Source organism: Chrysemys picta, chromosome 16 (genome assembly GCF_011386835.1).
Source record: "Chrysemys picta bellii isolate R12L10 chromosome 16, ASM1138683v2, whole genome shotgun sequence".
NCBI lineage: Eukaryota > Metazoa > Chordata > Testudines > Emydidae > Chrysemys > Chrysemys picta.
The window spans coordinates 9,426,166-9,668,184 of NC_088806.1; the positions used below are offsets into that span (position 1 = coordinate 9,426,166).

At 49.4% G+C, this 242,019-nt stretch overlaps 2 protein-coding genes, 2 long non-coding RNA genes, 17 other non-coding genes and 2 pseudogenes across 25 annotated transcripts; 9 read left to right on the top strand and 14 right to left on the bottom strand.

Moving 5' to 3' along the window:
• Positions 1 to 8,928: 8,928 nt before the first annotated feature.
• On the bottom strand, positions 8,929 to 9,093 carry LOC112060752 (U2 spliceosomal RNA; annotated as a pseudogene).
• Positions 9,094 to 17,476: 8,383 nt separating this feature from the next.
• Positions 17,477 to 17,548, bottom strand: TRNAQ-UUG (transfer RNA glutamine (anticodon UUG)). Its single transcript has one exon. It is a non-coding gene; the product is annotated as a tRNA-Gln (tRNA).
• A 1,631-nt stretch (positions 17,549 to 19,179) lies between these two features.
• On the bottom strand, positions 19,180 to 19,252 carry TRNAF-GAA (transfer RNA phenylalanine (anticodon GAA)). Its single transcript has one exon. It is a non-coding gene; the product is annotated as a tRNA-Phe (tRNA).
• A 680-nt stretch (positions 19,253 to 19,932) lies between these two features.
• TRNAR-UCU (transfer RNA arginine (anticodon UCU)) lies at positions 19,933 to 20,005 on the bottom strand. Its single transcript has one exon. It is a non-coding gene; the product is annotated as a tRNA-Arg (tRNA).
• A 2,449-nt stretch (positions 20,006 to 22,454) lies between these two features.
• On the bottom strand, positions 22,455 to 22,526 carry TRNAQ-CUG (transfer RNA glutamine (anticodon CUG)). Its single transcript has one exon. It is a non-coding gene; the product is annotated as a tRNA-Gln (tRNA).
• Positions 22,527 to 26,103: 3,577 nt separating this feature from the next.
• TRNAR-CCU (transfer RNA arginine (anticodon CCU)) lies at positions 26,104 to 26,176 on the bottom strand. Its single transcript has one exon. It is a non-coding gene; the product is annotated as a tRNA-Arg (tRNA).
• A 1,437-nt stretch (positions 26,177 to 27,613) lies between these two features.
• On the bottom strand, positions 27,614 to 27,695 carry TRNAS-UGA (transfer RNA serine (anticodon UGA)). Its single transcript has one exon. It is a non-coding gene; the product is annotated as a tRNA-Ser (tRNA).
• Positions 27,696 to 29,630: 1,935 nt separating this feature from the next.
• TRNAS-UGA (transfer RNA serine (anticodon UGA)) lies at positions 29,631 to 29,712 on the bottom strand. The gene has a single exon. It is a non-coding gene; the product is annotated as a tRNA-Ser (tRNA).
• An 8,135-nt stretch (positions 29,713 to 37,847) lies between these two features.
• TRNAF-GAA (transfer RNA phenylalanine (anticodon GAA)) lies at positions 37,848 to 37,920 on the top strand. The gene has a single exon. It is a non-coding gene; the product is annotated as a tRNA-Phe (tRNA).
• Positions 37,921 to 46,653: 8,733 nt separating this feature from the next.
• On the bottom strand, positions 46,654 to 46,726 carry TRNAR-UCG (transfer RNA arginine (anticodon UCG)). Its single transcript has one exon. It is a non-coding gene; the product is annotated as a tRNA-Arg (tRNA).
• A 16,746-nt stretch (positions 46,727 to 63,472) lies between these two features.
• On the bottom strand, positions 63,473 to 123,127 carry LOC101951403 (zinc finger protein 250-like; annotated as a pseudogene).
• Positions 123,128 to 123,416: 289 nt separating this feature from the next.
• On the top strand, positions 123,417 to 140,742 carry LOC101950087 (zinc finger protein 560-like). 5 transcript variants are annotated; one of them, XM_065570120.1, is made up of 8 exons: positions 123,531 to 123,769; positions 125,197 to 125,274; positions 125,571 to 125,651; positions 126,212 to 126,338; positions 131,294 to 131,382; positions 131,942 to 132,068; positions 137,962 to 138,075; positions 138,438 to 140,742. In XM_065570120.1, the coding sequence occupies exons 3-8, from the start codon at positions 125,610 to 125,612 to the stop codon at positions 138,938 to 138,940; spliced, it is 1,002 nt and encodes a 333-aa protein (XP_065426192.1). In that variant the 5' UTR covers positions 123,531 to 123,769; positions 125,197 to 125,274; positions 125,571 to 125,609; the 3' UTR covers positions 138,941 to 140,742. The 5 variants fall into 5 exon arrangements, with proteins under 5 accessions (XP_065426194.1, XP_065426193.1, XP_065426192.1 ...); XM_065570118.1 differs by having other exon boundaries at positions 123,535 to 123,769; positions 138,435 to 140,742; XM_065570121.1 differs by lacking the exon at positions 125,197 to 125,274 and having other exon boundaries at positions 123,447 to 123,769; positions 138,416 to 140,742.
• A 252-nt stretch (positions 140,743 to 140,994) lies between these two features.
• Positions 140,995 to 145,223, top strand: LOC135975990 (uncharacterized). The gene is made up of 2 exons (XR_010593222.1): positions 140,995 to 143,686; positions 144,578 to 145,223. It is a non-coding gene; the product is annotated as an uncharacterized LOC135975990 (long non-coding RNA).
• A 927-nt stretch (positions 145,224 to 146,150) lies between these two features.
• LOC135975980 (uncharacterized) lies at positions 146,151 to 150,537 on the bottom strand. Its single transcript, XR_010593209.1, has 2 exons — positions 150,103 to 150,537; positions 146,151 to 148,108 (listed from the first exon to the last, which is right to left on the bottom strand). It is a non-coding gene; the product is annotated as an uncharacterized LOC135975980 (long non-coding RNA).
• Positions 150,538 to 152,826: 2,289 nt separating this feature from the next.
• TRNAK-UUU (transfer RNA lysine (anticodon UUU)) lies at positions 152,827 to 152,899 on the bottom strand. Its single transcript has one exon. It is a non-coding gene; the product is annotated as a tRNA-Lys (tRNA).
• A 6,310-nt stretch (positions 152,900 to 159,209) lies between these two features.
• LOC122172755 (zinc finger protein 3-like) lies at positions 159,210 to 174,120 on the top strand. Its single transcript, XM_065570123.1, has 4 exons — positions 159,210 to 159,418; positions 160,881 to 160,969; positions 165,299 to 165,425; positions 171,083 to 174,120. Exons 2-4 carry the CDS (start codon positions 160,889 to 160,891, stop codon positions 171,829 to 171,831), a joined length of 957 nt encoding a protein of 318 aa, XP_065426195.1. The 5' UTR covers positions 159,210 to 159,418; positions 160,881 to 160,888; the 3' UTR covers positions 171,832 to 174,120.
• A 9,653-nt stretch (positions 174,121 to 183,773) lies between these two features.
• TRNAT-AGU (transfer RNA threonine (anticodon AGU)) lies at positions 183,774 to 183,847 on the top strand. Its single transcript has one exon. It is a non-coding gene; the product is annotated as a tRNA-Thr (tRNA).
• A 7,066-nt stretch (positions 183,848 to 190,913) lies between these two features.
• Positions 190,914 to 190,995, bottom strand: TRNAS-AGA (transfer RNA serine (anticodon AGA)). The gene has a single exon. It is a non-coding gene; the product is annotated as a tRNA-Ser (tRNA).
• Positions 190,996 to 204,349: 13,354 nt separating this feature from the next.
• TRNAT-UGU (transfer RNA threonine (anticodon UGU)) lies at positions 204,350 to 204,423 on the top strand. Its single transcript has one exon. It is a non-coding gene; the product is annotated as a tRNA-Thr (tRNA).
• A 15,733-nt stretch (positions 204,424 to 220,156) lies between these two features.
• On the top strand, positions 220,157 to 220,228 carry TRNAE-UUC (transfer RNA glutamic acid (anticodon UUC)). The gene has a single exon. It is a non-coding gene; the product is annotated as a tRNA-Glu (tRNA).
• Positions 220,229 to 222,620: 2,392 nt separating this feature from the next.
• Positions 222,621 to 222,702, top strand: TRNAA-AGC (transfer RNA alanine (anticodon AGC)). The gene has a single exon. It is a non-coding gene; the product is annotated as a tRNA-Ala (tRNA).
• Positions 222,703 to 226,894: 4,192 nt separating this feature from the next.
• On the top strand, positions 226,895 to 226,967 carry TRNAV-AAC (transfer RNA valine (anticodon AAC)). The gene has a single exon. It is a non-coding gene; the product is annotated as a tRNA-Val (tRNA).
• Positions 226,968 to 238,398: 11,431 nt separating this feature from the next.
• Positions 238,399 to 238,472, bottom strand: TRNAT-CGU (transfer RNA threonine (anticodon CGU)). Its single transcript has one exon. It is a non-coding gene; the product is annotated as a tRNA-Thr (tRNA).
• Positions 238,473 to 242,019: the final 3,547 nt, after the last annotated feature.

Below are 242,019 nucleotides of genomic sequence, written 5' to 3' on the forward strand. Positions count from 1 at the left end.
TGGCCTGCATCATGCGGGAGGTCAGACTAGATGATCATAATGGTTCCTTCTGACCTTAAAGTCTATGAGTCTATGAGGAGGGGCAACTATATTAACTCTGAACGCTGGGCCACACAGCTGTGTGGTGTCTGGAATGGGGTGTGTGTGTTCCCACGATGTCCCTTCCCCTCTGCCTGCAGAACTGAGGAAAGGCAGGTCTGAGGAGCAGAGCAGGAGCTCTGGGAAGGAGAAGAGCAATATGAAGATGGAGTCTAAGATGAGGCCAGGTGACTACTGTGGAGGGAGACATGCTGGACAACGCCAAGGATTGGGGAGACAACCAGGTGTGAGCCCAGGGTGCAGATTTCTAATTGTAGCTGTGATGGCAGAACGGAAGGAGGGTTGAAGCCAGGGCCCTGGGGTGCGGGAGTAGTGAGAAGAGGAGCCTCGCCACCATTGCTTTTTCTTTTCCTCTTGTCTTGTGTTTCATACCAAGGGGAAAGAAGTCGCGGGGACGGAGTCCAGCCCTGAGGTGAGATGGAAAGTGAGCGAGAGCAGTGACAGCGTGAATCCTGTTGATGCCAGGCAAGACCTGCCCAGCTGGGACAAGAGTAGCTGTCTCTGTCGGTGAGATCAGTGTCTGGTTTGAGGAGGGCTCTGGTCACAGTCCCCCTGGCTCCAGGCAGGGACGTCCCATTACCTGGGTGTGGGTTTCCTGACTAGCCGTGGCTTCAAGGGAGATGATGTTGCCGTTTGCGGAGGTTGATCATCTCTCTGGCCAAGAGTGGTGTGTGCTCCCTCGCAGAAGGTTGGATCCATGAGGGTGACTCCCTGTTCCGAGTTTCTTTCCTTCCTCCTAGGTTTCTTTAAGGCCCGGCTTGACAAAGCCCTGGCTGGGATGATTTAGCTGGGAATTGGTCCTGCTTTGAGCAGGGGGTTGGACTAGATGACCTCTTGAGGTCCCTTCCAACTCTGATATTCTATGATTCTATGATTCTCTCTCTGTTCTTCTCTACTGCGTTGGCCAACTCACACTCAAACTCTGTCTCTCCTTCCATAAACACCTGTCATGTTCAGTTGCCTGCATCTTCTTCCTCTGCTATGGGCTAGGCTGGGTCTATCTGCCTATGGGCATGGTCTCTGCCCTACTGGGAAGGATGCGTACTGCCTGCCAGGCCAAAGGGGTTGCTCCTCCCACCCCCTATCTTCCTAGAGAGTTTGGGGAGACTTTATTGCTGTAACATGCTCCAAAGGGGTCCCAGCCCAACCCCCTCTACTTGTGATGCGCCCCAAGGCCCCCCTGCCCACTGGCTCCTCTCCCTTCTACCCCCTCCCTCTCGCCCACTGCTTGCTGCCAGGCACGGGGCTCCTCTCCGCCCCCCGGTCCCTCCCACTGCCACTGCTGGCTGCTCTGCACCGCAAAGGCTCTTTATCAGGCACTAGCTCTCTTAGCTCAGGACATGGGGCTCCCACTGGTCTCTCTAGACTTCTTCCTCTGCCCCATCGCTCTGAACTCCCTGTGTCTTGTGGAAACAGCCTGCTCCTGTCGCAGGGTGGCTGGCAAAGGAGGCTCCCGCCTCGTGAGGCTCTGGCGCTGTGCAGAGCAGGGTGCAGCAGGGAGTTAACACTAGGGCCATAGTTCTTCCTTCCCAGAAACAGGAAGTACGTGCTTGCAAAATGGGACAGCCCCACCCAGTGCAGCTCAAGGTCAGTGTTTGTCAGCAGGGAGCAGCAGGAAGTCCTAACCTGTCAAGGCTGCTTCCCCACTCTGAACTTTAGGGTACAAATGTGGGGTCCTGCATGAAACTTCTAAGCTTAACTACCAGCTTAGATCTGGTCTGCTGCCACCACTCCCAAAACTAATTCCCTTCCCTGGATAGCCTTGGGAGACTCTTCACCAATTCCCTGGTGAATACAGATCCAAACCCTTTGGATCTTAGAACAAGGAGAAATTAACCATCCCCCCTCCTTCCTCCCACCAACTCCTGGTGGATCCAGATCCAACCCCCTTGGATCTAAAAACAAGGAAAAATCAATCAGGTATTAAGAAAAAGGCTTTTAATTAAAGAAAAGAAAGGTAAAAGAAAACCCTCTGGGAGAGATTAGCATACCAGCTACTCTCACAGACAACAGATTCCAAACACAGAGGATGTTCCCCTGGGCAAACCCTTAGTTACACAAAAAAATACCCAAAATACCCAATTTGACTATTCCTCTAATTGCACAAGACAGGTTACAAAGAAATAAACATAAACCTATTTATTTCCTTCACTAATACTCACTACTTGATAAGAGGCTGAATTCTGGAGCTTTCCCACTCTGGTCCAAAGTGAAAACTCAACAGACAAATTTCAGCCTTTGCACGTTCTTTCAACAGACAAAGGGAATTTCCCTCCTTCCCTTTGAACCATCTTGTCCTCCCATTGGTTCCTCTGGTCAGGTGTCAGCTAGGCTAGGTGAACTTCTTAACCCTTTACAGGTAAAAGAGGCATTAACCCTTAACTATCTGTTTATGACATAACCCGACATGGGCTGGGATCGATACGGGGCTGGCCTGGGCCCCTAGAGGTGTGAGAGCAAAATGAAGATTTGTTTGTGGATTTTCCCCTTCAGGGTGCCTAGGGAGCTCTTTCTCCGAGAGCTGCATGGGAGGAAGTGAAGGATCAGCCCTGGACTGGAGACTGGCAGCGATATTCTGTTCAGGGCTGGTGGGGGGAAGCTCCCCGCAGTGAACAGAATAGTGCACAGAATTGTTAATATTTTGGTGCTGAATTCCCTCAGGAAAAAGGGGTGCTGGGCAGTTGTGTGTGGGGGCTGTGAAAGGAGCGCTAGTGGGGGGTGCTGGGCATAGGGATCTGAGGGCCAGATCTCTGGCTGAGGGGGCACTGGGCATGGGATTTGCTGGGTATAACGGGGTGGTATGGCAGAGCACGCTGGCAGTGAAGGGCTGGGTGGCCCAGTATGGGTCTGGCGGCTGCGGGTTTGTTAACAGTGCCCTCGTGCTGGGCTGCGTGGACCAGAACTGTGACCCCCCCCTTTCCCTGCACCTTGCTGGCCCCTCGCTCTGGGGATCAACCCCCCTCGTGCAATGCCCCATTCCCATGGGAGCCCACAAATACGTTTGGCTCTGGGCCCACAAAAGGTTAATCCAGCCCTGTCCACGCCGCCTTGTGCTGGGCTCTGCACGGCCAATCAGAGGGCCAGTGGGATGCATGAGGAGCTAGGTGAGTGTGTGAGGCAGATGGATGAAGAGGTGTGTGGCATACAGTGGGGGCGGATGGGGGTTGAGGGTTGGACGGACAGCGGGACAGATGGAGAGCTGCAGGGACGGACGGTAACGTCCCAGGCCGGAAGTGTGATGGGTTCAGCTCATGGCCGCTGGCCCTGTCATCTCCTGCCCCCATCTGCCCGTCTGACTCTGCCCCGTCTCTCGCAGGCAGCACTCAGCAAAGTCTGGCCCCGTCGTTACACTGGTGCCTACATCCAGTGCGGACACCTGTGCGTAATGTGCTCCTGGAGAGCTCAGGCAGGGACAAGCATGCGGGCTCACGGCTGCTGAACCAGCTACTCCAAAGACTGCCATAGATCTCCCCCTCCTTGGGCAGCAAGACCCTGGCCAGGGGGTTCCTTGTCCCTCCTCGCAGCCAAATCAGCCTGCTCAGCACAGAGACCGAGGTCACCTGCCTCCACCCAGCCTCTAGCTGGAGCTGCTCCAGCCCCAAATTGCTGGTATCCAGCCTGGCTGGAGTTGGTGCCATGTCCTAGCAGAGTCCAGGTGCCCTGCACGTATCCCTCCAGCCATTGCTGCAGTGACCCTGGTACCCAGTTTGAGTCGTAGCCTGTGTGTACCTCACCTCGTGTGGCAGTAACCTGTGGTGGCAGCTAAGACAGTGCACAGTCTGTGACGTCTGGTGGCCACGTAGGGCAGTGGCCTGTGTGTACCATCTCCACTGGAGCAGTGACCACTGGTGTCTTGGTGCTAAGATGCAGCTACCTCTGGGTGACACAGTGGGGCCGGAGGAGCGAAGGGGGATGCAGCATGGCGGCTGGCAGCCGCGGCCGGAGGAGCGAGGCGGGGGGCCACGGGGGTGGCACGGCAGGGCCAGAGGAGCCATGGGGGGGAGGTGTGGTGCAGCCAGAGGAGGAGCCAAGGGGGGGCATGGAGCGGCCGGAGGAGGAGCCAAGGGGGGCGCGGAGCGGCTGGAGGAGGAGCCATGGGGGCCACCTTTTTTATGTTTGCTCCCCCTCCTCTTAGAAGCTGGCTACGCCACTGGTGGGGCTGGCTGGAGGCAGGGCAGGGGGTGCAGGGCTGGCTGGAGGCAGGGCAGGGGGGGTGTGGGGCTGGCTGGCTGCGGGCAGGGGGTGCGGGGCTGGCTGGAGGCAGGGCAGGGGGTGTGGGGCTGGCTGGAGGCAGGGCAGGGGGTGTGTGGGGTTGGCTGCAGGCAGGGTGGCGGGTACTCACGGGGAGAGCGGCTCGGGGCAACAGTGCACGGAGCAGCAGAGCAGCTCGGGAGCCCCAGGGCCAGGGGAGCAGCACAGCAACAGGGCCCGCTTGGCTCCTGCTCCCACAGCGCAGCGCCCCCAGCCGGAAGAGGAATGACATCACTTCCTGGCAGGCCAGAGCCCATCAAAGCCACAGCGCCCCACACACAGCGGGGGGAAGCGGGTTCCACGTTTAGCCGGGCGAGCATCCCAGACAGGCAGCTCCTGCAGGTAACTCTAGGCTTACCAGGCCTCCCTATTTTCCTGGACATGTTCGGCTTTTTGGAAATTCCTCCTGGAAGGTGATTTAAGAACCAAGAAGCCGGATGTGTACGGGAAATACGGACGTATGGTAACCCTAGGAGTGGTAGTGTCTGCTGCCCCCATCTCCTACCAGCCAGGGCGGGCCCCGTGGCAACAATGGAGTGGTAGTGTCTGCTGCCTCCACCTCCCACCAGCCAGGGTGGGCCCCACGGCACCATGGGAGGTCGTGTCTCCTGCCTCCATTTCCTGACAGCCCCTGCCAGGCCCGGCCCGGACTTTCCATTTCTGGTGCGAGTCGGGAAGCAGAAGTTGCCATGAGGCATGTTGGGAAGGGTGGTGCTGTTGTCAGGAGAAAGCAGGAGGAGCAGGTGGGGTCTGTGGTACCAGGGGGAGGTGTTGCCCTTGCTGTGAAAGGGCCCCGCCATTAGAGGAAATGTCGTCTCCCTGCCCTGCCACGTTCTGCACCAGCCCTTGCGTGTCACAGGAGGTGCAGGCTCCAGCCTGCAGAGCTGCAGCAGGGAACCCCACAGGCCAACTCCTGTCAGGCACCCCCATTCTCAGTGCCCCCAGTCCCTGTTGCCCCCCATCCCTTCAGTTATAGAACAGCAGGGAACTTAACTTCTGCTCGCTGTTCCCAGTGGGACTCAAGTTCTCCCGGTAAGCGCTCTATTAGAGTTCCACCGGGAATAGTGAGCGGAAGTTAAGTTGCTCCGGTAAACGCTCTATTAAACTTCCGATCAATGTTCCCTTTATAGAAGCACAGTCTAAACTCTCAGCAGTATCAGGCTGGGCAGCAAGGAGATGACGGAGTTTTTTCTCACCCCAGTGGATATTGCAGCCCTTAGTATAGAGGTTTGTTCCTTAAAGGTGGGTCAATCTCCTGTGGGGTTGGGGCACAGGAGAGCCCCTGCACCCCCTCCTGTGCTTCTAACCCTGCGCCCTTCCCCACACCCCTAACCCTGCGCCCCCCTCTTGCACCCCCAACCCTGTGCCCCCTCCTGCACCCCTTACCCCTGCACCCCCTCCTGTGCTTCTGACCCCTACACTGTTCACCCTGCGCCCTCCCCCATGCCCCCAACCCCTGCACCACAACCCAGGTCCCCTCTCCTGCACCCCTAACCCCTACATCTTCAACCTCTGCACCCCAACTCTGTGCCCCCCTCTGGTGCCCCTCACCCCTAATCCTGCACCCCTTCCAGCACCCCTAATCCCTACACCCCCCTCCTACACCCCTAACCCTGCATCCCTGTCCTGCACCCCTTCCGGCACCCCGACCCCTGTGCCCCCTGCTGTGCCCCTAACTCCTGTACCCCTAACCTCTGCACCCCTACCCCCTGCCTCCTCCCACACCCCAACCCTGTACTATGCCCCCTTTGCCCCTAACCCCTGCACCCCTCCTGCGCCCACGTGGGGAAACTGGCCTGGATGCATGGAGCAGCTGACATTGCTGGTCGCTCCCCCCGCCGCCCCCGAACACTGCTCCTCCGCACACCACTAGGGGGCTGTGAGGGAGGAGCAAGGAGCAACATAAGGGCTTCCTGCATCCAAGTCACCTTCCCCACCTGGGCTGCTGCTCTCTGCCCTCCCCTTACCCAGCCCAGGTGGGGAAGGTGACCGGGATGCAGGAAGCCCTTATGTCGCTCCTTGCTCCCTCCTCACAACCCCCTAGGGGGGCATGGAGGAACATTGGGGGGGAGCAGTATCTGCTCATCACCGCTCTCTCCCCCTTCTCTTCCCCTCCCTCCCCCGTGTTCCTATGCCGGGAGGGAGCAGGGAGAAATGTGGGCACCACCCCAAGTAGCACTCCCCTGCCAGCCAGGAGCAGTTTCTGACTTTACACCGTCAGCACACACCTCTCTGCTACCATAGAGCACCGCCATTGACCATGGTACCCCTGGGCGATTGCCTGGTGGTGCCCACCCCTAAGGCTGGCCCTGGCTATGGGCTTCAGAGGGAATGACCAGGCCAGGCGGCCACGGAGAGATCCAGCCCCTATTCTCCCATCCCGGCTTCTGGCAATCAAAGGCCAGGGGCATGCTTCCATGCTAGTGATGGGTACTGCTCGATAACGATCCAAACCACATTCATTTTCATCATCTGAGTCAGATGCCACCAAGAGAAGATGGATTTTCCTGTCTAGTGGTTCGGGGTCTGTAGTGTCTGCATCGGAGTGCTGCTCACCTTGTGCCTTCTTTGCGTTTTGTCAAATTTGGAGTAAAAGTGTTCTTAAATTGAACAACATGTGCTGGGTTATCACCCAAGACTGCCATAAAATGAAATATATGGCAGAATGCGGATAAAACCATGGAGCAGGAGACATACAGTTCTTCATCAAGGTCTTCAGTCACAAATTAAATTAACGCATTATTTTTTTCACGAGCGTCATCAGCATGGAAGCATGTCCTCTGGAATGGTGGTTGAAGTATGAAGACATTTGGATGTTAGCATATCCGGCACGTTAATACCTTGCAACGCTGGCTACAAAAGTGCCATGAGAAAGCCTGTTCTCACTTTCAGGTGACATATATAAGACGCGGGCAGCATTATCTCCAGTAAACAAACTTGTTTGTCTTAGCGACTGGCTGAACAAGAAGTAGGACTGACTGGACTTGTAGGCTCTAACGTTTTACATTGTTTTCTTTTTGAGTGCAGTTATGCAACAAAAAAAATCTACATATGTAAGTTGCACTTTAATTATAAAGAGATCGCACTACAGTACTTCTCCCCACCCAGCCTACATTCCATGTATCTTGACTGAGCCGCCGCAATAGAATTGGCTTCTATTGTTTAACAGTGCGATTAAAACTGAGATTAATCATGATTTTTTTAAGTTAATTGCATAAGTTAACTGCGATTAATTGACAGCCCTAGTTGTGAATTTTTCTGTCACATGCAGGACAGCCTAGAACATCCGTGTGCAGGGAAAGAGCCTGGGGGGAGTTGTGCTGTGAAATTATTTCCTGTTCTGACATGTCCCCAATTGCCCTTTTTGCCCTAACAGGCTGCAGTATAACATCCATGTTTTGTTCCAGCTCAGTCCATCCTTCCAGGGGCCAGGGAAGGGAAATGGCTGCAGTGGAGCCGGTTGAGGAGGGATTATCAGGGAGTTGCTGGCAGGTTCCCTTTGCGGGGAGAAAGGGCAGTAAATACAGAGGAGGTGGGCACTGCCGGGAAGGTTGGTCTGGATGTGGGAGGGGGCAGGAAATCCACAGGGTGGGGAAGGGTGTCTATACTAGGGGTGGGATCGATCCAAGATGCGCAACTTCAGCTACGCGAAAAGTATCTTGGATCGAATTACCTGGGGCTCACACGGTGCGGGATTGACGGCCGTGGCTCCCCCGTCGACAGCGCTACCGCCGCTCGCTCTGGTGGAGTTCCGGAGTCGACGGTGAGCACGTTCGGGGATCGATATATCACGTCTTAACGAGACGCGATATATCGATCCCGGATAAATCAATTGCTACCCGCCGATACGGCGGGTAGTGAAGCCGTACCCGGTGTAACAAATCTGGGATTTGTTTACTGTGAGGCCCCAGCATTTCTCAAATGCAGTCACCAGGGGCTTTTCGTGTGGCCACAGCCTCCTGGGGTGTGATTGAGGGGGAGTCAGGGGCAGCAAAGCAGTGGCTCTTCCCCCGGGGCTGTCTGCAGGGGTTGGTCCCTACCCCTTTCCGGAGTCATAAACGCTGTAGGAGAAGGCAACCAGTGGGAGTTCCCCACCTTCCCACCTGCGGTGGGGCTCGGGATTCAGGCTTCTGCCCTGGGGTGGTGGGCGGCGGCTCAGTCAAGATACATGGAATGTAGGCTGGGTGGGGAGAAGTCTATGTAACTCATGCAGTTATTAATAGAGGTGTGACCTCAAATATTACCAATCTCCCACACACACACACACACAAAAAAACCCCGAAACCCAACCAACCATCTCCCCAACATAGCCTCAGTCTGGAAAACATTCGTCCCTCATACTGTTGAAAAGACTCACAACAGAAAGATTAGCTTTTAAAACAATCCTGTACCAAGACAAAGAAACTCACATCTATAGACTCAGAAAACACTCCCAAGGAATTTTAACAATACGTTGTCATGAAGAAATCAAAACACTAAAGAGTCTAGATTTTCCAACTACTTTAAGAAAACCTTCCCAAATCAGCATCTTCAGAGTGAAACTCTTTCTGCTTTTGTAATCAGAAGATTCTCCCCAAAAGGAGATGCACGGTTCCTGGAGATATTGCAATACCAGGTCAATGCATGGGGTGGACAAAGCAAGTTCCAATTCCATTCCCCTGTTTTAAAAATCAATTTAAAGTCCTTAAATAAAGGGCATATCAGATTTAAATTTTATTAGAGAATATTTAAAAAATAAACGATACAGAAAATTTGAAGCGTCAGTTATTGGTCATTGGGGGTAACATACAGAGTATAGGGGTATGTTGGTGTTTTGGGGTTGGGCAGCATACATAGTATATACAGACTGTAATGTCCCCAATGAGGGGTGGGTAACCGGTGGGCGGGATCAGGAAACAGTCGATAAGCGGTGAGGGTCTATCACCCATACAGGAAGTAGAGACAGTCATGGGTATAAGTAAGTGGGCTGGGTAATGGGGATGGGGTGACCCTCACGTGGTGGGATTCAGTTAGGTTTGGTGGGTTTAGGGCTCAGGGGATAAAGTCCAGCAGGGGTGTGTGTGGGTGCACGAGGTCTCCCCGGCTCACTCTCGGTATTGGCGGTGGCCGGTGATGTGCTCGATGTAGATGTCCCGGGACCAACGGATAGTGTCCGAGACCATTAGGTGTCTCATGAGCCGTGCATAATGACGGCCCACCCCACAGGTCCTCAGCACGCGTTCGTTACACGGGTCCCAGGCACCCAGGGCCCCAACGAGCAGAGTGTCGACGTGCACCTCGTAGCCCTTAGTCCGCAGGGTGACAGCCAGGGAGAGACACAGATTTAAATTTTATTAGAGAATATTTAAAAAAAATAAACAATACAGAAAGTTTGAAGCATCAGGTATTGGTCATTGGGGGTAACATACTGAGTATAGGGGTATGTTGGTGTTTTGGGGTTGGGCAGAAAGTTTGAAGCAGTTTGATCTTAGCTCTAAGGAGTGGAGAAACAATGCTGAGAGTCACGGATGCAATGCACCCCCTCTGCCCCCACTGCTTTCTACCTTGGCACGACGAGCTCCCAGACATGCACCAAACACCATTCACGAGACTTTGATAACTAGGTAACTCTAAGTGAGGATCACTTCCCCGAAATTACTCCAATGGAAGAATTTAAAGCAAGAACCATTAACACACCATTCTGTTCAAAGACAGAGAAGAAGTCTTTCAGCCTCCTTCCTCTCGCTGGTTTCCCTGTACACTTCTAATTTGCATAAACCCACCCACTGAGCTGTGACTAGCAATCTCTCACTGTTAACTCTTACAGCAAAACAGGTCAAAGAAAGCGTATGCAAGCGCTATGCCACAGCCCCAATGCTCTTTTCTGCTCCCTCCCACGCGCACAGTCATCAGGCACACATAAGATACAGTTTCACTCCATACCAGTCCAGTTCCTTGCTGTTTCTTGTCTAACCACTGCACACCTATGGTATACCCTACCCTGAGCTGATTCCCGACTTCTGCGCTCAATACAGGAAAGCGAGAATTGAGAGAGAAGCTGTGCAGGGAAGTCTTCCTCAACTTGCACTCCACTCCCCAAGGGCAATTCAGGGTTTTCTATGGACTTCAGGTTCCATTTGATTTCCAAGGTTTATGGTCTTATTAATTAGCCATCTCCTAATGCAGGGATCCTACATGTCAGACCAAAGATCGATTTCCCAAAAGAGGTAAGAAACAGAACTAAAGCTGAGCACGAGGCGTTACATTTACATGAGCATCCAGCATCTGACTGTGCCCTGGTAAGTTCAATGCTTCTGAAAGAAATCAGAAAATCAGGAGCCCGTCAGGTCCCCCTGCTAGCACCCAAATCTGGTGTCTAGTCAATCTACTGGGAAATAAGGAAAAGGCGATGAATAAAGAAGTCAGGAAATAACAAGGAAACGAACAGGTTTGTTGAAAAGGTTTCTGTCCAATTTACCATCTTCTCAGCTACCGATCAAATTAAAGATCTAAAGCCAACCTATCGGCATAAGTACAGATGGTTAGATGGAAATTAAAAGGAGCTGCTGTCACAAGTATTAAGTGCCTGCAAGCAGCATGCAGACCATTTAAAAATGCCGCAATTAGAGGCTCAGATGAAACGTATCTCCTAAATCAGAAACGAGAAGAGGAGGACCAGCAGAACGCCACTCTCGGTAAACGGCAGAGTAATGGAGGCCGTTAGAGGCAAAAAGTCATTCTTCAAAATTTGGAAATCAAATCCTAGTGAGGATAATAGGAAAGTGCACAACTCTGGCCTGTTAAGTGTCCAAGTCTAACAAGTCAGGCCAAGAAAGAATCTGAGAAGCAATATGCGAAACACACAAAAGCGAACCATAAGAATGGTTTTAAGTACATCGGAAGCAGGCAGCCTGCCAAAGAGACGGTGGGGCCACTGGCTGACAAAGGAGCACTCTAGGAAGACAAGGCCATTGCAGAGAAACTCCATGAATTCGAGGACAGGAGAGAGTCCCACCTCAGAGCGGTCCTTATTGGGTGACAAATCTGAAGTACCATCCCAGCATAAGAGGTTTTAGAACAAATTGTTCAATTAAACAGGAAGAAGTCAGCAGGAACAGATGGCATTTCAACCACGAGTTCTGAGGGTACTCAAATTTGAAATTGCAGAACAACTAGCCGTAGTATGCAAGCTACCACTGAAGCAAGCCTCTGTTGCAGACAACTGGCAGGTAGCTAATGTAACGCCAATTTTTTAAATAGGCTCCAGGGGCGACCCTGGCAATTGCGGGCCACTGAGCCTAACTTCAGTAATGGGAAAATTGGTAGAAACTAGAGTAAAGAATGATCAGACACCCAGATAAACAGGCTATATTGGGAAAGGGTGAACACAGCTTTTGTAAAGGGAACTCGTACCTCACCAGTCTTCTAGAAGTCTTTGAGCATCTCAACAAGCATGTGGATAAGAATGATTCAGTCGATATAGCGAACTGGGATTTTCAGAAAGCCTTTGACAGGGTCTCTCACCAAAGGCTCTAAAGAAAACTAAGTGGTTATGGGATAAGAACATAAAAACGGCCATACTGAGTCAGACGAAAAGTCCATTTAGCCCAGTATCCTGTCTTCTGACAGCGGCCAATGCCAGGTGCCCCAGAGGGACTGAACAGAACAGGTGAACATCAAGTAATCGATCCCCTGTCTCCCATTCCCAGCTTCTGGCAAACAGAGGTTAGCTAGGGCTACCACTGGCTAAGCACCATTGATGGACGTATCCTCCATGAATTTCTCTAGTTCTTTTCTGAACCCTGTTATAGTCTTGGCCTTCACAACATCCTTTGGCGAAGAGTTCCACAGGTTCACTGTGCGTTGTGTGAAGAAATACTTCCTTTCGTTTGTTTTAAACCTGCTGCCTAGTAATTTCATTTGGTGACCGCTAGATCTTGTGTTATGAGAAGGAGTAAATAACACTTCCTTATTGACTTTCTCCACACCAGTCATGATTGTATAGACCTCCATTGTATCCGCCTTTGGTCGTCTCTTTTCCAAGCTGAAAAGTCCCAATCTTATTAATCTCTTCTTATACAGAAGCTGTTCCATATCCCCTCATCATTTCTGTTGCCCTTTTTTCTGAATCTTTCCAATTCCAATCTATCTTTTTTGAGATGGGGCAACCACATCAGCACGCGGTATTCATGGTGTGGAAGTACCATGGATTTCTATAGAGGCGATATGATATTTTCTGTCTTATTCTCTATCCCTTTCTTAATGATTCCCAACACTCCGCTGCACATTGAGTGGATGTTTTCAGAGAACTGTCTTCTCTAAAGATGGCTGGCGGAAAGGTGGTGCTCAGCTCTGTCAGCGACCTGCCCAGTTGCCTCGCTGCCAGGGGATGCAGACATTGCTGTAAGGCGCATAAAGGGGCTATTTGGCTTCCAAGTTAATGTGAGGAATTTTCACTTATGAGAGGGAATTTCCATCCCTCTGGCAGATGCATTACAGAGCCCTAGTGGCCTAATGGATAAGACAGTGGCTGTCTAAGTCAGAGATTGTGGGTTCAAGTTTCATCTGGGGTGAAAAACTATTTTCTTCCTGTATATTGCAAGGACACCTTGGTCTTACTTTCACCAAGGAAACTAGGAGATGTTTGAACACAAAGTATTGGATCTTGGGAACAATCCCCCAGAAATGGCATCTTCCGCTTGACAAATAGTTTCTAAACCCATCAGTAGCAAACAGTTAATACTAGTATTTGTCTGAGAATAGTGTGAAGGGGAGTGTTTACTCCAACACATCAATGAACAAAACAGACAGAAAGAGCAAGAAGAACAGGAGTACTTGTGGCACCTTAGAGACTTAGAGAGTTTTCTTTAACCATCTTTATCTGGCGGTGATGGGCATTATCAGGACAGGATTGTATTCCAAATAGCGCAATAGCACCTTATTTCAATGTGACTGGTGAGGACGTGACTGTGAGGGGCTAGTGCGCTAACAGCAGCGGCATGGCCATGGGGCTCGGCCGATGGCCTGCGCTAGTCACCTGAGCATGAACCCAGCTGACTCCATGAGATGGACCCGGGTCACTAGCCCTACCCACCACGTGGCTGCTTCTGCTGCCGCTGCCCCGTTAGTGCGCGAGCTCCAACAGACCACGCTGGGGAGCAGCCCCCAGCTGCAGTGTAGACACCCCTGAGTCCCTGGCAGGGCACAGCTCCTGGCTGACCCGTGCTGCTGAGCGCTCTGACCAGGCTGGGTGGATCCGGGGCCAAAGGTGCTGGGTGACAGGTGGGCGTTGGCTCTGGGTGGGACTGTCACTTCCCCCCCTGCCCATCCAACAGGATCACAGCAAACAAACACAGCTCAGCCGCAGGGGAAGAGTTCAGTCCAGGCCTGGTGCATTCTGGGAGCAGAGATGGTGCAGAGAAAGGGCAGATACAGGGCAGCTCTGAACACACTGCGCAAAACTGCCGGTCCTGACCCGCAGCCCCTGTTCTCCCAGCCCTGAGCTCCCCACTCACCGCTCTGCTGGTGCGTCTCACTCCCGACCCGCAGCCCCTGCTCTCCCAGCCCTGAGCTCCCCAGTCACTGCTCTACTGGTGCTCCACACTGCTGACCCGCAGCCCCCAGTATCTGAACCAAAGGAGCCGGATGGAGAGAATTCTCTGTGTTGGCAGAATCCGGTGTGGGGAGTCCGTGCTGCGAGTGCCGGCACCAGAGTCACTTCGGGGCAGTGATTGACACTGAGCTATGCAGTTTCAAAAGGCGTGTGACTGGGGTGTGGTGCCTGGGGGGGAGCAGTTCGTGGGGATGTGAAAAGCAGTGGGAGTGAGCGGGGAACATGGTGTTTGGTGTGAAAGTGTCACATTTTGGTTTCATGGCTGAGATTGGGTGCAAAGTTTGGTCTCATGAGTTCGGTATCAGGAATGTCTCTGTGTGAGAACTTAGTATTAAATGGGTATTGGGAACAGGATTCCCTTCCCCCCAACCACAGTATTCACAATCATGCTCAGAGACACAACTGCACAGAGTTCCCTCCCACTGCATTCAACAGAAGGACCTCCTGTCCCACACAGCATGTGCCGAGGCCTGTGGAATTCACTGCCACTGGACAGCTACCAATGAGAATGGACCATTCCAAGAGATCAATAGACATAGCCGTGGCGACAGAGGGGCGTGGGCTCCCAGGGTCTAACCAGGGCTGAGACTGGGCTAAAGGGGCCCATGGCTCTCACCTAGAGGGGTGTATCCAACAGGGGGCAGCGTGACCCACACACAAACCCTCCGGAAGTGCCTTTCTTAGTGGGTCTCCCAGGCCATCCCTCACCCTGCCCCAGGTTGAGTAACAAAGGGGCAGCACGGGACTCTGGGCCGTGTCGCCCCAGCCCCTCACTCACACATGCTGGCGAGTTGGGTAACTGCCAAGGGATTGCACAAGAGAGAGTCAGAGCCAGGGAGAGAATCCAGGAGTCCTGGCTCTCCCCCCGACACACACTCTAACCACTGGACCCCACTCCCCTCCCAGGGCTGGGGATAGAACCCAGGAATTCTGACCACCAGCTCCCCAACTCTGACCACTAGACCCCACTCCCCTTTTAGATTTTAGGCTCGCTGCCTCTTCTATCCACCCACCCCACCTGCCCATCCCTTTGCTGCAGGTTTTTGGGGTGTCACCCCTGCTCTCCACTCCCCCAGTGCAGCCCAAGGCCTTCCCTCCCCACAACCACATATCCTCCCCCCTCGTGCTGGATCATCTGCTTGGCCCCCTGCCCCCTCTCAGGGCGCTCTGTGCGGTGTGCCTGGGGATTGTGCAACGTCCCAGCACCAGGCAATGCAGAATGGGAACCACAGGCCCTGCCCTGCCTCACCTGAGCTGCCCTCCAGGTGCATCGGAGCCCAGCGCCCTGCACCTGTGCCCTGCTGCCCCACTTTGGGTCACTGTGACACTTAACAATTGGATGGGGTGCCCAGCACTGTTGCTATTTCCTGCCCCCCGTAGGGCTCATAGGGGGTGGATTCAGGGTAGAGGGGGCACGATCCAGTGCCAGCCAAGGGGGGGTTAGAGGTGGGGAGGGGGCCGTGGTTTCTGCACCACCCGGTTCCTGGCACAGGCTCCTTTGCGGATTTACATTTCTTGGTAGTTTTCACCCCATCACCACTTCCTGCTCAGCACCCTCCTGCTGTGCGAGATGGTTAAGGGGGGGATGGGAAGAACCCAGGAGTCCTGGCTCCCATCCTCCCCTGTGCTAATGTACCAGACCCGCCTCTAACCCCAGTGCTGGGAATGGACCCCAGGAGTCCTGGCTCCCAGCCTTCCTTCCTCTAACCACTAGACCCCACTCCCCCCCTTTTGGGGAGCCAGGACTCCTGGGTTCTATCCCCAACTCTGGGAGCAAAGCGGGGTCTAGTGGTTAGAGCAGGAGGCGCCAGGACTCCTGGGTTCTATTCTCAGTGCAGCTGTGTAACACTGGGCCTCAGTTTCTCCACCCACTTTTTGGGTATGGAGTCTGTAAACTCTTTGGGGCATGGCCTGTCTCTCGCTGTGTCTGGGCAGAGCCTGACCCAATGGGGTCCTGATCTCAGCTGGGGCAGGACCCGTCTCTGTGTCTGGGCAGCCCCCACACAATGGGGGACCTTGATTCTGCCCCGGTCTTGTTAGGTGCTGCTCTCATACAGATTAATAGTCGTGATACTAGAAGGCGTGGCAGTGAGTGCACCACCATTGCCGTGCAAGGGCTAAATGTGATTCTTATCCCTGTGACCCCCCGTGCACCCTTCCCGCCTGGCTCCCTGATTCTCCTCCCTGAGCCCCTTGTGCCACTGACCTCGGCAACAGCAGCACAGAAAGCCACCCAGCCCTAGTGCCAAAACAAGATGACAAAAGAAAAAAAGCTTTGCAAAAATCCATCACACCAATAGGAAACCAGCCCCAGCAGTTTGTGATGTCACTTCCCAAAATTGGACACACACACACACACACATACACACACACACAGAGCCCCACTCAAACAGCCCCCTTTGCCAGTGCACCACCTCGCCTCATACACAGAGGTCTAGGCGGGGAGCTCCGTGTGGGAGCGGCGATGGAGGGCAACATCAAGGTAGGTTCTGGAGATGGTCCTCCAGGTGCGGGCATGCCTGCTCCAACTGGCACTGGGATCACGCTGGGCTGCGTTCAGTTCCTCTCTCTCCCCAAGCTTGGCAGAAAGGATCTCAGGCCAGTATGGAAATGGGGAGTGGGCCTGTGCCCCCAACATGGAGAATCTGGGCTGCAACCTTGCTTAACAGCTCAGTCTGTCCTTCTTTCTCTGATTGTCCCATTCCAGCTTTCTCTAGCACTCGTGTTGGTTCATTCACTGTTTTTGGTTCCTTTCCTTCTCTAGCTTGCATGTTCTTGCTTTCTTTTGCTTACATTTTTTCTTTCCCTTTATTTCTTTCTCTGCCTTTCACATTCTTTTCGCTCTCTCTCTCGCTAGTTATTTTTTTCACTGCCTCTTTTTCCTCGCTCCCTTCTGAGCCAAGCGGGTTCTCCTTGCACACAGATTCCCTCCCGCTCATCAAGTGGATTAAGCACGCCTTCAGTGGGGGTTTGCCATGCCAGGGACAGGGAGCAGGCTGGCCGGTGTCTTTGTGGCTGTCTGCTGGCCATGCATAGGCATGGTCCTCCCCTCCTCTTGCCCTGTGCTCAGTGCTCTGTGGCCTTTAAGCCTTTCCTTGGAGCTATCAGCACCAGCCGCCTCTGCTCTAGGTGACCAAAGGAGGAAAGGTGTGCTGGGCTCTAGCCTGGGACTCCTCCTCCCTCCTGCCTATCCCTGACTATGAATCCTGGCCCTGGCACTCCTTCCTTTAAATGCCACGTGGGCAAGAGGAAAAGTGTGGCGGGTGCAGGTACAGGGACCAAAGTTGTGAACGTCAGGTGAAGCAGTGAGAAACACAATCATCAGATCAACCCGCAGGAATCTCTAGCCAGACTGTTAAGTTCTAGGACCCCAACCTATAGTGGCCATCCCGTTGAACCAGCTGCACCAAAGACCTATCTCCAGTGAGCATCAGTCACCCAGCAGGAGGGAAAAAAACACACTCTACTTTACCCAGAGACAGAGTAGCCAAGCACATTTAGCTCCAAGGCTTTGTAGCAAACCAACATATTTCCAGGTCCCACTGAGATTTGAACTCAGATTCCAGGATTCAAAGTCCTGAGTGCTGCCCATTACACCATGGGACCTGCTACTATTTCACTTTCTAGACCCCTGTGACTCTCGGCTGGCTGGCTTGCACTCTGCACTTATTGCTTCCCACTAGCAGCTTCCTCTCGCAGGACTCTCTCTCCTGCTCCATCGACTGTGGTCCTGCACTACCAGGTCCGCGGGTCCTGCCCTGAGTCCCAGCATCCCCCTGCTTTGTCTCTGTTCTCTGCAGGCCGCAAAAATGTCAGGGGAGGCCGCCCCTCCATTCACTCAGTGGTCCCGCTCAAATTGGCCAGCTGCAGCCTCATCTCCTGGAACTCGGCCAGCTGTCACCTGATCCAGTTGTACAGTCACACACTGACTGGCTCCCCTGCCTGGATGCTCTTGTGGAAATCCCACAGGCGACGCTGCAGGACTTGGCACTGTTGGTTTCTTTAATGTTGTGGTGTTTGCCCGACCGCCGGGCGACAAAGCCGCCAACTCCTCCCTCCCGACTCCCACCAACCCCCCAGGTTGCCATAGAACCCTCTGATACTTTCCCGTTCTGCCAACACCACCAGCCTCATCGCCCTGCCCCTTTAACTTGCAAGCTCTGGATATTCAGCTTCCAATATCCTCTGCCGTGGGTCAGGGAATTGCCCACATTGAGCACACGGTGAGAGCTGCATGATCTGAAGAGTCCATTGGCGCCACCCTGCACTGGGCTGTTGACGTGCTCTCCTTCACGTAAATCTGGTCAATGTGATTCCTGGCCTGTCCCCGCAGAAAGGTGTACCCCATCTGCAGCTGGTGTGAGCTTGGGTCAGAGGAATAGGAGGCTAGCGCCATCCCTCCAATGGTTCCACTAGGGAGAAACACATCCTCTAAGCCGATCTCGCTACAGACCTGCGCCAGGTAGTGCTCATTGTAAAAACATTTCCTCTGATGGTTGGGAAAACGGGACCAGTGGTCCTCAGACCGGCTGACACAATTAAAATCCCCCCCAATACCAAACACCGTGCGGTCCAGAGGAAGGGAGGCAGTTCCTTCCATTGATCTTTCCTTTCACGTCTTAACTGGGGACCATAAACACTAATATAGTGGTAACCAGTGCCACGGAGCACAAAGTCCACCAGTAATTAGGTCCCTAGTCAGAGCTCCACCACCTCTGTACTCGCACCACGAATGTGAAGAACAAGAGTCCAACCCCATCGTTCTTCCCTGGCCTGGAGGACCAGAAAGACGGATCCTTCCTCCAATCACCCTCTGCCCATCGAGCTACTCTAAAGTAATTAATGAGCATTTCCTGAACACTCACCATGTCCAAGTCCAGCTGCTCCAAGGCATTGAACATCAAGCGCCTCCTCCTGGGCCCCCAAATCCCTGCCACGTTCCATGTGGCCACTTTTACAGATGCCCCTTCCCCAGTACTGCCCTCACTCAGCTGTGCAGAGGAGCTTTCGTCTCCAGGCCCTGCCCCCTCTGGCACCATCTCTTCCCACCAGATTGGGTTGACCAATAAGTCATGTTGGAAAGACAGCTCCTGTCTCTCATTGTTAAAGATCAGGTGGGCTAACTAGGGGCAGAAGCCCACGTTCTGTTATCTGGTTTGGGAGCATAGACTCATGTCAGCTAAAGGCGCTGCTCCCAGAAAACAAGCCACACCTGCACAGAGAGGGAGAAAAGGGCCTGCCAAAGCCCGGGATTGAACCAGGGACCTTCAGATCTTCAGTCTAATGCTCTCCCAACTGAGCTACTTCGGCAGATGCATGGCAGTCTTTTGGCCTGCTGCTTCTCCATCTGGGATGTTTTGGCAGCCGTGGCACACAAAAAGGACATCATTGTGAGCAGCCCATGAAGACAAGACTCGCTTTTCCCTGCCTTGCTCAGCTTCACTTGATTCCTGGGGAGAGGTGGCCTCTCGCAGACCTCTCACGCTCCTCCAGGTCCCGGCCAGCAGCCCCGACACCTGCACCCTTCTCCATCTGGGGGGCCTGAGCCCCGTCCTCCTCACCGCTCCCTCAAAGGAAAGCCAAGAGCTGGGTGAGCACCTAACGCTGATGGGGCAATTCTTTCCAGCTCTCCGCAGAGTCCACACCGCTCTGCTGGAGGAGGGAGCCCTCAATACGAAGCAAAAGCTCCAAACATTCCTCACACCCTGTCTCAGACAGGCCAGCCAGATCAGCACAGCCACGGGAAGGCAGAAACAGAGGCAAGGAGACAGAGCTTCCATCTCCACCACGGGAGAATTCAGCCATCTGGGAGGAACCTGCTATGTGCCCAGAGGCCTTTATTCCTCCCACCTGCGAGGACAGAGGGGGTGTCAGGAAGTTGCCCCTTCAATCCCAAACACAAAAGGCCCGTTTTAGGAAAGGCAGAATCCTGAAGAGAAAAGTAACATCCAGGAGGACTCCAAAGAAAGAGATTTTTATGATTAGTTTATCACCTGACCAGGGACTTGAACCCTGGACCCTCAGATTAGAAGTCTGATGCTCTGCCAACTGACCTAGCCAGGCTCACAACAAAAAAAGAGCAAGTTTGTGCAGAGGAGAAACTAGTGAAGAAAAAGAGCATAGGAAACAAAAGAGGAAACCTGCTAATCTCTCTCTCTCGCTCTTCCCAGCCCCAGCCCTGGCCTGCGCCTCCCTCTAACACCCTGTGGCATTTTGCCAGCACCCTGCCCCAGTCAACTCCACTCTCCCCAAACTCTAGCGGGCCCAGCTCCGCAACCTGGCTGCTCTTACAGCCTTCTCTCCAGCCCTGACTAATATAGGGGAGGATTGAGTCTCCCTCCCTCAGGCCCACCCTTCAGCATTCCTGGGTAAAGACCAACATGGCCAACATGACTTTGGGCCAGTAGGTCAACCAAGTGGGCTGCCTCCTAGGCCAGGCTGCAGCCCAGCTGCAGGACACAGAGTAAACCCAGCTCCCATCCCTCCCTATAGGGCTCCAGGCAAGGCCAGCCTACTGGATCCGACATCCCTCTGGCACGCAAGTCACAACAGCTAGCAGGCAAAATACCGGCTCCCACATCATTTGAAAGAGCAAGACAAAGCCTTGAAACTCCACCTGTGCTTAGGTATGAAGCAACGGGTCCCATTGAGATCTGAGCTCAGCTTGCAGTATTCAGCGATCTGACAGCTGACCTTTATGCCACGGGACCCGATGGTGTCACATTCTCTAAACACCTGTGACCCTCAGCTGGCAGGTTTGTACTCTGCACTCACAGCTTCTCTCTCTCTCTGCTCCCCTCTCTATGCTGCTTTCTCACTCCCAGTGCCTGCCCCCACAGCCCTTCCCGCCAACCAGGGACTGCGCTTTCTGGGCCTGCTGCTACAGATGTGGGCTTCTATCCTGCTTTCTAAGGACTCAGCAACAGAAAGGAACCTTTCCCGGAAATGGCCACGGCTTCTGGGAATCCGTGTGTGGCTCTGGACACCACCAGAAAATGTGTGTCTCCAGGCACACAAGGCCACTTAAAAGCTGAGCATCTGGAGAGGGGCTTGAACCCTGAACCCTCAAATTAAGAGCGTGATGTTGTACCAACTGAACTAGCTAGGCTTGCTGAGGCCATCTTCCCCCTTCACCCCAAGAGAGAACAAGCAGGTAGGCAAAAGAGAGGCAAAAAAAGTCCCTGGAACCCCTCCTCTTTTTCTGCAAGGCCACTGCCTATCAGCAGGATTCCTCCTCCTCAAAACCACTAAATCTCCACACCTAGACAGCCGGCCCGTCCGCTGCACCCCAATCCCCCACGCCTGAGCCTCCCTGCCAAAGCCCTGCACCTGGCTCTATAGAATTAAGTCTCACATCTCGCTGGGAACTCGACTTCCTGTGCCCAGAGAGTCTCATTGCCCCTCAGTAGATGACCCAAGAAACACAGTGTCCGTCTTTTCCAAAGAAGGGCTTAGACCCACTCATCATGTGGCCTAAAGGATAAAGCATCTCCCTGTGGATCAGATGATTCAGGATTTGAGTCCCCTCGTGGTTGTGCTTACTTTGGTTGAAAGTCCTGCTTTATTTAGGGCTGGAACCTCTTCTTGGCCACTCAGGCCAATCCTCTGGCTTCAGCTAGAGCCCCGGGAAGGAGTTGGGGGTTGGGCGTCACAAAGGCTGGGGTGTGAGCCCCAGGTGCTTCCAGTCTAGCCTTTGCCATTCCTGACTTGCCAAAGAAAATGGGCGGCTGCCTGGGCTAGTGTGTGGAGCAGTTTCCCTCTTCCAAATATGCGCCTGTCCCTGTGCTTGAGGGGACTTGCTAAATAGCGCCTTGGGAGCCTGCGTGTTTCTCCACTTCTCGCCAGCTGGGGAAAAGCCTCTTGGAGTAAAATCTCCTGCCCCACTGCCAAACTGAACACTTTGAGTGGGAATGGACATTGGCCCCATTGGGGGGGGGGGGGGGGCTGGCCCTGCTTTCCTACCGTCTTCTGATGCTGGCCACAGAGCAACAGCAGCTGCCCCACATGCTGGGTGGCTGGTGGCCTTCAGTGGGGGTTCGGCATGCCAGGGAGCAGCCTGGCTGGGTGTTTTTGTGGCTGTCTCCTGGCCACGCATAAGCATGGTCCTCCCCTCCTCTTCCTCCACTGCTCTGTGGCCTTTAAGCCTTCCCTTGGAGCTGTCAGCACCAGCTGCCTCTGCTCTAGGTGCCCAGAGGCGGAAAGGTGTGCTGGGCTCCAGCCTGGGACTCTTCCCCCTCCTGACTATGAAGCCCAGCCCTGGCACTGCTTCCTTCAAGAGCCAGAGGAAAAGCACAGCAGCAAGTGCCAGGGCCAAACTTGTGGGCCTCAGCTGAAGCAGTGAGAATCCCAACCAGCCAGTCAAGCATCAGTAGCCACTTCTAGAGCCCAAACCCATTGCAGCCATTAGCCTGGCCCCAGTGGGTGTGAGTCGCCAGACACGATGGGAAAGACTCATTCTTGTACAACTAGAGACAGGGAAGATGAGCACTGTGAGCTCCCAGGCTTTACCACAAGGTCCCACTGAGATTTGAACTCAGATTGCAGGAGTCAGAGTCCTGAGTGCTGACCATCACACCATGGGACCAGCTTGTGCTGCCTTTTCTGGAGATTGATGATCCTCACAGGGCTGGCTTGTGTAATGGACAGTTGATCCCTTACTTAAACTTAGTGGGGCTTTTTGGTTGGTTAGTTCCCAGTTCCAATAGAAGGGGGAAGGGCCAATGGGAAATCAGGACCCTGAGACTGACAGTCCCCTGGGGCAATGGGGAACGGCCAAAGCTCCAGGTCAGCCTGATTGACAGGCCAGGCAGTCTGATGAGGCCAGGCCAGGGGGTCCCATCCTCCATGTGAGCTGGAACTGCCTGGGCCAGAGGGGGCCGAGCTAAGCAGAGAGCAGGAGCTCAAGAAGAGCCGGGGAGCAGAGCTGCACAGGTGTATTGCCAGAACTGCTACCTGTAGGACTTCGCTACCTGTAGCAGTTACTGATACCGGAGGTTGTTCTTATTTGCTGACTTGTCCTAATTTGCTAAAACTTGACAGTGGTGGGGAATGGAAGCATAAAGTCTTTGGCCTCCAAACGACCCTGCCTGGTGCACATCTGTATCTATTACCTCTTAATACAGGATTGTAAAAAATAGAGTGAGGTCATTTAAACATCATTTATTTTGCCACTTCATTTACTGTGCTAACAATGGAGCATCCTGACACCGATACTTCTGCCCATGTGACCTGTGGGTTGGATTCATTTTAGTGGGACGCAGGACATGTGGCGGATCATTTAAACGCTTAATTTCCTTAGAGTAGGGTTACCATATTTCGAGCCTCCAAAAGGAGGACACTCCACCGGACCCCGGACCCACCCCCACCCCCGCCCACGCCCACGCCCCAACTCCGCCCCTTCCTCAAAGTCCCCGCCCCAACTCCGCCCCCTCCCCTGCTTCCCGCGAACATTTGATTCGCGGGAAGCCTGAAGCAGGTAAGGGGGTGTGTGGGGGGAGGAGGAGCGGCCCAGGCTGCCCCCCCCGCGTTTCCAGCCTGGGCCGGCCCCGGCCGAGCACCCCCTGGCCCCGCCGGCCCCCGGACCTCCGGCCAAGCATCCCCCGGCCCACTCAGCACCCCCCAGCCCCGCCGCCCCCCGGCCCGCTCAGCACCCCCCGGCCCGGCCCCCGATCCCCGGCCGAGCACCCCCTGGCCCCGCCAGCCCCCGGACCCCCGGCCAAGCATCCCCCGGCCCGCTCAGCACCCCCCAGCCCTGCCGGCCCCCCGGCCCGCTCAGCACCCCCCGGCCCGGCCCCCGATCCCCGGCCGAGCACCCCCTGGCCCCGCCAGCCCCCGGACCCCCGGCCAAGCATCCCCCGGCCTGCTCAGCACCCCCCAGCCCCGCCGCCCCCCCGGCCCGCTCAGCACCCCCCGGCCCGGACCCCAGCTGAGCATCCCCTGGCCCCCCCGGCCCGCTCAGCACCCCCCAGCCCTGCCTCCGGACCCCACTTCTCCTACCTGGGCTCCAGCTGAGCTGCTCCTCCCCTCTCAGAATGTAAGAGCCGAGCTGCTGGCTTCGGGCAGCCCTCCCCTGCCTCAGGATCCAGAGCTGGCTGGGCACGTCCCTTCCCCGGCTCCAGCTGAGCTGCTCAGCTCCTCCCCCTCAGACTTACAGAGCCGAGCTGCCCGAGCCAGCGTTACCAGCTTCAGGCAGCCCCCCCCTGCCTCCGGACCTTGCACCGCGGGAGCAGCTCAGCTGGAGCCGGGTAGGAGAAGTGCCTGGCTGGGGGCTCGGGGTCCGGAGGCAGGGGGGGGCTGCTCGAAGCCAATAGCGCTGGCTCGGGCAGCTTGGCTCTGTAAATCTGAGAGAGGAGGAGTGGAGCAGAGCCACAGCGGGAGAGGAAGTGCCGGCCATTTTCCCGGACATGTGTGGCTTTTCGGCAATTCCCCCCAGACGGGGGTTTGATTGCTGAAAAGCCGGACATGTCCGGGAAAAACCGGACGTATGGTAACCCTACCTTAGAGTTTCCCGTCAATATACTTCTATGCTGGTGCGATCTCTGACCATTGCACATCTACTGTATTTATTACAATAGCACAAGGAAGTAAGTCACAAAGTGACACAGTCTAGGGGCTTGGCTACACTTGCAAGTTAAAGCACATTAAAGCAGCCCCGGGCGCCCGAACTCCTGAGGTGTCCACACTACAAAGGCACATGGAGCGCCTGGACTCTGCAGCTGGAGCGCTCCGGGTAATCCACCTCCACGAGAAGCATAAAGACTGCTGCGCCCCACTGAAACGCCCGGGCGTCAGTGTGGACAACGTGTTGCATTACTGCGCTGTGACTGGCCTCCAGAGACGTCCCATAATCCCCTGAAGTCAAGTGCCCATTCTGGTCATTGTTTTGAACTCGGCTGCAGGCATGCGGATATCCCCTTTCAAAGCTCAGTTTCTGACAGCCGGCTGCTTATCTGCTCCAGGACAAAGCAACCATCAATGTGGAATGCTGCTGTTGTGAGTGTGTGTGAGACAGGGGGGTCTGCTGCTGTCTGAACACACAAGACAGCGTGCTGACACACTCTCAGTCCCCCAAACACACTGTCTCTCCCCCCACGTACACACAGCACACTCCCTGTCACACTCCACCCCCGCCCCCATTTGAAAAGCACGTTGCAGCCACTTGCACACTGGGATAGCTACCACAATGCACTGATCTCTGTGGCGTTGCAAGAGCTGCTAACGTGGCCACTCCAGTGCGCTTGCAGCTGACAGTGTGAACACACGGCAGCATTTTCTGTGCTGCACTCGCCGAAGGCTGGTTTAACTCCCAGCGCTCTACATCTGCAAGTGTTGCTAAGCTCTAAATTTGCCAGACCAACCTAACTAAGTAACTGCCCTCCACCATCATTTGCAGTGAGTAGGGGCACATTGAAGTACACACCACACTTGCTGGCTCAGCCTTGTGCATGCTGGGGTGGCCACCTCCCCGTTGATGAGACCTGGTCCCACCATCTTCGTGGAGCTCCAGTCTGCCCTGCTGCCATCCCTGTCTGTGTTGTCTTCTCTAGCAGTTGACTGGAAGGTGCGCATTGGCCCCATGCCATGGAGCTGTGTTCTCTCGAAGGGTGAAAGCAGGAAGAATGGTGCCTTCATAGCCCACCCAATGTTCCATAACATCATTAAGGAAAGTATCAGAGGGGTAGCCGTGTTAGTCTTGTGAGGTTCTTACCCACGAAAGCTTATGCTCCCAATACTTCTGTTAGTCTCAAAGGTGCCACAGGACCCTCTGTTGATCATTAAGGAAAATATTTCTCAATGAACTCTCAGTAAAAGATCAGAAACATCCAGTGCCTGCATCAGTCTACGAGCATTGGCATTTTCTTTAAATTTGCCAGATTAACAGTGCGAAAAGAAGAGGTTCAAATGTGTTAGTTGTTAGGTTGCTCATTCCCAAGGTCTGCTTTGTCTCCAGACAGATCCATTCTCTTTCAGAACAGCCTTGCTCTTTCTGTCTGTTTCACTCATTGACATGTTGGAAAAAACACTCCCCTTCACTCTATTCACAGACAAACACTAGTATGAACGGTTTGCTACTGATGGGTTTAGAAAACATTTGTCAAGTGCTGTTCCTGGGGGATTGTTTCCAAGATCCAGTACTTTATACAAGAAAAGAGGAGGTTTTTTACCCCAGATGGGACTTGAACCCACCATCTCTGGCTTAGGAAGCCAATGCCTTATCCATTAGGCCACTGGGGCCCTGACATTTAACTGACAGAGGGATGCAAATTCTCTCTCATAATTGCACATTCCTCACATTTGCTTGGAAGCCAAATACCCCCCTTTAATCGCCTTACAGCAATGTCTGCATCCCCTGGCAGTGAGGCAACTGGGCAGGTCGCTGACAGAGCTGAGCACCACCTTTCTACCAGCCATCTTTAGAGAAGAACCCCACCCTAGAGTCACCCCCCACCCCCTCTGTCAGCACCTCCATGTCTGTGGCTCTGAGTGGCAGTAGGACGATTAGGGGGTAAATCCGGGGCTGGAAAGGGAGTAAGGTCAGCCTGTAAGGAGTAACCAGGTGGGGCAGACCCAGGGGGAGGCTGTGGGCTGCTGGTCGGTTGTTGGGATCAGAGCTCTAGATCAAAGCTGCACAGCGACCTGACACCCAGGGTTATACCTCGTCAGGAAAGCGTGGCCATGCTGCCCAAGTCTGAGTCACATCTGCAGCCTGGCCCGCCCCGGCTGATGGAGCCCAGAGCCACGCGAGTCAATGGCAGGTCGAGTCGGGAGCCTCGGCTTTTTCCCCTGACAGCCACACAGAGCTGCCTGGCATCCTTAGAGCCTTCCTGGTGTTCTCCCGCAGCAGCCGCCTGCCGGTGTGGGTGTGAAAAGGGGACGAGGAAGCACTGCTGCCTCAGGCCGGGACAGGAGGCCCTCACCATGCCCAGGCCTGCCTCTTGCCTTCAGCCCAGGCAGCCAGAGGTGCCGGGGAGCTCCCTGGCCGTTCGACACCTCAGCCACCTCTTGCCTCATGGCCTAGGCTCTTGGTGCTCTGCTGGTCGTCTCCTCGCTTGGAGGCCCAGAGCAAAAAGAAATAAGGAAATCCTGGAAGAGGATTGCTTTAATCCATTGATTTCTGGGTTATGGGCCCAGCACACTGCTGCTGCACCACTCTGCCGGTTCTTCATGCCCTGCACCCAGCACCCAGTCTCCAGCATCCGGACTAGCGCCTTGTGAGCGCTCGCGCTGGCAGGCAGATGTGCAGGCTGCTAGGCAGCAGCCTTGGTAACAGCAGACTTGTATCTGTGTGTCTCTGTGGCGCAAAGGGGCAGCGCGTTCGGCTGTTAACCGAAAGGATGGTGATTGGAGCCCACCCAGGGATGGTGGTAAGCTTGTGCTATTGCCTTTTAGGGGTGGCAGGTTTGTAGAAATTTTGGTGAGGCCCAGAGCCCACCCTCAACTCTGCCCCCACCTGACTAAACTCCGCCTTCACCTGCTTAAGTCTCTGGGAGGGAGTTTGGGTAGGGGGGGAGTAGGTGAATCTGGGTTGCTGGGGCAGGGGATTGGGTGTCCCAGGCATCTCTATGAAAGGAACAGAACAGGATTTACTGGAGATGGGGAGAGAATTGAGAGTGTCTCAGGGTTTTGTACAGAGGTATTGCCCGGGTTAGAGACTGGCTAAAACACAGGCCTTGCTGTGAGCAGGATTCGAACCTGCGCAGGGGAACCCTATTGCATTTCAAGTCCAACTCCTTAAGCGCTTGGCCATCACAGCCATGAAATTAGTACCCCCCCCATAGTAGAGAAACTGGTAAATAATCACAATGCCCAGGTGTGAAGTGATCTGAAATCCAGAATTCACACAGCAAACCTGGCTCCCAAAGCACAGTGGGGATTTGGGGTTTGTTCTCTTTGCTTAGCCATGTGTAGTCGCACAGAGAGCGTTTTGAAAAGTCTCCCCTCCAACAGAGCGGGAATGGGAAAGAACGCTTAAGTTGAAGCTTGATTTGAATGGGGGGTGTCTGGACTACAGGGCCAGGGACTGACCTTTGCTGGAGAAACCAGTGACACACAGAACCAGGCAAAGAAAAATGTTTCCTCAACTCAATAATTGCTCCCCTGGAATAGCAGCAGCATCAAGGAGTTGGAAAAGTCTCACAACAGGGGCTAGCACATTGGTGGTTCACTAGCAGACATCTTAGGTACCACATGGGAGGTCTAGGTTTGTTTTCGGCACAATGGAGGGCTGAGTTTTATTGCCTCCAAATTTCAGTAGAAAAATTCAGAACCAAACTGTGTGTGGTGGGGAGATTGGTGGGGGTTTCTTTGGTTTTGATTTGCTTTGGGGTTTTTTTTTTTTCATTTTAAATGTCCTTGATCATTTTTCTGGGAAAAATGTGTGTAGGAAAAGTTAAACATCTCCATGGGAGAGAGGGGATCTCTGAGTGCGGTGGAGGGGGGTTTCCACAGAGAGGAGTTTAGGAGATAAATGAGACTGTCACTTACTCCTTTTGCTGCAACACAGGGAGAGGTTTTGCAGTTTCATTTTTATCACGTGACACCCCCCCCCCACACACACACACGTTGCTTCTTTGCTGCTGTTGCCCCAGCTCAGAGCCCACTGTCACCTCCTGTATGTGACCTACAGCCTTCCACTGACCAAGCCCCTGTAAACCAGACTGAACCTACCTAGTCTGCCCCTTCTCCCAGCTCACCCCTTCCCCCGCAGAGCCCAGGACAACCCCTGACTCCCTGGATCTCCCGGCAGCACAGCTGGTTGAGGACGCACACTGCTGACACAAGGAGCTAAGTCTGCACACACACAAGTGATGTAATAATTGTGTGAGTTCGGGTGACATAATCCTGTAGTGTAGACATTGCCTGAGTATTTCACTCTGTGCCCGGAGATGTGAGTGTAAAACAGCCACCTGCCAATACAGGGATTGAATTCCCCAAATTTAACCTCTTTGCTTTCCAGAAACAGGCAAAATTCAGTTCATTCTGGCTAGCTGAGGGAAAATTCAGGTGACACTAAGGTTTATGAATGATTAAATATTGTTTAGAGTTTAGTTAATGTAATAGAAAAACAAATACCGATTCCAACATAACAGCACAAGGTGAAATAGGAACAGAGACAAACCTTATCACTAAAGTCTCTTTTCCCAAAAGTTCCCCAAAATACTGTTAATTCCCTCCCCACCTCCATAGGACGTCTGTGAAGGTTAAGTGCCCTGCGTCCATCTTCCCATTAGAATTGCCCTGGTTTGACATTCCCAGACCTGGACATTGGTGAAATACAGAATCTGAACAGCAAACCCGGCTCCCTGGACCAGGAATGATGTGGGGGTTTCTACCTGTCACTTACTCCTTTGTCATACCACAGAGAAAGGTTTTTTCAAATCCAAACCATCCCCCCCCCCATCCACAGTCAGCCAATGAACTAGGGAGAAGGTTACAAACAGAAGAGACCTTAGAAACAGTTAAATAACAACAAGCCCACCACACAAAAAAGTGGCCGAGTAGTTAAAACAATAACCTGCTAATCTTTCTCATCCTTGTGGGCAGGAGCTACGGATCCCCCCTAAAACTGTGGGGGCCACAGGCACCCAAACTATGGCCTCAGCCTAAGAGCGAAACTAGATCTGGCTCTAGTTCACACTGTGGATGCTCAGGCACTAAAGCTACAGTAATAATAACAGTCAAGTGCCTATGTAGTTGACAGGATTTGAACCTGCGCAGGACAACCCCACTTGATTTCAAGTCCACTGCCTTAACCACTCAGCCACAACTACTTAATGTAGGTTGGGCCCTTTTCTACACTATGATTCAGTTCTCACAGATGTGTCACTTCAAATTCTTTGCTCAGACCAGCTTCCCCAGCACACTCACGGTTGCACATCAGTGTAAGTGTGTCCTTGGCTGAACAGCGAGAATTCCTGCCCATTTCCCTTCCGGCTGGAGCAGGATGAGAGTGTGTTTGTGTTAACGACATTGCTGTAGATTGTTCTTTATTCCCCACTCTGACAATTCAGACAGTCCCTTTCCCAGTCAACTCTCCAGCACATCATCCCAATAGCAGGGGGCAGGATTTCTCTGGGGCATGGACATTTTTCAGGGGGTTGGTGCGTGAACTCAGCCTTGCATTCCACCCTTGATGTTTCATGGACTAACAACAGCAGCAGAAAAGAGCTGAGCCAATATCTCCCTGTCAGGGATGCAGGTGCCACGTCCCCTCTGTCTGACCATCGCCATTGCAGGAGAGAAGGTTCACTGGAATCGAACACCCTGGCTCAGACCAGAGACACAGGGAGGTTTTGCTGTTCATGGATCTGTGCAAAGAAAATTGTGTCTCTGTGTGAAATTGAGGAGGGAAATGAAACGTCCACATGGTGGCTCAATGCCCTAAGGAATGTGGGTGAAGGACTCGGGCTGAGAAATGATTTAACAGGGGTGTGTATCAATTTACTGCCCTGATTAAAAACTATGGCTAAAAGGCAGCCATGTTGTTAGTACTTGTACCTGTGTAGGGACACCCCAGTGGGTGTCAAGTCCATTGCCTTCACCAGGGGTAGTCGATAATTTTCTCAAGATCAAAATTTCTTGGCCAAGGTCTAGTCAAGGTCTAGACCCCAGAGAAAATAATACACTGATGATAAGAAGAAGTATATAAAAAGATGTTGCAATCACTATGGGCATAACTATGATGTGTTGTGTTTCACTCTTTATATCTGGTGCCACCACCTTTCCCTTTGGCCTTGTAGCTGACCAAGGGTAAAACTAAACATCTCCTCAGATACCAGGGAGTGTTTGTGTTCATTCCTGTGAGCTACACAAGGGTTTGATGTTGCTGTTTTCAATCCTCTGGCTCTGCCAGGGTAAGGAACAATTTAGGCTGTCACTGAACTGAAGGAGGGAGATCATTTTTTGACAGAGAGAGGGACACCTCCTCTTAAAGGTGTTTGTCTGGCTGGCAGCTCTGGTTCCCAGGTCTCTCCTGAGGAAAGAAAGTTTCTATGCAAAATACCAAAACTTTTAAAGGAGAGGAGGGAAAGGCAATGGGCACAGGATGGGGCCAGCATGAACCACAACATGGTTCTTTTATGTGGGATGACTCTGAACATTGACTGATCTCCACTCCCTTGTATTTCAAGAGATGTTTAGTTTTCCACTTGGGAAACTACAAGGCTGAAGCAATTATATCAGGGGTCTCAAACTCCCAGCCCACGGGACATCTGTGGCCCGCGAGCCTCCCCAATGTGGCCCGTGGGGCTCCATTAGTTTTGGGGTCGGGTCTCTCTCTTGGCCCCACCTGCCTCCTCCCAGGGGCCCCAGCAGCGCAGCGGAGCTGAGCAGTGTCTGCCTGTTCACTCCAGTGACTGCCGGCCCCTTTCTGCAGCCCCGGGGCAGGGCAGGGTGGGGCGGGGCTGTGCCTCTGCGCGCTGCCCCTGCCCCGAGTGCCCCTGTGGCCAGTGAGATGCTACGGGGGTGGCGCCTGGGGGCAGCAGCGTGCAGAGGCCCCCTGGCTCACCCCGCCTTGGAGCCCCAGGTAAGCGCCACACCCCCAATCTCCTCCCAGAGCCTGCACCCCCACCCCCTCTGCACATACCCCCTCCTGCCCCTAAACTCCCTCCAGAGCCCGCTCCCCCTCCCCACATACCCCCTCCTGCCCCCAAACTCCCTCCCAGACCCTGCACCCTCCCTCCACATCCCCCAGCCCCCAAACTCCCTCCCAGACCCTGCACCCCCTCCCCATATACCCCCTCCCACCACCAAACTCCCTCCCAGAGCCTTAGGCAGGTGGGGGCGGAGTTTTGGGAGCGGAGTTTTGGGCGGTATTTCCTATGCAAATGTATAAAAACCGAGCAGAGCTGTCCAGCAGCTGAAATCAGTTCCAGTCCTCGGCGTCTCTAAGAGGGACACTCTGTATTTGAGGCATGTGGGACACCTCTGGGATGATGACAGGTGAAAAAATGTTGGATTTAATGAAAGATGAGACCATAGGAGGGGAAGGTGACTGGCAGCACCACACAAGGTCATAACACTCAAACACGGGGCTTCACTGTCACTACCCCTGTGTTTTCCATCATTTCTATCCTAAGAAACACACCCTCCCCCTCCCCCACACACTATCACACAGAACCTTTTCCCCTGAGCCCAGTACAACCCTACCCCTACCCCTACCCCTCACCCACACATACTGCACTGGATACAGCCTCTCGGTGACTCACCCAGATGGGGGCTTGTTTCTGCATCTCCCCAGCAGGGGTGCAGAGAGCCAAAAGGGCCACAGGAGACCAATGGAGCTCAGCAAGAATAGAAAAGACTTCCCTTCCCTTCCTTTCTCAAGAGTCTCATTAATCTCATCCATGAGACGTTCCAGCACCAAGTGGGCTCAAAGCACCAACCTTCCCCTTAGCAGTGGAAGAGGGGAACCAGCTCTATCACACAGAGGGAGGCTCCCCACCTCTGTTGCTGCCATCCTGCAGCCTTTAATATGGATTTGTTTTAACTAATGCAACCTCCCACCTCCCTAATCCATCCATGAAACAAGGAGACAAGTCTCTAAGTGTGGACTCCGGTGGTGCAATGGGTTAGCGCCCAGTACTTATAGATCAGTACTGTGTAGAGTGGGCACCTAGAGCAGAGGCAGCTGGTGCTGACAGCTCCAAGGGAAGGTTTATAAGCCACAGAGCAACTGAGAGTGAGGCAAGAGGAGGGGAGGACCATGCCTATGTGTGGCCAGCAGACAGGCAACAAGACACCCGGTCAGCCTGCTCCCTGCCATGCCAAACACCCACTGAAGGCCACCTGCAGGCCAGCATGCTGGGCGGCTGCTAATGCTCTGTGGCCAACATCAGAAGACAGTAGGAAAGCAGGGCCAACCCCACTGGTGGGGCCTCTTACTGTTCCCACTCAAGGTGCTCACTTTGGCAGTGGGGCAGGAGATTTTACTCCAGGAGGCTTTTCCCCAGCTGGCGAGAAGCAGAGAAACACCCAGGTTCCCAAGGCGCTATTTAGCAAGTCCCCTCAAGCACAGGGACAGACGCACATTTGGAAGAGGGAAACTGCTCCACATGCTAGCCCGGGCAGCCACCCATTTTCTTTGGCAAATCAGGAATGGCAAAGGCCAGACTGAAAGCACGTGGGGCTCATGCCCCAGCCTTTGTGACGCCCAACCCCCAACTCCATCCCGGGACTGTAGCTGAAGCCAGAGCATTGCCTCAGCAGCCAAAAAGTGTTGCCAGCCCTGAAGGGAGCAGGACTTTCAGCACAAAAGGAAAAACTGCACAAGTACAACCACGAAGGGACTTGAACCCTCAATGGCCTGAGGAATTTGGACACTTTATCCATTGGGCCACATGAGAAAAGCCTCTCCAAGGACTTCTTCAGAAAAGGGGGACACTGTGTTCCTTGGGTCATCAACTGAGGGGGCCGAGACTCTCTGGGCACAAGAAGTCGAGTTCCCAGTGAGATGTGAGACTTAATTCTCTGGATCCAGGAGCAGGACTTTGGCAGGGAGGCTCAGGCATGAGGGTTGGGGTGCAGCGGACGGGCCGGCTGTCTAGGTGTGGAGATTTAGTGACCCTGAGGCGCAGGAGGGAGGAAGAGGAGGAGGAATAGGCAGTGGCCGTGGAGAAGAAGAGAAGGGGTGGAGGCTCTTAGCAAGCCGGGCTAGCTCAGTCCGTAGAGCATCAGGATCTTAATGGGCGGGGCCAGGGTTTGAGCTGCTGTCCAGGGACTCAGCTTTTAAGTTGCCTTGTGTGGCAGGAGCCAAACGATTCCTGGTGGTGCCCAGAGCCATGTGTGGGACAGGGAGGCTGAGACTTGTGGCGCCTGCTCTGCGGCAGGGATCCTGGTAGCTCAGACTCAGGGAAGGCGTCTACACTCAGAGGCGCCAACTTTAAGAGTTCCCGGGCGGTCTCAATGCCTGCTCCACCTCAGGCCCTGCCCCCAAACCATCCAATCTTTTCCCACCCCGCCCTGCCCCATTTCTTTCTCTCCCCACTCCTCCAGCACACCGCATCACTGGCAGGCAGGAGGCGGTGAAGGAGAAGAGGAGGAGCTTGTCGGCCAGGCCTGCTAGCAGGTGGGGCCCTGAGCTGGCTGCCAGTGGGTGCTGAGCACCGATTTTTTTTTCTGTTGATGCTGCAGCCCCATAACACCCATGGAGTCACTAACTCGGCTCCTTTCACACTCTAGAGAGAGGAGCAGCAGCCAGGGCTATGGCTGATCCATGGGGCGCTAGGTGAGTGGCAGTGGCTTCAGGTGGTGAGAGTTTGGCTGACACCTCAGGGACACAGTGTGAGGTGGTGTCCCAGGGATCTCTATGAAAGGAGCAGAAGAGGATTTACTTGGGGTGGGGAGAGAATTGAGAGTTTCTGAGGGGGTTGTAGAGAGGTCTTGCCCTGGTTAGAGACTGGCTAAAACACAGGTCATGCTGTGAGCAGGATTGGAACCTCTGCAGGGGAATGCTATTGGATTTCAAGTCCAACACCTTAACCACTTGGCCACCACAGCTGTCAGAACAAGAGTGGCCCAATGCTAGAGAAACTAGTAAATAATCACAAAGCCCAGGCTTGAAGTCATCTGAAATCCAGAATTCACACAGGAAACCTGGCTCCCAAAGCACAGGGGGGATTTGGGGTTTGTACTCTTTGCTTAGCCATGTGCAGTCGCACAGAGAGCACTTTGAAAAGTCTCCCCTCCCACAGAGCGGAAATGGGAAATCTGAACTTGAAGCTTGATGTGAATGAGGACATCTGGACCACAGGGCCAGGGACTGACCTTTGCTAGAGAAGCCAGTGACACGGAACCAGGCTAAGGAAAATGTTTCCTGGAGGCAATAACTGGAATAGCAGCAGTGTTGTGCAGCAAAATGTCTCCCAAGAGAAGTTAACGTGTTGGTGGTTCGGTAGCAGAAGTCACAGATACAGCCGGGGAGGTCTAGCTTTGGTTTCTGGCCAGCAGACGGATGAGTTTTATTGTCTCCAAATATCAGTAGAAAAATTCAGACCCAAACTGTGTGGGGTGGGGGTTTCTCTGGTTTTCATTTGGTTTGGTTTGTTTTTCTCATTTGAAATGTCCCTGATAATTTGTCTGGGAAAACTGGACAAGGCCAAGGAAGAGTTAGAAAAATTACAAATCTCCATGGGAGTGAGGGGGTCTCTCAGTGCCGGGGGAGAGGTGGAGATTTTCATGGCGGGGAGTTGAGATAAATGAGGCTTTTGCTCCAGCAGAGGGAGAGGCTTGGCAGTTTCATTTTTACCAAGTGTCCCCCCCCACACACACACACAAACACATATGTTGCTCCCCTGCTGCTGCTGCCCCAGCTCAAACCCCACTGCAACCCCCAGCATGTGACCTACAGCTTCCCGCTGACAAAGCCCTTATATATCAGAGACAAATTCCCCTAGTCTGCCCCTTGTCCCAGCTGAGCTCTCCCCGCACAGAGCCCGGGACAACCCTGACCTAGCCATGCCGGGGGTTCAGGCTTAATCCTCAAGGCTGAGAAAAAACCCTTCAGACGGACACGTTTCACTCCCTTCCCGCCTCTGCCCAAGCTCCTGCTCTTCCCCTTCAGCGCCTCCCGCCTGCCAGTGACCAGCTGTTCAGTGCTGTGCAGGAGGTGCTGGGGGAGAGGAGCGGGGACAGGAAGAGGTGGGGGAGGGAGAGGAATGGTTCAGGACGGGAAGAGACGGGACAGGGGTGGGGGTTTGAGGGAAGGGGTGGAATGGGGGCAGGGCCTAGGTCGGGAAGGGGGGATCTGTCCTGGGCCCTGCACCCCTCTAGGGATGGCCCTGAAGGGAAGCACTGACTATTACAGTGACAATAAAACTGACCAGCATTGCGGGGGAGACTGCAGGAGATCAGCACTCACCAGGTCTCTTCTCTCCAAGGTGAGCCAGACACTGCTCTCTCCTCGCTCTCATTCTAGCAGCTGGATGACAAGGAGCGATTTCCCCACAGGAAGTGCATTGAGTGCCCCTGTGGTGCTGGGGGGGCTAGTGCTGCTACTGGCTGTGGGGGCTGGCAGGGGAGTTGATGTCTGCACAGACTCTCAGCTGCCAAGTCGGAGGGGGCACTTGGGACCTTACCAGACTGGCTCAGTGAAGGCGGAGGGTGGACAGACCAATACAGACGCTCTCCAGAGCACGGAGCAGCAGCCGCCCATGCAGCCAGGCAATGAGCATTTCCCACAGCCTGGAGCCGAGGGGGAGGTGGCAGCCAGGGCTGGCTTTAAGCTGATTCACCTGATTCCCCGGAATAGGGCCCCATGCCGAAGAGGGCTCCACACCCATGCCTAAGGGGTCCCCGCTCCGGGGGTCTTCGGTGGCATTTTGGCAGTGGGGGGTCCTTCAGTGCTGCGGAAAACCCGGAGCGGACCCCCCGCTGCCGAAGTGCTGCCGAAGCCCCAGACCACCGCCGAGTATTCCAATCAGGCCCCGTGGGTCATAAAGCTGGCCCTGGCAGCAGCTGCTGTTCCAGCTCCTCGAGGACAGGCCCTGTCAGGCAACAGACACTTCTTACTCACCACAGCTAAGGGCGTCCGGTTCCTCTGGTGGGAGTGTGGAGCAGCCATTCGTTTTCCTGTTCGCACTCCTCTGCGGTGTGAAAATCAGGGAGGGGAGGCAGAAGCCCCACTTCCCTCCCTAAATGACGTCCGGGGGGAAAGCCAGGACAACAGGGTGGGGCGGCAAGTGGTGGCCAGACTCTCACTGCCAGGGTCTAGTCTAGCTCAGGGTCCAGCTCAACTTCCTCCCTGCGCCACTGGCCCCCAGTTCCCTTCCACCACCAGGTCAACCTGGGAACTAAGGCAGGAATGGGGTGAGGAAGCAAGTCAGGCTGAGCAAGGCAGGCAAAAGTGAGTTTTGCCTTCATGGGCCACTCACGTCCTTTTTGTGTGCCACGGCTGTGTTACCCCAAGGGGAGTAAGGTAATGCTTCAGAGAGAAAATTCTAGAAAAAATGGTAGGGGGAAAGATAGAAAAGGAAAGCCCCTTTTCTCAGAAGAGCAGACTCGGCTCCCTTCCATGTCTGTCACCGGTGGATTTAGCATACCCTGTGTGATATAATAAAAATAAAAAGAGACAAGGTAATATGGTGCAAACAAGGGCAAGTATATTAAGGGCAAAGGTACAGAAAACTGGGGGAAATGGGTGGAGCGGGGGAAAGAAACACAAACTTAACCATACAGTGATTCAGTGACTGACTTTAGGAGCTTGAAGCTCAGACCCACAAAACCTCCCTTGGCATTTAGAAAATAATAAAAGAAGCCCCAGTACAGAAACCTTTCCTATGATTGAGGTGCAGTGGACACAGCATGCAGGTGCGAAGCCCGGGACCTTCTATTCTCCGGCTGATTTAGAGCCTTCGAGGAGGACCACTGGGAGTCCCGACGACTGCTGGATTTCGTCGCAGGTGGGGAGACCCTCTGGGAAGAGGGACCCTCCACAGGTAAAATGGATTCAGTTCGCTGTGATGGGGATAGTGATGACAGGCCTCTCCTTCCTCAACCTCGCTGCAGGATAGATGATGTTCTTCTCTCTAGCTCTGGAGTGTTAGAAAGACCCAACCGTGCAAGCGCTGCCGCTGGAATGGACAGCCCCATGCAGGCATTGAGCAGGCTCTTATAAGGTCTTTTTGGCAGGAAAAACTGGTTCTGTCCAGTTTGAGCCAGAGGACTCCAATGTCTAAGTTGTAAACAAGTTTGCTTACAAGGATGGAGTCCAAAGGTCACAGTTGATATACTCCATATTAAATTCTATTAAAGCTAGTGATTCACTTATCATTACTTTAGAAATACATTATTAAAACAACTAATTGAACATATTAAACAACACCAACATTTCTTACTTCTTTATACCTACCAGCTGACAAAAATCTCCCGGACAGAGAAGCAGCAGCAGGCCAAAGTGCATAATGTAGCTGCTGAAGTAGCTCAGTTGGGAGAGCGTTAGACTGAAGATCTAAAGGTCTCTGGTTCAATCCCGGACTTCAGCAGCCTTTTCATCCCTCTTTGTGCAGGGGTGGCTTGTTTTCTGGGAGCGCAGCAGCACCTTTACCTAACACAAGTCCCTGATCTTGAGCTCCCCAGTAGGACAACAGAGCGTGGGCTTCTGCCCCTAGTTGGCCCACATGACCTTTAACAATGAGGGACAGGAGCTGACTCTTCCACAGGACTTATTGGTCAAGCCAATATGGCAGGAAGAGAGTGAGGCAGGGTCTGAGGACCACTGGTCCCGTTTTCCCAACCGTCAGAGGAAATGTTTTTACAATGAGCACTCCCTGGCGCAGGTCTGTAGCGAGGTTGGCTTAGAGGATGTGTTTCTCCGTAGTGGAACCAGTGGAGGGCGGGCGGTAGCCTCCTATTCCTCTGACCCAAGCTCACACCAGCCACAGATGGGGTACACCTTTCTGTGGGGACAGGCCAGGAGTTGCATTGACCGGATTTACGTGAAGGAGAGCACGTCGACAGCCCAGTGCAGGGTGGTGCCAATGGACTGTTCAGATCACGCAGCTCTCACCGTGTGCACAATGTGGGCAATTCCCTGACCCACGGCAGAGGATATTGGAAGATGAACCTCCAGAACTTGCAAGATAACGGGGGAGGGCGGTGAGGCCTGGTGCTGTTGGCAGAACAGGAAAGCATCAGACGGTCCTATGACAACCAGGCGGATTGGTAGGAGTCGGTGAGAGAGGAGTTGGCGGATTTGTTCCAGGGGATGGCAAACACCACAACATTAAAGAAACCAACGGTGCCAAGTCCTGCAGCATCACCTGTGGGATTTCCACAAGAGCATCCAGGCAGGGGAGCCAGTCAGCATGTGACTGTATGACCGGATCAAGTGACAGCTGGCCGAGTTCTGGGAGATGAGGCTACAGCTGGCCGATATGAACAGGACCACCGAGTGAAGGGAGGGGTGGCCTCCCCTGACATTTTTGAGGCCTGCAGGCAATGTAGACAAAGCAGGGGGATGCAGGAACTCAGGGCAGGACCCACGGATCCGGTAGAGCAGGACTATAGTCGCTGAAGGAGGAGAGAGAGTCCTGCGAGAGGAAGCCACTGGTGGGAAGCAATAAGTGCAGAGTGCAAGCCAGCCAACTGAGAGTCACAGTGGTCCAGAAAAAGAAAGAGCAGCAAGTCCCATAGTACTCAAGATGCTGAATCCTACAATCTGAGTTCAAATCTTAGTGGGACCTCCTAGAAATATGTTGGTTTGCTGCAAAGCCTTGGAGCTCAATGTGCTTGGCTACCCTGTCTCTGGGTGAACCAGGATGATTTTTTCCCCTCCTGCTGGGTGACTGATGCCCACTGGAGATAGGTCTTTGGTCCAGCTGGTTCAACAGGATGGCTGCTATAGGTTGGGGTCCTAGAACTTAACAGTCGGACTAGACATTCCTGCAGGTTGACCTGATGATTGTGTTTCTCACTGCTTCATCTGATGTCCACAACTTTGGTCCCTCTACCTGCACCCGCCACGCTTTTCCTCTTGCCCACATGGCATTTAAAGGAAGGAGTGCCAGAGCCAGGCTTAATAGTCAGGGAGAGGCAGGAGGGAGGAAGAGTCCCAGGCTGGAGCCCAGCACACCTTTCCTCCTCTGGGCATCTAGAGCAGAGGCAGCTGGTGCTGACAGCTCCAAGGGAAGGCTTATAAGCCACACAGCAATTGAGCACAGGGCAAGAGGAGGAGAGGACCATGACTATGCGTGGCCAGCAGACAGCTACAAAGATACCCAGCTAGCCTGCTCCCTGCCATGCCAAACACCCACTGAAATCCACCTGCAGGCCAGCATGCGGGGCGGCTGCTGATGCTCTGTGGCCAACATCAGAAGACAGTAGGAAAGCAGGGCCAGCCCCCCTAGTGGGGCCTCTTACTGTTCCCACTCACCATTCTCACTTTTGCAGTGGGACAGGAGATTTTACCCCAAGAGGCTTTTCCCCAGCTGGCAAGAAGTGGAGAAACACGCAGGCTCCCAAGGTGCTATTTAGCAAGCCCCCTCAAGCACAGGGACAGGCGCACACTTGGAAGAGGGAAACTGCTCTACACGTTTGTGACAATGCGGTTCTGGCGGAACCCAACTGAGAGTGCCAACTCAGGACAAATTGCTTAAACAGGGCAGTTGCAGCCCAAGGCTGGGGTATTTTCCACCTCTAAGGCAAACCAAACCAGCCAGACTAAGGGAACTTCGGTCTCACCCCACTGGCTAACCGCAAGTCTCTCAAGCAATCTCCTTAGACACTCCAGTTTCCCAGTATAACCACCAGTGCCACTCATACGGGGACAAATGGTTATGAAAACCAGTACCCAAGTAAAAGAAAAAGGTTCTCCTGATCCCAAAGGACCAAGCCCCAGACCCAGGTCAATATACAAATCAGATCTTTCCCACAAATCACGCTGTTGCCAATCCTTTAGAATCTAAAATCTAAAGGTTTATTTATAAAAGGAAAAAGATAGAGATGAGAGTTAGAATTGGTTAAATGGAATCAATTACATACAGTAATGGCACAGTTCTTGGTTCAGGCTTGCAGCAGCGATGGAATAAACTGCAGGTTCAAATCAAGTCTCTGGAATACATCCCCCGCTGGGATGGGTCCTCAGTCCTTTGTTCAGAGCTTCAGTTTGTAGCAAAGTTCCTCCAGAGGTATGAAGCAGGATTGAAGACAAGATGGAGATGAGGCATCCGCCTTATATAGTCTTTTCCAGGTGTCAGAATACCTCTTTGTTCTTACCATGGAAAATTACAGCAAAATGGAGTCTGGAGTCACATGGGCCAGTCCCTGCATACTTTGCTGAGTTACAAGGCGTATCTGCCTTCTCTCAATGGGTCCATTGTATAGCTGATGGTCCTTAATGGGCCATCAAGCAGGCTAGGCAGAGCTAATCTCAGCTTGTCTGGGATGTCACCCAGAAGCATAGCATAAGTTTGCCATACAGACAGTATAGAGCCAATATTCATAACTTCGACCACAAAACTGATACACACATATAGACAGCATAATCATAACCAGCAAACCATAACCTTGTCCTAGACACCCCATTTGACCCCCTTTATACCAGATTTGGGTGCCACTACAGGACCTTGGTTGCAACAATGATCTATACGGTCCCAGTTTATGTCAATAACGTCACACCCCCAACGCAAAATTGATGCAGGAAGGGATGACACAAACATCACTGACTGCATCCCAAGAGCTCCCCATCCTGGATTCTGTCTCACTACAGCTAGTATTGGGTTAGAAGCCATACCAGTGTATAACAGAAACGGTTTATCAAAATTATGTTCAACCACATGATTGAACCTCTTTACAAACCCAAGGTAAAACTTAGTTAGAACAATAGTGGATTGGATCTGCTCTGGCAGCATCGTCCCTGTATGTCTCATGTGATCTTTCCAAGAGCTAAAGGAAACCGTCACTTTATCCACACAAGCTCGGGCAAATGTTCGGAACCCAATTAACATCAAATAAATGCAGATATTAATGTTCTTCATAGTACAGGAATCTTGGCATTTAGCCATGAAAGCAATATGGTAGTGTGCCTCAGTCTTCCTTTTCATACAGCACATTAGGTCTGGAATGTCTTTTCCCCTGTGAAAAGTTCCCATATTGTTTACAGGCATCAACTGTGAAACATCAATATAGCAAGGCCTTTTAACATAACGTGTGTTTTCATGTATTCCTTTTAACACATTCAAGGGATCCTCCAAAAGATTAGGCACATTGTACATTTTTACAGTTTGTGGCAATAGCAACACATTCATTACAAAATTTAGCAATAACAACAAGTTTATTGCAAGTGTCCATCTACAATCGTTTTTGACATGCCACACCTTTGGCTCAATACCATCGGAGTTTGGGCATTTTAGGGTTAACCTGTGGCTTCCCTTTGCAAAATTCAGTTTTCTCTTTCCTCCTTGTCCTGCAGGATCAAACCCTGATTTCTCTTGCTTAACAGAATTCACTGGCTGATGGGGTGGGCCCTCTGTGCTAACAGCTATTAGCAAGTCCTTCCCCTCCCAGCCAGACAAGTAATTTGCACTACCCCAGACCAGAGCCAGTCCACCAGTTTTCACATTTGTAACTGCTATCATTTCCAAGGCTGGACTCTGTCTTAAAGAGATACCACACAAATCCAAAGAGTCTGCAGGTGAGAGTTTGCTTGCTCTCCCCCGCATCCTCAAGCATTTAGCCATAAAACTGCTCTGCTCTGACACATCAGTAACCAAATCTGTCCTCAAACCCTGAAGCACAAACTGCTCATTTAAAGAATCAGAAAGGAGACATTCCTGTTCCAACACCATTGTCTCCCCAACAAGTTGGCCCCACACAGCCACTTGGTTATAGGGCTGCCTCAATTCCTTAACAACTTTTACTTCCTCTGAGACCTTCTCAAAGCTACCCACACTGGATCTTTTAAAAGGAAAGTCAGTGGATCCATTCACAACAGACAATTGTTTGCTGCTAGGAACTGAAACTTCCTTGATTAAATCACTCTCACACCCTTCAGTTGCAGGGAACTGCTTGCACGGAGTACCATGAGGATTCCTTTCTCCAGGAGCTTTTCTAAGCAGCAATTCACCCCTCACAGAAATTCTGCCCTTACCCTCTTCACCTAGGGCTTGCTCTAAAGGAACACTTTCCTGAGCAACAACAGACTTTATCCGGGTCTTACTTACATTCAGGATCACCTTTGGCCCATCAGGCAGATTTCTACACAATCCCCTTTCAGGCGAACCCATAGACTTCCTAGATAAAAGGTTAGAAATAGTTCCCTTCTCTTTGCCACACACAAGCTTAGGAATTTTTTCCTTTTTGCTACAAGTTGTTAAACTGTCCGTAGGTACCACAACCAAATTACCTCTCTGCTCTCCTTGTGCCCTGGCTAGGGTATCACCCTGATCAGACAGAGTTGTTACACCCTTCTCCAACCACACATGAGCAACAGGCAAAATACAAGCACCAGAATCTTCTGATCTCTGGGATTTTGCTAAGACACTAACTGGATGCAACCTAGTTACGGTGCCATTCTCCCCAGCAGATGCAAACTTAGGACCATTCCCTTCCTGGGCTTTAGTTGAATCCAGAACCAACTCTGAGACAACTAAATTACTCTCAACCATCACAGGCCGAAAGGCACCTTCTGTCTGCTCCACAGACAAAAAAGAGTTGGTGACGCATTTCCCTTTACTAGACATACAGCTTGGGATTTCATTTCCCTTGTCCCAGCACACCGGGCTGTTCACAGACAACTGCTTGGAGACTGGGGTAGCTTCCTCCATAGGCAAGTCAATACCCCTGACAGACACAGGCACATTTCCTTCACTGTCACTATTCTCCACACAGGAAACAGGTAAGGTATAGGGACACTCATCTTCCACTCTCCTTGCCTCCCCAAACTGCTGACTAGATAAAGCCATCAGCTCACAAGACTGCCTAGGCTCATCCAAAATCTCCTTGTTCTCCTCTCCCTTCGCTTGATCTAATTCCAGATTTACTTCTGAGACATTAGATAGACATTCAGAAACTTCATTCACAGCCAAACAGCTACTTTCCAAAGACAAACTTTTGGAGAAACCCTCCCTAGGCACAACCTTAGGATCAATCCTCTCTTGTGCTTGGTTTGTATTAACTTGACTGACCATAGCTTTAATATCATTTCCAATCATAATATCCTTAGGGATTATGTCTTTTACTCCCACAACCATGGTGCCCTCCAATCCCTTCCATTTCAGGTGGATTTTAGCCAAAGGCACCCTGACAAAATACTTAGATAAGGCTACAACAGTTACATCTTCACCTGGCAAATAATCTTCCTTCCTGACAAGACTTGCTTTAACCAGAGTAATATCTGCTGCGGTGTCCCTCCATGCCATACACCTCACTCCATTCACTTCTGCACTGCTAATAAACTCTGCATTATTTCCCCCATATTTAGCTTTAATGTGAGTTTTAAGGTCAAATTCTTCCGAGACCACAGAAACAGCATTTGCACACAGGGCACCAATGCTGGGCTCTGTGTGGCTTGCCTGTGAGTTTACAACAACAGGGTTAGCATTGGCCATGGCATTTGGGGTTGCTGGTTTTGGGCTGCCTTTCAGTGTCGGGCAGTCTGGTCTCATGTGGCCCAGGATACCACAGTGATAGCATGTAACCTGTTCTGTCCTGGGATGTGAGTTCCTACCCTCCGGGCCCCCTTGAACTCCTTTAGAAGAGTCAGGTTTATTTTTAAATCCTTCCCTCCTCTTGAACTGGGGAGAATGGTGATCAGTTTTCCCCGGGGTTTTACACCCTTCTCGAGCCCTGTTTTGGGTATGGGCATCCGCAATCTCTGCTGTCCGTAGGACTGACTCAGGGTCCCTGTCACACACAGCTGCTCTCACATTGTCAGGCACAATATCTAAGAACTGTTCCAAAGTTATTAAATCCAGCAGTTTTTCAAAACTCCCATGCGCCTTGGCTCCCATAACCCACTTTTTAACAAAACCCATCAGCTTATGAGCACATTCTACAAAAGTACAATCCTTAGACATTTTAAACTCTCTAAACTTAACTCTGTAAGATTCAGGAGTAACCTTGAACCGCCTTAACACAGAATCCTTAAACCGCTCATAATCTAAGGCTTCTTGTTCCCCCAAGTCATTGAATACCTCCCTGGCTTTTCCAGTCAGTCTGGTCAGCAGGACAGGCATTCGCTGACCCTCGGGGATCTGGTACAGATTGCAGAGGCGTTCAAAGGTAGACAAAAACACCTCTATATCCTCAGTATCATTGTAAATGGGACACATCCTTTCCCAGTTTTTCTCATGGCGGGGGGGAAGTGGAGTACCAGGTGGGGATGACTTTCTCCGCTCTTCCATTACTTGGAGCTGAAGTCTGGCCGTCTCCTGTTCCATCTTGTGAGTCTCCTGTTCCATCCTGTGAGTCTCCTGCTCAGCAGCGAGCAGCTCTAGACGCCCCTTACGCGCTCTCTCTTCTCTCTCATCAGCCTCCTTCTTTCTTTGATCGGCTTCTTTCTCTCTCTCAGCAGCCTCCTTCTCTAATTCTGCTATTTTTTGCTTCTCCAGCAATCGAAGATCTGCTAGCTTCTGTTCATGCTCAAATTGCAGTTTACTTGTCACCCTTTGCATCCTAATTTTTTCTGCATCTTCTGCAGCCTCAGGTAAGGGCTGTGCTCTTGCCCCCTGATCACTGGCTATTAACAGATTTCTCAGTTCTTGATTTGTAGCTTTCTTTCTAAAACTTATCCTCTTTTCTGAACACAAATTTTCCAGGGCTTTTTTGCCAAGTCCCTCATATGCTCTTTGCTCAGCCATTGCAGCAGCTCTTTAACCAACAAAACTCTCAATTCCAAAATTCAAATTTGGATAGCGTGGGGTTCTGACCCAAAGCTTAATTGACCTGGTTCTGTGGATCCAAGCACGACTACGCCACTGTGACAATGCAGTTCTGGCGGAACCCAACTGAGAGTGCCAACTCAGGACAAATTGCTTAAACAGGGCAGTTGCAGCCCAAGGCTGGGGTATTTTCCACCTCTAAGGCAAACCAAACCAGCCAGACTAAGGGAACTTCGGTCTCACCCCACTGGCTAACCGCAAGTCTCTCAAGCAATCTCCTTAGACACTCCAGTTTCCCAGTATAACCACCAGTGCCACTCGTACGGGGACAAATGGTTATGAAAACCAGTACCCAAGTAAAAGAAAAAGGTTCTCCTGATCCCAAAGGACCAAGCCCCAGACCCAGGTCAATATACAAATCAGATCTTTCCCACAAATCACGCTGTTGCCAATCCTTTAGAATCTAAAATCTAAAGGTTTATTTATAAAAGGAAAAAGATAGAGATGAGAGTTAGAATTGGTTAAATGGAATCAATTACATACAGTAATGGCACAGTTCTTGGTTCAGGCTTGCAGCAGCGATGGAATAAACTGCAGGTTCAAATCAAGTCTCTGGAATACATCCCCCGCTGGGATGGGTCCTCAGTCCTTTGTTCAGAGCTTCAGTTTGTAGCAAAGTTCCTCCAGAGGTATGAAGCAGGATTGAAGACAAGATGGAGATGAGGCATCCGCCTTATATAGTCTTTTCCAGGTGTCAGAATACCTCTTTGTTCTTACCATGGAAAATTACAGCAAAATGGAGTCTGGAGTCACATGGGCCAGTCCCTGCATACTTTGCTGAGTTACAAGGCGTATCTGCCTTCTCTCAATGGGTCCATTGTATAGCTGATGGTCCTTAATGGGCCATCAAGCAGGCTAGGCAGAGCTAATCTCAGCTTGTCTGGGATGTCACCCAGAAGCATAGCATAAGTTTGCCATACAGACAGTATAGAGCCAATATTCATAACTTCGACCACAAAACTGATACACACATATAGACAGCATAATCATAACCAGCAAACCATAACCTTGTCCTAGACACCCCATTTGACCCCCTTTATACCAGATTTGGGTGCCACTACAGGACCTTGGTTGCAACAATGATCTATACGGTCCCAGTTTATGTCAATAACGTCACAACGTTAGCCCGGGCAGCTGCCTATTTTCTTTGGGAAGTCAGGAATGGCAAAGGCTAGACTGGAAGCACCTGGAGCTCACACCCCAGCCTTTGTGATGCCCAACCCCCAACTCCTTCCTGGGGCTCTAGCTGAAGCCAGAGCATTGGCCTGAGCAGCCAAGAAGAAGTTACAGCCCTGAGGGGATCATGAGTTTCAGCACAAATGTAAAACTGCACAAGAACAACCACAAAGGGACTTGAACCCTTAATCTCCTGATCCGAAGTCAGACGCCTTATCCATTAGGCCACGTGGTCACAGAAGAAAAGCTGCTCCCAGCACTTCTTTGGAAAAGGCAGACATGGTGTTTCTCGGGTCATCTACTGAGGGGCCAAGACTCTCTGGGCACAAGAAGTAGAGTTCCCAGCGAGATGTGAGACTTAATTCTATGGAGCCCCATGCCCCAACCCCACGCCCCAACCCCACGCCCCAATCCCCTGCCCCAGCCCTGAGCCCTCCCACACCTGGAGCCCCTTCCTGCACCCCAAACCGCTCATCTCTAGCCCCAGCCCAGAGCCTGCACCCCCAGGCCAGATGCCTGACACCTTCCTGCACTCCAACCCTCTGCCCCAGCCCTGAGCCCCTCCCACACCCCGAACCCCTCATCCCCGGCTCCACTGGGTCATGGGCATCAACAATTTTCTTCAGCTGGGTCGCCAGAAAAAAAGTTTGAAAACCGCTGGCCTAAGGAACGTGGGTGAAGTCCTGAGGCTGAGACCTGAATGAGAAACAATTGGCTTTACAGTGTTAAATGTGTTTCATGTCCACCAAGTAGGAGATAATTACGTTGCTGTCAGTAACATAATTTCTGGTTCCCAACTCTAAGCTGAAACCTGTCCCATGCATCTTGGTCTTTTTTCTTCTTCAAACGCTTTGTCACCAACTGTGTGAGTTCTAAAGCCCACTCGCTGCTAACCATGCCCAAGGAGGGAGCAGCAGCATCTCTCAGTGCCACTGAATGTGTTTCCCTCTGCTCAGTGTGCAGTGTGACTATTGCCAGCCTCAGGAGAGGAGTTCTCTGAGAAGGCCAGTGCCTGTCCCTCAGCAGCAATGTGTCCACTCTGCAGCACAGTCACTGGCTAGGGAGGCACCTTCAGCCTGGTAACGCCTTACAGAGGGGTTGATGTAATTCCACTTCCCTTTCCCTACCCGGGGCAGGATTCCTCTCCACCTTCTCTAATGATCAACCATATTTCAAAGCACACCCCTCATTCCACTCAGAGCATCACATTCTCTCTGCTCCTGCCGGCCAGATGGTCCATTCCATTTGTGACATCACCAGAATCTCCATGGTGATGTCAGACTAACTTAATAAGATTCCACTCCAGGACCAAGGAGACAGAGAAGCTTCCTCCAGCCCCAAGTGTTGGTCACAAGAGCCGAAGGGAAGAGAGGACACATCAGAGATCACATCACAGCCACAGGACTTGGGGCCAGTTCCAGGTACACACTGTTACAAAGTCCCCATGTGCTTTACATCTCTAGAGCCTGACGTATTTGGGAGGTGTGTTCATGAGCCACTGTCATCGTGTGTCTAAGTCCCACTTTCGGGTGCCCTCCTCTCCTAGCACAGGGTCGCTGGGTGGCACAGAGGGCACGAATAGCACAGGCTTAACTTTAAGCAAGTTCTTAAACCCTGTTGGCTGCAAACAGGACTCAAGCACCTGTAAGTGCTTTGCTGAATGCAGGGGGATGACTCCATGCTAAACTGCCTTGCTGAACTAGGGCCTGTAGCGGGGCGGTGACCCCGCTCCGGTTAAGAAAGGGTAAAAGCAGCCCTTGGAGAGGGCTGGGGCTGAGAAAAAGGCTGGGCTGATTGGGAAGACAGCCACAGCTGGGGCCATGCCCCAATCAGGGCCCAGCTGGTCCTGATAAGAGGGCAGTGGGCCAGGAGCTATTCAGTCTCTCTCTGCATGGCTGGTTAGGAGCTCACAGGGTCCCTAGAGTGGAGCAGGGCTGGGGGAAGGCCAGAGGAGCTGGTGAGCTCCGGCCTGGAAACCCCCCACACTGCAGGCCTTGTTAAAGGCCCAGAAGGGTACTGGGGTTGCCGAGAGCAGCACAGGGGTAGGCCAAGGCAGCAGGTCCAAACCCCCCTTGCCTGTGATGAGTGGCATTTACAGACTGCAGTCTGCCACAGTGAGCGGGGGCTAGATGGTGACTGGCAGTAGTCACTGAGGCGAGGTGAGAATAGGGGTTTGGGGGTTCCCCTGAGTGGGGAAACCCAGATTTGGGGGCTGCTGCCGTGGGCAGAACCCCTGGGTAAAGGGCACCGGGGTCCGGGAGGGACACGGGGGCCAGTGGCAAGCAGGACATCGGCCTGCAGAGGGCGCTCTGGAGCTGGTGAAGAGCTAATTCCCAGGACACCAGCAGGAGGTGCTGCAGGGGTGAGTCCTGCCCCGTGACAGGGTCTTACTGAATAACTTGGAGTCAAGGCTGATTCCCCGCTCTGGCACTTCGAGTGCAGAAGTCGGGGGCCTGCAAGGATTCTAAAAATTAATACTGGCCACTCCAGGCTGGTATTAAACTCCCAAGGTTACAACTTCTCTCTGACCTTGGATGGGTTGATTCTGCCACCACCCAAGTGCAGAACCCCTTTGAGAGCCCAGGAAGGTGCACTTGGGAATTTCTTCCTGGGGGGTACCCTCAAGCCCTTTCACACACACCCCTCCGGGGAGGAGCTGACAAAAGGGAAAAAAAAAAGGGAAATTAGTTGTTGCCACCAGCTAATTAAACAACATGTGCACAAACCTCTTAGGACACAAAAATCCAATCCTGTTCTTAAAAAAGGTAAATTTTATTAAAAATAAAAAGGAAAAACTTACATCTGGAACTTAGGCTTTTGCTATATTTTAAACATGCAATTCCAAAAATCAAGCACCCAAAATAGCTTTCTTGGGGGTTCAACTTAAAGGTTAAAAGCAAACAAAAGTATCTGGGGTTAGCCCAGAGGAGATCCACAAGCCAAAATAAAAAATAAACCTGATTGTGTCGAACTAAACATTCCCTATCCAAATAATTTCTTCTATATATGGAAGATGAATTTTCATACCTGGTACAAGCCTTACACAGCATTGCTGCTCCGTCCCTGCAGCCCAGAGAACAACAGACAAAGGGAAAGTTTCTTTCCCAATTTTAAAAAGTTCTACCTTCCCATTGGCTCTTTTGGTCAGGTGCCCACTTCCCTTCCCTTTACCTGTGGGCTTGTTAACCCTTTACAGGTAAAGTAAGTAGAGAACAGACCAAGAGGGATTTTACAGCTAACTGGCTGCCTGGGTGTCCATCAAAGGGAACTAATCTCCCGCCCCCATCCTTCATGGATCACAGAGTGGAAGGTGACATTTCTGGGGGATTGTTCCCAAGATCCAGGACTTGGTGTTCAAACATCTCCCAGCTTCCTTGGTGAAAATAAGACCAAGGTTTCTTTGCAATATACGGGATGAAAGTAGTTTTTCATCCAGAGTGGGACTTGACCCCACAATTCTTGGCTTAGAAAGCCAACACCTTAGCCATTAAGCCACTGAAGTACAATTAAAATTAAAACAGAAATTCCCTCTCATAATTGCACATTCCTCACTAGCTTGGAAGCCAAATACCCTCTTTATGCACCTTACAGAAATGTCTGCATCCCCTGGCAGTGAGGCAACTGGGCAGGTCGCTGACAGAGCTGAGCATCACTTTTCTGCCAGCCGTCTTTAGAGAAGAACCCCATCCTAGAGTCCTCCCTCCCTCCATCAGCACCTCCACGTCTGTGGCTCTGAGTGGCAGTAGGATGATTGGGGGCAAATCCGGGGCTGGAAGGGGGTAAGGTCAGCTTATAAGGAGTAACCAGGTGGAGCAGACCCAAGGAGAGGCTGTGGGCTGCTGGTCGGTTATTGGGATCCGAGCTCTAAATCAAAGCTGCACAGCGACCTGACACCCAGGGTTATAAGGCCAACATAGTGACCCCCCTACTGGCCTCAGTGAACCCCAAACCCTTGTTACTAAGGGCATTGAGGAGTCTCTGTCCTTTAATAACTTCTGGGAGCTCCCCAGCAGGCTGTGGGTGTCAGCAGCCGCCCAGTGGCGTAGCCAGCTTCTAAGAGGAGGGGGAGCAAACATAAAAAAGGCGCCCCCCCTTGGCTCCTCCTCTGGCCACGCCCCCTGGGCTCCTCCTCCCACCGCTCCGCACCTCCCCCCTTGGCTCCTCCTCCGGCCGCACCGCCCCCCATGGCTCCTCCGGCCCTGCCATGCCACCCCGTGGAAAACCGCCCCTCGCTCCTCCAGCCGTGGGCCGCCATGCTGCGACCCCCGCTCCTCCGGCCACACCCGCCGCCCCCCCATGGCTGCTGGCCGCACTGCGGGCCACCAGCCTGCGCCCCCCATCACTCCTCCAGCCACTTTTGGAAAGGTGCCTCTTATGGAACATGTGCTGAGAGGAAGCGGCTGCTTCCCCTGCACTCCACTAGCTACGCTACTGTGCAGGTTAGACTCTTGGTGCTGTGCCAGCCACCCCCTTGCTTGAAGGCCCAGTGTAAGAAGAAGGAGGCCCGGTGCTAGCGGAAGAGGGTTTTGATGAATTGACCTGTGTGTTATGGGCCCAGCACGCTGCCGCTGTGTCACTCTGCTGGTTCTTCACCCACAGCATCCAGCCTCCAGCATCCACACTAGCGCCTTGTGAGCTCTAGTGCTGACAGACAGAAGCGCAGGCTGCTAGGCAGCAGCCTTGGTAACAGCAGGTTTCTCTCTATACGTGTCTCTGTGGTGCAATGGGTCAGTGTGTTTAGCTATTAACCAAAAGGACAGTGGTTCAAACCCCCCCCCCCCCCACCTGGGACGGTGATAAGCTTGTGTTGCTTTCTTGCTCTTCAAGACTTTCTGGGAGCCTCAAAACTGTCCCTCTTGGCCTCAGGAGGCACAGCTGGTAGCACAAAGCGTGTGCTGGATGCGACTCAGAAACCCATCTCCCAGCAGCGTGCTTGAGGCTCAGGCTTAATCCTCAAGGCCGAACGCAAAACCTTCAGCCAGGCACGTTTCGCTCCCTTCCTGCCTCCGCCCAAGGGAGAAACGGATGAGACACGCTGGCTGAAAGACGCTTCCCTGTAGGCTGCTATGATGTTATTAATATGAACTGGGACGGTATAGATCATTGTTGCCACCACTGTTATATAGTTGCAGCAAAGATTGTACAAAGGTTGTCATGGGAGGTGTCTATGACAAGGTTATGATTTGCTGGTTATAATTATACTAGCTGTATGTGTGTACCATTTTTGTATTTGAAGTTATGAATATGGGCTATGTACTTGTATCTCAAATGTATTTGATTCCAAGTAGCCTCAGTGATGCATTTGGTCAGCTTCTTGAGAAAGGACTATTCTCAGTAAGTGCCCAATCAAGAAACACTTAACTGACAATGGACTTTGGGAGACGCCAATCCACATCTGAACTTTCCTGGGAACGTTCAAACATACATGTAAACAATGGCGCCTGAGTCATGCATGGACATGTGACTTGCCCATGTGACTCCAGACTCCATCTTGCTGCTGTGATTTTCCTAGGTTAGTCCTAGGACCAATCCTATTCAACTTATTCATAAATGATCTGGAGAAAGGGGTAAACAGTGAGGTGGCAAAGTTCACAGACGATACTAAACTGCTCAAGATAGTTAGGACCAAAGCAGACTGTGAAGAACTTCAAAAAGATCTCACAAAACTAAGTGATTGGGCAACAAAATGGCAAATGAAATTTAATGTGGATAAATGTAAAGTAATGCATGTTGGAAAAAACATAACTCCAACTATACATACAATATGATGGGGGCTAATTTAGCTACAACTAATCAGGAAAGAGATCTTGGAGTCATCGTGGATAGTTTTCTGAAGACGTCCACAGAGTGTGCAGCGGCAGTCAAACAAGCAAACAGGATGTTAGGAATTATTAAAAAAGGGATAAAGAATAAGACAGAGAATATCTTATTGCCCTTATATAAACCCATGGGACGCCCAAATCTTGAATACTGCGTACAGATGTGGTCTTCTCATCTCAAAAAAGATATACTGGCATTAGAAAAGGTTCAGAGAAGGGCAACTGATTAGGGGTTTGGAACGGGTCCCATATGAGGAGAGATTAAAGAGGCTAGGACTTTTCAGCTTGGAAAAGAGGACACTAAGGGGGGATATAATAGAGGTATATAAAAGCATGAGTAGTGTGGATAAAGTGAATAAGGAAAAGTTATTTACTTGTTCCCATAATATAAGAACTAGGGGCCACCAAATGAAATTTATGGGCAGCAGGTTTAAAACAAATAAAAGGAAGTTCTTCTTCACACAGCGCACAGTCAACCTGTGGAACTCCTTGCCTGAGGAGGTTGTGAAGGCTAGGACTATAAAAGAGTTTAAAAGAGAACTAGATAAACTCATGGAGGTTAAGTCCATTAATGGCTATTAGCCAGGACGGGTAAGGAATGGTGTCCCTAGCCTCTGTTTGTCAGAGGGTGGAGATGGATGGCAGGAGAGAGATCACTTGATCATTACCTGTTAGGTTCACTCCCTCTGGAGCACCTGGCATTGGCCACTGTTGGAAGACAGGATACTGGGCTAGATGGACCTTTGGTCTGACCCAGTCTGGCTGTTCTTATGTTCTTACACAGTCTTATTATTAGTAAGACATGGAAAAAATCTTAGGGAATATTAAATTAGAAATAAATAACGAGAGAGAAAGGAGGGCAAATTTTTAGGATATTTTCCTGAAGAAGAGATCTGTGTGTAGCTCAGAAATGTATCTCTCTCACCAACTGAAGTGGATCCAATAAAATATATTACCTCACCCACCTTATCTTTCTAAATGCAAAGCAATGCACATTGGAGAGAAAAACTAGAGCTACTTTTAAACTTTATTGGGTGGTAAATTAACTATCAAGGGAAGAAATAGGTCTAAAAAGAAACATTTGATAATGAGAGAAAACCACCCAGATCTGAAGAGATTTTATATTAAGTGAGAGGAGTTGGACAGTTTGACAGGATTGTATATGGAAGTTCAATAAACAGACAGTAATACCCCCCCCCCCATTCACATGGCAGCAGGGAGCCCTTTGGGGAGGTGCTTTAAGAGGGTACGTGAGGGGAGTGTGGAGCAGGAAAACTCCCTGGCAGTGGGGAGGAGGCAGAAGCCGGGGCGGGCAGGTGACTGGCAGTTGGGGGTAGCAGTAGCAAGGGCTGTGTAACCTTGGGCTGGACAGTCTCCACTGGGGACCTTTTCCTCCTGTCCCCTTCCTCGCCTTGTTGCTGGCAGAGAATGGCCATCCCAGCCCACCCCAGAGGCAGCTGTGTCTCAGGGCTCTGCAAGCTGCACCCATTAAGCCCCTTCTCATTTGGGGAATGATTCAGGACAATTTCCCAAAGAAAGGAAGAAAATTTGCTGCAGGTCAAACGGGTGGGAAAATATCCCAAATCTGAGACTGTTAAATTAACATTGGAGAATTAAAGAGAAAATGGGGCAAAATCTGAAAAGGAGACTAGACAAAGTGTCGATAATCGCTCCATCAGTACCGACCCTCCATGGAGCCATTGCTGTTTTTACACCTGAGAGGAAACTTCCTGTCTCTGATTCCTGCCCACGGGGCCATCATAGGATGTGGTGACCCAGGGAAGCTGACTTGAGGCTGATGCAAGGTAAGCGAAGCCGAACCAGCCTCCCAGGGTACGGGGTTGGAAGCCGGTACGGGGGTGGGCCTCGGTTCCCCTACATCAGTGGTTCTCAACCAGGGGTACGTGTACCCCTGGGGGTGCACAGAGATCTTTCAGGGGGTCCATCAACGCATCTAGATAATTGCCCCGTTTTACCACAGGCTACAGAAAAAGCACCAGCAATGTCCGTACGAACTGACTCGTACGAACTGACACGAGAGTGACTCGTACACAGGGCTCCGTGCCCCAGGCACTGAGAGGGGAGTGTGGGGCTCACACACGAGGGTGTATTGGATAATTCTTGGGTACAAGGAAACGGTCCCCCGCCAGGCACAGTCCCAGAGCGCGGGGACACGCAGCTGTTTCCAGATCGGACACTCGGAGCCTGCAAGTGACCCGCTGCCCAGGGCCACCCAGAAGATTCAGGAGGCCTGGAGCAAAGCAATTTCGGGGGCCCCTTCCATAAAAAAAAATTGCAATACTATAGTAACATGTATTTGGAAATGTAAAAAATAACCAGTGAAATACATTCAAAAATTAATTTGTAATAATTTGAAAATACAGGAAATACATTATTTACAAACATTAAATGCTGTAATGGGATGTAGACATTTGCAATTACATAATGGGCTGTTGCTGGGTGATGGTGATGGTTGCTGCCAATGGGCTGTCGCTGCCTGGGGGTGATGCTGCTGTTGCCCAGGGCTGGTGGGGAGCTGGGCTCTGGGTTGGGGGGTGCCCAGCTCACAGGGGCTGGGCTCAGGCCTGTGGGGAGATGGGGTCAGGGGGGTGTCCAGCTCAGAGGGGCTGGGCTCAGAGCTGGGGGTCAGGGCTGTGGGGGATGGGGTCGGGGGACTGCCTGGCCCCGGTCCCTTACCATGCCGTTTACCCCCTCTCCCGGAGCCTCAGCGCACCGCGTCCAGGAGCGGCCCCGGAAAGCGCTGCAGCGGCGTGGTGTCTCCAGCTGGGCCTGAGTTCTCGCAGCTTGGCCGCAGCTCGCAGCCCCGCCTCCTTACCAGCTGAGGCGCCGGGGGAAGATGGAGGACAGGGGAGCCTCCGACATACTGGTGGGGGCCCCTGCGCGGCCCGCGGGCAAATTGCCCCCACTTGCCCCCCCGGGCGGCCCTGCCGCTGCCTGACACCAGCCCCTGGACTCTCCCCTGGGGCAGGAGACCCCCCCAACCCCTCCCCACTCTACCCCCCACTCCCCTCCCAGAGCTGTGGGGAGAACCCAGGAGTCCGGGCTCCCAGCCCTACCCCTCCCCCACTCTACCCCCTAGCCCCCCACTCCCAGAGCTGTGGGGAGAACCCAGGAGTCCAGGCTCCAAGCCCTGCCCACCCCCGTATTTCCTTATGGCTCCATCCAAGAGCCGCCCCCCCGAGTGGGGCACCGGGGCCGTCCATTGGCCCGGGGCGGGGAGAGACGAGACCGAGGGAGAAGCGAGCGGAGAAGGGGGCTCTGGGGGGCGCCGCAATGCGGGGGGGGGGCAGGGCCAGGCCGAGACCCCGGGACACGAGAGTTCGCGTCAGGAGCCGGAGCGGGGGTAGAGGAGGGGAGGGGCGAGGCGGGGGAGGTGTCAGGTTAACCCAGGGTCCCGCCCTTACCTGGGCTCGAGAGGGCGGAAGCGCCCCGGGGCAGGTTGGGAGTTGTAGTTCCCGGCTCGTCTCAGAGTGGAAGCGACGTCAAAGTTGCTCAGACAACGTGCCCCCTCCCGGTGCACACTGGGAAGCGTAGTTCTCTCTCTCACACGCGGCCTTCTCTGGGAGGAGGGGCTGTATGGTCATCACTTCACCGCGCCCCTCCCCGCTCCTTGATTGGCGGAGAGAGCGCGGGACAGAGGCTCTGCGCGTGGCCTCAGGCCCCAGTTCCCTCACTCCAGGCTTCGCTGCCCCCGCCTGTCCCGGGCGCGCGCTGCAGCCGTTGGGATTCGAATCCCGCTCGCGGCACTGCTGGGGGAGGGGGGATCCCGGGGGGGACGCGGCTCTGGGGCGTCCGGGGCGGGAGGCGGAGGCGGGACGGTGAGTGGCGGCTCCGCACGGGCCGGGGGCTCAGACACCCAGTTCTAGGCCCCGCCCCTGCCCCGGGAGCAGCCCCGGGCCCATGGAGCAGGGCGGGGGGCACAGGGCGGAGGCAGCGCGGAGTGAAAGGGCTTCACCTCCCCCCCGCCGGGCCGTGGGCCCCAGCAGCAGGGGGCCGGGGACGGAGCTGCCGGGCACCAGCCCCACACAGGGCAGCGTGGGGCCGGGGAACGTCCCGTCCCGTGGGTGTCGCTCCCATGGGGGGGAGGGATAGCTCAGTGGTTTGAGCATTGGTCTGCTAAACCCAGGGTTGTGAGTTCAATCCTTGAGGGGGCCACTTAGGGATCTGGGGCAAAATCAGTACTTGGTCCTGCTAGTGAAGGCAGGGGGCTGGACTCGATGACCTGTCAAGGTCCCTTCCAGTTCTAGGAGATGGGATATCTCCATTATAAAATGAGCCGAGGGACAAGACAGATCTGTGAGTTGTCGCTGTTCAGGGTCTGCAGCTTCTTACCCCCGAGGTCACTTTCTGACCTTCAGATCAGCCCAGGATCGGCCCCGCCCCACTCCCAACAGCCCCTTCCCACTGTTGCTCTCTCTCCCCCACTGTCACCGGGCTGGGGGAGGGGCTCTGGGCTGGAGCTGATTGATCTGTCTACAGCAACATGCAGATCCCTTTCTTGGGTTGTGTAGCCGATAATCTGTTCTGCTGATGCCACTAAGTGCAATGCATGTTCAGTCAGGGTTTCTCCCCTCTTCCCTATTTGTATTTCCTCTCCCTATTAGTGTTGGGGTCCATTGAAAAGCGATTTTGCCCGCCGTCTGCCTATTGATTACCCTGCATTGACTCTGAGAGGTGATTTATCTCCATGCTCTTGGATTTGAAGAGCTGGTTAGTTTTACCCTTGGTATCCCACCAGGCTGAACCAGCCATGTTATCGATGGTGACGCTAGGATTGAAGGATTATATCGTATTATAAAAAACTGTAAATAAAGATGTCATCTGAACTTGAGTGTTCTGTAATGAAAGGCTGGTTCAGTTCCAAATGCTCTGCTAGAAACACGCCCGGGACTCTCACATTCCCCAGCAGGAGTGAAAGGAGAAACCCCCAGCTCTGCATTTAGCTCCAGGCTGATTTACTGGGGGAATGGGGGAGAAATTATCCTTTGCTGCTGAGCAGGGAGCCAGGGCCGTTCTCTGGGAATCGAGGTGCCCAGCCTGACCCAGCTGCTTCATTGCCCCCAGGGCCCTGCAGGCTCAGACCATCCCTAACGCCAGGCAGCTGCTCGGGGAGCTCTCCTGGTGTCACTGGCAGTGCCTGGATATCCCACTCTCAGGGCCTGTGTTCAGCCATCAGGAAAGGCAGCAGCTTTGCTCCCTCCTTCTAAACAGAGTTCCCAGGCAGTGGTTCTCAACTAGGGGTCCCTGGTTGAGCAGGGCAGCGAGCAGGTCTCAGGGGGCCTCACCAAAATAAACCAGAAAGCAGGGCCAACGTTAGACTCACTCAGGGCAGAAAGCTGAAATCTGAGTCCCACCGCTCGGGGTTGAAGCCAAAGCCGGAGCAACTTAACTTCATGGAGGCCCCTGTGCTGTGGGGCCCTGCGCAATTGCTCGGCTGGCTACCCCCTAATGACAGCCCCGGCGTTTAATCGACTGGACGTGCAGAAAAACAGTTGTTGTGGCACAGGTGGGCTGTGGAGCTTTTATACCATGTTGGGCGGGAGCTACAGAAAGAAAAAGGTCGGGAACCCCAGCTCCAGGGAATCCCTGAGAATAAAGACGCAATTCGACTCACTGCTGCCAACTCCCATAATTTTGCCATGAGTCTTGTGAGAGTTATTGTTTTTCCATAAAGCCCCAGCTCCTAGAGTCAAGTGGAGATCTGATGATTGCAGCCTTCGCTCTTAAAGACACAGGATGTTTCTAGCCCTTGTGGCTGTGGAGAAAGCTTCAAAATGGGACCCCCGTGTGTCCTAAAGGCTCATCAAGCAGAAGGCAAATAAACAGATCCCCAAATCTATTATTTTTACAGAATCTCCTGGTTTCAAAGCCAATCTCATGATTTTTGGTGAGCCTGATTCAGGGTTTTTGAATGTTCGGGGTTGGCCGTTCTGCAGACTGAGAGCTGGGCACCCTCCTTCACATCCAGCGCACCCAGACTGTTCTAAAGCTTTAACTCTCTCTTCTCCTTCCTGCCGCTGTAATGCAGCTGGGAATCCCCAGTCCTATACGTGCTTCTCCACAGACCGTGAATTCCCCACAGGGCTCTTCTGGGGGCTCCAGGCCCCCACCCCAGGACAGTAACCTCACATCACCCCTTTGTGACTCCCAGGGACCCTGCAGGGACAGCAGCTCCATGCTGGGCCCTAGGGCCCCCCAAAGCACCTGGGGGGAGGAGGTAGTAAACCCCCATGTCAGGGGGCTCCTGCTGCCTGGAGGTGACCATATCTTCACAGCTGTGACAAAGCGGTTCTGGCGGAACCTAACTGAGAGTGCCAACTCAGGACAAATTGCTCAAATAGGGCAGTTACAGCCCAAGGCTGGGGTTCTTTCCACCTCTAAGGCAAACCAAACCAGCCAGACTAAGAGGACTTCGGTCTCACCCCCCGGCTAACCGCAAGTCTCACAAGCAATCTCCTTAGACACTCCAGTTTCCCAATATTACCACCAGTGCCACTCGTTATGGGGACAAATGGTTATGAAAACCAATACCCCAGTAAAAGAAAAAGGTTCTCCTGATCCCAAAGGACCAAGCCCCAGACCCAGGTCAATATACAAATCAGATCTTACCCACAAATCACGCTGTTGCCAATCCTTTAGAATCTAAAATCTAAAGGTTTATTCATAAAAGGAAAAGGATAGAGATGAGAGTTAGAATTGGTTAAATGGAATCAATTACATACAGTAATGGCAAAGTTCTTGGTTCAGGCTTGCAGCAGCGATGGAATAAACTGCAGGTTCAAATCAAGTCTCTGGGATACATCCCCCGCTGGGATGGGTCCTCAGTCCTTTGTTCAAAGCTTCAGCTTGTAGCAAAGTTCCTCCAGAGGTATGAAGCAGGATTGAAGACCAGATGGAGATGAGGCATCAGCCTTATATAGTCTTTTCCAGGTGTAAGAAAACCTCTTTGTTCTTACTGCGGAAAATTACAGCAAAATGGAGTCTGGAGTCACATGGGCCAGTCCCTGCATACTTTGCTGAGTTACAGGGCGTATCTGCCTTCTCTCGATGGGTCCATTGTATAGCTGATGGTCCTTAATGGGCCATCAAGCAGGCTAGGCAGAGCTAACACCAGTTTGTCTGGGATGTCACCCAGAAGCATAGCATAAGTTTGAAATACAGACAGTATAGAGCCAATATTCATAACTTCAACTACAAAAGTGATACACACGTATAGACAGCATAATCATAACCAGCAAACCATAACCTTGTTTTAGACACCCCATTTGACCCCCTTTATACAAGATTTGCGTGCCACTACAGGACCTTGGTTGCAACAATGATCTATATGGTCCCAGATTATATCAATAACGTCACACCCCCAACGCAAAATTGATGCAGGAAGGGATGTCACAAACGTCACTGACTGCATCCTAAGAGCTCTCCACCCTGGACAATGCATCAGCTACAATATTTTCCTTTCCCCTTATGCAAGGACTCCCCAAGTTAGTCGAGTCCATACATGGGTCATGCTTTTCATCACACCAGATGGCTCCCTTTGAGCAACTACCTTTTGAGGCTAACAAGAGACCTTCTAGTTTGGGATCATTTATGCACCACATTTACCAGTTGTCCTGGGCTCATTGTCCATGACCTGCACATCTGCTGGCTGTCAGGCGTGAGACCCTTTGATCTCTGCCTCACCGACAATCATGTTTCTCAAGATCAAACCCAACACCAGAAACTTGCTGCAGCTTATGCAGCCCTGTATATAATTCAGAGACACAAAGAGAAGATCCATAGGTGACCTTGACAAACCCCATAAGAATGGCCAGACTGGGTCAAACCAAAGGTCCATCTAGCCCAGTATCCTGTCCTCTGACAGTGGCCAATGCCAGGTGCCCCAGAGGAAACTAACAGAACAGGCTTCCTGAGAACATCTGCCCCTTCCACCACAAGAGCAAGCAGGCAGGTAAAAGAGAGGGGGTGGGAAAGTCCCAGGAACCCTTCCTCTTTTTTCCACAGCCACTGCCCATCAGCAGGATTCCTCCTCCTCCTCCTCCCTCCTGGGCCTCAGTGCGACTAAATCTCTGCACCTGGATAGCTGGCCCGTCTGCTGCACCCTGATCCCCCATGCTTAAGCCTCTCTGCCAAAGGCCTGCATGCACCTGGCTCCATAGAATTAAAATAAATAAACATCCTATCTCCTAGAACTGGAAGGAACACTGAAGGGTCATCAAGTCCACCCCCCTGCCTTCACTAGCAGGACCAAGTACTGATTTTGCCCCAGATCCCTAAGTAGCCCCTTCAAAGATTGAACTCACAGCTTGGGGTTTAGCAGGCCAATGCTCAAACCACTGAGCTATCCCTCCCCCCACAATATAAGTCTCACATCTCACTGGCAACTCGACATCTTGTGCCCAGAGTGTCTCTGCCCTCTCAGTAGATGACCAGAGAAACACAGTGTCCGCCTTTTCTGAAGAAGTGCTTGGATAAGCTTTTTTCATGTGACCATGTGATCTAATGGATAAGCCACCTGACTTTGGATCAGGCGATTGAGGGTTCGAGATCCTTCATGGTTGTGCTTGTGCACTTTTCCCTTTGTACTGAAAGTCCTGCTCTCTTCTTGGCCACTCAGGCCAATCCTCTGGCATCAGCTAGAGCTCCGGGAAGGAGTTGGGGGTAGGACATCACAAAGGCGCGAGCCCCAGGTCTTCCAGTCTAGCCTTTGCCATTCCTGACTTACCAAAGAACATGGGCGGCTGCCTGGGCTAGAGCGTAGAGCAGTTTCCCTCTTCCAAATGTGCCCCTGTCCCTGTGCTTGAGGGGGCTTGCTAAATAGCGCCTTGGGAGCCTGGGCTTTTCTCTGCTTCTCACCAGCTGGGGAAAAGCCTCTTGGGGAAAAATCTCCTGCCCCACTGCCAAACTGAGCACCTTGAGTGAGAACGGTCAGAGGCCTCATCAGGGGGGCTGGCCCTGCTTTCCTACAACATTCTGATGTTGGCCACAGAGCATCAGCAGCCGCTCTGCATGCTGGTCTGCAGGTGGCCTTCAGTGGGTGTTTGGCATGCCAGGGAGCAGGCTGACCGGGTGTCTTTGTGGCTGTCAGCTGGCCATGCATAGGCCTGGTCCTCCTCGCCCTTGGTTACTCTGTGGCTTTTAAGCCTTCCATTGGAGCTGTCAGCACCAGCTGCCTGAGCTCTAGGTGCCCAGAGGAGGAAAGGTGTCCTGAGCTCCCGCCTGGGACTCTTCGCCCTCCTGCCTATCCCAGACTATGAAGCCTGGCCCTGGCACTCCTGTCCATGTGGGCAGGAGGAAAAGTGTGGTAGAAAGCACAAGGGCCAAAAGTGTGGGCATCAGGTGAAGGAGCGAGAATCCCAACCATCCCGTCAAACTGCAGGACTGCTGGCATCAGTAGCCAGGGTGGCAAGTTCTAGAGGCCGAACCCACTGCCACCATCCTGACTGAAGACCTGGCTCCAGTGGGCGTGAGTCACCCAGCAGGAGGGAAAAGACTCGCTCTTTCACAACTGGAGCCAGGGAAGGTGAGCACTTTGAGCGCCAGGGCTTTGCCGCAAACAAAGATGAGGTCCCACTGCTATTTGAATTCTGATTGCAGGATTCAGTCCTAAGTGCTGACCGTTACACCATGGAACCAGCTTGTGCTGTTTTCTCTGGACATCTGTGACCCTCACGGGGCTGGCTTGTGTAAGGGGATTGTTAGCCCCTTACTAAAATTCAGTGGGGTTTTTTGGTTGGCTAGTTCCCTACCAAAAGAAAGAGGAAGGGTCTATGGGAAATCAGGACCCTGAGACTAACAGTCCCTAGGGGCAAGGGGGAGAGGCCAAAGCTCCAGCTCACCCTGACTGACCAGGCAGAATGTCTGATGAGGGAGTCACCAGGCCAGGGGGTCCCATCCTCCATGTGAGCTGGAACTACCTGGGCCAGAGTGAGGCTGAGCTAAGGAGAGAGGAGGAGTCGAAGAAGAGCACCTGAGGCAGTGTGAGGGCAGCGGCTCCATCACTGTCCAGGTCCTGCCCAGGTGCGTTCCCCGCCCGGGAGCAAATCCCCAGGGGCTGTGAGACCTGCTGCTCCCGGAGCCTCTGTCCTGCCCACCCAGCACTGGCCCCGGGGGCTCTCTAGCCCCTGGTGCCTGCAGCTCCAGGCCAGGGGCAGCAGAGCCTGGGACTGGGTCCAGCTAGAGAAAGTCCCCACCTTGGATGGGCACAGAAAGTGCTGCAGTGAAAGTCTGTCCCAGGCCCAGCCCCGCTGGGGCCGCAGCAGCAGCCCGGAGCTCAGCCCTGTCTCCCAGTGCACACTGGAGGCAGCAGCACCAGCAGTGTCTTGTACCTTACAGAGCCCTGTCTCTGGGATCTGACCCACGGCTCTTTTCCTGCCTTCCTTCCTACCAGCCCCCGGCTCCCCACTGCTCCAGCCCCTTCCTGGCTCCTTCAAGCCCAACCTGGGCTGCAGCTGCCGCACTCACCGGGCCAGGGACTTTCTGAGCTGGAAACTAGCCCCATCTTTGCTCCTCCTCCTGCCTCTGTGTGTCCCAGAGCCACTGCAGAGACTGACCCACACCTAGGCTCTCGCTCCTATTAGCACTTGCAGGGGCCGATCCAGCTACAGGAGAGTGAGCGCCCCTGGGAGCAGGGAAGTGACCAAGTCTCCCTGCCAGAGGGTAGGGGGAGGGGGAAGAAGGGGCAAGAGGAGAGAGAGACCGAAAGGGGATAAGGAGAAATAAGTGGGGAAAGCAGAGCCCAGCTCTTTTCTCCTGCATCATCCCTGAGTAGATTGATCCTGAGCTCTGGGTAAATATCCCCCATGTCCAGAGTCTCCCAGATCCCCCTGCCTCCCAAGGGAATGCACATAGGTGTCTCCTTCCTGCCAGGCGTGATTACAAGGAGGTGTAGGTGCCATGATTTGAGAAAGACAGCAAACCTTGGGAACATGCGTCTGTATATACAGTCCAGTGTGACAATCCCTGCTCCAGGAGGTGTTTGTTCTCTACTCCTGCTGGATGGGCACAGAATGGGGCAGCAACAGGTTTGTGTCAGTATTTGTTGCTGCACATTCCTTAACTTAGAAGAGTATGAAATGAAGAAAATGGAGATTGAATTAAAGGGAAATATACAAATAAAAGTTCCAGCCCCAGTTGCTTATTGAAAGAAATGACCCAGTTACATGTTTTATTAACACGAACAAATACATCCAAGAGCACCACATCACTAAGGCTAAATGACTATAGACACCACTCAGCTACGGGTTAAACAATACAGTGATAAAGTTCAGGTCAAATCAGTAAATCAATGATTTTACAAGGATATTGCATTGGAATCAAGTTGTCAATTTAGTCACACCATCAGATTAATACATCAGAAAATCAACCCTTACAAATCCTAAAAGAGCAACCCAAGAAGTCAGGAGCATATTTAGTGATGCCAAAACCCCAATCAGAGATTTTTACCCAGGCAGTGCAACCCAGATTTGCCAGCTGAATATTTCAATACCGAAACCAAATTATTGCTCTCATTTAGCCTACAACCTCAAAGCTAATTAGTTTTTTCCTTAGATGTCACTATTGTGTAGCTAACACTTCTCCTCGCCCTCTCGCCCCAAAGCACATACAGACCTTAGAGATAGTATCAGAGGGGTAGCCGTGTTAGTCTGAATCTGTAAAAAGCAACAAAAAAAGTTGCTTTTTACAGACCTTAGAGAGACATTAGTAAAAGAAGTTCACACAGCTCTCGCTGAACAATACATATCTGAGAGCTCAATTCCTTGCAATGTTTCCATAGGTGAGGAGCATGCATTCAGGCATTTCATAGTGCAGAGTTTTAAGGTTATTAAGATTTGGGGAACTATTCTTCCTAGTATCTTCCCCTTGTAGATTTCAGAGGTGTTCACGCACACACACCAAGCCGCACTGTTACACCCCAATCTAATAGAAAGGCTGGGAGGTCTCCAAGTTCATAAAAAGAAACAGACACAAAATAGAAAAAGGAACAAAACGTTAATAAGATTATAAGGGGTTTGTCATAACTATAAAGGGAAGGGTAATAGCTGTCCTGTGTACAGTACTATAAAATCCCTTCTGACCAGAGACTCCAAAATCCTTTTCCCTGTAAAGGGTTAAGAAGCTCAGGTAACCTGGCTGGCATCTGACCTAAAGGACCAATAAGGGGACAAGATACTTTCAAATCTTGGGGGGGGGAAGGCTTTTGTTTGTGTTCTTTGTTTGGGAGTGTGTTCGTTCTCGGGACTGAGAGGGACCAGACATCAATCCAGGTTCTCCACATCTTTCTAAACAAGTCTCTCCTATTTCAAACTTGTAAGTAAATAGCCAGGCAAGGCGTGTTAGTTTTCCTTTGTTTTTCTCAACTTGTAAATGTACCTTTTACCAGAGTGTTTATCTTTGTTTGCTGTACTTTGAACCTGAGACTAGAGGGGAGTCCTCTGAGCTCTTTAAGTTTGATTACCCTGTAAGGTTAATTTCCATACTGATTTTACAGAGATGATTTTTACCTTTTTATTTAATTAAAAGTCTTCTTTTTAAGAACCTGATTGATTTTTCCTTGTTTTAAGATCCAAGGCGTTTGGCTCTTGATTCACCAGGAGTTGGTAAAAGGAAGGAGGGGAATGGTTAATTTCTCTTTGTTTTAAGATCCAAGGGGTTTGGATCTTGATTCACCAGGAGTTGGTGGGAGGAAGGAGGGGGGATGGTTAATTTCTCCCTGTTGTAGATCCCAGGGGGGTTGGAACTGTATTCACCAGGAGTTGGTGGGAGAAAGGAGGGGAATGGTTAATTTCTCCTTGTTTTAAGATCCAAGGGGTTTGGATTTGTATTCACCAGGGATTTGGTGAAGGTTTTTCAAGGTTTCCCAGGAATGGAATCCATTGAAATGGTGGCAGCCGAACCAGAGCTAAGCTGGTAGTTAAGCTTAGAAGTTTTCATGCAGGCCCCTACATTTGTACCCTAAAGTTCAAAGTGGGGATCCAGCCTTGACAGGGTTGGATCTCTGCACCACTTGGTCTTTGGATTCACCTGGAGTAGGAACTGTAGCTGCAGTTTGGGAACCAGGTAATGGCACAGATGGTCCAGCACTATGGGCTAGCAGGCTTCGCGGGTACAGGAGACTTGTAAAGGCTGCATAGCCTGTCGCCGTTGTGCTTCATTCCCCAGAGGGGATCAGTCCTGGGATCCTGGCAGTCAGTCTCTCTGAGGCTATGTCTACACTGGCAGAGTTACAGTGCTGGGAGTTACAGTGCGGCTCAGAGAGCGCTGAAGGGAAACTGCTATTGTGTGTTCACACTGTCCGCTGCCTGCGCAATAGCATGTTCACACTTCCAGCACTTACAGCAGTACTCGGAGCGGTGCACTCTGGGCAGCTATCACACTGAGCCTCTCTTTCTCTTCTGCCACTAAGAGTTGAGGGAAGGTGGAGGGTGGTTGGAGTTGGAGTTGTGGGAAGCTGGAGGGAGGTGTTTTCTGAGCCCAAAAGCGACATTCCACTGTGGTCAGCACCTCTGTGAATGCCCGTGATGCATTGCTTTGCATCTCAGCAATCCCTGTGCTTCCATCTGCATTTGACGCCATCTTTCAATGATTTGTGTACTCCACGCTCTGCCTATTCGGTTTGTAGGAATGGATCCCGCACTTACTAACACGTCATGAGTGGCAGTGGAGTTATTCCTTAAATTACAAAGGCAAGAGGAGTTCGACATTGATTTCACCATGTGTAGTAGCTACAACACACGATTGCTTGTGGTATTCACGGAGGTGCTGACCACAGTGGAACGCCGCTTTTGGGCTCGGGAAACAAGCACAAAGTGGTGGGATCACATTGTGATGCACATCTGGGATGACGAGCAGTGGCTGCAGAGCTTTTGGATGAGGAAAGCCACATTCATGGGACTGTGTGATGAGCTCGCCCCAGCCCTGTGGTGCAAGGACACAAGAATGAGAGCTGCGTTGGAGAACCACTTGGCAATTACACTGTGGAAGCTGGCTATGCCACACTGCTACCAATCGGTCTCTAACCTGTTTGGAGTGGGAAAGTTGACCATTAGACGCGTGTTGACAAGTGTGCAGGGACATTAATTGCATCCTGCTCTGAAAGACTGAGACTCTGGGCAACATGTGTGACATTGTGCATGGCTTTGCACAAATGGGCTTCCCTAACTGCAGAGGGGGATAGATGGCATGCATATTCCAATTCTGGCACCTATCTAGCCACTGAGTACATTAATCACAAGGGGTATTTTTCTATGGTTCTCCAGGCACTTGTGGATGACCGTGGGTGTTTCATGGACATTAACGCAGACTGATCCAGTAAGGGGCATGACACACGCATCTTTCAGAACACTGGCCTATTCAGGAAGCTGAAAGCAGTGACTTTCTTCCCTGACCAGAAGATCACTGTAGGGGAAGTCGAAATGCCCATTGTGATCCTGGGAGACCCTGCTTACCCCTTAATGCCGTGGCTTATGAAGCCATACAAGGGGCATCTTGACAGCAGCAAGGAGCAGTTCAACAATAGGCTGAGCAAGTGCAGAATGACTGTTGAGTGTGCTTTGGCCATTTAAAGACCCACTGGCACTGCCTATGTGGAAGGCTGGGCCTGGCCGATGACAATATTCCTATGCTTATAGCCACATGCTGTACACCCCATATCTGTGAAGGGAAGGGTGAAAGCTTCACTCAGGGCTGGACGGCTGAGGCTCAGCACTAGGAGGCTGAATTTGAACAGCCAGAGACCAGGGCTATTAGAGGGGTGACGCGTGGGGCCATAAGGATCAGGGATGCCTCAAAGCAGCAATTTGAAGCTGAAAGCCACTAATATTTGTTGCTATGCTCGGTAGTGCAGTGCTTGTAATGCTAAGAGGTGATTGTGATTGGTGCAGACCATGCACTATAAAGGTTTAAGAGAATTGCGTGTTTCTTTGCAAAGCTGTGTTTGCTTTCCATTAATGGAATAAAGATTGCTTTCAAACCAAAACTATTCTTTTATTAAAAAGCAACCACCGGAGGAGAGAAAAACAAAAAAACACATCAGCACTGTAGGGGATGGGGGGAAGGGAGGGTCCCATGAGGAGCTGGGGTCCAGGGATGGTTAAAGATTTGTGTATGTCCAGGTATCATATGCAATCTTATCCTTTGGAGTACAGTGCAGCAGGTACTGTACTTCAGCAGGAATAAACTACAGAGGGACGGGTGTTGAGTGCACTGGGTGTCCGCAGGGCTAAACTGTGCTGGGGCAGTAATGGAATGCAGCGGGTACACACTGGAACCAGGAGGTTGCTAAGAGTGTGTTGGCACTGTCTGGGGGGTGAATGGGAAAGAGTTTTGCGACAGCAGATGCAGTGGAGGGTGGTCGCAGAGCTGCTTGGTTTGCGGTGCTAGTAGCGCCTGCAGCGTGTCTGCTTGGCACTCCATAACATTTAAGAGCCGCTCCATGGCTTCGTTCTGGCACACCGCGCTCTCCTTTCGGTCCTTCTTCTCACTGTCTGACCACTCCTTCAATTCTTGTCTTTCGTCCGTGGAGTGCATCATGATCTCATGCAGAAAGTTCTTTTTAGTTCTTCATGGCCGCTTTCTAATTCTGCACAGCCATTCAGCCGGCGATAACAAAGAGGGAGGCTGGGATTCCAAGGGCATATCTGTGAAGCCAAAATGCAACATTTTACAGAAGCAGTATTGTTTGCAAAACACAGACCACTGATGCAGTGATTTAAAACACAGCCACTATTCACATACCTATCACTAACTGGCTGACGCCAAGCAAGTACAAGACTCCCAAAATGGTAACAGCAGGGGAACGGGAAATCAGTGTTCCAGGACCGTACTGTACATTGGGCATGTGGCTCTTGGGGAGAGAGAGCACTGTGGGGAGGGGCCTTATAATCATTACTGTGCCCATATTTTCCACAAGCTGTGTTCATTATGGAAGATATCTCACTGCTGAGGGTGAGCAGGGAATCAAGGGAGGGTCTTCTCCAAGACTGTGGTGTCCGCCCTGGCCCTTATGTGGCTCGCCTGTGTGCAGCAATGCTCCCCTCCTGTGACGGCAGAGTAGTGCAGAAAAGTTACCCTTAATGGGTCAAGAAACACAGCAGCTCTGCCAAAAAATCTGCGGCATCAGATTGCTCTTTATCTCCATGAGAGTTTCATGGAGATCTCTGGCGCAGATTCCCGTGAAGTGAGGGAGTCAATCATCACCCTGTTCCGCCGCTCAGACTAGGCATGTGGTGGTACACACATCATACAGACATGAGCCTGCTTTCTTCAACCCTCCTGCCCCCAAGAACTCACTTCAGTGATTCCCAAAATCAAAGCCACTTACCAGGGGCTTCCTCTCCTGTTTGCACTTCGCCAAGCTCCGACAGCTGTGACCGGCTAGCCTCCTCCGGGGTAGAGAAGAACTCCTGGCTGCATGCATCTCTGACCTCTGACTGATTCTCTGCCTCTGGGTCTCCCTCTGCCTCCAGATCCTCATCCAAGATCTCCTCCTCCTGGCTTGGTCCACTCTCGACTGGCATGTGAGCCACCGAAGTATCCACAGTGGCCTTCGCAGTGGAGGTGGGGTCACCAGCGAGTATCGCATCCAGTGCTTTATAGAACTGGGAGCTCATGGGTGCAGCACAGTAGCAGCGGTTTGACTCCCACGCCATGGAATAGGCATTCCACAGCTCCTTCACTTTGACCCTGCATTGCAGTGTGTCCCAGTCATGGCCCCTTTCTCTCATGCATCATGAAATCTGTCCATAGGTATCATAATTCCTACAGCTGGAGCACAGCTGGGAGTAGACAGCCTTCTCTTCCCAAATGCCGATGAGATCCTCAGCTCAACATTGCTCCAAGTGGGGGATTGCCTGGTGTGTGGAGCAGGCATGGTCACCTGGAAAGATGTGCTGAGACTGCTGCACGCATCACAGAGCAAACAGGAAGGGGATTTTCAAAATTCCCAAGGAATTTAAGGTGTGGGGTTCATGGTTGGTCACCTGAGGGCAGTGCAGTAGAATTCAAACTGATGACCAGAGAGGTGAGAACAGGCATTGTGGAACACCTCATGGAGGCCAATCGCAGCGCTGTAATTGACCAGGGTGTCTAAACTGGCACCACAGTGCTGTAGCCCTGGTGCAGGAAGCTGTACACCTCTCTCCAGGGTGGGCTTTTTACAGCGCTGCAACTGCTCAGTTTCTGTGCAGTAAGTGGCTTTGCAGTGTGTACACCTCGGGAGTTACAGCGCAGAAAGCTGTTTTCCTGAGCAGAAACTTGCCAGTGTAGACAAGGCTGTAGATGGCTTACATAAGAATTCAAGACTGGTCATACTGGGTCAGACCAATGGTCCATCTAGCCCAGTGTGCTGCCTGAGAGTGACCAGTGCCAGAGGTGTCAGAGGGAATGAACAGAACAGGCTTGTTGACCTGCAAGCTGAAGGTCTGTCACCCTTACCTTTAACTTTATTTTTGTTGATTCCTACTTATCCTATCTTACCACACCTGCCCCGAGGTCTCTGGACAAATCAGGTGTGAACCACTCCTTTGATACAGACGTGTCCCAATCCAGCTGAATTGAGGCAGACTTTGGGCCAATTTCAGTTTGGAAAAGGCCCGCTTAACCCAGCAGCTTTCTCAAAGTATCTGTTGCTGTGAACTGCATGTAGTGTGGATGTGTGAACCCCAAAGATATCAAACATGAAAGAAACACAAGGCCAGTTTTGGGGAGGTTTCCAGAGCTGTGCTCAAAAGGAAAAGGGGCCTCAGCACCTATAAAAATAACTGGTTGCAAAATTTAAATTACATTAAAAAACCAAACCAAACCAAAAAAACAACCCAGAAAAACTACCATCACACATCCATCAGATTTTGACATCTCCTGCCTGATGTGACATGTTTGCTTTGCAAACAAGAGACCTGGAGAACTCTGTGGCTGTTACCCTCTAACTGGGTAAAAGTTTCCAAATCTTGTCTCAAATAATTTACCTCCTAACAGAAGATTTAAAATTTATCAAAATAAATTCCATTTTAAATAGAAATAATTAGTCTATACGGGGGGGTCTCTATTCTCATACAGGCTATTTCTCTCACATATTCCCCCACTCTAATTCTTTTGGAGTGAGGTTTTAATTTCAGGATTAGCCACTATTTCCTATGTAGTAGGAGGCGGCAGGGAAAGAACTAGAAGAAAACCGGAATTATATTGTAACACTGAAAGTTATCACATCATCAACCTCTTCCGTGACACTAATTAACTTCATGTTTAATTTCATTGTTGCTGGTAACAACTTATTCAACGATTACAAAATATAAACCTATAGGGCAGTTTTCTCTTAATTCCCATTTCCACCCAGTCAGCTTTATGAGAAGTCACATTCTACAATAACCTAGGAGCCTTCCATTTCTGTGAGTTCATTTCTCCCTGGGTCTTCTCCCAGAAGTGTGGGTGGAAGTGGTCTCACACTATGTGCTCCATCATGAGAAAAAACACCTGTGCTCTATGTTCACACTTTCTATTCCTTCGAAGTAGGAACAGGAGAAGCGATACAAATGCATTAGACTTAATAGCAAATCTAAGAGACAAAACCAGAGACTCTGGACTTAGCATTCATGTATCCTGCAGTCTGAACTTGGAATCTGATACATTCCCTCACTGGCTACTATCATTTGCACAGCATGGAAGTGCTTCTTGTCCAGCAAGGCAGCCAGATTGGGACCCATAGGCATGGAATGGCTAAGAAGGAATCAGCTGTTTCTCTCTATGCTTCATGAAACTTTGGATCCAAATGATAAAAGACAGTTGTGCCCAATTTAATCATGGCATACTTTAGGAGTGTGACGAATGCCACTTAACAAGGCAGCAGGGTTCTAAAAATAGTTTACCTGGGCCGTAGGTCACCATAGCTTCCATCTCTGGGGTGAAAATCAACCACTAGTTCCTGCAATTTCTACCTGAGTTCTTGTCAAATCTTTGACCTTACTTGGAGTAATTTTACACTTCTCTGGAGTAGAATTCTTCACCAACCACACAACATATCAGTAGCGATAGTGAGGTATAACTCCCCCAATTATGCCTTTTTATGTCTTTAATCTGGTGGCACAGATTTAAATTAGGGACTAAATTCAGGTGCTGCTTAGAATCCCTGTAAGACACCAAATGTCAGGTATCTATTAAAACAGGGTATCTTTCTGCAGCTATATCATATTCAACATGGATTTCATTTCCTACACATTTGCAGCATCTCCCAGGGGTGAGCTGAAGAGAAATGTCACTTCCATTTTTCCCATCCCTACCTATATAGGGATTACATTTCTCAAATAATAGGTAACGTGCACCTGATTAGGAAGGAGATATCTTCAGGAGCGACCTCCTGTAGGGCCTGGGCCACAACTGCTTTAGGAGCCAAATGCATGGGTATTTTGCTTAGTTACAAATCATTTACTAGGGAATACTCTTGCCAGCCCCTTAGAAAAAATATTGACCTAACCAATTGAACAACAGGGGGATTGGGATGGTGATGGGAAATAAGGGAATCCCTCTGACTTACCCTATCTTCTTCTGTTGTTACAGAGGGTGAAATGACATTTTTCCCTATCTCTGCCCTGTTCCTGCTCTTTCTTATAGTTCAATATATTTTAAGTGAGGAAAATGGTAGTAAAAATATCTGCTCTCCAGCACAGCCTGAAGCAACATCAGAGCAACTGGGAATGAAACAATTTGTTCCAAAAGGGGGAACTTGATGACTAAGAATTGCTTTGAAATGGGGAACAGTATAACTGTGATGCTCAGGGTTTGTTTAGACTAGGAAAAGTGATGGAGTTTAGGTCAGCTCAAGGGGAAAGCTAATGCAACCATTGCAGCTGGGCTGCATCTGCTCTACAACTATAATTGTCTTTTTACATCAAGATCACTAACTTGAGCAGCCAATGCCATATACAGTCCTAGTGGATGTAAGGCACAGGTAGTTTTTGCCTCAGTGTAGCTTGTTGGGATCAAACCTCTCTCTCCCTCCGGGAGCCGATGAACATTTCTGGCTGGAGGGACACATACTCCTATGACTCAAAAGGAAAGCAGTTGATAGAAAAGATCAGAGGACTGACCCCAAAGAAGGGTGAGCTGCAAAAGGCAGAAGCAAGCAACTCATCTGGTGAACCTGAGAGACCACAGTGAAGATGGTGCACAGAACACTATGTGAGAATTAGCAAATGTGATTTTTTTTTTTTAAAATCTTTGCCCAGCCCTAATCAAGGCATGTGTTACAGTTCTCTCATATGGATTTCTTGATGTCTAATAAGGTGTGAACTCTTTTTGAAGCTTTTCCCACACTCACAGCATCCATAAGGTTTCTCACCCGTGTGGATTCTCCAATGTATAATCAGGTCAGAGCTCTGATTGAAGCTTTTCCCACACTCAAAGCATGTGTAGGGCGTCTCTCCTGTGTGGATTCTCTCATTTGTGATAAGGTCTGAGCTCCGACTGAAGCTTTTCCCACACTCAGAGCATATGTAGCACGTCTCTCCTGTGTGGATTCTGCGATGTGTGATAAGGTGTGAGTGCCGATTGAAGCTTTTCCCACATTCAGAGCATGTGTAGGGCTTCTCTCCTGTGTGGATTCTCTGATGTCTGATAAGGTGTGAGCGCCGACTGAAGTTTTTTCCGCACTGAGAGCATGTGTAGGGCGTCTCACCTGTGTGGATTCTACAATGTCTGATAAGGTGTGAGCGCTCATTGAAGCTTTTCCCGCATTCAGAGCATGTGTATGGTTTCTCTCCTGTGTGTATTCTACAATGCCTGATAAGGTGTGAGCTCTGTTTGAAGCTTTTCCTGCACTCAGAGCACCTGTAGATTGTCTCACCTGTGTGGATTCGCTGATGTTTCATAAGGTTTGAGCGCTGATTGAAGCTTTTCCCGCACTCAGCACATATATAGGGTTTCTCTCCTGTGTGGATTCTCTGATGTCTGATAAGGTCTGAGCTCCCATTGAACCTTTTACCACACTCAGAGCATGTGTAGGGCGTCACCCCTGCGTGGATTGTCTGATGTGTGATAAGGGCAGAGTTCCGATTGAAGCTTTTCCTGCAATCATGGTATGTGTAGCGTGTCCCTTCCAAGTTGATTCTGTCACGTGTTACAAGGTCTAGGAGGCTACTAAAGTTTTCCTCTGGCCTCTCCTGAGTCTCACAGGCTTTTTCTTTTTCTCGAAGTGCACAACACCCGGAAACATTCCCTTTGCATCTTCCTGATAATGTTCCATATGGTTCTACTTGCTCAGCATCTTCCTGCTGGGGTTTCTCCTCCTCATTCTCACTCACCATCCCATCACCTGATGGGAGACAGAGAGAATCCAGACATAGGTCACTCCCTGCACCAGAAAGAAAGGAAATCTGAGAGAGAGGATTGGAAAAAGGGATGAACAAACCGAAATATGTGTGGGAGAGATCAAACCTATCAGGAGCTGATTTTCCCCAAGCCCTTCCACAGAGGAGAGAGGAAGGAATCAGTTTTGGTCTGCATCTCACCAGAACACTCAGGGGAAGGTGAGATCAGGGAGCGATCTGCTGCCAGTTGTCAGTCAGACTAGGAAGGAAGCCATGAGTGACATCTGCCGTGATTCCACATCTGCAGGGGAAAATCCTGAACTTGGAGAGCTCACCTGGTCTTCGTAGGGCATCCCAAATGTTTCCTGCATTCCCAAACAGTTGAGTTGGTTTAACCAATTCCTCACCTGTGCAGGCAGCTCTCAGGAGCACTTCTTTCTCAGAGCCCTGGAGGTCTGGGACCCATGGCTCTTCCTCTCGTTCCAGCTGGGAGATCACATCAGGTTTGGAAATTGGAAACCCAACTGCAGGCAAAGAAAACAAGGGAGGTCAGTGGAATTTGTGGGATACTTGGCACAAAGAATATTCCATGGTTTTAACCCAGCTCATTTTTAAACAGTAACATCCCAAAGCCATCTTCCTTGGCTCAAAGTGGCAGGAGAGTTATTATTATAATAAATCATATGCATTACCTTAGTGCCTAAGGACCAACTAACAGTGGGTCCCCATTGTGCTAGGCAAATTACAAAGAATAGTAGATGGCCCATGCCCTGAAGAATTTACAGTCTAAATGTAATTAATTAATTAATTAATTTAATGGAGATATCCCATCTCCTAGAACTGGAAGGGACCTTGAAAGGTCATTGAGTCCAGCCCCCTGCCTTCACTAGCAGGACCAAGTACTGATTTTGCCCCAGATCCCCAAGTGGCCCCCTCAAGGATTGAACTCACAACCCTGGGTTTAGCAGGCCAGACAAGACAGACACAGAATGGGGGAAGGGGTAGAACCCACTGTTAGAATAGAGATATTCAGGCCTGCCTGTAAAGCCTATACTTTAAAAACTTAGGTGTATTTTTATTACTTAGCTAGTTACAGGGGTATAAAAACAAAGAATCAAAATCACAGTCCGCCTGTGTCTGGGCCTTCTCTCACTAGGATAGTCTGAGGCCTTGTTCTTAGGCTAAGGCCTTTGGCTAAGCAGCAGGGGCAGCCGTCAGCTGGGAAGCGTAGGGTCACATCCCAAACCAGTCACACTGAAATAAGGTGGTATTGGGCTGTTAGGAAGACGATCCTGTCTGGATAGTGCCCATCACCACCAGATAAAAAAAACAGATCTTAAGATGGTTAAAGAAAACTTAGTTTGATAGCATCCTGTCTGGCAAGAAATCACTTATCAATGGTTGTGAAACCCTCATTTCTGTATTGTTTTATCTTTATGGCCCCCACTTTTACATTGTTAATCAGTCTGGTTCTTTAATTGTTTCTGTCTGCTGTATAATTAATTTTGCTGGGTGTAAGTTAATTAGGGTAGTGGGATATAATTGGTTACAAAATTATGTTACAATGTTAGAATTCATTAGTTAATTTCAGTACAATGACTGGTTAAGGTATAGCTGAGAATATTATTATATAAACAGGGTCAAACAGGAGGGGGAAGGGAAATTGGAATCATGTTTGATAAGCGGGGGCAACGGGAAGGTTCTGCAGCGTCAGAGCTGGGAAGGGAGACCTGGGGTAAATGCTCTGCGGTGTCAGAGTTGGGAACGGAACACTGGGGAACAGACTCTATCGCGTATAGAGATAAGCCCGACTGGTGTGAAGGGCTTTGGAATATGCTTGCTTGGAAACTAACCCCAATAAGCATTGCGTTATCTGCGCTTCTAACTTCTGGTCTTTTGCTGCTTCCTGTCTGCATGAAAAGAACCAGGGAAGTGGGAGGGTGAAGGGAAAGCCCTCTAACAAAACTGACATGACCTGATAACCAAGAGGTAAACCTTTAAGGAAGGTTTTAATACACTTTGGAACTGAGGAGGGATTCCCACGAGGACTGATGGGGGACGATGGTAAATACACATTTAGATCCTTTTCTTGTTTTATATCTTTTCCCCAGAAAGTGCACTGGCACACTGTCATGGATCCATAGGATCTGTGCAATGCCCTGGCTTTTAAACAGTCCTTGGGAGGTGCCCCTTGAGTGCACTAGACCCCCTTGGGGTCCCACTCTTCCACAAGGATAGGCCACGTAGCTTCAACACCTAAGACTGAGCCTCTGGCTCCAACACTCGTATTTCAACCTGTGAGCTGTGCCCAGCAGGTCCAGCTGAACGACACTCCTGTTCACAGACTGTTCCTCAGTCAATGCACAGAGCAAATGTTTGCTGTGACACTGGGCAGACTTTTAAAACATAGCAGAGCTTATTAGTCAACTGAAACACAGCATTCGAAAGTCCTTAGATTAGGACAGAGAAGCAAAGACGACAATATAGTCCATACTGGGCAATGCCCTTGAGCCATTCTGCTGTAGAAAACAGTTTGGTTTCCTTTCACTGTGCCTGTCCATTTCTCTTTGCTCCGGCAGAGCTTCCTGCATCTGCGAGCCCAGTTCTTCCTACTCCCAAAAACATAACGAGTCCATGTATGCTTCACTCAGCCAAGCGGAGATCCTCCCATGGACAGGTGACAATTATTCTCTTTTCTCTGTCGGGTATTCCACTGATGTAGGTTGGTCTTAGGCAGTCCTTAACAACCCATTCATATCACCGCATGACAGCTACATGACAAAACATCTCATGTCTCCTTCTCTTTATAATCATAGCAATACAAATCACAGAGGGAAACTGAGGTGTGTATTGGCATCATACAAGTATCACCAAAATTCCCACCTCTATCGCACACACACACTGCTCACAGCCCTTGGAGAGAAAGCAAAGCACAGGAACTGGACCTTAGTCCAGTGAACACAGTGGAGGATAAGTTGCAATCCTCACACCTTAGTCAAAAAGGAGAGGCATGTGGGTCCCTACCCATAGAGAGGGGCTGGCTAGAGGCCTGATACAGGAGAGTGCATTCCTTGAGCAGACCATGGAGGCAGGTCAAAGTCTTAGCTAACCCAGAACTGTGACATCGCAAAAGCACATTTTGGGGAATTAGGAAATCTAGTGACTCAGGTGTAATGGGAGGGAGAATTAAACTCCCCCAGTGTGTGGAGAAAGCTGGGGAATTAAACACTAAAATTCAGGAGCAACAGCCTCTAATTCTTCCACGAATGTAAGAAACAAGAACTGGACCACACAACCTCAGGAGGGAGAGGCTCAAAGATCCAAGGAGCCTGGAGGGAAGACAGCTTGTGGCTACTGGAGATGGGGAGAGGGGGGACAAGACTCTCTCCAAACTCTCACTCCTGTTGACCCCGACCTGATTTTATGGTCTTTGACCTAATCTCATGTCTTGTATTTTATACTCGCTAGAGGTAAAATGTCATTATCAGAGTATTCCTTATTAGCTTGGAACATGCGTGGAGGGGCAAGGAGGTGAACATAAATAAATGGGTTATTAAGGGCAGGGACTACACTACAGCCGGAATCAAAGCTCTGAGATCGATCCACCAGTGGTCAATGTAGCGGGTCTAGTAAAGACCCACCAAATCAACTACAGATCTCTCTGCAGTAGACTGCAGTACTCTACCCTGGTGAGAAGAGTAAGGTAAGTAGACCCTGTGGTAACTCGACCTAAGGTACATCGACTCCAGCTACGTTATTCACGTAGCTGGAATTGTGCAGCATAGGTTGACGTACCGTGGTCGTGTAGACATAGCCTAAGCTTGCTACAATAAAGGGTCTTATATTAGGTTGAGGCTTTGTGGGAGTAGTTATGTTGAAGTTTTGGATTTACCTGAATAGGCCTAAGGAGAGAATCCCAGGTCAGATATTTTGCACCCCCATTTTGAGAGATTAATGAGGAAACACAAATAGGTGCAATATGCCACAGGATTCTGAAAGAAGGAAGTTTGGGGTGAGCTTCAGCAATTAGGTTGCTATGAAGTATCTCAGCAGTTGGACACATTCATATATTGGAATTATTAATAAATAAGTGATGTAAATCATGTGTATTAATGCTTCATGCTTAATTATGAACTTACCAAAGGCCACATATGGTTTGAGGCAGCTATTGACATTATTGTAATAAGAGTAAAGGAGCAGATATGGTATATAGCCATCCTATTACCATAAGGAAGTGGAGAAAATACCTCTCCTACTTACCATTTTTTCATTTTGTCGGGTCCTCGAGACAGTGTAAACTGAAGCAGGGCCTCCTTTCTGATGGTCTCCCTTGCCCCTCCATCTTTGTTTCCAATGGTGTCCATAATTTGTAAGCATGCACAGTGCAAGACCCTCTTTACTATACTTACCTTAATCTAATCGTTGAGTGTATTGATTTTTCCCTAGGATTTCAATTATAACTGTCTGTATTAAATCAAGTTCTGTGTGTTACACCAAATGTCATCTCCTCCATTAACTTTGAGTAGCCAGGTACAAGGGCAACTTGTACCCCAATACGTAATCTTATAGGTGTAAAAATTGTACAGGCTACACTACCACCCTGTGACATCATCACAAAGTACCCATTTGTGCCTGGGTAGGGGCCCTGCTATGGGAGGGAGGAATGCAGAAAGGACTCAGGATTGGTGGCCAGGGTCGCTGTGCATAGAGATTGGGAGGGTATATGGGGAGAGGGATAATGAGTGGGAGAGGGAGGTCAAGAGTTAAAATAATAATATTGGGAGGGGGATATGTATAATGAAGTGAAACTGAACAGAAATAAATCTGGAGTGTAGCTCTAAAGCAACAAAGCTTGGATAGGGATTCGTGGTTAAAGGTCTGGGATCTCCCATAGCTCTAGATCCCCAAACCTCCTCTCCCTCCCACTGACCCACCCAGCCCACTTCCTGGGTGCCCTTCCTCCATTCTCCCCTCCCCTTTATCCCATTACTCTCAGCCAGCACCACCTCCCGGCACCTTGGGTGCTTCTTCTGTACCCTCCTCGTCTCTCACTACCTCATCCCTCCCTGCTGCTTCTTAGCTCTAATCCTGCAAACACCCTCCCCATGTTCTGGCACCCCAGAATTATCTACTCCCCCTTCTCCTCTCCTCCCAAAGCTCTGTTCTCCCTTCACCCGTGGGATCCTGAATGGCAACATTATATGCTCTCCTATCAAAAGGAGAGCTCATCTGACTGTCACACAAGCCGTGCATGAGTCATACACCTATTTACTTAATTTAGAATGCTACAGGCAGCGTATTTTCCTCTTAAAATGAGGAAAAGGCATGAAGGCTACAGTTATTAATGTAGTTATTAATGTAGCCAATAACGATACATTAAATGCAATTTTAAAATGACCGATAACACCAAAAAGGCACATGTCCAAAAATTATACTAGTGTGTGGGAGATGAAGCAAAAAAAGGGGGCGGGACAAGGAAACTTGTCAAAACTTCTATGATGAATAAAGGTATGAAGTTGTTATTACTCAGGTTCTTTAGAGCCCCACAGCTTCTAATAACCAAGGGGACAGGACTCCTTACCCAGTAAGACCACCGTCTCATAGTTCTCCTTCATAACATCCCTGTAGAGGGCTCTCTGGGTGTGGTCCAGCAGAGCCCCCTCTTCCCTGGAGAAATACACAGCCACCTCCTCAAAAGTCACCGGCACCTGAAAGAGCAAGAGTCCAATACTCAGTACCCGCTGCCCCAGTTACAACCCCACTATTCACGGAACAGCAGCACCAGGTAAATGGAAGCTCCAGGAGGCACATGTCAACAGAATCCCACCCCAGCTTGCTAGAGCAGCCAGGAGGCATCAGAGGGTAGAAAGAGAGAAACTTCGTGTCTCCCAGCTGACAGACAGAGGCAGGGTCGTCACATTTATCCCATACCTACTAGCCAGAGATTGATATAGGAGATGGGGCTGTCTCTGGACCCTGCTGGTGGCTCCCTGCTAGAAATCCCAACACTCTCCATATAAAATATATGGAAGAAAGGGGAAGTCAATAGTAAAGAATACAAGTTAGAAGGTCAGAATTGTAGAAAATTGGTAAGGGAAGTTGTCAGAAATCAATGATCAATCAATTAAAATAAGAAGGAAGTTTTTAAAAGTATATTAAGTACAACATTAATCCTAACAATGGTAGTGGTAAATTACTAGATGGAAATGGCAGAATTATCCAAAAAAAAAAAAAAATGCAGAAGAGGTAAAAGTGTTCAATAAATATTTCTCTCCTGGATTTGGAGATGAGATGTTGACACCGACAGTCTCTCCATTCCAACAGTAACGCACAAGGACGTTAAACACCATCTATTAAAGTTAGATGTGTTTAAATCAGTGGGTCCAGATAACAAGTGTTTTGAAAGACCTGGTGGAGGAGCGTGGTGCACTGTTGATTTTAATTAGGACTTGGAATACTGGGGAAATTCCTAAGACAAGAATAAAGCTAATGCTGTCCCAATATTTAAAAAGTGTAAAACAGATGACCTATCTAATTACAAGTGTGTTAGTCTGAAATCGATACTGGGCAAGATAATGGAGCAGCCGATACTGGATTTCATTAATTAAGAATTACAGAAGGGTAATATAATTTGTACCCATTAACAAAGGTTTAGACACAATAGATCCTATCAAACTAATTGGATATCCTTATTGGATGAGATCAAAGTTTGGTTGCAGTTAATAGTACTAATATAATATACCTAGACATCTGTAAGGCATATGACTTGGTTCAGCACAATATTTTGACTAGAAAACTAGAAAGATGCAAAATACACACGGCATACATTAAATAGATTAAAAACTGTGATTGTAAATGGGAAACCATGGTCGAGTGGATTTTTTTCTAGCGGGTTCCCGCAAGGATTGGTTCTTGGCCCTGTGATATTTCACATTCTTATCAATGACCTAGAAGAGAATATAAAATCATCACTGATAAAGTTTGCAGTTGCCACAAAGATTGGGGGGATGGGGGAGGTGGTAACTAACAAAGTGTCAGTAGATTCTGGCTCCAGCACTGGGAGTCTGGGAAGTTTTCCCAGCCCTGGCTGGGGGGTTATTTCCTGTTCCACAAAGAGGGGAAGTTCCATTCCCAATTCCTGTGCCTTGAAATTAGGCCCTATCTCACACTACACCCAATATTCAGCATAGTGGTAGGATTATAATATGATTAGGACATAATTATGAGGCATTTTGTGCAAGATGCATCATGTGCGGTGTCATTGGAAAAGTTATAATTTCCTGAATATGATTATCCTATTTGTGTGCATGGATCATGTTTGTATCTGAAGTTATGGATACTGACAATGTCTCTGTATTTCAAATGTCCTTACTCTGGGTAACACCCACAATTAGCCTTTCAGGTACAACAGTGAAGAAGCCAGACAGTGCTGATGGCTCATCAACAAAGACAATGGACTGTGGAAGAGCTTAGCCTTCCTGTGAATGTTCCAGCCAGCCTATGAGTCATGGCTACAGCAGGGCATGCTAGGGCATGTGACCAGACCACATGACACTGAACTCCATTTTGGTACCTGTATTTTTCCACAAACGGGACTGGGAACTGAGTTTGGAACAAAGGGTTCCCGTCATGTGGAAAAGCTACATAAGGTGGGGTGTGACATCATCGCTTGGCCTCATTCCCCACACAAGAGAACTCCTGGAAGCACCTAAGGAACAAAGACTGAACTGGGGGAAGTGTTGGTCCCAGGGTAAAGGGATTTCAAGCTTGGGTATGGAAATGGAGATATCCTATCTCCTAGAACTGGAAGGGACTTTGAAAGGTCATCGAGTCCAGCCCCCTGCCTTCACTAGCAGGACCAAGTACTGATTTTGCCCCAGATCCCCAAGTGGCCCCCTCAAGTATTGAACTCACAACCCTGGGTTTAGCAGGCCAATGCTCAAACTACTGAGCTAAAACTTGGTGGACTACTTCAATCATCAGTCAGGGTGAGAAACTGCTAATTAAAATTCTATCCATCTAGTACGGGGCAGGAAAACTTGTTGGCCTGAGGGTCGCATCGGGTTTTGGAAATTGTATGGAGGGCCGGTTAGGATTCAGGGGGCCTGGGGCAAAGCAATTTCGGGGGGCCCTTCCATAAAAATAAGTTGCAATACTATAGAATACTATATTCTTGTGGGGGCCCCTGCAGGGCCCGGGTCAAATTGCCCCATTTGCCCCGCCCTCTGGGCGGCCCTGCTGACCTCCCTGACCCCTATCCACACCCCCGCCCCCTGACCACCACCCCGAACTCCCCTGCCCTCTATCCAACCCCCCCGCTACCTGCCCCCTTACCATTCCTGGAGCACTGGTGGCTGGCAGCATTACAGCCTCATACCGCACAGCACAGAGCACCAGGTCAGGCTGGGCTCTGCAGCGGCGCTGCCCCAGGAGCTCGCAGCCCCGCCGCCCAGAGCATTGTGCCGGTGGCGGGGCAAGCTGTGGCTGCCGCGGAGGGGGAACAGGAGGAGAGGGATCAGGGGCTAGCCTCCCGGGCCAGGAGCTCAGGGGCCGGGCAGGAGGGTCCCGCAGGCCATAATTTGCCCACCTCTGATCTAGCATGCTAGGCTCAGTTTGAGTTTCTGGTTATTTGCCAAGTAATCTGCTTTGATCTATTTGCTATCACTTATCACTGGGAAATTGGTTGCTGTCTTCTATCTGTCCTTGGGTGGCTTAGGTAAAGCACTCAGGTAGCTTAACTGAGTGTATGGCGCCACCTGCTGTCATGTTGGGTGATAAAAGGGCCTGGAGAGGCTGGCTGAATCTCCAGCAAAGCAGTGTGAGAAGGGCCAGCCCAGCTTGAGGGTTAGAGGGCACAGCGGTTCCCAGAAGCCCCCACACACTGCACACTGGGGTGACAACCCATCACACCCTACATTACTCAAATCTCAGCACGTTTGTCACATCCTGTCCCCTCCCTTTCTCCACCCTAGATAGTTCCTATCTCCCACCACCTCTAGCAGCTCCCACCCTCCTATGGCTTTACTGCTCCTCTCCCTCCAAGCAGACCCCATCACCAGCTCCCTGATAATCTCTTACCTGAGCCAGCTCCATTGCAGCCATTTCCTTCCCCCTGGGAGGAGGGGATGATCTGGAGTGGAACGTGGACGTTATTCTGTAGCCTGCCAGGGCGAGAAGGGCAATGTGAGAGCATTCAGATGGGGTTTTTGTCCATTCCACAAGCTGATTCCCCCTGGATTTTTCCCTGCTAATGGACATTCTTGGTTCTGCCAAACTGCGAAGCACAGAGTGACCTTATTCCAGTACAGGCCTAGCCCCCTCCCACCAGGGTGTAACCCTCTCACACATGGTGAAACCCTCCCAGTAGCAGAGTCTCTCTGTTACACGTATCAAGTTTGCGGACGATACCAAGCTGGGAGGGGTTGCAAGTGCTTTGGAGGATAGAATTAAAATTCAAAATAATCTGGACAAACTGGAGAAATGGTCTGAAGTAAATAGGATGAAATTCAATAAGAACAAATCCAAAGTCCTTCACTTAGGAAGGAACAATCAGTTGTACACATACAAAATGGGAAATGACTGCCTAGGAAGGAGTACTGCGGAAAGGGATCTGGGGGTCATAGTGGATCATAAGTTAAATATGAGTCAACAGAGTTACACTGTTGCAAAAAAAGCAAGCATCATTTTGGGATGCATTAGCAGGAGTATTGTAAGCAAGACACAAGAAGTAATTTTTCCTCTCTACTCCACGCTGATTAGGCCTCAACTGGAGCGGTGTGTCCAGTTCTGGGTGCCACATTTCAGGAAAGATGTGGAGAAATTGGAGAAAGTCCAGAGAAGAGCAACAAAAATGATTATAGGTCTAGAAAATATGACCTATGAGGGGAAGATTGAAAAAATTGTGTTTGTTTATCTGGAGAAGAGAAGACTGAGAGGGGACATGATCACAGTTTTCAAGTACATAAAAGATTGTTAGAAGGAGGAGGGAGAAAAATTATTGTTCTTAACCTCTGAGGATAGGACAAGAAGTAATGGGCTTAAATTGCAGGAAGGGCGGTTTAGGTCGGACATTAGGAAAAACTTCCTAACCGTCAGAGTGGTGAAGCACTGGAATAAATTGCCTAGGGAGGTTGTGGAATCTCCATCATTGGGGATTTTTAAGAGCAGGCTGGACAAACACCTGTCAAGGGATGGTCTAGAGAATATTTAGTCTTGCCTTGAGTGCAGGGGACAGGACTAGATGACCTCTCAAGGTCCCTTCCAGTTCTATGATTTTATAAACCAAGGGCCAGAGAAGAGCAGAATCAAATGAGTCACTTTGGGGGATTCTCCCTGTCATTGTCCCCAAGGCAGCTGTCAGGTTTACTAAGTTGTTTGATGCTCCAGCCTTTATACAGTCTCTCCTGGGAGTGCCCCTTTCATGGGCTGGGCCTTGTTTTAACTTTTGGCAAGCGTGACCCTGAGGGTTCTGAGACTGGGCCTCCTTGCCTCAGCACACCTTGTTTCTTTCTGTGGCTCCCCAGTGAGTCCAAATGAGTAGATACTCCTGATAGAGACTGTGAACATAAGAACGGCCCACTGCATCAGACCAATGGTCCATCTAGCTCACTGGCAATTGCCCGGTGCTTCAGAGGTAATGAACAGAACAGGGAATCATCAAATGATCCATCCCCTGTCACCCATTCCCAGCTTCTGGCAAACAGAGGCTAGAGACACCATCCCTGCCCATCCTGCCTGTGACACTGGCAGATGAGGTGTTAGCTCTTGCAAAAGCCCCCATGTCTTAATTGAACATGGACAAATGCAAAGCGGGAATCAGTCTGACTCACCTGTGTTAGTATTGTTAAAACACGTATTAGAATTATAACAATGTGTTTAGACTTTATTGAGTTGCTGCCTGGGTTAATATCTGACTAGTTGCATTGTGAGCCTCTGTGACTATGTAAATCACCAGACAGGAGAGAGACTTTACCTAGGGGAAGTGCTGATTGGCAACAGAATGCATTACACCCTGCCTGGCAGGAAAGGTCCATCAACACCAGATAGACTATTATGGGATGTTAAAGAAGACAAAAGACTGTTGTTGTGCTCTTGACCTCTCATTAGCTGAGTTTGCAGCTCAGAGCACATGGCAGGAAGGGGATAAAAAAAAACCCATACAGAAGGAACTGATTATCTGTATGCTGTTTGGACTCTGAGGGGAAAAGTTTCTAGGCATAAGCAAGAGATCCCCAGCTGCTTAGCCTGGGTACAGGGCACAATGCCACCAGCAGCAATTGGCAGCAATGCAGAGCAGGCTTTACAGTGACACAGTGTGGGCCAAATGGTCCATGGACTCAGTCAAGCCCCAGTTCTCCGCCAGTGCACGTCAGCATCCTGGCAACCTTCAAGGGGAGTCAAGGCTGCCACTCCTTCAGTGATGATGGTGTGACGGGTTGGATCACAGAAACCCCCTTGGGAGCTGCCACCCAATGTGCAAAGACTACCCCTGCTCCTGTTTTCCCTGCCAGCTCAGGACTCCAGCACCCTGTCTTGCTGAGCTAGACACTCCCATCTGCTCCAACACAGACCAAGAGTCTGAATCACTTGTCCCAAAGCTGCAAGTTTACCTGAAAACAGCTCACAAAACTGTGCTTGTCTTTAGCACTCAGATGCCCAACTCCCAATGGGGTCTAAACCCAAATAAATCCGTTTTACCCTGCATAAAGCTTATGCAGGGCAAACTCATAAATTGTTCGCCCTCTATAACACTGATAGAGAGATATGCACAGTTGTTTGCTCCCCCAGAGTTATTTACATACTCTGAGTAAATTACTAAATAAAAAGTGATTTTATTAAATACAGACAGTAGGATTTAAGTGGTTCCAAGTAGTAACAGACAGAACAAGGTAAGTCACCAAGTGAAATAAAATAAAATGCGCAAATCTATGTCTAATCAAACTAAATACAGATAAGTTCCTCACCAGTTCCAGAATGCTCCCTTTTACAGGCTAATCTCCTTTTAGCCTGGGTCCAGCAATCACTCACACCCCCTGTAGTTACTGTCCTTTGTTCCAGTTCCCTTCGAATAACGTGGGGGGGTGGAGAGGCTCCTTCCTTAGCCAGCTCAAGACAAAATGGAAGGGTCTCCCATGGGTTTAAATAGACTCTCTCTTGTGGGTGGAGACCCCCCTCCTCCTTCCTTTGCAAAGTCCAGCTCCAAGATGGAGTTCTGGAGTCACCTGAGCAAGTCACATGTCCCTGCATGACTCAGTCTTTACAGGCCGAAGCCATTGTTCACATGGTATCTTGCATGTCTCCAGGAAGACTTCTTATGTGGATTGGAGCATTCCAAGATGCATTGTTCTCCAAGTGTTTCCTGATCAGGTACTTAACCTGGCAAATTCCTTCCTAAAGAAGCTGACCAAATGCCTCCCAAAGCTTACTTAGAAACCAAGCAAGCATACAGCCCATATTCTTAAGCTCAAGTAGAAAATGATATATATGTACAAATAGGATGAATAGATATAGTAGACCATAACCTTTACAGAGATATATTACATGGCACAGGCAGCACAAAACATATTCCAGTTATGTCATACATACATTTATAAGCACCCCCTCCCCATAAAGCTCTATGGGGTACACTGTCACAGATGGATCTCCAGCATAGCATCACCCGCGCCCCATGACCCGCCTTGTCTCCTGAGACAGAGGTGAGTGACAGAGGGTGTATAACCCATCCTAGGGGGTAGGGAAAGGGATAACAAAACACACCTTCTGGGGTCACCCCTCAGGAAGTGAAGGTGACAGGCATTGTGGTGGCAGTAAAGGGGGAGGGGGGGGAGCAGTACCCTCAAAGGCAATGCTGCCAGTGGGTCGCCCCACCACATCAGGCATGGGGCTGATAGGGGGCCATTCCGTGGGCCTGGATGCCTGTGAAGGGCTATATAAACCCCCCGCTGGCACAGAAGGGGTTAAACTGCTGCTTTAGTCTGGACTGGCCCAGCCCCTCTACACCTGCAAACCATGCCAGGACTGGTCTCCCTCCTGGCAGGACGCACTCCCCATCCTGTCCCGTGCACATGCGGCGCGCGTCCAGCGGCTCCTTCCCGGCGGGAGGGGGACTAGACGCAGGGGACGCGCGCCGCATGTGGCCTGGGCCGCAGGAGGCACGTCCCGCCGGGAAGGAGCCGCAGCCACGAGTGGGAGGGAGAGGCGCAGGGCTCCCTGGCAGCAGCGGGGATTCGGCCCACGCCCCCGCGCCGCCCACCGGGCCCCTGCCCGCTCCGCGCTGCCCCCGCCCAGACCCACCGCGCCTCTCGTATGCCCGTGGCGGGCCGGGGGGCGAGAGGCTCCACGGGGAGGGGAGGGCAGCGCGCGGGACCGGGGCCGGCTAATGTCCCAGGCCCCTTTAAAACTTTTTTTTTGCTCCATTCCCCCCCCTTTTGTTTGCTCTGCCTCCATCCCGATATTTTATACTGCCAATCTGGTCACCCTGCTAGGAGGGAGAATGCGGGGTGCTCAGGGGAGGTGGCGGAGACTTTGGAGAAGGGGCAGAGTTGGGGTCCTGTGGACTGTCCTCTTTTTTTAAATTTGGTAACCCTAGGATGAGATTCAAACCCACTTGTGTAGAGTACAATGGATTAACAGCTCATCACCTTAACCACTCGGCCACCTCATTTGAGCTGTTGCGGAAGGGACAGGAGGAGAAATCTAAGGCCAGCAGAGGTAGGGCCAATAAGGAGTTTTTAAATACTAAGTGTAAGCAGGGTCTGAATGAGCTCCCCCCTCACATCTAGTGATGAGCTGGGGGAAAGACTTCAGGAACAGACCGTGTTTGCACAGACCTGCCTACTCTGCCTAGCTACGCAGCATGATGGGGCGGCTTTGCCAAAAGGACCAGTTTTGGCTGATGTTGGGTTACAAAACACATGAGTGCAATGAAAGGTTATTATCTTTGTTGGATGATGCAGGGGAGGGATAGCCCAGTGTTTTGAGCATTGCCCTGCTAAACTCAGGGTTGTGAGTTCAGTCCTTGAGAGGACAATTGGGGGATTTAGTTGGGGGTTGGTCCTGCTTTGAGCAGGGGGTTGGACTAAATGACCTCCTGATGTCCCTTCCAACTCTATGAGTAAAGGACAAGAGAACACACCTAGTCCATCCTGCTTGAGGGGCAAGGAATACATTTTATTGGACTGCATAGAAGTGATTGAGGGTGTTAACCGAAACCAGTGGTCCCCAAACTTTTCATATTGTGCCCTCTTATCCATGTCTGCAGCCCCTCAGCAGCCACGGTCTAGAACTGGGGCTGGGAGTGGGGCCATGGCTTGCTGGGGAGAGGGGTGTGGATGGGGTAAGGGAGCTGAGGCCAGGCTGGGAGCCTGGGGGCAGAGTGGTACTCCCTCCCTGCTCTCCATGGTGGCTGGCTCAGGCCCTGAGGTGCCCCCATGAACATTCCTCTGTGCCCTTAGGAGGCATGCCCCACATTTTGGGGACCACTGCCCTAAAGTGACCCTACTTGCTAAGCAGGGGCTAGTGATATCAAATCCCCACCCTTTCTGCCTGCGGCCCCGCCCTCTTCCACCCCTTCCACCCACGGCCCCATCCACTATGTGATAATGTGGAAGCTCTTGTAGCCCCAATCCACTTCTGCCACCGAGATGAGGCATGGAGACCCTCTCTCTCTCCCCCCTCCCAATGCCTTATGGCATTAGCTGTATTGGTGGGGAGGGAGCTCAGTGGTAGGGCACATGCTTTCCACATATACTTTAGTGTGATAATTATGCTGATGAACTGTTCTAAGATTGTCACTGTTTTCAGGCAGGGCTCCCTGACATTTATGTAAAGATGGGATCTTATCTAGCTGGGGAAATCTAAGATGTTTATACCACAAACAGCTACATGGTCAGTGGACGTTCATTGACGATACAAAGGATTTCAAGAGCCCTGGGACTCTCTTGGAAAAGGATTTTTATGAATATTGTTAACAGGTGCCCCCCCACCCAAATATTACGATAGAATCTCCAGTAAGTTCATATTGAAAATGGTTATTAATGTGGGGCCTCTAAAGTGAGTGTCAGACTCATGCTACTGCAATATCTGAACCGTGGTAAACAGGGGAGTGGTGTGGAGGGTCTCTGGGGACACAGAGGAGCTGAAGTCCCTCAGAGGTAGGGGAACTAGGCAATGCAGGGTGACAGGTTTCAACCCCTGCACAGATGGGGCTGAGGGAATCAGCATCGACTGGCCACTGAGGGCTGGGAGGGGGCTGCATGGGCAGTAGAACGGGAGGCAGGTTGGGACCGAGGAACCGGGAACATTTCAATCCTTAACAACACAAAACAGAGAAACGCTCCCAAGTCTCTCCCAGGGAATTAACATTTCTGTGCAGAAAGCTAAAGGTTTGAACAGAAAGGAGTGAAACCAAAGAGCCACACGATGGCACCAGAAGCCTAGGAACGAAAAGCCCCAGGATTTCTGTGTGTGCCTGGGCTCTGGAAAGGGATTTGGTTCTTCTCATTGTATTGCTCTGGCCGGTGACATCCCAGGAATGAGCGATGTCGATGACCGTGACACCGGGTGTGAGGAGGCTTTAATCTGATTCCAACGGAATAATGATTTTACACCTGAGTTATTAGCGGCAGCTTCCCAAGGGCAATTCCAACTGGTTCCACCCAGAGATGGGTGATAGGGGAACAGGGAATCTCTCCGGCTCCCTCCCACTGTTAGTTCTTCTGTCTTTCTCCCTCCCCCATACTATCACATGCTCCCACTAGTAATCAACTAATGGATATAAACTGCCCATCAACAAGCTTAACCTTGAAATTAGGTGAAGGTTTCTAACCACCGGAGGAGTGAAGTTCTGGAACAGCCTCCCAAGGGGAGCAGTGGGGGCAAAAAAATGAACAGGCTTCAAGACTGAGATTGATAAGTTTATGGATGGGGTGGTGTGATGGGACTGCCTGTAACGGCATGTGGCCGATCTGTGATTGCTAGCAGCAAATATATCTCCAATGGCCGGAGATGGGACAATAGGTGGGGAGGGTTCAGAGTTACTGCAGAGAATTCTTTCCCAGGTGTCTGCCCGGTGCATCTTGTCGCATGCTCAGGGTCTAACTGATCGCCATATTTGGGGTTGGGAAGGAGTTTTCCCAAAGGGTAGATTGGCAGAGACCCTGGGGAGTTTTCGCCTTCCTCTGCAGCATGGGACATGGGTCACTTGCACGTTTAAACCAGTGTAAATGGTGGATTCTCTGTAACTTGACAGCTTTAATCCATGATTTCAGGACGTCAATAACTCAAGCAGAGGTTAGGGGCTGTTACAGGAGTGGGTGGGTGGGGTCCTTTGGCCTGCAAGGTGCAGGAGATCGAACCAGATGATCATGATGGTCCCTTCTGCCCTTAAAGGCTCTGAGTCTAAATCGGAGAGGGAAGTAAAGGAAAATTTTTAAAGAATAAACCAAACATTGTAATATCAGAATGACTCGAACAGCTCACTGTATAGTCCCACCCCTTTCTTCCTCCACTGGGTGTTGAACGACCTGCTGGGATTTGGGACATTAATTCTCTCGTTCCATTGATAAACTGCTACAATGTGACTGAAATTAAACCAATTCCCGGCCAAGAAAAGGGCACATCCCTGCATTGGCCAGGAATTGAACCCAGGTCAACTGTTTAGAAGGCAGCTATGCTCACCACTATGCCACCAATGCATCTGGCAGGAGTGTTTCTCCCAGGTGCCACTTATGCCAAATGACTCACCCCCACAGAGCTCAGGATCTGGCCGGACAGGCTGGAGGCAGCCTGTGAGCAGAGACAGGTTCCCAGAGTGACGGACAGATGGGGACATGGGCTCGACATCCCAGCCTCAGGTAGCTCCAACCCCATCTCTGCTCTCAGAGAAGGGAAATGAAAATCGATGACCATAAGGGCAAATTTCACCCCAGCAGGAAGGCGACAGCTCCTTTTACAGCACATTTTGTGTTGGTTCCTGCTACGTACAGAACGGTTTGTTGCTGCTGCTAATTCCAGTCCTTGGGCTCTGCCCGGATAAGGAACGATTCAGGCTGTCACTCAAGTGAAGAAGGGAGATGATTTTTTTGACAGTGACACTGCCTCGTCTTAAGGGTGTTTGTCTGTCACCTTCTAATCTAGTGGGTGATACATGCAGGCAGCCCCTGTTCCTGGGTCTCTCCCGAGGAAATAAAGTTTCTGCACAAAATCCCAAAGCTTTTCACCGAAAGGAGGGAAAGGAAATGGCCACAAGATGGAGCCAGGACATAAGGAAGGTAACACAACCCCATTCTTAGGGGTAAGCCATTCTTTTTTGTCAAGGTCCAAAATTGTTGGTCAAGGTCCAGTCAAAGTCCAGACTCCAGAGAAAATAATAATAATAATAAAAAAACAATAATGCTAATAATAAGTAAATAAAAAGTTGTTGGGGTCCATTGAAAAGCGATTTGGCCCGCTGTCTGCCTATTGATTACCCTGCATTGACTCTGAGAGGTGATTTATCTCCACTCTCTTGGATTTGAAGAGCGGGGGGCACACAGGACCGAGGGGAGATGGGGGAAAGCGGGGAGATGGGGGAGACAGGACTGGGAGTGGGGAAGGGGGGAGAAGGGACTGGGAAGGGGGAGATGGGGGGAGGATTCCCAGACCCGGGACCTGCCCAGACCCACTGGCTGCAGCCTCTCTGGGCAGATCGTCCCGTCCCGAGGAACAAGGAGCAGAAGGAGGCAAAGCCAGATTTGTCAGACACGGACCAGCCGCCGGGGTTCGTCGCCACGTAGACGTACCCTCACGTTATGTCTACACTGCAATTAACACCCCTGGGGCAGCTGGCTCAGGCTTGTGGGGCTGGGGCTGCAGGGCTGTACAAGGACAGTGCACACGTACGGCTTGAGCCCAGCTGCTGAGACCCACGAGGGGGCAGGGTCTCCGAACCCGGCAGGAACACACATATCTGCACCACAGTTTTGAGCCCCACAGCTTTAGCTCCAGGAGCCCAATCCCATGACCCAGGCCAGCCCTGCTGCAATCTTTATCCCGGGAGAGATGGACTCTGCGGGTACGTCTCCATTGCAATGTCAGCCCAGCTGTGCGCAAAGCAGCCCCCTACTCACCACTGTCACATAATGATGCTATGGTTTGTAGAAAGTCTGCCTGGTGAGGTATCAGTTCAAAAGCCGTGATCTGTTGAACATTAATATCTTGTTGGATGGTGTGTGCTCGCCTTGTGTGGGACGTGATGAACTTTTGCTCTGTGTGCCTTACTGAACTATGTTACGAAGTTGGGAAATGCTCACAACCACCTTTCCGGTGCCACAATGGAGGAGCCAGACTCGCTGCTGGCCCATTGAAGGTATCCACGCTCCCAAGGACTATCACAGGAGCCGTGTACAATGCAGACTTCTCCGAGATAGCCCGGAGATAACGCACACTGCTTGACTCACATTGTAGCAAAACAGCTTCCTAGCAAGTTGGAAGAAACTATGAAAGAGGGGAAGACAGCGCTGGGAGTTCAGTGCCGCTCACAGAGCGGTGAAGGGAAACCGCTATTGTGTGTTCACACTGTCAGCTGCCTGTGCAATAGTGTGTTCACACTTGCGGCACTTGCAGCGGTGTTCACCCCACCGTGCATCGCTTCCTCTTCTGCTGCTAAGAGTTGTGAGAAGGCACAGGGGGTCACGGGACATCCTGAGTTCTGTCCCAATGTCCCATGAGGCATTGCTTCACATCCCAGTAATCCCTGTGCCTCCATCCACATTTGGCGCCATCTTTCAATGGTTGGTGAACTGTGCATTCTGCCTCTTCGTACTACAGGAATGGATCCCGCACTGTTGACAAATATGCCACACGTCACGAGTGGCAGTGGAGTTATTCCTTAAACTACAAAGGCAGAGGAGTTCAACATCGATCTTGCCACACCGAGTAGCTATGACAGGAGATTGCTTGTGGCATTCACGGAGGTGCTGACCACAGTGGAACGCTGCTTTTGGTCTCGGGAAACAAGCACTGAGTGGTGGGATCACATTGTCATGCACATCTGGGATGACAAACAATGGCTGCAGAGCTTTCAGATGACGAAAGCCACAATCATCCATCTAGCCCAGTGTGCTGCCTGAGAGTGACCAGTGCCAGAGGCGTCAGAGGTAATGAACAGAACAGGCCTGATGACCTGCAAAGTGAGAGTCTTTCACCCTTACCTTTAACTTTATTGTTGTCAATTCCTCCTTATGCTATTTTACTACCCCTCCCCCGAGGTCTCAGGACAAATCAGGTGTGAACCACTCCTTTGATACAGACGTGTCCCAATCCAGCTGAATTGAGGCAGACTTTGGGCCAATGTCAGTTTGGAAAAGGCCCGCTTAACCCAGCAGCTTTCTCAAAGTAGCTGTTGCTGTGAACCGCATGTAGTGTGGATGTGCGAACCCCAAAGATATCAAACATGAAAGAAACACAAGGCCAGTTCTGAGGAGGTTTCCAGAGCCAGGCCTGTGGGTTAAACAGCTGTGCTCAAAAGGAAAAGGGGCCTCAGCACCTATAAAAATAACTGGTTGCAAAAACAAAACAAAAATTACATTAAAAAACCAACCCCCTAAAAACCAACCCAGAAAAGCTACCATCACACATCCATCACCATTTTAGATTTTGACATCTCCTGCCTGATGTGACATCTTTGCTTTGCAAACAAGAGACCTGGAGAACTCTGTGACTGTTACCCTCTAACTGGGTAAAAGGTTCCACATCTTGTTTCAAGTAATTTTCCTCTTAACAGAAGATTTAAAATTTATCAAAATAAATTCAATTTGAAATAGAAATAATTACAGTCTATACTGGGTCTCTATTCTCATACATGCTATTTCTCTCACATATTCCCCCACTCTAATTCCTTTGGAGTGAGGTTTTAATTTCAGGATTAGCCTCCATTTCCTATGTAGTAGGAGGGGGCAGGGAGAGAACTGGAAGGAAACCTGAATTATATTGTAACACTGAAAGTTATCACATGATCAGCCTCTTCCGTTACACTAAATAACTTCATGTTTAATTTCATTGTCGCTGGTACCAACTTATTTAACAATTACAAAATATAAACTGATAGGGCAGTTTTCTCTTAATTCCGATTTCCACCCAATGGGCTTTGTGTGAAGTCACATTCTACAATAACTTAGGAGCCTTCCATTTCTGTGAGTTCATTTCTCCCTTGGTCTTCTCCCAGAAGTGTGGGTGGAAGGGGTCTCACACTATGTGGGAAGGCTGCATCATGAGAAAAACCACCTGTGCTCTATTTTCACACGTTCTAATCTTTCAAAGTAGCAGCAGGAGGAGAACTGATACAAATGCATTAGACTTAATAGCAAATCTAAGAGATCAAACCACAGACTCTGAACTCAGCATTCATGTATCCTGCAGTCTGAACTTGGAATCTGATACATTCCCTCATTGGCTACCATCATTTGCCCAGAATGGAAGTGCTTCTTGTCCAACAAGGCAGCCAGATTCGGACCCAGAGGCATAGAATGGCTATGAAGGAATCAGCTGTTTCTCTCTGTGATTAATGAAACTTTGGATCCAAATGGTAAAAGACAGTTGTGCCCAATTTAATCATGGTATCCTTCAGGTGTGTGACCAATACCACTTAATTAGGAGCAGGGTTCTAAAAATAGTTTACCTGGGCCACAGGTCACCATAGCTTCCATCTCTGGGGTGAAAATCAACCACCAGTACCTGCAATTTCTACCTGAGTTCTTGTCAAATCTTTGACCTTACTTGGAGTAATTTTACACTTCTGTGGCGTAGAATTCTTCACCAACCACACAACATATCAGTAGCGATATATGTGCTATATATATATAACTCACTCAACTATGCCCTTTTATTTCTTTAATCTGGTGGCACAGATTTAAATTAGGGACTAAATTCAGGTGCTGCTTAGAATCCGTGTAAGACACCGAATGTCAGGTATCTATTAAAAATAGGTATCTTTCTGCAGCTATATCACATTCAACATGGATTTCATTTTCTACATATTTGCAGCATCTCCCAGCGGTGAGCTGAAGAGAAATGTCACTTGCATTTTCCCCATCTTTACCTAGATAGGGATTGCATTTCCCAAATAATAGGCAACATGCACCTGATTAGGAAGGAGATACCTTCAGGGGTGTCCTCCTGCAGGGCCTGGGACACAACTGCTTTAGGAGCCAAATGCATGGGTATTTTGCTTAGTTCCAAGTCATTCACTAGGGAATCCTCTTGCCAGCCCTTTAACAAAAATATTGACCTAACCAATTGAACAACAGGGGGGATTGGGATGGTGATGGGGAATAAAGGAATCCCTCTGACTTACCCTATCTTCTTCTGTTGTTACAGAGAATGAAATAACATTTTTCCCTATCCCTGCCCTGTTCCTGCTCTTTGTTATAGTTCAATGTATTTTAAGTGAGGAAAATGGTAGTAAAAATATCTGCTCTGCAGCACAACCTGAAGCAACAGCCAAGCAACTGGGAATGAAACAATTTGTTCCCGAAGGGGGAACTTGATGACTAACAATTGCTTTGAAATGGGGGAACAGTATAACCGTGATGCTCAAGGTTTGTTTAGGTCAGTTCAAGGGGGAACCTAATGTCAACCACTGCACCTGGGCTGCATCTGCTCTACAACTATAATTGTTTTTTTACACCAAGATCACTAACGTGAGCAGCCAACGCTATGTACAGTCCTAGTGGATGTCAGGCACAGGTAGTTTTTGCCTCTGTAGCTTGTTGGGATCAAACCTCTCTCCCCCATCTGGAGCTGATGAACATTCCTGGCTAGAGGGACACACACTCCTATGACTCAAAAGGAAAGGAGTGGATAGAAAAGTTTACAACCCCAACGAAGGTGAGCAGCAAAAGGCAGAAGCAGGCAACTCATCTGGTGGAGCTGAGAGACCACGGTGAATATGGTGCAAAAATCACTATGTGGGAATTAGCATATGTGATTATTTTAAAAAAAATCTTTGGCCTGGTCTACACTATGAGTTTAATTTGAATTTAGCAGCGTTAAATCGAATTAACCCTGCACCCATCCACACAACGAAGCCATTTCTTTCGAAATAAAGGGCTCTTAAAATTGATTTCTGTACTCCTCCCGATGAGTGGAGTAGTGCCAAAATCGATATTGTCATTTCGAATTAGGGTTAGTGTGGCCGCAATTGGATGGCATTGGCCTCTGGGAGCTATCCCATAGTGCACCATTGTGACCGCTCTGGACAGCAATCTGAACTCAGATGCACTGGCCAGGAAGACAGGAAAAGCCCCGCGAACGTTTGAATTTAATTTCCTGTTTGCTCAGCAAAGGAGAGCACAGGTGACCACAGAGAGCTCATCAGCACAGGTAACCATGCAGGCCGATAATCAAAAAAGAGCACCAGCATGGACCGTATAGGAGGTACTGGATCTGATCGCTATATGGGGAGAGGATTCAGTGCTAGCAGAACTTTGTCCGAGAAGACGAAATGCCAAAACTTTTGAAAAAAATCTCCAAGGGCATGATGGAGAGAGGCCACAATAGGGACTCAGAGCAGTGCCGCATGAAAGTCAAGGAGCTCAGACAAGCCTATCAGAAAACAAAGGAGGCAAACGGTTGCTCCGGGTCAGAGCCGCAGAGATGCCGCTTCTACGCTTAGCTGCATGCAATTCTAGGGGGGGCCACCACCACTACCCCACCTCTGACCGTGGATTCCGAGGTGGGGGTAATCTCATCAGCCACACCTGAGGATTCTGCAGACTGGGAAGAGGAGGAGGAGGAGGACGAGCTTGTGGAGAGCACACAGCACTCTGTTCTCCCCAACAGCCAGGATCTTTTTCTCAGCCTGACTGAAGTACCCTCCCAAGCTAGTACCCAAGACCATGACCCCATGGAAGGGACCTCAGGTGAGTTTACCTTTTAAAATATAAAACATGGTTTAAAAGTAAGCATTTTTAATGATTAATTTGCCCTGAGGACTTGGGATGCATTTGCGGCCAGTACAGCTACTGGAAAAGTCTGTTAACGTGTCTGGGGATGGAGCGGAAATCCTCCAGGGACATCTCCATGAAGCTCTCTTGGAGGTACTCCAAAAGCCTTTGCAGAAGGTTTCTGGGCAGTGCAACCTTATTCCGTCCTCCATGGTAGGACACTTGACCACGCCATGCTAGTAGCAAGTAATCTGGTATCATTGCATGACAAAGCCTGGCAGCGTATGGTCCCGGTGTTTGCTGGTATTCAAGCAACATCCGTTCTTTATCTCGCTGTGTAATCCTTAGAAGAATATCGCTCATGGTAACCTGGTTGAAATACGGGAATTTAATTAAGGGGACAGAGGTGGCCCTTCCTACTGGGCTGTTTGCCTGTGGCTGAAAAGAAATCCTTCCCTGTAGTAAGCTAGGGTTACCATATTTCTACAAGCAAAAAAGAGGACACGGGGGGGAGGAGCCCCGCTCTAGCCCCACCCCTGCCCCACCCCATCCACTCCCTCCCATTTCCCGCCCCCTGATTGCCCCCCTCAGAACTCCCAACCCCCCTGCTCCTTGTCCCCTGACTGCCCCCTCCTGGGACCCCTGCCACTAGCTGCCCCCTAGAACCCCACCGCTTATCTAAGCCCCCCTGCTTCTTGTCCCCTGACTGCCCCCTCCTGAGAATGCCCTACGACCCTACCTGTCCCCTGATTGCCCCGACCCCTATCCACACTCCCACTCCATATTCACACCCCTGCCCCCAGACAGACCCCTGGGGACTCCCATGCCCTATCCAACTGCTCCCTGCCCCCGACAGGACCCCCAGAACTCCTGACCCATCCAACCCCCTCTGCTACCTGCCTGCCTCGACCCCTCTCCACACCCCTGCCCCCTGACAGCCCCCCCAGAACCCCAGACCCATCTAACCCCCCCTGCTCCCTGTCCCTGACTGTCCCAACCCCTCTCCACACCCCTGCCCCCCTGACAGCCCCCCCAAACTCCTGACCCATCCAACCCCCCCTCCCTGTCCCCTGACCAGGGCCAGCTTTAAAAAGCCAGGAATTGGGCTGTGCTCCGGCCGGGGTTGCGGGGCTTGGGGCCGGGCCGGAGGTGCTCGGCCGGCTCTGCTGGGGCCCGAGCCAGGCCGGGGGTGCTGGGGCCCGAGCCGAGCCGGGTCCGGGCCAGCGCTGCTGGGGCCCGAGCTGGGCCGGGTCCGGACCGGGGGTGCTGGGGCCTGGGCCGGGTCCGGGCCGGGGGTGCTGGGGCCCGAGCCAGGCTGGAGCCACTGGGGCCCGAGCCGGGCCGGTGCCGCTGGGGCCCGAGCCGGGCCGGGTCTGGGCTGGGGGTGTTGGGGCCCGAGCTGGGCCAGAGCCGCTGGGGCAGCTGGGCGCCGCTTGGCCAGGGCTGCGCCTCCCCGGAGCTCTCCTCCTCGTGCCCGCCCCAGTTTACCTGCTGCTGCCTCCTGCTTGCCCCTGCTTCTTTTCACACTTCCCGGGAAGATCTGATTGGCGGGAAGCAGGGGAGGGGGAGGAGCAGGGGGCGGAGCGTTCAGGGGAGGGGAGGGGAGGAGGGGGAAGACAGCTGCGGGCTGAATGGTGTGGTAAGGCTTCAGGGGATGGGGGGAGCCGGGAAGGGGCTTTGGCTGCCCAGCAGTGCTTGGCCGCTGCTTTTCTATCTATAAATAGCCGACCGGGGGGAAATCCCGGACATTTTTAGATTTTTTAAAATCCCCCCCGGATGGCTATTTATAGACCAAAAAGCCGGACATATCCGGAGAAATCTGGACATATGGTAGCCCTAAGTAAGCCAAGCGTGGGGGGGCGGGGAATTGGCGCTGAGCTTTTCATGTGTGGCTAGCAGGGATCTTCCCTGATACCAGCCACGCGGTGGGGGGAGGGATAAAGCGATCATCCCAGAGAATTGGATGGAGGGGGGGGTTAGTTTGTTTTCTGCTGCTGAAGGTTAACAGGAAAACAAGACAATGGCTTACCATGGCCGCATGCAAGCCGAATTCTGTTGCCTGGACCTGCGTCTGTGATCTCTAGCAGCAAAGCCACAGGCACTCAATATTAAGAGGCAAAATGTGACCTTGCACAGAAATCACGTGCTATGTAATGTGAATAGTGTTGTTCACCATGAAAGAGTATAAGCATTGTTCTGTAAAATGTATCTTTTTAAAAAATTCTCTCCTTTTTTCCCTCCCTCCAGCAGCTGCAAATTTTTCAAGCCTCCCTCCTCCGTCCCGAAGGCTATCTCAGATAAGGCATTGGAAAAAGAGGACGTGAGACGAGATGTTCTCGGAAATCATGGAATCCACCCACAATGAAAGAGCTCATCTGAATGAGTGGAAAGACAGAGTTTCAAAGTATAGGAAAGATGCCAGGGAACGTGAGGACAGGAGGGACCAACGTGAGGACAGAAGGGATGCTTGAGATGAGAGGTGGCGGCAGGAAGATCAGAGGAGGCAAGATGCAATGCTGGGGCTGCTGCGTGAGCAAACAGACATGCTCCGGCGTCTGGTGGAGCTTCAGGAACAGCAGCAGGATCACAGACTGCCGCTGCAGCCCCTGTATAACCACCCTCCCCCTGTGACATTATTGACATAAACTGGGACCATCTAGATCATTGTTGCAACCAAGGTCCTGTAGTGGCACCCAAATCTTGTATAAAGGGGGTTAAATGGGGTGTCTAAGACAAGGTTATGATTTACTGGTTATGATTATGCTGTCTATATGTGTGTATCAGTTTGTAGTTGAAGTTATGAATATTGGCTCTATACTGTCTGTATGGCAAACTTATGCTATGCTTCTGGGTGACATCCCAGACAAGCTGGGATTAGCTCTGCCTAGCCTGCTTGATGGCCCATTAAGGACCATCAGCTATACAATGGACCCATTGAGAGAAGACAAATATGCCTTCAGACTCAGCAAAGTATGCAGGAACTGGCCCATGTGACTCCAGACTTCATCTTGCTGTAATTTTCCACAGTAAGAACAAAGAGGTGTTCTTACACCTGGAAAAGACTATATAAGGCTGATGCCTCTTCTCCATTTTGTCTTCAATCCTGCTTCGTACCTCTGGAGGGACCCTGCTACAAACTGAAGCTCTGAACAAAGGACTGAGGACCCATCCCAGCTGGGGATGTATTCCAGAGACTTGATTTGAACCTGCAGTTTATTTTATCGCTGCTGCAAGCCTGAACCAAGAACTTTGCCATTACTGTATGTAATTGATTCCATTTAACCAATTCCAACTCTCATCTCTATCTTTTTCCTTTTATGAATAAACCTTTAGATTTTAGATTCTAAAGGATTGGCAACAGCGTAATTTGTGGGTAAGATCTGATTCGTATATTGACCTGGGTCTGGGGCTTGGTCCTTTGGGATCAGGAGAACCTTTTTTCTTTTACTGGGGTATTGGTTTTCATAACCATTTGTCCCCATAATGAGTGGTACTGGTGGTGATACTGGGAAACTGGAGTGTCTAAGGGAATTGCTTGTGAGAATTGCGGTTAGCCAGTGGGGTGAGACCGAAGTCCTCTTAGTCTGGTTGGTTTGGTTTGCCTTAGAGGTGGAAAAACCCTAGCCTTGGGCTGTAACTGCCCTGTTTGAGCAATTTATCCTGAGTTGGCACTCTAGAACCGCATCGTCACACCCCCCTCACCATGTTCCATAGCCTCCTCACCCAGACATGTAAGAACGCGGGGGGGGGGGAGGCTCCGTGCACCCTCCCATTCCACCCCAGAGGACAGCCCAAGCAAAAGGCTGTCATTATTTTAACCTTTTTTTAGTGGCCTTTTCCTTCCCTCCGATCCCCCTCCCAAACCCCACCCGGGCTACCTTCTCAGTTCTCTCCCTCTTTTTATAATAAATTAATAAAGAATACATGATTTTTAAACGATAGTGACTTTATTTCTTTTGAAAGCAAGCTGTGATCGAAGGGGGAGGGTGGGTTCCCTACAGAGAATGAGTCAATAAAGGGGGCGGGTTTTCATCAAGGAGAAACAAACAGAACTTTCACACAGTAGGCTGGCCAGTCATGAAACTGGTTTTCAAAGCTTCTCTGATGAACCGCACTTCCTGGTGTGCTCTTCTAATCACCCTGGTGTCTGGCTGTGCGTAATCAGCAGCCAGGTGATTTGCCTCAGCCTCCCACCCCGCCATAAAGGTCTCCCCCTTACTCTCACAGAGATTGTGGAGCACACAGCAAGCAGCAATAACAATGGGGATATTGGTTTGGCTGAGGTCTGAGCGAGTCAGTCAAGTTCTCCAGCGACCTTTTAAACGGCCAAATGCACATTCCACCACCATTCTGCATTTGCTCAGCCTGTAGTTGAACAGCTCCTGACTCCTGTCCACGCTGCCTGTGTATGGCTTCATGAGCCATGGCATTAAGGGGTATGCTGGGTCCCCAAGGATAACTATTGGCATTTCAACATCCCCAACGGTTATTTTCTGGTCCGGGAAGTAAGTTCCTTGCTGCAGGCGTTTAAACAGAGTAGTGATCCTGAAGACACGAGCGTCATGAACCCTTCCTGGCCAACCCATGTTGATGTTGGTGAAACGTCCCCTGTGATCCACCAGTGCTTGCAGCACCATTGAAAAGTAACCCTTGCGGTTTATGTACTGGGTACCCTGGTGCTCCGGTGCCAAGATACATGGAACCCATATACCTGCGACTTGAAGTCTTTAAATCATGATTTGGGGACTTCAACAGCTGAGTCAAGGGAGAGAATTATTCCAGGAGTGGGTGGGTCAGCTTTTGTGGCCTGCATCATGTGGAAGGTCAGACTAGATGATCATAATGGTCCCTTCTGACCTTAAAGTCTATGAGTCTATCGCCCCACCACAGTTAGGGAATCCCATTGCAGCAAAGCCATCCACTGTAGCCTGCACATTTCCCAGAGTCACTACCTTTCATAGCAGCAGCTCAATGATTGCTTTGGCTACTTGCATGACAGCAGCCCCCACAGTAGATTTGCCCACTCCAAATTGATTCCCGACTGACCGGTAGCTGTCTGGCATTGCAAGCTTCCACAGGGCTATCGCGACTCGCTTCTCAACTGTGAGGGCTGCTCTCATCCTGGTATTCTGGTGCTTCAGGGCAGGGGAAAGCAAGTCACAAAGTTCCATGAAAGAGCCCTTACGCATGCGAAAGTTTCGCAGCCACTGGGAATCGTCCCACACCTGCAACACTACGCGGTCCCACCTGTTTCCCGGTCCCAGAATCGGCGTTCCACGGATAGAACCTGCCCCATCAACAACATGATCTCCAAAGCGCCGGGACCCGCGGTTTGAGATATGTCCAAGTCCATATCACTCCCGTCGCCGCGCTGCCGTCGCTGCCTCCTCCTTGCCTCGTTTTTCTGGTCCTGGTTCAGCATAAACTGCACGATAATGCGCGAGGTGTTTACAATATTCATGACTGCTGTCTTGAGCTGAGCGGACTCCATGCTTGCCGTGGTATGGCATCTGCTGTGTTCACCCAGGAAAAAAGGCGCAAAACGGTTGTCTGCCGTTGCTTTCATGGAGGGAGGGGTGAGGCTGTACCCAGAACAACCTGCGACAATGTTTTTTGCCCCATCAGGCACTGGGATCTCAACTCAGAATTCCAATGGGCGGGGGAGACTGCAGGAACTATGGGATAGCTATGGGATAACTACCCACAGTGCAACGCTCCGGAAATCGACGCCAGCCCCGGTACATGGACGCACACCGCCAAATTAATGTGCTTAGTGTGGCCGCATACATTCGACTTTATACAATCTGTTTCCAAAATTCAAATTCTGTAAATTTGGATTAATCCCGTAGTGTAGACATACCCTTTCGCCAGCCCTAGTCAAGGGATTTATTACAGTTCTCGCCCATGTGGATTATCTGATGTGTGATAAGGTGTGAGCTCTGACTGAAGATTTTCCCGCACTCAGAGCATGGGTGGGGCCTCTCTCCTGTGTGGATTCTCCTATGTGCGCTCAGGGCAGAGCTGTGATTGAAGCTTTTCCCGCACTCAGAGCATGTGTAGGGGTCTCTCCTGTGTGCATTCTCTGATGTGCGATAAGGTGTGAGCTCTGATTGAAGCTTTTCCCGCACTCAGAGCACGTGTAGGGCATCTCTCCTGTGTGGATTCTCTGATGTCTGATAAGGTGTGAGCTCCGACTGAAGCTTTTCCCGCACTCAGAGCATGTGTAGGGCGTGTCCCCTGTGTGGATTCTCTGATGTGCGATAAGGTGTGAGCTCTGATTGAAGCTTTTCCCGCACTCAGAGCACGTGTAGGGCATCTCTCCTGTGTGGATTCTCTGATGTCTGATAAGGTGTGAGCTCCGACTGAAGCTTTTCCCACACTCAGAGCACGTGTAGGGTGTCTCTCCTGTGTGGATTCTCTGATGTCTGATAAGGTGTGAGCTCCGACTGAAGCTTTTCCCACACTCAGAGCATGTGTAGGGCCTCTCTCCCGTGTGGATTCTATGATGTCGGATAAGGTGTGAGCTCCGACTGAAGCTTTTCCCGCACTCAGAGCATGTGTAGGGCGTGTCCCCTGTGTGGATTCTCTGATGTGTGATAAGGGCAGAGCTCTGATTGAAGCTTTTCCCGCACTCAGAGCATGTGTAGGGCATCTCTCCTGTGTGGATTCTCTGATGTCTGATAAGGTGTGAGCTCCGACTGAAGCTTTTCCCAAACTCAGAGCACGTGTAGGGTGTCTCTCCTGTGTGGATTCTCTGATGTCTGATAAGGTGTGAGCTCCGACTGAAGCTTTTCCCGCACTCAGAGCATGTGTAGGGCGTCTCTCCTGTGTGGATTCTCCTATGTGTGCTCAGAGCAGAGCTCTGATTGAAGCGTTTCCCACACTCAGAGCATATGTGGGGCGCTTCTCCTGTGTGGATTCGCCGATGTGAGATGAAGGTTGAACTATCAATGAAGCGTTTCCCACACTCAGAGTATCCATAAGGTTTCTCACCCATGTAGATTGTGTGATGTGTGATAAGGGCAGCGTTCCCATTGAAGCTTTTCCCACACTCATGGCATGCATAGTGTGTCTCTTCCAAGTTGATTCTCTCATTTCCAATAAGGTTTGAGTGGCTACTGAAGTTTCCCTCTGGCCTGTGCTGACTCTCACAGGCTTTTGCTTTTTCTGGGAGTTCACAACTCCCGGAAACATTCCCTTTGGATCTTCCTGATAATGTTCCATGTGGTTCTACTTGCTCAGCATCTTCCTGCTGAGGCTTTTCGTCCTCATTCTCACTCACTATCCCATCACCTGATAGGAGACACAGAGAATCCAGACATAGGTCATTCCCTGCACCGGAGAGAAAGGAAATCTCAGAGAGAGGAATGGAAAAGGGTATAAACAAATCAAAATATGTGTTGGAGAGATCAAACTCATCAGGAACTGATTTTCCCCAAACCCTTCCCCAGAGGAGAAAGGAAGGGATCAATTTTGGTCCACATCTCACCAGCACACTCAGGGAAAAGTGAGATCAGGGAGGGATCTGCTGCCAGTTGTCAGTCAGAATAGGAGGGAAGCCATGAGTGACATCTGCCACAATGATTCCACATCTGCAGGGAACAATCCTAAACTTGGAGAGCTCACAGGGTCTTTGTAGGGCATCCCAAATGTTTCCTGCATTCCCAAACAGTTGTTGAGTTGGTTTAACCAATTTCTCACCTCTCGGGAGCTCTTCTTTCTCAGAGTCCTGGAGGTCCAGGATCCACGGCTCTTCCCCTCGTTCCAGCTGCAAGATCACATCAGGTTTGGAAACTGGAAACCCTACTCCAGGCAAAGAAAACAAGGGAGGTCAGTGGAATTTGTGGGATACTTGGCACAAAGAATATTCCATGGTTTTAACCCAGCTCATTTTTAAGCAGTAACATCCCAAAGCCATCTTCCTTGGCTCAAAGTGGCAGGAGAGTTATTATTATAATAAATCATATGCATTACCTTAGTGCCTCAGGACCAACTAACAGTGGGTCCCCATTGTGCTAGGCAAATTACAAACCCAGAATAGTAGATGGCCCATGCCCTGAAGAATTTACAGTCTAAATAGACAAGACAGACACAGAATGGGGGAAGGGGTAGAACCCACTGTTAGAATAGAGATATTCAGGCCTGCCTGTAAAGCCTATACTTTAAGAACTTAGGTGTATTTTTATTACTTAGCTAGTTACAGGGGTATAAAAACAAAGAATCAAAATCACAGTCTGCCTGTGTCTGGGCCTTGTCTCACTAGGAGAGTCTGAGGCCTTGTTCTTAGGCTAAGGCCTTTGGCTAAGCAGCAGAGGCAGCCATAAGCTGGGAAGCGAACGGTCACGTCCTCACCACCCAAACCAGTCACACTGACATAAGGTGCTATTGGGCTGTTAAGAAGACGATCCTGTCCGGACAGCGCCCATCACCACCGGATAAAGACACAGATCTTAAGATGGTTAAAGAAAACTTAGTCTGATAGCATCCTGTCTGGCAAGAAATCACTTATCAATGGTTGTGGTTGTGAAACCCTCATTTCTGTATTGTTTTATCTTTATGGCCACCAATTTTACATTGTTAATCAGTCTGATTCTCTCATTGTTTCTGTCTGCTGTAAAATTAATGTTGCTAGGTGTAAGTAAATTACGTAGTGGGATATAATTGGTTAGAGAATTATGTTACAATATGTTAGAATTGGTTAGTTAAATTTCAGTACAATGACTGGTTAAGGTATAGCTGAAAATATTATTATATAAACAGGGTCAAACAGGAGGGGGAAGGGAAATTGGAATCATGTTTGTTAAGGGGGGGGAAGGGAACAGGGAATGGGGACACAGGCAAGGCTCTGTGGCATCAGAGCTGGGAAGGGAACACTGGGGAACAGACTCTATCGCGTATAGAGATAAGCCCGACTGGTGTGAAGGGCTTCGGAATATGCCTGCTTGGAAACTAACCCCAATAAACTTTGCATTCTCTGTGCTTCAGACTTCAGTCTTTTCCTGCTTGCTGTCTGCGTGACAAGAACCAGGCAAGTGGGAGGGTGAAGGGAAAGCCCGCTAACAAAACTGACATGACCTGATAACCAAGAGGTAAGCCTTTAAGGAAGGTTTTAATACACTTTGGAACTGAGGAGGGATTCCCATGAGGACTGATGAGGGGGCAATGGTAAATACACATTTAGATCCTTTTCTTGTTTTATATCTTTTCCACAGAAGGTGCACTGGCATACTGTCATGGATTCATAGGATCTGTGCAATGCCCTGGCTTTTAAACAGTCCTTGGGAGGTGCCCCTTGAGTGCACTACACCCCCAAGGGGTCCCACTCTTCCACAAGGATAGGCCATGTAGCTTCAACACCTGAGACTGAGCCTCTGGCTTCAACACTCCTATTTCAACCTGTGAGCTCTGCCAGCAGGTCCAGCTGAACGACACTCCTGGTCAGAAACTGTTCCTCAGTCAATGCACAGAGCAAATGTTTGCTGTGACACTGGGCAGACTTTTAAAACATAGCAGGGTTTATTAGTCAACTGAGCATTGGAAAGTCCTTAGATTAGGACAGAGAAGCAAAGAAGACAATATAGTCCATATTGGCCAATGCCCTGGAGCCATTCTGCTGTAGAAAACGCTTTGGTTTCCTTTCACTGTGACTGTTCACTGCTCACAGCCCTTGGAGAGAAAGTAAAGCACAGGAACTGGACGTTAGTCCAGTGAAGACAGTGGAAGACATGCTGCAATCCTCAAACCTGGTCAAAAAGGAGAGGCATGTGGGTCCCCACCCAGAGAGAGGGGCTGGCTAGAGGCCTGATACAGGAGAGCGCATTTCTTGAGCAAACCATGGAGGCAGGACAAAGGCTTAGCTACCCCAGAACTGTGACATCACAAAAGCACATTCTGGGGAATTAGGAAATCTAGTGACTCAGGTGTAATGGGAGGGAGAATTAAACTCCCCCAGTGTGTGGAGATGGCTGGGGAATTAAACACTGAAATTCAGGAGCAACAGCCTCTAATTCTTCCAGAAAAGGAGAATGTAAGAAACAAGAACTGGGTAACGCAACCTCAGGAAGGACAGGCTCAAAGATCCAACGAGCCTGGAGGAAAGACAGCTTGTGGCTGCTGCAGATGGAGAGACCGGGGCCAAGAGTGTCTCCAAACTCTCACTCCTGTTGACCCCGACCTGATTTTATGATCTTTGACCTAGTCTCAAGTCTTGAGGGCAATGTTATACTCGCTAGAGGTAAAATGTCATTATCAGAGTATTGCTTATTAGCTTGGAACACGCGTGGAGGGGCAAGGAGGTGATCATAAATAAATGGGTTGTTAAGGGCAGGTCTAAACTACAGCCGAGATTGATGCTCTGAGATCAATCCACCCGTGGTCAATTTAGTGGGTGTAGTAAACACCCACTAAATCGACTGCAGATCACTCTCCAGTCGACCCCTGTACTCTACCCAGATGAGAAGAGTAAAGTAAGTCGGCCCCCTGCAGCATACACCCTGTGGTAACTCGACCTAAGGTACGCTGACTCCAGCTACTTTATTCATGTAGCTGGAATTGCGCAGCGTAGGTCGACTGACTGTGGTACTATAAACATAGCCTAAGCTTGCCACAGTTAAGGTTGAGGCTTTGTGGGAGTAGTTACGCTGAAGTCTAGGATTTACCTGAATAGGCCTAAGGAGAGAGTCCCAGGTCAGATATTTTGCACCCTCATTTTGAGAGACTAACGAGTAACCACAAACAGGTGCAATACGCCACAGGATTCTGAAAGAAGGGGCGGGCTTTAGCAATTAGGTTGCTACGCAGTATCTCAGCAGTTGGACACATTCATATATTGGAATTATTAATAAATAAGTGATGTAAATCATGAGTATTAATGCTTGATGCTTAATTATGGACTTCCCAAAGGCCACATATGGGTTGGGGCATCTATTGACATTATTGTAATCAGAGTAAAGGAGCAGATATGGTATATACCCATCCTATTACCATAAGAGAGTGGATAAAATACGTCTCCTAGTGACCATTTTTTCATTTTGTTGGGTCCCTGAGGGTATGTCTACACTACGAAATTAGGTCGAATTTATAGAAGCCGGTTTTATAGAAATCGTTTTTATACAGTCAATTGTGTGTGTCCCCACATAAAATGCTCTAAGTGCATTACGTCGGCGGACCGCGTCCACAGTACCGAGGCTAGTGTCAACTTCCGGAGTGTTGCACTGTGGGTAGCTATCCCACAGTTCCTGCAATCTCTGCTGCCCATTGGAATTCTGGGTTGAGATCCCAATGCCTGATGAGGCAAAAACAGTGTCGCAGGGGATTCTGGGTACATGTCATCAGGCGCCCCCTCCCCCCCCCATGAGAGCAACGGCAGACAATCATTTCGTGCCTTTTTTCCTGGGTTACCTGTGCAGACGACATACCACGGCAAGCATGGAGCCCGCTCAGCTCAGATCACCATCACCATATGTCATCTGGGTGCCGGCAGACGTGGTACTGCATTGCTACACAGCAGCAGCTCCTTGCCTTTTGGCAGTAGATGGTGTATTACGATTGGTATCCATCATCGTCGTACTTCTCAGTGAGTTCGGTCAGAGGCGCCTGGGCAGACATGTTTTGTCTCTTGGAGACTCAGTCCTGCCATCAGTCCTATTGCACCGTCTTGACGATGATGGTGAGCAATCGTAATGCAGCATCTTCTGCCAAGCACCCAGAAGATGCCGATGGATATCAGTCATGCTGCACCGTCTGCTGCAAGACTAAGATGTAAAAGATAGATGGACCAGATTTGTTCTGTATTTATTTGCTTCCCCCTCCCTCCGTGAAATCAATGGCCTGCTAAACCCAGGGTTTTGAGTTCAATCTTTGGGGGGGGCCATTCTGTGTGACAGTTGTTTGTGTTTCTTACTGATGCACAGCCACCTTTGTTGATTTTAATTCCCTGTAAGCCATGTCATCACTCGCCCCTCCCTCTCTCCGTCAGACAATAGTTTCACGCATTTTTTCAGCCCAGACGCCATAGCACTGGGATCATGGAGGACGCTCAGATCACCACGGCAATTTTGAGCACTATGAACACCACGCGTAATGTCCTGGAGTATATACAGAGCCAGAACATGCCAAAGCAAAACCAGACAAGGAGGCGATTGCAGCACGGCGACGAGAGTGATGAAGAAATTGACATGGACATAGACCTCTCACAAAGTACGGGCCCCAGCAATGTGCAAATCATGGTGTTACTGGGGCAGGTTCATGCCGTGGAACGCCGATTCTGGGCCCGGAAAACAAGCACAGACTGGTGGGACCGCATCGTGTTGCAGGTGTGGGACGATTCCCAGTGGCTGTGAAACTTTCGCATGCGTAAGGGCACTTTCATAGAACTTTGTGACTTGCTTTCCCCTGCCTTGAAGCGCCAGAATACCAGGATGACAGCAGCCCTCACAGTTGAGAAGCTAGTGGCGATACCACTGCGGAAGCTTGCAACGCCAGACAGCTACTGGTGAGTTGGGAATCAATTTCGGGTGGGCAAATCTACTGTGGGGACTGCTGTGATCCAAGTAGCCAACGCAATCAAAGACCTGCTGATATCAAGGGTAGTGACTCCGGGAAACGTGCAGGTCATAGTGGATGGCTTTGCTGCAATGGGATTCCCTAACTGTGACAGGGCGATAGACGGAACCCATATCCCTATCTTGTCACCGGAGCACCAAGCCACCGAGTACATAAACCGAAAAGGGTACTTTTCAATGCTGCTGCAAGCACTGGTGGATCAAAAAGGACGTTTCACTAACATCAACATGGGATGGCCGGGAAAGGTACATGATGCTCGCGTCTTCAGGAACTCTCGTCTGTTTCAAAAGCTGCAGGAAGGGACTTTCTTCCCAGACCAGAAAATAACTGTTGGGGATGTTGAAATGCCTATCGTTATCCTTGGGGACCCAGCCTACCCCTTAATGCCATGGCTCATGAAGCCGTACACAGGCAGCCTGGACAGTAGTCAGGACCTGTTCAACTATAGGCTGAGCAAGTGCCGAATGGTGGTGGAATGTGCATTTGGACGTTTAAAAGCGCGCTGGCGCAGCTTACTGACTCGGATAGACCTCAGCGAAACCAATATCCCCATTGTTATTGCTGCTTCCTGTGCGCTCCACAATATCTGTGAGAGTAAGGGGGAGACATTTATGGCGGGGTGGGAGGTTGAGGCAAATCGCCTAGCCGCTGATTACGCACAGCCAGACACCAGGGCAGTTAGAAGAGTACAGCAAGGCGTGGTGCGCATCTGAGAAGCTTTGAAAACCAGTTTTGTGACTGCCAGGCTACGGTGTGAAACCTCTGTTTGTTTCACCTTGATGAACCGCCCCCCCATCCCCCGTTCACTCTACTTCCCTGTAAGCTAACTACCCTCCCCTCCCTCCTTCGATCACCGCTTGCAGAGGCAATAAAGTCATTATTACTTCACATTCATGCATTCTTTATTAATTCATCACACAACTAGGGGGATAACTGCCAAGGTAGCCTGGGAGGGGTGGGGGAGGAGTGAAGGACAAGGACACACTGCAGTTTAAAACTTTAAAACTTTAACTCTTATTGAAGGCCAGCCTTCTGATGCTTGGGCAATCATCTGGGGTGGAGTGGCTGGGTGTCCGGAGGCCTCCCCACCGTGTTCTTGGGCGTCTGGGTGAGGAAGCTATGGAACTTGGGGAAGAGGGCTGTTGGTTACACAGGGGCTGTAGCAGCGGTCTCTGCTCCTGCTGCCTTTCCTGCAGCTCAACCATACACTGGAGCATATCAGTTTGATGCCCCAGCAGCCGGAGCATCAACTCTTGCCTTCTGTCAGCAAGCTGACGCCACTTATCCTCTTCAGCCCGCCACCTCTCCTCTCATTCATATTGTGCTTTTCTGCACTCTGACATTGACTGCCTTCACGCATTCTGCTGTGCTCTGTCAGCGTGGGAGGACATCTGGAGCTCTGAGAATATATCATCCCGAGTCCACCGTTTTCTCCTTCTAATCTTCCCTAGCCTCTGCGAATGAGAAACATTTGCACCTAGTGGAGGAGAAGGGAAAGGTGTTTAAAAAAGACACATTTTAGAGAACAATGGGTACACTCTTTCACGTTAAATTTTTCTGTTCACATTACACAGCACATGTGCTTTCATTACAAGGCCGCATTTTTCCTCTTATATTGAGGGCCTGCCGGTTTGGTGTGAGAGATCACTCACGCAGTGCCAGGCAACAGAATTCGGCTTGCAGGCAGCCATGGTAAGCCACAGTCTTTTGGCTTTTTTAACCTTCATAACATGTGGGAATGGTTTCAAACAGCAGCGCCCTTATTTCCCATACCAAACACCCGTTGGGTTGTCCATTTAAAATGGGTTTGCAATGTAAAAGGAGGGGCTGCGGTTTCCGGGTTAACTTGCAGCACAAACCCAACTAACCCCCCGCCCACACACACACCCAATTCTCTGGGATGATCACTTCACCCCTCCCCCCACCGCGTGGCTAACAGCGGGGAATATTTCTGTTCAGCCGAGCAGGAACAGGCACCTCTGAATGTCCCCTTAATAAAAATCACCCCATTTCAACCAGGTGATCGTGAATGATATCACTCTCCTGAGGATAACAAAGAGAGATAAGGAATGGATGTTGTCTGCATGCCAGCAAACACCGAGAGCATACGCTGCCATGCTTTGTTATGCAATTATTCCAGACTACGTGCCACTGGCCTGGCGAAGTGTCCTACCATGGCGGACAGGATAAGGCAGCCCTCCCCAGAAACCTTTTGCAAAGGCTTTGGGAGTACATGAAGGAGAGCTTTCTGGAGATGTCCCTGGAGGATTTCCACTTCATCCCCATACACGTTAACAGACTTTTCCAGTAGCTGTACTGGCCGCGATTGCCAGGGCAAATTAAATCATTAATCATTAAACACGCTTGCTTTTAAATCATGTGTAATATTTACAAAGGAACACTCACCAGAGGTCCCTTGTGCACCCTCAGGGTCTGGGAGCATGCCTTGGGTGAGTTCGTGGGTTACTGGTTCCAGGTCCAAGGTGATAAACATATCCTGGCTGTTGGGGAAACCGGTTTCTCCACTTCCTTGCTGTGAGCTATCTTCATTGTCTTCATCATCATCTTCCTCGTACCCCGAACCCGCTTCCCTGTTGCGTGCTTCTCCATTGATGGAGTCAAAGCACACGGTTGGGGTAGTGGTGGCTGCACCCCCTAGCATGGCATGCAGCTCCGAGTAGAAGCGGCATGTCTGCGGCTCTGCCCCAGACCTTCTGTTTGCCTCTCTGGCTTTGTGGTAGGCTTGCCTTAGCTCCTTAATGTTCACGCGGCACTGCTGTGCGTCCCTGTTATGGCCTCTGTTCTTCATGGCCTTGTAGACTTTTTCTAATATTTTGCTATTTCGTTTACTGCTACGGAGTTCAGATAGCACTGATTCATCTCCCCATATGGCGAGCAGATCCCGTACCTCCCGTTCGGTCCATGCTGGAGCTCTTTTGCGATCCTGGGACTCCATGGTTACCTGTGCTGATGAACTCTGTGTGGTCACCTGTGCTCTCCACGCTGGGCAAACAGGAAATGAAATTCAAAAGTTCGTGGGGCTTTTCCTGTCTACCTGGTCAGTGCATCTGAGTTGAGAGTGCTGTCCAGAGCGGTCACAATGAAGCACTCTGGGATAGCTCCCGGAGGCCAATACCGTCAAATTCCGTCCACACTCCCCAAATCCGACCCGGAAAGTCCGATTTCAGCGCTAATCCCCTTGTCGGAGGTGGAGTAAAGAAACCGTTTTAAAGGGCCCTTTCAGTCGGAAAAAAGGGCTTCGTCGTGTGGACGTGTCCAGGCTTAATTCGATTTAATGCTGCTAAATTCAACCTAAACTCGTAGTGTAGACCAGGCCTGAGACAGTGTAATCTGAAGCAGGGCCTCCCTTCTGATGGTCTCCCTTGCCCCTCGATCTTTGTCTCCATGTAAGTATGCACAGTGCAAGACCCTCTTTACTATACTTATCTAAGTCTAATCGTTACATGTATTGATCCTTGCCTATGATTTAAATTATAACTGTCTGTATTAAATCAAATTTCTGTGTCTTTCACCAAATTTCATCTCCTCCATTAACTTTGAGTAGCCATGTACAAGGGCAAGTTGTACCCCAATACGTAATTTTATGGGTATAAAAATTGTACAGGCTACACTACCACCCTGTGACATCACCAACAAAGTGCCCATTTGTGCCTAGGTAGGGGCCCTGCTATGGGAGGGAGGAATGCAGCAAGGACTCCGGATTGGTGGCCAGGGTCGCTGTGCATAGAGATGGGGAGGTTATATGGGGCCAGGGGTAATGAGTGGGAGAGGAAGGTCAAGAATTAAAATAACAATATTTGGGAGGGAAAATGTAGAATGAAGCGAAACTGAACAGAAATAAAACTGGAGTGTAAGCTCTAAAGCTTGGGTAGGGATTCGGGGTTAAAGGTCTGGGATCCCACAGCTCTAGATCCCCAAATCTCTCCTCCTTCCCACTGACCTACCCAGCCCACTTCCTGGGTGCCCTTCCTAAACACTCCCCTCCCCTTCATCCCATTACTCTCAGCTGGGCCCACCTCCCGGCACCTTGGGAGCTTCCTATGTTCCCTCCTGGTCTCTCACTACCTCCTCCCTCCCTGCTGCTTCTTAGCTCTGACCCTGCACACACCATCCCCATGTCCTGGCACCCCAGAATTATTTACCCCCCCCTTTTCCTCCCCTCCCACGGCTCTGTTCTCCCTTCACCCATGGGGTCCTGAATGGCAACATTATACGTTCTCCTATCAAAAACAACAAGGAGTCCAATGGTGGCACCTTAAAGACTAACAGATTTATTTGGGCATCAGCTTTCATGGGTAAAAAACTTCACTTCTTCGGATGCATCTCCTATCAAAAGAGGAGCTCATTTGATGGTCACACAAGACATGCATGAATCATACACCTATTTACTGTAGAATTCTACAGTCAGCATATTTTCCTATTAAAATGAGGAAAAGGCATGAAAGCTACAGTTATTAATGTAGTTACTAATGTAGCCAATAAGGATACATTCAATACAATTTTAAAATGACTGACAGCACCAAAACGGCACATGTCCAAAAATGATACTAGGGTATGGGAGATAAAGCGAAAAAAGTGGGGGGGGCAAGGAAACTTGTCAAAACTTGTATGACAAATAAAGGTATAAAATTATTACTACTCAGGTTCTTTAGAAACCCCACAGCTTCTAATAACTGAGGGGACAGGACTCCTTACCCAGCAAGACCACCGTTTCATAGTTCTCCTGCATGACATCCCTGTAGAGGGCTCTCTGAACAGGATCTAGCAGAGCCCATTCCTCCTTGGTGAAATACACAGCCACCTCCTCGAGAGTCACTGGCCCCTGAAAAAGAAAGAGTCCAACACTCAGTACCTGCTACCCCACTCACAACCCCACTATTCACGGAACAGCAGCACCAGGTAAATGGAAGCTCCAGGAGGCACATGTTAACAGAGTCCCACCCCACCTTCCTTAGAGCAGCCAGGAGGCATCAGAGGGTAGAAAGAGAGAACCTTTGTGTCTCCCAGCTGACAGACAGCGGCTGGGTCGTCACATTTATCACATACCTACTAGCTAGAGCTTAATATAGGAGATGGGGCTGTCTCTGGACCCTGCTGGTAGCTCCCTGATAGGAATCCCAACACTTTCCAAATAAAATATATGGAAGAAAGGGGAAGTCAGTAGTAAAGAATATAAGTTAGAAGGTCAGAATTGTAGAAAGTTGGTAAGGGAAGCTATCAGAAATCAATGATCAACCAATGAAAATAAGATGGAAGTTTTAAAAAGTAGAGTAAGTACAATATTAATGCTAACAATGGTAGTGTTAAATTTCTAGATGGAAATGGCAGAATTATCAAAAATAATGCAGAAGAGGTAAAAGTGTTCAATAAATATTTCTCTCCTGGATTTGGAGAAAAACAGATGATGTAACTCATATCATAAGATGTTGACGCCGACAGTCTTTCCATTCCAACAGTAACTCACGAGGACGTTTAAAAGCAGCTATTAAAGTTAGATGTGTTAAATCAGTGGGTCCAGATAACTAGAGTTTTGAAAGACCTGGTGGAGGAGCGTGGTGGACTGTTAATGTTGATTTTAATTAGGACTTGGAACACTGGGAAATTCCATAAGACTGGAATAAAGCTAATGCTGTGCCAATATTTAAAAAGTATAAAAGAGATGACGCAGCTAATTACAAGAGTGTTAGTCTGAAATGGATTCTGGGCAAGAGAATGGAGCAGCTGATACTGGATTTCATTAATAAAGAATTAAAGGAGGGTAATATAATTAGTACCCATTAAAAAGGTTTAGACACAATAGATCCTATCAAACTAACTGGATATCCTTATTGGATGAGATCAAAAGTTTGGTTGCAGCTAATAGTACTGATGTAATATACCTAGACTTCTGTAAGGCATATGAGTTGGTTCAGCACAATATTTTGACTAGAAAGATACAAAATACACACGGCATACTTAAATAGATTAAAAACTGAGATTGTAAATAGGGAACCATGGTTGAGTGAATTTATTTCTAGGGGGTTCCCGTAAGGAATGGTTCTTGGCTCTGTGCTATTTAACATTCTTATCAATGACCTAGAAGAAAATATAAAATCATCACTGATAAAGTTTGCAGTTGCCACAAAGATTGGGGGTGGTGGTAACTAATGAAGTGTCAGTAGATTCAGGCTCCAGCACTGGGAGTCTGGGAAGTTTTCCCAGCCCTGGCTGGAGGGTTATTTCCTGTTCCACAAAGAGGGGAAGTTCCAATCCCAACTCCTGTGCCTTGAAATTAGGACCTATCAGACACTACACCCCATATTTAGCATAGTGGTAGGATTATAATATGATTAGGATATAATTATGAGGCATTTTGTACAAGATGAGTCATGTGCAGTGTCATTGGCAAAGTTATGATTTGCTGAATATGATTATCCTACCTGTGTGCATGGATCACTGAAGTTATGGATATTGACTCTGTATCTGTTTTTCAAATGTGTTTACTCTGGGTAACACCCACAACGAGCCTTTCAGGTACAACAATGAAGAAGCCAGACAGTGCTCATGGCTCATCAACAAAGACAATGGACTGTGGAAGAGCTTAGCCTTTCTGTGAATGTTTCAGCCAGCCTATGAGTCATGGCTACTATGACTCAGCAGGGCATGCCAGGACATGTGACCAGACAACATGACACTGAACTCCATTTTGGTACCTGTATTTTTCTACACACTGGACTGGGAACTTAGTTTAGAACAAAGGGTTCCTGCTATATGGAAAAGCTACATAAGGTGGGGTGTGTCATCATCTCTTGGCCTCATTCCCCAGACAAGAGACCTCCTGGAAGCACCTAAGGAACAAAGACTGAACTAGGGTAAGTGTTGGTCCCAGGGTAAAGGGATTTCTAGCTTGTGTATGGAAACTTGATGGACTGCTTCTATCATCAGTCAGGGTGAGAAACTGCTAATTCAAATTCTATCCTTCTAGTACAGGGGTAGGCAACCTTTCAGAAGTGGTGTGCTGAGTCTTCATTTATTCACTTTAATTTAAGGTTTTGCATGCCGATAATACATGTTAACGTTTTTTAGAAGGTGTCTCTCTCTAAGTCTATATTATATAACTAAACTATTGTTGTATGTAAAGTAAACAAGGTTTTCAAAATGTTTAAGAAGCTTCATTTAAAATTAAATTAAAATGCTGATCTTACGCCGCCAGCCTGCTCAGCCCGCTTCCAGCCTGGGGTTCTGTTCACCTAGGCCTGCAGCGGGCTGAGCAGGGCCTGCGGCCGGGATCCCAGACCTGGGGGTTGGGGGGGTTCAGGGGTCAGGGCAGAGGGTGCAGGGCAGAAGGCTGGGTGTGTGGGGGGTTCAGAGTCAGGGCAGAGGGCAGTGGGGATGTGGGGGGTTCAGGGCAGAAGACCGAGGGTGTGGGGGGATTCAGCTGTCAGGGCAGAAGGCTGGTGGGTGTGGGGGGATTCAGGGGTAAGGGCAGAGGGCTGGGTGTGTGTGGGGGTACAGGGTAGAAGGCTGGATGTTGGGGGCGATTCGAGGTCAGGGCAGAGGTCTGGGGTGTGTGTGGGGGGTGCAGGGCAGAAGGCTGGGTGTTGGGGGCGACTCAAGGTCAGGGCACTGGGCTGGGGGTGTGTGGAGGTGCAGGGCAGAGGGCTGGGGTGCTCAGCTCGTGGGGGTGTTCCCAGCCCCCTGCCCTGAGCGGCTCATGGCAGAGGGCTGGGAGGGATATGCCCTGTTCCACCCCCTTCCCCCAGGCTCCGTCCCTACCTCTCTCTGTGTCCCCTATGGAGCAGCGAGCATGCTGCCGCTCGGCTCTGCTCCACTCCCCCTCCCCCTCGCAAAGACCATCGCCGGCAGGGAGAGGGAGGGGGAGGAGGAGGGACTGGAATGCACCAAGCTGTGGGAAGAAGCGGGGTGGGGGGAAGCTGGCTGCCGCAGGACCAACCTTCTGCCTCCTGCCCCCGCAGGGGAGAGCGGTGGGCCGGGGGGCTGAGTGGGGCGGGGGGCTGGGACTCCCCCCACCGCTCTCCCCTGCCGGGGCAGGAGGCAAAAGCTTGGTCCTGCGGCAGCCAAGCTTCCCTCCTCCCCCGCTTCTTCCCCCAGTGTGGCGCTTTCCGGCCCCTCCTCCTCCTCTCACTGGGCAGGCAGCGTGCCACTCAAAATCGGCTCGCGTGCCGTGTTTGGCACACGTGCCGTAGGTTGCCGACCCCTGATCTAGTATGTTAGGCTTGGTTTGAGTTTTTGGTTATTTGTTAAGTAATCTTCTTTGATCTATTTGCTGCCACTTATCGCTGGGAAATTGGCTGTTGTCTTCTATCTGTCCTTGAGTGGCTTAGGTAAAGCACTCAGGTAGCTTAGTTGGATGCATGGCGCCATCTGCTGTCCTGTTGAGTGATAAGGCTAAATCTCCAGCAAAGCAGTGTGAAAAGGGCCAGCCCAGCTTGAGGGTTAGAGAGCACAGCAGTTCCCAGAAGCCCCCCAGACTGCACCCCGGGGAGACAACCCATCACACCCTATATTACACAAGCCCCAGCAGGTTTTTCACATCCTGTCCCCTCTCTTTCTCCACCCGAGATATTTGCGGCCTCCCACCACCTCTAGCAGCTCCCACCCTCCTATGCATTTACTGCTCCTCTCCCTCCAAGCAGAACCCCCCACCAGCTCACTGATAATCCCTTACCTGAGCCAGCTCCATTGAAGCCATTTCTTTCCCCCTGGGAGGATGGGATGATCTGGAGCAAAACGTGGACGTTAATCTGTAGCCTGCCAGGGCGAGAAGGGCAATGTGAGAGAATTCAGACGGGGTTTTTGTCCATTCCACATGTCGATTCCCCCCCAGGATTTTCCCCGCTAATGGAGATTCTAGGTTCTGCCACACTGTGAGGCACAGAGTGACCTTATTCCAGTACAGGCCTAGCCCCCTCCCACCAGGGTGTAACCCTATGAGATATGGTGAAACCCTCCCAGTAGCAGAGTCTCGCTATTACACTTATAAAGTCTGTGGGTGATACCAAGCTGGGAAGGGTTGCAAGTGCTTTGGAGGATAGAATTGAAATTCAAAATGATCTGGACAAACTGGAGAAATTATCTGAAGTATATAGGATGAAGTTCAATACGGACAAATCCAAAGTACTTCACTTAGGAAGGAACAATCAGTTGCACACATACAAAATGGGAAATGACTACCTAGGAAGGAGTGCTGTGGAAAGGGATCTGGGGGTCAATAGTGGAATACAAGCTAAATATGAGTCAACAGTGTTACACTCTTGCAAAAAAAGCAAGTATAATTCTGGGCTGTATTAGCAGGAGTATTGTAAGCAAGACACAAGAAGTAATTCTTCCGCTGTACTCCACGCTGATTAGGTCTCAACTGGAGCAGTGTGTCCAGTTTTGGGCGCCACATTTCAGGAAAGATGTGGACAAATTGGAGAAAGTCCAGAGAAGAGCAACAAAAATGATTAAAGGTCTAGAAAACATGACTGTGACGGGGCAGCCCCGCCCTGCACTAGCCCCTGCAGCATCAGACCAGTAGCTCTGGAGGCGGAAGTCCCTCCCCGCTCGTACTGGGCATGCTCCAAATGTTCTGGGAGTATAAAAGGAGGGAACTCAGCTCAGTCTGGGCTGGTGGCCACATGGGAAGGATCTAACTGGGAAGCTCCTGTGGAGGACTAGCCACCACCCTTGATGTTGCTGGGAACTGAAGCTTCCCCTGGCCAGCATGAAGCCCTACCGCGGGAGGAGCCCGAGGCGGCGACGGACCCGGAGACCCATGGCGAACCTGGAAATTCGTGGGCGATCCCAACTCTCAAGATGGTAGGAAGCTACCCGGGCGGGTGATGGACTGGTACCTTGCCCCTGGTAAGCCTCAGCGTGTTTCGGTAGGATCTCCCCGCTGAGCCAGTGGCAAGGCCCTATGGCGGTGTAACCAGGGGCAATTCTATGGACTCTGGCCACTAGGCCGTGCTGCCCTGTAACCAGGGGCAATTCTATGGACTTCAGCCACTAGGCCGTGTTGCCCTACAATGAGGGCGTGAACCCTCACAATGACCTATGAGGGAAGATTGAAAACATTGCGTTTGTTTAGTCTGGAGAAGAGAAGCCTGAGAGGGGACATGATCACAGTTTTCAAGTACATAAAAAGTTGTTACAAAGATGCGTGAGAAAATTTGTTCTTCTTAACCTCTGAGGATAGGACAGGAAGCAATGGGCTTAAATTGCAGCAAGGATGGTTTAGATTGGACATTAAGAAAAACTTCCTAACTGTCAGAGTGGTTAAGCACCGAAATAAATTGCCTAGGGAAGTTGTAGAATCTCCATCATTGGAGATTTTTAAGAGCAGGTTGGACAAACACCTGCAGGGATGGTCTAGATAATACATAGTCCTGCCTTGAGTGCAGGGGACTGGACTAGATGACCTTTTGAGGTCCTTCCAGTTCTATGATTCTATAAACCAAAGGCCAAAGAAGAGCAGAATCAAAGGAGTCACTTCGGGGGATTCTCACTGTCATTGTCCCCAAGGCAGCTGTCTCAGGTTTACTAAGTTGTTTTATGTTCCAGCCTTTATACAGTCTCTCCTGGGAGTGCCCCCTTTCATGGGCTGGGCCTAGTTTTAGCTTTTGGCAAGCGTGACCCTCGGGGCTCTGAGACTGGGCCTCCTTGTCTCAGCACACCTTGTTTCTTTCTGTGGCTCCCAGTGAGTCCAAATGAGTAGATACTCCTGACAGAACCTGTGAACATAAGAACGGCCCACTGCATCAGACCAATGGTCCATCTAGCTCAGTGGCCAATGCCAGGTGCTTCAGAGGGAAAGAACAGAACAGAGAATCATCAAGTGATCCATCCCCTGTCACCCATTCCCAGCTTCTGGCAAACAGAGGCTAAAGACACCATCCCTGCCCATCCTGCCTGTGACACTGGCAGATGAGGTGTTAGCTCTTGCAAAAGCCCCCATGTCTTAATTGAACATAGACAGATGCATAGCTGGAATCAGTCTGGCTCACCTGTGTTAGTATTGTTAAAACAGGTATTGGAATGATAAGAATGTGTTTAGACTTTATTGAATGCTTGTGAGTTGCTGCCTGGGTTAATATCTGATTAGTTGCATTGTGAGCCTCTGTGGCTATGTAAATCACCAGACAGGATAGAGACTTTACCTAGGTGAAGTACTGATTGGCAACAGAATGCATTACACCCTGCCTGGCAGGAAAGGTCCATCAACGCCTCCTGCCGCGAGGGCTCCATTCCGGACTGCCCTGCAGGGCGCTCTGGTTCTCTGCGCCGCCGCTCCCTACAGGGCAGCCGGAGCGGAACAAGGAAAAAAAAAGCGGCCGTGCCACCCTACGATTGGGCAGAATGCTGCCTCCAACAATCTGCTGCCCCAAGCACCAGCTTGCTCAGCTGGTGCCTGGAGCTGGCCCTGTGTAAGGCAGTGGTTCTCAACCAGGGGTCTGGGGCCCCCTGGGGGGCCACGAGTAGTTACCAGGTGGGCTGCCAAGGAAGGCCAGCATTAGATTCGCTGAGGCCAAGGGCAGAAAGCTGAAGTCCGAGCGCATGGGGCTGAAGTCCAGGGCCCTGAGCCCCACCACCCGGGCTGAAGCCAAAGCCTAAGTAATGTAGTTTTGTGGGGGCCCCTGTGGCATGGGGTCCAAGGCAGTTGCCCTGCTTGCTACCCCTTAACGCCAGCCCTGGCTTTTGTATGCAGAAAGCCAGTATTGTGGCCCACATGGGCCATGGAGTTTTTATAGTATGTTGGGGGGGTGGAGGGGCTCAGAAAGAAAAAGGTTGAGAACCCCTGGAGTAAGGGACCATCTGTCACAAAGGTGAGCTCGCCTGCGTGGTGAGATATATGGGATGACCCAAGGGGACTGTCGGTGATCCCATGTTAATGCTGTTACAGTGCCGGAAGCGTTTGCACTGGATACTTGGTGAAATCTACATATAGACCTCACAACCTATTTGGGGTTTGTTTCCCTGCTTCTTACCAGTCTGCCTGAGGCTGGTGCTCATGCCCTCGAGTCACTGAAGACAGCGTTACAGAGACTTACGGCACAACGCTGTGACGAACTGGGACTGTTCTTACTGTGATCTTTGAATGCTGACAGGGGAGTGTGGCTAGGATAGTCTGCACTGGGGGATGGGAGACTGACCGAAGGAGAATACCTGAGCATGTAACATGAGAACCCAGGAAGGGGTTGGAGGCCAGGTGACACCTTGGCTGGGGATACTGAACAAAGGCTGAGGGAGGGGTCGCTGAAGGCAGAGTTTCAGGAGCTGGCTGGTGATGTGGCTGGGAGGCAGACAGGGCTCTGACCTCCCAAAGGGGCTGGGGCATCCTGGGACCCCAAGATGGACCTAACTGAGGGGGGTCCTGTTGTCTGTGCCTGCAAGACCTGTCTTGGACTGTATTCCTGTCGTCTAAATAAACCTTCTGCTTTGCTGGCTGAGAGTCATGGTGAATCGCAGGAAGCTGGGGGTGCAGGGCCCTGAGTCCCCCAATACTCCGTGACAACAATGCCACCAGCAGCAATTGGCAGCAATGCAGAGCAGGCTTTACAGTGACACAGTGTGGGCCAAATGGTCCATAGACTCAGTGAAGCCCCAGTTCTCCTCCAGTGCACATCAGCATCCCGGCAACCTTCTAGGAGGGTCAAGGCTGCCACTCCTTGAGTGATGATGGATCTCCAGCATTGCATCACCCGCGCCCCATGACCCACCTTGTCTCCTGAGACAGAGGTGAGTGACAGAGAGTGCACAACAGATCCTGGGGGGTAGTGAAAGGAATAACAAAACACACCTTCTGAGGGTCACCGCTCAGGAAGTGAAGGTGACAGGGATTGTGGTGGCAGTAAAGGGGGGGGGAGGGAGTGGGAGCAGCACCTTCAAGGGCAATGCTGCCAGTGCGTCACCCCACCACATCAGGCATGGGGCTGATAGGGGACCATTCCCTGGGCCTGGATGCCTGTGAAGGGCTATATAAATCCCACACTGGCACAGAAGTAGTTGAACTGCTGCTTTAGTCTGGACTGGCCCAGCCCCTCCACACCTGCAAACCATGCCAGGACTGGAACAGGAGTTAACAGAAGAGACTCTGGCCTTCATTGAGGGAGGGTGGGGATAGCTGGAGCTCAAAGGGGGAGCAGGCTCAAACTTCCACTGGAGACTCAGTAAACTTTGAAGGGGACTGAGATGCTCCCAGGGCCCCCAGAGGTAAAAGGGGCCCATATCCTCATGGGATCTGTGCACAGTCCCCCCCCACACACTTCTTTTCTTTCATTACTTTATTTATCCCTGTTTGCCAACAGTCGGGTTTTTTGCTGTTTCACCTGGTACCCCGAGAGAGGAAGATGGTGCCCCGAGGCCTCAGCCAGAGCCCTGACACACGAGAACGACATGCCCCTGTAGCACTCCTGGGGCAGGGGGAAATTAGACTCTCAGAGCTGCACCCCAGAAAGCCTGAGGCCCAGCAGTCTGGCACCAGGTTGATAGGAGAGAAAATGGGGCACAGTCGGGGGAGAGGAACAGAGACCTTCTCAGGGATCTGAGGGAAAGGGGGGGGGTCACTCTGGATGTTGCTCGTTGCTCTCTAGGGAGAAAGGGGGCAGGGCTGGAGGATGGGGGGTCCCCACGGGAGGGGCCAGCGGTAAATCCGAGGGGATCTCAGCCCCCCCTTTCTCTCCCCGCTCCTCGGGGGTCACCGACTCTTCTCCTCCCCCGGCCATGTCCGGGCTGCACAGACATTTTCCATCCGCCCCTTTCCCAGGTCTCCCGCCCGGCAGCCCCCGCCCGGCCCCACGCAGGGACCCCAGTGGGGGCTGGTTCTCCCCCGTGGTGCCCCAGGGCAGAGCCTGGCCGGGCCCGGGGGCGTTGGGCTCCTGCGGGGACAGCAGCTCCGAGCCCCCCGCGGGCGCTGCCCCCAGGGAACAGATCCCGGCGCTGCGAGATGCCGGGTCCGCCCCCACGGACACTGGGGCAGAGTCACCGCCCGGCCCGGCCCCCGGGGCTCGCTCCGGTACCTGGAGGCTGCAGCGCCGCAGCGGGGCGGGCAGAGCCCGGGGCGGCCCCAGCGGGAGCAGGGCGCGGGCCGGGCACGGGGGGTTAATGGGTCTCCCCGGCACAGACCCTCCTGCTCAGCCCGGTCCCGCAGCGCCAGGGAACAGCAGCAGGTGAGCGCTGCCTCTGCGCATGCGGGACTCTCCCTCCCTCCCGATCTGCGCATGCCCAGAGCTCGGAAACACAAACCTCTTCTCCGACCCGGGAGAGGCTCTCACGGCCCCGCACTAGCCAGGCAGAGCCGGAGCGCCCCGCGCGCGTTCGGAGCCCGACTCGTTCCCCGCCCCCCCCCAAAACCAACGTCATTTCCGCTCCCTGTAGCATCAGGAACTACATCTCCCAGACTGCATGGGGGGGGGGGGGTGCTGCTGCCCTTTCCATCCAAGTAAGCTGAAATTGCGCATGCTCCGTGCGAGTCCCCGTGCAGACGGGAGAATAAAGATGCTGCCTCCGTGTAACCCGGGGCTCCGAGCTGAGCAGGTGCTGCTCCCCGGGGTCCGTGCGGGGGGAGCCCGGCATTAACTCCTCCATGCCCGGCCGGGGGGGCTTTCTCCAGCTGGGACCCGTCCCCTGGGCAGCCCCGGGCCGGAGCCCCCCGGTGAGTGAGAGACCCCGGGGGCGCTGGGGCCGGGCAGGAAAGTGACTCTCCGCCCCGGGGAACCTGGGAGAAGCCTCGGAGCTGCCTCAGCCCCAGTGGAGCTGCAGCAGGATCTGCCCCCGGCACCGCTGTGACTGGGGTGGGGGCTGGGGCCCCGGCGGGAAGGGGGGGGGGGTGTCGGGCAGGGGGGGAGAAACCGGAGTTGGGGGCGGGGAAGGTCAGTGGGACGCGGGGGGGGGGGGGGGGGGTTGAACTGTCTCTGTGCAGCCAGGAAATCCCCGGGGGAGAAATGGCGGACTGGGGAAGGGGAGTTAATTGGATCCGGTCCCTGTTTGTGCCACTTGTCTCTCACCCCAAGTACGAATTCTCTCCAGTTCTTCCCCTTTCCTCTCTCAGTATCTCACACGTGACTATAAAATCCGGGGAGATTCCCCCCTTTCCCCACAAATGATCACTTCTTGTCTCCCCCGACTTTCCCCTGCTCTCTCCATAATTCTCAAATGTCAATTTAAAATCTTCTCCAATGAGGGGGATTTTCCCACCCATTTTATCTGCAGCGATTTGTCCTTGTTTAGGTGGGAAATTGTTGCCCTGAGTCATTCCCTAAAACATGGCTGCCCCTGGGTGGGGATGGGATGAGATGCCCGTCCTCTGCCAGGGCGGGGAAGGGAGGAGCCCCTGTCCTCCATGGAGACTGCCCAGACCCCGGTTTCCTAATCCCACTTGTTGCCCCCTAATTACCAACACAGTTGCCCCCAGCAATCACCTGCCCATCCCCGACAGCTGCCCCTTCCCTCACCCAGGGATCCTTCCAGCTCCCCCTCCTTCTCCCTTACCCTCTTAAAGCAGCTCCTCAAAGGGCTCCCTGCTGCCCATGTGCATGGTGGCGGGGGGGGAGGGGACTATCACTTTCTGTTTATGTATTGGACAGTGATATAAAATCCAGTCAAACAGTCCCCCTTTTCCAACTAGCAATATAAAATTCCCTCTTATCAGGGAAAGTGCTGGGGACTGGCATGAAAGTGACTGAACAAACAGCCCCCCGTCATTTCTCCTCTCATTAGCAATTGCCAGGAGAAAATTCAGCCATGGGAGAGCAAATAACCAAGGAATGGGACTTTCGCAGCCAGAGGGGCAGGGAGAGAGGACAGGGGAAGGAGAGACTGAAAGGGGCAGTGATAGAAATCAGTGGAGGGAGAGAGATTTCCTGCTCTCTAATCCACCCAGACACATGTATTGAAGCATGCGGGGGAGGGATAGCTCAGTGGTTTGAGCGTTGGCCTCCTAAACCCAGGGTTGTGGGTTCAATCCTTCAGGGGGCCATTTGGGGCAAAAAAATTGGTGGTTGGCCCTGTTTTGAGCAGGGGGTTGGACTAGGAGAGCTCCTGAGGTCCTTCCAACCCTAATATTCTGTGATCCCTGGGCAGAATCATTTTCCAGTGAACAAAACAAGGATCAAACAGAGGACAAGCCAGTTTCTCTCTCCATATTCCTGCTGCTGTGGGGTGAGTGTCCAAGAGAATCCCCCACAGGGAGTCCTCTGGTTCTGGTCTTTTCTAGCATTGTGTTCAGAGACTTTGTTATGGGATGGGGGGAGGGAGAAGGGAGGTTAAAAATCTCTCTGTTGGCTTAGCCTGGCAGTAGGGGCCAGGTCTACACTCTAATAAAGAGATCAAGCATTTTCCCAGCATGGCAGACTCTAGGATGTCTGTCTGCAGAGAAAGGGCCTGGGAGGATCGTGATGCGAAATGAACTAAAGCCTGTTCTGAAACCCCCCCAATTACCCTTCTCACCCTCCCAGGCTGCAGAATGACATCCCTGTTTCGCTCCAGCTCATCCCATGGGACAGGGGAGGAAAATGGCTGCAGTGGAGCAAGTTCAGGTAGGGATTATTGGGGGATTGCTGGTGGGTTCTTACTGGAGGGAGAGGGACACCAAATACACCAGAGATGGGATGGTTTGCACAGTCTGGTTTGGAGGTTGGAGCGGGGCAGGAAATTCACAGGATGGGAGAAGGAGGAGGACAGGGTGTGGCAAACCTGCTGGGAGTTGTTTAATAAGTGGCCTAGATTCTAGGAACAGACCCCTGAGGTTAGGAGATGGAAATGCTCTGATTTGTTCAACAGAAAATAACCCACCTTCATGGGGCTAAAATAATGCAGCTTCTCACAATGAGGAGGGTGTTGGGCTTCCTTCCACGGAACTCTCCCTGGACCCTGCCAGGGGCTCCATCCCCTGTATCAGTCTGTGGCTAGTAGCTGTGTGATGGATCTGCTGGGAAAGACAAGGGGCTCTCTCTTTGTCCCCTCACCCTGGTGTTTCCAGGATGCTCTGAGAGGGCTGGGGGTGGGACTCTGTTGACTGCAATCTACCGGAGCTTCCATTTGATTTGGAGTGTGAGTGGGGCAGCAGGTACTGAGTGTTGAACTCTTACTCTTTCAGGGGCCGGTGACCGTTGAGGAGGTGGCTGTGTATTTCACCAGGGAAGAGTGGGCTCTGCTGGACCCCGCTCAGAGAACTCTTTATAGGGACGTCATGCAGGAGAACTATGAGAATGTGACCTCGCTGGGTAAGGGTTACTGTTCCCTCAGTTCTTGGAAGGCGAAATGAAGAGTTAAGGTTCATGCCACCTCCACAATACCACCTCTACACTGTCCTCTTTCAGCATCACCCCAATATTCCAGTGACACACACACTGCCAGAGACCCTCCCCTGCTGCAGAGCACTTTGGGAACAGAGCACAGGAGCAGTATCACACAGTGTCAAATATCTCCTGTTTGCTCAAGTAAACCGGGGGTTAGGTCCAGCCTAACGAACAGAAGCTTCCTACCCCTGACCTTCTCTCAAACCCTGAGCCTACTCCACCAGGACCAGAATGTGCTTGGGGTGTAGCAAACAAGTTGCTAGAGTCAGAGCTGCTGGTCCAGGGTTAATTATCACACAGACACTCAGTGTGTCCTTGAATGCTGGCTGGGAGTATCCAGACAAGGGAGCTCCAGCAGCGGAACATTGAATCTCACGCAGAATTACAAACAACACAAGTCCTCACTGCTCTGCATTTCACACCAGCATGTGAAAATGGTTTAGGCTAGTAATGAAACTTCTTGAGACATGGAGAGTCTTGCTCCCCCATCACCATGTGAAATAGCCACAATCTCTCTTCTCTGCAGGTGCCTTGGATTTTTGAGTCCCTGATTCCCGAAGTCACAAGACCCCGATTCTTATTTTTCACATTCTGCTTTTCCAGATTAATTAGCGTCTGTTGCCCCTGAATTAAAGCTTCTAATTTCCCAGTGTTCTGCCCAGCCAGGGGTTTTCCTACTCCCTCCCATTACACTGGACTCACTCGATTCCCTAGTACATATAAACAGGCACACTGGGTCTGTCCAAAGGTCCATCCAGCCCTGTATACGGTCTTCAGACGGTGGCCAATGCCAGGTGCTCCAGAGGGAATGAACACAACATGTAATCATCAAATGATCCATCACCTGTCATGCTTTGCCAGCTTCTAGCAAGAAGAGGCTACCGACACCTTCCCTGCCCTTCCTGGCTAATGGCCATTGATGGACCTATCCTCCATGAATTCATCATGTTCTTTTTTTGAACCCTGTTATAGTCTTAGCCTTCACAACCTCCTCTGGCAAAGAGTTCCACAAGTTGACTGTGCATTGTGTGAAGAAACACTTCCTTTTTTTTGTTTTATACATGCTGCCTATACATTTTTTGTGTGTGATTCCTAGTCCTTGTGTTATGAGAAGAAGTAAATAACTTCCTTATTTACTTTCTCCATGTCAGTCATGATTTTATAGACCTCTCTCCTCACCCCCCTTCATCTCTTTTTCAAGCTGAAAAGTCCCAGTCTTTTTAATCTTTCCTCATACAGAAGCTGTTCCATACCCCTACTCATTTTTTTGCCCTTTTCTAAACCCTTTTCAATTCCATGATATTTTCTTTGAGATGGGGCGACCACATCTGCATGCAGTATTTGAGATATGGGCATACAATGGATTCATATAGAGGCAATATGATATTTTCTGTCTTCTTATCTATCCCTTTCTTAATGATTCCCAACATTGTGTTTGCTTTTTGACTGCCGCTACACATTGAGTGGATGTTTTCTAAGAACTATCCACAGTGAGTCCAAGATCCCTCTCTTGAGTGGAACCAGCTAATTTAGACCCCATCATTTTATATGTATAGTTGGGATTATAGAGACAGGTTTCAGAGTAGCAGCCATGTTAGTCTGTATCCGTAAAAAGAACAGGAGTACTTGTGACACCTTAGAGACTAACAAATTTATTTGGGCATAAACTTTCGTGGGCTACAGCCCACTTCATTGGATGCATAGAATGGAACATGTAATAAGAGTGTGTGTGTGTGTAAAATCAATATATATATATATATACACACACATACGAAGAAGATGCCATACCAGCTCTAAGAGGCTAATTAATTAAGATGACCTATTATCAGCAGGAAAAAAAACGTTTCTAGTGATAATCAAGATGGTCAATTACAGACAGTTGACAAGAGGTTAAGGATAGTTATCATCAGGAAATAGATTCAAGTAGTGTAATGACTCAGCCATTCCCAGTCGCTATACAAGCCAGAGTTAATGGTATCTAATTTGCAAATCAATTCAAGCTCAGCAGTTTCTCGTTGGAGTCTGTTTTTGAAGTCTTTCTGTTGCAAAATTGCATCCTTCAGGTCTGTTACTGAGTGGCCAGAGAGGTTGAAGTGTTCTCCTACTGGTTTTTGAGTGTTATGATTCCTGATGTCAGATTTGTGTCTGTTTATTCTTTTGCGTAGAGACTGTCCAGTTTGGCCAATGTACATGGCAGAGGGGCATTGCTGGCACATGATGGCATATATCACATTGATAGATGTGCAGGTGAAAGAGCCCCTGATGGCGTGGCTGATGTGATTAGGTCCAGTGATGGTGTCACTTGAATAGATATGTGGACAGAGTTGGCATGGGGCTTTGTTGCAAGGATAGGTTCCTGGATTAGTGTTTTTGTTGTGTGGTGTGTGGTTGCTGGTGAGTATTTGCTTCAGGTTAGGGGGCTGTCTGTAAGCGAGGACTGGTCTGTCTCCCAAGATCTGTGAGAGTGAGGGATTGTCTTTCAGGATAGGTTGTAAATCTTTGATGATGCGCTGGAGAGGTTTTAGTTGGGGGCTGAAAGTGACGGCTAGTGGCATCCTGTTATTTTCTTGGTTGGGCCTGTCCCGTAGTAGTTGACTTCTGGGTACTCTTCTGGCTCTGTCAATCTGTTTTTTCACTTCAGCAGGTGAGTATTGTCGTTTTAAGAACGCTTGATAGAGATCTTGTAGGTGTTTGTCTCTGAGGGATTGGAGCAAATGCGGTTGTATTTTAGAGCTTGGCTGTAGACAATGGATCGAGTGGTGTGTCCTGGATGGAAGCTGGAGGCATGTCCTCACCCACAACTATTTCACATTTGGAGACAATATATACGTTCAAGTCAGCGGCACTGCTATGGGCACCCGCATGGCCCCACAGTATGCCAACTTTTCATGGCTGACTTAGAACAACGCTTCCTTAGCTCTCATCCCCTTACGCCCCTACTCTACTTATGCTACATTGATGACATCTTCATCATCTGGACCCATGGAAAAGAAGCCCTTGAGGAATTCCACCATAATTTCAACAATTTCCATCCCACCATCAACCTCAGCCTGGACCAGTCCACACAAGAGATCCACTTCCTGGACACTACTGTGCTCATAAACGATGATCACATAAACACCACCCTATACCAAAAACCTACTGACCACTATACTTACCTACATGCCTCCAGCTTCTATCCAGGACACACCATTCGATCCATTGTCTACAGCCAAGCTCTAAGATACAATGGCATTTGCTCCAACCCCTCAGACAGAGATAAACCCGCTGGTCAGTGAGAGACCCCGGAGTGGGGGGAGGAGGGAGGGTTGAATTGTCTCTGTGCAGCGAGGAAATTCCCCGGGGAGAAGTGGCGGGCAGGGGAAGGGACGGATGTGAGTTAATTGGATCCTTTCCCGGTTTGTGCCCCTTGCCTCTCATGCCTTGATACAAATTCTCTCCAGTTCTTCCCCTTTTCTCTCTCAGTATCTCACACATGACTATAAAATCTGGGGAGATTTCCCCCTTTCCCCTCAAATGATCAGCTCTCTCATGTCTCCTGTTTTCCCCCTGTTCTCGCCATGAGTCTCAAATGTCAATTTAAAATCTCTCTGATGTGGGGGGATTTTCCCACCCATTTTATCTGCAGCGATTTGTCCTTGTTTAGGTGGGAAATTGTTGCCCTGAGTCATTCCCTAAAACATGGCTGCCCCTGGGTGGGGATGGGATGAGATTCCCGTTCTCTGCCAGGGTGGGGAAGGGAGGAGCACCTGTCCCCCATGGGCACTGCCCAGACCCTGGTTTCTCAATCCCACTTGTTGCCCCCTAATTACCAACACAGTTGCCCCCAGCAATCACCTGCCCATCCCCAACAGCTGCCCCTTCCCTCACCCAGGGACCCTTCCAGCTCCCCCTCCTTCTCCCTTACTCTCTTAAAGCAGCTCCTCAAAGGGCTCCCTCCTGCCCATGTGCATGGTGGGAGGGTAACGGGGGGGGAGACTATCGCTTTCTGTTTATGTATTGGACAGTGATATAAAATCCAGTCAAACAGTCCCCCTTTTCCAACTAGCAATATAAAATTCCCTCTTATCAGGGAAAGTGCTGGGGACTGGCATGAAAGTGACTGAACAAACAGCCCCCCGTCATTTCTCCTCTCATTAGCAATTGCCAGGAGAAAATTCAGCCATGGGAGAGCAAATAACCAAGGAATGGGACTTTCGCAGCCAGAGGGGCAGGGAGAGAGGACAGGGGAAGGAGAGACTGAAAGGGGCAGTGATAGAAATCAGTGGAGGGAGAGAGATTTCCTGCTCTCTAATCCACCCAGACACATGTATTGAAGCATGCGGGGGAGGGATAGCTCAGTGGTTTGAGCATTGGCCTCCTAAACCCAGGGTTGTGGATTCAATCCTTCAGGGGGCCATTTGGGGCAAAAAAATTGGGGATTGGCCCTGTTTTGAGCAGGGGGTTGGACTAGGTGACCCTGAGGTCTCTTCCAACCCTGATATTCTATGGTTCTATGATCCCTGGGCAGAATCACTTTCCAGTGAACAAGAAAAAGATCAGACAGAGGAAAAGCCAGTTCCTCACTCCATATTCCTACTGCTGTGGGGTGAGTGTCCAAGAGAATCCCCCACAGTGAGTCCTTTGGTTCAGTTCTTTTCTAGCATTGTGTTCAGAGACTTTGTTATGGGATGGAGGGAGAAGGGAGGTTAAAAATCTCTCTGTTGGCTTAGCCTGGCAGTAGGGGCCAGGTCTACACTCTAATAAAGAGATCAAGCATTTTCCCAGCATGGCAGAATCTAGGATGTCTGTCTGCAGAGAAAGGGCCTGGGAGGATCATGATGTGAAATGAACTAAAGCCTGTTCTGAAACCTCCACAATTACCCTTCTCACCCTCCCAGGCTGCAGAATGACATCCCTGTTTCGCTCCAGCTCATCCCATCCTCCTATGGGACAGGGGAGGAAAATGGCTGCAGTGGAGCAAGTTCAGGTAGGGATTATTGGGGGGTTGCTGGTGGGTTCTTACTGGAGGGAGAGGGACACCAAATACACCAGAGATGGGAAGGTTTGCACAGTCTGGTTTGAGGTTGGAGCGGGGCAGGAAATTCACAGGATGGGAGAGGGAGGAGGACAGGGTGTGGCAAACCTGCTGGGAGTTGTTTAATAAATGGCCTAGATTCTAGGAACAGACCCCTGAGGTTAGGAGGTGGAAATGCTCTGATTTGTTCAACAGAAAATAACCCACCTTCATGGGGCTAAAATAATGCAGCTTCTCACAATGAGGAGGGTGTTGGGCTTCCTTCCACGGAATTCTCCCTGGACCCTGCCAGGGGCTCCATCCCCTGTATCAGTCTGTGGCTAGTAGCTGTGTGATGGATCTGCTGGGAGAGACAAGGGGCTCGCTCTTCATCCCCTTAACCTGGTGTTTCCAGGATGCTCTGAGCAGGCTGGGGGTTGGACTCTGTTGACTGCGATCTACCAGAGCTTCCATTTGATTTGTAGTGTGAGTGGAGCAGCAGGTACTGAGTGTTGGACTCTTGCTATTTCAGGGACTGGTGACCTTTGAGGAGGTGTCTGTGTATTTCACTGAGGAAGAGTGGGCTCTGCTGGACCCCGCTCAGAGAGCTCTCTACAGGGATGTCATGCAGGAGAACTATGAGAATGTGACCTCGCTGGGTAAGTACTCCTGTCCCCTCAGTTCTTTGAAGGGGAAATGAAGAGTTAAGGTTCATGCCACCTCCACAATACCACCTCTACTCTGTCCTCTTTCAGCATCACCCCAATATGCCAGTGACATACACACTGCCAGAGACGCTCCCCTGCTGCAGAACACTTTGGGAACAGAGCACAGGAGTAGTATCACACAGTGTCAAATATCTCTTTGCTCAAGTAAAATGGGGGGTTAGGTCCAGCATAATGAACAGAAGCTTCCTATCCCTGACCTTCTTTCAAACCCTGAGCCTACTCCACCCAAACCAGAATGTGCTTGGGGTGTAGCAAACAAGTTGCTAGAGTCAGAGCTGCTGGTCCAGGGTTAATTATCACACAGACACTCAGGCCTTGGCTACGCTTGAGAATTCACAGCGCTGCATGACTGTAGTAACGCCGCCAGCACCGCGAGAGCTGTCTCGCAGCGCTGCAAGTACTCCAGCTCTCCAAGGGGAATAGCTTGCAGCGCTGCAGGCGCTGATTACACTGGCGCTTTACAGCGCTGCGTTGGGGGGGGGGCGTTTTCACACCCCCGAGTGCAGCAAGTTTCAGTGCTGTACAGCGCCAGTGTAGCCAAGGCCTCAGTGTGTCCTTGAATGCTGTCTGGGAGTATCCAGACAAGGGAGCTCCAGCAGCGGAACATTGAATCTCATCCAGGATTACAGAGGACACAACTCCTCACTGCTCTGCATTTCACACCAGCATGTGAAAATGGTTTAGGTTGGTAATGAAACTTCTTGAGACATGGAGAGTCTTGCTCCCCCATCCCCATGTGAAATAGCCACAATCTCTCTTCTCTGCAGGCACCTTGGATTTTTGAGTCCCTGATTCCCGAAGTCACAAGACACCGATTCTTATTTTTCACATTCTGCTTTTCCAGATTAATTAGCGTCTGTTGCTCCTGAATTATAGCTTCTAATTTCCCAGTGTTCTGCACGGCCAGGGATTTTCCTACTCCCTCCCATTACACTGGACTCACTCGATTCCCTAGTACATATAAACAGGCACACTGGGTCTGTCCAAAGGTCCATCCAGCCCTGTATACAGTCTTCAGACGGTGGCCAATGCCAGGTGCTCCAGAGGGAATGAACACAACAGGTAATCATCAAATGATCCATCACCTGTCATGCTTTGCCAGCTTCTAGCAAGAAGAGGCTACCGACACCTTCCCTGCCCTTCCTGGCTAATGGCCATTGATGGACCTATCCTCCATGAATTCATCATGTTCTTTTTTTGAACCCTGTTATAGTCTTAGCCTTCACAACCTCCTCTGGCAAGAGTTCCACAAGTTGAGTGTGCATTGTGTGAAGAAACACTTCCTTTTGTTTATTTTATACCTGCTGCCTATTCATTTTGTTTTGTGTGATTCCTAGTCCTTGTGTTATGAGAAGTAAATAACTTCCTTATTTCACGTCAATCATGCTTTTATAGACCTCTCTCCTCACCCCCCTTCATCTCTTTTCCAAGCTGAAAAGTCTGAGTCTTTTTAATATCTCCTCATACAGAAGCTGTTCCATACCCCTAATCATTTTTTTTCCCTTTTCTAAACCCTTTTCAATTGCATGATATCTTCTTTGACATGGGGCGACCACATCTGCATGCAGTATTTGAGATATGGGCATACAATGGATTTATATAGAGGCAATATGGTATTTTCTGTCTTATCTATCCCTTTCTTAATGATTCCCAACATTCTGTTCGCTTTTTGACTGCCGCTACACATTGAGTGGATGTTTTCTAAGAACTATCCACAGTGAGTCCAAGATCCCTCTCTTGAGTGGAACCAGCTAATTTAGACCCCGTCATTTTATATGTATAGTTGGGATTATGTTTTCCAATGGGCTGCACTATGTATTATCCTGACATCTAGTACTGCTGAGATCCTGCATTCAGTAATATCCCTGCCCTTCCTGTTCCCTTTCTCCACTGAACCCCACCAGCCCATGCTTACTGTTCCCAGCTTCTCCAAGACTCTCTTTGTCTCTGGACCTCTGTCAGCAAGAAGCAGTGCCAGGGAGACTTGCCCTCTCTCTGGAGACTTCGATTTCTGGGACACAGTTTTAGTTTCTCGGTGTTTTAGGAAACTCTTTGAAACTGAGTGTCAGTGACATTAACCATAGTACAGTCTGGACTGTTGAACAGCTGTGTCCCCTCAGTTCCCCAGGCTGGGGTGCCTTTTCCACTGCTTTACTGTGAGAGCAGCCACTTCTGGGCAGTTAACACACAGTCTCCAGCTTGTAACTCGCTCCCAGCTACACAGTACTGTGTGCTGCTAGTCAGCCACTCACGAATTACAGTACCCCACAGGAGAACCCCAGAAAATTCTCTGGTCCCAGACTTTCCACCAGAAATGTTCATCTTGCACCATCCAGCACACTACTGAACAACGCAAGCTCATATGAAGTCTGTCATTTAATCAGTGGAAAATACCATGCACCAGCCTTATTATCCCAAATGGTGTTTCCAACACACTTTCATCCAAACACACTGGTTAGATAGAACAATAAAACAAGATTGTTAAAATCTTTTTTTTTTTTTTTTGTAGTTGACTAAGGGTAATGAGGCATTCAAGTCAGAATTGTTTACAAAAGAAATGCAAGATAAAACACAAACTAATGTTTAACTTAACAAGCTAAAACAGATTCAAAGCTAATGTTTCTCTCACCATGTGCTTAGACTGGCTGGCTTTCCTTTCAGCCAGGACTCCCCCTAACCCGCCCCTGCTACCCAAGTCCAGTTCTTCAGGAGTTGTCATGAGCAGAGGGAAAGGGGGGAGAGAGAGTCTCAAGCATTTTCCTCACCTCTTTTTATAATTCAGTCCTTTGTACAAGAAACAACTTCAGTTCTCAGCTGAGTCATGGTGACGGTCTGTCTGTTGTAGATATGAGCTTCCAGTGATCCCTATGAAGGAATGTAAAGGTCTTCTTCACACCTTCCCCCTCCAGAGAATGGCTATTTGACCAGCTGTTTGCCTTGCTGTCTCTGAGGAAGTGGTCTGTGGGTGTTCCCCAGAATTGTAACTTTTACAGTAATATCATACAGTAAAATCTCATAACTTTACATACAGTGTTGCTACACATTTTAAGAGGAGGATAATATTCAGTAGATTGTGTTTTCAAATGATACCTCACAAGCTATACTATGTACAAAATTGGTCATAATTTTCTTGAAGGGTCAACATGGAGTATAGACTGACGCACTGTGGGTGTTCCCAGCAGATATGGGGGTGTTTCAAACCCTCATAAGCAGAGTGTTTTGCATCTTCAAGGACCTGGGGAGCTGGTCCTGGGAATTCACTGGTTTACCAAGTGTGACACTGTATGGAATTGAGGCACTTTATATTATTATTATTTTATTATTAATACCAATGAGATAAAATTACAATGAATCGTGCTAGATATGCCATGTAAAATGTTATGATTTTCCAAGTATGATAATTTTGTTTCTATGTTTGTATCACCTTTCTATTGTGAGTTATAGATGTACTCTAAATATCTATATTTCTAGACTTGTGCAGTGTTTCCAGGTGACACCCCCAGACATATTGGCATCAGCACTGCCTAGGCTGTTTGATGGCCCATTCTGGGTCATCAGCTGTACAATGAGCCCATGGAAAGGATCAAGGGCAGGGGTGGGTTAACTTTTTGGCCCAAGGGCCACATTGGGGTTGCAAAACTGTATGGAGGGCCAGGTAGGGAAGGCTCCCAAAACAGCTTGGCCCTGCCCCCTCCGAATTCCCCCCCCCCTGCTCCTTGTCCCCTGACCGCCCCCTCCTGAGACCAACAACCCCAACTGCCCTCCCAGGACCCCACCCCCTTCCCAGCCCCCCCTGAATGCCCAGACCCCTATCCACCCACCCAGCCCTTGACAGACCCTCAGCACTCCCACGCCTATCCAACCCCCACGTTCCCTGTCTCCTGACACCCTGCCCGAACCTCAGCCCCATCCAACCGCCCTGTCCCCTGACTGCCCCCTGGGACTCCCTGCCCCTTATCCAACCCTCTCCCCCCCCCCCCCCGGCCTCTTACTATGCTGCTCAGAGCAGCATGTCTGGCAACCGTGTGGCCCGCGTGGAGCCAGACACGCTGCCCCACAGGAGTGCACGACGCCCCCCAGAGCACTACCTGCACAGTGGCATGGCTGCAGGGAAGGGGGAACAGCAAGAGGGGGAGCTAGCCTCCCCGGCTGGGAGCTCAGGGGCCGGTCAGGACCGTCCTGTGGGCCGGATGTGGCCTGCGGCCGTAGTTTGCTCTGCTGTGATCAAGGGGATACACCTATTGAGTCAGGAAGACATGCAGGGGTATGCCTGTGTACTGAGAACTCCAAGGCTTTTCCATGCCCTGTACTGTGAAGCTTGTGTTTGGGACACAGGAAGTACAAGCCACATGGCAAAAGGAATATACAGGGCAGCTGCATCATCTCCATTTTGTCTTCAATCCCTCTTCCTACCTCTGGAGCAACTTCTCTACAAACTGAAGCCTTGAACAAAGGACTGGATGACCCATCCAAACTGTGGATGGGTTCCAGATGGACTTTCAAGCCAGCAACTCACCAATACCACTAAGAACCCGATATATAGATTTTGGAATGTATATGACTGCTTTCCCATTTAACAACTCCCTTTTTCTTTCTAGCTTTCCTTTATAATAAACCTTTAGTTTTGATGCTAAAGGTGTAACAATGCTGATTCTGATGGGACCCAACTGAAAGTGCCAATTCAGGACAAATTGCTTCAAGCGGGGCGGTTACAGCCCAAGGCTGGGGGTTTTCCACCTCTAAGGCAAACCAAACCAGCCAAACAGAGAGGACTTTGGTTTTACCAAGCTGGCTAACCACAAGTCATGCAAGCAATTCCCTTAGACACTCCAGTTTCCCAGTATCACCACCAGTGCCACTCGCTATGGGGACAAATGGTTATGAAAACCAATACCCCAGTAAAAGAAAAAGGTTCTTCCGATCCCAAAGGACCAAGCCCCAGACAAAGGTCAATATACAAATCAGATCTTACCCACAAATCATGCTGTTGCCAATCCTTTAAAATCTGAAACTTAAAGGTTTATTCATAAAAGGAAAAAGAGCTAGAATTGTTTAAATTTAATAAATTCCATACAGTAATGGCAAAGTTCTTGGTTCATCAAGCAGGCTAGGCAAAGCTGATACCAACTTGTGTGGGATGTCACCCAGAAGCATAGCATAATTTTGCAATACAGACAGTATAGAGCCAATATTCATAACTTCAACTACAAAAACGATACACATATACAGATAGCATAATCATAACCAGCAAACCATAACCTTGTCCTACACACCTCAAATGCTAGCCTTTGTACAATTTTTGCTGCAAATCTATAACAGTGGTTGCAGCAGTGATTTACATGGTTACAGATTCTGTCAACAACGTCACAAAAGGATTAGCTGGCAGCAAGGTATTTTGGGTAAGGTCCAAACCTATAGTGACCCAGTAATGTGGCTGACCCTTTGGGGTCAGAAGAACACTTTGTGAGAAGAGTTTTTAAATAACCTCTCACTGTATTGTACCTAGGTGCCGATTGGGATTCAGAACTGGAATGCAATAAAGGGGGCTGTGTGGTTTCTTTTTTCAGCTTCTCAGTAGTAGTGTGGGGGATCAGAAGTACAGTTTGTGACTGGTAGGTGAGTTTAACTTTAGTGTTAACCACTAGCTTTTGGAGCATCTGCTCTCCCTTTTTCAGCCTGCCCTGACCTTGGCATTTTCAGTGAGGACTACTGCAGGCACACCAGGTCACACTAAGCACTGAAGATAAATTATAGAATGTTTTTTATAATGATCAAATCTTATGAAAACAACTGAACTCCTTTTTGTTTTCTTTCATCTGAGCAGGGTTTCCAGTTTCCAAACCTGATGTGAGCTCCCAGCTGGAACAAGGGAAAGAGTCATGGGTCCCAGACCTCCAGCGTTCAGAGGAAAGAGAGATCCTGAGAGCTCCCTGCACAGGTGAGGAAACATTAAACCAACTCATAATCTGAAAGTGCATGAAGGAAACAGCTGGGATGCCCTACAAAGCCCTTGGAAGCTCTCTCAGTTCATTATTGTCCCTAGCAGGGGTCGGATCCTCAGTGTAAATATAGCTTAGACTTCCTGTAGATCCTAGCAGACACCAGGCAGTAACTTCCCCTTCTCCCCCTGTGAATTTGGATGGGATGTGAAGGCCAAGTTGATCCCCTCCTCTCTCCTATTTGCTGAAGGGTTTGGGGGAATTCAGTTTCTGATCTTTATTTGACCTCTCTCCAGCACTTGTTTTATTTTGCTCTTCCCTTTTCCATCCCTGGTTGAGGTTTCTATCTCTATTACAGCAGGTGATGCAATGATATGTGAGAAAGAGGAGCAGAATTCTCAGCAGGAAAATGTTGAGCAAGTGGATAAACACAGAGAATTATCGCAAAGATCGGAAAGGAATGTGTCCAGGAGTCATGAGCTGGGAAAATCCTGTGAGATTCAGCACAGACCAGAAAGAGAACAAGGAAGCCAGCCAGAGTTGAAAGTGGGTAAATGTATTTCCTGTCCAGGAACTCAGAAGTACCTTAAGGAAACCACAACACAGCAAGAAATCCTCAGGAGAAAGAGAAAAAATACATTCACTGAGTGTGGGAAAAACTTACGTGACTATTCAGCCCTTATTAGTCATCAGAGAATCCACACAGGGAAGCGGCTCTATGAATGCAGTGAGTGTGGGAAAAACTTCAATCCCAGATCACAGCTTATTAGGCATCAGAGAATCCACACAGGGGAGAGGCCCTATGAATGCAGTGAGTGTGGAAAAAGCTTCACTCGGAGATCACACTTATTAGGCATCAGATAATCCACACAGGGGAGAGGCCCTATGAATGCAGTGAGTGTGGGAAAAGCTTCACTCAAAGATCAGACCTTTCTGAACATCAGAGAATCCACACAGGGGAGAGGCTCTATGAATGCAGTGAGTGTGGAAAACGCTTCACTCAAAGATCAGGTCTTTTTCAACATCAGAGAATCCACACAGGGGAGAAGCCTTATGAATGCAGTGAGTGTGGGAAAAGCTTCACTCACAGATCAGTGCTTTCTGAACATCAGAGAATCCACACAGGGGAGAGGCCCTATGAATGCAGTGAGTGTGGGAAAAGCTTCACTCACAGCTCACACCTTATTACGCATCAGAGAAATTCACACAGGGGAGAAGCCCTATGAATGCAGTGAGTGTGGGAAAAACTTCACTCACAAATCAGTCCTTTCTGAACATCAGAATATCCACACTGGTGTGAGACCTTATGAATGCAGTGAGTGTGGGAAAAACTTCACTCACAGATCATCCATTATTAGGCATCAGAGAATCCACAGAGGGTAGAGGCCCTATGAATACCAGTGAGTGTGGAAAAAGCTTCACTCAAAGATCAGATCTTTTTCAACATCGGAGAATGCACTGAGTGTGGGAATACCTTACCTTGGCACTCAGACCATGTTAGGCATCAGAGAATCTGCAAGGGAGATCAACACCATAAAAACCTCTAGGGTTACCATTATTTTTTTTTTTAATACTTTTCCTGATTCCCACGTAGTAACTTTTAAAGCTATTTGACTGTTTGCAGCACCGTTATCCCTCAGTTTGTCCTGTTGATTGGCCCATTTTTGCCTTTTGCAGTTCTCCCTGTTTGAGGTGGACAAATAGGTCTCTAATTCGAGTGTGCCCTTCCTGTCGGGAACCAGGGAGCATCATATTAATACCATTTCTCCTGTTTCAAAGTTATTGTTAGAATGTGACGTTATTAATATGAACTGGGACTGTATAGATCCGTAGTGTCCAATAGAAATTTGATGCTAGCCACACTGCTAGCCCCACTTGTGGTTTTGAATTTTTATTAGCCACATTATAAAAAAGCCACATGCATTAGCCACAATTCAATAGCCTATTAGCCACATATGGCTAGTGGCAAACGTATTGGACACCGCTGTATAGATCATTGTTGCAGCTATAGTGGCACCAAATCTTGTATAAAGTGAGTCAAATAAGGTGTATAAGACAAGGTTTTGATTTGCTGGTTATGGTTATGCTATCTCTATGCATGTATCATTTCTGTATTTAAAGTTATAAGTATTTGCTCTATACTGTCTGTATTTCAAGCTTGTGCTATGCTTCTGGGTGACACCCCAGACAATTTGTCATCAGCACTGCCTTGCCTCCTTGATTAAGGACCATCAGCTACAACTGACCCTTTGAGAGAAGGAATATACACCTTGTGACTCAGCAAGGCATGCAGGGACATGCCTATGGATAGAACTCTAAGGTTTTTCCATGCCATGTGCTGGATAGCTTGTTTTTGGAACAAAGAAAGCAGAGGCCACATGGCAAGAGACTATAAAAGACTGCTGCATCTCCTCCATCTTGTGTTTAATCCTGCTTCTTGCCCCTGGAGGAACTTTGCTACAAACTGAATCTCTGAACAAAGGATTGAATGACCCATCCCAGCTGTGGGTGTACTCCAGGGACTTAATTTGAACCTGCAGTTTATTCCATCACTGCTATAATCTGAACCAAGAAGTTTGCTATTACTGTATATAATTGATTCCATTTAACCAATTCTAGCTCTCATCTATATATTTTTTTTCTTATGAATAAATCTTTAGATTTTAGATTCTAAAGGACTGGCAATGAAAAGAAAGGAGAAGTTAAAATGACAAAAGGGAAGGAAAAAGGGGAGAGAGAGACTGTTTTTCCAGAACGAGGTATTTAAAAAGCACATGATTTGCAATTTCTGGCTGAAAGAAAAGTGCAATTTAATATTCTCTCTCTCTCTCTCTCTCTCTCTCTCTCTCTCTCTCTCTCTCTCTCTCTCTCCTCTCTCTCTCTCTCTCTCTCTCTCTCTCTCTCTCTCTCTCTTCTCTCTCTCTCTCTCTCTCTCCAGTTATAGGAGAGAGAGATTTGTGCATAGTATCTGATTTGTATATTGACCTGGGTTTGGGGCTTGGTCCTTTTGGATCGGGAGAACCTTTTTTCTTTTACTGGGGTATTGGTTTTCATAACCATTCATCCTCATAACAAGTGGCACTGGTGGTGATACTGGGAAACTGGAGTGTCTAAGGAAATTACTTGTATAACTTATGTTTAGCCAGTGGGTTGAGACCAAAGTCTTCTCTGTTTGGCTGGTTTGGTGTGCCTTAATAATACAGGAAACCCACCTTTGGGCTGTAACTGCCCTGCTCTAAGCAATTTGTCCTGAATTGATACTCTCAGTTGTGTCCCGCCAAAGGCAGCATCATTACAGAGAGACAATCTGTATCATTGGTGAATCATTGCCTGTTCTTATGTTGCTCTGGGTGTGCTGAAGAGCTGTTATATTGGGAACTTTTCAAATTGTATTTAAATGAAGAGGAGCAGGGGCAGGAAAAAGTGTTATTTCAGCCTCTGTGACACTGAAGGAGATGGGCTCACTCAGATTCCCTCCTTACTCATCATTGCAGAACTATTACCTTTTGTCTGAGATGTGCAGAGTTTATCTTTATCACATTCTATCCCTCCACTTCTGAAAGTGTCACGTGATAAGAGTTCTCAGCTGTCTGTGCTTGGAGTTAATGCTTTGACTTCTTTGATCCTATACCAGAGTCGCTCTGACTGGAGATGAAAGCGTCAAAGACCTGGAAGGGGAACTCAAATAGATTCCAAACTCAGTGGGATCATTTGGAGTTTAAATCCCAGGTTCCATCTATTGGTAAAGCCACTTCTGGCAAGGTGGCTGTTTTGTCCCCCATTATTTGGATGCTAGGATACTAAAAATATTGTAAATAACATAACTGACTATTGAGACAGTGCTGAGTGAAGTATGTTTGAATGGATCAGAGGAGAATGTGATGGGAGAATCTCTTGTCCTGATTCTGAATAATCTGATGTAACCTGCTCTGGAATTTCACTTGACACTTGCATTGTCATGAATTCTGTCTCTGATGTGGGTTTCTATCTTTCCTGAAGGTGGTTTCTTCACCCAATTGGATATTAGTTCACTTTGATAGAGTGTAGCTCAGATTTATTGGAGAATTTAAGACAAATGACCATTTCCTAAAGTCACCATTTCTCACTTCAGCTTTGCTTTTTTCCCCATCCTTCCATGATGATATGGAGAAAGATCAAGTGCAGTTCTGTCAATAGGAGAGAACTCTCCAATTTACTGGACATGCTAACAAACAAACAGCAGCAATTTTAAATCTCCACTCGGAAATGGTGAACAACAGCAGAACCCCAACTAACTGAAGGAAGTGTATATGATCACAGTGTAGTTCAATTGTTGAAGTGAATATTGTCTCTGATGATCTGGGGAGAGAATTCCACAGTAAGTGGTTTTGAACTAGGCAAAATGTCCATGTATTTGGTTCCCAAAGCATTTGTAACACAGGCCCTACAGAAGATCTCTCCTAGCTAATCCTGTGGTATGGGAAATACTGCCCTTTTTGACGCAGATGTTGAGGAAATAGAAGTGGGGGGTTTGAATTTATCCTTTGTAGGGGCTAAAAATATGTATAAAATTAAATCAGTGCTGGAAATCTAATAGCTGCAGAAACATAGCTATTTTTTAATAGAAACTCCAGCTCTGGTAACTAACAGAGATTCTGATCCAGGCCTGTATCCAGTCCCATGACTGGAACTGTGCCACCAAATTAAAGAAAAGCTGGGCATGTTTTGAGAAGCCATTCCCCACTAACTTTGCTGAGATTTGGAGTGGTTTGGTAAAGGATTCTACTTCATAGAATTGTAAATTTACCCTAACCAAGGCCAAAGATTTGGAAAGAACTGGTGTTTCATAGAATATCAAGGTTGGAAGGGACCTCAGGAGGTCATCTAGTCCAACCCTCTGCTTAAAGCAGGACCAATTCCCAGACAGATTTTTGCTTGAGATTCCTAAATGGCCCCTCAAGGATTGAACTGACAATCCTGGCTAATTAGCAGGCTAATGCTCAAACCACTGAGCTCTCCCTCCCCAAAAGAGTACACCTCCAATTCTTGCTTTCCACCCCAGTAAAGGAAGCTATGGTGACCAGTGACCCAAGGAAAATTGTACGTCTCCACTTCCTACTTCAGTGTGTCTGATTACAGTTCCAAAGGATGCCAGGGTTAGATTGAGAGCAATCATCTTTCACCGTTTGGATCCAAAGAGAGAGAGCTTCATAGGATATTTCTTCCCTATGGATGCCAAGCTGTTATGGCCTCTGTCCTTCATGCCCTTTGAGACTTTTTCTAGTTTTGGCGTTAAAATTAAGGAGCTAAGGCAAGCCTACCACAAAACCAGAGAGGCAAACGGAAGGTACAGGGCAGAGCCGCAGACATGCCGCTTCTATGCTGAGCTGCATGCCATGCTAGGGGGTGCAGCCACCACTACCCCAACCATGTGCTTTGACTCAGTCAATGGAGAATCACGAAACACGGAAGCGGGTTTTGGGGACAAGGAAGATAGCTAACAGCAAGGAAGCAGAGAAACCGGTTTCCCCAAAAGCCAGGATATGTTTTTCATCCTGGACCTGGAACCAGTAACCCCTGAACTCACCCAAGGCATGCTCCCAGACCTTGAGGGCACACAAGGCACCTCTGGTGAGTGTACCTTTGTAAATATTACACATGGTTTAAAAGCAAGCGTGTTTAATGATTGATTTGCCTTGGCATTCGCGGCCAGTACAGCTACTGGAAAAGTCTGTTAATGTGTATGGGGATTGAGCGGAAATCCTCTAGGGACATCTCCAGAAAGCTCTCCATGTACTCCCAAAGCCTTTGCAAAAGGTTTCTGGGGAGGGCTGCCTTATCCCGTCTGCCATGGTAGGACACTTTACCACGCCAGGCCAGTAGCACGTAGTCTGGAATCATTGCATAACAAAGCATGGCAGCGTATGCTCTCGGTGTTTGCTGGCATGCAGACAACATCCATTCCTTATCTCTCTTTGTTATCCTCAGGAGAGTGATATCATTCACTGTCACCTGGTTGAGATGGGGTGATTTTATTAAGGGGACATTCAGATGTGCCCGTTCCTGCTCGGCTGAACAGAAATATTCCCCGCTGTTTAGTGATCATCCCAGAGAATTGGGGGTGGGGGGGGTGTTAGTTGAGTTTGTGCTGCACGTTAACCTGGAAACTGCAGCCCCTCCTTTTAAATTGCAAACCCATTTTAAATGGCCAACCCAACGGCCGCTTGGTATGGGAAATGAGGACGCTGCTGTTTGAAACCATTCCCACATGTTATGACGGTTAAATAAGCCAAAAGACTGTGGCTTACCATGGCTGCCTGCAAGCCGAATTCTGTTGCCTGGCACTGTGTGAGTGATCTCTCACACCAAACTGGCAGGCCCTCAATATAAGAGGAAAAATGCGACCTTGTAACAAAAGCACATGTGCTGTGTAATGTGACCAGCAAGATTTAACGTGAAAGAGTGTACCCATTGTTCTCTAAAATGTGTCTTTTTAACTACCACCTCTCTCTTCTCCACCAGCTGCAAATGTTTCTCCTTTGCAGAGGCTAGTGAAGATTAGAAGGCAAAAAAGGCACACTCGGGCTGACATGTTCTCGGAGCTCCAGATGTCCTCCCACGCTGACAGAGCATAGCAGAATGCGTGGAGGCAGACAATGTCAGAGTGCAGGAAAGCACAATATGAATGCGAGGAGAGGTGGCGGGCTGAATCGCGGGCTGAAGAGAGCAAGTGACAGGCTGAAGAGGATAAGTGACGTCAGCTTGCTGACAGAAGGCAAGAGTCGATGCTCTGGCTGCTGGAGCATCAAACTGATATGCTCCAGCATATGGTTGAGCTGCAGGAAAGGCAGCAGGAGCACAGACCACCTCTACAGCTCCGGTGTAACCAACAGCCCTCCTCCCCAACTTCCATTGCCTCCTCACCCAGATGCCCAAGAATGTGGTGGGGGGCCTTTGGCCACCCAGCCACACCACCCCAGAGGATTGCCCAGGCAACCGAAGGCTAGCCTTCAATAAGTTTTAAAGTTTTGAAGTGCAGTGTGTCCTTGTCCTTACCTCCTCCCCCACTCCACCCTGGTGCTTCCCTCCTTCTCCACCCCTCCTGGGCTACCTTGGCAGTTATCCCCCTATTTGTGTGATGAATTAATAAAGAATGCATGAATGTGAAGTAACAATGACTTTATTGCCTCTGCAAGCGGTGATCGAAGGGGGGGGGGATGGTGGTTAGCTTACAGGGAAGTAGAGTGAACTGGGGGGGGGGGGGTTCATCAAGGAGAAACAAACAGAACTTTCACACCATAGCCTGGCCAGTCATGAAACTAGTTTTCAGAGCTCCTCTGATGTGCAGCGTGCCCTGCTGTGCTCTTCTAACTGCCCTGGTGTCTGGCTGCGTGTAATCAGCAGCCAGGCGATTTGTCTCAACCTCCGACCCCGCCATAAATATCTCCCCCTTACTCTCACAGATATTGTGGAGCGCACAGCAAGCAGTAATAACAATGGGAATATTGATTTCGCTGAGGTCTATCCGAGTCAGTAAACTGCGCCAGCGCACTTTTAAACGTCCAAATGCACATTCTACCACCATTCGGCACTTGCTTAACCTATAGTTGAACAGGTCCTGACTACTGTCCAGGCTGCTTGTGTATGGCTTCATGAGCCATGGGAGCAAGGGGTAGGCTGGGTCCCCAAAGATAATTATAGGCATTTCAACATCCCCAATGGTTATTTTCTGGTTTGGGAAGAAAGTCCCTTCCTGCAGCTTTGAAACAGACCAGAGTTCCTGAAGACGCGAGCATCATGTACCTTTCCCGGCCATCCCACGTTGATGTTAGTGAAACGTCCCTTGTGATCCACCAGTGCTTTCAGCAGCATTGAAAAGTGCCCCTTGCGGTTTATGTACTCGGTGGCTTGGTGCTCCGGTGCCAAGAATAGGGATATGGGTTCCATCTATCGCCCTACCACAGTTAGGGAATCCCATTGCAGCAAAGCCATCCACTATGACCTGCACATTTCCCAGAGTCACTACCCTTGATACCAGCAACTCTTTGATTGCATTGGCTACTGTGGGTGACAACGCAGGAAACAGAACGCCAGGTTTGTTGGTAGCCAGAGAGCTTTACAAGCCTCTTGCAAAAAGCCTCCCAGGAAAACTTTCCTGGGGTTTTTATTTCTCTCCTTACTTTGTTTACAACACTTCTTAGTGGTTACATTCTTGTGCATAGAAAAACCAGGCAGTATACATGCACATAAGATAATGAACCCATCTCTTGAGCGCGTGAACACCAGCTGCAAAGGTGATGTCAGGTTGCCAATAAGTTTTCCAAACATAGGTGCTAGAACAAGGTCACTCCTGCCTCATTGCCAAGGGAACAGTTTGCCGTTCTTCAAGGCTTGTGATTAGGGAGCAACACGTTCCTACATCCCCCCCTATTTTATTATATATGCGGTGTTTAGACAAAGCACCTTTGCAGGGTAGCATACACAATGTCACTAGATTAGGTAAACATTAAACAAAGCAGCAAAGTAAAACGCCAAAAATCAAAACTAGGACCCCATACTATAAAAGGGTCTTTATCCACTCTAAGGGTGGCTATAACTAGATATAATCCCACCAAGGAGGAAAAACGTCCTGGCGGATAACTTAAGCATAACATTTCAGCATATCAATTTGCTATTGCATGCGATTGCTATTATCAGTAAACTTAAAACAACACATTTCTTTCACTGTCTCACACCCCAGATGTTGCTGGGTGGTTTGCAGACAGGAACAAGGCAAGTACTTAACAGACCTTGCATTTTCGGGGCAACGGCCAGGCACAAATCAGATTGATTCAATACTTGTGCCAGGTGGACCCAAATGTCTTGTAATGTGGTGTCATTAACATACACACAGCTGTCATTAACTTGAAAAAGTAAGTGTCCTGTCAGGTGTAATCTCAGGAGCACTGACTAAAATTAACTGGGCATACCAGGTAGTTTAATTTCCCAGATGTTTTGGTGAATTACTCAATCCCACATGCATCCTCCCCATGGACCCGGCAGGATTTGGTATGTGGGAGGCCACACCCCCTTTACCAGTCCATATGCTTGGAAGGAGCATTGAGAACGTCTACACTTCCACCCAGAAAGTCTCCAAGTATGTCTCCATGGCCACAGATCAGATGGTACTCCTGATGTGTCTGTAAGGGCAGTGGGCCAAGCCTGAACATGCTAGATCCCACTGCAATGCCTTCCCAGCCTCAGTGATATTCAATACCATCTCTGTCAGCAACTTCTGGGTCATTGTCTGTATTTGGATGTATTACAGGGGTAATAGTGTAATAGAGGAGATGGCAGGGGCAATGGCAACAAGGTGCCTTTGGTACTTATCATTTAAAATCCAATTAGGGAAGGCAATACATACTGAAGGACTTATTCAAAACACAGGGCGCAGCCTGTAGAATAAACCCCAAAATCCAATCAATACCACGTTCCCAAGCACGGGTCCCACAAGTTTCTTTTTTTCCAGGTTATAATTCTTTGTTTCTTCACCAGGTCAGTTCTTAATGTCTCTTGTAGTCAGGAATCCCTGGACTTTGTGGTTTCAATGAAGCAAGTGTTCCTTCTTCTCTTTTCCTGAAACAGTCATGGTTCAGCATTATACAGGGGAGAGGTTACTAGCACATCACCCTGTAATGGTTTTGTGTCTTTTAGAAAAATTCAAAGCAACAGTAGGTCTGTCAGTGGACAAGGGAGAGGTTACTAGCACTTCACCTTGTCTTTTTTTCCTTTTTCCTGCTGTCCAGACGGCACAGCAGAACTAGAAGGAGAAATAGGCTTATCATTAGTCAAAAGGTCCTCCCAAGGTGGAGGGGTCTTTTTGCAGTGAAAAGCATGGGTCCAGGCAGTCAGTCCTTGGCACTTCACAACGGTGTTGGTGGTTAACAGGACTTGGAAAGGGCCTTTCCAGCATGGAGCCAAAGCAGTCTTTCGTTGATGGACTTTACATAGACTCAGTCTCCTGGTTTTAATAAATGGCAGGGGTGCTAGGATCTTTGGATAACACTTTTCTACCTGTGAGAAAAGAAACCTAACACATTTTATTAATGCCTGGCAGTGTTTTGCAAATTTCATTGTTGCTCGGGCACATTTAAGCCCCCCCCCCCCTTGTCTTGGGGGTCAGCCAAGTTTTGGCTGTGACCTTGGATGAGCCTGCAAGCTGTATTTTCCTCTCAGTTAACTCATTCTGTGCTTTTTCCTCTTCTCCCTTTCTCGGCTTCTTTTAACCTACAAAGGAAACCTTCACTCTTCCAGTAAAATAACTTTATTACAGAGCTTTGGAGCAACAAACCGGGACAAGCACACCCACTTTTGAGGAGTTCACTCGGTACAACCTCAGGTGTCTAATTGCTTTCCTCCCTCCCCAGCCCTCTGGCTAGAAATCTGAGGTAGCCAGAAGGATCCCATGGGCAATATGGGGAGTGGGTTAACCTTCCATGTCCTTGCTTCCAAAGACTGTTGGTATGCAATTCTTAACAACAATTTTTGCCATAAAACACAAAAATAATCCCTATTGTGCCAGTAAATGCATGGTACATTGAATGTTGTTCAGCTGGCATCCGTTTTCTCTGATGATCTGAAAAACAAAAGAACAGAGGTCTACCCCTTCTGGGCAGTCAGTCATTGCTTAAAATGTTTCCTTGTATTTGTTCATAGGCAGCCCAGATTTCAGTGGCTTCTACCTTATTAGTTAGAAACTTGCATTAATACAAATGCTTTCTGGCTTGCTTCCAAATCCAAAGCTATCCACAGCTTAAAGATTTTTACTTAAAAGGGACACAATTAACTTTCCCAGTCTTTTGATTGCCTTTTACTTCTAACTCCTGCTTTCAAACACACAGTGATCTGAACAAGACAACACAACCTATAATGGTAGGTTTGCATTTCCTTTACCTCTGCTACAATATACACTGCACATATTCTGGGGAAAAGCGGCCACTGCGCAACCCATACGGGCTCGTCAGTGAGCCAACGGAGGGGGAGGGCCGTACGCCTAATCATCAGTATGGATGGTGGCAGTTAAAGCAGTTCCCCTGAGGCTTCTGCCCCTTGTGCAGGGCAGCTGCCAGCAGGGCCATCTGATGGGTTTGAGTGCCTACATCAGTACACGCCTGCAGCAACTCCGCCAGGGTCGAAGGACTTAGAGGACTCGCTCGCAGCGGGGACCCTGCGAAACGCGCGACGGGCACACTGGCCAATGATGGGAAAAGCTACCTGGGGCGTGCCCACCGCCTGCTCGGGGATGCTCGAAAACTGCCCTGTGCCATATAACTGCTCAGCAAGATAAGCCCCCCCACCTTGTGCTGCTGCCGCAAGCGCCTCTCGCTGGTACTCGCTGTCCCACACAACGTATTGCGCGGGAGACAGCACCATGCGACACATGTCTTTCCAATCTTGGGGGAGCAAGTGATAACCGTTTGACACACCTTTCAAGATCCCCCGGAGCTCGTGCAGAACCGAGTAGGGGAGAGCCTCCCAGTCCACTACCCGCCCCCCGTTTCCATTATCCCGCCTAGAGACGGGGAACGCCTCGAACCCACAGCTGGATTCCTTGTCGGTCAAGAGACCGGCCTCGCACACCGGCTGCACCGCCGCGGCGACAGCGCCCCCCCGCCCGACCGGTAGGCATGGGGGCGCCGCCACGGGCGGCGGCGCAGGGGGGGTCAGCTGCGGGCAGGAGGGGGGTGGCCCATCACCTGGGGGCAAAGGGGAAACCGGCTTAAGGCCGTCGGGGCCGAACCCCTCCAGCGCCTCCTTACAACGCTGCCAGAGCAGCAGGTGCTGAACTGGGGCACGGGGTTCACTATACAAGGTGATCCCAATCCGTATCCAATCAAAAAGCTGTAAAGACCCGCAGTCAGGATACCAGGGGCACTGGCGATCTATTTCCCTTAGAAGGTCCTCAATATGAGCGACCGAGACAACGACACATGATCGCTGCCTTATAATCTTTTGTAACTCTCTTGCGTGCTCCTTCTGGGCACTGGAAAGTCCCCCCCCATACTCACGAATAAGGGGCGGCAAACGGCCGCGGGGTGCACTCGGCATATCCAGCCGGTGAGTAGAGGGGTATCACGTCGGGGTCACCAGCTGTGGGTGACGACGCAGGAAACAGAACGCCAGGTTTGTTGGTAGCCAGAGAGCTTTACAAGCCTCTTGCAAAAAGCCTCCCAGGAAAACTTTCCTGGGGTTTTTATTTCTCTCCTTACTTTGTTTACAACACTTCTTAGTGGTTACATTCTTGCGTATAGAAAAGCCAGGCAGTATACATGCACATAAGATAACAAACCCATCTCTTGAGCGCGTGAACACCAGCTGCAAAGGTGATGTCAGGTTGCCAATAAGTTTTCCAAACATAGGCGCTAGAACAAGGTCACTCCTGCCTCATTGCCAAGGGAACAGTTTGCCGTTCTTCAAGGCTTGTGATTAGGGAGCAACACATTCCTACAGGCTACTTGGATCACAGCAGTCCCCACAGTAGATTTGCCCACTTCAAATTGATTCCCGACTGACCGGTAGCTGTCTGGCATTGCAAGCTTCCACAGGGCTATCGCCACTTGCTTCTCAACTGTGAGGGCTGCTCTCATCTTGGTATTCTGGTGCTTCAGGGCAAGGGAAAGCAAGTTCCATGAAAGTGCCCTTACGCATGCGAAAGTTTCGCAGCCACTGGGAATCATCCCACACCTGCAACACTATGCAGTCCCGGCAGTCTGTGCTTATTTCCCTGGCCCAGAATCGGCGTTCCACGGCATGAACCTGCCTCATTAACACCATGATTTGCACATTGCTGGGGCCCATACTTTGTGAGAGGTCTATGTCCATGTCTATTTTCTCATCACTCTTGTCGCTGCGCTGCCATCGCCTCTTCGTCTGGTTTTGCCTTGGCAGGTTCTGGTTCTGCATATACTCCAGGATAATGCGCGTGGTATTTAAAGTGCTCATACTTGCCACGGTGGTCTGAGCGGGCTCCATGATCTCAGTGCTATGGCATCTAGGCTGCAGAAAGTCGCGAAACGATTGTCTGCCGTTGCTTTCACGGCAGGAAGGGAGGGAGGGAGGGTGGATCCTGACGACATGTACCCAGAATCACCCGCGACACTGTTTTTGCCCCATCAGGCATTGGGATCTCAACCCAGAATTCCAATGGGCGGCAGAGACTGCAGGAACTGTGGGATAGCTACCACAGTGCTACGCTCCGGAAGTCGACGCTAGCCTTGATTCTGTGGACGCAGTCCGCCGACTTAATGCACTTAGAGCGTTTTGTGTAGGGACACACGCAATCGACCTTATAAAAATGATTTCTAAACAACCAACTTCTATAAATTCAACCTAATTTCATAGTGTAGACATAGCCTTAGACAGATTGATCCCCTATGGGAATCAAGTCATGATATCAATTCCAATTTTGACCCATCTCCCTGTATGTGAGAAAGCTGCTAGTACGGATGGCCGAGCCAGCTGTCCAATCGCCTGGTTCCTCAACTGTAGCTACAGCTCTTAGTGCCCATCAATCCAAAGACAGGGAGAAATGGAGAGTTCCAACCATTGTCATTTTAGTATCTTATTGTTCCTCTCCCTCTCTTTTGTGCTGGCCTTTCTATGATCTCAGGGTGTGACTGTATAGTTCAGTGCATGTGTGACAAAAGCTCATTGGTGCCAATTCCCATTCTCTGAGGGCCAATCATGCTCTCGTGTAGCCTACTGGTTCATAGGGGTAACTTTGAAGCAGGGCCAGATTCTATGTGTAGGGCAGAGAGAGTGCATGCCTTGGACTCAGGGTGGAAAGATACAATCAGCCCTCTCCCCTGCATTGGGTGAGGGGTGCTGCAATCCCCTGCTGGAAGGTAATGGTGGTGGGGGTTGCTGTGAGTAGCTCAACACCTGACCCTGGTGGCAAAAGGGGGGTGGGAAGCTCCAGGTGTTTCTAGGATTTGCTATTTCCACCTGCCGGTAAAGTCCAGCTTTCCCCAGCATATTCATTGCGGTGCAATTGGGTCACTGTTTCCATGGCTGTACAGGAAAGAATTACTCCCAATTTCCCTTCTGTCTGCAGCATGATTAGTCTCGGTCAGTGGTTAATGAGGTGGATCTAGTTGTAGATTGTTATTCATTCCCCACCTTGACAATTTAGACAATCCCTTTCCCATGCAGATCTCCAGCACCTCAGTGTTCCTGGTAGCAGAGGTTGGGTTTTCCCTGAGGCCCTACATGCACACTCACACATGAAACCTTGCAAGAAAAGCTTCCTTAGGGGGTCTGAAGCACCTGCTGCTGGAGGGAAGGAGCAAGCCGTGGGTTGGCATTGAGGAGCAGCATAAGGAGGAGCGGGCTGTGGGTTGGGACAGAGGAGAAGGGTGAAGAGGAATAGACTTTGGTTGGGAGTGAGGAGCAGTATACCTAGGAGGGCCTGTGGATTGGGATTGAGGGGCACTGGGAATAGAGGGGACATGGGTTCAGGCTGAAGAGCATCCTCATTTGGGGATCCAGCAGGACGGGGGAAGGCAGCAGGTGATTCTAATTCCTCAGGGATATTTTGTGTGTGTGTGTGTGCGGGGGGAATGTGCTATATGCCCAGAGACCTTTATTCTTCCAGCCTGCGAGGAGAGAGAGGATGTCAGGAAGTTGCCCCTTCAATCACACTTGCAAAAGGCCCTTCTTAGGAGAGGCAAAATCCTGAAGGAAAAGAGTAACATGAAAGAGACAGATATCTAAGATCCTGGTAAATAGTTCATCACCTGACCAGGGACTTGAACCCTGGACCCTCAGATTAAAAGTCTGATGCTCTACCAACTGAGCTAGCCAGGCTCATGGGAAAAAGAAGAACAAATTGGTGCATAGGAGAAACTGGTCAGAAAAAGAGATCATGAAAAAAATAGGGGAAACCTGCTGCTCTCTTTCTCTCTCTTTCCAACCCTAGTCTGGCCTCGTATTAGTGCTGGTTAAGAAGAGGGGGAAGTATCTGCATCTACCAGCCTTTTATAGCTGTACAAGAATCAGGCACAATAGAGAGAGACCCATCTGCAAGGGCCCAAATGGTTGGATTGGCTAATGCAACCTGTAGAAATCCATGTTACACTGGGATATAAAGTCAAGTGTACATCATTTCAAAGGGATAAATATAGGAAGGTTCACAATTGACTAAGTAATTACATACAAAGATGATTGACTATCCATGTTAATTAGTGTCACTGTGGAGTGAGCTTTCTTCTTCTCTACCTCCCTTCTAGAACACCAGAAGTACCTTGATCATCTATGTGGTTCCTTCAGATACTTGCTTAAATTTCAGGATGCTGGGAAGGTGTTTGGAGACTCTGTGAAAATCAAAGCTCAGTCTAGTAACTAATAGAAAATGAGGGCATGTTCCCACTATGCACCTTAAATCCCAGACTTTATACTTTTTTATATAAATAGACCCGTGCAAATAATTTAATTTTTTGCTTGCTATCTAGCCAAACCAAAATTATAACAACATTAATATTTCAGGTTGACCCAAAACGAATTTTTTAGAGAAAGTTGACTGAAAAAGGCTAGTATGAGCACTAAACAGTCACATCCATGCTAGTCTAATGGTTAAAATTCAGTGCTTTGGCTGTTGTGCCCTGGGTTCAATTGTGGGTCAGTAAAAGACACGTTTCTTCAACACAAATCAAACATTTCTAGAGCCTTGGAGCAGATATTAGGCATGTTCCCACTGTGGACCATTTGTACAAATCATTTGTTGTTTTGCTTGCTATCTAGCCAAACCAATAAAACAATAATCATAATCATAATAATTCAGGTAGACTCCAGATTAATTTTTTTCAGTTTTCTTGTTGAAACAAAACAAAAAAAAATCATTTTTGGTCAAACCAAAATATTTCCATACATAAAATATTCATCCAGAAAACATTTCACCCAGGTTTATAGACAAGTCTTTGGAATTAACCATCTGGAGAGAAGGATGGTTAGCCTCTTAATTGTGGGTTAGTGGCACCTCTATTTCTAGCCCTCCGTCCAAATGCCCCCAGAGGGGTATTTGTTTCACATTCCATAGAAAGCAAAAATTAATTACGTTGAAACCTAAACCTGTGATTCACAATACATCATTGTAATTGTAAATAAAGGAGAAAATTGCTCCTGAGTTCAACAGAAGGAAGATTTTCTCATCAGCTTCTAGCAAATGCTCAAAGTTCTGATAGTTCTGGGAACTTCCAGGGATATCGGCCAGAATTTTCACAAGATCTGGCACTGGCACCCACCTCTAGAGCCAGATTTTCAAAAGGTCTCAACACACTGAGTGCTGAGCTACTTTGAAAAAAAAAAGCTGGCACAGATTGTGAGTTCTTGACTATATGGTTCACAGTGCAGGAGTTTGAGGTTCACCATTACTTTCTCATAAAGCTGAATGTCTGGATTCTACTTCAGTCCTGGTGTACATCTTTTCTTCACATAATAAGTCAGTGGTGAGACTACAACACCTCACTCAAGGGTCTCCAGGAAACCTGTAAATTTCACTCATGGTAATTGTGTATAAAAATGAACTATGCTGAAGAAGGGCCTTAGAATTTGAAAGAAATATGTCATGTTGGCCTCCCCCAAACAGCTCATAACACTGTAGAAAACAAGGAGTATTAAAAGCATAGTGTTGTGGTGTCTGAGTGGTCTACTGCACCACACAGAGAGCTTTATTTTCTCCTCACTTGGGTGTTCCGGTCTTTGGTAAGAGGCTTGGGTTCATATACCACATCTGAAAAGTGAAATTCTTTCAACCCCCAGCAGAGTGTGTGTAGATGTGGGATTATTTCAACTCAAGAACTAGCACTAAAAAATAATAAACTTACCACTGAAGTGAAAAATTCAATGAGGTGGTGGATTATGGGGTTTGTAGAAACAGGCTGGGAAAAATCAGCCAAATAAACATGACTGCACCAAACTTCCCATTTGAAATATTTGTTGCCGGATTTCTACTGCATTAATAGCCAGAGTCTCTTAAAAACTAACCCCAAAGTAGCCCAGTCTGTATCAATAAGAATCAATTGAAAACTTGCGTAATCAAAGCTGAGATGGAGACACAGCCTATTGTACAGCTGGTGAGGTCACAGGGACACACTCCCGCTAGTGCTGGCTCTGAAATAACAGCAGAAGCAGATCAAAGAGAATGAGCCCATGTACGCGCTATGGGCACCTGCCTTCCCAGTGCATTACTTACCTGGGAGGTGTTTCACAAAACACAGCACTTCCCCTCTGGAAGAGAAAAAATCCCCCCAGCTCACTGTACTTTCCATGGGGCTGTTTGTCCTGAGGGACCTTGATCTCTCTGGCTAGTCCACGGTGATTCCTAAAGAGCCATTTGGGGAGCAGGAGTCATCCCAATGGAAATCTCTTCAGCTCTTTCTCGGTACCATCTCCTTAGCCCTGGCTTTGGCCGCTTTGGATGCGGCTTTAGCCTTTTTCTCTCCCTTCTTGATTTTTGGTGGGATCTTGGCCATCGTCTGGGTCTTGGCAGCTTAGACCTTTTGAGGGCTTTTCCCTGCATTTTTTGGTCCTGCTGCAGACACCACCTTCTAACAACTATTCCTGAACATGGGATGGTGGCATTTCCGGGGATCCTGGCAGCTCTAGCCAGCTTCTAGGTGGCTATTTTCCTTCTCAAAGCCACTGGCTTCTTCTCATGCCTTGTTCTGGGGGCCCAGATGTTGCCTGAATGTGAAGGAGCCAAGATGCTGGTGACCTTTCCCTCACCAAGATGTCTTTGCTCATCGGAGTCCTGACCCCCAACTGGATGTGGTTCTTGTTCTTCTGCACTGCATAGCCCCTGGAGAACAGGGATCTGCAAATGTGCATTCATGGTATACCTTTGTTTAATTGATGAAAACATAAACTAGACACAGAAGACTGGAACTGATTTCAGCTGACAGACAGGTTAGCTGGGTTTTTATTCATTTGCACAGGAAAATTTTGAGTGTTTAAATTCCTTTCAAGCATCCCCATTCAGTGGAACTCCTGAACATAATGGAAATTGATATGACTATGTTTTCCTTTAAAAAAAGGCTTCTAAAGGGGTACTTGGATTTTAAAAAGGACAATTTGATCTGCATTCAAACACTCTACCACTGAGCTATACCCCCATAACAATGCTGTGCTAGAGTCTGTGATCTTAAGGACCTTGAAGGACAGAGCCTGCTTCAACAAGCTCCTTTTCCATTCCCAGACCATGGGTGGTTTTAAAAATGGAGTTTGATTAAACTTTATCTATGCAGGTAAACACCACAGCGTGCACACCCACCAACATAGCTTCTCCCATTGACATAGCTACTGCCTCTCAGGGAGGTGGATAAACTACACGGATGGGGCAGCTCTCTCCCATCAGCTTAGAGCATCTTCATTTACGTGCTACAGCAGGGCAGCAGCATCGGTGCAGCTGTGCCACTGCAGCATTTTGAATGTAGACTTGCCTAAGAGTAAGACCAGACTGGCTCCATTTGGCACCTTGGATGGTAAGACACCACACTGACTGAAGCAACAGAGGGTCCTGTGGCACCTTTGAGACTAACAGAAGTACTGGGAGCATAAGCTTTCGTGGGTAAGAACCTCACTTCTTCAGATGCAAGTAATGGAAATCTCCAGAGGCAGGTATAAATCAGTGTGGAGATAACGAGGTTAGTTCAATCAGGGAGGGTGAGGTGCTCTGCTAGCAGTTGAGGTGTGAACACCAAGGGAGGAGAAACTGCTTCTGTAGTTGGATAGCCATTCACAGTCTTTGTTTAATCCTGATCTGATGGTGTCAAATTTGCAAATGAACTGGAGCTCAGCAGTTTCTCTTTGGAGTCTGGTCCTGAAGTTTTTTTGCTGTAAGATGGCTACTTTTACATCTGCTATTGTGTGGCCAGGGAGGTTGAAGTGTTCTCCTACAGGTTTTTGTATATTGCCATTCCTGATATCTGACTTGTGTCCATTTATCCTCTTGTGTAGTGACTGTCCAGTTTGGCCAATGTACATAGCAGAGGGGCATTGCTGGCATATGATGGCATATATAACATTGGTGGACGTGCAGGTGAATGAGCCGGTGATGTTGTAGCTGATCTGGTTGTGCAGTTCTGTAAGTGTGTCCATGACTGAACAGCAAGAATTCCTGCCCATTTCCCTTCTGGCTGGAGCATGACTGGAGTGTGTTTCTGGTTGATGATGTTGCTGTAGATTGTTCATTCCCTGCCTGGACAATTCAGACAGCCAGTTTACCCATCATATCGCCAGCACATCAGTGATTCCAATAGGAGGGGCAGGTTTTCTCTGGGGCACTGAGATTTTTCAGGGAGTTGGTGGCTCCTTTCTTTCCTCACTGTGGAGTAAACTCAGCTTTTTATTCCATCCTTGATGATTCATGGAATAATAACAGCAGTATGAAGAAAGAGGAGAGTGAATATCTCACTGCCAGGGGGGAAGGTGGCCCCATCCCCTATGACTGAGCATTGCCATTGCAGGAGAGAAGGTCTCAATTGAATTGAGTGCCCTGGCTCAGACTAGAGACACAGGAAGATTTTGCTGTTCATGGATCCGTGCAAATGAAATTGTTTCTCTGTATGAAAATGAGGAGGGATATGAAATGCCCACATGGTGGCACCGAAAGTATCAGGGAACACTGTAGGATTAGAATAGGATAAGTTCTCAAGCAGCATGTTTCTTACTTTCCCCATCTGTCAATTTTGATTATTATCGATGGAAATATTTTGCCATTGGGTTGTATGTTTACATAGAAATTGACATTTACCAACAAATGCATAATTCTTCCAAGCCTGCCTAGTCTGCAGTTGATGAGTTTAGAGGGACACATTCACTCTTCCCAGTCCCATGCTCTCCATACTGCCCACTTCCCACGCTACTGGGATCCTTCCCTTATCTCCCCCCAGACCACTGCCCCCCACTCCCACTTCTGGGATCCCCTCCTAACACTGTCCAACTCCCCTGCTGGCAGGATCCCTCCCCGTTCCTTTCATTTCCTGCCTCCCTTCTAAGCAAAAGCTCTACACTATTCCCACACTGGGAATTGAACCCAGGCTACCTGGGTGAAAACCAGAAATTCTGGGCACTAGACCATATGGGACTGTTATTACTGCAGCTCTCCAAGCCAACCCCTCATGAGACCAGCAGCGCCACCCAACGGGGATTGTACACAGGGCTGCATTAACCCTTCAGGTGCTGAGGTTTTCCCTCTTTCCATTCCAGTGCCTGTGATCAGGAAACAGAGATTGGGGCTCCCAGGTTCTGCACAGACCATGACTGAGATTGGACCTCAGATTGCGCTAGGTGCTGTACAAATCCTGGCCAACACTGGGACACCCAGGGATTCCCCTGAGCCTCTGCTGCCCAACTTCTTCTGACTCCCTCTGGTAACCTCCCCCCCTCGCCCCCATCCAAGCAGTCCTTCTTTCCCTGCCCCCTAATTTTGCTTGCAAACCCTGGGCCCATCTCCTGTCCCCACCGCCCAGGTGGGCAGAGATGCAGGCAACTTCAGCCACTGGAGACAGCCCCAGCAAGCGCTGCATCCCGCCACGGGGTGGTATTTGCAAGACACAGGAAGGGAGCAGCTGGGAGTTGTGGGTGCTGGGAAGAAGGAGGCAGGAGCCGGGAGAACCAAACCCAGAGACCGGATGCGGGGCAGCTCCTGGGGGCGGGGCTCTGGCACAGACCGGGGGCGGAGCAGCTCCTGGGGGCGGGGCTCTGGCACAGACCGGGGGCGGGGTAGCTCCTGGGGGCGGGGCTCTGGCACAGACCGGGGGCGGGGTAGCTCCTGGGGGCGGGGCTCTGGCACAGACCGGGGGCGGGGTAGCTCCTGGGGGCGGGGCTCTGGCACAGACCGGGGGCGGGGCAGCTCCTGGGGGCGGGGCTCTGGCACAGACCGGGGGCGGGGCAGCTCCTGGGGGCGGGGCTCTGGCACAGACCGGGGGCGGGGCAGCTCCTGGGGGCGGGGCTCTGGCACAGACCGGGGGCGGGGTAGCTCCTGGGGGCGGGGCTCTGGCACAGACCGGGTGCGGGGCAGCTCCTGGGGGCGAGGCTCTGGCACAGACCGGGGGCGGGGTAGCTCCTGGGGGCGGGGCTCTGGCACAGACCGGGGGCGGAGTAGCTCCTGGGGGCGGGGCTCTGGCACGGACCAGACGCTGCTGCTGCCTCCGTATGATCCGGGAGCCCGGGCTGATCAGCTGCTGCTCCCCGGGGTCTGTGCGGGGGAGATCTCGTCATTAAAGCTCCTTCCCTGCCACGCCGGGCGAGCTGGGACGTTCTCCAGGGGAACCAGCCTCCTAGAGCCCCGGACTCTGTCACCATCAGCTCCGGCGCCAGAGACTCCAGGTGAGAGACCCCGGGGGAAGTGCGGGGGAGGGGCAGGAAAGTGACTCTCTGCCCAAGGGATCCGCAGCTGTTGCAGCCTCCGGGGATCTGCTCCCTGGTTGTACATGTGCTGCCAGCAGCGCTGGACCTGCCTGAGCGATAGCGGAGCTGCTGTTCTCCGCTGCAGCCAGGATCTGCCCCAGACACAGCTGAGATTCAGGTGGGGACAGAGAATGGGGCCCGGGAAGGGAAAGGAGGGGAGAAGCCGGAGTTGCAGGGAGGGGAAGGGCAGTGGGACACGTGGGGGATTGAATGTGCTCTGTGCAGCCAGGAAAGTCCAGGGGGAGAAGTGTGTGTGAGTCGGGGGGTGAGATACTTGCATCCTTTTACTGTTTGTGCCACTTCCCTCTCAAATACTGAAACAATTCTCTCTAGTTCTTTCCCTTTTCTCTCCCCTTACCCCATATGGCTATAAAATCCAAGGAGATTCCCTCGTTTTCCCTAAAATTGACTCTATTCTCTTATTTTGCCCTATTTTCTTTGTAATTCTCAAATTGCCATTTAAATTCTCCTCAGATCTGGGATGTTAACCCAACCCATTTTATCTGAAGCAATTTGTCCTTGTTTAGGTGGGAATTTGCTGTCCTGTGTCATTCCCCCAAAGTGGGTGGTAGTTAGTAGGTGCTGTTTGGGGGAGCCCACAGACATGGCTGCCTCTGGGGTGGAGATCGAGTGGCCGTTCTCTGCCAGAAACAGGGCATGGCTGAACAGAAGGGAAAGGGGGAGCCAGTGTCCCTATGGAGCCTGCCCAGCTCCTTTGGTTCTGTTCCTTTCTAGCATTTTGTTCAGAGACTTTATTACTGGGGACAGGGCCGGCTCTAGGCACCAGCAAAACAAGCTGGTGCTTGGGGCGGCACATTTTTAGGGGCGGCATGGCCGGCACCAGAATGCCGCCCCTAAAAATGTGCCCCGGCCGCCCTAGCTCACCTCCGCTGCTGCTGCCACGGCGCGTGAAACAGCTGATTCGCGTGCCGCTACTCGCCCTCCCTCCCAGGCTCTCAAACCTGGGAGGGAGGGGGAGACTCCAAGTGGCCGCGGCGCGGGCGCCGCTTCTTCCCCTCCCTCCTGGGCTTGAGAGCCTGGGGGGAGGAGGCAGGGCTGGGGATTTGGGGAAGGGGCGGAGTTGAGGCGGGGCCGGGGGTGGGGTAATTAAAGAACGGGGGGTGGGGCGGCCAAAATTGTTTTTGCTTTGGGCGGCAAAAATCCTAGAGCCGGCCCTGACTGTGGAGGCTGAAAAATCTCTCTGTGGGCTTAGCCTGGCAGGAGGGGCCAGGTCTACACTGTAATAAAGAGATCAAGCATTTTCCCAGCATGGCAGACTCTAGGATGTGTCTCTGCAGGGAAAGATCCTGAGGGAATCGTGATGTGAAATTAACTAAAGCCTGTTCTGAAACCTCCACAACTGCCCTTCTCGCCCTGCCAGGCTGCAGGATGACGTCCATGTTTTGCTCCACCTCATCCCATCCTCTCATGGGACAGGAAAGGGAAATGGCTGCAGTTGAGCCAGTTCAGGTAGGGATTATCGGGGGATTACTGGTGGGTTCCTGCTGGAGGGAGATGGACAGCAAATACAGTGGAGGTCGGAGGTTTGGGCAGTCTGGTTTGGAGGTTGGAGTATGCCAAAAAATTCACAGGGTAGAGAATGGGAGGAGGCCAGGGTGTAGCAAACATGTTGTGACTTGTTTAATATATGGGGCTTACATTCTAGGAAGAGACCCATGATGTTAGAAGGTGGAAATGCCCTAATTTGTGGAACAGGAAACAACCCACCTAGGTGGGGCTAGGAAAATGGACCAGAATCCCAGTGCTGGAGCCTGACCTGATTAACCAGCGGCTGCTATGAGATATAGAGGGGGCACCCACCAGTGAGGCTTAGGGAGGGTTCTTAACCTTTTTCTTTCTAAGGACCCTCAACGTGCTATAAAAACTCAATGGCCCTGCATATGCATGGGTTTTCTGCATATAAAAGCCAGGGTTGGTGTTAGGGGGTGGCAACCAGGACAATTGCCTGGGCCCAATGTGACAGGGCCCCTCGCAAAGCTAATGGTTCAAGCTTTGGCTTCAGCCACTGGTGGCAGGGCTCATGGCCCCAGGCTTCAGCCCCAGGCAGTGAGGTTTGAGTTTTCTGCCCTGGGCCCAAGCGAGTCTAACACTGGCCCTACTTGGAGGACCCCCTGAAACCTGCTTGCAGCCCCTCAGAGGTCCAGGGACACCTAGTTGAGAACCACTGCCTTAGGGAATATGCCCCTCTTCCATATTCAGATCCAGGGCTGGCCTTAGAGAAAATGGTGCCTTGGGTGAACTTGTATTTTGGTGTCCCCCATCACCTCTGGCCCTCACGGGCTCCCCACCATCATGTCCAGACCCCAATGCTTCCCTCTAGTGCTTAATTTGTATTGAAAGAAGTGCCGGAGCTCAGGCTTGGCACAAATTAAGCACTGGCAGGGCGGCCTCATAGGAGCGGCTGCTGGCCGAGCGCACAGCTCTGAAGGCAATGCCACTGCCAGCAGCAGCGCAGAAATAATGGTGGCATGGTATATGGTGTATTGTGTAGCCTTTTATTTTATTTAAAGTGCATTTTGTAATGTGGCATTACACCACCGTGGGTTCGGCTCTGGTGGCTACACTTTCAGGCTTGACAGAGTGAAAGTCCCCTCTGCTACTTGCTTCAAATGTATAGTCTCTAGGAACACATAACGATTAAGGGTAGTGACCACACAGACATTCACAAGTACAAGGTCTAGTCTGTTTTACAAGTTTTATTAAAGTTACAATTAAGGTTATGAATACCCAAGCATATAGAAATTCTATAAAGTCCTATGCAAAAGTTACAACTATAGTTCTACTCCCATCCTGAACAATAGTATTAGGGTCTGCTGTGTCTCTCATGGATTGATCATCAGTAGAGGGATGGTTCCTGCTGGAATTTCCCATAGGGAGCTCAATTTTCCTGCTCTGGGCACCCCCTTTTTATAATGTGATTCTGATTTTACCTCATTAGCATTGATGCACAACCTGTATCCTGTGGTTAAGGCACATTTGGAAACAGAGGCTCCTTTACAGATTTTTTTTATTTAAAATTAATCTTCCGACTAATTTTTCACCCTGTTACCACTTGGTACCTCTTTTTCCATAATCTTAGGGCATCAGGTTATTTCTCGGTCATTTACTTATGTCAGCATTTCTTAGCTCCAAGGCCTAAAATAGCTAAGCTAAAACCTTGCAGGTCTCAGCCTACAGGCCTTGTTTTCAACCCTATTTACTTAGATACCTAATACATGATTATTCTCGCTACATACCGATCAATCTATTCTTTATTTAGCATACAATGATTCTATATGACATAATGTGTCAGTTAATTATAACACCACACAATGAATGAACGAACGGTAAACTAAAATCATTGGCTGCCATTCCCACCCTTACTTCTACACTGCTGCTGTGTCTCGTGGTGCCCGGCATTCTGCCTGCAACTCAAAATGGGCTTTGCGTTCTCACACGAGGGCTGCATCTTGCTGGAGCCCCAGATATCCTGCAGCCCTGTGGCGGCTCCTGGCTCACCAGGGGCCATTTCAGATTTTGGGGAGGGGGGCAACTTTAACTGTGATTCCAGGGGCTACTGAGGCACCTGAAAACTGTAGGGTTTTTTGCAGAAAATAACTTAGAAATTTGCTGACAGGAGCACTGTATCTAATTGTTATATAAAGAAAGATAAATCTATACTGACTCCAATTACAGCCACATATTAAATTTAAAAGTAAATTTAAAACAATCAGGAGATAATACAGCAAGATATTCCCTGTCCCAAGCCTTGAGGTATCAGTTCTGGAGCTTTGATGCAGGTATCAGAAACACAAGTTTGATACTTTGCACCCTGTCTTTAGTAGAGAGAAATAAAACTAGAGAAAGTAAGCAGATTTTACTTAACAGACACACTCTGTGTTACTGCCATTATCTCCTCTATTTTAGTCAGTTGTTTTTCACTCCACTAAAAACATATTTACTTAATTTAATATACGTGATTATGTTTTTTTCTCTTTTATTAAGAACGGGAATTTATTTTTCTAGTTATTTTGGCATTTATGTTTACTGATCACAATCATGTATGTGACTCACTAACGTTTGACTCCATCATTGCTATTCGTATCGTACTTGGAACTGCCTTTATTTTCATAGAAATTGTAAGTTACTTTCCAGATATAACTGTATCATGAAGTTTGGGGGAGACAGGGCCCTACACCTCCCCCACTTCCCGCGATTCACTGTGACTCTCAGCCAGCCAGTAAAACAGAAGGTTTATTAGACGACAGGAGCACAGTCCAAAACAGAGCTTATAGGTACAGACAACAGGACCCCTTGATCAGGTCCATCTTGGGGGGATAGGGAGCCAGACCTGGTTCTGGCCTCCCTCCATTTCCCAGACAGCTCCAAACTGAAAAACCTCCTCCAGCCACACACCCCGGCTCCTTCTCCAGCCTTTGTCCCGTTTCCCGGGCAGAAGGTGTCACCTGCCCCATCCCCTCCTGGGCTCAGGTTACATGCTCAGCTATCCTCCCTCAAGTGAAGTTACACCCTGATATCCCATCACCAATGCAGACAGTACCAGTAAAACTCCCCCGCAACATCCCCAGGTCAATCCTCCCCACTCGCTACTTCCTCACAAACTAAAAATACAATTTGAAGATAAGTGATCTGCATCTGCAGAGTGTCTACAGTTTTGAGTTTAGCTAATTTTTTTTAAATGAGCCCTGTTTGCTGAGGTAAGTGCAAGCAAAATTGACATTCTATTATTTGATAGTACCATTTTAAATATTGAATGACAAAGCACAATATGGCAATGACAGTAATAATGATAATTACTCCAGCCAGGCCAGGTTAGGCATTTTAGAACTCATTACTCAAAGAATTGAATTTAAGCATAAGTCAGATATAAAATTATGAAATGAACAGACCAGTTAAAAAGCTAAAATAACAGCACTGTAATCCTTAATGAATGTGAAAGGATAAAATTACAGAGAATATATGTACTTTGCACATTTTGACAGGAAGTAAAAAGAAGTAATAACAACAGTAATTGAAGTGTCTATTGTGCGATGAGTGTGTGTGCATGTGTGTTGGGGGAGTGTGAGACACAGCACGCTGTCACTATATGCAGAGCAGCACTCACTAGTCTGAAGGCTCATTCACACACCAGCAGTGGCCAGCAGCTCCCACTCCTGACCCAGAGGCAGCAGCAGAGAATCTTGTCCCCCCACCTCAGCTCAGCAGAGACTGGGCACAGAGGGAGGAGGGTGGGGCCACCCCAACATCAGCAAACCCCCCCCCCCCCCCTGCACACACACAAGGCTCCTGAGAGCAGCTTGGCCAGAGGCAGCTCCAAGTCGGGGGAGGGGCAGGGCTGCAGGAACAGTTGCAGTGGCAGACAGCTGAAGAGAAGTGGGGAGAGGAGAGACAGGACACCCCTGCTAGAGGAACCCCCTCAGCAAGGCCCCCCTGGACAGTCATGTAGTCTGCCCACCACTAAGTCTGGCCCTGTCCAGCTCTTCACAATGAGAACAGTGTTAGGCTTTCTACCAGGGAGCTCTCCCTCCACCCTGCTAGGGGCTCCATCTCCTGTATCAGTCTGTGGCTAGTAGGGGTGTGATGGATCTGCTGGAGAGACAAGGGGCTCTCTTTTTTTCCCCTCACACTAACGTTTCCTGGATGCTCTGAGCGGGGTGGGGGTGGGACTCCTGACTGTGAGCCACCCAGAGCTTTCATTTGATTGGCTCCTTTCCCCCTTTAACGGTGGGGTTGTGACTGGGGCAGCAGGTATTGAGTGTTGGACTCTTGCTCTTTCAGGGGCCGATGATCTTTGAGGAGGTGGCTGGGTATTTCGCCAGGGAAGAGGGGGCTCTGTTGGACCCCACTCAGAGAGCCCTGTACAGAGACATCATGGAGGAGAACTATGAGACGGTGATCTTGCTGGGTAAGGAGTCCTGTCCCCTCAGTTATTAGAAGCTGTGGGATCTCTAAAGAACCTGAATAGTAATAACTTTATACTTTTATTCATCATACAAGTGTTGACAAGTTTCCTTGCACCCATTTTTTTGCCTTATCTGCCACCCACTAGAATAATTTTTGGTGCTGTCAATTTTAAAATTGCATTTAATGTATCCTTATAGGATACATTAATAACTACATTAATAATGGTAGCTTTCAAGCCTTTTCCTCATTTTGAAAGGAAAATATGCCTGTTGTGGAATTCTAAATTGAGTAAATAGGTGTATGACTCATGCATGAGTTGTGTGACAGTCAGATGAGCTCCTCTTTTAATAGGAGAGCATATAATGTTGCCATTCAGGAGCCCACGGGAGAATGGAGAACGGAGCCATGGGAAGGCAGGAGAATGGGGGAGTAGCTAATTCTGGAGTGCCAGGACATGGGAAGGGTGTGTGCAGATTTAGATCCAAGAAGCAGCAGGGAGGGAGGAGGTAGTGAGAGAGGAGGAGGGAACACAAGAAGCTACCGAGATGCTGGGAGGTGGTGATGGCTGAGAGTAATGGGAAGAAGGGGAGGGGAGTGTGGAGGAAGGGCACCCAGGAAGTGGGCTGGGTGGGTCAGTGGGAAGGAGGAGAGATTTGGGGATCTAGAGCTGTGGGGGATCCCAGACCTTTAACCCCAAATCCCTACCCAAGCCTTGTTGCTTTTGAGCTACACTCCAGGTTTATTTCTGCTCCGTTCCACTTCATTATACATTTTCCCCAAAACATTATTATTTTAACTCTTGACCTCCCTCTCCCACTCATTACCCCCCTCCCCATATAACCTCCCCATCTCTATGCACAGCATCCATGACCACCAATCCTGAGTCCTTGCTGCATTCCTCCCTCCCATAGCAGGGCCACTACCCAGGCACAAAAGGGCATTTTGTTGATGAGGTCACAGGGTGGTAGTGTAGTCTGTACTATTTTTACACCTATAAGATTACATATTGGGGTACAACCTGCCCTTGTACATGGCTACCCAAAGTTAATTGAGAAGATGAACTTTGGTGAAACACACAGAAATTTGATTTAATTTACACATAAGGATTAGACTAAGATACGTATAGTAAAGAGGATCTTCCACTGTGCATACTTGCAAGTTATGGACACCATTGGAAACAAAGATCGAAGGGCAAGGGACTCCTGCTTCACTTTACACTGTCTCGGGGACCCGACAAAATGAAAAAATGGTAACTAGGGGTAGGTCTACACTTACCTCCGGGTCCGGCGGTAAGCAATCGATCTTCTGGGATCGTTTTATCGCATCTTGTCTAGATGCGATAAATCGATCCCGGATCAATCCCGGAAGTGCTCGCCGTCGACGCGGGTACTCCAGCTCGGCGAGAGGAGTATGCGGCATCGACGGGGGAGCCTGCCTGCCATGTCTGGACCCGTGGTAAGTTCGAATTAAGGTACTTCGAATTCAGCTACATTAATAACGTAGCTGAATTTGCTTACCTTAGTTCGAAATGGGGGGTTAGTGTGGACCAGGCCTAGGAGAGGTATTTTATCCACTTCCTTATGGTAATAGGATGGCTATATACCATATCTGCTCCTTTACTCTGATTACAAGAATGTCAATAGCTACCCCAGCCCATACGTGGCCTTTGGGACATCCATAATTAAGCATGAAGCATTACTCATTTATTAATAATTCCAATCTATGAATGCGTCCAACTGCTGAGATACTGCATAGCAACCTAATTGCTAAAGACCACCCCAAACTTCCTTCTTTTCAGAAGAATTAGAGGCTGTTGCTCCTGAATTTTAGTGTTTAATCCCCCAGCCTTCTCCACACACTGGGGGAGTTTAATTCTCCCTCCCATTACACCTGAGTCACTAGATTTCCTAATTCCCCTAAATGTGCTTTTGCGATGTCACAGTTCTGGATTAGCCTTTGACCTGCCTCCATGGTCTGCTCAAGGAATTCCCTCTCCAGTATCAGGCCTCTAGCCAGCCCCTCTCTATGGGTAGGGACCCACATGCCTCTCCTTTTTTACCAGGGTTTGAGGATTGCAGCTTGTCCTCCACTGTCTTCACTGGACTAACGTCCAGTTCCTGTGCTTTGCTTTCTCTCCAAGGGCTGTGAGCAGTGTGTGTGTGTGGTAGAGCTGGGAATTTTGGTGATACTTGTATGATGCCACCTCAGTTTCCCTCTGTGATTGGTATTGCTATGATTATAAAGAGCAGGAGACATGAGGTGTTTTGTCACATAGCTGTTATGGGGTGATATGAATGTGTCATTAACGACTGGCTGGGACCAACCTACATCAATGGACTACCCGACAGAGACAAGGGAATAATTGTCACCTGTGTATCTCAGCTTGGGTGAGTGAAGCATACATGGACTCATTATGTTTTTGGGAGAGGAAGAACTGGGCTTGCAGATGCAGGGAGCTCTACCAGAGTGAAGACAAATGGCACAGTAAAAGGAAACTAACTATTTTCTACAGCATCATAGCTCAAGGCAATTGGCTAGTATGGACTATATTGTCTTTTTTGCTTCCCTGTGCTAATCTAAGGACTTTACAAGGCTGTGTTTCAGTTGACTAATAAACCCTGCTATATTTTAACAGTCTGCCCAGTGTCACAGCAAAAACTTGCTCTGTGCATTGAATGAGGAACCGTCTCTGAACAGGAGTGTTGTTCAGCTGGACCTGCTGGCAGAGCTCACAGATTGAAATAGGATTGTTGAAGCCAGAGACTTCCCAAGGACTGTTTAAAAGCCCAGGCATTGCACAGATCCTATGGATTCATGACAGTGTGCCTCAAAGAAAAGGATCTAAATACGTATTTTCCATGGCCTCCTCATCAATCCTCATGGGAATCCCTGATTAGTCCCAAAGTGTATTAAAACCTTCCTTAAAGGCTTACTTCTTAGTTATCAGGTCATGTCCATTTTGTTAGAGGGCCTCCTACTTCCCTAGTTCTTGTCACACAGACAGCAAGCAGCAAAAGACCAGAAGTCTGAAGCGCAGACAATGCAATGTTTATTGGGGTTAGTTTCCAAGCAAGCATATTCCGAAGCCTTTCACACCAGTCGGGCTTATCTCTATATGCGATAGAGTCTGTTCCCCAGTGTTTCCTTCCCAGCTCTGACACCACAAAGCATTTACCCATGTCCCTCTTCCCAGCTCTGATGCTGCAGAGCCTTGCCTGTGTCCCTGTTCCCCGTTCTCCCAATTAACAAACATGATTCCAATTTCCCTTCCCCTTCCAGTTTATATAGTAATATTCTCAGCTATACCTTAACCAATCATTGTACTGAAATTTAACTAACCAATCCTAACATATTGTAACATAATTCTCTAACCAATTATATCCCACTCCCTAATTAATTAATGTTGCTAGGTGTAAGTTATACAGCAGACAGAAACAGTTAGAGAACCAGACAGATTAGCAATAGAAAAGTGGGGGCCATGAAGTCAAAACAATACAGAAATGAGGGTTTCACAACCATTGAGAAGTGATTTCTTGCCAGACAGGATGCTATCAAACTAAGTTTTCTTTAACCATCTTAAGATCTGTTTCTTTATCTGGTGGTGATGGGCACTACCAGGACAGGATCGTCTTCCTAACAGCCCAATACCACCTTATTTCAGTGTGATTGGTTTGGGAGGTGAGGATGTGACCGTTCACTTCCCAGCTGACGGCTGCCCCTGCTGCTTAGCCAAAGGCCTTAGCCTAAGAACAAGGCCTCAGACTATCCTAGTGAGACAAGGCCCAGACACAGGCGGACTGTGATTTTGATTCTTTGTTTTTATACCCCTGTAACTAGCTAAGTGATAAAAATACACCTAAGTTCTTAAAGCATAGGCTTTACAGGCAGACCTGAATATATCTATATTCTAAGAATGGGTTCTACCCCTTCCCCCATTCTGTGTCTGTCTTGTCCATTTAGATTGTAAATTCTTCAGGGCATGGGCCATTACTATTCTGGGTTTGTAATTTGCCTAGCACAATGGGGACCCACTGTTAGTTGGTCCTTAGGCACTAAGGTAATGAATATGATTTACAATAACAACAACTCTCCTGCCACTTTGAGCCAAGGAAGCTGATCTTGGGATGTTACTGCTTAAAAATGAGCTGGGGTTAAAACCATGGAATATTCTTTGTGACAAGTATCCCACTGATTTCCCTTGTTTTCTTTGCCTGCAGTAGGGTTTCCCGTTTCCAAACCTGATGTGATCTTGCAGCTGTGTAGATAAATCTCTGCATTAAGCCTCTTTGCATAACTTTCAGATGACTTTGTATTATGACTCTTCATATAACCTTGCAGTGGGTCTATCCATGTGTGACCTCTGTTTTCATGCAACTTTATGTCAAGTACTTTGATATGGGAACTTTGTATCAAATCCTTATATAGAAACTTTGTATTAAGCCTCGGTATAATGTTATAGGCCCTAAAGATAGTTAAGGTAGAAGAAAAATGACTTTTTGCTAGGAGTAGAATAAGATCTTCCCCCACCTTTTAATCAAGTGCCCTGTTGAATGAATGAGGTGTGAATGAGCAAGACTTGGAAGGCAGGCTCCAAGTGTTGCAGCTGTCTGGAGGTGAGGGGATGGAAGCCAGACTCAAGAACAATAAAACTTGTCAAGTGGGCTCATTAAAGAAGATCAGACATATTGATGGCCTTGGGAGTTAGAAGCGAGCATCTTCTTTTGAAAATACCCTCTTTGAAAATAAATGTGGCAGCATTAAGACAACACCCAGAAGGAGGTGCCACAGACAACCAGCTGACACAGACTTTGAATCTGGTATAGATTTGCATGAGAGGGAAGCTGCTATAAATGTGAGGTGTCTTGCAGAGGATCCCGGGTCTTGTCTTGTCAGCATCAGAACATCTATCCGGATTGACAGAAGCCCGGCTCCATCCCTCCCCCATCTAACTTGCCTGGCCAGTGAAGTTAAGGGGAGCAACTATTAAGTAACAACAAGAAGATGGATTGTGTGTGTGTGTGAGAGAGAGAGAGAGCATGAGTGTAAGGGGTGAAAACATTATCTACTATCATATGCATGTGATACAATGTTGATTGATACATGTATTACCAATAAATGTGGCACTTTGCCTTAGCCCCCCTGAAAAGATCCTGTGCAGTACTTTAAGTACAACAGTTGGAATGAGGGGAAGAGCCGTGGGTCCCAGACCTCCAGGGCTCTGAGAAAGAAGTGCACCTGACAGCTGCCTGCACAGGTAGGGAATTGGTTAAAGCAACTCAAAAACTGTCTGTGAATATAGGAAACATTTGGGATGCCCTACAAAGAGCTTGTGAGCTCTCCAAGTTCAGGATTGTTCCCTGCAGATGTGGAATCATTAGGCAGATGTCACTCATGCCTTCCCACCTATCCTGACTGACAACTGGAGGCAGGTCCTTCCCCAATTTCAATTTCCCCTGAGTGTTCTGGTGAGATGTGGACAAAAACGGATCCCTTCCTCTCTCCTCTGGGGAAGGGTTTGGGAAAATCAGTTCCTCATAGGTTTGATGTCTCCCGCACATATTTTGGTTTGTTCAGCCCTTTTTCGATTCCTGTCTCTGAGATTTCCTTTCTCTCTGGCACAGAGAGTGACCTATGTCTGGATACTCTTTCTCCCATCAGGTGATGGAATGGTGAGTGAGAATGAGGAGGAGAAACTCCAGCAGGAAGATGCTGAGCAAGTAGAACCACATGGGATGTTATCAGGAAGATCCATAGGGAATGTTTCCGGGTGTTGTGCACGCCGAGAAAAAGCAAAAGCCTGTGAGACTCAGCAGATGCCAGAGGAAAACTTGAGGAGCCACTTAGACCTTATTACATGCGAGAGAATCAACTTGGAAAACAGACGCTACACATGCCATGAGTGTGGGAAAAGCTTCAGTGGGATCTCAGACCTTTTCACACATCAAAGAATCCACAGAGGAGAGACGCCCTACACATGTTCTGAGTGCGGGAAAAGCTTCAATCAGAGCTATATCCTTATCAGACATTGGAGAACTCACACTGGAGAGAAACCCTACACATGCTCTGAGTGTGGGAAAAGCTTCAATCAGAGCTCAAACCTTATCAGACATAGGAGAATCCACACAGGGGAGAAACCTTATGGATGCTCTGAGTGTGGGAAACACTTCATTCATACTTCAGCCCTCATCTCACATCAGAAAATCCACACAGGAGACACGCCCTACACATGCTCTGAATGTGAGAAAAGCTTCTATCAGAGCTCTGATCTGATCAAACATCGTAGAATCCACACAGGAGAGAAACCCTACACATGCTCTGAGTGCAGGAAAAGTTTCAATCAGAGCTCAACCCTTATCAGACATCAGAAAATCCACATGAGAGAGAACTGTAATAAATGCCTTGACTAGGGCTGGCCAAAGTTTTTTCTTTAAAAAAAATCACATTTGCTAATTCCCACAGAGTGATCTTTGCACCATCTTCAGCGTGGTCTCTCAGCTCCCCCAGATGAGCTGGATGAGTTGCCTGCTTCTGCCTTTTGCAGCTCACCCTTCTGTGATCTTCCTCTTGAGTCGAAGGAGTCTGTGTCCCTCTAGCCAGGAATGTTCATTGGCTCCAGGTGGGAGTGAGAGGTTTGATCCCAACAAGCTGCACTGAGGCAAAAACTACCTGTGCCTTACAGCCACCAGGACTGTACATGGTGTTGGCTGCTCAAGTTAGTGATCTTGGTGTAAAAAGACAATTATAGTTGTAGAGCAGGTGCAGCCCCGGTGCAGTGGTTGCATTAGCTTTCTCCTTGAGCTGACCTAAACTCCATCACTTTTCCTAGTCTAAACGAACCCTGAGCATCACAGTTATACTGTTCCCCCATTTGAAAGCAATTGTTAGTCATCAAGTTCCCCCTTCTGGGGCAAATTGTTTCATTCCCAGTTGCTCTGATGTTGCTCCAGGTTGTGCTGCAGAGCAGATGTTTTTACTACCATTTTCCTCACTTAAAATATACTGAACTATAACAAAGTGCAGGAACAGGGCACGGATAGGGAAAAATGTCATTTCACCCTCTGTAACAACAGAAGAAGATAGGGTTAAATCAAAGGGATTCCCTTATTCCTCATCACCATCCCAATCCCTCTGTTGTTCAATTAGTAAGGTCAATATTTTTTCTAAAGGGCTGAGAAGAGGATTCTCTGGTAAATGACTTGGAACTAAGCAAAAATACCCATGCATTGGGCTCCCAAAGCAGTTGTGGCCCAGGCCCTGCAGGAGGTCGCTCCTGAATATATCTCCTTCCTAATCAGGTGCATGTTGCCTATTATTTGGGAAATGCAATCCCTATCTAGGTAGGGATGGGAAAAATGGAAATGACATTTCTATTCAGATCACCCCTGGGAGATGCTGCAAATGTATAGAAAATGAAATCCATGTTGAATGTGATATAGCTGCAGAAAGATACTTATTTTTAATAGATACCTGACATTTGGTGTTTTACAGGGATTCTAAATCACTCCTGAATTTAGTCCCTAATTTAAACCTGTGCCACCAGATTAAAGAAATAAAAGGAAATTTGGGGGGAGTTATACCTCACTATCGCTACTGATATGTTGTATGGTTGGTGAATTATTTTACATCAGAGAAGTGTAAAATTACTTCAAGTAAGGTCAAAGATTTGACAAGAAGTCAGGTAGAAATTGCAGGTACAAGTGGTTGATTTTCACCCCCGAGATGGAAGCTATGGTGACTTGTGGCCCCGTAAAACTATTTTTAGAAAGCTGCTCACTAATTAAATGGCATTGGTCACACTCCTAAAGGATGCCATGATTAAATTGGGAACAACTGTCTTTTTCAGCTGATTCCTTCAGAGCCATTCCATGCCTATGGGTCCCAATTTGGCTGCCTTGTTGGACAAGAAGCACTTCCATGCTGGGCAAATGATTTGTAGCCAATAAGGGAATGTATCAGATTCCAAGTTCAGACTGCAGGATATATGAATATGGAGTCCAGCGTCTGTGGTTTGCTCTCTTAGTTTACTCTTGAATCTAATGCATTTGTATCACTTCTCTACCTCCTGCTACTTTGAAAGATTAGAAAGTGTGAAAATAGAATACAGGTGGTTTTGCTCATGATGCAGCCTTCCCACATAGTGAGAGACCCCTTCCACCCACACTTCTGGGAGAAGACGTAGAGAGAAATGAACACACAGAAATGGAAGGCTCCTAGGTTATTGTAGAATGTGACTTCACACAAAGCTAACTGGTTGGAAATGGGAATTAAGAGAAAACTGCCCTATAGGTTTATATTTTGTAATCTTTGAATAAGATGTTACCAGGGACAATGAAATTAAACATGATGTTAATTACTGTAACAGGCTGATTCTGTGATAACTTTCAGTGTTACAATATGATTCGGGTTTTCTTCTAGTTCTCTCCCTGCCCCTCCTTCTATGTCGGAAATGGTGGCTAATCCTGAAATTAAAACCTCACTCTAAAAGAATTAAAGTGGGGGAATATGTGAGAGAAATGGCATATACGAGAAGAGAGACCCAATATGTACTGTACTTATTTCTATTTAAAATGGAATTTATTTTGATAAATTTTAAAATAAATCTTCTGTTAAGAGGAAAATTACTTGAGACAAGATGTGTAACCTTTTACCCATCCCCCTCGGTGCTGATTTTTTTTGTTTGTTTGTCTCTCCTCAGGTGGTTGCTTTTTAATAAAATAATAGTTTTGGTTTGAAAGCAATCGTCATTCCATTAGTTGAAAGCAAACAGAGCCCTGCAAAGCAACAGGCAATTTTCTTAAACCTTCATAGCGCATTGTCTGCACCAAAAACAATCCCCTCCTAGCATTACAAGCACTGCACTGCTGTACATAGCAACAAATATTAGTGGCTTCCAGCTTCAAATTGCTGCCTGAAGGTATCCCTGATCCTTATGGCCCTGTGCTCCGCCCCTCTAACAGCCCTGGTCTCTGGCTGTTCAAATTCAGCCTCCAGGTGCTGAGCCTCAGTGGTCCAGCCCTGAGTGAAGCTTTCACCTTTTACCCTTCCCTTCACAAATAGACGGACAAAAGCACACTCAACAGTCATTCTGCACTTGCTCAGCCTGTTGTTGAACCGCTCCTTGCTGCTGTCAAGGTGCCCCATGTCTGGCTTCATAAGCCACGGCATTAAGCAGTAGGCAGGGTCTCTCAGGATCACAATGGGCATTTTGACTTCCCCTACACTGATCTTCTGATCCAGAAAGAAAGTCTCTGCTTCCAGCTTCTTGAACAGGCCAGTGTTCTGAAAGATGCACCTTACCGGGCCAGCCTGCATTAATGTCTGTGAAATGCCCACGGTGATCCACAAGTGCCTGGAGAACCATAGAGATGTACCTTTCTGATTAATGTACACCATGACTAGGTGGTCTGGTGCCAGAATTGGAATATACGTGCCATCTATCGCCCCTCCGCAGTTAGGGAAGCCCTTTGTGCAAAGCCATCCACAATGTCTCACACGTTGCCCAGAGCCACAGTCTTTCGGAGCAGGATGTAATTAATGGCCCTGCACACTTTTGTCAACACATGTCCAACGGTTGACTTTCCCAACTCAAACTGATTAGTGACCGATAGGTAGCAGTCTGGAGTAGCCAGCTTCCACACTGCAGTTGCCACGCACTTCTCCAATATCCGGGCAGTTTTCATTCTCGTGTCCTTGCGCTGCAGGGTTGGGACAAGCTCATCACAGAGTCCCATGAATGTGTCTTTCCTCATCCAAAAGCTCTGCAGACACTGCTCATCATCCAAGATGTGCATGACGATTGATCCCACCATTTAGTGTTTGTTTCCCAAGCTCAAAAGTGGCGTTCCATTGTGGTCAGCACCTCCATTAATGCCACAAGCAATCTCGTGTTATAGCTACTACGTGTGGTGAGATCAATGTTGAACTCTGCTTGCCTTTGTACTATAAGGAATAACTCCATTGCCACTTGTGATGTGTTAATAAGAGCGAGCAGCATATGGGTCAACAGTGTGGGATCCATTCCTGCTGCCCGAAGAGGCAGAATGCGCAGTACACAAACCATTTAAAGATGACACCAAATGTGAATGGAAGCACAGGGATTGCTGAGATACGAAGCAATGCATCACGGGGCATTGGGACACAACCCGGGATGCCCAGCGACCCCCTCCACCTTCCCACAACTCTTAGCGGCAGAAGAAGAAGAGATGCTGAGTGGATACTGAGTGCACTGCTCGGAATACAGCTGCAAGTGCCACAAGTGTGAACACGCTATTGTGCAGGCAGCTGACAATGTAAACACACAACAGTGGTTTACCTTCAGCACTCTCTGAGCAGCACTGTAACTCCCGGTGCTGTAATTCTGCCTCAGAGAGACTGATTACCAGGATCCCAGGAGTGATCCCCTCTGGGGAATGAAGCACAAGGTCGACAGGCTATGCAGCCTTCACTAGTCTCCTGTACCTGAAAAGCCTGCTAGCCCAACGTGCTGGAGCATCTATGCCAGTACCTGGTTCCTAAACTGCAGCTACAGTTCCTACTCCAGGTGAATCCAAAGACCGAGAGGTGCAGAGATCCAACCCCTTATAATCTTAGAAACGTTTTGTTCCTTTTTCTATTTTTTTGTCTGTTTCTTTTTATGAACTTGGAGACCTCCCAGCCTTTCTCTTAGATCGGGGTGTAACAGTGCGGCTCAGTGGGGGTGAGTGTGTGAACAACGCTGAAATCTACAAAGGGAAGATGCTAGGAAGAATAGTTCCCCGAATCTTAATAGCCTTAAAACTCTGCCCTATGAAATGACTGAATGCATGCTCCTCACCCCTTCTGCATCCCTAGCCCCTGTCCCAGCCCGGAGCCTGCACCCAGTACCCAAACTCCCTCCCAGAGCCTGCACCCAAACTCCCACCCAGAGCCTGCATCTCCTCCCTCCGCATCCCCTCCCATCCCCAAACTCCCTCCCAGAGCCTGCACCCCCAGCACAGAGCCTGCACCCAAACTCCATCCCAGAGCCTGAAGCCCGCACTCCCTCCTGCACTCCCACCTCCTGCCCCAGCCTGGAGCCTGCTCCCAGCACCCAAACTCTGTCCCAGAGACTGCACGCCCACCCCCTTCCAACACACCCCCTGCACCCAAACTCCCTCCTAGAATCTGCACCTATCCCCCCTCTTGCACCCCCACCCCCTGTCCCAGACCGGAACCTCCACCAAGCACCCAAACTCCATCCAAGAGCCTGCACCCCAGACCCCATCCCTCACCCAAACTCCCTCCCAGAGCCATAGGCAGGTGGGGGTGGAGTTTGGGGGGGAGGCTCTGTGCATTCTGGGCACCACCAAAATTTCTACAAATCTGCTGCCCCTGATGTCCACTGCACTCCTGGTTCTCTCCAGCTGCTTTTTTCGATCCCATCTCCTGCTCTTCTCTTCTCTCTCTTTCCCCGCTCCCCTTTGTTTTCTATGGGACCTGGCCCCATAGTTCTATGTTGTGCAATATCATGTTTATCTTTCCAAATCAGCTGGGGCCTGGAGAATATTCCCAGGTGGTTGTTCCCTATGTAGATAGCAGTGATCTCTGGTGTGTCCTCACGGGGAACCAGTTCACAAAAAACAGCCAGGAGCTGGTCCCAGTTCATCCCCCATCTGCTGTGTGGAGAGAAAATTGCCTCCAGCCCAAGGCCCAGCTGCAAACCCCTGGCTGAATTACAGGCTGTCTTGGAAGCCCACTGCACAATGCTGTGCCCACAAATCCACATCCCAGCCACAGGTGTACTTCCATATAATCTAAGTAAGAGACATGGGGAAGGAAGCAAACAGGGTTAAAACCTGTGGTGCTTATGGCCCAGCACATGCACTGGCCTCCCCTCAGGCAGGGGACTGATAGGCCCCTCTGTCAGTTGGTGTCGGCAGCAACAAGGGCTGGGTTCAATGTGTAGGGGAGGAGAGCAAGAGAGATGGAGGAGAAGAGAGAGTCCCGAGAGAGGAAGCAGCTGGAGGGAAGCAATGAATGCAGAGTGCAAACCAATCAGCTGAGGGTCTCACAGGAGTACTGAAATGACAACCACTGCAGGTCCAATGATGTAATGGTCAGCCTTCTGGACTCTGAATCCTGCCATCTGAGTTCAAATCCCAGTGGGACCTCCGGGTGCTGTGTTGGTTTGCTGTAAAACCTTGGAGCTCAATGTGCTTGATTTCCTTGTTCCTAAGTGCAGCAAAGTGAGATTTTTCCTTCCTGTTGAGTGACTGACGCCCGCTAGAGCTAGGGCTTTGGTCCGGCTGATTCAACAGGCTGGTTGCTATAGGTTGGGGCCCTAGAATTTAACAATCTGGTGAGAGATTCCTGCAGGTTGACCTGATAGTTGTGTTTCTTGCTGCTTCACCTGATGTCCACAAGTTTGGTCCTTGTATCTACAGCTGCCATGCTCTTCCTCTTGCCCACATGACACTGAAGAGAAACAGTTCCAGGGCCAGGCTTAATAGTCAGGGAAAGGCAGGAGGGAGAGAGTCCCAGGCTGGACCCCAGCACACCTTTCCTCCTCTGGGCCCTAGAGCAGAGGTAGCTGTTGCTGAGAGCTCCAGGACAGGGCAAGAGGAGGAGAAGACCATGCCCATGCGTGAATTCAGAGAGTAGTTGATTACCATTCTACATGCACATTTATAAAAATGTGCAGATACTATGTTGCTGAATATGATAAATTTGATAGACTGTTAAAGAGCACATCTTTATATAAATGATACCCAGATATTGCTGATATCAATATAAACTGTCAATTTCCCTGTATAAGCAGACATCCATAGAAATATCAATATTTGGCCTTACAGGAGCTATGAGGCTTCCCTCTACCGTAAGTAAAGGAGAAATGTCATGTTTTACATAAATTTTCACCTTACAGATAACTTACATGTTTCTCACTGTCCTGAGTTCCACGGGACGTGGGGAAGCTCTAGGAGATGGCTCCCCTTGGGATCATGTATTACATGGATCCGAAGGCTGGGGGAAGCCAGACCCAACCTGTAGCCAGGAATACCAATTCCTAGAAGCTCCCTCCTATAGAGAACTCAACTGAAGGGTCGTGAAGAAGCTGGATTTTAGGTCATTTTGGCTGAGGGCTTAATGCGATGGATCAGAAATTCATTGGGATGTCCCCACACAGGTGGAAATGCTGCTGACTATGAAACTTCCTGTCTCTTTTGTTTTTGTGCTGTAATATTAGTGGTGAAACATGCTACTCACAAGCATCCTCTCTCTCTCTCTCTCTCTCTCTCTCTCTCTCACACACACACACACACACACACACACACACACACACACACACACACACTCTTCAAGAAAACCCTTGCAAGAAGTCAAAAGTGCTTGCTGGATCTCACTGCTCTGCTTGATAGAATCCAAACACAAGCTGAACTTGTCAGGCATAGGTGGGGGCTGGCAGGGAGTCGGGTGTGGGATGGTTTCAATTACACAGACAGGCACTAGTGACAAAGTTCCAGAATGTGTGGGAGTGTAAAGCTGGTTGGTCAATGTTACACTCCCCTCCCAGTTGTCATTGTCTGTCTACAAGAGGTGCAAATCTCATCTCTAATATGGTACATTCTGCCGAATGTGAGAGGTACCTTCATTTATGCTCCATGAGGTTTGATCTCTGTTTTGTGCACTGTGTCTGTGAATGAAAATTATAGACTACCGTATTCAAGAAAAAATGCATCAGCATGTGCTTGCCCTGACCATCGACAGAGAAATGCCACTGAGTTGAAGATAATGATGTTCCTCTCTACTAGACAGGGACTGGCTACAGAGCTTGCTTACACACACACCAGATACGTTCAGCATTAGAACTTTTAATGCTCTACCAGGAGTTCATTTAAAGGAGGTATTTTACACACAGTGCCACCTTGTGGCTGATTAATGAGATGCTAAACTCTAGTGTACTAAAGGGTGCACTGCAGGGCCTCCAGGCTATTTGCCTATCATCCTTCTCTGGCTTTGTCCAAAACCCCGGCAGAGCAATGAGACATGCATTTGTAGACTCCCACTCACAGCCCAGTCAGATCGTAGATTCTATAGCCTGGAAAGTTTGTTTTCTTCATTCGGAGGTCTTCTCCTCTCCCTGCGTAACCAGCAGCAATGCTTGATGTTCCTAACACACATGTCCCCACTCTAGTCAGAAGAGACCTCTCTAGAACTGTGGAGAATAGTTGCCCAACTAGAGCAGAGGCAGTTGTAGTGATATGATCTAACTGAATGATGAAAAGGATTAGAAAACACAACTTGTAGGGACAGACTAAAGGAGCTCAATCTATCTAGTTTAAGACAGAGACGGTTAAGGGGTGACTTGATCCCAATCTATAAATACCTAAGTGGGGAACAAATATTTGATACTGGGCTACTCAGTCTAGCAGAGAAAGGTTTAACATGATCCAGTGGCTGGGAGTTGAAGCTAGACCACTTCAGACTGGAGATAAGGTGTATATTTTTAACCATGAGAGTAACTAACCATTGGAACAACATATCAAGGGTTGTGGTGGATTCTCTATCACTGACAATTCTTAAATTGCAGATTGCATGTTTTGCTAAAAGATCTGCTTGAAGAGTTATTCTGGGGCTGTTCAATGGCCAATGTTATACAGGAGATCAGACTACATGATTATAGCTGTCTCTTCTGATCTTGGAAGCCATGATGCAAACTGCTTAAGTCTCTTAGTGTCTCATGACAGAAGAATGCTCATATCAAGACTTCAGGTCAAGCTTTTGGTACCAATGTAAAGACAGAGGGACTATGAAGCAGAAATGAATAGTGAGTGCCATTAGTGCTCATGCTGATGTTCACAGACAAAGTGTGAAGGAATAGTTGCAAATGTTTTTGCTCCACGGGCATGTGATGAAGTAATTGACAACCTGACAAATGTTGAATATGAATAAACATGAGAACTTATTGCAGCTGAGATAAATGTTCTGAATGAGTATGGAATTGAAAATAAGGCTGTGACAATCTCGTCAGATAATACAAAGACAAACTTAGGTGATCGATACAGACATGCAAGAGAAGATTTGCACAGCAAAATACACATGAGCTTAAAAAGGGAAGTGATAGGCCTTGGATGTCCTGCTCACATCATGCACAAGTATACTGAATGACAGGGGATACTATCCTGGTAGACACTGAGAGCATTCGAATGAACCTTTTTGGATATTTTCATATATTCACTATTTGTGTGGAAAGACTGCAAAGTTTTTGTGAGTATGTGGGACAAGAATATTGGACTATACTGGGATGCATATCTGTTGGAAGACTATTACAACAAACTGTAATATGGCCTGAAAATTCTTAGCATGCGTAGAGGACAACTTTCTGATTGAAACAACCAGGGAGTTATCCGTTTTGGATCTGATTTTGACCAACAGGGGTAAATGAGTTGGGAATGTGAAGGTGGTTGGGAACGTGGGAGAGAAGTGATCATGATCTGATAGAATTCAAGATCCTGTGGAAAGGAGGACATGAGAACAGCAAAACAAGAGCACTGGACTTCACACAGGCGGATTTCAGCCAACTCAGAGAAATAGTAGGTAAAGTCATCTGCAGATTTGATCAGTGTGCTCTCTCTTCCTACATCCAGGTAGTTAATGAAGATGTTAAATAACATCAGGCCGAGAAGAGGAGGTTAGACTACATGACTTTTGTGGTCTCTTCTAACCTTATGATGTTATCATTCTACGACCACTTCTGCTCACATTTTCCTATATCTTTCTAGTAAATGCAAGAGACCTTCATCGGTAATCTAATTAATACATTGTTAAGGGAAAGGCTTCTTTGTAGAGGAGCACTGGGGAAAAAAAATCAAACCACGAGCCTGGAGTTGATGAAAAGGCTGCTGAGACTGGCATTGGCAAGGCAGTTGCTTGGACTGCAATTGCTGGAACACAAAAGCCTGTGCTGCACGTCCTTGTGATTCGCTGGGGATGTCTGCGCACAGAGATCCTGATAGTGCAATCTCAGTAGGTCTTGCAGGAATTGAGAGTTACTCTCCTTTCACCTTCCTTTAATTATCATAGATGAAAAATGGAGCAGTTAGAAGAAAAGCCCCAGAGAGAGGCAATGTGGCTAATCTGACCAAGGCCCTGTTAGTACATAGGCCTGTTTGTTACCCGGAGATAGAAATTTGGGTTTGATTTTTCATACTCTTATTTCCTTACTAATATGTGTGAAAAAAGAACACTGAAATTGTATGTTGCTTCTGCCCAGCCAGATGTGTTTGTCGGTATAATGGAAAAGTGAAGGGATAGAGCTAAAGTGTTACTATGGTGAGAGTGTAATATACGAGCATACACTGGAAGGCTGCCTGGCTCCTCTCTCAAGCCAAGGTCAAGCAACCAGGTAGGAGGGGCGGGGATGGGGGAGGCATAAGACATACTAAAAGCCAAAGAAAAGCCTGGCCTTAACCACTACACAACCTCACTTCTTACCCCTCCCATGGTGTACAAAATAGGTGGCACCAAGCCCCCAGACTCATGACCCTCCAAAATGGAACAACCATCAATTGTAAGGGGTGGGACCAGGGACATGCACTGCAGGTATATTTGGGCCTGCTAAGAAAGAGGAGAGGGAACGGAGACACAGGTAAAGGCTCTGTGGTGTCAGAGCTGGGAATAGAACACTGGGAAACAGACTCTGCTGGCACGTGGACTATGGATATTCTTGCTTGAAACTAACCCCAATAAACATCACGTTGCCTGCACTTCAGACTTCTGGTCTCATGATCTACCTGCATGACAAGAACCAGGGGAGGGGGTGAAAGGAAAGCTGCCTAGTAAACACCTGCTGAATAAAAAGGACATCCAGTGTTGCCTGGCTGAATGTGTCTCCTCTCCCCACAGCCTGGTTGATCTGCTGAGAAAATGGAGAAGACTGCCTTTGCCTAGCCATACATTGCTTGCAAAAGAAACAGGTCTTTTTGGTGACAAGTGTTGAAAGGAGCCACTAGACAAATGTGGAGACAAGAAAAATGTCCCCTAACTGAACTTGCATCTGTTGATGTTGAAGCCACAACACAGAGTGATAAACACTATATGACCACGGCTGGTGTCAGAAGAGTCTCCACCAAAGCCTTTTTCCACCAGCAGAGGCCTCTCTGTGCACAGAGCTCCTGGTAGGTTGATGTCTGCAGGCAGTGGAGAACACTATTTTGGCATCTCTTTGTCTCTTTTGTGGTGAACATCTGCAGTGGCTGTTAATAGGCCTCTAGATAGTGGTCTTTGGGAAGAGCTGGCTGAAGAGCCTTCCAACTAACCAGGAGAGCCTGGCTTGGCCTGCCAGTTCTTCCTTGCTGAACCTAGTGTGTCTGTTGGCTCCTTTTTTGTATCTCTTTTCATAAAAAGAAAAGATCTGTCAGCACAATCCTTCTAAGTGGTTGTTCAAGACAGAGAGAGCCTTCCTTGTGGCTAAATCTTGGTGCCATGGGGCATGCCTCACCACTGTGGCGCCTCCTGATGGCCATCCTCGGAATTAGCTCTGGTTCGCCGGTGCGCCTTCATCTAGTGGCGTCTGGCCGCCATCTGTTCTATCATTAGGACCCATGTCGTTCTCAGGACTGTGGTGTCCTCTTATGGACACAGCCCTCCAGCTTTGCTCCACTCAGCCACCCCCCCGAAAGGGGGGAGAGAACTATCCTCTTCCCAGTCACTTGCCTCAGTGGCCAGCTGCAGTTCAGTGTCTAGCCACCTGTGTCAGTAGCAACTGAGGCAAAAGGACAGTCACACAGTGCGTCGCCTCCAACTCCTGCTCTCTTTTTCCCTGGACCACTTTCCCACAGCCCTAGCACTTTTCTCTGCCTTTGTATCAGGGCCTCAGTCTGGCAGTAGTCAGCCAATAGCTCACTCATGCTCTCCTTACCCAACCAGCACTACTCTGATCGAAATGACAGACCCTTTATAGATGGGCTGCTCCAGCAAGCCTTCTCCTGATTGGCTCTCCCAATAAGCTCTTTCCTGATAGGCTGGGTTCTGTGCAGCCTCTGCAAGGCTGCCTTAACCTTTCCCTGCTTGTGTGGGACAGCCGCCTCACCACACTTTGAAAGTGGCAAATGCGAAGTCTGGAGCTGAAGGAAAGGTTACCATGACTCAGAATTGAGTCGAGGTTGCTGCGACTGAAACACAGATCACTAACCACTATATGATCATAGTGGCTGGTGGGAGAAGCACATCTTAGAAGCCCTCTGTCAACTGAGCTGTGGCTTTCTGTGCACAGAGAACCAGATGCCTCAAGGTCTGCCAGGCTTGAGAGAAATGGGGAACATCTGTACTTTGGAATTTGCAGGTGTTGTCCTGGACCATCAAATGGAACTGTGGCAAACACCTTCTTGAGGCAGGCACCATGGCTTAACTGGCTAAAGCGCTTGTCTAGTAAACAGGAGATCCTGGGTTCAACTCCCAGTGGTGCCTTGTTGTATAGCTTTTGTCTCCTCTCATCACTTTTTCTGTGTCTTTCTAGGAAACAGAAGATACCTCCCTTGGCAATCCAAGTAATTGCTTGCTAAGGAAAAGACTTCTTTGGAGAGAAGCATTGGAAAGAATCAAATCACAAGCCTGGAGTTGATGAAAAGGCTCCTGTGACTGGCATTAGCAAGGTGTCAAGTATCAGAGGGTAGCCGTGTTAGTCTGCATCTACAAAAACAACAAGGAGTCTGGTGGCACCTTAAAGACTAACAGATTTATTTGGGCATAAGCTTTCGTGAGTAAAAACCTCACTTCTTCGGATGCATAGAGTGAAAGTTACAGATGCAGGCATTATATACTGACACATGGAGTGCAGGGAGTTACTTCGCAAGTGGAGAACCAGTGTTGACAGGGCCAATTCAATCAGGGTGGATGTAGTCCACTCCCAATAATAGATGAGGAGGTGTCAATTCCAGGAGAGGAAAAGCTGCTTCTGTAATGAGCCAGCCACTCCCAGTCCCTATTCAAGCCCAGATTAATGGTGTTGAATTTGCAAATGAATTTTAGTTCTGCTGTTTCTCTTTGAAGTCTGTTTCTGAAGTTTTTTTGTTCAATGATAGTGACTTTTAAATCTGTAATAGAATGACCAGGGAGATTGAAGTGTTCACTTACTGGCTTATGTATGTTACCATTCCTGATGTCCGATTTGTGTCCATTTATTCTTTTGCGGAGGGACTGTCTGGTTTGGCCAATGTACATGGCAGAGGGGCACTGCTGGCACATGATGGCATATATCGCATTAGTGGATGTGCAGGTGAATGAGCCAAAGAGAAACAGCAGAACTAAAATTCATTTGCAAATTCAACATCATTAATCTTTTAACACAAACTTCCACGTGGCTGGACTTTACAAAAATGAGACAAGCCATTTACAATGCACACTTCACTTCTCTACAGAGGAAAAAGGACAGTATGCTATCTAAACTAATACCTGCCACTGGGGGCTATAACAATGGTACCCTCAACTCATCTAACAACATTGTCAATCTTTCCAACCACACACTTAGCCCAGCAGAAGAGTCTGTCCTATCTCGGGGACTCTCTTTCTGTCCCACCATCCCCACGAACATGATACAGTTCTGCGGTGATCTGGAAGCCTACTTTCGTCGTCTCCGACTCAAGGAATATTTTCAATGTACCACTGAACAGTGCACTGATCCACAGGAACCCTCCTACCAGCACTACAAGAAGAAGAACTCTGCGTGGACTCCTCCTGACGGTCAAAATGACAGACTGTACCTCTACATAGAGTGCTTCCGCAGACGTGCACAGGCTGAAATTGTGGACAAACAACATCACTTGTCCCATAACCTCAGCCGTACAGAATGCAATGCCATCCACAGCCTCAGAAACAACTCTGACATTATCATCAAAGGGGCTGACAAAGGAGGTGCTGTAGTCATAATGAACAGGTCGGATTATGAAGAGGAGGCTGCCAGGCAACTCTCCAAGACCACATTCTACAGGCCACTATCCTCTGATCCCACTGAGGAATACCAAAAGAAACTACACCATCTGCTCAAGAAATTCCCAGCTACAGTACGGGAACAAATCTACATGGACACACCCCCAGAACCCCGACCAGGGGTATTCTATCTGCTACCCAAGATCCATAAACCCGGAAACCCTGGACGCCCCATCATCTTTCTTTAAGGATTATAAATGGTAGGCATAAAAGATCAGAGTAAGTTACCAAAGAAAATAAAAGATAAATGCACAATGTAAACTTTACATCTTATTGCACTAGGCAGTTTTTAGGTCAAGCAATTTTCTCACCCCACTGGATGTTACCCTCCTTAATACATAGAATTCCCCCTGAAACCTGGACCACTGTCCTCAGATGACCTTCATTTTCTCAGGATTCCTGCTGCTTCCAGCATAGGTGGGGGGAGGAGAAAGGCAAAAACGTGAGGCCACAGTCTCCTATTTTATATTCTTAGTTCAAGTGTCTAGAAGACAATTGCCCAGACATGTCCGGGTGGGCTCTGCTGAGTCACTAGCTTGGGGAATCCTCCTGGTGTGGTCTTGTGCAACTGAGTCACTTGAGCAGTCCCCATAGTGAGGTGTTTGGGCATCTGTCATTGAATTGCAAATCCCTTAATTACAATTCCTCTGCTGACTCATGGTTGTTGAACACCCTCCTGAGCAGGGGTCCTTTGTGTGTCACTAGCAAACTTATAGCATATTTCAGTAACAGCCATACAGCAAGAGGCATAATTCCACACACCCTAATGCTGTACATATTTGGACAGAATGACGGATTTCAGCAGATCATGACTTTTCATAGGATAACTTACATGGAATGCTTTGTATGAAATATCACAGCCATATATTAATGATGAATATGTGGGCTACAGGGGCTATTTTGAGGTACATCATGTCACAAAAGCCTCTAGAGACTGGCCTTTGGGAAGAGCTGGCTGAAGAGCCTTCCTAGTAACTGAGAGAGCCTGGCTTGGGCTGCCAGTTTGTCCTTGTGAACGAAACTTGTCTGTTGGGCTCCCTTTTTTGGATCTCTTTCTCATAAATGGAAAAGAAGTTCTTGTCCAATCCCTTAAAGTGCTTGTTCAAGACACAGAGAGCCTCTGCACTGGAGCTGGGGGTAGAGGTGCAGGAGTGGGTCGGGGTGGTGGTGCTTATCTGAGGCGGCGTGGCTCCCAAAGTGACCCGCATACACTCCCCTCCGGCATTGGCTCCTAGACGGTGGGATCCAGGAGGGCAGCGGCGGAGTTTGCCCTCGGGGCCGCAGGGATATGCCAGCCACTCCAGGAGCAGCGCGGCATGGAGGGAGGGGGCAGAGATCAGCCTTAGCACTGCTGGCACGTCTCCGTGTGTCGCTTGTGAGGCATCAGGTCTCTGTGGGCTGCCTGGGCCGGGCACAATGCCAGAGGGGGCTCGGGCCACCCCTTTGCCTCCTCTCTCCAGGCTCCTGGCTCACCTTGCTGGCCAACAGGGATTTTAGGGTGCAGCAGTGCAGGGAGCGGGAAGAGCGAACCACAGCGGCTGCCTCCCCCACATGTAGGAAAATGGCTTGACCTACTGGCCCCACAGACTAAGTCACCAGGTCTCCAGCTTGCACCATTCGACCCAACGGGTTGATCTTGTGGCCAGAATTATTTGCAGTTGGGATTTCTCCCCAACAGTACCCCACAGGGGTTCAGGGTCATCTCCAGCACAGGCCACACAGGAAGGCTTAATGCTTGAGCTGCAGCACATACTGGGTAGGCTTAAGGCTGGGAGAAGAGAAAGACTTGGCCCCTGGAGGGGCAGGCTGGGGCTTCCTGGATCCCATGTGCTCACAGCCAGCAAGAGAAGAATGAAAACTCAGGTGAGCCAACTTGGTGCAGAAGCCCATGCTGTCTTTTCCTGCTACATAGCCCGAAAGGAGGGACTCAGGACAGTTAAAGGAACTACTGCACTTTCAGAAAACAGCCCACCCCTGCACAAAGGGGGATAGAAAAGCATGCCAAAGCCCAAAATTGAACCAGGGACCTTTAGAGCCTCACTCTAGCACTTGCCTAACTGATCTCTTTAAACAGCTGCTAGGTGTGTTTTTGGCCTACTGCTTTTCTGTCTGGGATGTTCTTGTCAGCTGTGGCACAGAAAAGGGACATCATTGCGAGCGGCCCATGAAGGCAAGATTAAGTTTTGTCTTCCTTGCTCAGCTTTATTCGCTTCCTCGCCCTATTCCTGCCTTAGTTCCTGGGTTACCTGAAGGCGACTGGGGCCCAGTGGTACGAGGAGGAAGTTGGGCAGCTAGACCCTGGTGGCAAAAGTCCTGCCACCACTTGCCCCCCCACTCTCTTCTTCCAGCTTCACATATTGGCCGCCAGGGACTTGGTGCCCAGCAGCGCAACAGAAGGTGGTAGACAGAGCCACCCTCACCTTGAAGCTCCGGCTCATTAAATCATATCTTCAATCGATGATGGCCAATGAGAGACCAACATCGCTTGCTATTTTAGCACTTGAAAATGCCATTGGCCAATCTTTGGATCTCCCTAATGCTGCGCTTCAGTTCATGAGGGCAAACACGAGAAAAGCGACCTTTGAACTCAAGCACTAGGGTTAACATTCTAACGCTGTCTCTTACTGTAACACTATTTAATACTGGTCCATCCTGTGTTGGTGACGGTTTGATTTCTAGATGTTAGTACATTTCAGTTACTGTTCAAATTTAAAAGTTTCTATATGCTTAGAGGAAATGAATTTGTTTTATTTGCTTATATATGGTATGAATAAATACAGGTTTATAGATCCTAGCATGCAAATTTATCATCTTATATGACAGAGAAAATCATGCATCCAAATTGTGCATCAAAATCATGAAATGAGCTACAAATGCAATGAAAAATAAGATATTCAAAAGTTTAACATATGGGGGGGGCAGGCACTGAAGATGCTTCATGCCTGGGGTGCCATTTGGTCTAGGGCAGAGCCTGTCAGGGAGAACAGGAGTTAGTTTCACATCCCTATTTTCAGGCTGCAATTTGTGGGCACCCTGCTCTGTGGGAGGGATCCCGGTAGCCCAGACTCAGGGCTGGAACAGGCCCCTGATTGAGGGGGTGGCTGCATAGTTTACAGCACTCTGATGTCTCTGACAATCTGTCTCTCCCAAAGTCTCAGATCTGCATCCCCATAAGGCTCCTGCACGGCCTCCGCTCCTTTCACATTCTATGGAAAGGAGCAGCATCAAGGGTTAGGGATGAGCCATAGGGCACTACGTGGGTGGCAGAGGCTTCAGGAGCACGGAGTGTTTGCCTGTCTGGGGCATTTTGGCTGAGACCTCAGGGACACATTGTGAGGCAGAATCTCAGGCATCTATATGAAAGGAGCATAAGGGCATAAGGATGTAAGAACAGCCATACTGGGTCAGACTGGGTCCATCTAGCCCAATATCCTGTCTTCCCATAGTAGCTAAAGCCAGGTGCTTCAGAGGGAATAAACAGAACTGGTAATCATCAAGTGATCTATCCCCTGACACCCATTCCCAGCTCCTGGCAAACAGAGACTAGGGACACCATCCCTATCCATCCTGGTTCATAGCCACTGATGGACCTATCCTCCATGAATTGATCTAGCTCTTTTTTTCAACCCTGTTGTAGTCTTGGCCTTCACAACATCCTCTGGCAAGGAGTTCCGCAGGCTCACTGTGCATTGTGTGAAAAAATACTTCCTTTGGTTTGTTTTAAATGTGCTGCCTATTAATTTCATTTGGTGGCCCCTAGTTCTTGTGTTATGAGAAGGAATAAGTAACACTTCCTTATTTACTTTCTCCACACCAGTCATGATTTTGTAGACCTCTATCATATTCCCCCTTACTCATCTTTTTTCCAAGCTGAAAAGTCCCAATCTTATTACTCTCTCCTCATATGGCAGACACTCCATACCCCTTTTCTGAACCTTTTCCAATTCCAAAACATCTTTTTTAAGATGGGGTGACCATAGCTGCACGCAGTATTCAAGATGTGGGTGTACCATGGATTTATATAGTGGCAATAAGATATTCTCTCTTATTATCTATCCCTTTCCTAATGATTCCCAACATTCTGTTTGCTTTTTTGACTGCCGCTGCACATTGAGTGGATGTTTTCAGAGAACTATCCACAATGACTCCAAGATCTCTCACTTGAGTTGCAACAGCTATTTTACATCCCATCATTTTATATGTATACTTGGGATTATGTTTTCCAATGTACATGGCTTTGCATTTATCAACATTGAATTTCATCTGCCATTTTGTTGCCCTTTCACCTAGTTTTGTGAAATCTCTTTTTAACTCCTCACAGTCTGCTCTGGACTTAACTATCCTCAGTAGTTTTGGATCATCTGCAAATTTTGTCACCTCATTTTTTATCAGCTCATTTATGAATATGTTGAATCGTACTGGTCCCAGTACAGACACCACTAGTTACCGGTTTCCATCCTGAAAACTGACCGTTTATTCCTACCCTTTGTTTCCTATCTTTTAACCAGTTATTGATCCATGTGAGGACCTTCCAGAGGTGAAAGTAAGCTGGTACATTCCGGTACATTCCGGTGTGGCGGACCGACTTCCGCAGGCTGGTGATATTTAAGTCGCCTCCCGAGCCCCACCGCCAGAGCCCTGAGGAGCAAATCCTAACCATGGAATGCTGCTCTCTCCCGCTCTACGAACACAGAGCAGGGGCGGCGGAAGCTTCCTTACAGTGGTGGGATCACCATTGCCCCAACTGTGGTGCTCCCATAACACCCCTTCCCCAAGGACCCACACTCACACCACTTCTCCCCCTGAGGCCACACCCACAGAATGCTTCTTCCCCCCAAGACTCCCACCTTTCCCCCCCTCCATCACTTCTCCAAACAGCTGGTAAAGAGTGGTGGGGCCATGGCCCTCTAAACCTCCCTGTTCCAGCAGCCCTGACACAGAGCTAAGCAGGCAGCAGTGTGTGTGTGCGTGCGCGTGTATGTGACAGAGACTTCTGTGCTGTGCTGAGCCAGTGAGAGAAGCGGGGGCTGATGTCAGGGCTGTCCCCCTCCCTCTGCCTCAGGACTGGTTGCTTCCAGCAGCTGTCTGAACTTAGAGACAGTGTGCCAACACGCTTACTCTTCCCTAACACACACATTGCCGCAACACACACACTGTCTCTCCCTACACTCCAACAGTCTCTACCCCGCCATGCACATTGCAGTTGAAAAGCAGCTGGCAATCTAGTAGGAGGCCCATGGAACAATGGGATAGAGAAACCTACATCATGTGATGCTGTACCTGCCCATGAGGCATTGCAAACCCTTCCCAAAACACTGAAGCCAGTTGCACAGTGGGATAGCTACCCACAGTGCACTGCTCTCTGTGGTGATCCAAGAGCTGCTAGCGTGGATGCGCTCTGGTGACACAAGGGGTGTAGTGTGGACATGCAACACCTGTTTAATTAAAACACTTTAAACTAAAGTGGCATAACTCAGTAGTGTAGACATAGCCTGAGAGTGAGACAAGACCCAGCTCCTGTTGAAACTAAAAAAATCACAACTTCCTCCGTAGTTGGCAGGATTCGAACCTGCGCAGGGAGACCCCAATGGATTTCTAGTCCATCGCCTTAACCACTCGGCCACAACTACTTATTTTTTGCTTTTCTCTCACTACACTCTAGTTCTGTTCTCACTGACTGATTGATTCCAATTGTTTCCTCAAACCAGCTTCCAGAACACTCTCACTGCTGTGCCATTGTGTAAGTGTGTCCATGGCTGAACTGCAAGAACTCCTGCTCATTTCCATTCTGGCTGGAACATGACGAGAGTGTGTTTGTGGTCAATGATGTATCTGTAGATTGTTGTCCATTTCCTGCCTTGTTAATTCAGACAGTCCCTTTCCTGTCATATCCCCAGCACATCAGTGATTGTGATAGCAGAGGGCAGGCTTTTTCTGGGGTACTGAGCTTTGCCAGGGGGTTGTTGGCTTCTTTCTTTCCTCACTCTGGAGTAAACTCAGGTTTTTATTCCATCCTTGATGTTTCATGGAATAACAACAGACGACCAAAGAAAGAGGTGGAGAGGGTGGGTCTCAGGGGAGGGGCAGAGAGGTTCGAGTGGTGCGCAGGGCAGGGGAGGGTGCAGAGAGGCATGGGTATGAGGAGGGCGGGTCTCAGGCGAGAGGTCAGAGGTATGGGTGGTGGGCAGGACAGGGGAAGGGGCAGAGAGGTGCAAGAGGCAGGTAGGGTGGATCTCTGGGGAGGGGTCAGAGGTGTGAGCGGTGGGCAGTGCGTGTCTCAGTGGAGGGTCAGTGAGGTGCGAGCAGTGGGCAGGGTGGGTCTTGGGGAAGGGGGCAGAGAGATGTGAGTGGTGGGCAGGATGGGTCTCAGGGGAGAGGCAGAGATGTGTGAACGGTGGACAGTGTGTGTCTCAGTGGAGGGTCAGAGAGGTGCGAGCAGTGGGCAGGGTGGGTCTCGGGGGAGAGGGCAGAGAGGTGTGGGCGGTGGGCAGGGCAGGTCTGATAGCTGATAGGTCAGTGGTCCAGTCCCCTCACAGATGACCCCCTCCCTCTGGGACGGGGCGGGTCTGAGCTCTCACACCAAATGCTTCATTGTGGTTGCTAGAATCTCTGGGTGGCTCATTTAGTTTATGTCGGGGGTTGAGTCCTGCGTTGTGCACCATGTCTGAGAATGAAAATCCCAAACCACCCTATGAAATAACGAAAGCAGCAGGCCATGTTTTTGTCACTGCCCCAAAGCAGACAGACCAATGGAGAAATGCCGTTGAGTCCAGGATTTAGCATTTCCACTTGTTAAACTCCCTCCCAACCTTCTGGGCTCCTAGAGCAGGGTACTGAGCCTGGGCCGAGACACATACACTGCAACTTTACAGTCCAAGCCGCATGACCCTGATTAATCCGACACGGGCCAGCCGTGGGTGTTTCATTGCACTGTAGACGTATCCTAACATTATGTCTACACTGCGATTAAACACCCCGGGCACCTGTCTCAAAGCCTAAGTCAGCTGACTCAGGGTTTTCGGGCTTGGGCTGCAGGACTATAAAATGACAGTGCAGGTAAATGGGCTTGAGCCCAACCTCTGAGCCCCCAGGAGGGGTGAGGGTTTCCGTACCCAGGCTTCAACATGCACACAAATAACTGCACCACAGTTTTTAGCCCCACAGCTTTAACTCCATGAGGATATGAGGAGAAATCTAAGGCCAGCAGACATAGGGCCAATAAGGAGTTTTTAAATACTAAGTGTAAGCAGGGTCTGAATGGGCTCCCCCCTCACGTCTAGTGATGAGCTGGGGGAAAGACTTCAGGAACAGACCGTGTTTGCGGAGAGATGCCTACTCTGCCTAGGTATGCAGCATGATGGTGTGGGGTTACAAATCACTTTAGGGTTGAATAGAATGAAATGTTATCCTTCTTGTCTGAGTCAAGGTCAGCAGAACATACCTAGTCCGTCCTGATTGAGGGGTAGGTGGGTGAGGAATACCTTTTATTGGACTGTATAGAAGTGATTGAGGGCGTCACCCTACATCAGTGCTCCCCAAGCTTTTCACATTGTGCCCTCTTATCCGTATCTGTGGTCACTCAGAAGCCACGGTTGAGAACCAGGGCTGGGAGCAGTGCCGTGGCTTCCTGGGGAGAGGAATGCGGACACGGGTAAGGGGGTTGAGGCTGGGCCAGAAGCCAGGGACCCAGGCTGTGGGTGTGGTTGGGGTGGGGTTGGGGAAGAGCTGGGGCAGAGTGGGGCTGAGGGGTGCTCCCTCCCTGCCCTTCATGGGAGTTGGCTCAGGCCCTGAGGTGCCCCCATAAACGTTCCTCTTTGCCCCTCTAGGAGTCATGCCCCACATTTCGGGGACCACTGCACTAAACTGAACCCTTAGGGTGACCAGATCACCCGGGTTAAATATCGGGATGCGGGAGGGGAGGCAGAGGGGAAAAAACGGTGGGAGAGCAAAAAAAACCCAACAACAACCCCCTCTTTTCCTCCTCCCTCCACAAGCGCTATTGGTCGGGACGTCGGACAAACAAGCAAATATCAGGACAGTCCCGATAAAATTGGGACGTCTGGTCACCCTATGAACCCTACTCGCTAAGGCCTTGGCTACACTTGCGAGTTACAGCGCAATAAAGCCGCCCCCAGCACTGTAACTCACTCCACGTCCACACTGGCAAGGCACGTACAGCGCTGTATCTCCGTGGCTACAGCACTGCTTGTACTCCACCTCCCCGAGAGGAATAAAGAGTATTGCGCTGCCGCTGCGGCGCCAGTGTGGCCGCCAAATGCGCTCTGATTGGCCTCCAGAAGTATTCGGCAATATCCCACAATGCCTGTTCTAGCCACTCTGGTCATCAGTTCGAACTCTACTGCCCTGACCTCAGGTGACCAACCGTCAGACCCGCCCTTTATATTCCCCGGGAATTTTAAAAATCTCCTTCCTGTTTGCTCAGCCAGGTGTGTAGTGCTATCAGCAAATCTTTCCAGGTCACCATGCCTCCATGTGCCAAGCGAGCCCCAGCATGGAGCAATGGCGAGTTGCTGGACCTCATCAGTGTTTGAGGGAGGAAGCTGTCCAGTCGTCGGAATTACGATACCTTTGGGCACATATCAAGGGCCATGATGGAAAGGGGCCATGACCGGAACGCACTGCAGTGCAGGATTAAAGTAAAGGAGCTGCAGAATGCCTACCGCAAAGCCCGTGAGGCAAACGGCCGCTCCGGTGCTCCCCCCGTGACCTGCCGATTCTACAAAGAGCTGGACGCGATACTCGGGGGTGACCCCACCTCCACTCCAAGCACCACCATGGATACTTCAGAGCGGGTGTAGGAGGAGGAAAGCGGGAGTGAGGGTGCTGGGGTGGGGGGTGACACCCCGGAATCCCTGGACGCATGCAGCCAGGAGCTCTTCTCGAGCCAGGAGGAAGGTAGCCAGTCGCAGCGGCCGATACTTGGTGGAGGACAAACAGAAGAGCAGGTTCCTGGTAAGCGGCCTTTTTGGGAGGGAAAGAATTTTTCGGTGCGGGCTCTTTGGGAGAGGAGGGTTAGGGCTCCATACATGCCTAGATGCGGAATAGCGCATTGATGTGGTCTATCTCATCGCGGTAATTGACCTCGGTAATCTCTTCAAATGTCTCATCCAGAACGTGAGCAATGCGCTTGCGCAGGTTTATTGGGAGAGCCACTGTGGTCCTTGTCCCAGTCAGGCTAATGTGTCTGTGCCACTGTGCCACGAGGGGCGGGGGGACCATTGCTGCACACAGGCAAGCGGCATATGGGCCAGGGTGGAAGCCGCATTGCAGTAGAAGACCCTCCCTTGCTTCCCAGGTCACCCTCAGCAGCGAGATATCTTCCAGGACGAACTCCTGTGGAAAATGTTGGGACAGTGTTCAGTGTAGGTGCCCCCTGCAGCTGTTGGCTCTCCCCAAGGCACAGAAACCCAGAGGACAGTACAGTCGTGAAACAATCAGTCTCCCTTACTCACCATTTTGGGGCTCCCGTGGGTTATGTGCGCTCTCTTTGGAACGGGAAAATTACGCTATTGTGTAGACTGTGTGTTCCCTCCTTAAGTGCGGGGGAATCATTACTCTGTCTGGTATAAACAATGCTGCCTCTGTTAAGTGTTGCATTTTGCCTTTACAGATGCAACCTTGAGACCTCAGCCATCCGTGTTATCACCGGCTGAGAGACTGCGAAAACTCAGGAAGAGACCGCGAAAAAGCAAAGAAGACATGCTGCAAGAAGTGATGCAGCAATCTCTTAAAGAGAATCAAAAAGCGCAGGAGTGGAGGGAGAGCGAAAGCAGGATCCGCCAGGAGCACCGGCAGCAAGGCACAGACCGGCTGATAAGCACCATGGAACGCCAAGCGGACTCTATCCAGGCGGCTAATCCTGAAATTAAAACCTCACTCCAAAGGAATTAGAGTGGAGGAATATGTGAGAGAAATAGCATGTACGAGAAGAGAGACCCATTATGGACTGTAATTATTTCTATTTAAAATGGAATTTATTTGAATACATTTTAAAATAAAACTTCTTTTAAGAGGAAAATTACTTGAGACAAGACGTGTAACCTTTTACCCATCCCCCACAATGCTGATGTGTTTTTGTTTGTCTCTCCTCCGGTGGTTGCTTTTTAATAAAAGAATGCTTTCAAACCAAAACTAATCTTTATTCCATTAATGGAAAGCAAACAGATCCCTGCAAAGCAACAGGCAATTTTCTTAAGCCTTCATAGTGCATTGTTTGCTCCAATAACAATCCCCTCCTAGCATTACAAGCACTGCCCTGCTGTACATAGCAACAAATATTAGTGGCTTCCAGCTTCAGATTACTGCCTCAAGGTATCCCTGATCCTTATGGCTCCACGCTCCGCTCCTCTAACAGCCCTGGTCTCTGGCTGTTCAAATTCAGCCTCCAGGTGCTGAGCCTCAGTGGTCCAGCCCTGAGTGAAGCTTTCACCCTTCCCTTCACAAATAGACGGCCAAAAGCACACTCAGTCATTCTGCACTTGCTCAGCCTGTTGTTGAACCGCTCCTTGCTGCTGTCAAGGTGCCCCATGTCTGGCTTCATAAGCCACGGCATTAAGGGGTAGGCAGGGGGTCTCAGGGTCACAATGGGCATTTTGACTTCCCCTACGGTGAACTTCTGGTCCGGGAAGAAAGTCTCTGCTTCCAGCTTCTTGAACAGGCCAGTGTTCTGAAAGATGCACCTTACCAGGCCAGCCTGCATTAATGTCTGTGAAATGCCCACAGTGATCCACAAGTGCCTGGAGAACCACAGAGAAGTACCTTTCTGATTAATGTACTCGGTGACTGGTATTGTGCCAGAATTGGAATACGTGTGCCATCTATCGCCCTCCGCAGTTAGGGAAGCCCATTTGTGCAAAGCCATCCACAATGTCGTACACGCTGCCCTGAGCCACAGTCTTTCGGAGCTGGATGCAATTAATCGCCCTGCACACTTTTGTCAACACATGTCCAACGGTCAACTTTCCCACCTCAAACTGATTAGTGACCGATAGGTAGCAGTCTGGAGTAGCCAGCTTCCACAGTGCAATTGCCACGCACTTCTCCAATAACTGGGCAGCTCTCATTCTCGTGTCCTTGCACTGCAGGGTTGGGGCAAACTCATCAGAGAGTCCCATGAATGTGGCTTTCCTCATCCGAAAGCTCTGCAGACACTGCTCGTCATCCCAGATGTGCATGACGATTGATCCCACCACTCAGTGGTTGTTTCCCGAGCCCAAAAGCAGCAATCCACTGTGGTCAGCTCCTCCATGAATGCCATAAGCAATCTCGTGTCATAGCTACTACACGTGGTGTGATCAATGTTGAACTCCTCTGCCTTTGTAGTTTAAGGAATAACTTCACTGCCACTTGTGATGTGTTAATAAGAGGGAGCAACATATTGGTCAACAGTGTGGGATCCATTCCTGCTGCCCGAAGAGGCAGAATGCGCAGTACACAAACCATTGAAAGATGGCACCAAATGTGAACAGAAGCACAGGGATTGCTGGGATGTGAAGCAATGCATCATGGGGCATTGGGACAGGACCCAGGATGCCCCGCGGACCCCCTCCGCCTTCCCACAACTCTTAGCGGCATAAGAGGAAGAGATACTCAGTGGGATACTGAGTGCACTGCTCTGAACACCGCTGCAAGTGCCGCAAGTGTGAACACGCTATTGTGCAGGCAGTTGACAGTGTAAACACACAATAGTGGTTTCCCTTCAGCGTTCTCTGAGCGGCACTGTAACTCCCAGTGCTGTAACTCTGCCAGTGTAGACATAGCCTCAGAGGGACTGACTGCCAGGATCCCAGGACTGATCCCCTCTGGGAAATGAAGCACAACAGCGACAGGCTATGCAGCATTCACTAGTCTCCTGTACCTGAAAAGCCTGCTAGCCCGAAGTGCTGGACCATCTATGCCAGTACCTGGTTCCTAAACTGCAGCTACAGTTCCTACTCCAGGTGTATCCAAAGACTGAGAGGTGCAGAGACCCAACCCCTTATAATCTTAGAAATGTTTTGTTCCTTTTTCTTTTTTTTTCTCTGTTTCTTTTTATGAAGTTGGAGACCTTCCAGCCTTTCTGTTAGATTGGGGTGTAACAGTGCGGCTCAGTGGGTGTGAGTGTGTGAACAACTCTGAAATCTACAAAGGGAAGATGCTAGGAAAAATGGTTCCCCAAATCTTAATAGCCTTAAAACTCTGCCCTATGAAATGACTGAATGCATGCTCCTCACTCCTCCTGCACCCCCAGCCCCTGTCCCAGCCCGGAACCTGCTCCCAGCACACAAACTTCCTCCCAGAACCTGCACCCCTAACCCCCTCCTACACTCCCAGCCCAGAGCCTGCACCCAAACTCCCTCCTAGAGCCTGCACCTCCCATCCCCAAACTGCCTCCCAGAGCCTGCACCCCCAGCCCAGAGCCTGCACCCAAACTCCCTGCAAGAGCCTGCAGCCCTCATCCCCGCCGGAACCCCTGCCCCACCCCAGAGCCTGCTCCCAGCACCCAAACTCCCTCCCAGAGCCTGCACCTCCCATCCCCAAACTGCCTCCCAGAGCCTGCACCCCCAGCCCAGAGCCTGCACCCCCAGCCCATCCTGCACCCCTGCACCAGCCCAGAGCCTGCACCCAGCACCCAAACTCCATCCCAGAGCCTGAACCCCCACCCCTTCCCACACACCCCATCCAGCCCCCAATCTCCTTCCCAGAGCCTGCACCTCCTCCCTCTGCACCCCCTCCCGTCCCCAAGCTCAATCCCAGAGCCTGCACCCCAACCCTTCCCACACCTCCCCTCCTTCCCTCAAACTCCCTCCCAGAGCCTGCACCCCTCACCCCCCTACATCCCCACCACTTGCCCCCAACCAGAGCCTGCACCCAAACTCTGTCCCATAGCCTGCACCCCCACCGCCCTGTCCCAGCCCAGAGCCTGCTCCCAGCACCCAAACTCCCTCCCAGAGCCTGCACCTCCCATCCCCAAACTGCCTCCCAGAGCCTGCACCCCCAGCCCAGAGCCTGCACCCCCAGCCCATCCTGCACCCCTGCACCAGCCCAGAGCCTGCACCCAGCACCCAAACTCCATCCCAGAGCCTGAACCCCCACCCCTTCCCACACACCCCATCCAGCCCCCAATCTCCTTCCCAGAGCCTGCACCTCCTCCCTCTGCACCCCCTCCCGTCCCCAAGCTCAATCCCAGAGCCTGCACCCCAACCCTTCCCACACCTCCCCTCCTTCCCTCAAACTCCCTCCCAGAGCCTGCACCCCTCACCCTCCTACATCCCCACCACTTGCCCCCAACCAGAGCCTGCACCCAAACTCTGTCCCATAGCCTGCACCCCAACCGCCCTGTCCCAGCCCAGAGCCTGCTCCCAGCACCCAAACTCCGTCTGAGCACCTGCACCCCCACCCCCTCCGCACACACCCCCTCCTGCTGCCAAACTCCCTCCCACAGCCTGCACCCAAACTCCCTCCTTGAGCCTACACCTCTCACCCCCTCCTGCACCCCGCACCTCCTGTCCCAGCCCAGAGCGTGCACCCAGCACCCAAACTCCATCCCAGAGCTTGCACGCCAAACCCCTTCCCCCACCCAAACTCCGTCCCAGAGCCCAACCTCTCACCCCTTCTGCACCCAAACTCCCTCCCAGTGCCTGCACCCTGCACCCCTCCTGCACCCCAGATCTCCTTCCCCCACCCAAAGTCCCTCCCAGAGCCTTAGGCAGATAGGGTGTGCAGTTTGGGGGGATGGGCTCTGGTCATTCTGGGCACCACCAAAATTTCTACAAACCTGCCACCCCTGTTGTCCACTGCACTCCTTGGTTCTCTCCAGCTGCTTTTTTCTATCCCATCTCCTGCTCTTTTCTCTCTTTCCCCGCTCCCCTTTGTTTTCTATGGGACCTGGCCCCATAGTTCTATGTTGTGCAATATCATGTTTAACTTTCCAAATCAGCTGGGGCCTGGAGAATATTTCCAGGTGGTTGTTCCCTATGTAGATTGCAGTGATCTCTGGTGTGTCCTCATGGGGAACCAGTTCACAAAAAAGAGCCAGGAGCTGGTCCCAGTTCATCCCCCATCTGTTGTGTGGAGAGAAAATTGCCTCCAGGACAGGCCCAGCTGCAAACCCCTGGCTGAATTACAGGCTGCCTTGGAAGCCCTCTGCACAATGCTGTGCCCACAAATCCATATCCCAGCCACAGGTGTACTTCCATATAATCTAAATGAGAGACATGGGGAAGGAAGGAAACAGGGTTAAAACCTGTGGTGCTTATGGCCCAGCACATGCATTGGCCTCTCCACAGGCAGGGAACTGATAGGCCCTTCTGCCAGTTGGTGTCGGCAGCAACAAGGGCTGGGTTCAATGTCTAGGGGAGAGAGTAGCAGAGACGCAGGAGGAGAGAGAGTCCCGAGAGAGGAAGCAGCTGAAGGGAAGCAATGAGTGCAGAGTGCAAACCGACCAGCTGAGGGTCTCACAGGAGTCCTGAAATGGCAGTAGCTGCAGGTCCCATGGTGTAACGATCAGCCCTCAGGACTCTGAATCCTGAAATCTGCGTTCAATCTCTGTAGGATCTCCGGGTGCTGTGTTGCTTTGCTGTAAAGCCTTGGAGCTCAATATGCTTGATTTCCCTGTTCCAAGATGTACCAGAGTGAGTTTTTTCCTTCCTGCTGCGTGAGTGACGCCCACTAGAGCTAGGTCTTTGGTCTGGCTGGTTCAATAGGTTGGGGCCCTAGAATTTAAGTCTGGCGAGAGATTCCTGCGGGTTGACCTGATGGTTGTGTTTCTTGCTGCTTCACCTGATCCCCACAATTTGGTCCTTGTACCTGCAGCTGCCATGCTTTTCCTCCTGCCCACATGGCACTAAAGGGGAGCAGTACCAGGGCCAGGCTTATTAGTCAGGAAAGGGTAGGAGAGAGAGAGAGAGTCCCAGGCTGGAGCCCAACACACCTTTCCTCCTCTGGGCCCTAGAGCAGAGGCAGCTGTTGCTGAGAGCTCTAAGGGAAGGCTTAAATGCCACAGAGCAACCGAGGACAGGGCAAGAGGAGGGGAGGACCATGCCCATGCATGAATTCAGAGAGTAGTTGATTACCATTCTACATGCACATTTATAAAAATGTGCAGATACTATGTTGCTGAATATGATAAATTTCATAGACTGTTAAAGAGCACATCTTTATATAAATGATACCCAGAAATTGCTGATATCAATATCAACTGTCAATTTCCCTGTATAAGCAGACATCCATAGAAATATCGATATTTGGCCTTATAGGAACGATGAGGCTTCCCTCTACCGCAAATAAAGGAGAAATGTTGTCATGTCTTACATAAATTTTCACCTCACAGATAACTTACATGTTTCTCACTGTCCTGAGTTCCACGGGACGTGGGGAAGCTCTAGGAGACGGCTCCCCTTGGGATCATGTATTACATGGACCTAAAGGCTGGGGGAAACCAGACCCAACCTGAAGCCAGGAATACCAATTCCTAGAAGCTCCCTCCTATAGAGAACTCAACTGAAGGGTCGTGAAGAAGCTGGATGTTAGGTAATTTTGCTGAGTGCTTAATGCGATGGATCAGAAATTCATTGGGGTGTCTCCACTCAGGTGGAAATGCTGCTGAATATGAAATTCCTTGTCTCTTCTGTTTTTAGTGCTGTAATATTAGTGCCAAATTTGCAACTCACAAACATACTCTCTCTCTCTCTCTCACACACACACACACACACACATTTTTAAAGAAAATCCTTGCAAGAAGTCAAAAGTGCTTGCTGGATCTCACTGCTCTGCTTGATAGAATCCAAACACAAACTGAACTTGTCAGGCGTAGGTCAGGGCTGGCAGGGAGTCGGGTGTGGGATGGTTTAAATTACACAGGCACTAGTGACAAAGTTCCAGAATGTGTGGGAGTGTAAAGCTGGTGGGTCAATGTTACACTCCCCTCCCAGCTGACATTGTCTGTCTAGGAGAGGTGCAAATCTCATCTCTAATATGCCACATTCTGCCGAATGTGAGAGGTACCTTCATTTATGCTCCCTGAGGTTTGATCTCTGTTTTGTGCACTGTTTGTGAATGAAAATTATAGACTACCGTATTCAAGAAAAAATGCATCAGCATGTGCTTGCCCTGACCATCGACAGAGAAATGCCACTGAGTTGAAGGTAATGACGTTCCTCTCTACTAGACAGGGACTGGCTACAGAGCTTGCTTACACACACACCAGATGCGTTCAGCATTAGAACTTTTAATGCTCTACCAGGAGTTCATTTAAAGGAGGTATTTTACACACAGTGCCACCTTGTGGCTGATTAATGGGATGCTAAACTCTAGTATACTAAAGGGTGCACTGCAGGCCCTCTAGGATATTTGCCTATCACCCTTCTCTGGCTTCTGTCCCAAACCCCGGCAGAGCAATGAGACACGCATTTGTAGACGCCCACTCACAGCCCAGTCAGATCATACATTCTATAGCCTGGAGAGTTTGTTTTCTTCATTCAGAGGTCTTCTCTCCCTGTGCAGCCAGCAGTAATGCTTGATGATCCTAACACACACGACCCCTCTCTTGTCAGAAGAGACTTCACTAGAAGTGTGGAGAATAGTTGCCCACCTAGAGCAGGGACAGTTGTAGTAATATGATCTAGCTGAATGAGAAAAGGATTAGAAAACACAACTTGTAGGGATAGACTAAAGGAGCTCAATCTATTTAGCTTAAGACAAAGAAGGTTAAGGGGTGACTTGATCCCAATCTATAAATATCTAAATATCTAAGTAGGGAACAAATATTTAATACTGGGCTCCTCAATGTAGTAGAGAAAGGTATAACAAGATACAATGGCTGGAAGTTGAAGCTAGACCAATTCAGCCTGGCGATAAGGTGTATATTTTTAACCATGAGAGTAACTAACCATTGGAATAACTTACAAGGGTCGTGGTGGATTCTCTAAATTCTTAAATTGATGTTGGATGTTTTGCTAAGAGATCTGCTTGAAGAGTTATTCTGGGGATGTTCAATGGCCCATGTTATACAGGACTACATGATTATAACTCCCTGGTCTTGGTAGTGTCAAATGAGAAGAATGCTCATATCAAGACTTCAAGTCAAGCTTTTGGTTCCAAGCTATAGACAGAGGGACTATGAAGCAGAAATGAATAGCGAGTGCCTTTAGTGCTCCTGCTGATGTGCACAGACAAAGTGTGAAGGAATAGTTGCAAATGTTTTTGCTCCATGGGCATCTGCTGAACTAATCGAACTAACCTGAAAAACGTTGAATGTGTGTCACTGTCGGTGCATTGAATCACAGATATGTGAAATTGCTTCCTCTCTTGGATTGCAATTTCAAGGTTTATGAAGGCAGTTTGTGTCTGCAAACTAAACCTGTGTATTGTGTCAAACTTAAAGAAGAAACATCAGAACTTATAATGAGATAATAAATGTTCTGAATATGTATGGAAGCAGATAATACAAAGACAAACTTTGGTGTTCGATACAGACATAGAAGAGAACATTTGCACATTAAAGTAAGGACAAGCTTAAAAAGGGAAGTGATAGGCCTTGGATGTCCTGCTCACATCGTGCACATCTTGCTGGCCGACAGGGATTTTAGGGTGCAGCAGCACAAGGAGCGAGAAGGGCGAACTTTGGCAGCCAACTCCCCCACATGCGGGAAAACGGCTTTAGCTGCTGGCCCCGTGGACTAAGTCACCAGGCCTCCAGCTTGCCCCATTCGACCCAATGGGTTGATCTTCTGGCTAGAATTATTTGTGGTGGGGTTTCCCCCCAACAGTACCCCACAGGGGTTCAGGGTCCTCTCCAGCACAGGCCACACAGGAAGGCTTAATCCTTGAGCTGCAGCACATGCTGGGCAGGCTTAAGGCTGGGCTCCGCGAGACAGGAGAGAAGAGAAAGACTCGGCCCCCAGAGGGGCAGGCTGGGGCTTCCTGGATTCGATTCGCTCACAGCCAGCCCCCTGCCCCCACTCCCAAGTCACCAATGGCACCCCCAGCTCAGCCCACCACAGCAGACCATCTCGGCCAGAAAGGAGCCCACTCGGACTAACCGTTGCTTCTTTTCCTTCCACCCAGAACCCTGCTTCTGGCCAATACATTGCTGTAGATTGTTGTCCATTTCCTGCCTTGATAATTCAGACAGTCCCTTTCCTGTCATATCCCCAGCACATCAGTGATTGCGATAGCAGGGGGCAGGTTTTCTCTGTGGCACTCAGCTTTGCCAGGGGGTTGATGGTTCCTTTCTTTCCTCACCATGGAGTAAACTCAGCTTTTTATTCCATCCTTGATGTTTTATGGAATAATAATAGCAGCAGGAAGAAAGAGGTGGGTAGGGTGGGTCTCAGGGGAGGGGGCAGAGAGGTGTGGGTGGCGGGCAGACCTTGGGGTAGAGGGTGGAGAGGCACGAGCAGCAGGTGAGGAGGCCTCGGGGGAGAAGAGGAGCAAGTGAAAGGCGGACCAGCAGGCCTCAGCCAAAGAGGAAGAGCAGGGGAGGTAAGTGGCCAAACGGGAGTGACGGTGGAGTACAGGTGGGGCCTCAGAGTGAGGCGAAAAAGCGGGGTCAGGAGTGGGGGGCAGTGCCACAGTCTGGGTACCGATGGCCCCCCCACTTCTAGGGAGCGTCCAGTGCTCATGCCCAGCCTCCCCAAATGCAAGAGTCACGGGCCACCTATTCCCTGGGTCTTCACTAACCAAGCGTCTCCCCAAGCTATGTTGATGGGAGAAGCCCTCCTGTTGACACAGCGCTATCTACACTCGGGTTGATATAACTGCATTGCTCAGGGGGGTACATTTTTTACACCCCTAAGTATTGTAGTTACACGACTTAATTTTGTAGCATAGACCTGTGCAAAGAAACACACACACACCTTGGGAGGAAAACTTCACCTGCTCCTCTGCTTTACAGAATCCAAACACAAGCAACACTTGTCAGGCCCCTGTGGGGGGTTGGCAGGGAGTCAGGTATGGACAGACACAAAATTTTTACACTAGGAAGGCACCATGGCTTAGCTGGCTAAAGCGCCTGTCTTGTAAACAGGAAATTCTGGGTTCAACTCCCAGTGGTGCCTTCTTGAGTGGTCTTTTAGGGCCCCTGGTATTGGCTACTGTCAGAGGACAAAATACAGAGCTAGATGGACCTTTGGTCTAGCCCAGTGTGGCTGTTTTTATGGTTTAAATTACACTCACAGGCACTGATAATAGAGTTACTGAAAGCTTGGGTCCAGTCCCCTCGCAGATGACCATCTTGCTGATCCTCAATCTTTGGGGTAAGATAGTATTTTAAATGTCCCACATCCGCAAGCTTGTCCCACGGTGTTTGGGGGAGATGATGAGGATGTTACCCTTTGAGATAAAAACTAAGAAATACAGAACAAGAGAATTCTTTCAGAAATCTGGGCTTTAGACATATTTCGTTTAAAGCAGGGGGGTCTGAGTTCCTGAGAAGGGTTTTGTTTGCAGGAGGCAACATGGTTTGGTCTGTCATTGTACCAAAGGGGAAGATCTTTGTTCATGAAGGAAGGGAGAAGACTAAATCAGTCTAATGCAGATGGGATTTGAACCCATGCATACAGAGAATAATGGATTAGCAGTCTATCACCTTAACCACTCAGCCACCTCATCTGAACTGTCAGGGGAAGGACAGGAGGAGAAATCTAAGGCCAGCAGAGATAGGGCCAACATGTAGTTTTTAAATTTTATTAGAGAATATTTAGAAAAAATAAACGATACAGAAAATTTGAAGCGTTAGTTATTGGTCATTGGGGGTAACATACAGAGTATAGGGGTATGTTGGTGTTTTGGGGCTGGGCAGCACACATAGTATATACACACTGCAATGTCCCCAATGAGGGGTGGGTAATCGGTGGGCGGGATCAAGCGTACGCAGGGTCTGAATGGGCTCCCCCCTCACATCTAGTGAGGAGCTGGGGGAAAGACTTCAGGAACAGACCGTGTTTTCATAGACACACCTACTCTGCCTAGGTACACAGCATGATGGGGCCGCTTTGCCAAAATGACCAGCCCAGCCCAGGTGAATTAAGTGGATCCCTGGATGCAGGGAGCTCTGACATTGCTCCACGCCCCTCCCCCCCCCCCCCCCCCCCGCAGCTCCCTAGAGGTGCACAGAGGAGCAGCATTCCAGGGAGGGGTGGGCAGCAATGCCAGCTGCTCCATGCACACAGGTCAATTTCCCCACATGGGTGCAGGAGGGGGTGCAGGGGTTAGGGGTGAAGAGGGTGCAGAAGAGGGGCTGTGGCTGGGGGCGCAGGAGGGGAGTGCGGAAGTTAAGGGCAAAGGGGACACAGTTGTAGGGGTTAGGGCACAGGAGGGGGCAGAGATTGGGGTGAAGGAGGTGCAAGCATTGGGAGTGCAGGATCTAGGGGGAGTGGGGAGCCCACAGGGGCCAGGGGCAATGGGGGTTTGCCAAAATACAAGTTTTGCCCAGGGCGCCATTTTCCCTAAGGCCAGTCCTGGTGGGGAGTTTCCCCATTGATAACATTTCTGGCTGGGAGGGGGAGGGGAGAGAGAAGAGGCATTTTCTCTCTGTTTCTTTCCTCTCCATTTTCCCCCATTCCTTCAATCCCAAAATCCTCCCTTGTATTTCAGACTGTGCAGTGACGCCCCCCCACCCCCCACCCCAGGACTCTGGAGCCTTTGCAGCAGAAAGATCCCGGGAGCTGAGGATGAATCCAGGGGTGAGTAGCTGGCAGGAAGGAGTCCTAGCAACCCTTCTGGGAATGCAGGTGAGGAATGACTCCCCCTTCTCCAGATTCTCCCTGTGGGGCTTTGGGGAGCAGGGAGGGTTGTGTGATAAATTCCATCCAACATCCCCCTGTGATCCAAGCCGAGGGACGTCTGAGCTCTCCACGATCCCCTTGACAGCACCAAAGAAGGGGTGTTTTCCACTGCCCAGGAGACCCCAGCCAGGGATTAAAGGCAGCTCCAGACTTTCCCTTTCTCCCTTCTGGGTAATCAAGTTCAAGTTTTTACAAGGAGCTAAAGAAGCCTCAACCCTGTATCTCACTTAATGTCACATTTCTCACTACTGGACAGAAACAAATGTCATTTCAATCCCAGGTGAGTCCACTTCAGTCATTTCTCAGCCTGAGTCCTTCACCCTCATCCCTTAGGGCATTGTGTCACCGTGTGGGCGTTTTGTTTCCCTCCTCAGTTTCACACAGAGACACAATTTCCTTTGTACAGATCCATGAACAGCACAAACTTTCTGTGTCTCTGGTCTGAGCCAAGGCATTCAATTCCATTGGAACCTTCTCTCCGGCAATGGCAATGGTCAGACAGAGGGGACATGGCCACCTTCAGCCCTGACAGTGAGATATTCGCTCTCCTCTTTCTTCATGCGGCTGTTGTTGTTCCGTGAAACAAATGATGGAATAAAAAGCTGAGTTTACTCCAGGGTGAGGAAAGAAAGGAGCCACCAACTCCCTGAAAAATCTCAGTGCCCCAGAGAAAACCTGCCCCTGCTATTGGAATCACTGATGTGCTGGAGATATGACAGGAAAAAGGACTGTCTGAATTGCCAAGGCAGGGAATGAACAATCTACAACTATGTCATTGACCACAAACACACTCTAACCATGCTCCAGCCAGTAGGGAAATGGGCAGGAATTCTCGCTGTTCAGCCATGGACACACTTACAGAGCTGCACAGCAGTGAGTGTGCTGTGGAAGCTGGTCTGAGCAAACAATTGGAAATGACCCTTCAGTGAGAACAGAACCATAGTGTAAAAAAAGCCCCTGCGTTAAGTGGTTGTGGCTGAGTGATCTAACCTAGGAAACCATGGGGGTCTTTCTGTGGAGGTTTGATTCTTGCCAACTAGGGAAGGCAGGTGTGTGATGTCTTCATGGCTGTACTTTCAGTGCCTGAGGCCACAGGGAGCCAAGTCTAATCTTACTCATAGGCTAAGGACAAGTCTACATTTCAAACGTTGAGTCTACGCTGCTGCAGCTCAGTTAATGAAGATGTTCTATGCCAGGGTTTCTCAAACTTCATTTCACTGCAACCCCCTTCTGCAAAAAAAACTTACTACATAACCCCAGGAAGGGGGACCAAACACCAAGCCCCTCCACACTGGGTGGGGAAGGCGCCGAAGCCTGAGCCCTGCCCCCCTGGCGGGAGGGCAAAACTGAAGCTTGAGGGATTCATCCCTGGGTGGTGGGGATCAGACTTTTGGCTTCAGCCCCAGGCCCCAACAAGTCTAACACCAGCCCTGGCAACCCCATTAAAACAGGGTCACAACCCACTTTGGGGTCCTGACCCCAGTTTGAAAACAATTGCTCTATGCTGAAGGGAGAGAGTTTTCCTGTCGGTGTAGTTAATCCACTTCCCCAGGAGGTGGTAGCTATGTCAGTGGGCGAAGGTATGATGGTGGGTGTGCAAGTTGTGGTGTTTACCACATTTATGAAGTTTAATTGAATCCCAGTTTTAAAACCACCTGTGGTCTGAGAATAGAAAAGGAGCTCACTGAAGCAGGGTCTGTCCTTCAAAGTCCTGGAGATAACAACTTCAACCCATTGTTGCATGGGGGTATAGCTCAGTGGCAGAGTGTTTACCTGCAGCTCTAGTGGTCCTTAGTTCAAATCCAAGTGCTCTCTGATAACCACTTTTTTTTTTAAAAGGAAAACATTTTCATTTATATTCTCCATTATGCTCATGAATTCCACTATACGGGGATGCTTGAAATGAATGTAAACACTCAACATTTTGCTGTCCATATGCATAAAAACGTAGCAAACCTGTCCATCAGCTGAAATCATTCCAGTCTTCTGTGTCTAGTTTATATTTTCATAAATTAAACAATGCACATTTGCAGATCCCTGTTCTCCAGGGACTATGCTGTGCAGAAGAACAAGAACCACATCCAGTTCGGGTTCAGGAGTCTAAGGAGCAAAGGCAACTTGGAGCAGGCTAAAGTCACCAGCACCTTGGCTCCTTCACATTCAACCAGCAGCTGGGCCCCCAGGACAAGGAATGAGAAGAAGACAGTAGCTCTGAGCAGGAATATAGCCACCAAGAAGCTGGCTAAAGCCACCAAGATCCCCAGGAAGGCCACCATGGCCATGGCCATGTCTAGGCTTAATCATCAGAATGTGGTGACTGTGGTGGGAACCAAAAAGGCAGAGACAAGCCCCCAAAAGTTCTAAGCCGCCAAGCCACAGAAGGTGGTCAAGAGTCCACCTACAATTAAGACCGGAGAGTCAACGTCAAATCACCCAAAGCCAGGGCTAAGAAGGTGGCACTGAGAAAGAAGTGAAGAGGTTTCCATTGGGATGACTCCTGCTCCCCTAATGGCTCTTTTATGAATCGTCATGGACCACCCAGAGAGATCAAAGTCCTGCAGGACAAACAGCCCCACGGATAGTATAATGAAGTCCTGGCAGTGGGGGGAAGTGTTTCTCTTCCAGAGGGGAGGTGCTGTGTTTTGTGTAACACCTCCCAGGTGAGTGATGCACTGACAGGGCAGCTGCCCAGAGCTCCCACATCAGCTCATTCTCTTTGATCTGCTTCTGCTGTTATTTCACATCCAGCACTAGCGGGAGTGTGTCCCTGTCACTTCACCAGCTATAGAACAGACTCTGTCTGCATCCCAGCTTTGATTAATCCCAGCTTTTAATGTATTCCTATTGTGATACTGTCCCAGTTCTCTGCCTCATCCTAACATTCCGGTCAGAGACTGAATACGGGGAGGAATGGACTAGTTTGTGTGACATTTGGTAATTTGCCATAGTATGTGATTGAAACCTCTGCTGGAGGTGGGCAGGAGCCTGTTACAGACATAAAATAGCTACGCTTTACCAAACCACCTGTGACACATTCAAACCTCCCTATACACACACAATAGAAATTGGGGCTCTGAGAAATGGCAACTTTCCTTTAACACCGATCATTGTTTTCTGTAACTTCCAGAGGCATTGAAATAGCAGCTGTTTGAAGGTAAAGCTTCTATTTCACGATCAGCAGCAGAGCCTCTGTAAATTTGCCACCCATAGAGCTGGTTGTTTCTGCATCTAATTGCAGGGTTAGACATACCATTCAGTAACATTAACGCTCTGTAATATAATAATTTAGTAATGCTGCAAATGTTCCCTTCTCCCTCCAGAACTGCCTCAGAATCACCTTCCCTTTGTAGATCAATCTGCTCATGTGTGTCTATGAGGAAAATATGGTTTCTATTAAAAAACATTGTTTATTTAAAAGGACTGACACCGAATGGCCACACGATGCAGCCAGAACATCAGGAACGCAAAGCAACAGGGTCCTGGTTTGCACATTGATGGTGACAAGGGATTGAACTCGACTCCCCTCTGGTAACAGACACATTTGTGTAATTCTCTGCGGCCAAACATAAGCTTAAATGAATTTCCAGGGCTGATGAAAGGGAGCGTTGGGATTGATTTCACTTGTCCACAAATGCAGCGTTTGTTGGTATAAATAGCAGCATGGGCTGGATAGAGAATGAAGCCAGGCCCTGACTTCCCTGGTAGCAAAGCCTTCCAGCTGCAATTGGACATGCTGCACATCTGCAGGGATGGTGTAAATAGCCCAGCATGGCCCCTTTGGGGCTGCTGTGCCTGGCACAGGGCTGCTGATAGAAGTGCTCATTCCATGAATGGCTGCATGGTGCATGAGGCCCACACACCCTATGGCAATGGAGGGGTGTTTCCACCCACAGTTGTGATGTAGGGAGAACAGGAATTAGTTTCACATGCTTATTTGCAGGCTGTAATTTGGGGCACCCTGCTCTGTGGGGGGGATCCTGGCAGCTCAGTTTCAGGGCTGGAACAGGCCCCTGATTTAAAGGGTGGCCATATGGTTTCCAACACTCGGATGTCTCAGTCAATCTCCGTCTCCCAAAGCTGCAGGCCTGTGGACCTAGGGAAGGCTCCTGCACAGTCTCAGCTCCAACAACCAGGGTTAGGACTGGCCCCTGGGGCACTAGGTGAGTGGCAGAGGCTTCAGGAGCTGAGAGTTTGCCTGAGGCCGCAGGGACACAGCATGAGGGAGTATGCCTGGCATCTATATGAAAGGAGCAGAAGGGGATTTACGTGGGATGGGGAGTGAGTTGACAGTGTCTCAGGGGGGTGTATAGATCAGGGGAGGGCAAACTGTGGGCTAGACCCATCAGGGCTTTCAATCTGGGCCATGGGATTGCCAGCCCCAGGTCGTGCAGCCCCTGCGGGGGGAGGGGATGACGGAGGGCTCCATGCACTGGCCTCGCCTGCAGGCACCGCCCCCCAGAGCTCCCATTGGCTGGGAATGGAGAACCATGGCCAATAAAAGCTTCGGGGGTGGTATCCACAGACAAGGGCAGCACATGGCGGAGCTGCCTGCTCCCCCCCCCCCCCCAGAAGCCACTGCCAGACATCTGGCCACTTCTGGGAGTGACACAGGGCCAGGGCAGGCAAAGAGTCCGACTTACCCCCACTGCGCACCGCTGCCACCCCGGAGCCGCTTGAGGTATGTGGTGCTGGGCCAGAGCCCATATCCCAAACCCCTCCTGCACCCTCCACCCCAAACCCCTGCCCTGAGCCCCCTAACCCCTGCCTTGAGCCCCCTGCTGCATCCTCCTGCACCCCAACCCCCTGCCCTGAGCCCCCAGCAATGCGCACCCCCTCTGGCACCCCTACCCCCTCCCCTGAGCCCCCTCCCACACTCTGCATCCCTGAGTCCCCAACCCTCTTATTGAGGTTCTGGCTGTACTTTTCCCCACACTTGTTTATTTACACACACTTGATCTGAGGCCCCACGAAGTCACGGGAGCACCTCATCAACCTCCTTCTGGCCACGGTGGGGGGCTGTTTTTCGTTCCTTTATCCAGTCACGTATCTGGGCAGAGTTCCTCTGGGCAGCGTCCGCTGACTCTCTCGATGCCTTCGAGGAACAATGGGCACTGTCCGGGGTTCTCTGCTTGGTGTCCCCTTCTGGTCCCCTAGTTTTGGGCCTTTGACCCCCACACCTGTTCCCGTTATTGCCTTTATTGCCTCCCGAACTTGGTTGGGATCTGGGTTTAGTAGCTCCTCCCTAGGCTGGGAGAGGGGCTTTTAGCAGAGGTTGGTGCACGCTACCGCCTGCCCATGTCCTGGCGCTCAAAAAGACCACTCTCCCACTACTCCCTGGCCCTGCAGTATCACAATAAAATAGAAATTAAATAGCACAATTACATGCATCTGCACAATAACAAAGCTAAATGACGAAGTGATAAGAGGAATTCAGGGAATTCAGGGAATCCCAGCAGCAGATAAGACAAATTTGTGAACTGCTAGGAGACTATGCATCAGATACACTGATAAGGGATTCTTTGTTTCTGTAAAGTATATCACTGAATTAAGTCTCCTACAGCACCTCAGTAGGTGACATCAGACAGAGATGCCTGTGTCTTTAAGAACCCAGCCCTGGGAAGCCCATGCTGAGAGGTGCTGTCTGTGGGAGGGGAAATAAAAAAGCCCCTCTGCCCCCTTCCCTATTTTTGCAAACACTGGTGTCTCAGTTCATCAAGGTAACTGTTATCCCTCCGTCCCTGCCTGTGCAATGGTTTTGCCCTCTGTCACCGTCTGGCAGCGCCTTTCCCCTGGGCGTAACCCCAGCTCCTTTCCCCCCATCCCTGATTTTGCCCCTCTGCCCCCATCCTAACCCTGCCTACAGCTGCTTGACCCCCCTGACCAGTCAATTTCCACTCCCTCCTCAGATCCCGGCCACCCCCCTCCTCCAATTTGCCCCCTTTGCTCCTTTTTAACCTCTGTAAATAGCAGTCCCCAGAATCTGATTCCAAGAAAGGGCAGGGTGAAGGGAAGTGGTTTCAGCAGATGTTACTGAGCATGCTCAGTGCACCCTAAACAGGAAATTCCTACAGATCGCAGTTTCTCACACTACACCTGAGGCAGTGTGAGGGCAGCGGCTCCATCACAGTCGAGGGCCTGCACAGGCACATTCCCTTCCCGGGAACAGATCCCCAGGGGCTGCGAGATGAGCTGCTCCTAGAGCCTTTGGGCAGAATCTCTGTCCTGCCCACCCAGCACTGACCCCCCGGGGTCTCTCTGGCCCCTGGTGCCTGCAGCTCTTGGCCGGGGGCGGCAGAGCCTGGGACTGGGTCCAGCTGGAGAAAGTCCCCACCTCAGATGGGCACAGAAAGTGCTTCAGTGAAAGTCTGTCCCTGGCCCAGTCCCACTGGGGCCGCAGCAGCACCCCAGAGCTCAGCCCCGGCTCCCAGCTCACACTGGAAGCAGCAACACCAGCAGTGTCTCGTACCTTACAGAGCTCCGCCTCCGGGATCTGCCCCACAGCTCTTTTCCTTGTTTTTCCTGCTTCCTTCCTACCTGCTCCTCACTGCTCCAGCTCCTTCAAGCCCAACCCAGGCTGCAGCTGCTGCACTCACCAGGCCAGGGACTTTCTGAGGTGGGAACTAGCCCCATCTCTGCTGCTCCTCTTGCTTGTGTGTGTCCCAGAGCCGCTGCAGGGACTGACCTGCACCCAGGCTCTCGCTCCTATTAGCACTCACAGGGCCGATCCAGCTACAGGAGAGTGAGCGCCCCTGGGAGCAGGGAAGTGACCAAGTCTCCCTGCCAGAGGGTGGGGGGAGGGGGAAGAACGGGAAAGTGGAGAGACTGAAAGGGGATAAGGAGAAATAAGTGGGGAAAGCAGCACCCAGCCCTTTTCCACTGCATCACCCCTGAGTAGATTGCTCCTGAGCTCTGGGTAAATATCCCCCAGTGTCCAGAGTTCCCCAGATCCCCCTGCCTCCCAAGGGAATGCACATAGGGGTCTCTTTCCTGCCAGGTGTGATTACAAGGAGCTGTAGGTGTCACCCTTATGCCAGGATTTGAGAAAGACAGCACAGCTTGAGAACATGCATCTGTATTTACAGTCCAGTGTGACAATCCCTGCTCCAGGAGGGGTTTGTTCTCTACTCCTGCTGGATGGGCACAGAATGGGGCAGCCAAGGTTTGTGTCAGTTTTTGTTGCTGCACATTCCTTAACTTAGAAGAGTATGAAATGAAGAAAATGGAGATTGAATTAAAGGGAAATTTCCAAATAAAAGTTCCAGCCCCGGTTGCTTATTGAAAGAAATGACTCAATATCCCAGTACGTATTTTATTAACATGAACAAATACATCCAAGAGCACACATCACTTAGGCTAAATGACTATAGACACCACTCAGCTAAGGGTTAAACAATACAGTGATGAATTTCAGGTCAAATCAGTAAATCAATGAGTTAACAAGGATATTGCATTGGAATCAAGTCATCAATTTAGTCAAACCATCAGATTAATACAGCAGAAAATCAACCCTTAAAAATCCTAAAAGAGCAACCCAAGAAGGCAGGTGCATATTTAGTGATGCCAAAACCCCAATCACAGTTTTTTACCCAGGCAGTGCAACCCAGATTTAGCCAGCTGAATATTTCAATACCGAAACCAAATTATTGCTTACATTTAGCCTACAACCTCAAACTTCATTACAATCTTCTCCTTAGATTTCACTCTTGTGTAGCTAATACTTCTCTTTGCCCTCTCACCCCAAAACACATACAGAACTTATAGAGACATTAGTAAAAGAAGTTCGAACAGCTCTCGCTGAACAGTACACATCTGACAGCTCAATGCCTTGCAATGCTTCCATAAGTGAGGAGCATGCATTCAGTCATTTCATAGGGCAGAGTTTTTAAGGCTATTAAGATTTGGGGAACTATTCTTCCTAGCATCTTCCCTTTGTAGATTTCAGAGGTGTTCACACACTCACCCCCACTGAGCCGCACTGTTACACCCCGATCTAAGAGAAAGGCTGGGAGGTCTCCAACTTCATAAAAAGAAACAGACAAAAAATAGAAAAAGGAACAAAATGTTTCTAAGATTATAAGGGGTTGGATCTTTGCACCTCTCAGTCTTTGGATACACCTGGAGTGGGAACTGTAGCTGCAATTTAGGAACCAGGTACTGGCATAGATGGTCCAGCACTTCGGGCTAGCAGGCTTTTCAGGTACAGGAGACTAGTGAAGGCTGCATAGCCTGTCGTCGTTGTGCTTCATTCCCCAGAGGGGATCAGTCCTGGGGTCCTGGCAGTCAGTCTCTCTGAGGCTATGTCTACACCGGCAGAGTTACAGTGCCAGGAGTTACAGTGCCGCTCAGAGAGCGCTGAAGGGAAACTGCTATTCTGTGTTCACACTGTCAGCTGCCTGCGCAATAGCATGTTCACACTTGCAGCACTTGCAGCGGTATTTGGAACGGTGCACTCAGTATCCCACTGAGCATCTCTTCCTCTTCTGCCGCTAAGAGTTGTGGGAAGGTGAAGGGGGTCGCGGGGCATCCTGGGTCCTGTCCCAATGCCCCGTGATGCATTGCTTCATATCCAAGCAATCCCCGTGCTTCCGTCCACATTTGGCGCCATCTTTCAATGGTTTGTGTACTGCGCATTCTGCCTCTTCGGGCTGCAGGAATGGATCCCGCACTCTTGACCAATATGCTGCTCGCTCTTATTAACACATCACAAGTGGCAATGGAGTTATTCCTTAAACTACAAAGGCAAGAGGAGTTCGACATTGATCTCACCACGCATAGTAGCTACAACACGAGATTTCTTGTGGCATTCATGCTGGTGCTGACCACAGTGGAACACCACCTTTGGGCTTGGGAAACAACCACTGAGTGGTGGGATCACATCGTGATGCACGTCTGGGATGACGAGCAGTGACTGCAGAGCTTTCGGATGAGGAAAGCCACATTCATGGGACAGTGTAATAAGCTCACCCCAGGCATGCAGTGGAAGGACATGACACACCTATCTTACCACACCTCCCTCCAAGTCTCTGGGCAAATCAGGTGTGAACCACTCCTTTGATACAGACGTGTCCCAATCCAGCTGAATTGAGGCAGATTTTGGGCCAATGTCAGTTTGGAAAAGGCCCGCTTAACCCAGCAGGTTTCTCAAAGTAGCTGTTGCTGTGAACCGCATGTAGTGTGGATGTGCGAACCCCAAAGGTATCAAACAAGAAAGAAACACAAGGCTAGTTCTGAGGGGGTTTTCAGAGCCAGGCCTATGGGTTAAACAGCTGTGCTCAAAAGGAAAAGGGGCCTCAGCACCTATAAAAATAACTGGTTGCGGAAAAAAAAAACAACAAAAAATTACATTAAAAAACCAAACCAAAAAAACAACCCAGAAAAGCTACCATCACACATCCATCACCATTTTAGATTTTGACATCTCCTGCCTGCTGTGACATCTTTGCTTTGCAAACAAGAGACCTGGGGAACTCTGTGGCTGTTACCCTCTAACTTTGTAAAAGGTTCCAAATCTTCTGTAAAGCAATTTTCCTCTTAAGGGAAGATTTATTTTAAAATTTATAAAATAAATTCCATTTTAAATAAAAATAATTACAGTCTATTCTGGGTCTCTATTCTTGTACATGCTATTTATCTCACATATTCCCCCACTCTAATTCCATTGGAGTGAGGTTTTAATTTCAGGAATAGCCACCATTTCCTATATAGTAGGAGTGGGTAAGGAGAGAACTAGAAGAAAACCTGAATTATATTGTATCTCTGAAAGTTATCACATAATCAGCCTCTTACATTGCAGTAATTAACTTCATGTTTAATTTCATTGTCGCTGGTAACAACTCAAAGATTACAAAATATAAACCTATAGGACAGTTTTCTCTTAATTCCCATTTCCACCCAGTCAGCTTTGTGTGAAGTCACATTCTACAGTAACCTAGGAGCCTTCCATTTCTGTGAGTTCATTTCTCCCTGGGTCTTTTCACATAAGTGTGGGTGGAAGGGGTCTCACACTACATGGGAAGATTGTATCATGAGAAAAACCACCTGTGCTCTATTTTCACATTTTCAAATCTTTCAAAGTAGCAAGAGGTGGAGAAGTGATAGACTCAAGAGCAAAACTAAGAGACCAAACCACAGACTCTGCACTCAGCATTCATGTATCCTGCAGTCTGAACTTGGAATCTGATACATTCCCCCATTGGCTACCATCATTTGCCCAGCATGGAAGTGCTTCTTGTCCAACAAGGCAGCCAGATTGGAACCCATTTGCCTGGAATGGCTCTGAAGGAATCAGCGGTTTCTCTCTGTGCTTCATGAAACTTTGGATCCAAACGGTAAAAGACAGTTGTTCCCAATTTAATCATGGCATCCTTTAAGAGTGTGATCAATGCCACTTAACTAGGGAGCAGAGCTCTAAAAATAGTTTACCTGGGCCACAGGTCACCATAGCATCCATCTCTGGGGTGAAAATCAACCACTCGTACCTACAATTTCTACCTGAATTCTTGTCAAATCTTTGACCTTAATTGGAGTAATTTTACACTTCTCTGGCATAGACTTCTTCACCAACCACACAACATATCAGTAGCGATAGTGAGGTATAACTCCACCAAATATGCCTTTTATTTCTTTAATTTGGTGGCCCAGATTTAAATCAGTGACTAAATTCAGGTGCAGTTTAGAATCCCTGTAAGACACCAAAAGTCAGGTAGCTATTAAAAATAGGTATCTTTCTGCAGCTATATCACATTCAACATGGATTTCATTTTCTACACATTTGCAGCATCTCCCAGGGGAAAGTTGAACAGCAATGTCACTTCCATTTTTCCCATCTCTATCTAGATAGGAATTTCGTTTCCCAAATAATAGGCAACATGCACCTGATTAGGAAGAAGATATCTTCAGGGGTGACCTCCTGCAGGGCCTGGGACACAACTGCTTTTGGAGCCAAATGTATGGGTATTTTACTTAGTTACAAGTCATATACTAGGGAATCCTCTTCCCAGCCCTTTAGAAAAAATATTGACCTAACCAATTGAACAACAGGGGGATTGGGATGGTGATGGGGAATAAGGGAATCCCTCTGACTTACCCTATCTTCTTCTGTTGTTACAGAGGGTGAAATTACATTTTTCCCTATCCCTGCCCTGTTCCTGCTCTTTGTTATAGTTCAATATATTTTAAGTGAGGAAAATGGTAGTAAAAATATCTGCTCTCCAGCACAACCGGAAGCAACATCAGAGCAACTGGGAATGAAACAATTTGTTCCTGACGGGTAAACTTGATGACTAACAATTGCTTTGAACTGGGGAAATAGTATAACCATGATGCTCAGGGTTTGTTTCGACTAGGAAGTGATGGAGTTTAGGTCAGGTCAAGGGGAAAGCTAATGCAACCACTGCACCTGGGCTGCATCTGCTCTACAACTATAATTGTCTTTTTACACCAAGATCACTAACTTGAGCAGCCAACGCCATGTGCAGTCCTAGTGGATGTCAGGCACAGGTAGTTTTTGCCTCAGTGCAGCTTGTTGGGATCAAACCTCTCACTCCCACCTGGAACCAATGAACATTCCTGGCTAGAGGGACACACACTCCCATGACTCAAGAGGAAAGGAGTTGATAGAAAAGATCACAGGACTGACCCCAAAGAAGGGTAAGGTGCAAAAGGCAGAAGCAGGCAACTCATCTAGGGGAGCTGAGAGACCACAGTGAAGATGGTGCAAAGATCACTATGTGGGAATTAGCAAACGTGTTTTAAAAAAAAAATCTTTGGCCAGCCCTAATGAAGGTATTTATTACAGTTTTCTCTCATGTGGATTTTCTCGTGTTTAATAAGGTTTGAGGTCCGATTAAAGTATTTCCCATACTCAGAGCATGTGTAGGACGTCTCTCCACTGTGGATTCTCTGATGTGTGGTAATAGCTGAGCTATAACTGAAGCTTTTCCCGCACTCATGGCATGTGTAGTGTGTCTCTTCCAAGTTTATTCTCTCGCGTGTAATAAGGTCTGAGTGGCTACTGAAGTTTTCCTCTGGCCTGTGCTGACTGTCCCAACCTTTTGCCTTTTCTGGGAGTGCACAACTCCTGGAATCATTCCCTTTCAATCTTCCTGATAATGTCCCCTGGGGTTTTACTTGCTCAGCATCTTCCTGCTGGGGTGTCTCCTCGTTCTCACTCACCATCCCATCACCTGATGGGAGACAGAGAGAATCCAGACACAGGTCACTCCCTGCACTGGAGAGAAAGGAAATCTCAGAGAGAGGAATGGGAAAAGGGATGAACAAACCAAAATATGTGCGCTGTGAAGTCCCGAGTGTAACCAAGGCCCTAGATTCTGCCATGCTGGGAAAATGCTTGATATCTTTATTACAGTGTGGACCTGACCCCTCCTGCCAGGGCTAAGCCCACAGACATTTTTCAGCCTCCCCAGTAATAAAGTCTATGAACAAAATGCTAGAAAGGAACGGAACCAAAGGAGCTGGGCAGGCTCCATAGGGGACACTGGCTCCTCCTTCCCCTCCGGTGCCCCTGCCATGCCCTGTTGCTGGCAGAGAACGGCCACCCCATCTCCAGCCCAGAGGGAGCTGTGTCTCAGGGCTCCCCCAAACAGCACCCAGTAACCCCGATCCCTTTTGGGGAATGACTCAGGACTATTTCCCACCCAAACAAGGGTGAATTGCTGCAGAAGAAATGGGGGGAAGCCCCCCAAATATGAGGATAATTTAAATTGACATTTGAGAATTATCGAGAAAATCAGGAAAAATAAGAGACTAGAGAGTCAATAATTTTAGGAAAAACAAGGGAATCTCCTTAGGTTTTATAGTCCTATGTGGTGACGGGAGAGAAAAGGGGAAGATCTAGAGAGAATTGTTATCAGTATTTGAGAGGAAAGTGGCAGAAAAAGGAAAAGGATGCAAGTAGCTCTGCTCACCCCCTGACACACACACACACACACACACACACACACACACACACACACACACACACACACACACACACTTCTCCTCCTGGAATTTCCTGGCTGCACAGAGACCGTTCAATCCCCCACCTGTCCCATTGTCCTTCCCCCGCCTGCAACTCCAGCTTTTCCCCTCCCTTCCCTTCCCATCACCGCCAGCCACGCAAAGGGGGTTCCCCTGGGCCCCATTCTCTGTCCCCACCTGAATCTCAGCGGTGCCTGGGGCAGATCCTGGCTGCAGCGGAGAACAGCAGCTCCGCTATGGCTCAGGCAGCTCCAGCGCTGCTGGCAGCACATGTACAAGCAGGGAGCAGCTACTCAGCCTTGGCTCCAGGATCACACTGGAGGCAGCAGCAGTGCCTGGTCTGTGCCAGAGCCCCGCCCCCAAGAACTGCCCCGCCCCCAGTCTGTGCCAGAGCCCCGCCCCCAGGAACTGCCCCGCCCCCAGTCTGTGCCAGAGCCCCGCCCCCAGGAGCTGCCCCATGTTGGGTCTCTGGGATTTGTTGTCCCGCCTCCTGCCTCCTTCTTCCCAGCACCCACTGCTTCCTTCCTGTATCTTCAAATACCACCGCTGGGCGGGCTGCAGCACTCGCTGGGGCTCTCTCCAGTGGTTGAAGTTGCCTCCATCTCTGCTTCACCTGGGGAGGGACGAAGAGAGGAGATGGTCCCAGGGTGTGAAAGCAAAATTAGGGGGCAGGGAAAGAAGGACTGTTTGGAAAGGTGGTTTTTTTTGCGAGGGGGTGTGTGATCCAGATGGAGTCAGAAGAACTTGGGCAGCAGAGGCTCAGAGAAATTGAGGGGAACCCCATGGGTGTCCCAGTGTTGGCCAGGATTTGTACAGCACCTTGCACAATATGGGGTCCCGATCTCAGTCATGGTCTGTGCAGCACCTGGGAGCCCCAATCTCTGTTTCCTGATCACAGGCACTGGGAAAGGATAGAGGGAAAACCTCAGCACCTGAAGGGTTAATGCAGCACTGTGTGCAATCCCTGCTGGGTGGCGCCGCTGCTCTTATGAGGGGTTGTTTTAGTAGACAAACATTATAACCTCAGTCCCATATGGTCTAGTGGTCAGGATTCCTGGTTTTCAGCCAGGTGGCCTGGGTTCAATTCCCAGTGTGGGAATAGTACAGAGCTTTTGCTCAGAGGGGAGGAAAGGAATGGGGAGGGATCCTGGAAGCAGGGCATTTGGACAGTGTTCGGAGATGATCCCAGAAGTGGGAGTGGGGGGCAGAGGTCTGAGGGGAGATCAGGGAAGGATCCCAGCAGTGTGGGAAGTGGGCAGCATGGAGAGCCCAGCCCTGGCATGGAGCCTGGGAAGAGTGACTCTGTCCTTCTAAACTCACCAACTGCAGACTAGGCAGGCTTGGAAGAATTACATATTGGTTGGTAAATGTCAATTTCTGTGTAAACACACAACCCAATGCCAACATATTTCCATGGATAATAATCAAAATTGACAGATGGGCAAAATAAGAAACATGCTGCTTGAGAACTTATCCTATTCCAATCCTATAGGGTTCCCTTCTGCCTTAGATGCCACCATGTGGGTGTTTCATTTCCCTCCTCATTTTCACACAGAGACACAATTTCCTTTGCATGGATCCATGAACAGCAAAATCTTCCTGTGTTGCTTGTCTCAGCCAGGGCATTCAATTCCATTGAGACCTTGTCTCCTGCAAAGGCAATGGTCAGACAGAGGGGACGTGGCCACCTTCACCTCTGACAGTGAGATATTCACTCTCCTCTTTCTTCATGCTGCTGCTGTTATTCCATGAATAAACACGGTCTGTTCCTGAAGTCTTTCCCCCAGCTCATCACTAGACGTGAGGGGGGAGCCCATTCAGCCCCTGCTTACACTTAGTATTTAAAAACTCCTTATTGGCCCTATGTCTGTTGGCCTTAGATTTCTCCTCATATCCTCATGGAGTTAAAGCTGTGGGGCTAAACACTGTGGTGCAGTTATTTGTGTTCATGTTGAAGCCTGGGTACGGAAACCCTCACCCCTCCTGGGGGCTCAGAGGTTGGGCTCAAGCCCATTTACCTGCACTGTCATTTTATAGTGCTGCAGCCCAAGCCCCATAACCCTGAGTCAGCTGGCCTGGGCTTTGCGACAGCTGCCCGGGGTGTTTAATCGCAGTGTAGACATAATGTTAGGATACGTCTACAGTGCAATGAAACACCCACGGCTGGCCCGTGTCGGATTAATCAGGGTCATGCAGCTTTGGCTGTAAAGTTGCAGTGTACGTGTCTTGGCTCCGGCTCAGTGCCCTGCTCTAGGAGCCCAGAAGGTTGGGAGGGAGTTTAGCAACTGGAAATGGTAAATCCTGGACTCAACGGCATTTCTCCATTGTTCTGTCTGCTTTGGGGCAGTGACAAAAACACAGCCTGATGCTTTCGTTATTTCATATGGTGGTTTAGGATTTTCATTCTCAGACATGGTGCACAACACAGGACTCAACCCCCGACATAAACTAAATGAGCCACCCAGAGGTTCTAGCAACCACAATGAAGCATTTGGTGTGAGAGCTCAGACCCGCCCCGTCCCAGAGGGAGGGGGTCATCTGTGAGGGGACTGGACCACTGACCTATCAGCTATCAGACCTGCCCTGCCCACCGCCCACACCTCTCTGCCCCTCTCCTGAGACTCACCCCGCCCACTGCTCACACCTCTCTGCCCTCTCCCCCGAGACCCACCCTGCCAACCGCTCGCACTTCTCTGACCCTCCACTGAGACACGCACTGTCCACCGCCCCCACCTTTCTGCCCCTCCCCTGAGATTCACCCCGCCCACCACTCACATCTCTCTGCCCCCTCCCCCAAGACCCACCCTGCCCACTGCTCGCACCTCACTGACCCTCCACTGAGACACACACTGCCCACCGCTCACACCTCTCTGACCCCTCCCCAGAGACCCACCCTACCTGCCTCTTGCACCTCTCTGCCCCTTCATCTGTCCTGCCCACCACCCATACCTCTGACCTCTCGCCTGAGACCCACCCTCCTCACCACTCATGCTTCTCTGCACCCTCCCCTGCCCTGCCCACCACTCGAACCTCTCTGCCCCTCTCCTGAGACCCACCCTGTCCACCTCTTTCTTCGGTCATCTGTTGTTATTCCATGAAACATCAAGGATGGAATAAGAAGCTGAGTTTAATCCAGAGTGAGGAAAGAAAGGAGCCAACAACCCCCTGGCAAAGCTCAGTACCCCAGAAAAAGCCTGCCCTCTGCTATCACAATCACTGATGTGCTGGGGATATGACAGGAAAGGGACTGTCTGAATTATCAAGGCAGGAAATGGACAACAATCTACAGATACATCATTGACCACAAAAACACTCTCGTCATGTTCTAACCAGAATGGAAATGAGCAGGAATTCTTGCAGTTCAGCCATGGACATGCTTACACAATGGCACAGCAGTGAGAGTGTTCTGGAAGCTGGTTTGAGGAAACAATTGGAATCAATCAGTCAGTGAGAACAGAACTAGAGTGTAGTGAGAGACACATAAAAAGTAAATAGTTGTGGCCGAGTGGTTAAGGCGATGGACTAGCAATCCATTGGGGTCTCCTTGCGCAGGTTCGAATCCTGCCAACTACGGAGGAAGTTGTGATTCTTTAGTTTCAACAGGAGCTGGGTCTTGTTTCACTCTCATGCTATGGGCTGGTCTACACTTAGTCCGGACTTCGGACTAAGGTACGCAAATTCAGCTACGTTAATAACGTAGCTGAATTCGAAGTACCTTAGTCCGGACTTACCGCGGTCCAGACGCGGCCGGAAGTCTCCCCGCGTCGACGCCGCGTACTCCTCTCGGCGAGCTGGAGTACCGGCGTCGATTGTGAGCACTTCCGGGATCGATCCAGGATCGATTTATCGCGTCTTAACCAGACGCGATAAATCGATCCCAGAACATCGATGGCGTGCCTCCGGACCAGCCGGTAAGTGTAGACTAGGTCTACACTACTGAGTTATGCCACTTTAGTTTAAAGTGTTTTAATTAAACTGGTGTTGCATGTCCACACTACGCCCCTTGTGTCACCAGAGCTCATCCACGCTAGCAGCTCTTGGATCACCACAGAGAGCAGTGCACTGTGGGTAGCTATCCCACTGTGCAACTGGCTTCAGTGTTTTGGGAAGGGTTTGCAATGCCTCATGGGCTGGTACAGCATCACATGATGCAGGTTTCTCTATCCCATTGTTCCATGGGCCTCCTACTAGATTGCCAGCTGCTTTTCAACTGCAATGTGCGTGACGGGGTAGAGACTGTTGGAGTGTAGGGAGAGACAGTGTGTGTGTTGCGGCAGTGTGTGGGTTAGGGAAGAGTAAGCGTGTTGGCACACTGTCTCTAAGTTCAGACAGCTGCTGGAAGCAACCAGTCCTGAGGCAGAGGGAGGGGGACAGCCCTGACATCAGCCCCCGCTTCTCTCACTGGCTCAGCAAAGCACAGAAGTCTCTGTCACATACACGCGCACGCACACACACACTGCTGCCTGCTTAGCTCTGTGTCAGGGCTGCTGGAACAGGGAGGTTTAGAGGGCCATGGCCCCACCACTCTTTACCAGCTGTTTGGAGAAGTGATGGAGGGGGGGAAAAGGAGGGAGTCTTGGGGGGAAGAAGCATTCTGTGGGTGTGGCCTCGGGGGGAGAAGTGGTGTGAGTGTGGGTCCTTGGGGAAGGGGTGTTATGGGAGCACCACAGTTGGGGCAATGGTGGACCCCCACTGTAAGGAAGCTTCCGCCGCCCCTGCTCTGTGTTCATAGAGCGGGAGAGAGCAGCTTTCCATGGTAGTGATTTGCTCCCCAGGGCTCCGGCGGTGGGGCTCGGGAGGCAACTTAAATATCACCAGCCTGCGGAAGTCGGTCCGCCACACCCGAATGTACCAGCTTACTTTCACCGCTGGAAGGTCCTCACCTGGATCAATAACTGATTAAAAGATAGGAAACAAAGGGTAGGAATAAATGGTCAGTTTTCAGGATGGAAACAGGTAACTAGTGGTGTCTGTACTGGGACCAGTACGATTCAACATATTCATAAATGAGCTGCTAAAAAGTGAGGTGACAAAATTTGCAGATGATCCAAAACTACTGAGGATAGTTAAGTCCAGAGCAGACTGTGAGGAGTTAAAAAGAGATTTCACAAAACTGGGTGAAAGGGCAACAAAATGGCAGATGAAATTCAATGTTGATAAATGCAAAGCGGTGCACATTGGAAAACATAATCCCAAGTATACATATAAAATGATGGGATGTAAAATAGCTGTTGCCAACTCAAGTGAGAGATCTTGGAGTCATTGTGGATAGTTCTCTGAAAACATCCACTCAATGTGCAGCGGCAGTCAAAAAAGCAAACAGAACGTTGGGAATCATTAGGAAAGGGATAGATAATAAGAGAGAATATCTTATTGCCACTATATAAATCCATGGTACACCCTTCATCTTGAATACTGCGTGCAGCTATGGTCACCCCATCTTAAAAAAGATGTTTTGGAATTGGAAAAGGTTCAGAAAAGGGGTATGGAGTGTCTGCCATATGAGGAGAGAATAATAAGATTGGGACTTTTCACCTTGGAAAAAAGATGATTAAGGGGGAATATGATAGAGGTCTATAAAATCATGACTGGTGTGGAGAAAGTAAGTAAGGAAGTGTTACTTATTCCTTCTCATAACACAAGAACTTGGGGCCACCAAATGAAATTAATAGGCAGCACATTTAAAACAAACAAAAGGAAGTATTTTTTCACACAATGCACAGTGAGCCTGCGGAACTCCTTGCCAGAGGATGTTGTGAAGGCCAAGATTATAACAGGGTTCAAAAAAAGAGCTAGATCAATTCATGGAGGATAGGTCCATCAGTGGCTATGAACCAGGATGGATAGGGATGGTGTCCCTAGTCTCTGTTTGCCAGGAGCTGGGAATGGGTGACAGGGGATAGATCACTTGATAATTACCAGTTCTGTTTATTCCCTCTAGAGCACCTGGCTTTAGCTACTATGGGAAGACAGGATACTAAGCTAGATGGACCCAGTCTGACCCAGTATGGCTGTTCTTACGCCCTTATGCTCCTTTCATATAGATGCCTGAGATTCTGCCTCACAATGTGTCCCTGAGGTCTCAGCCAAAATGCCCCAGACAGGCAAACACTCCGTGCTCCTGAAGCCTCTGCCACCCACGTAGTGCCCTATGGCTCATCCCTAACCCTTGATGCTGCTCCTTTCCATAGAATGTGAAAGGAGCGGAGGCCGTGCAGGAGCCTTATGGGGACGCAGATCTGAGGCTTTGGGAGAGGGAGATTGTCTGAGAAATCAGAGTGCTGTAAACCATGCAGCCACCCCCTCAATCAGGGGCCTGTTCCAGCCCTGAGTCTGGGCTACCGGGATCCCTCCCACAGAGCAGGTTGCCACAGATTACAGCCTGAAAATAGGGATGTGAAACTAACTCCTGTTCTCCCTGACAGGGTCTGCCCTAGACCAAATGGCATCCCAGGCATGAAGCATCTTCAGTGCCTGCCCCGCATACGTTAAACTTTTGAATATCTTATTTTTCATTGCATTTGTAGCTCATTTCATGATTTTGATGCACAATTTGGATGCATGATTTTCTCGGTCATATAAGATGATACATTTGCATGCTAGGATCTGTAAATCATTATTTATTCATACCATATATAAGCAAATAAAACAAATTCATTTCCTCTAAGCATATAGAAACTTTTAAATTTGAACAGTAACTGAAATGTACTAACATCTAGAAATCAAACTGTCACCAACACAGGGTGGACCAGTATTAAATAGTGTTACAGTAAGAGACAGCGTTAGAATGTTAACCCTAGTGCTTGAGTTCAAAGGTCGCTTTTCTCGCATTTGCCCTCATGAACTGAAGCGCAGCATTAGGGAGATCCAAAGATTGGCCAATGGCATTTTCAAGTGCTAAAATAGCAAGCGATGTTGGTCTCTCATTGGCCATCATCGATTGAAGATATGATTTAATGAGCCGGAGCTTCAAGGTGAGGGTGGCTCTGTCTACCACCTTCCGTTGCGCTGCTGGGCACCAAGTCCCTGGCGGCCAATATGTGAAGCTGGAAGAAGAGAGTGGGGTGGCAAGTGGTGGCAGGACTTTTGCCACCAGGGTCTAGCTGCCCAACTTCCTCCTCGTACCACTGGGCCCCAGTCACCTTCAGAAATCCCAGGAACTAAGGCAGGAATAGGGCAAGGAAGCGAGTAAAGCTGAGCAAGGAAGACATGGGCCTTCATGGGCCACTCACAATGACGTCCTTTTTCTGTGCCACAGCTGACAAAAACATCCCAGACAGAAAAGCAGTAGGCCAAAAACATGCCTAGCAGCTGTTTAAATAGATCAGTTAGGCAAGTGCTAGAGTGAGGCTCTAAAGGTCCCTGGTTCAATTTTGGGCTTTGGCGTGCTTTTCTATCCCCCTTTGTGCAGGGGTGGGCTGTTTTCTGAAAGTGCAGTAGTTCCTTTAACTGTCCTGAGTCCCTCCTTTCGGGCTATGCAGCTGGAAAAGACAGCATGGGCTTCTGCACCAAGTTGGCTCACCTGAGTTTTCATTCTTCTCTTGCTCTTTGTCAACAAAGGGAAGAAAAAGAAGCTCTCCTTCAAGAAAGAATCACAAGGGTGACGTAAGGATGACTTTCTGAGTACCAGCTCCAGTCCTCTGCTCTACCAGCTGACCTATCAAGGGCTGCCACCACTTTCTCCAGGTCTGCCTATTGGTGTATGCCAGAGCGAGTGCACACCAAGTGGATGGAATTTGAAGGAGAGGCAGCGCCCTACAAGAGAGTTTCTGTAGTGTAGTGGTTATCACGTTTGCCTAACACGCAAAAGGTCCCTGGTTCAAAACCAGGCAGAAACATGCTGGCTTCCTTTTCCCAGATCCCCTTGCTGGCCAGGAAGGTGCTTCTCCTTCTCCTATTGGCCTATCCCTGGGAAAACTCCAACCCCTGAATGACAGAGGGTAGTGACCTCAGTGGAGAAAGCACCTTGGCGTCAGTCTGGAGAACCTAGAGGAGTTAGCCATGTCACCTTTTGGAGGTTTGTGGCTTGGCCTCCTCTGCCCTTGGAGGTTGGCCCTATAGAGGCCGTTACTTCCTGCTGGCCTCCTTTGCATTGACTTGCAAAAGGAGGAAGTAAGACAGGAATGGGGCAATAGAGGAAAGTCAAGCTGAGGAAGGCAGGGAAGAAGCTGTGCAGCTAAGTGGGGTTAGTAGAGCTCCACCATTCGTTCTGCAAAGCCTGGGGAGGTGCGGTTGGCTGCTGGGAGGTAGAATCCTGTGCCTGCCTCTTGGCTTACCAGGGATGGTTACTTGCATCCCAGGAGAAGAAGGACGGTTCTGGGTGAAAGGAAGACAAGCAAAGCTATGGGAGGAAATTTGGGTGTGTGGTGCAGGCTCTGTGCTGGGGGAGGGGGTTGGGGTGCAGGAGGGGTGGCACTCACCCCTGTCAGTGCAGCTCCCAAAGTGACAGGTACACACAACACTCCGGCAGCAGCTCCTAGGTGGGCGGGGCCAGGGGGGTCTCCGTGGGCCGCTGCCTGCAGACGCTACCCTCAGAGCTCGCATTGGCTGCAGTTCCTGGCCAATCGGAGCTGCAAAGTTGGTACTCGGGGCAGGGGCAGTGCATGGAGACACTCCCCCCACCCCAGGGGATGCCGGGACATGCCAGCCACTTCTGGGAGCGGCACGGAGGGACGGAGGTAGAGTGGGCAGGGAGCCCCCTTAGTGCTGCTGGCACATCTCTGCACACCCAATGCAGGAGGGGAGCAGAGGGCCCCCATGTGCTGCCTGGGGTAGGAGCAGTACACAGAGCTGACTCCACTCCCGGGTCTATTACAGGAGTGGGTGGGTGGGGTCTTTTGGCCTGCAAGGTGCAGCCGGTCGGTCTAGATGATCACACTGGTCCCTTCTGACCTTAAAGGCTCTAAGTCTAAAAGGGAGAGGGAAGTAAAGGAAATTTTTTTAAATATAAACCAAACATTGCAATACAAGGATAACTCCAACAGCTCACCCTATAGTCCCGCCCCTTTCTTACTCCACTGGGTGTTTAATGACCTGCTTCGATTTGGGACATTGATTTTCTCATTTCATTGATAAACTGATACAATGTGACTGAAATTAAACCAAATCCCAGCAAAGAAAACATCACATCAGCTGGGAATCAAACCCACATCAACTGCTTGGAGGGTAGTTATGCTCACCACTATACCACCAATGCTTCTGGGAAAAATGTTTCTCTTATGTTCCACTTATGCTTGCCAAATGACTCACTCCTGGGGTGAGCTGTATCTTTGTGTCACCACTTGCCCCCCCCCTCCCCCCACAATGTTCGTCCACTGGATACAAGCAGGGAGAAATCTGGGAGCCCCCCCCAGGAAGCAGTGTCTGACACTAAACTGGCAGCGCGCACCTTTGCACTGCTGCCTGGTGCCCCTTTGATCACCGAGTGCCCCGGCTGATTTGGGGCTCCTGGAAAAGTCTCCCCCATGTTGCCCCCAGGGCTGGAGGAGCTCTCACTTCCTGCTATGGCCCGGGGGCTGGAGCAGAGGCACAGAGCTTCTCTGGTCTCAGGGCTGCAGTGGGGGGTGGCAGTAAATGAGTGAGCAGGGTGGGGCCAGTGGGTGAAACAGAGGTGACATAGTGGATGAGTCCATGGGTGGAAGGCGTGGAAGGGTTGAAAGAGGACAGGGCCACAGGCAGAAGGGGGTTTGGGGCCATGGTTCCAGTGCCAGGGCCGCTGCCCTCATTCTCCCTTTCCCTGGGCTTTGGCATCACTAGCCCCCGCTTAGCGAGTAGGGGTCAGTTTAGGGAAGTGGTCCCCAAAATGTGGGGCATGCTCCTAGGGGGGCACAGAGGAATGTTCATGGGGGCACCTCAGGGCCTGAGTCAGTCCCCATGGAGGGCAGTGAGGGAGCACCACTCAGCCCCACTCTGCCCCAGCTCATCCCCAACCCCACCCTCAGCCTGGTCCCCTGGCCCGGCCTTGTCTCCCTTACCCCGGTCTGCACCCCTCTCTCCAGAAAGCAACAGCCCCTCTCCCAGCCCCGGTTCCTGACCGTGGTTTCCAAGGGGCCGCAGACACGGATAAGAGGGCACAATGTGAAAAGTTTGGGGATCACTGGTTTAGGGAGACGTCCTCAATCACTTCTATGCCGTCCAATAAAAGGTATTCCTCACCCACCTACCCCTCCATCAGGACAGACTAGGTATGTTCTGCTGCCCTTCACTCATACAGGAAGGATAATAACATTTCATTCCACTCAATGCTAAAGTGATTTGTAACCAAACACCAGCCAAAACTGGTCATTTTGGCAAAGCTACACTGGTCCCATCATGCTGCATAGCTAGGCGGAGTAGGTGTGTCTATGCAAACACGGTCTGTTCCTGAAGTCTTTCCCCCAGCTCATCACTAGATATAAGGGGGGAGCCCATTCAGACCCAGCTTATGCTTAGTATTTAAAATCTCCTTAGTGTCCCTATCTCTGTTGGCCTAAGATTTCTCCCCCTGTCCGTTACTTGACAGCTCAGATGAGGTGGCCGAGTCGTTAAAGTGATGGACTGCTAATCCACTGTGCTCTGCGTGTATGGGTTCAAATCCCATCCTCATCTGATGCATTTAGTCTTCTTCCCTCCTTGACAAACAACACCCTTCCCCCTTTGGTACAATGACAGACCAAACCATGTTGCTTCCTGCAAACAGAAATCTTCTCAGGAACTCAGACCCCCCTGCTTTAAATGAAATATGTCTAAACCCCAGTTTTCTGAAAGAATTGTCTAGTTCTATATTTCTTAGCTTTTATCTCAAACGGTAACATCCTCATAATCTCCCCCAAACACCCTGGGACCTCCCCAAATTATTAAAATTCCCCTGTCCTCAGCAAGGCCATGACAGTGACCCACAGTGGTCTAGGCCAAGCTGCTCTGAAGGAGGCAACTCAAACATTTTCTTTCTGCTTCCCTTGGCAAAGTCTGACTGGGAAAACAAAATCCCTGAAATTGAAAAAATTTCTGCTGAAAAACCAATACTAGTCCATTTGGGGACTTTGATTTGAATGTATTATTATTATTCTCTTCTGATTTCTGAATTATTTCAGTTCAGTCTTTGTCCTCCAGATGTGTTTCCAGGTGTTGAGTTGTGGGGAAGAGAGACCAAGTCATGATGTCTCTTCTCCTCTTTTATAGTTTCTTCCAACTTGCTAGGAAGTTCCTTTGCTAGGATGTGAGTCAAGCAGTGTCCATTGTCTCTGTGCTATCTCGGAGAAGTCTGCATTGTACACGGCTCCTGGGATAGTCCTTGGGAGTGTGGATTCCTTCAATGGGCCAGCAGCGAGTCTGACTCCTCCATTGCTCATCTGAAAGGCTGGTTGTGGGCATTTCCCAACCTCGTAACATATTTCAGTAACACACACAGAGCAAAACTTCATAACTTCCCAACCAATGCTAGTACACACCATCCAACAAGATATTAATGTTCAACAGATCAAGACTTTTAAAATGATACCTCACCAGGTGGAGTTTGTACAAACCATATCATCATTATATGACAGTGGTGAATATGGGGCTTCCAGGGTGCTGCTTTGAGCACAGCGTGCCACAGCTGGGTTGACATTGCAATGGAGACATATCCTTAGAATCCATTGCTACTGTGATAAAGATTGCAGCATGGCTGGCCTGGGTCATCTGACTTGGGCTCATGGAACTAAAGCTGTGGGGCTAAAAACTGTGGTGCAGATATTTGTGTTCACACTGAAGCCTGGGTTCAGAAACCCTCACCCCTCCTGGGGTCTCAGAGGTTGGGCTTAAGCCCATATGTCTGCACTGTAATTTTATAGTCTTGCAGCTGTGAAAGTGAAATGAATTATATTAAAGAAATAGAATGAATTAAAGAATGCTGTATGTACCTTTTAGTAGAAATGAGAAATGCTGCAAGCCAGGGGGGCAGGAAAGCAGACATTAACTGCTTAACTTGCCACTTAAGGGCAATTGGTGAAGCATTAGTCTTAGATCGATAAGAGTTAACAAGGAAGCAGGATATGCATATTGTGCTCCATGCATATTTTACAATTTTGCTCTCTCTGTCCCTTTGTTTAGTTCGCACCCTTTTATCTGTATAAATAAGACTGTTTGAATCTTGCATGGAGGCTCACATTATCTGAATGTATTAGCAGAGCGCTGTGCTAATAAAACAGAGTGGTCTGACAAACTATGAGTCCTGAGTCTAACTTTGACAATTTGGAGGTTCCACCGAGATGGCAACCGTCTTCACTGGGGCTGTGTGATTCCTGACCGTTTTTGTAGGACGACCGTGGTAGCCGGCACCTGGGCATTTGGCCCGAGCGGTCCTCCTCCTGAACGGAAGGGTGCACGACCACAGTGAGGTCTACGCCATCGAACCTGTTGGTTCCCACTCTGTTCTGGTAGGGATCCCGGGATCTGACATCAGGAATCTGGTCAGGTAATTATTTCTGTGTTTTGTCCGGACTGAGGACTGTTCTGTCTGTGTCTATCCGTCCTCCTGTGGAGTGTTTGAGTCTGGGTGCCATCTCCGTCCGGGGATCGGCCGACCAAGGGGTTCCTGTCCCCGCGGTCTGAGTGAGTGAAATCTGCACAATCGCAGCCGCACCGCACCTTGGGTAAAACCCTTGGTGTGAAAGCAAGGGCGACTGAGGCAGTAGCCTGTGGGCTCCTTTTGTGTGTTGCACCGGGCATCGCTCTGACGAACCCGAATTTCCTTCTTGTGTGATTGGTGTGTGTAAAGTCCTCCTGTATTGGTAACCAGACGTCTAAGTCGAGACAGTTCCCTAAAGGAACGCCGGCTCAGTTTTAGAAAGGGTCCGGACTCCTGTAAATTTCTGGAAAAATGGTCTAGGCTAACTCAGGGAGATCCCAAAACTCAGTGGCCACTGTTAAAACCTTGGAACAAGGACCGAGTGGACATCTTAAAAAAAAAAAAAAAAAAACTCGGTCAGCCTAAAACTAAATTGGCTAAAGGAGAGGTTAATTGTTTCATGCAGTGGTGGGAAGAGGCAAATCGTAGGTGGACAAAATCAAAACTCACCTCTCTCAAATATTCAAATAATAAATTAAAAGCTTTATTAAAAGCCTCCTCTCCCACCACCAGACTGAGCGCTCCCCTTCACCCTGTTCTCTGACAAAAAAAAAACAACAACCCCGGATCGATCCCAACTCCCTTCATACTCCCCTCTCATTGTAAAAAGGATAAAATGCCCCTTGTTCTGTTCCCCTTCGTTGTCTGCCTCAGAAACTGATTCTTTAGTGTTCCATTACCAATTCAGCAAGGAGGGTGGGCTCCTCAACTAGCCCCCACCCTTCCTGGGCCCTTTCCTTAAGCATTTCTTTCAAAATTGTGAAATGACCACAATATCACTCACAAAAATGGTTCATTGGAAAAAGCAGGATTGGGCCCAGACAAGCAGGCAAGCAACAGATAAAGAAACTAAAAAAAACACAGGTTGGAAGCCCTAAGGGCATAGTGTCAGGAGTAAGTGCAAGTATGAACCCCTGGAACAATACTTAAAATGGTGAAATCTGAGTTGATAAAGGTGTCATTTTGGGAAATAAACAAGTGATTTAAGGAAAGAGAGTGAAAAGTTAACTCTACAGAGACTGGAGAGAATTAAACAGTTAAACTTTGTGAAAATGTTTAAAAGGATCTTGTTAAAAGAATTCTTGGTTTCTTTGCAGCCATTCTAAAGGAAAAATGGGCCCTTTTCCAGAGGAATGTCTGTAAATAATCCAGGTAAAGAGACTATCTAATTAAAATCATTTGACTCTGGACAATTGAATCAAATTTGCTAAAAGAACATAGGGGGGGGGGGGTTTCTATTGGAACTTAACTGCCCCAAATGTATAAAGGTAATGTAATCTATGTACAGCTATGTAAAAACAAAGCAGCGTAAGAGGGATGTTAAGGGAGAGAAAATGTGTATGTATCTGTCTGTCTGTGGGAATATGTGAGGTTTGTAAAACTCCTGTTTTGTAAGTTTAAGATAAATTGGTTTTGTTTTGTTTATAATGCCACTAAAAATCCATTTGACTCTTTAATTCAAAGCTGCAAAACTGACAGACCTTTTTGCCAGACACAGGTAATCAGTGTTGGTTGACTTTGAGATTTGGTATTTAACCCTTAAGGGGTAACTTGATTCTTTACAAAATTTAAATGTTCTCAAATAAAGACCAAGTCATGACTGCAGCAGGACAGTCAAAATCAGAAAAATAGGGAGAGATTCTGGATTCTGTTTTTGTAACAAAATAGCAAATGAAAGCTGTAGGAAAAGAATAAAATCAGTGGCCCTCTGAAGCAACAGCAGGGGTGAGGTGCACAAAACAAAAAGAAGAAATGTTAGAAACACTGAGCCTTAAAATGGCTCTGTGTAATCAGACTGTCACTTTGATAAGGGTAAATAAAACTCTGTAAGAACAAAAGAAACAGTTACACTTATGTAAAAATGAATATGGCTAATGTTTTAAAAGTTAAAGTATAGAAGGAATGTGCAGACATGTGCAGTGTATATTATAGAGGGGGTAAAAGAAATGCAAACGAAACATGCTACTTAATTAAAATCCTATTCGGGCTCCAAAGGAGCCACCATAGACTGTTCTTTTTCAGATCTATGTGTGTTTTGGAAGCAAGAGTTAAAAGTAATCAAAACTCTGGTAAAAGTTAATTGTGTTCCTTTTAAGACAGAGTCTCTGAGCTCTGCTAATGGTTTTGAATCCAAAAGCCAAGCCTGTGTGGATGCAAATTATCTAACTGATAAAGGAAGTGAGAGAACTGCCAGCACAAAGAAGTTGCAGATAAAGAACATACCTGGTCAGCAAACAAATTGTCTAAATAAAAGGCACGGTATAACAAGATACCTTTAATTAAAATAAATTTAATGTTACTACGTACCTCTGTAACAATGTATAGTGTGTATGATTTTTGAAAAAAAAAAATCCTTTATGGTAATGATGCTTTTCAGCTGTTACCTGTGAACAAACTTAAAGCTTAACACAGCAGGAAAGATATTGTAACCTTGGTCTGCTGTAAAGGGAAAACTGAGGTACACCACCTCATGGATTTAATGACTGAACAGTGGGATAATTTCCCCATAACTCTTAAAAGATAGAAGCCATTAAAACCTGGCCTGCCTATAGAACAAAAAACACAGGAAAATATGGAGGTAATTCCTCTTGTTTTGCCTGCAATCAGCAAGGGTATTTGTAAAAGAAAGGAATATTTTAAGCAATAATGAATGCCACCCCAAAAAGGGTAGAAAAAATATTATTTTTGTCTTTCAGGAAAAGCTAATATCAGCTACAGGACAACCTAATAAGAAACAAATAAAAGTGGGTATGCTTATCCATGCCTGTTGCTCCAAAGCCCTGTAGTAAAGACATCTCACTAGGATCCTGTATGTGGGATAAAATGAATAATGAGACCAAAGTACTGTATAATGGGCTATGTGTATGTGTTAATTCTTGGGGGGAAAAGTGTTTTAAAAGAATGGAAGTGTTAGCAACCTTCCAATAGACAAATGTAAATGTAATGTAAGTACTGTGTTTACAAAAGTTAAGGTAATATAGTTCCTAAAACAAACAAAAGGGCAATGTGGGAAACCAAACCATTCATATTATACATGCAAATGGCAGCATGTTAAGAATTGCCACTGCAGAAAGACATAACAGCTTACCATTGGTATAATGTATTTTCTGAATGGTCTCCCACAACTACTGGCGTACTAATGTTACTAACCCTAATTGGTTTTGATTTTAAATTGTATGTGTTTAATTGTAACGTTTAAAATGTGCTGTTGGATAAAACAAATGTATGCAAAGCTAGAGCCACAGGCCCAAATCACCTCCCAGTATTTTCTATTACATGGACTAAATAAGAAGTGACACTGGCGATTAATAATCTTAGTGTCAAAAGGGGGATATGTAGGAGCAGGATCTTATAATGTCCCATAGGAATTAATGTATGATTTGATTTCATCCCTGTCAGCCACCCTTTTTGAATAGCAGAAAGGAATGACAGACCAGAACAATCCTTATGACTGATTATGGTCACCCTTTTGTTTTAGAATAAGTTATAATGTCTACTATGGTTTCCTATTTGTATTACAAAGTAGGCCTCTAGTTAAATATACATATTGTGTCTATGTTAAGTAGATTAGAGGAACATTGAAGGCCTGGGTCTCAATGTAAATTGTCTTGGTTATTGATTGCAAAACTTAGCAAGGTTTAATTTGCAATGCCTTTTTTGCTCCATATAAAATACTACTGTTTGTATTCTCAATCTGTGTGAATAAGGAATGTATGCATCAGGAAAAGATAAGGTGTGAAGGCCATTGTTATAGCCAGAGTCAAGGAAGAAGAAGTAAAGAGACTTAAAGGACATCAAAAAAAATCATCAGGTACTGCTTACTACCCAGATGGCTGTTAAACTGTCTGGCATCACAGCGTGCATACATGCTTCGCAGTGTAAGAAGGCACCCCCCCAGCAAACCAATCACCTCAGGACCACGCAGAGTCAATTTTGACTCCAGAAAAAGACGTAGAGGAACAGCCTGCAATACCTTACCATCTACGCTCTCGTAAGGGTTGCCAGAAGCAGACGAGGACCTAAAGCAAGGCCCAAAAAGAAGCAGTAGTGAGCCTAGCGCCTGCTGCCTGGTGGATGTAAAACCGTGACTGCGGTTCCCTCAGTTGAGGTTGTCAGAACCGGAAGGGCCTTGCCTGCAACATGTGCCTCTGGTGGCGCCTGTTCCTCAGCTGCTGGTGTCTTAAGGTCTGGGGAGTCCACAATGACAATTCTTTTATCCAGCAGCAAGTGTGGATAGCTCAGACTCTTAATATTTCTAATTGCTGGGTCTGCAGCCACATCCCAGCCCACTCTCAAGCTGGTGTTCCTGTCCTGGCAATCCCACTCAATTCCCCAGACCTCACTGGAGGACCTCGTCCGTTTAACAGAACATGGAACAATAATGACACTTGGGAAGCAGTGGGAATAAATGCATCTAAATGGATAAGTGTGGTGGAGGGAAAAGGTCATTGGTGTTGGGTGTGTAATGGGACAGGGCTGGATCTGGGAAAAAGTCATTGCCTTCAGCATATTGTGGTCAATGGTGTATGGGATTATTCAAACAAAACTAAAGAGTGGTGGGCCGGGTATGGGGATATGAATTTTTTTCTCAACCTGGGATCAAACAGAAAAATCAAGCTCATGTTCCCCCTACAGTAACCTTAGTGAAAACAATACAATCTTTCAATGCCATGCAAATAACACCACTCCTCGTAAGGAGAATTACCCTGTGCCCTTCGGAGGATATTACTCCTCCTTTGTAGGCACCTATGTGACAAATGGGTGCAACCGACCCTTCCCAGCCTTAATAGGCCATCATTGGGTTTGTGGAACCAAAGCTTATACTGTGTTACCAGCTAACTGGTCAGGTATCTGTTATCCCGCCCGACTCTTCCCACAATTCCGAGTGCTAGGGTCCTTCCCACGAGAACGCCTCCGTAATTTCAGGCGAAGAAGAAGGGACTTATCAGATGCCCAATGGTATGTAAATAACATAAGCCCCTTGACCTGGGAAGAGGCCATTGGCGGTTCCCTTATCCCACTTGGGGGAGTAATACACCATGCAAAAAGGCTCCTAAGGTGACAAACAGTAGTTGAAATAATGGCAAAAGAAACTGGAGAGAGTTTAAAGACCCTGGCCAAAGAAACAGGGGTGCTCCGACAGATGGCCCTCCAAAACCGTCAGGCATTGGACATAGTGCTGGCGGCCAAAGGAGGGACCTGTGCTCTCATTGGAAAGAATGTTGTGTGTTTATACCTGACGACACCAATGAGGTAATAGATCGTGCTAGTCACTTAGAACAAATTGCATATCTTCCCTATGAAGAGCCAAGTTCTTTATGGAAGTGGCTAAGTAACCTATTCAATTTCTCTGGCACAGGAAACTGGTTGTTTCAGGGAGCCCTGACTATCCTGTGTGGAATCCCAATGATTTTTGTATGTTTTCAGTTAATCTCCTGTTGTATCCAGAATTGTGTAAGGTATGCCACCCAGGTGACTACCCCAAAACAGAGTGCTAATATGATGATGTTAAATATCACTGATGAATGAAGAGATAAAGAACTATTAATATGTGGAACCCAGTAATTGTTGGTCTTTGCGTAAGCTTGACCAAAAGGAGGGATTGTGAAAGTGAAATGAATTATATTAAAGAAATAGAATGAATTAAAGAATGCTGTATGTACCTTTTAGTAGAAATGAGAAATGCTGCAAGCCAGGGGGGCAGGAAAGCAGACATTAACTGCTTAACTTGCCACTTAAGGGCAATTGGTGAAGCATTAGTCTTAGATCGATAAGAGTTAACAAGGAAGCAGGATATGCATATTGTGCTCCATGCATATTTTACAATTTTGCTCTCTCTGTCCCTTTGTTTAGTTCGCACCCTTTTATCTGTATAAATAAGACTGTTTGAATCTTGCATGGAGGCTCACATTATCTAAATGTATTAGCAGAGCGCTGTGCTAATAAAACAGAGTGGTCTGACAAACTATGAGTCCTGAGTCTAACTTTGACACAGCCCAAGCCCCATAACCCTGAGTCAGCTGGCCTGGGCTTTGAGACAGGTGCCCTGGGTGTTTTAATCACAGTGTAGACATAACATTAGGATACGTCTCCAGTGCAATGAAACTCTCACGGCTGGCCCATCTCATATTCATCAGGATCATGCGGCTTGGTCTGTAGTAAAGTTGCAGTGTGCGTGTCTCAGCTCAGGCTCTGTACCCTGCTCTAGGAGCCCAGAAGGTTGGGAGGGAGTTTAGCAAGTAGAAATGGTAAAACCGCAGTGAAGTATTACCCTACACTCAATGGCATTTCTCCACTGGTCTGTCTGCTTTGGGGCAGGGACAATAACACGTCCTAAAGGGTGATTTAAGATTTTCATGCTCAGATGTGGTGCACAAAGTAGGTCTCAACCCTCGGTGTAAACGAAATGAGCTGCTCACAGATTCTGGCAGCCCCAATGAGGCATTTGGTGTGAGAGCTCAGACCTGTCCCGTCCCAGAGGGAGGGGGTCATCTGCAAGGGGACTGGACCACTGACCTATCAGCTCTTAACTCCCAAAACTTTCAGTAACTCTATTATCAGTGCCACTGAGTGTAATTTAAACCATAAGAAAAACCACACTGGGCTAGACCAATGGTCCATCTAGCTCTGTATCTTGTCTTCTGACAATAGCCGATACCAGGTGCCCCAAAAGCCACTCTGCAAGGCACCACTGGGAGTTGAACCCAAGATCTTCTGTTTACGAAACAGGTGCTTTAACCAGCTAAGCTACGGTGCCTGCTGTTACTTAAGCCCTCATGTCTGCCCACACCTGACTCTCTGCCCACCCCCACTGAGGCCTGACAAGCGTTATTTGTGTTTGGATTCTGCAAAGCAGAGGAGCAGGTGAAGTTTTACTCCCAAGGAGTGTGTGCTATAGTCAACATGGTTTCTGTAAAGGGAAATCGTGTCTTACTAATCTATTAGAATTCTTTAAAGGAGTCAACAAACATGTGGACAAGGGGGATCCAGTGAACATAGTGTAGTTAGATTTCCAGAAAGCCTTTGACAAGGTCCCTCACCAAAGGCTCTTATGTAAATTAAGCTGCCATGGGATAAAAGGGAAGGTCCTTTCATGGATTGAGAACTGGTTAAAAGACAGGGAATAAAGGATAGGAATAAATGGTAAATTCTCAGAATGGAGAGGGGTAACTAGTGGTGTTCCCCAAGGGTCAGTCCTCGGACCGATCCTATTCAACTTATTCATAAATGATCTGGAGAAAGGGGTAAACAGTGAGATGGCAAAGTTTGCAGATGATACTAAACTGCTAAAGATAGTTAAGTCCAAAGCAGACTGTGAAGAACTTCAAAAAGATCTCACAAAACTAAGTGATTGGGCAACAAGATGGCAAATGAAATTTAATGTGGATAAATGTAAAGTAATGCACATTGGGAAAAATAACCCCAACTATACATACAATATGATGGGGGCTAATTTAGCTACAACAAGTCAGGAAAAAGATCTTGGAGTCATTGTGGATAGTTCTCTGAAAATGTCCACGCAGTGTGCCGAGGCAGTCAAAAAAGCAAACAGGATGTTAGGAATCATTAAAAAGGGGATAGAGAATAAGACTGAGAATATATTATTGCCCTTATATAAATCGATGGTACGCCCTCATCTCGAATACTGCATACAGATGTGGTCTCCTCATCTCAAAAAAGATATACTGGCACTAGAAAAGGTTCAGAAAAGGGCAACTAAAATGATTAAGGGTTTGGAACGGGTCCCATATGAGGAGAGATTAAAGAGGCTAGGACTCTTCAGCTTGGAAAAGAGGAGACTAAGGGGGGATATGATAGAGGTATATAAAATCATGAGTGATGTGGAGAAAGTGGATAAGGAAAAGTTATTTACTTATTCCCATAATACAAGAACTAGGGGTCATCAAATGAAATTAATAGGCAGCAGGTTTAAAACAAATAAAAGGAAGTTCTTCTTCACGCAGCGCACAGTCAACTTGTGGAACTCCTTACCTGAGAAGGTTGTGAAGGCTAGGACTATAAAAGAGTTTAAAAGAGAACTGGATAAATTCATGGTGGTTAAGTCCATTAATGGCTATTAGCCAGGACTGGTAAGGAATGGTGTCCCTAGCCTCTGTCTGTCAGAGGATGGAGATGGATGGCAGGAGAGAAATCACTTGATCACTGCCTATTAGGTTCACTCCCTCTGGGGCATCTGGCATTGGCCACTGTCAGTAGACAGGATACTGGGCTAGATGGACCTTTGGTCTGACCCGGTACGGCCTTTCTTATGTTCTTATGTGAGTGATTCTTTGGACAGGTCTATGCTACAAAATTAGGCTGGTGTAACTACATAGGAGTGTAAAAAATTTAACCCCCCCCCCCCCGAGCAATGCAGTTATATCAACCTAATCCTGGTGTAGATAGCATTGTGTCAACAGGAGGGCTTCTCCCATCAACATAGCTTGGGGAGGGGCTCGGTTAGTGAAGACCCAGAGAATAGGTGGCCCATGACTCTTGCATTTGGGGAGGCTGGGCATGAGTGCTGGAAGGTCCCTAGAAGCTAGTCCACCTTTTGCTCGCTCCTCTCCTCCCCTGAGGCCTCCTTGCCTGCTGCTCATGCCTCTACACCCTCTGCTCCAAGGTCTACCCACCATCCACACCTCTCTGCCCCTCCCATGACACCCATAGTGCCTGCCACCCCCGGCTCTCTGTCCCCTCCCCTGCCCACCACACCACACCACACCACACCACACCACACCACACCACACCACTTCTACCTCTCTGCCCCTCCCCTGAGACCTGTTGTGCCCACCTCTTTCCTCATGCTGCTGTTGTTATTCCATGAAACATCAAGGATGGAATAAAAAGCTGAGTTTACTCCAGGGTGAGGAAAGAAAGGAGCCACCAACCCCCTGGCAAAGCTCAGTGCCTCAGAGAAAACCTGCCGCCTGCTATCGCAATCACTGATGTGCTGGGGATATGACAGAAAAGGGATTGTCTGAATGAAGGCAGGATTAATCAAGGCAGGGAATGGACAACAATCTACAGCAACATCATTAACCACAAACACACTTTCATCATCCTCCAGCCAGAAGGGAATTAGCAGAAATTCTTGCTGTTCAGCCCTGGACACTCTTACACAATGGCACAGCAGTGAATGATCTGTGGAAGCTGGTCTGGTTAAACAATTGGAATTGATCACTCAGTGAGATCAGAATTAGAGTGTAGTGAGCAAACTGCATGAAGCAAGTAGTTGTGGCTGAGTGGTTAAGGTGATAGATTAGAAATCTATTGGTGGCTCCCTGCTCAGGGTTGTATCCTGCTAACTATGGAGGAACTTGTGATTCTTCAGTTTCAGTGCCTGAGCATCCTTGGTGTCAACAGAAGGTAGGGCTTGTCTCATTCTCAGGGTATGTCTACACTATGAAATTAGGTTGAATTTATAAAAGCCGGTTTTATAGTAATTGGTTGTATACAGCCGATTGTGTGTGTCCCCACATAAAATGCTCTAAGTCGGCAGACCGCATCCACAGTACTGAGGCTAGCGTCGACTTCCGGAGCATTGCACTATGGGTAGCTATCCCACAATTCCCGCAGTCTCCGCCGCCCATTGGAATTCTGAGTTGAGATCCCAATGCCTGAATGATGCAAAACAGTGTAGCGGGGGGTTCTGGATACATGTCGTCAGGCCCCTCCTCCTCCATCAGAGCAACGGCAGACAATCGATTTGCACCTTTTTACCTGGGTTACCTGTGCAGACAACATACCACGCCAAGCATGGAGCCCGCTCAGCTCAGCTCAGCTCACTGTCACCATATGTCATCTGGGTGCCGGCAGACGTGGTACTGCATTGCTATATGGCAGCAGCTAACTAATTGCCTTCTGGTAGTAGATAGTGCAGGATGACTGGTAGTCTTCATTGGCAATCTGGGTGCTGGTAGACATAGGGCTGCATTGCTACACAGCAGCAGTCCCTTGCCTTTTGGCAGTAGATGGTATATTATAACTGGTATCTGTCATCATCATTCTACAGTGGCTGAAACTCTGTATGTCCCCCAGTCATGTGCTGTTGCCTTCCCAATGATGGCTATCAGTTGTAGTACACTATTTTCTGCCAAGCGCCCAGAAAGATGGTGAGGGCTATCAGTCATGCTGCACTGTTGGCTGCCAGCTTAAGATGTAAAAAATAGATGGACCAGATTTGTTCTGTATTCATTTGCTTCTCCCTCCCTCTGTGAAATCAACGGCCTGCTAAGCCCAGGGTTTTGAGTTCAATCTTTGGGGGGGCCATTCTGTGTGAATGTTTCTCCCTGATGCACAGC

Coding starts and splice junctions, on each gene's coding strand:
- LOC101950087 (XM_065570119.1), top strand. CDS start 125,610: ATGGGACAGGGGAGGAAAATGGCTGCAGTGGAGCAAGTTCAG. Junction 132,069..137,961: donor TGAGAATGTGACCTCGCTGG/GTAAGTACTCCT, acceptor TCATCTGAGCAG/GGTTTCCAGTTTCCAAACCT. Junction 138,076..138,434: donor CCTGAGAGCTCCCTGCACAG/GTGAGGAAACAT, acceptor TCTCTATTACAG/CAGGTGATGCAATGATATGT.
- LOC122172755 (XM_065570123.1), top strand. CDS start 160,889: ATGACGTCCATGTTTTGCTCCACCTCATCCCATCCTCTCATGGGACAG. Junction 160,970..165,298: donor CTGCAGTTGAGCCAGTTCAG/GTAGGGATTATC, acceptor TTGCTCTTTCAG/GGGCCGATGATCTTTGAGGA. Junction 165,426..171,082: donor TGAGACGGTGATCTTGCTGG/GTAAGGAGTCCT, acceptor TTCTCCCATCAG/GTGATGGAATGGTGAGTGAG.